The sequence below is a fragment of the Bubalus bubalis genome, chromosome 6, assembly GCF_019923935.1.
Source record: "Bubalus bubalis isolate 160015118507 breed Murrah chromosome 6, NDDB_SH_1, whole genome shotgun sequence".
NCBI lineage: Eukaryota > Metazoa > Chordata > Mammalia > Artiodactyla > Bovidae > Bubalus > Bubalus bubalis.
Window position 1 is genome coordinate 50,270,193 of NC_059162.1, and position 288,358 is coordinate 50,558,550.

The following is a 288,358-nucleotide window of genomic DNA, read 5'->3' on the forward strand; positions in this document are numbered from 1 at the left end:
GATGTCCATGTGTAGAGTCTTCTCTTCTGTTGTTGGAAGAGGGTGTTTGCTATGATCAGTGCATTTTCTTGGCAAAACTCTATTAGTCTTTGCCCTGCTTCATTCTGTATTCCAAGGACAAATTCGCCTGTTACTCCAGGTGTTTCTTGACTTCCTACTTTTGCATTCCAGTCCTCTATAATGAAAAGGACATCTTTTTTGGGTGTTAGTTCTAAAAGGTCTTGTAGGTCTTCATAGAACCGTTCAACTTCAGCTTCTTCAGTGTTACTGGTTGGGGCATAGGCTTGGATTACCTTGATATTGAATGGTTTGCCTTGGAAACGAACAGAGATCATTCTGTCGTTTTTGAGATTGCATCCAAGTACTGCATTTCTTGCTATACTTCAGTACTGTGCTATACTTCATTTCAAAACATTTATAATTTTTTCTTTATTCCTTTTTTGACTAACGAGTTAATCAGAAAAGTGTTTCTTACTTTCAAACATACAGGGATTTTTCTATGTATCTTTTTATTATTTATTTCTAACTTAAAAATGTTATGGTCAATCTCATAGTTCTGTCCACTTAGAGATTTCCCCTCAACACTGCTATAGTTTAGCAACATTCCATATTTTGTTTCATGCAACATATGGAGTCAATTCCTCTTTGATCCAAGCCTAAGCTTTTCCTTCCTCCATCAGCCATCTTATAGACCATCCCCCCAATAAAGCCATGTAGGTGTGAGCTAAAGGAGACACCTTACTGTAATAGAGATGGTGATATGGGGGTCTAGCTCCCTTTTTCATGTACCCTATTTGTGCCTTCCAAACTCCTCAAGTTTGGTCTCTGAACTATCATTTTCATTGTTTAATAGATTGCTACTAAATTAGCTCATAATGGAAGCTCCTGTAGCAGCTGCTTGATGTCTCATGCACATGTGCTCAACAGCATGTCAGGAGATGCTTTTCAAAAAGCATATAAGTCTCTGCTGCAAAAAGTATGACCTTGCTCCAGAACCCTAGGGATTTGTGCTATAGTTCTCTCATTAAAGCTTGTGAGAGATTCCTCTTAATGTTTTTATCTACCATGGATCCTCTACTACCAAGGGATCTGCCAAATTATATGATCTGAGGAGCAGGGCAACTTGCATTGCAGCCTAGACCTACTGTAGAATCTTCCTCACTCAAATCTGAAAACCTTCTAAATTTCAAAATAAATGGTTTGGAGCAGTATATACTGTTTCCAAAATTCAAATGGATCCATCAATTGTTGTGTCCCCTAGTATGGAGTACCTGGTGTAATAACTTGCTCTTTACTTAGAAGGGTTGTTTCATCAATTCCTAGACCTCCAGAATCTCAAAGATGTCAATGATGTGGCAGGTGTCTGAATCTTTATAGACTTATCTTTCACTCTCTAGCAAGTATGTATCTCACTAGAGTTTCAAGAGTTTTTGTCATTTCCTGCTTGCCAAGTCTGACTAGTATGTCATTATATACTAAATATACAGAATCATGCACCAGTGAAATGGTTTTATGGACTATCAAGACAATTGAGGTCCCTGCAGATTACTTTGACAAATTTCAGGAGCATTAATATAGACTCAAGACAGCTTGTACGTACTGCTGACATGACTATTTTTTTTAACTGAAGTACAGCTGATTTACAATGGTGTATTAGTTTCTGCTGTACAGAAAAGTGATTCAGTTATACATAAATATATATATTCTTTTCCATATTGTTTTCCATTATAGTTTATTACAGGATATTGAATATATTTCCTTGTGCTATACAGTGGGACCTTATTGTTTATCTATGTTACATAAAGTATTTTATATCTGCTAATCTAAAACTCCTAATTTATCCTACCCTACACCCTTGGTAACCATAAGTTTGTTTTCTAAGTCTGTGAGTCTGTTTCATAAATAAGTTCATTTGTGTCATATTTTAGATTACATATATAAGTGATATCATAAGGTATTTGTCTTTTTATGACTTACTTCACTTAGTATGATAATGTCTAGGTCCATCCATGATACTGCCAATGGCATTATTTCACGTTTTTTATGACCCAGTAGTAGTTCATCATGTATATATACCACATCTTCTTTTTTTTTTTTTTTCCCGTGTTACAGCTCCATTTTATTTAGAAGATAGCAGGAGAATCCAAGACTTGAAGAGAAGGGAGTGGAGAAGTGCGTGGGGAGGGAGAAAGAGAGCGAGAAAGAGAGAGAGCGAGAGAGAGCGCCCGTGCATGCACGGGGGAGAGAGAGTCCCAGAGAAAGCGCTTTGGCTCCTCCTTTTATATGTTTTTTCTTCCACCTGGGCCTGCCCTATGCAAATTGGGCTTAGCCAGCAGTGCTGTTTGTTCTGCCTGAAGTTTTCACTCTGGTCCTCAGACCTTCCTTTGACCTTCCTTGTCTTTTAGCCACCGCCATTTTGGACTCCTTTTCCCTATTCTACCTACCTAACATTCCCCCCTCAAGAGATGGGAGGCCCAATTCTTTGGGAATAGGGGTGTCGAGGTCTTTCTGGCTACTTCCTGCTGAACTGGGGCGGCGAGGGGTATTGGGCCTCCCCCTCTTGCTAGTCTCAATCCTGAGTCCTTATAGCGGTGTCCAAGGGTGTGTGATATTTTCCGTGGTCAGCTGTAGTTTTATATCTTTGTTGAACTGGCACTGCGTGTTGTAGCTGGTTGACCTGGGCAGAGACAAAACAGGTTAGACAATTCATAGTACATGGAATAATCATAGGCATCATCAATATAGCATAACAAGGACTAGTAGGGACATTACCACATCTTCTTTATCCATTCATCTGCTGATGGACATTTAGGTTGCTTCCATTTTTTTCTCAGTTATTGTAAATAGTACTGCTATGAACACTGGGGTGCATGTATTTTTTCAAATTAGAGTTTTATCAGGAAATCCAAGGAGTGGGATTGCTGGATCATATGGCAACTCTATTTTTAGTTTTTTAAGGAACTTCCACACTATTCTCCCTTGAACATAGTAGCTGCACCAATTTACATTCCCACCAACAGTGTACGAAGGTTCTCTTTTCTCCACATCCTCTCCAGCATTTGTTATTTGTTGACTTTTTAGTAATAGCCATTCTGACTGGTGTGGGATGGTAACTCATTGTAGTGTTGATTTGAATCTCTCTAATAATTAGCAATGTTGAGCATCTTTTCATGTATCTCTTGGGCATCTGTATGTCTTCTTTGGAGTAATGTCTATTTAGGTCTTCAGTTTTTTGATTGGGTTGTTTGTTTTTTTGCTATTGGGTTATATGAGCCATATGTACATTTTAGAAATTAAGCCCTTGTCAGCTGCTTCATTTGCAAATATTTTCTCCCAGTCTGTAGTTTATCTTTTCATTTTGTTTATGGTTCCCTTTGCTGTGCAAAAGCATAAAAGTTGATTAGGTCTCATTTATATTTGCTTTTACTTCTATTGCCTTGGGAGACTGACCTAGAAAACATTGGTACAATTTATTGATGACCCTACTATTTAAAAGCAACTTGCTTTTGATCTTTTACTTATGAGAATTGATAGAATGGTTTTGAAGATCAATAGCTGAATATGAAGTGCCAGGCTTTGTTGATCTCTAAATAAAGATACCACATCTAGCAGCCATTTGTTTAACTTTAGTCAAAAACCATCTTCTACACCTCACCTGGGAACACTCGTGAAGTGAATAAAAATATAATGCATCCTTTAAATTGTTCATGTTGGCACTAATCTCAGTAATTCCACCTAGGTTGCAGTATCACTTCTGATTTTCTGTTGGCTGGAAAAGAGGTACCAAGGTTTCTAACTGAACTTTCATACCTTGGTGGGTTTTGGTCAACTGCTAAGTATATGCATCCCAATTGTGTATACAGGGGACAGAGAAATAATCAAAAGGTGGATTTGTAGATCCTTGGACCCACTGAGTGTGCTTGAGTCAGGGCTCCATTTATCACCTGGCTTTCATGAGCCTCTACTTCAACTGAGGAGCTAGTGATGGCATTTGGGGTCTCTAGTAATAATGTTAGTGCATATCCTGTATCTAACAACTCTAGAAAGGTCTGACTCCAGGCAAATAAAAGTATTTTAAAATGTCGGCAGTCAGTCTCACAATACTGTTATTATGTCTTCATAATTTTTAGAGCTTTCCATGTCTCTTGGGTTATACCATTTTGTGGATTCATAAGATGATGCCATATTTTTCTCCTAATATTTGAAATTTTTTTCATAGATTTGAAGGTGCATTTAAAAAAAAATTTTTTTTTTTTTAGGCCATGACACATGGTTTGTGGGATATTAGTTCCCTGATCAGGAATCAAACCCTGGCCCATGGCAGTGAAAAGCCTGCATCCTAACCACTGGACCACCAGGGAATTCCCTGAGGGTACATTTCTGACCATGCCTAGCAGGCCTAGATTTTACTAACTCCAAGCTGATACGCCCAATTCTTTCATCATTTTTCAAACCCATTACTTGTCAATCAGAATAAAAGTAGCAGTTCCCTACATTGTTTACAGCATTATCCTGATATTCAGCCTACTTTTTAGTCAACTGCTCTGTTTTTAGCAGAAAAGAATGTCCAGTAGCTGACTGGAGAGCTGAAATCATCCTTCACTACAGCACCATGTCTTTGTGCCAATTTCCTGATCAGCAGTCCTCAAGTAGTTGGTATGGCCTATAGCATCTTCTACAGTTAAATCACTTGTTTATGTTTTCTTTAATCCTCACTTAATCGTGTGCCCTCATGCTTCCTCTTAGGTTTCATTCAGTACAACTTCTAAAGCAACATCTATTTCTGTACAACTATACCTGAACAAGGGATTCAATAATCACCCACTGGTGTATTTCACAGATGAGTCTTAGCCCAGCAATCTTCAGTGAAATTTCTCAGTACAAACTGTTCTCTTTAACATTTCAAAAATTTCCTTAGAAGTTTAATCATGAGTAACAAAAATAGGTTCTTAGAATCTTAGGCTCTCAGAATGCCTCATACCCAATTTCTCTCATCTTCCTAATTCTCCACAGCCCTACAATGTATCAGTAGGTACAAGAACAAATGCAAAAAAAAACAAAAAAAAAAGAACAAAAGCAGACATTTATTGAATTACACATTTCAGTAAACTTATCACATTTTGTTTACCAATTTTATTAATCTGCTAAGTAAATTTCAAGCTTTGGTAGAGGCAATGGTATATTTTATATGACACAGCATAATAAAATGAAACTTTTAAATATTTTCATTACTGTATCTATACTTTTTCATTTTGATTAAGTATCTTCCTTATAGATAATATTTGTTTTCTTTCAAGCAGGCCCTAGTTTCTTTTAGATGTGAGTTTGTGTCCATGTTGATTTTCATTCAGTCAGTTCAGTTCAGTCTCTCAGTCATGTCCGACTCTCTTTAAGAGACCCCATGAACCGCAGCATGCCCGGCCTCCCTATCTATCACCAACTTTCATTACTTGGTTAAATAACTGGAGCCACTTACGATAGGAGTGTTTGAAATAATGTTGTAGAGTAGGTCAGCTCTAATAGCTTGACCTAATTTACATAGGCTACCCACTCCAGTTTACTTGGGCTTGCTGCCCTGGTGGCTCAGACGGTAAAGAATCCCCCTGCAATGTGGGAGACCTGGGTTCAATCCCTGGGTTGGGAAGATCCCCTGGAGGAGGGCATGGCAACCCACTCCAGTGTTCTTGTCTGGAGAATTCCCATGGACAGAGGAGCCTGGAAGGCTATAGTTCATGGGGTCACAGAGTCAGACATGACTGAGTGACTAAGCACAGCACAATTTACATTGCCCTAATTCTAAGATTTTTCCAGTACTTCCTCACCTTTAAATTATACTTCGCTTTTATCCTATAGTTGTTTTCCAATCCATTAGGCACAATATTTGGTGCCCCCCTTGCTCTTAAAAATCTCCCCTTGAGAAAGGCCAGATTTAAGAACCATACCCCTCTTCACTGTCAACAAAAAGTTGTTTTATTTGTCTTAAGTCTACACTGTGTTCACTCTGCCTAATACACATTTTTTTTTTTTAATATGTATAGCAAGCTGTAAGGCTTTATCTTCAGAGAGCAAACAGACCCCTCAAAAGAGAGCCATGTTATGGTATTCCGTCATAAAGCTACTGTGGCTTATAGCTTGATACTCAGCTTTGTAGATAACAAAATCTATTCATTTAGAAAAAATGATACATGGCAATCATTCATAGAAGACTGATATTTAACCCAAATAATTTATAAATGAAATTTACTAGACAGTCATACTGGCACACTATCATAGTCTCATCTTACTAATAAAAAGCTTTTCTGAAGCAAATGTATACTTATAAGGTTACATGGTAACAATGGAATCCAAACAAAGTGGAAATAATTGGACATCTACTGAAAACAAGATAATATCATCTCATCTATTATGCATGCATCTTTTGAATAGTTTTAAAATAAATCAAATGTTTGCTATGGCCAACCAGGATACTTATCCTATTAGCTTTGCCTCTCTGGCTAAGGTGCCATCTGACAACCAGAATGAATTTAAAGGATATAAGCATTCATAGGAGGTTCTGGGATGTGTCTGGGAAATAACCAAAAAAGCTGGATCTCTTGCAGGCACATGAGAAGGGAGGGAAAATGAAACAGAAACAGCTAATTTAATGAATGCTTTCAAGAATATGGGCCATGTAAGTACATGATGGAATGGTAGCTAGACTGAGGATGTGAGATTGAGGAAAAGATTTTTCTTTTTTAGGTTAGGTGAGACTTGGATATGTTTAATGTTGATGGGAAAAAAAATTAACAGTTGACAAGAGAGATAAGAGGAAATTAGTGATGAAGGGGATAAGTCCCTGAGGATACAGAGAGGGATTCAAAATAAAGGTAAACAGATTACCTAGAGGGAAACCTAAACTTCACTCAGGTGAACAAGAGGTAAACCGAGTGCAGATTAAGTTTGTAAATGCAGGGGCAGGAAAGTGCAGAAATTCTCTGATGGCTGCCATTCTTTCTCTGGAGGAGGAGGTAAAGTCACCTGCAAAATATGTATCTGTGTGTGGGTGTCATAATAGACTTAGGAGTAGTGAAGATTTGATCCATGTGGAGATAAAGATTAATACAAAGAATCTTTAGGCAATGGCATAAAATTAGGGTAAGGTTAAGCTACTTTACAAAGAGATCCTCAATATTCAGTGGTTTCAAAAAGACAGAATTTTATTTCTCTCTTATGTAATAATCCAAGGAGAATGCTCGAGGTCACATAGGCACCCAGGTTCTTTCTATTTCGTTTTTCTGCCATCTCCTATGGTGTTTTCCTCATCTACATGATTGAAGTTGGGTTGCAGGCAATTCCAGCTCAAGAGAACAGAAAAGACCTTGGAGGAGCACATATCTAATATTTTAATGCCCAGGCCTGAAGTTATACACATTTCTGCTTGTAGCCTTCTGATAAGAACTTAGTCACTGAAAAGGCTGGGAAATATAGTGTCTGGCCACTGGGCCCAGCTAAAACTCTAATTACAGAAAAAGGAAAAGGACCAATTTTGGTGAAATATTAGTAGTGTTCTCCACAGTATGGTTGTATGCTTTTCCCAAACAATATATAACAACGTAAAAATAGGGGGAAAAAAAGGACAGTTAATGAATTGAGTAAAGCTTTTCCATGTAACTAAAAAACTAAAAATTTCAGGATAATGGCAAGGGAGTGATAGACCATCATAATACCTAGGTTATGAGAAAATGAATAATAACAGTAGGTAACAGGATTTACTGATCATTTACTATTGCCATTATTCTAAGTGCTCTAAGCATATTTGACTTAATACTGATAATAACCATTTAAGGTATGTGCCATTATCCTATTTTATTACTGAGGAAACAAAGGCACAGAAAGATTGAATAACTTGCCCAATATGACACAGTAAACTGGTGGCAAAGCCACTGGTTCAGAAATAATCTGGTTTCAGAGCCCACACTCTTGATCTCAACATTATACTGCCTCAATGATAGCAGTTATTGTCTATTGGGTACTTACTCTAATCAGGTAGTATACTGTGTGTGTTATCTAAATTTATCCCCGCCATAAGCTTCTAAGGTAGCTATTGCCTCTATTTTACGTTTAAGGAGACTAAAGTTCAGTTAGTCAATAACTAGCTCAAGGTCATCTGCTTTTAAAAGTGAAGAAACCAGGATCAAATCCAGATCTATACGATCTCAAAGCCCATTTCTCCTTATTCTAAATATTTAAATTTTTATTATTGATATAGAACTCATGAACAATTAAGCCAGATATTGTAAGCATGTAAGTCAATGAATTTTATCAAATGTATATACCTGTGCTGTGTAACAAACAACCTAATCAAAATAGAACATTTCTATTATCCTAGGAAATTTCCTCTATCCCTTTTCTATTCAATTTCCTGCCCCTGAGAGACAAGCACTATTTTGATTTTTATTATATATTGGTTTTGTTTGTTCTTAAAAGTCATATAAAAAGAGTCATATAGTATTTAGTTTTATGTACAGCTTTTTTCATTCAATATGTTTTGAGACTTATCTATGTTATCCTGTATAACAAGAGTTTATTCTTCTAATAGTATTTAATTGTATGAAGGTATCAAGTTGCCTATTCATTCTTATATTCATGGACTATAGTTTTTCTAGTTTTTGGCTACAAATGAGAAAAGATACTATGAACATTAATATACAAGTCTTTTGGTGGACAAATATTTTCATTTCATTTCCCTAAATACCCAGGAATGGTACTGCTGGATCATGTAATAGAGGTAAGCAGAAATTAAAACAAACTGCCAAAGAATTTTCCAAAGTGATTCTAGATATTCCACATCACTTCGTGTTACCAGTCACTTTAATATTAGCTATTCTTTTTTGTTGTTCATTTGTAAATATCAGCTATTCTAATGGGTAGCTTGTTGTGGTTTTATTTTCATTTTCTTAATGACTGAAGATGTTGAATACTTTTAAATGTTCACATGACCACTCACATATATTACTCTGTGAAGTATCTAAGTCTTTTACTTATTTTTAAATTGGGATTAAAATTTTTATAGTTTTTTTCTTAAAAATTTTTTTTTGAGTACAAGTTTTATGTCTCATATTTATAGCTCTTGCTCTGTAGTATGCATCTTCATTTTTAAAAATAATTTATTTTATTAAAGCGGGCTTTAGCTGTGTAGGCTTTTCTCTAGTTGTGTCAAGTGGGGGTTACTTTCTAGTAGCACTGAGTGGGATTCTCATTGTGGTGGCTTCTCTTGCGAGCATGGGCTATAGGGAGCATGAGCTTCAGTAGTTGCGGCACATGGGCTCAGTAGTTGTAGCTCCCAGGCTCTGGAGCACAGGCTCAATAGTTGTGGCACATGGGCGTAGTTGCTTTGCAGCATGTGGGATCTTCTAGTTTAAGGATCAAATCCATGTCTCCTGCATTGGTAGGTAGATTCTTTAGCACTGAGTCACCAATGAAGCTCTCACTTTCTTAATGGTGAGAGATTTGAAAGAAGTTTTTAATTTTGATCAACTAATTTATTAATTTTTATAACTAGTGCTAAGAAATTTCTACATACTTCAGAGTCATGACGTTATTCTGTTTCTTCCAGAATTTTTTTAGTTTTAGCTTTTACATTTAGGTCTATGAGCCACCCTAATTAATTTTAAAAATATGAGGTAGAGGTTGAGATTATTTTTTCCCCTTTGGTTTCTCCAAAAATTCCATCATTATCAATTGAGGACTTTCCTTGAAAAACTGAATAACTTTGGTGCCTTGCTGAAAATCAATTAAATATATACCTTTACATATTGTATATGTAAAATATATATTAAATCATATAAATATATAATCTGTTCTGTTCCACTGATACATTTATGAGCTCATTTTTGGATCTACTGAACTGTAATTTTATAATAATTCTTGAAATTAGGTAGTACAGTGTAAGTCTTCCAACCCTGTTCTTTTTCAAGATTATTTGTCCACTCTAAGTCCTTAACATTTCCAATTAACTGTTAGAATCAGCTTGTTGACTTATTTAAAGAAAAAGAAAAAAAAACCTACTGGAATTCTATTTGGGTCTGCACTGAATCTATACATTATAATCAGTTTGGGAGAGAACTGACATCTTAGCAACAATGAACACCAAGCATGTGATATATATTCTCTATTTCTTTAAATCTTTGTCTTAGCAATGTTTTGAACTTTTTAATATACAGGTTTCATGTCTCACATTAAATTTTTTCCTCAATACTTTATGTTACTAATTGTTGATATGAAAAAAGTTTTAGTGATTTGAATAGAAAATCAAACCAGACACAGCACTCCCTTAAGCCAAAGCCTAATCAAGGCCCTGTGCTGTGCTGTGCTTAGTCACTCAGTCACGTCCAACTCTTAATCAAGGCCCGAATGCTCTTCAATTCTGTAGAGGTTGAGAAGTGAGGAAGCTGCAGAAAAAAAGTTTGAAGCCAGCAGAGGCTGGTTCATGAGATTAAGGAAAGATGCCACCTCCCCACATCAAATTACAAGGTGAAGCAGCAAGTGCTGATGTGTAACAGAAGCTGCAGCAAGTCATTTAGTTAAGAAGATCTAGTTAAGATAATTAATGAAAGTGACTACACTAAACAACAGACTTTCAACGTAGACCAACTAGCCTTCGATTGAAAGAAGAAACAATGCAGGTCTTTCATAGATAGATAGGAGAAGTCAATACCTGGCTTCAAAGCTGCAAAGACTAGCTCACCTTCTGTCAGGAGCTAACACAGATGGTGACTTGAAGCCAATGCTCATTTTCCATTCTGAAAATCCCATAGCCCTTAAAAATTATGCTAAATTTACTCTGCTTGTGCTCTGTAAATGCAACAATAAATCCTGGATGGCAATACATCTGTCTACAACATGGTTTACTGAATATCTGAATCCAACTCTTGTGACCTACTGTTCAGAAAAAAAATTTCTTTCAAAAAATCTTTACTACTGCTCATTTACAAAGGACTTGGCCACTACGAGCTTGGATGGAGATGTACAACCAGATTAATGTTGTCTTTATGGCTGTTTAACACAACATCCATTCTGTAGCCCACAGATCAAGGAGCAATTTCTACTTTCAAAGAGTTATTACTTGATAAATAAATTTTTCTAAGACTATAGCTGAGTAATTCCTCTGATGAATCTAAGCAAAGCAAACTGAAAATCTTCCAGAAAGGATTCACTATGCTAAATGACATTAAGAACATTACTGATTCAAAATATCATTACTGAGTCAAAATATCAAAATAGCAACATTCACAGGAATTTGGAAGAAGTTAATCCCAACCCTCCTGGATGACTTGGAGGTGTTTAAGACTTTAGTGGGAGAAGCAGCAGGAGAACTAGAATTACAAGTGGAGCCTGAAGTATGTCAAGGCTGTATATTGTCACCCTGCTTATTTAATTTATGCAGAGTACATCATGCGAAATGCCAGGCTGGATGAAGCACAAGTTGGAATTAAGATTGCCAGGAGAAATATCAATAACCTCAGATATGCAGATGATACAATCCTTATGGCAGAAAGCAAAGAACTAAAGAGCCTCTTGATGAAAGTGAGAAGAGAGTGAAAAAGTTGGCTTAAAACTCAACATTCAAAAAACGAAGATCATGGCATCCAGTCCCATCACTTCATGGCAAATAGATGGGGAAACAATGGAAACAATGACAGACTTGATTTTCTTGGGCTCCAAAATCACTGCAGATGGTGACTGAAGCCATGAAATTAAAAGACGCTTGCTCCTTGGAAGAAAAGCTATGACCAACCTGCTGCTGCTAAATCACTTCAGTCATGTCCGACTCTGTGTGACCCCATAGACGGCAGCCACCAGGTTCCCCCGTCCCTGGGATTCTCCAGGCAAGAACACTGGAGTGGGTTGCCATTTCCTTCTCCAATGCATGAAAGTGGAAAGTGAAAGTGAAAGTGAAGTCGTGTCCAACTCTTAGCGACCCCATGGACTGCAGTCTACCAGGCTCCTCCATCCATGGGATTTTCCAGGCAAAGTACTGGAGTGGGGTGCCATTGCCTTCTCCGATGACCAACCTGGACAGCATATTAAAAAGCAGAGACATTACTTTGCCATCAAAGGTCTGTCTAGTCAAAGCTACAGTTTTTCCAGTAGTCATGTATAGATGTGCTGCTGCTGCTGCTAAGTCACTTCAGTCGTGTCCGACTCTGTGATCCCATAGACAGCAGCCCACCAGGCTCCTCCGTCCCTGGGATTCTCCAGGCAAGAGTACTGGAGTGGGGTGCCATTGCCTTCTCCATGTATGGATGTGAAAGTTGGACTATAAAGAACGCTGAGTGCGAAGAATTGATGCTTTTGAACTGTGGTGTTGGAGAAGACTCTTGAGAGTCCCTTGGACTGCAAGGAGATCCAACCAGTCAATCCTGAAGGAAATCAGTCTTGAATATTTATTGGAAGGACTAATGCTGAAGCTGAAGCTCCAATACTTTGGCCACCTGATGTGAAGTACTGACACCTTGGAAAAGACCCTGATGCTCAGAAAGATTGAAGGCAGGAGGAGAGGGGGATGACAGAAGATGAGATGGTTGGATGGTATCACCAACTCGATGGACGTGAGTTTGAGCAAGCTCCAGGAGCTGGTGATGGACGCAGAAGCCTGATGTGCTGTAGTCCATGGGGTCACAAAGAGTTGGACACAATTGAGCAACCAAACGAACTGAAGTTTTGATGGAACTGCCACAATCTCAAGATGAAAGAATGGTTACTTCTTATGGATGAGCGAAGAGAGTAGTTTCTTGGAATAGAACCTACTCCTGGTGAAGATGCTATAAAGCTTGTTGAAATGACAACAAAGGACTTAGAATATTACATAAACTTAGCTGATAAAGTGGGATTTGAGAGAATTGAGTCCAGTTTTGAAACAAGTCCTACTGTTGGTAATGTTATCAAATAACACTGTATGTTACAGGGAACTGTTTGTTAAAGAGCGAGTCAATCAATGTGACAATCTTCACTGTTGTCTTATTTCAAGAAATTGCCACAGCCACCCCCAACATTCAGCAACCACCAAGAAAGAGGCAAGATCCTTCAGCAGAAAAAAGATTATGACTTGCTGAAGGCTCAGGTAATAGTTAGCATTTTTTAGTAATAAAAGCATTTTAAAATTAAGGCATGTACATTGATTTTTTTAGACATAATGCTATATAGACTAACATACATAGTTATGTAAACATAGCAAATTATATTTCTTTACTGTGATTTAATTTGTTTACTGCTTTATTGCAATGGTCTGGAACTGAAGCTGCAATATCTCTGAGGTATGTCTGTAATATCTACTTTACAAGATTGTTATGTGGATTAAATGAGTCAACAAATATGAAGAGCCTAAAACAATGCCTGATAAGGGTAAACATTTAACAAAAGTTAGGCATTATTAGTACAATTATGAACCTCTGGCAGAATGAGCTCTAAATTCATATTACTTCTTTTAAAAATAAAGTATCACTAGAAAAATAAGCAAATAATATGGGAGTCTGATTGAAAATATAAGTTATTCAATGTACTTATGCATTTTAATAATGATTTCTAAGTAAAAGATAAAAGGAAAGTAGCAAGTTCAAACCAGAATAATGAATAAATTGAATTACTTTTCACAAAAAGTATAAGTAAGCTTTAAAAGAAAGAACTTTCTTTAAAAATCTTAAAATATAAAATTTATTTAAAAGCAATAAAATAGCAGTTTATATGAAGTAGGAACTACATATAATAAGTAAACACTACACAGTACCAAAAATTCCACTTTTCATCACATCAGCATCTTCTTTTAACTATAAATTTTCTCCCTGGAATAATGCAAAGTAATAGATTATTATTTGAAATCATGATTTAACATTAAAAATCTACTATAATAATTAGGGGCATAATTTAAAACAAGAGTGGAGAATATTTAGTCAGTTGAAAAACAAGAATCAGAAAGTCAGTAATGGATTGCATGGATGGAAAAAGCAAATAATTCTGGTTGGGTGGGGGTCAGGAGGGAGTGAAAGATTAAATTAAATTGATAAAGTCAATGAAAAACAGAAGAGAGAAAAACAGAGCAGGAAAAAAAAAGACAGGACAGAAATGCTTGTACAAAGAAGTAGCACAATACAGAGAAGTAGAAAAACAGAGGGAAACATCTCAGGAGATTCTAAAACTACAGGTCAAATATTCTTGTCATATCTTGATCTTAACCTGGGCTAGGAATTTGAAAATGTTATCATGTCTCTAAGTATATATTTGTACTCCCACTTAATCCTTTTTTCCCTTACACTTTTAATTGTTACCTAATCACTGATTTTCTCAATTCTTATTTTTCATCTTACTGCATGGTATACAGACCATATTTTGAAAACTGCTTTTTTTTTCTGAAAACAAAATGGATAAACAATACTTCTTTCAAATTCCTAATAAACTATGAATCAGCTAATTAGCTCACAACACTTCCACTGCTTTAAAGCAGTTTTTAACTTGACATTTGTGTGAACTCTTCTGTGTTCAAAATTGTATGTGTGTTTAACTTTTTGTGAGTTTTTGAAGCTTTTGTCAAAACCTGAAAGCAAAATACTATTCTGCTAGAGGCTTTATTGTGAATGGAACTGACAAAATAATTAACCATTAAGAAAATCCAAGAAAGGAAACTAACAATGTAGGATCTCAGTTCCTTGACCAGGGGATAAATCCAGTAAAAGCCTGGAATCCTAACCACTAGGCTGGCCGCTGGGCTTAGTCGCTCAGTCATGTCTGACTCTTTTTAACCCCATGGACTGTAACCTGCCAGGCTCCTCTGAAGAATACTGGAGTGGGATTGCCATTTCCTCCTCTAGGGGATCTTCCCAACCCAGGGATTGAACCCAGGTCTGCCGCATTGCAGGCAAATTCTTTACCATCTGAGCCACCAGCGAAGCTCTATAGGCCAACAGTGAGTTCCAAATTAAGCTCTTTTTAATCATGTAAGGAAGGATGTGGAGAAATGAATAAAAGCTCCAACAATGCGACAAAGCTAGTGGAGGTGATGGAATTCCAGTTGAGCTATTTCAAATCCTGAAAGATGATGCTGTGAAAGTGCTGTACTCAATGTGCCAACAAATTTGGAAAACTCAGCAGTGGCCACAGGACTGGAAAAGGTCAGTTTTCATTCCAATCCCAAAGAAAGGCAATGCCAAAGAATGCTCAAACTACCACACAATTGCACTCATCTCACACGCCAGTAAAATAATGCTTAAAATTCTCTAAGCCAGGATCAGCTATACGTGAACTGTGAACTTCCAGATGTTCAAGCTGGTTTTAGAAAAGGCAGAGGAACCAGAGATCAAATTGCCAACATCTGCTGGATCATGGAAAAAGCAAGAGAGTTCCAGAAAAACATCTATTTCTGCTTTATTGACTATGCCAAAGCCTTTGACTGTGTGGATCACAATAAACTGTGGAAAATTCTGAAAGAGACTGGAATACCAGACCACCTGACCTGCCTCTTGAGAAACCTGTATGCAGGTCAGGAAGCAACAGTTAGAACTGGTCATGGAAAAACAAACTGGTTCCAAACAGGAAAAGGAGTACATCAAGGCTGTATATTGTCACCCTGCTTATTTAACTTATATGCAGAGTACATCATGAGAAACGCTGGGCTGGAGGAAGCACAAGCTGGAATCAAGATTGCCAGGAGAAATATCAATAACCTCAGATATGCAGATGACACCACCCTTATGGCAGAAAGTAAAGAAGAACTAAAGAGCTTCTTGATGAAAGTGAAAGAGGAGAGTGAAAAAGTTGGCTTAAAGCTCAACATTCAGAAAACTAAGATCATGGCATCTGGTCCCATCACTTCCTGGCAAATAGATGGGGAAACAGTGAAAACAGTGGCTGATTTTTCTGGGCTCCAAAATCACTGTAGATGGTGACTGCAGCCATGAAATTAAAAGATGCTTACTTTTTGGAAGGAAAGTTATGACCCACCTAGACAGCATATTAAAAAGCAGAGACATTACTTTGCCAACAAATGGCCGTCTAGTCAAGGCCATGGTTTTTCCAGTGGTCATGGATGGATGTGAGAGTTGGACTATAAAGAAAGCTGAGCACCAAAGAATTGATGCTTTTGAACTGTAGTGTTGGAGAAGACTCTTGGAGAGTCCCTTGGACTGCAAGGAGATCCAAGCAGTCCATCCTAAAGGAAATCAGTCCTGAATATTCATTGGAAGGACTGATGTTGAAGCTGAAACTCCAATACTTTGGCTACCTGATTCAAAGAGACCCATTTGAAAAGACCCTGATGCTGGGAAAGATTGAGGACAGGAGGAGAAGGGCACGACAGAGGATGAGATAGTTGGATGGCATCACTGACTCGATGGACATGGGTTTGGGTGGACTCCAGGAGTTGGTGATGGACAGGGAGGCCTGGCGTGCTGCGGTCCATGGGGCTGCAAAGAGTCAGACACGACTGAGTGACTGAACTGAACTGAACTGAGTCTGTCTTGGATCCATTCAAAAAACACTTTTTAAACATTTTAGGCCACCAAACCTACTTTGATATGTTTGAAATGAGGAAAATGGACATTTCAAAAAAGGTGAAATTACCTGAAAGAAATCTTTGTATCTGTGTGCAAACTATAGATTAACTGCTTATAAACAATGTCAAGTCGTCTGTAATGTATGTGTAGCAGCGATAAAGTTGCTTCTTCAGTACAGTATGTTCAAAAAATAATGGAAGTAGAAAAATCATGTGAATGTGATATTCTGAGTCACTATGGAAGCCTATGACCAAAACAAAAGGCTACCTGAATAATCTTTACTAGAATGGTTTCCAGGAAGTCTAGGAACACAACTAATTTTAGCACTCCAAAAAACATTCTCCAGTACTCTGGAGTTCAAAATACTTTCCTAATATGAGGCAGAGTTAGTCTTTAATCAAGTATAGAGATTCTACTTAATCAAATATTAGCCTATTTTAACAAAAATTAATTTTCAAAGCTAAATTTTCAACTCTACTTGTCTAGGTAAAAGCATTCTGAACTTACAAGGAGTTTGTTTTTTCATACTTTCAATAATTGTGCACATCACCTAATGACATGAGTATTTTATTTAAATGTATGCATTTTTTCCTTAAAAAAAGAAAATGATCCTCATTGGAGACAAATTATTGTAACTGCTAACGTATGAAATACATACCTGAGTTGAACCAGCACTTGTTTGCATAGAAGATTTTTTTAATAGTCGCACTTCTTTGTTTATGTATCTTAGCATTCCACTCAGAGTACTGAAGTCATTATTCTCAGAATTATCATCATTGAGGTCATATGTGAGAGGTTTAAATGAGTCTGACTGGGTATAAGTTAGATCTCTCTGGCTTTCTTCTAATGTTGAAGGTTGTTCCAATTGCATTTTTTTTAAGTCCTGTAGTAATTCTTCAGAAAGATCTTCATCACTATGAGTTCTGAAACTAAGATCACTGGCGCTAATAGAGCGACGTAGTTTCCTACACTTGAAAAAAGCTGTGTGAGAATGCTTAGCTAATTTTGAATCTTGAATATCAGGCGTGATTTCTACTGGAGATGTAAATGGGGCTGGTAGAAATTTGATGTCTTCTGCCCTTTCATGTCCAGAAATTTTGGCTTGTAATCTGGTTAATTCTGATTCCTATAGAAAAATTGGTACATAGTAGGTGCTGATTACATATCTGTTAAATAAATGACTTAGAAAATCATAGACTTAGAAGTCATCTAGGTTAAACTTGGTTCTAGTACAGTACAGAAATTCTTTTTATAACAACTCATGAGGGTTGTTAACTATGTTAAAACTATATAGTTAAAACTACGTTAAAACCCTTCATTTGGGGACAATTATCTAGTCATTAGCATTATGTTTAAACTATATAAGGAATTCCATGAAAACTGTATGTTCCTTATGGAATTTTTCTTAGTATTGATGACAGTATAAATTTCTATTAAAGACTGAAAACTTACATAAAAATTTTTTTTGCAAAAGTATAAAAAGGTACACAATCATTTGTCAATCTAACATATATACACACCAAAAATAACATCCTTCAGAATTTGTAATAGGAAATAAATGCATATTAGCTACTCTGCTGTGTATGTCATCATCACAAGAAATCTTTACTAGAAAATTTTTAAAGCCTTTAAATAATTAATAATGTTTAATAAATCAATCCTTATTAAATAAACTTTTCATTTCTGTTTTTCCATGTCCTTCACTTTTGTCCTGTGACCCAACTCTGGGATCCCAAGAATTGAGACTCTATATACTGAAAAGCGATCAAGTCAAAAAAATAAAGGGAGGACATTTTAATTTCAAAAGTTATATAATACATATAATAGTCCCATGTTCAAATACATTCTCCTTTTCTTACAGGTATCCATAAGATGCATACTTCTAAACCAGTCACTTTTAAACTGGTAGTTTCCATTCTTTCTAAAAATACTGTGCTTATAGCTAAAACTGTCATAACCACAGTGTGCATTACAAAATGCATATTTCACTTCTGCTGTCTTTATACCACTTTATTCTAGGCAAATTTGATTTATAAGTGGCAGAAGTGCCCATTTTTTCAAGCAAATTTTGTATTCACATTGTTATAACCACAATTATTTAATGAAATAACTATAAAGTTCACATATATAAGGTCATGTGCAGTTTAAGTTTCTTTTAAACTTTTTTAAAAAGTTTTCTGTGTGTTATCCAGTCACACTAAGAAATGTGGTATCTCAGATAAGTAGGATTCCATTTAACTTAGAGTTCAACACCTAACTTTTATGAAGAAATGTAGTAAACCAAATATATTAAACATAATTCACCTTTTTCTTAAAACTCAAAGCAGCTCACTGTTGTGATCCTTACTGTAGTAGGCCATAATACACTGATGTTTTATGGCCTTCAGAAAATGGATTTACCTTTGCCCTTACTCCAGACACACTCAAATACTAGAGTACTTTTTAGGCTATTAAACTGAAAAGATCAGTTTCCTCAGTGTTCTTTCTTCTCTTCTCCCTCACTTATGTTTCTGTTCTCTGTCATTTACTGCTGCTTTTAGTGAATAGCTTTCCACTATTTATAGTTACTTCTAATTGTTACATTTATGCCAGCTTCTGCTCTTCTCTTAGTTTTTCTTCTTTCTCTCTCCAAACTAGACCTTAGTTCAGTTCAGTTCAGTCGCTCAGTCGTGTCCGACTCTTTGAGACCCCATGAATCACAGCACGCCAGGCCTCCCTGTCCATCACCAACTCCCGGAGTTCACTCAGACTCACGTGCATCAAGTCAGTGATGCCATCCAGCCATCTCATCCTCTGTCCTCCCCTTCTCCTCCTGCCCTCAATCTTTCCCAGCATCAGGATCTTTTCCAATGAGTCAACTCTCATGAGTTGGCCACCTCAATGAGGTGGCCAAAGTACTGGAGTTTCAGCTTTAGCATCATTCCTTCCAAAGAAATCCCAGGGCTGATCTCCTTCAGAATGGACTGGTTGGATCTCCTTGCAGTCCAAGGGATTCTCAAGCGTCTTCTCCAACACCATAGTTCAAAAGCATCAATTCTTCAGCGCTCAGCCTTCTTCACAGTCCAACTCTCACATCCATACATGACCACTGGAAAAACCATAGCCTTGACTAGACGGACCTTTGTCGGCAAAGTAACGTCTCTGCTTTTGAATATGCTGTCTAGGTTGGTCATAACTTTCCTTCCAAGGAGTAAGCATCTTTTAATTTCATGGCTGCAGTCACCATCTACAGTGATTTTGGAGCCCCCAAAAATAAAGTCTGACACTGTTTCCCCATCTATTTCCTATGAAGTGATGGGACCGGATGCCATGATCTTAGTTTTCTGAATGTTGAGCTTTAAGCTCACTTTTTCACTCTCCACTTTCACTTTCATCAAGAGGCTTTTGAGTTCCTCTTCACTTTCTGCCATAAGGGTGGTGTCATCTGCATATCTGAGGTTATTGAGATTTCTCCTGGCAATCTTGATTCCAGCTTGTGTTTCTTCCAGTCCAGTGTTTCTCATGATGTACTCTGCATAGAAGTTAAATAAGCAGGGTGACAATATACACCCTTGACGTACTCCTTTTCCTATTTGGAACCAGCCTGTTGTTCTATGTCCAGTTCTAACTGTTGCTTCCTGACCTGAATACAAATTTCTCAAGAGGCAGGTCAGGTGGTCTGGTATTCCCATCTCTTTCAGAATTTTCCACAGTTTATTGTGATCCATACAGTCAAAGGCTTTGGCATAGTCAATAAAGCAGAAACAGATGTTTTTCTGGAACTCTCTTGCTTTTTCCATGATCCAGCAGATGTTGCCAATTTGATCTTTGGTTCCTCTGCCTTTTCTAAATCCAGCTTGAACATCAGGAAGTTCACGGTTCACATATTGCTGAAGCCTGGCTTGGAGAATTTTGAGCATTACTTTACTAGTGTGTGAGATGAGTGCAATTGTGTGGTAGTTTGAGCATTCTTTGGCATTGCCTTTCTTTGGGATTGGAATGAAAACTGACCTTTTCCGGCCCTGTGGCCACTGCTGAGTTTTCCAAATTTGCTGGCATATTGAGTGCAGCACTTGCACAGCATCATCTTTCAGGATTTGAAAGAGCTCCACTGGAATCCATCACCTCCACTAGCTTTGTTCATAGTGATGCTTTCTAAGGCCCACTTGATTCACATTCCAGGATGTCTGGCTCTAGGTCAGTGATCACACCATCGTGATTATCTTGGTCGTGAAGATCTTTTTTGTACAGTTCTTCTGTGTATTCTTGCCACCTCTTCTTAATATCTTTTGCTTCTGTTAGGTCCATACCATTTCTGTCCTTTATCGAACCCATCTTTGCAAGAAATGTTCCCTTAGTATCTCTAATTTTCTTGAAGAGATCTCTAGTCTTTCCCATTCTGTTGTTTTCCTCTATTTCTTTGCATTGATCGCTGAAGAAGGCTTTCTTATCTCTTCTTGCTATTCTTTGGAACTCTGCATTCAGATGCTTATATCTTTCCTTTGCTCCTTTGCTTTTCGCTTCTCTTCTTTTCACAGCTATTTGTAAGGCCTCCCCAGACAGCCATTTTGTTTTTCTTCATTTCTTTTCCATGGGGATGGTCTTGATCCCTGTCTCCTGTACAATGTCACGAACCTCATTCCATAGTTCATCAGGCACTCTATCTATCAAATCTAGGCCCTTAAATGTCTTTCTCACTTCCACTGTATAATCATAAGGGATTTGATTTAGGTCATACTTTTATGGTCTAGTGGTTTTCCCTACTTTCTTCAATTTAAGTCTGAATTTGGCAATAAGGAGTTCATGATCTGAGCCACAGTCAGTTCCTGGTCTTGTTTTTGTTGACTGTATAGAGCTTCTCCATCTTTGGCTGCAAAGAATATAATCAATCTGATTTCGGTGTTGACCATCTGGTGATGTCCATGTGTAGAGTCTTCTCTTGTGTTGTTGGAAGAGGGTGTTTGCTATGACCAGTGCATTTTCTTGGCAAAACTTGATTAGTCTTTGCCCTGCTTCATTCCATATTCCAAGGCCAAATCTGCCTGTTACTCCAGGTGTTTCTTGACTTCCTACTTTTGCATTCCAGTGCCCTATAATGAAAAGGACATCTTTTTTGGGTGTTAGTTCTAAAAGGTCTTGTAGGTCTTCATAGAACTGTTTAACTTCAGCTTCTTCAGCATTACTGGTTGGGGCATAGACTTGGATTACTGTGATACTGAGTGGTTTGTCTTGGAAACGAACAGAGATCATTCTGTCGTTTTTGAGATTGCATCCAAGTACTGCATTTCGGACTCTTTTGTTGACCATGACAGCCACTCCATTTCTTCTGAGGAATTCCTGCCCACAGTAGTAGATATAATGGTCATCTGAGTTAAATTCACCCATTCCCGACCTTAGAGCCAGCTAAAATTGACTTGGAGAGCTACTGTCAGAAAACAAAGAAATTCTACCTTCTGCCTGCTATCCTGGCTAATCATGGTACATGTTCTAAGATCTATATATCTTTAGTTCATTTAAGAATTGCTGCTATTCTGAGAATATTTTGACAACTTTCTAAGTAGCTGGTTTTACACACTTCTGAATAATTGATAAGTGCAATACCACTGTATTTATCTCATTGGTAATATCTAACAAGTAGCAGAGATTACTACTAAGTGACAGAGATATACTATGCAGAATCTTTAAAATTTTTAGATTCAATTTTTTGCAATGAGGTTTTATAATTTTGTATAAATGTTATAAATCCCCAGAAGACTAAGTATATTACTATTTCAATAAAAGTATAGAGGGTTCACCTGAAACATAATTTTGGATTCTGTTTATTCAACTTTCCTGTAGTACTATGAATATCAAGCTTTAAAAAAAAAAAAATCATGTATTTGGCTGCACTGGGTCTTAGTGGCCGCACATCGGATCTTTAGTTGCAGCATGAGAACTCACTTGTGGTATGTGGGATCTAGTTTACTGACCAGAGATAGAACCAAGGCCCTAAGCGCTGGGAGTGCAGTCTTAGCAACTGGACCACCAGGTAAGTCAATATCAAGCATTTTATAAAAGGAATTTAAGTGCTCAGAATAATAATTACAAGAATTTCTATAGTAATAATTGAGTTTCTTTGCTTTTAAATAATTTCCATTTTACTATAAAATCATTTATTGCTTCACAACTATCAGTGGGGTTGGTCTTTTTCAAGGTCTTAGCTGACAATGTTAATCATACATATCGGCAATTTGAACTAATATTAAATTATTTCTATGCATCAATACTGATATTAATTCCAAATTCAATAATAAACTGCCATGATCAATAGGGGTGAATAACTACCAAGAGTCTATCTGAAAAATCACATATGTACTCAAAACCAGTAAAAACATTTTTTAAATATAATCTTGCATTTTCTAATGATAGTGATGATGATCCAGGATCTCAGGTAAACAAAGAAGAAGATGTAAGAAATGTTTACCAAAGGTCTAGAAGAACTAAGGACAAACAAACAGAGATGAACAATGCACTGCTGCTGCTACTGCTAAGTTGCTTCAGTCGTGCCCGACTCTGTGCGACCCCACAGACGGCAGCCCACCAGGCTCCCCTGTCCCTGGGATTCTCCAGGCAAGAATTCTGGAGTGGGTTGCCATTTCCTCCTCCAATGCATGAAAGTGAAAAGTGAAAGGGAAGTTGGTCAGTCATGTCTGACTTGTAGCGACCCCATGGACTGCAGCCCATCAGGCTCCTCCGTCCATGGGATTTTCCAGGCAAGAGTACTGGAGTGGGGTGCCATTGCCTTCTCCGAACAATGCACTAGAAGGAATCAATAACAGAGGCAGAAGAACAGGTAAGTGACCTGGAAGACAGAATGGTGGAAATCATTGCCACAAAACAGAATATAAAAAAAAGAACGGAAAAAAAAAAAAATGAAGACAGTCTAAGTTAATGCACCAACATTTGCATTATAGCGGTCCCAGAAAAAGACAGAGAAGGGACCCAAGAAAATATCTGGCTTTAACAGCTGAAAACTTCCTCAATATGGGAAAGGAAATCGTCAACAAAGTCCAGGAAATGCAGAGTCCCAGGCAAAATAAACTCAAGGAGAAACACACTGACACACACAATAATTAAACTGATAAAATTAAAGACAAAGATAAAATATTAAAAGCAATAGGGGAAAAATGACAAATAATACTCAAGGGAACTCCCATCAGGTTATCAGCTGATTTCTCAACAGAAACTCTCCAAGCCAGAAGGGAATGGCATGATACATTAAAAGTGATGAAAGGGAAGAACCTACAACCGAGAATAATCTATCCAGCAAGACTCTCATTCAGATTTGATGGAGAAATCCAAAGTTTTCCAGACAAGCAAAATTAAGAGAATTCAGCATCACCAAAACAACTTTACAACAAATACTAAAGGAACTTCTCTAGGCAGGAAACACAAAAGAAAAGATCTACAAAAAATAAACCCAAAACAGTTAAGAAAATGGTAATAGGCCATACGTAAAATAGGTAGCCAACGGGAATTTGTTGTATGGCTCAGGAAACTCAAACAGGGACTCTGTATCAACCTAGAGAAGTGGGATGGGAGGGAGACAAGAAGGAGGTTCAAAGGGAGGGGATATATTTATACCTATAGCAGATTCATGTTGAGGTTTGACAGAAAACAACAAAATTCTTTAAAGCAACTATCCTTTAATAAAAAAATTAATTGAAAAAAAGAAAATGGTAATAGGATCATGTGCTGTGCTGTGCTTAGTTGTTCAGATTCTTTGTGACCCCATGGACTGTAGCCCGCCAGGCTCCTTTGTCCATGGGGATTCTCCAGACAAGAATACTCAAGTGGGTTGCTATGCTCTCCTCCAGGGGATCTTCCCAATCCAGGGATCAAACCTGGGTCTCCCACATTACAGATAGATCCTTTACCATCAGAGCCACCAGGGAAGCCCAACAGGATCATAGGATCATACATAGTGATAATTACCTTAACTATAAATGGATTAAATGCACCAATCAAAAGACATAGACTGGATGGGCGGATGAGAACATGCGCACATATGCACTTCCACTTACCATATTACTCTGTGCCCAAAACTGTATGCAATTATTTCATATTGTGAGGTTCATTATGTTTCCATTATGGCTTGCAACTGTGATTATTTTTTATTTTTTGTCTGGCTACTGACTATGAAAACTGATAAACATCTTTCAGTATTATGATTATATAATTGTTATTTGCTTAATATCATTGTATCATGATTGGTCAACAGAAAAGAACAGAATTCTATATCACTAAAATTACCATTTAACAGAAAAACTTGTATTCACTTTTTAAAATCTAGATGCACAACAGAATTATCTTGGAATTTTTTGAAAAATAAAAATGCCCAGGTATTGCTACTCTTCTCCAAAGTGCCAAATGTATTTCTAATGAACAGCCATGTTTAAAAACAACTGAACTATATGATGATCTTTTACTTTTATCTAGTTTGATTCATGTTTTCTATTTCATAGTCAATGCTCCCATTTCATTTAGCTTATGTTTTCCAATTTCTCTCTTTTTTGTTATTGTTTCTCAAGCCATTATCAAGTGTAATAGAAAAGCTTTTGTAACATATATATATAGTATGTATAATATATATATTTTAGAAAAATTGTGAATTTTTGCCTAGCTAAATTTATGACACTTTGATTCTACTTGTTTGGCTTAGTATGAACAGAATGCTAGAGTTCTAATTTATATTCACTCAAATTTTGATATAGTGTCATGTCTATTGGCCTCTAGTATTACTGGTAAAAGTCCAGAAAATGTATTATCTTAGTGATTTAAAAAGAAAATTTGAATAAGGCTTGAAACTTCTAATCCAATTCTGAGAATATAAAGAAATACTATGTTATTTAAAAAACAAAGGAAATTAACAAGTGATACAGTATTATTAACTAAAGTACAGATGATGTTCAAATCTCACAAAATTTTATGCTGCCCATTATTTGTTTTCATACCTCATTCAAGACTCCACATTGTATTTAATTGCATTGAGCCGCTTCAGCTACATGCAACAAATGATGGTAAATTCCCTTTTCATTTTCATTCAATTACAAATATTTTCTAATTTTCCTTGTTATGGCTTCTTAGATACATCCATCATTTAAAAGTTGACATTAAACTTCCAAATACATGGGATTTTTTAAAAGTATCTTTAACATTAATTTCTCATTTTTATATTCTTATTAAATGCTTTCTCCTCTGCAATTACCCTGTTTTTTTTCAGTCTAACTTTATTGAGGCTTTTTTTTTTTTCAATTTTAATTATGTCACCTTTTATTATTTTACAATATATTTCCAAAAAATGCCATTACAGTTGCCTTAACTGCTCTATAAGACCTGGAATCAAAGAACACTGAGAATTAGAACACACACATCAAGCTGTAATACCTACTTGTGCTGAACCATTACTACCGAAGGGATGTTGTTTCTTAAATAAGCAGATGTGTGGCAATGCAAAATAAAATACAAACTGGTTAGAACAGTAAACTTTGTTTCAATGGCTATAGAAAGGAGGTGGTTTTGTTGTTGTTTTTTTTTTTTTTTTTAAACACATCTGGTCTGGCAGCAAGATGTAATATGCATTTAGAGCAATATTTTTTTTTTTTTAATTGAGGCTTTTGATGGCTAAGTTGAAGCTCTCTCTTGGTAAATGTCACATTGCACTTGAAAATATATGGGTTATTTTCAAATATCTCTTGATATTGATTTCTAACATAATACCACAGTGATAACAGAACTGACTCTATGATTTCAATACCTTTAGACCATGAAATTTTTGAACCTTGTTTTATGTCTTTGGATATGTTTTAGTGTCTCCTAGTTTACAATCTATGGGAACTTGAATATAACTTGTATCCTACTGATGTGTGAAAATGTATAAATCTTAATTATGTTGAATTGGTTCACAGAGCTTTTCAGGTCTACTATATTCTTCTTCTCTGTATACTCATTCTATTAATTTTTGAGAATTTGATATTGAAACTCCAACTAAAAATCTTAATTTATCTACCTAAAAAATTGTAATATATAGTATAACTATATGTAATCTTGTTCTGTATTTTCCAAGTCTCCTGTAAATGAGTTATCATACTTCTATAATTCAAAAAAAAATTAAAAAACCCTCCAAAGTAAACATCATGATTCAATTGGCCAGGCCAAGATGGCAATATAGGCTCCTTTCATATCTCCTTCCATGTACAAATGATGAAATCTACAACTGTACAAGGAACAATTCCCTTTGAAAAAACTGGCTGAGAAACATCTACACTTGGGTGAATGAGAAAAGTCCACATCAAAACTAACAGGAAACCTGAACTTCACTTTTGCCATAAAGGCCATGCCAAGCACAGGCTATACAATGGGATTCCAGTTTCTTCCTTAAGAGTAAAGGGCTTGGATCCCACATCTAGTGTTCCAACTTTTAAGACTTCCACATGAGCAATGGGTTTTCAAAACACTTATCTGTGAAAGCCAATGGGGCCTGCGTCTGAGACCCACAAGATTATAGCAAACAAAGAAGCAGTTCTTAACAGGCTTGCAAGGACGTACCATGGCTAACATCATAGAATTCAGTACAGAAGAAGCAAGCAAGAAATGCCCATCTTCCAGACTTTCTCCAAAACAGGTCTATTTTCACACTTTAAAAGTTTCTGCACAAAGGTCAGGCTTCTATTTTAGCATGCATCTGGGGTACCTGTGGTGCTGGAGAAGACTCTAGGGAGTCCCTTGGGAAGCAAGGAGATCAAATCAGTCAATCTTAAAGGAAATCAACCTTGAATACTCTTTGGAAGGACTGATGCTGAAGCTGCAATACCTTGGTCACCAGATGTGAACAGCTGACTCACTGAAAAAGACCCTGATGGTGGGAAAGAGTGAAGGCAGAAGGAGAAGAGGGTGACACAAGATGAGACAGTTGGATGGCATCACTGATTCAATGGACACGAACTTGGGCGAACTCTGGGAGATGATGGGGGACAGGGAAGCCTGGTGTGCTGCACTCCATGGGGTCACAGACGTGACTTGGTTACTGGACAACAAACAACAAGAGGCACCTGAAAGACCAGGGAAGCTAGAAGACACTTTCTCTACCTTCTCCCTCAAGCCTGTTTCAAATTACAAGTGTCTCCCTGGACTTTATGCCAGAAGTGTAACAAGGGACAAAGAAGGTCATTATATATTGCTAAAGGAGTCAATCTAAGAAAAGAATATTTGTATATATTTTGTACCTAAAAAACACAGGAATACCCAAATATATAAAGTAAGTATTGACAGACCAGAGGGAGAAAGAGATAAGCATATATAAACGTAGGGGACTTCAATACCCTAGTTTCATCAATAGATAGATCATCCATACAAAAAATCATTATGAAAACATTGGACTTGAACCGTAAGTTAGACCAAATAGACTTAACAGTTACAGAACATTTCATCCAACACAGGGCAGGAGTGTACATATTCTTCTGGAGTGAATATGGAACATTCTCCAGGATGAATCATATGTTAAGTCATAAAACAAGTCTTAATAAATTTAGGAAGATTAACAAAACAAAAACAAATTTAGGAAGATTAAAATCCTATAAAGCATCTTCCAACCACAATGGTAGAAAACCAGAAATCGATTATAAGAATAAAACTGGAAAACCCACAATTATGTGGAGATTAAACAACATGTGATGTAACTACCAACATGTCAAAGAATAAATCAACAGAAAAATAAAAAATTATCTTCAGACAAATTAAAACAGAAATATACTAAACCAAAACTTATGGGACATAGCAAAAGCAGATGCAAGTGGGAAATTTATAGTGATAAACACTGTATTTATATAGTAAGAAACAAGAAAGACACCAATAAAACAACCTAAATTTCTACCTTAAAGAAACAGAAAAGGAAGAACAAACTAAGCCCAAAGTTAGGTGAATGAATGAAATAAAGATCAGAGTGGAAGTAAATTCAAGACAGACTAAAAAGACAATATAAAGATTAATGAAACTAATAGCTGAGTTCTTAAAAAAGATAAACAGAATAGACAAACCATTAGCAAGGCTTAATAAGAGAAAAAGAGAGAGAACTTAAATAAAATCAGTAATGAAAGAGATGTTACAACTTGATACCAAAGAGATAAGGGATCATAAGGGACTACTATGAACAATTATACACTAACAAATTGGTCAGCCAAGAAAAAAATAGATAAGTCTTACAACCCACCAAGACCAAATAATGAAGAAATATAAAGTGAGATCCCAATAGACCAATTACCAGTAAGGGGACTGAATCAGTAATAATAATTTTAAAAAACCTCCCAAAACTGATTCACTTTGCTGTACATCAGAAACTAAAACACTGTAAAACGATATATTCCAGTATCAATAAAAAGTATTTTAAAATAAATAAATATTTAAAAGAAATAACAGCAAACTGAATTCAACAATACGTTAAAAGAATCCTATACCATGATCAAGTGAGAGATTAGTTCCAGGGACGTAAGGATGGGTCATCATCTGCAAATTAATGTGATACCATATTAATAAAAAGAAGATAAAAATTATATAATCATTTTAATAGATGGAGAAAAAGCATTTGACAAAATTCCATATTCATTTATGATGAAAATGCACAACACAACAAGTGGGTACAGGCGGAATGTACACCAAGATAATAAAGGTTATATATAACAAGTCCAGTTAACATAACCCTAAACAGTGAAAAACTGAAAGCATTTCCTTTAACATCAGGAACAAGACAAGGGGGCTGGCTCACTCACCATTTCTATTCAACATAGTATTGGGAGTAGGAGCCAGAGAAATCAGGAGGAAAAAAAGGAATAAAAGGAATCCAAATTGGAAAGGAAGATGTAAAACTGTAACTGTTTGCAAATGACATGATATTATATATAGAAAACCCTAAAGACCACCAAAAAAACTGTTTGAACTAGTAAATGAATTTGGCAAACAGAAGGATACAAAGTTAGTATATAAAAATCTGTTGTATTTCTATATATTAATAATGAACTATCAGAAAGAGAAATTAGTAAAATAATTCCATTTGCAATTTTATCAAAAAGAATAAAATGCCTAGGAATACATTTAACCAAGGAGGTGAAAGACCTGTACACTGAAAACTGTAAGATACTGATGAAAGAAAGTGAAGATACAAATAAATGGAAAGATATTTTGTGCTCATGAACTAGTTGGAAGAAAAAATATTGTGAAAATGTCCTTACTATCCTAAGTAATGTAGATTCAATTCAACCCCTATCAAAATTTCAACAGTATTTTTCACAGATATAGAACAAGCCATCCTAAAATTTTAATGGAACCACAAAAGACCCTAAATAGTTAAAACAATTTTAAGAAATAACAAAGTTGGAAACATCATATTTCCTGATTTCAAACCATATTACAAAGCTATAGTAGCAATAATAAAAACACTATGGTACACAGTAGTATAGAAATGGACACACAGATAAATGGAACAAAATAGATAGCCCAGAAATAAACCTATGCATGTATAGCCAGTTAATTTATGACAAAGGAACTAAGAACATACAATCGGCAAAGAATAATTATCTTCAATGAATCACGCTGGGAAAACCAGACAGCCAGATGCAAAAGAATGAAACTGGACCCTAGTCCTACTCCATACACAAAAATCAACTCAAACTGAGAGTGAAGAAAAAATAGAGAGTAAGCATCTTGATATTGGGCATGGCAATGATTTTTTGGATTTGATAACAAAAGTAAAGGCAACAAAAGCAAAAATAAAAAACAGGGACTATACAAACTAAAAAGTTCTTGCACAGCAATGGAAACCAGTAAATAGGCAACATACAAAATGGGAGAAAATGTCTGCAAATCATTTATCTGATAAGGAGTTAATATCTAAACTACATAAAGAACTCATATAATTTAATAGCAAAGAAACAAACCATTCAGTTTTTTAAAAGGTAGAGGAATTGAATATACATTTTTTCAAAGAAGATATACAAAGGGCCAATAAGTATATGAAAAGGTACTCAATATCACTAATCTTCTGGGAAATGCATATCAACATCAAATGAGATATCACCTTACACCCACCAGAATGGCTGTCAATAGAAAGACAAGAAATGAGTGTTGGCCAAGGGTATGGAGAAAGGGGAGACCATGTTTACTGTTGGTAGGCAAGCTACCTAGTACAAGCACTAAGGGAAACAGCGTGGAGGTTCTTCCAAAAATGAAAAATAGGAGTGTCGTATGACCCAGCAACACCATTTCTGGGTATATATTCAAAGGGAATGAAAACAGGTTATCAAATGCACTCCTGTGTTCATTGCAACATTATTCACAGTTAGCTCAGAGAAGGAAAAAAGTACCCATTGATGAATGGATAAAGAAGATGTGGTAAATACATATACAATGAAATATACAATATGCCCTTTGGAACAACATCAATGGACCTTTAGGACCATTGTGAAATAAAACAGAGAAAGACAAATACTGCATGATATTACTTGAATGTGGAATCTTAAAAAAAAAAAGAAAAAGCCAAACTCATAGAAATAGCAGGAGAGTGGTTGCCAGAGACTAGGAGATTGGGAGGTGAGCAAAATAGGTTGCTCAAAGGGTACAGCTTTTCAGGTATAAGATGACTGAGGGTTTAATGTATAATATGATGACTATAGTTGATAAAACCAGTGTATAAATGAAACTTGCTGAAAAAGTAGAACTTAAATGTTCTCACCAAAAAAAAGTTTTTTTTAAAGTTCATGTTTGAACATAATTATTTATCTTAAGGCAATATGATACATTTCTTATTAATAATCTCCAAATTCAGTATCTTCTAAATAAAGGGTCTTTTATTCAAAAGGTCAATTTTTGGTTATTAAGTGTTCTACAAACTCTAGGAATTCTGATTATGGGGAAATCGGTCATAAATTTACTTCATTATAGTTCTGCAGATGACACCACCCTTATGGCAGAAAGTGAAGAGGAACTAAAAAGCCTCTTAATGAAAGTGAAAGTGGAGAGTGAAAAAGTGGGCTTAAAGCTCAACATTCAGAAAACGAAGATCATGGCATCCAGTCCCATCACTTCATGGGAAATAGATGGGGAAACAGTGGAAACAGCGTCAGACTTTATTCTTCTGGGCTCCAAAATCACTGCAGATGGTGACTGCAGCCATGAAATTAAAAGATGCTTACTCCTTGCAGGAAAGTTATGTCCAACCTAGATAGCATATTCAAAAGCAGAGACATTACTTTGCCAACAAAGGTCTGTCTAGTCAAGGCTATGGTTTTTCCTGTGGTCATGTATGAATGTGAGAGTTGGACTGTGAAGAAGGCTGAGCGCTGAAGAATTGATGCTTTTGAACTGTGGTGTTGGAGAAGACTCTTGAGAGTCCCTTGGACTGCAAGGAGATCCAACCAGTCCATTCTGAAGGAGATCAGCCCTGGGATTTCTTTGGAAGGAATGATGCTAAAGCTGAAACTCCAGTACTTTGGCCACCTCATGCGAAGAGTTGACTGATTGGAAAAGACTCTGATGCTGGGAGGGATTGGGGGCAGGAGAAGAAGGGGAGGACAGAGGATGAGATGGCTGGATGGCATCACTGACTCGATGGACGTGAGTCTGAGTGAACTCTGGGAGTTGGTGATGGACAGGGAGGCCTGGCGTGCTGCGATTCACAGGGTCACAAAGAGTCAGACACAACTGAGCAACTGAACTGAACTGAACTGAACTGATTTCTGCTTTATATATTTTATATGTTCACTTACCTTAATAAGTAATGCTTCATTTGTAGCTTCAATTACTTCATTCCTATCTTGGACTTGCTGATGCAAACTGCTTACAGTGTCCTGAGCTTCTTCTAATTCTAGTTTTGCTTTCTCTAATTGTTCATTTAGTTGCTGAACAGAAGTCTTTTGAGAGTCAACAGAAATCTTCCACTTTGCATGGTTTTCCTGATGTGAAATCATCTACAAAGCCCCCAAATTGAAAAGGAATGGAAGAAAGAAAATAGGATAAAGTTGGTTTCAATAACATTCTAATGCTTTCCATTTCCACTTGAAATAAAAGCAAATTGTTTATAGTTACAAACATAATTTCTCAACAAACAACATATTAGAGGGAAAATAGTCTTAAATTTACTTAAGAACAGCTAAGTACAATGGACTACTTTCGGATACTGATTTGAAGAAATCAGCTATAAAGACATTTTTGAGGAAGACAAAATTGAGGAAATCTGAACAATGACTACATGTTTGATGATATCAAGGAATTATAGTCAAATTATAAGTATAAAAATGGCATTGTGGTTTTTTTTTTTTAAATAGTTCTTATCTTTCAATATATTTATTGAAATGCTTATTGATGAAACAATCGTGTTTTGGATTTCCTTCCCTCAAAATTACAGGATATGTGAGAAAGGGAAAAAAGAGAAATGAGAGAGGTTAAAGATATGGTGATCATACTTTCCAGTTTACCTACAATTGTCTAGGTTTTATGCCTGGTGTTCTGGTGTAATTAGTAACAGCACTTTTCTTCATTCTCAAAAGTATTTCCTTTTATGTAAAATAAATAGTCAACATACTTACAAATTAAGTAAAATTGGCCATGAGCGGGCTTCTTGGTAAAGAATCTGCCTGCAATGCAGGAGACCCTGGTTCAATTCCTGGGTCAGGAAGATCCCCTGGAGAAGGAAATGGCAACCCACTCCAGTGTTTTTGCCTGGAGAATCCCATGGACAGAGGAGCCTGGCACGCTACATATAGTCCATGGGGTCACAAGACTCAGACATGAGTTGAAAATTATTGAAGCTGAGCAATATATAGGAAAGAAGTAAGGGCAAACAACTGAATGGGAAAGACTAGAGATCTCTTCGAGAAAATCTGAGATACCAAGGGAACATTTCATGTAAAGATAGGCATAATAAAGGACAGAAACAGTATGGACTAAACAGAAGCATAAGATATTAAGAGACGCAAGAATACAGAAGAACTATACAAAAAAGATGATGAGAGGACAAGATGGTTGGATGGCATCACTGACTCAATGGACATGAGTTTGAGCAAGCTCTGGGAGATGGTCAGGGACAGCAAGGACAGGGAAGCCTGGCATGCTGCAGTCCATGAGGATGTAGAGTCAGACATGACTGAGAGACTGAACAACAACAAATACAAAAAAGCACTTAATGATCCAGATAACCACGACAGTGTGATCACTCACCTAGAGCCAGACATCCTGGAGAGTGAAGTTAAGTGGGCTTTCATGAGGTCGCTAAGAGTCAGACACGACTGAGCGAATTCACTTTCACTTTTCACTTTCATGCATTGGAGAAGGAAATGGCAACCCATTCCACTGTTCTTGCCTGGAGAATCCCAAGAACAGAGGAGCCTGGTAGGAGGCCATCTATGGGGTCGCACAGAATCAGATAGACTGAAGTGACTTAGCAGCAGTAGCAGCAGCAGGAAGCATCAAGACAAACAAAGCTAGTGGAGGTGATGAAATTCCAGCTGAACTATTTCAAAACCTAAAAGATGATGCTGTGAAAGTGCTGAACTCAATATGCCAGCAAATTTGGAAAACTCCAGCAGTGGCCATAATATTGAATAAAGTCAGTTTCCATTCCAATCCAAAAGAAAGGCAATGCCAGACAATGTTCAAACTACCATACAATTATGCTCATTTCACATGTGAGCAAGGTAATGCTCAAAATCCTTCAAGCTAGGTCTCAACAGTACATGCACCAAGAACTTCCAGATGTACAAGCTGGATTTAGAAAAGGCAATCAGAGATCAAATTGCCAACATCCACTGGATCATAGAAAAAGCAAGGGAATTCCAGAAAAACATTTGCTTCTGCTTCATTGACTATGAAAAAGCCTTTGACTATGTAGATCACAACAAACTGTGAAAAATTCTTAAAGAGATGGGAATACCAGACCACCTTACCTGCCTCCTATGAAACCTGTATGCAGGTCAAGAAGCAACTGTTAGAACCAGACATGGAACAATGGATTGGTTCCAAATCAGGAAAGGAGTACGTCAAGGCTGTATACTGTCACCCTGCTTATTTAACTTATATGCAGACTATATCATGCAAAATGCCGGGCTAGATGAATCACAAGTTGGAATCAAGAATGCTGGGAGAAATATCAATAACTTTAGATATGCAGATGACACCACCCTTATGGCAGAAAGCAAAGAGGAATTGAAGAGCCTCTTGATGAAAGCTAGCTTAAAACTCAACATTCAAAAAATGAAAATCATGGCATCTGGTTGCATCACTTCATGGAAAGTAGATGGGTAAACAATGGAAAGAGTGACAAACTTTATTTTCTTGGGCTCCAAAATCACTGTCGATGGTGACTGCAGCCATTAAATTAAAAGACGCTTGGTCTTTGGAAGAAAAGCTATGACAAATCTAGATATAGTATTAAAAAGCAGAGACATTACTTTGCCTACAAAGGTCTGCATAGTCAGAGCCTGGTTTTTCCAGTAGTCATGTATGGATGTGAGAGCTGGACAATAAAAAAGGCTTGAGCAGCAAAGAATTGATATCCTTGAACTGTGATGCTGGAGAAAACTCTCGAGAGTCCCTTGGACAACAAGGAGACCAAACCAGTCAATCCTGAAGGAAATCAACCCTGTATATACATTGGAAGGACTGATGCTGAAACTGAAACTCTAATACTTTGGCCACCTGATGCAAAGAGGCCACTCATTGGAAATGACCCTGATGCTGGGAAAGATTGAAGGCAGGAGGAGAAGGGGAGGACAGGATGAGATGGTTGGATGGCATCACTGACTCAATAGGCATGAGTTTGAGCAAACTCCAGGAGATGGTGAAGAACAGGGAAGCGTGCTGTGCTACAGTCCATGGGGTAGCAGAGTAGGACATGACTGAGCAACTGAACAACAATAACAATATATAGGAAAATTTATACCATTCTACTTCTGAATATGTTAAAAATTTTCCATAATAAAGTTAAAAAAAAATCTCATTTTATTGAGAAAATCAGCTTTGCAATTGAGTTTCCTGACAATTCTAAAGCCTGTATTTTAAAAATTAGTTAAAATTATCAATCCCTTTTCCTATTTAATAACACACTTTCATTTTATATTCAAACAACAAACACACTTTAAAAACATCTTTCTTAAGAACAACCACAACAAACCTATATATATATTTTTTAACCTGCAAGTATTTATTTTAATTACTCCTATTTGAAGGTTCTTTTTTTGGAAAATTTTATTATCCATTTTATTATCCACTCTTTTCATTCCTTAAAGGTTCCCACAGGTTTGGGCAAATTCATATTATCCTCATGACTATGTTTTGGAGGGACTCTAGGTATGTTAGCAGATTCATTTTCAATCTACTTCACAAGAGCTCTGTAACCCTCAATAATGTTGCAACCAATAGCATGCTGTAACTTGTGTAAATGGATAGGGAAAAGGGTTTCCGGGCACTGGTCAGCTTCTTCCAAATGTTTGGAACCTTGCAGAGACAGAAACTGGTTCTAGGAGCTTTACTATCAAGCCATACAAAAATACTTCACAATAGCCTTTAAGTCATTTGCCATAAACACTGATAACTTTGGTGTTTCCTAGAGATCCAATCGGAGAAGGCAATGGCACCCCACTCCAGTGCTCTTGCCTGGAAAATCCCATGGATGGAGGAGCCTGGTAGGCTGCAGTCTATGGGGTCGCGAAGAGTCGGACACGACTGCGCGACTTCACTTTCACGCATTGGAGAAGGAAATGGCAACCCACTCCAGTGTTCTTGCCTGGAGAATCCCAGGGACGGGGGAGCCAGGGGCTGCCGTCTCTGGGGTCGCACAGAGTCGGGCACGACTGAAGCGACTTAGCAGCAGCAGCAGCAGAGATCCAATGCACTGTATATAAATATTGCATTTCTCTGGGAGGGTGTCTTTCTGTAAGGATCATTGAAAAACTATTCAAAAGTCTTGGGGAGCCTCAGGATGGGTGGTGATCCAATCTGATCATGAATATAAGGTAATGGGTCCAAAGGAATCACTGTCTGGCTGGAAGATCTCATTTATCAAAAGCTGTTCCACAAGCATCTAACTTGCACTGTGACACAAGTGCTGGTCTCTTTGAGAGGAGTGTTTTTACTGTCTGCTTATGAGTGCCATACTGTTTGCATAATGACAGGTCTCTTCCACTCACATCATGTTCCTATGTAGAGCTTTCAACCTTCTATACCACCACAAGAGTTAATCAGACCTACATGTCTGGGGTCTAACCAGAAAAGCTTTGTGCTGGGTGCCTTCATCCCCAACAGCTTCAAAGCCACCAGTGGCAGCCCCTGTGAAAGTGTCCATATTAGGTATTTTCATATGCTGCATATAAAATATTAATATAAGATATTAAACAGCAATACTAGAACCAATTTTTACAATTCATTATTTGTACTATCTGTTTATAAATAATTTCAAGAGGCTTATAAAACTAAAAGTAAAAAATTGGATAATTAAAATAAAAGTAGAAATATAGACCATGTAAAAAAAAGCTTATTGAGTTGCTGCCGGCAAATACTTGAGATGGACCAATTATTACCAAAGATCACCACATTGACCAGCTAATATAAAATAATTATGCTGAACTCATCAGCATTCACATTTGTCTCCAAAGACTAAAGGTTGTAATCACTTGGCCTTAGGACTGGATTGAGCACGCAAATTTGTTTTGTTTGGCAGACACAATGTTTTCAAAGAGATTTGACTCTAAATGCATTTAAGCAAGACATGTTGACCAAAAACACAATTTATTCCTCAAAAAGATGTTATCCAAACTTCCTCAAAACGAGTTTAATATAAATGTCTTTGAGATGGTTAGACAGCATCACTGACTCAATGGACATGAATCTGAGCAAATTCCAGGAGATAGTGGAGGACAGAGGAGTCTGGCGTGAGGCAATCCATGGGGTCAAAAAGCGTTGGACGTGACTTAGTGACTAAACAACAACATTTGCAACAAGCACCATCCAGAAAAATGCTTTATTAGAACACTTCATAAGGAACCTTAAATTTGAATATCTTCAAATACAGTTTAAAAAAAGACAAGAAATGCTATTCTAATTGATAACACTGTCCATCTCTGTAAAGGCTCAGGACATACTGATAAAGGGCAAATTATCGTATTGCTGCTCTAACTTATGATCAGTGCAAACCTTGAAAATTACCACACATTAATAGACTGACATCACATGAAACTGTTTACATTGGTTATTAAATACCTCCAAGTAGTTTTGGCAAGTGTTACTTTATAAAAAGTTATGACAATGATAATAATGTGCCAGGCTCTGGTGTAAGAACATTAACTACATTAATTCATTTAATTCTCCACACAGTTCTATGAAATAGATAGCATTATTATATCCATTTTAGTCAGAGATGTTAAGTTAGTTGCCTACGGTTACATAAGTACCAAGTAATGAACTGAGATTTAGAACCAGTATGCCTGGCTAAAGAATTCAAGCTCTTAACCCATAGAGTATTAGTATATTGGAATATGAAGTGAAAATAATATGTTCAGCCTACCAGAAATGAAAAGACCAAATGTGTTTCTCTATAATAAACATTTAAAGACTAGATTTATACTTTGTTCAGATAGATCAACACACTTTAGCAGGGAGTAATGGAACAACTTAAATTTTTCTTTACCTCTAGATGATATGCTTCTTTGAGAGATTCTACTTCTGTTGACAATTTCTTGATTTCTGCTTGCATTCTTGCTTCTAACTGAGTTTCACGTACTTGAGAAGCCCCCAGTTCTTCAGCTAAATATTTTCCATGAGCTTCCTTGAAAATGACATATTAAGTAAAGGTTACACTACTTGTTTATTTGGTTACTGTAGCTAAACAATTCAGTACATTTATGGAAGTACTTTAATCTTTTGTAATACTGTATGAACACTCATACACAGTTACCTTATTAAATGTACACTTTAAAAAGTGTAACAATCTAGAATTTAATCTAGATATTTAAGAGAGTACTAATGGGAAAGTATCAGTATAGTGTTTATTATAAGTTCACTAATCAATGCTTTTTGTAAAATAAACTAATAATCACGGAACACTGAACTTAGCCAGTAGTCTCCTCTTTAGACATGCCTAGGTATTTTTGCTCACCATATGTGCTGTTTGCTTATCTACAGTTATGCATTTATCAAACGTATCTATGACAGCTGTGTTTTCAACTACAATTATGTAATTTTATTACACATTATGAATACAGATGAAATGCACATGCAAAAGGAATGTTTTTATATGAAAACTAAAGTTATATGCTTTGAGACAATTCAACAAGTGATTCACAAATGTTTGCTACCTAATTCATTGTAAAATATCATGGGAAATCTCATACAAAATATGAGATGCTGTCCTCTGACTGATTTATGAATGTCTCTTAACTCTTAAAAAACCAAATTGGAAGCTATAGATGATGGCATATCAGTGTGGTTTATGCAAGAAAAACTAGGTGGAATGTAATCAAGTGACCCTACCCATATACAAAGAGCCAAGATTTGGTTCCACATTAAAAGGTTAACAAATGACTGTAAATTTAGAATTTGGGGTTAAAATATAATATTTAAACTGTCATTCTTAATAATTCTCCACTTTCAATTAGTTATTTGATTAATTGACCTTGTTTATCAGATAAAATCAATTATACAACACTTAGATATCACTGATAAGGACAGAAATGAGATAAAAGTAGATAGCTTCCCTTCTCCTAGTAGACTCCCAAGTACCTGACATAGTCTAATAAAAATTCCCTATATATTTTTTATTAGTCTAACCATCCAGAAATGTGAATAAAAATGCCATCAGGTTAACCAAAACTAAATGTAAAAACACTTTCATTCAAAATCCATACTGAATTAGAACCACAGAACCATAGTAGAAAGCAGAAAAATCACAAGAACTTTTGTAGAATATCAATAAATACATTTTTCTTGAAGTCTAAGTAATTAAGCCAAGCATATTAATCTAAATATTTTTAAGGCAAGTTGTTAATTGTCTATGTAATACTAGGGAAATACAATTTATATTAGTAGTCTTGCTATTTAAAAGCACTTTTCCTCCCCAAGGTTCTAGACTGCAGGTATCTAACAGTTATAAATCTAGATAGTTTTCATCTATAAATGGCTACAAATGCAAAACTTTTTACTTAAAAAAGATGCATTAGATTTCTTTTTCTGTCCCAGGGGTAGCTCAAATTCAGTTCAAAGTCTGAAAGTGCTTTATAACTTATGTTATTGAAAACTAACCAGTTTGACTAAAATTCAGTTCTGAGAGACTTCCTAATTACACTACAATGCTAGGCTAAATATAACACAGGTGTTTTTTTTTTTTTTGAGTAATGTATACATAAAACAAAATTTATCACCTTAACTATTTTAAAGTACATTTACACTGCTATGGAACACAACTTTTATAAGAACAATATTCTACTGTCAAAACAAGCAAATGTTAAAAACTTTAAGATTTTCAATAAGGTAAAATTAGAATAGGAAAGAATAGGAATTACTTTCTCTTTAGAGAGTTGCTTTATTTCCTCAAGTTCACTTGAGAGCCTTTCTATTTCTCTCTGTGCTTGGACTTGTTGATGACGAGCCTCCACCAATTCTGTATGAGAGTTCTGCATCTGCTCCCGAGTTAGTCTCAATTCTTGCTCCAAATCTATGGCCTCCTTGTACTGAGTTGCAATGTACTGTTCCTGCTCTTTCATAACCTGAAGTGCACAAGACATTTGTAGGTTTCAAAATAAAATGACTCAGATAACCTATTTCTTACTCTGATTTCTCTTTTAATAAGTGACATACTCCCTCCCAACTAAATGTCTATATATTTTAACATAAATGAATATAAACCACTGTGAAACTCATATTCAGGAAATAAAAACTTTTTTAATAGTAAGAAAATGACACAAGTACTGTAATAAATCTAGGACTCACTGGTATATTTTGCACACCTTCAATATGAAAGCTGCATAATCCTTTAACAGTATGAAGTAACATGACAGAATACATAATAATATAAAGAGAAGAAAGAAGTTAATATTTGATTATCCATGTCAAAGATGGAGAAAATACTGGTATAAATAAAGCCCACCATTAATCCACACAGCTGGGTTAAGGATGACCTTATTCTCTGCAAAAGTGAAATTTGTTACTGGGACTGCTGCTATTCTCTCTGAAATTCCTAAGAGCTCTTGTTAAATTCCTCAGTTAAATCCCTGCGGCTGCTGCTGCTGCTGCTAAGTCGCTTCAGTCCACCAGGCTCCCCCATCCCTGGGATTCTCCAGTCAAGAACACTGGAGTGGGTTGCCATTTCCTTCTCCAATGCATGAGAGTAAAAAGTGAAAGGGAAGTCGCTCAGTCGTGTCCGACTCCTAGCAACCCCATGGACTGCAGCCTACCAGGCTCCTCCATCCATGGGATTTCCCAGGCAAGAGTACTGGAGTGGGATGCCATTGCCTTCTCCAAGTTAAATCCCTAGTAAAGTTCTATTTCTGGAGGAAAAAAAATTCAGTAAAAAGTCAATTAGTTCTAAATCAGCTTGATGACATAGATAAGATGATAGGTAATGACACTTAACTTTAGGACTGATAAGAAAGAAAGAAACCAGTACAAAGCACAAGGAACCTGATGTCTAGAATGGGGGCCCCAGGTCCCATTGTGTATCAGTATAAATCTCATGTAAATACTTTTAGCCAGCCCTTGTTTGAGAACATGAAACAACTGAGTCAACAATCTTTTTCTTTTTCTCACTAGAACCCAAACTTGCTCTCAGAGACCCTGTTTAATATATATATAATTCAACTAGTATTTATTCATGCTTATTATGTGATATGTACTATTATAGGTATTGAGGATAAAGGAGAAAACAGGAGATAAAGTAGTTACCCTTGTGGAGTTTAAATATGACTGGAAGAGACAGTAAAATCAAACACCAGAAGGAGCTATACACTAAGTTTTAAAACTGAGCATAGTATTTAAGAACAAGAAAAAGTTACATCTACAAGAGCTCTTAGAAGCAAATTCACTTTTTAAAAACGCAAGTGGGCAGAATGGGTTCAGAAGTCAACACACGTGCAAACTGATAATATGAAGTTATCAAAATTCATCTGTCAACTCAAAGTACTTGACATCAATAATATACTGTTATCTGTTAATTCATTCTCTGAATAGAGTTCTTTAAGGACAAAGTAGTGCATCCTAGTAATATCTGATCTTCAGTTCTATCACACAGTAGGTTCTCAATTAAAATATTTATTTATTGACCAAGTGGGCATATATCATGGATTTACTATGTAAGAGATATCATGCCAATGCCTATAGGGAATGTAAAGACAAATAACATGATAACTCACCAATAATGAAGTAATTAAGAAGATAAGGAAATTAATAGATATCTGGCACAAATAATTAGCCAGTTTCTGTGCATATTAAATACCAATCACATATAAAACCAATCAGTTTAAAACAAAGATCTGTATCAACCTCGTTCCTTAGGAGGAAAATAATTTGCTTACACTCTCCATTTCTTTCATCTTTTGTCGTGTCCGTTCAGTTTCTTTTTTCAGTTGACTTATCTCTTGTTCATTTTGTAGTGTTATAAACTCTTTTTCTCGAAGTTGTTCTTTGGCATTTTGCAATTTTTCATTCAAACTTTCTATCTGAATTTTAAACAGAGCAATGTTAATGTAAATAAAGAAATATAATTCTTCCATAACTGCAATCCATGTAAGTCAAGCTTTAAACTTGTATATTTAAAATGGCAAAATTTTAAAATGCGTTTTTCTTGAGACAAACATAACTTTGACATAAATACCAGAATTTTGTGCCTAATAAGATGCTTATATGTATACCTAAAATATACTATGTTGCACACTTGGTGTTTTTATTAAGAAAAAAAAAGTATATGAGGTGGTAGATATGCTAATTAGTTTAATTCTGATAATTATTTCAAAATGTGTATGTCCATTAAAACATTACATTGTACACTTAAAATACATGCCACTTTTTATTGTCAATTATACCTCAATAAAGCTGGGGAAAAATTTAAGAGAAGAAAATGAATATAACGTAGCGAGTACAAGATAATTAAAATTATGCATCATTGAGAATTCCCTGGCAGTCCACTGTTTAGGACTCCACACTCTCATTGCCAAGGGATCAGATTCAATCCCTGATTGGGAACCTAAAATCCCACAAGTTGTGTGGCACAGTTCAAATGCAGTATTTTTACTGTATGTATTCTAGTCAAAAGCCATTTTATGTGAATAGTATATGTTTTTAGTTAAGGAGTCATTTTTAAAATAATTTAAGACATAATTTTTAATAATTTACCTGTCTGCTGCTTTCTTTAAGTTCCAACTCTGATTTCTCCACAGTACCCTCTAGTTTAATTATTTTCTGTTCCATTTCTCCCCTGTGCCCACGAATAGTCATATCCAAATGTGTAACCTAAACACAAAAGCAACATAAAGCTATTGTTCAATCTTATTCTAATGTGAAAAACTGTATGCTTGGAATGTTATTTAGAATTGTTTACAGTGGGTATAACTGAAGAATAAATGCACCTCAAATAAATTATTAAAAAGAATGAGAAAAATAATCATTGCTTAATAATACTGGATCTTGAACCCAATATATAATCATATATTCACATAAGTGACAAAATGATTCAAACTTCATTTTATGCTAAATACTACAATGCAACATGAAAACCATGGGATGCAGCAAAAGCACTGCTTAGGAACATCTATGCACTGAATGCATATATGAGAAAAGAAGAAAGATCTAAAATTAATCAGTTGAGCTTCCATCTTACAAACTAGAAAAGGAAGAGCAAATCAAATCCAAACTAAGCCAAAGGAAAAAAAAATGCTAAAAACCAGAGTAGCAATTAAAATTAGGGAATCAATAGAGAAAATCAACAAAGCCAAAAATTGGCTCTTCAAGAAGATTAATAACAGCAATAAGCCTCTAGGCAGACTAACAAAAAAAGAGAGGGAAGATATAAACTGCTAATACGAGAAATGAAAAAGGAGATTTTACTACAAATATCAAGGACATTAATAGGATAATACAGAAATATTATAAACAGCTCTTAGCCCATGAATTTAAATAAAATTAGATGTAATTGGCCAGTTACTCAAAAGGCACAATCTGCCAAAACTCATACAAGAAGAAATGGATAATCTGAATAAGCCTATATCCACTAAAGAAACTGAATCAATGATTAATAACTTTCCAAAACAGAAAGCCCCGGGTTCAGATGGGTTCATTGATGAACTCTACCAAACATTTAAGGAAGAAATTATGCCAATTCTTTACACTCTCACTTAGAAGATAGAAAGAGAGGAAGTACTAACTCATTCTCTAAGGCTAGCATAACCCTAATGCCAACACCAGAGACATTATAAAGAAAGAAAACTATAGACCAGTATCTTTCATGAACATAGATGTAAAAATTCTCAACAAAATATTAGTGAATCATACTCAAAACTGTATAAAAAGAACTATACTCCACATTTGAAAGTTAATTAATATAACTAATCACATTAAGGAAAAAAAAAATCACAGAGGAACCAGAGATCAAATTCCCAACATCCACTGGATCATAGAGAAAGCAAGGGAATTCAAAAAAAAGCTACTTCTGCTTCAATGACTACACTAAAGCCCTTGACTGTGTGGATCACCATAAACTGTGGAAAATTCTTCAAGAGATGGGAATACCAGACCACTTTACCTATTTCCTGAGAAACCTGTATGCAGGTCAAGAAACAATAGTTAGAACTGGACATGGAACAATGGATTGGTTCCAAACTGGCAGAAGAGTACATCAAGGTGTATATTGTCACCCTGCTTATTTAACTTATATGCATAGAACATCATGAGAAATGCTGGGCTGGATGAAGCACAAGCTGGAATCAAAGATTGCTGGGAGAAATATCAATAACCTCAGATATGCAGATGAGAGCACCCTTATGGCAGAAAAGCCAAGAGCAACTAAAGAGCCTCTTGATGAAAGTGAAAGAAGAGAGTAAAAAGCTGGTTTAAAACTCAACAATCAAAAAACTAAGATCATGTATCTGGTCCCATCACTTCAGGGCAAAAAGATGGGGAAAAAGTGGAAACAGTGACAGATTTTATTTTTTAGGGCTCCAAAATCACTGTGGACAGTGACTGCAGCCACAAAATTAAAAGACATTTGCTCCTTAGAGGAAAAGCTATGACAAACCCAGACAGCATGTTAAAAAGGAGAGACATCACTTTGCTGACAAAGGTGTGTATAGTCAAAGTTGTTATATTTCCAGTAGTCATGTATGGAGGGTGTTGGACAATAAAAAAGGCTAAGTGCTGAAGAACTGATGCTTTCAAATTGTGGTGCTGGAGAAGACTCTTGAGAGTCCCTTGGACAGCAAGGAGATCAAACCAGTCAATCCTAAAGGCAATCAACTCTGAATATTTATTGGAAGGACTGATGCTGAAGCTCCAATACTTTGGCCACCTGATGAGAAGAGTCCACTCATTGGAAAAGACCCTGATGCTGGGAAAGACGGAGCGCAGGAGAAGAAGCAAGTGACAGAGGATAAGATGGCTGGATGGCATCACTGACTCAATGGACATGAGTTTGAACAACCTCTGGGAGATAGTGAAGGACAGGGAAGCCTGGCGTGCTGTAGTACATTGAGTCACAAGGAGTTGGACACTACTTAATGACTGAACACAATCAACAACAACTGTATAACATTCTGGAAAAGGCAAAACTACAGACAGCAAAAAGATCACTGGTTACCATGGTTGGGGGAAGAGACAGAGGGATGAGTAAGTGGTATACAGAGGATTTTTAAGGCACTGAAGATATTCTGAATGATACCACAATGATGGATTCCTGTCCAACCTCATAGAATGAATAACACAAGAGTGAATGATAATATAAACTATGGATTTTGGGTGATTATGAAATGTCAATGTACGTTCATCAGCTTTAACAAATATACCATTCTGGAAGGAAATGTTGATAATGGGGGAAGGTTGCGCCTTCTATGGGGCAGGGTGGGTATGTAGGAAATCTCTATACCTGTTGTTCAATTTTGCTGTGAACCTAAATCTGCTCTAAAAAATAAAAGTCTTTTTAAAAAGATGCTGCAGAGCTTCCCTGGTGGTCCAGTGGCTAAGAATCAGTCTAGCAATGCAGGTGACACGGGTTCAATCCAATTCCACATGCCACGGGACAACTAAGCCCATGTGCCACAATTACTGAGCCAGAGCTCCCGAGCCCACGAGCCAAAACTACTCAAGCCCACACTCCTTAGAGCCTGTGCTCCACAACAAGAGAAACCGCTGCAATGAGAAAACCCGTGTATCACAACTAGAGAGTAGCCCCATTCACCACAACTAGAGAAAACCCATGCAAAGCAATGAAGAACCAGTGCAGCCAAAAATAAATAAATAAAATATTTAAAAAGATGCTGCTAAAAATGTCTTCTGGATATTTCCATTCCTTCAATAAATACTAGTTGAGCAAGTAACTCCTTTAATCACATTTTCTTCTGATATACAGTAGTATAAGAGATCAAAAGGTTCAGACTCTAAGCTAACCTTCACTCCCCAAAATCCACCTGCTGTAAAAATAGCAAAACAAAAAAAAGAGAGAGATGACATATTTCTAATTTAAAAATACTATGTGCACAGAAAAAAGAAATAGCTATAAAAACTACTATTTTACCAAAATGAGGGGACCTCTGAAACCTCAAGTGATTGTATTTTAACAGAAAATTTCATTAAAATATAGTTAAGAAAACCAACTTGAGCTGCTCTTTGCTTTAGCTCCCAATTTCTCTCCTTAAGTGCCTGATCCATTTCAAGAAGTTCTTGCTTTTTGTCTTCAATCTCCATCTTGCATTCCCTGCAATTTATCAAAGTGAAAAAGACCTAAGCAGGTAAGTAGGAATATTATAGTTTTAAAAAATCAAATCAATTGGGTTACCCTTCCTGTAAGTTAAGTGACAGGATACATTCAATTATTTCAGATTGAGAGACTTCAAATTAAAGGAATAATGCATAAAGAAAACAACTGATATCAATACAATTACTTTAATATCATGTTCTAAAAAGGTACAAGTTAACTTAAATTCTACTTCTGCAGACAATTTAAGCTAAATGCTAAAAGCACTCCCAAGAAATAGGATTGAATCAGTATAAGAATTTTTAAAATATATCTATATTTTAATCTATAGATCAAAGGAGTGTTTGAAAGTCTTTTATATATAACAGCTATGAGTTCACTATAATTGAACGAGGCATTTGTCTCATGGCTGATGTCCTTGATATCCACAGTTTAGTAAATGACCCCTGTATTTCTTACAGGAATTTTACTCAAAATGACACCTTATATTTAGTGAAGTAGTGAAATCTACTACATAAATATTTTAAATGTTTTAAAAAAAATTCTAGCCCTCTTAAAACACTAATTTAAGGATAATTTTATATTATAAAAAAACTTAAAATGTCATAACTTCAAGATTTATACCACTTTGAAGCTTGTGATCAGAGAATTTTAATTCTGAACTCTAAGTTCTGATATGACAAAGGATGAAAATGTTGTTGATCTTGAATCATCATATGATTTTCTAGTCTTAAATATGAAACAATATAATAAAGGTACTGAATTTAAAAAGCAGGTTCTGAACTTCTTTAATGAGCTGTTTACTATTCCCCTAAAAGCCTGAAGAGTTAATACAAGACTAATATTCTAAAAGTAATATAAAATGAATTCTAAAGATAACTCTAATTGCTGTCTATAAGAATAGCTGTGCTTCTAAAATTCAGCTACTAGCCAGAATTTTAAGATTTTGTTTTTACTTCTCTCATCCATCCATTCCCTTATTTATTTAGTAAATATTTACTGGATGTTTCCTAAATGTCAAGGTTCTATGACTATAGATTTAACAGTCAACAGGATATTTGTCCTTCAACACATGGAGTTTACATTCTACTAGCTCCAGAAGAGATGGACTATAAATAATAATTCAACAAGAAAAATATAAAGTGCTATGTCAGACCATTAAATACAATGATGAGACAGTGACTGGGAGACTATTTCAGAATAGGTGGTCAGGGAAGGAGGGCCCTCTGCGGTAATGTGAAGGGTATGAAGAAACTGGCCACACAACAATTATTTCAGGCTATTTCAGGCCAAAGAAACAGCTATGGCAAAAGTCCTAAGGTGGGAAAAAACTTCGTAAGCTTTAAGTAGAATAAAAAGGTCAGCAGCAAGGAGAACAATATAGAATGAGGCCAGAGAAACAGGCAGAAACTTTGTTATGCAGGACTTTGTATTCTAGGAAAAGGAGCTTGGATTTTTTTTTTCAACTGTGGTAAAATACACATAAGATTTACCATTTTAACTACTTTAAAGCATACAGTGCAGTTACACTGAATACATTCACAATGTTTGTGTAACCATCATCACTATTTCCAGTACTTTTTCATCACTCTGAATAGAAACCCCATACCCATATCGGCAGTTTTCTTCCATTCTCCCTTCCCCCAGTCCCAGACAACAATTAATCTGCTTTCTATCTCTGTGGATTTGCCAATTCTGGATATTTCATATAAATGGAATTATGCAACATGTATGTGGTTTCTTTCATTTAGCATATTTGTAAGGTTTATCTGTGTTGCAGCATGTGTCAGTACTCTATTCCTTTTCACACTGGTTTATCCATTCACAGCTATCAGTATCCATCTGGGTCGTTTCCACTTTGTGGCTATTGGGACTAGAGGTGCTACAAACATTTGAGCACAATTTTTGTTTGAATACCTCTTTTCAATTCTTTTGGGTACTTAAACCTAACAGTGCAATTACTGAGTTACAAGGTTAATACTATGTTTAACTCACTGATGAACTGCCAAACTGTTTTCCACAGAGGCTAGAACTTTTAAAATTTCTCATCTGTTATGTTCTATTTGGGTGTTTTGTTTTGTTTTTATTACAGCCACCTTAGCGGGTGTGAAGTGGTATCTCATCGTGGTTTTGATTTATATTTCTGAAGGAGCTTGGGTATTACTCTGAATCTTTTGGGAAGTCATGAGAAAGTTCAAGTAGGAAAGCAATATGATCTGACTTATGTTTTAAATCATAAACTTAAATCCATCCTGTGGTGAATGAATTGTGAGGAAGCTCAAGAATTTAATCTGGCAGACCAGTTAGGAAGCCTCAGCAACAGACCAGGTGGGAGATGATGATGGCCTGGGCTAAGTAGCAGAAAAAAGGCCAAGAAATCAACAGATTTGAGAATATGTTTTGGAAATAAAGTTGATATAACTTGCTAATTGGGCTTCCTAGGTGGCACTAGTGGTAAAGAACCTGACTGCCAATGCAGGAGACATAAGAGACATGGGTTTGATCCCTGGGTAGGGAAGATCCCTGGGAGGAGGGTCTGGCAACTCACTCCAGTATTCTTGCTGGGAAATTCCATGGATAGAGAAGCCTGGGTTCATGGGATTGCAAAGAGTCAGACACAACTGAAGTGACTTTGCAGGCAAGTTGCTAATAGACTGGATGAAAAAGGGGAGGGAAAGAGATAAAAGTAACCTTATAGATAGATTTCTGATTTAAGCCAATGCATAATAATGAGTTAGAGGAAGTACAGGGTTATGAATTTTAAAAATGAATTGTTTTAGTCAAGTTTAAGATGCCTCTTTAAAATACTTAAGTGGAGATAGCAAGTAAGTCATTAGGTAGGAGTCTGGAGTTTGGAGATGAGGTCATTACTAGAGATATGTGTTTAGAAGTCTCTGTTACATTGTACTGATATTTAAAGCTACATGAAACTTACTAAGAATAAGTTTGTGAGTAGAAAAGGGAAGGGGTGCTGCACTGAATCAAAGGACACAACATCTAAGTTTGTGGATCACCTTGCTACTCTCTATCCTGTTCTTTCATTACACATTTCACACCCTGTTCTGTTTTCCTTTTCGGAATTTATTTCCCACAATTGGGCTCTAGTCTGGCTCTCCACCCCTACTCACCATATATGTGTCCTGGAACAGTACTTTATGCTATTGCTGCTAATTTAAGAACCATGATATTAGACTTAGACTTGTGTTTCACTATCTGACTTTTGGCATTTTACTTAATTTTCTCAGTTTTCCCACATGTAAAAAGGTGATAATGTGGAACTTATATTTGCTTGTTGTAAAGAAATGAGATCATATATGAAGTACTTGGCATAGCCATGGCACATGTTAATATTACTTTGCTATTAACCACTGCTGTATGCTGGCCCAATCATTTTTTACCACCATGGGATACAGAAGAGGGCCAAAGTAAAATGGTCCAAAGACCAGGGATGCAAGCATCAGTCAACAGCAATAGCTGAATTAGTGAGATGGAGTATGGTGAGATGGAGCATTGGACGTAATGTCTAGAATGAACAACAGTGAGCGAAAGGCAGCTGAGAAGTTTGGACATCCAGAATTCAACAACAAAGTCTATAATATGACCAAAGGACTAAAGGTAATAAAGAGAAATACCTGTTATTGTGATATCCTTTCTTAGAATTTAACTCACCTAAGTTCAGCTGTGAGATCCTTTATTGTAGTATATTTTTCCTCTAATGATAATTGAGCCTTCTGCAGAACATCTCTCAATTCTTGGAGTTGTCTTAGAGTACTTTTTAATTCTCCATGAGCATTTTGCAGTTCAGTCTCTAGTGCTTCCCGTTTCTGCAAGGCTTCTGTTAGCTCAGTTTCAGTGTGGTGCTGTAACTTTTCTAAATCCTTCACTGTTAAAAGCAGAGAATAATTTTAGAATTATATATAAGTTACTTGTTACTCAGAACTTTGTAAATAATAACTAAGAATACCCAATTTTATTCATCTATCAGAGTAAGAGACAGGATACCAATGATTATCCTTTTCCCTCATCTCAGATTCTCACTTTATTCCATTTCTTTACATATACAATTGTAGGCAGCTAAGCTGAGCTACCCTGTTGCTTACCAGCATTTGTTTTCTTATCTAGTTCTGTCTTTGTCTGTTCTAAAATCATGTCTAACTGAGAGAGATGCATTGCTTTATTTTCTCCATCTCGTTTTAGGTGCATTATTTCTTTTTCCATTTTAGATAGCTCTTCTCGGTATTGATCCATCTCGAGTTTTACTTGCCTAATTAGAAACAAACAAAAAAAAATAAAGCAAATAATTAATAGACTGTAATTCTGCACCAATTACACACCACTAAACACAACTAAATGATGTGTTTACTTAGTACATTGCCTGGCACACAGAAGGTACTCAATGAATTAGTTTTCTATCTAGAGATATTTTAATTTTAAAACAGATCCAATGAGCTGTATAATAGATGTATTTTAACACTAATAGCTCTGGGGAGAGAAAAACAGTTTTATAAATTATAGTTTCAGAAATGAAAGAAGCCAATAGTTGGAATAGAGAAAAATCCTGCTTCCTAAAGAGAAGGTCTTGGAACTAGAATATATCTTTCTTGTGAAATTTATTCATTTAGTTCATAAGTTTCCTACCAGTAATTAGAACTTATAGGAATTGAATGCACCTTTCAGCTATAATTATGAAAAGTTTTTGTCTAGAAATCAAAGGATGGGTGTAAGAAAACAAAGCAGCAATTATTTCAATTTTATTAGTGAAACAAAAGCAAGATCATAAGTGAGAGGAAAGACTGGGGAGAGGTTGTTGGAATTATGAAAGAAAACACAAAGGTGTAAGAGGGTCCCCCTTACAAGAGTGAGTAATATTGTGACTGTCAGAGAGCATTAAGAAAATGCTTAAGGTTTTGAAATTATGGGTTTAAAGTAAGACTGGTCACTGTAGTTATATTTTTCTCCAGCCTCTGTAAAGATGTAAGATTATTCTGAGTTGGATTTTTAGTTCTGAGTACCACAAAGTAAGACAAAGGTAAGGGAACAGCCATATGTCAATCAGTGATTTTAATGAGTAGAATTTAAGGTAGGTAAAGAGAGGAGAAAGGGCATTAGAGAATGAGAAAGTGGTAGATTTGAAGGCTCAGAGGTCCTAGTTACATCAAAGAATTGTTGAATTTGGGGTATTAAAGGGAATGAGGTAATAATATACATGTAGAGGAACAGTATTCAGATTATGTTGAAATAATGGAGGTATCAGAAATGATAAAATCTACTGTAAACCATGTGCGTGAGTGGATGAGGATCAGCTAGATAGATGTATATTGAAATCCCCAAGAATAAAGACAGAACTAGTGTTGGATTCAGCTTTAGTAAGTCAGGTGATCTGCTGGTGTCAGCAACAGTGAAGAATATGATCTGATAACATGAGGTTCATGGTTATGTTATACTATTCCACATCTCAATTTTTTGGTACAAGAACTATGGGGGAAAGTTTTTACTTTAGAAGGCTGCAGGGGAAGAAGCAAAGCCCTCAGTGGAGAGTCATACTTCTGTTATAGCAAGAGAAAAGAAGAGATAGAGAATATAAGGGATGTCTCTCAGGATGGACTGTGAATCCCAGAGGATGAAGTGAAAATCTGTCAGAAGTACAGACAGAGTGAGAAAAGGAAAGAAAACACATGAGGTTTTGGGGACTTGGTATGAGAGATTAGGGTAATTCTAATGCTAATCTGTTGCTTCTTGTGTTGTCTGAAATAAGCAAAAGTAAAGTTATAAGGCTGAATACTCTTTGTGGAATTAAGGTACACAATGGTGGTAAGGCTGCATTAGTGGATACATAACTATTGATGGAAGAAAAGTTTGAAGAACTGTGGTCTTAAACTGAGGATATCTTTTTGACCCCCTTGAGAGAGTTGAGGATATCTGGGGAAGCAAGTTGCTACTCAAAGCACAAAGGTCTTATCTTTATTTTTGTCAGAAGGGGAGAGGGAGTCTGAGGATGTTGTGGTTCAAATGTATAAGTTAACTCCTACTCCTGTTGGTAGAATGGTGGGCTAAGTAAGAGTAAAATACTATGTCAGCTCTTGTCGACAAAACAGAAGCAATCTGGGGAAGCTAGGTATAGCTTTCAGCTCTTAATTCCCTTCTTTTTTTTTTTTTTTTTTTTTGATGTCTTAGCCCAGTGCAGCTATATTAAATCAGGATCTTTAGAGGTGGAACCTAAGCATCAGTACTTTTTAAAGCTCCTCAGGTGATTTTAATGTTCAATCAATAGAAGTAAACTTTCTTTTATTAAGTTATTTCCTCCCTATAAACAATTAGAATCCATGAAAATTTTCTATCATCTTTCCCTGCCACTTTTAACATTATTCACAATGTGATTTAATACAACAGTTGCTGAGTTAGTGGTAAAGAACCTGCCTGCCAATGCAGGAGACATAAGAGACGTAGGTTCAATCTCTGATCAGGAAGATCCCCTGCAGAAGGAAATGGCAACCCAATCCAGGCTTCTTGCCTGGAGAATCACACGAACAGAGGAGCCTGGTGGCCTACAGTCCATGGGGTCACAAACAGTCAGACACACTGAAGCGACTTAGCGCACATAATATGTATATTGATACATCACTTTCCCTCTGAAATCTGAAAAATTGAACTCAGATGCATTTCACCTCAAAGGCTTCAGATAAAGCCCTGTGGTTCTGTTTTAACCTTCAGGTTTTTCTCTAGCATCCCCATTAGGATTAAGATATGAGGTACAAGGAACCATGCTAATTGTTGTGGGAGAAACCTTAAAATAAACCACATATTATCTTGGCCTTAAGGAACTTACAATATAGTAGGAGGGTAAAGGATATTAAACTATAATAAAAAAAGGCATAATGAAGGATAAAAGGGAGGTATAGGAATACTATAGGAATATAGATCGTGGAGAAATTAATTTCTCAAGCAAATGCTTCACTCAACATTCTTATTTTGAAACTCAAATATGACTGATGGTAAAAAAGGAAGACAAAAACTAACATGATCATTTTACCTGGTAGTACCAGTAAGCTCAATAATTTTTTGTCTTTTCAAATCTGCTTCATATGTAGCTGCTTCACATTTCTCCTCCATTTTCCTCAACTTTTCAGCTGAACTTTCCCTTTGTTTCTGAAGCTCTTGTTCCAGTTTTGATACCTTGGAAAGCAATTTTTAGTAAATATTTTAAATTCAAACACAGTCCAATATTCCTCAGAAGAAAAATATTTATATAAATTTGTAACCTAGCTTATCATTTAATTTCAAAGTAAAGACCAAAAAATTGTGTTTTGGAAATATGAGAGCAAAATTTAATTTTTAATAAGATATTTCATTTATATATTATGCATATTTATAGATGTGACCACATCATAACACTAAAATAGGACTTAAAATAATTGGACAAAATAATGATAAATGTTCCTCTTTTCATTATCCTCATGTGAAACGTTCTTTATTCTCTTGTCAAACTATGTTCCTCTCCTTCTTCACGAATTGGGTCATACAGTGAAGGATTCCTAGATTCCCATCTGCCCTCAAACACTGCCACTTGCATTTGCTCCTATTCATTCTTCCTTCTGTTACTACACTGAAGGAAGTATTCTTCCCCCTATATAAGTCAAACTACTTCACAGGTGTTCTGGATTCAATTCCTGTCCACTTTCTCAGGAACCTCAAACTATTGACCATCTCTACTCTCTGCTGTATCTTCAATATCTTTCTTCTGGTTTCTTTATATTAGCATTTACACATGTCTAAGACCTTCCCATCATAAAAACCTTTCCTCCATACCACCTCCAACTACCACTTCTTTTCTTCTCTCTGTAGCTCAAATTCTCAGATTTTTTTCTATGCTTTTTGTAGTATTTTTCTTTCTTCTCATTCATTCCTCAACCCATAGAAATCTGGCCACTCTACAGAAACTACACTATGTCAAAGGCTTCCATGCAGCTAATTCCAATGGACATTACTCAACCCTCAATTTACTTGACACTACTTGACACTGATTGGAATAGCCCATGACACCAACATCTCTCATTTCATGAAATACTTTGGCTTCCATGACTGCATTCTTCAGAGCTCTGTTGAAGTCAATCATCTCACCCCTCATTCTATATTCTCTCCCTAGTTAACCTCAGCCACTTTGATCTCAAAAATTAGTATCTTGCTAATGACTTTAATATCCTCCCTGCTCTTTAAAAATCTCTCATTTAAGAACTCAGTACAGACTATAAGTCATTAATAACCACACCTCCCAACTCAAGTTTCAAGTATAAAATTAAAATAGTAACCAGGTAAAAAGGGAAGGGAACCATGGAAAATTCTACCCACTCTGTGCTTGATTAAATGGCACAATGATTTGCAAAAAAATCTAAAGATAAGTAAAAATCTGAATAAATCCAACACAAAATCTGTACATAGTGGAACATGAATAAAAAGTAGAAAAAATATATACTAGAAAATTTATCCCAAGTTCTGAAGGAATTTTTAGACATAAACTTCTTTATACCCTCAAAGAAATCAGAAAAGACAAAAAAAAAATCTCTTAAATAGCACAAAGAAATAAAATCATTAAACCAAAAATACAAATGTACTGATAGACTTAAGAAAAAAAAAAAAAAAAAAAACAGAAGAAAACCATAAGACAATTACAGAAATAAAATGAATTTCAGAAAGAACAAGAATTACAAATCAATCTCATAAATACTAGAGTCAACAACAAGGAATTTATAAAGTAGAAATCAAACACCAATGAGATGAAGAAATGCTTCAGGATGAAGCTGTGCATCAGGCACAGCAAACAGTAGGTCTAGACTTGAGCAAAAAGGATGGAGAGCCACAGGACAGATGTCTCTAAATAAGAAAATATAGAATACCTGCCTGATCTCTTTGAATATACAGAGAGAAAATTCCTTAGTGCTACTGGAGGCTGAGGATAAGTTCAGAATATATAGATTAAAAAGTCATTCAAAGGATAAAAAGGTGAGGTGTAGTGAGATTACAGAGAACTATCCTTTTTTTAATTTATACTCTTCTGTTAAGTTTGATAAGAAAAAAAACAAATCAAAAAATGCATAATATCTGTCAGAATAATTCAGATGAACTTGGGAATGAATGAAAGAAGATTAGATTCTACTATAAAATGTCCCAGGACTCTTTCTTTGGAGTAATAACTCAATATGGTATCTGTGAGGTTTAAACAGCAATTTATATAACTAACAAAATAAATCTATTCTCAATTTAAAAACTTTCTATATCATAACTCCATTTTGACCAATAAAATATACCTGTTTTTCAAGTTTAGTTTGAATGTCTTCTAGCTCTCCATTTCTAATTGTCTCTTGTTGTAACATCTGCTGTTGTTGTTGAAGAGTATGCTGCAGAATAACATTTTGCTCAGCAGTTTCTTGAAGACTGTGATTTTTAATCTTCAGCTCTTTCTGTAAACAATATACCTAACAAATATATAAATTTCTCATTATAATTTCAAATAAAAGCAAAAAAATGTCAATGGTGTCTACCTCATTAGATAATTATCCTCATTTGTCATATGGGACAATTGTATTCATTGCTATAATTTATTATGTGGAAGGGCAGGGCTCATGTTTCTGATGAAGATATATTACTGGGTTGGTGCAAAAGTAATTGCAGTTTTGCACTATTGAACTTTGCTGTTTGATATTGGAATACATTCTTAAATAAATGTGGTTATGTTATACATCATTTTAATGTACATTTCTTGGCTTATGATTTTTGCTAATGACTTATTAGTTGCCATGTATTTTATATTTATTTTAGACTAGAAATGATGTTAGACAAAAAAGCAAATTTGAGCGTTTCTTGTTTGAGTTCAAAATGGGTCGCAAAGCAGCAGAGACAACTCACAACATCAAAACGCATTTTGCTAATGAACATACAGTGCAGTGATATTTCAAGAAGTTTTGCAAAGGAGACGAGAGTTTTGAAGATGAGGAATGCAGTGGCTGGCCATCAGAAGTTGACAAAAACCAGTTGAGAGGATCATTGAAGCTAAACCTCTTCCAACTATACGTGAAGCTCCCCAAGAACTCATCGACCATTCTACAGTCATTTGGCATTTGAAGCAAACTGGAAAGGTGAAAAATCTCTATAATTGTTGCCTCATGAGCTGACCAAAAATAAAAAAAAATTGGAGTTTTGCAGTGTCATCTTCTTTTATTCTGCACAACAACAATGAACTATTTCTTGAATGAATCGTGACATGTGACCAAAAGTGGACTTTATGCCACAACTGGCAACAACCAGTTGAACCAAGAAAAAGATAAAACATATCCCAAAGCCAAACATGCATCAAAAAGTGTCATGATCACTGTTTGGTGGTCTGCTGCCCTTTGATTCAATACAGCTTTATGAATCATGGCAAAACTATTACATCTGAGAAGTATGCTCAGCAAATCAATGAGATGCACCAAAAACTGCAACAGCTGCACCAGGCATTGGTCAACAGAATGGGCCCAATTCTTTTGCAAGACAACGCCCAGTGAATTGGGATATGAACTTTTGCCTCACCTGCCATAGTCACCTAATTACTCATCAACCGACTACCACTTCAAGCATCTCAACAACTTTTTGCAGGGAAAATACTTCCATAACCAGCAAGAGGCAGGAAATGCTGTCTTAGAGTTTTCAGAATCCTGAAGCAGATTTTTATGCTACAGGAATAAACAAACTTATTTCTTGTTAACAAAAATGTGTTGATTGTAATGGTTTCTATTTTGATTATTAAAGATGTGTTTGAGCCTAGTTATAATGATTTAAATTCACAGTCTGAAACTGCAATTGCTTCTTCATCAACCTATTAATAGGGTTGATTCTTGGCTGATGTCTGAGAATGTGGCTTTTGAAACATTCCCTAAGTGATAAGATTCTTTTCCCTGGCTAGGACACCAAATCATGCTTTCCTTCTGGGAACTTGGAATTTTCATACCTATGGCTGTTCTTATGTGACCAGCTCCCTAATAAAAAGAGTCATAAGCAGGCTTCCTTGGGCAGACATACTGCATACATGTTACTGCATTTCACTTCTATAGAAAGAAGCATATTCTATGTGACTTCTCTCAGAACAAGGAAGAGAACACAGGAAGCCATAGATTCCTTCACATTGCATCTGATGTTGTCTTTTATCCCTACTGATAATAAGCCATAGCCATGAAAACACTGCATAAATGATAGGTGCTATTTAGTATATTATTGTTGCTATCATTGCCACTGTTTGTAAAATAATACTCCAGCAAAGCACTCTTGAATATTCTTGCTCCAAAAAAACACATAAAGGAATAACTATCTAAGAAACTAAACTCATTCATTCCAAATATTTAGGACTTTAATATGTTGGTCCCCAAAATTGCTTTAAAGCAAAAAAGTATCACTAACATCTGATACCTTTAGAGTTATCTGGAAGAACCTATTAAGAAGGGGGGAAAAAAAAGGCCCTTTGTCCAATAATCTAAATCCTACAAAGTGCCAAAAGAAACCATTTTAAAATTGTATAAATAATACAGCATAACTTAATACGTATTTTATAATATTTGTCACCTGTTCCCTAAAGTAAGGGGAAAGTTTAAATAAATGATATATAAATCAGATTTTGAAAGATGCAACCATTTAAAATCCTAATTTAAAGGGCAATACCAAATATAAAATTTTACAAAATAAGGTGGGAAAAAAAAGAACCCCATTTCATTAACAAGAAAAACACTCAGGCAAATAGAAAAGTGAAAAGTATTAGTATTAGAGTGAACTGTAGGCAAATCTTCTTTAACAGATTTCTTATTGTTGCCTATGTAATAACTTTTTAAATGAAGGAAATTAAACCCATTCCTTTGAGGCAAACAATCTTTCTAACAAATACCAATCCAGAAGAAAGCAGTTTTAAACTCCTAAGAAATAGTGGAGAAGAATTCTGATTTGGTTCTTTTTTCTAATTATCTGGCAGTCAAACATTCAACAGCAACATTAAAAGCTTGAGTCAAATATTCTTTGTTTATAACAAGAAGATCTTAAATTTCAAACTACTTCATTATATGATGACTCTTTACTAAAATTAGAGAACTTTAGATCTAACAGGCAACTATGCAATTTCTAATATTATTATGATAATTCTTTTTAATGCTAAACTATCTTAATTTTGTCTGTATGAAAAAAATTAATTAGTGTAAATATGTATCATTAACATCTGTTTTGTTTTTCCTGTTGGCTCCTGACAAAACTACAAATCACACCTCTGCTATAGTTTATTTTATATAGAACTGACTTGCCTGCAAGATAAGTTTAAACACTATTCTTTGCTTTACTGTAACATCCTGTTATACTTACTTTCTTATGCAAAGAAAAAAATGAAGCAGTTAATAAAGGAAGACAAAATATTAGAAAAAAGATAAGGCCTAACCAAAACACTAAGAAACTAATACCACATAAGGACAAATAAAAATTTTATTTCAGTAACATAGCCACTAGCAAAATAATTTCAATTACAAATACTGAAGTACCAAAGTATTGGAGCAGCCGTGAAGAGAAACCCCACGTCCAAAGTAAGAGAAACTCAAGTAAGAGGGGATCAGAGGGCAGACAGACTGAAACTAAAATCACAGACAACTAGCTTATCTGATCACACAGATCACAGCCTTGTCTAACTCAATGAAACTAAGCCATGCCATGTTGGGCCACCCAAGATGGCCGGGTCATGGTGGAAAGGTCTGACAGACTGTGGTCCACTGGAGAAGAAAATGGCAAACCACTTCAGTATTCTTGCCTTGAGAATCCCATGAACAGTATGAAAAGGCAAATTGATAGGATACTGAAAGAGGAACTCCCCAGGTAGGTAGTTGCCCAATATGCTACTGGAGATCAGTGGAGGAATAACTCCAGAAAGAATTAAGGGATGGAGCCAAGGCAAAAACAACACCCAGTTGTGAAAGGGACTGGTGATGGAAGCAGGGTCCGATGCCGTAAAGACCAATATTGCATAGGAACCTGGAATGTTAGGTCCATGAATCAAGGCAAATTGGAAGTGGTCAAACAGGAGATGGCAAGAGTGAACATCAACATTCTAGGAATCAGTGAACTAAGATGGACTGGAATGGGTGAATTTAACTCAGATGACCATTATATCTACTACTGTGGGCAGGAATCCCTTAGAAGAAATGGAGTAGCCATCATAGTCAACAGAAGAGTCCGAAATGCAGTACTTGGATGCAATCTCAAAAATGACAGAATGATCTCTGTTCATTTCCAAGGCCAACCATTCAATATCATGGTAATCCAAATCTACGCCCTGACCAGTAACGCTGAAGAAGCTGAAGTTGAATGGTTCTATGAAGACCTACAATACCTTCTAGAACTAACACCCAAAAAAGATGTCCTTTTCATTATAGGGGACTGGAATGCAAAAGTAGGAAGTCAAGATACACATGGAGTAACAGGCAAATTTGGCCTTGGACTACAGAATGAAGCAGGGCAAAAGCTAATAGAGTTCTGTCAAGAGAACACACTGGTCATAGCAAACACCCTCTTCCAACAACACAGGAGAAGACTCTACACATGGACATCACCAGATGGTTGACATTGAAATCAGACTGACTATATTCTTTGCAGCCAAAGATGGAGAAGCTCTATACAGTCAGCAAAAACAAGACCGGGAGCTGACTATGGCTCGGATCACGAACTCCTTATTGCCAAATTCAGACTGAAATTGAAGAAAGTGGAGAAAACCACTAGACCATTCAGGTATGACCTAAATCAAATCCCTTATTACTATACAGTGGAAGTGAGAAATAGATTTAAGGGACTAGATCTGATAGACAGAGTGCCTGATGAACTATGGATGGAGGCTCGTGACACTGTACAGGAGACAGGAATCAAGACCATCCCCAAGAAAAAGAAATGCAAAAAAGCAAAATGGCTGTCTGAGGAGGCCTTACAAATAGCTGTGAAGAGAAGAGAAGCCAAAAGCAAAGGAGAAAAGGAAAGATATATCCATTTGAATGCAGAGTTACAAAGAATAGCAAGGAGAGATAAGAAAGCCTTCCTCAGTGATCAATGCAAAGAAATAGAGGAAAACAACAGAATGGGAAAGACTAGAGATCTCTTCAAGAAAATCAGAGATACCAAGGGAACATTTCATGCAAAGATGGGCTCGATAAAGGACAGAAATGGTATGGACCTAACAGAAGCAGAAGATATTAAGAAGAGGTGGCAAGAATACACAGAAGAGCTGTACAAAAAAGATCTTCACGACCAAGATAATCACGATGGTGTGATCACTCACCTAGAGCCAGACATCCTGGAATGTGAAGTCAAGTGGGCCTTAGAAAGCATCACTATGAACAAAGCTAGTGGAGGTGATGGAATTCCAGTGGAGCTCTTTCAAATCCTGAAAGATGATGCTGTGCAAGTGCTGCACTCAATATGCCAGCAAATTTGGAAAACTCAGCAGTGGCCACACGACTGGAAAAGGTCAGTTTTCATTCCAATCCCAAAGAAAGGCAATGCCAAAGAATGCTCAAACTACCGCACAAGTGCACTCATCTCACATGCTAGTAATGCAATGCTCAAAATTTTCCAAGCCAGACTTCAGCAACATGTGAACCGAGAATTTTCAGATGTTCAAGCTGGTTTTAGAAAAGGCAGAGGAACCAGAGATCAAATTGCCAACATCCGCTGGATCATCAAAAAAGCAAGAGAGTTCCAGAAAAACATCTATTTATGCTTTATTGACTGTGCCAAAGCCTCTGACTGTGTGGATCACAATAAACTGTGGAAACTTCTTCAAGAGATGGGAATACCAGACCACCTGACCTGCCTATTGAGAAATCTATATGCAGGTCAGGAAGCAACAGTTAGAACCAGACATGCAACAACAGACTGGTTCCCAATCAGGAAAGAAGTACATCAAGGCTGTATATTTTCACCTTGCTTATTTAACTTATATGCAGAGTACATCATGAGAAACACTGGACTGGAAGAAACACAAGCTGGAATCAAGATTGCCGGGAGAAATATCTATAACCTCACATATGCAGATGACACCACCCTGATGGCAGAAAGTGAAGAAGAACTAAAGAGCCTCTTGATGAAAGTGAAAGAGGAGAGTGAAAAAGTTGGCTTAAAGCTCAACATTCAGAAAACTAAGATCATGGCATCCGGTCTCATCACTTCATGGCAAGTAGATGGGGAAACAGTGGAAACAGTAGCTGACTTTATTTTTCTGGGCTCCAAAATCACTGCAGATGGTGATCACAGCCATTAAATTAAAAGACGCTTACTCCTTGGGAGGAAAGTTATGACCAACCTAGACAGCATATTAAAAAGCAGAGACATTACTTTGCCAACAAAGGTCCATCTAGTCAAGGCTATGGTTTTTCCAGTGGTCATGTATGGATGTGAGAGTTGGACTCTAAAGAAAGCTGAGCGCTGAAGAATTGATGCTTTTGAACTGTGGTGTTGGAGAAGACTCTTGAGAGTCTCTTGGACTGCAAGGAGATCCAACCAGTCCATCCTAAAGGGATCAGTTCTGGGTGTTCATTGGAAGGACTGATGTTGAAGCTGAAACTCCAATACTTTGGCCACCTGATGTGAAGAGCTGACTCATCTGAAAAGACCCTGATGCTGGGAAAGATTGAGGGCAGGAGGAGAAAGGGATGACAGAGAATGAGATGGCTGGATGGCCTCACCGACTCGATGAACGTGGGTTTGGGTGAACTCCAGGGGTTAGTGATGGACTTGGAGGCCTGGCGTGCTGCAGTTCATGGGGTCACAAAGAGTCGGACATGACTGAGCAACTGAACTGAACTGAAGTACCAAAAATATTTAGTTGAAACCCAAATATTAATTCACAAAAATGAACCTATATCTATCAAATTTATATTGGCATATCACTCTACCACCCTTTAACTTCCACTTTACTTTAAAAGCAAATTATTACTAAAAAATAAAAGCTAGGAAAGTTACTGACACAATGCCAACTTTACAAAACTTAAGTTCATCTTCAATAAAGGTATTTATTAATAAAAGGATTTATTTTACTGAATAAATGCTTTATGAAGAAATAGTTTAGGCTTATTTTCATCTATTTTGTGTTTATTTTCTTCTATCATGTTGACAATGTAATTCCCTATGAATACATACTTTATCACCTTTTAAAGTAAGCTAATACAAAATTAAAATATTTTCAAAATAATTTGGGACCCCAAAGTCACTACTATTTTAATCATAAATGTATTTATTTCAAAATCTGTAAAAGAATATTTGCCTGAGGCAAAAACTCAGAGGTGTATTTATTAGCTTTGTGTTCTAGATAATCAAAATGTACTTTTTTCAGCTGGCTTTCTATCAATATGCTCTGGGGCCATTTATTTATTCAGCTAGCATGGATTGGGGAATATCCACTGATTTCGTATAATATCTTTATAACATCACCTGTTACTAACAGAATGGATGGACTATGAATCAAATAATATTTTCTAAAACCTAGCTATATGTGTATATGTTCAGTCACTCAGTAATGTCTGACTCTTCTCTTTGCGACCCCAATGACTACAGCCCACCAGGTTCCTCTGTCCATGGAATTTTCCAGGCAAGAATGCTGGAGTGGATTGGCATTTCCTGCTCCAGGGAATCTTCCCGACCCAGGGACTGAACCCAGGTCTCCTTCGTCTCCTGTATTGGTGGATTCTTTACCACTGCCACCTGGGAAGCTACATGTGATGAAATGTTAATTTACTTACCTCCTCAGATTTCTTCTTTAGCTGTTTTTCAAACTTTTCTTTATTTCCTTCCAATTGGTTCAAATGCAAGGCAAGTTCTTCCTTACAAATTTCCAATGCTGAATCTAGTTGTCTGACCTAAGCAGCCAAAAGGAAAAAAGAAAAATCAACTAATACTAATGAATGCTTATAATATGCTCAAAATTTTACAGTTATCTCCTAATGTTACCTTACTACTTCAACCAATGAATATATAGTCCAACTTAAGATATAAAGCACTATTAAAGAAGAGATTTATTTAGAAAACTAATTATTACTGCAAACCAGGAAGCCAGAGACTGGAGTCCTCAAGAATAAACAGCCATGAACAAGTGAGGAAGGGCATTTAGGAAGAGCGAAGTACATTCAGAGACAAGGCACTGTGAAAATGAGTAGTAAGAAGTTGGCAAGAGCTTAGGGTACCAATGGAGAAGACACTGGCAACTCACTCCAGTACTCTTGCCTGGAGAATCCCATGGACAGAGGAGCCTGGTAAGCTGTAGTCCATGGGGTCACTAAGAGTTGGACACGACTGAGCGACTTCACTTTCACTTTCCACTTTCATGCATTGGAGAAGGAAATGGCAACCCACTCCAGTGTTCTTGCCTGGAGAATCCCAGGGATGGGGGAGCCTGGTGGGCTACTGTCTATGGGGTTGCACAGAGTCGGACACGACTGAAGCGACTTAGCAGTAGCAGCAGCAGCAGCAGCAGCAGTAGGGTACCAAAAGCATGGATTTGTAAGAGATGGGTATTGGAGAGATGAGACTGGCAAAATAGACTGGGGCCAAGTGTCAAGGACCTGTAGGCCAGACACCCTAAAACAGTTTCTAAAAAGGTAAGCAGTATTTAAACCTATTCCTTAAATTCCCTTGATCAAGAAAAATAATAAAGTGAGTACAAACTGGTGTATTGTACTAAAAATACTATGGGGTGAATATTCTGAAGTCACTAAGAAAATGAAATGTTTTTGTCAGCTAGGAAAAAAAAATAAGAAGGAGAGGGCTGTTTTTCCTTTCAATTAGTTAAAACATTTTTAGAAAGGCAGCCATGTAACTTGGTTCAAGTGTTCATAAAGCTGTAAATGCTTCATGCTACCGTAACCTTAAACAGCAAATGAGCAAAGAGCAACTCAAATTCAGTAAATTTCTTACAGAATTTGCCTATATACTCCATGTCCCCCATCTGTTAATGAGATTCATTCTTCTCTTGATTCTTTCTTTTCATTATTGTAATTCTGAGTTTCTCGGGAGCGATTTTTTTCTCCTCAATGCTAATAGCCTTTTAGTAAGTAGTCATGAAAGTGTGAAAGAAATTTCAGCAAAATAAGAAAAAATAGAAAACTGCTCCCTCTTACAGATAATATTCTACATCATGAAATTATCCTTACAATTCTTTCTAAAAGGAGGATCTTGAAAGACACACAGTTGCCAAAGCCTGTCCCTATAGCTTGTGAATATAACAGCAGCTTAAAAGTTTGTAATTTTGAATAATTATCTTTGTTAATAAACTGCTTCCCTAAAAATAATTTTTAAATTGTTTTATGAAGGCATAACTACTTATAAGTTTTCTTTCTTAAGCATGAGAATGAGCATTGGTACTTGTATCAAATTCTACACACAGGAAAAAGAAATCTGTCAGAATATCACACCTGATAAAAATTAGCAATGCAAAAACTCATTCAGGCAAGATTCATCACTGGATTTTAAAAACTATTGACTATAAGCTTGTTGAGGAACACAGCTTTCAACATGGCCTCCAAGAATCATCCCATATACTGCTTATTAATTATAAAGGAAAAATTGTGCCCTGAAAATGGTGAGATCTGGCAGTAAACTTTAAATAAGGAGTCAAGGGAACTCCCTGTAAGTCCAGTGGGTGGGACTCTGTGCTTTCATTGCCAAGAGCCAGGGTTTGATCTCTGCTGGGGGAACTAAGATCCCATTAGCTGCACAGTACAGTCAAAAAGAAATAATAATAATGAGGAGAAAACATTGGATATATAGTAATTACTTAGCAAACTCTGAGTAACTTAGTGTGTGCTAAGCATTTTATATCCTCATTTTAATTAATCCTCAAATCCACCCTCTTCTAGTGCATTGCTATTCCTATTTTAAAGATGAAGAAGTTAAAGTTCAGAGAGTTTAAATAACCAAGTCAAGGTTACAGTCAGTCAGTAAGCACATTGAAGCCAGAAATGAAACCCAAGTTAGTTTAGCCCCAAAGCCCATGCCTTTAACCATAAGGATATATATACTATTAATAGCAACAAAACTGTATTTTACTCAGAAATTCTGGATTTATTCCCTATTTAATCATATAGCAGAACTAGTAAAAAGAAGCAAAACTCTACTGTTTGTAATTTCATCTCTCTTCACTTTCTTTGTTAATATTTTTACTGGCAATGTTAGTAAATACCTACAGTTAAAAAACAAAACAAAACAGTTTTTGGTTAAAAAAAAAAAAAACAAGTCTTAAGGCAAAAAGAAAGGAGGTTAGATAATCTATAAACTAGGTTGTGATAATCTTACAGATAATATTATAGATAAACTATAAACTATCAATTAATTAAGATCATAATTCTTAATGAAAAAATATACTACTTAAAGAAACTAAGTTCATTGATTTAGGTAAAATTTTTACTACTTTATTCATTTTTAAGTAAAAGATTTTTACAATTTATAGAGTAAACTAAAAAGCCACAGGAATGTCTCTATTAATAAAAAAAATTAAAAGAAAAAAAGTTTTTTTAAGTATTAGCATACTAGCCTTGATCGTTTCTTCAGATACTTGGTTCTGTAATGCTTTCAAAGCTTCATCTTTCTTCATATTTTCCTTTTCCATCTCCTAAAAACATACAGATTGGTAGCAAAAAATAAGGAAGCGTATAAGTATTTCAGCATTAGTAACAAGTTGTTAAAAAATTGATTTGATTAGAATTAAAGGAATGTTAAAAATACATAAACTTAAAATGTTAATCAACTTTTAAAGAGCACTTTTATAAAGATGATTTTACCCCTTTGCTTTCTGTCAAGAGTCTGTCTAGTGATTCAAGATGATGTTGTTTACATATTATATCTTGCTGCAACATAGACATAGTCTTTTCTTGTTCTTTAAATTGTTGTTCTTTTTTGTCTAGTTGAGATTCAAGCTAAAAACAGAAACAGGGTTTATTAATTTTCATGTTAACTTTTTAAAAATCTAAAACATTTTAAATACAGTCCATTCTTCAACAAAGCAGGTTTAACTGCCTGAGTCCACTTATACATGGATTCTTTTCAATAAATGTGTACTACAGTACTATACCACCAGAGGTTGTTTGAATCCACAGATAGGAACCATGGATAAGAGGGCTGACTATAAAGTTATACGTGGATTTTCAACTGTGCAAGAATTGGCACCCCTAACTTTCACATTGTTCACAAGTCAAATGTACACAAAAAATAATATACTCACATGTTATATTACTATTGAAATTACATAGATGATTGCATTTTGCCAAATTTCCTTTAGTTTCCCTCCTTTTAGAGAAGAAATAAAATCACAATTCCAGGTCTTATTCTTTTCCTCCCACACCAATACTATACTGAAATTGTTTTGTATCATTCTCTAGTGTGTTTCAGCTTCATGCATGTTTTCCATGCTTTTAACTACATATGTAGACCCATGAACGTAATGTAATTTTCTGTTTTGAAAATTCACATAGACAATATCAACACTAGTTCCAAGTTTCAGCAACTAGTTTCTTTCACTTAATATTAATATTCTTTTAGGGCTTCCCTGGTGGCTCAGTGGTAAAGAACCCACCTGTCAATGCAGGAGGCATAATATTGTTTTAAATATTTATCTGTGTATCCATATACGGACCTAGTTCAAATAATAGAATATTCCATCATAACAACAAACTACAGCTTGTTCACTCTTCTGCTTGGGAATAGTTAGTATTCTTTTTCACTACAATGATAATGTTACAGTAACAATCTTTGTATGTATCTCTTTATGTACATGTATTAGAGTTTCTTTAGAACATACCACCTAGAAGTGGACTTCCTGGTTGTAGGATATGCACATTTCTAACTTCATTAGGTATTTCTTTACAAAGGGTATCAAAATTAATACTTTCATTAGAAATGTTTGTCTTTATAACTTCACCACTAATAGACTGTTGTTATCAAACATCTAAAAGTTTTGTGAAGGCAAAACATGAATAAACTGATATGTTTATATGAATATTTGTGTATATTATATAAAATGTACAAAAATCATTCATATGTGATATATATCACATGTATACATATACACTATAAAAACAGAGCAGCAACAAGTTAGCTAAAAATTATTAAAACCAAAGAACTGTGAAATGGAAACACTCAAATGAAAATAAATAACACATCATAAATTAGAGGAACAGAAAGAAAAAACTCTGAAGTGAACAGAACATAAGGGACCCGTTGGATACTGTCAAGCAGACCAAGGTGCATATTACAGAAGGAAGGACAAAATTCAATAACCTCTCATGATAAAAACACTTAACAATTAGGAACAGAAGGAAACTACCTTCACAAAATAAAACCCTTAGATGAAAAACCTACAGCTAACATAGTCAATGAGGAAAGACTGAAAGCTTTTCTTCTATGCTCAGGAACAAGAAAGGGATGCCCTCTCACCACTTCTATTTAACAGTCTTGGAAGTTCCAGCTACAGGAATTGAGCAAGAAAAAAAAAGGCATACAAATTGGAAAGAAAGAAGTAAAACTATCTGCTGGCAGATGATATAATCTTATATATACTGTAAAAAAACAAAAAGATTTCACACAATAAATCTACTAGAACTGATAAATGAAATAATTTCATTTGATTGATTCAAATGAAAATCAGAAAAGCAGAGGATATAATTTAACACAGAGAAAACAGGGGCATTTCTATACATGAACAATGAACAATCTGAAAAGAAAACTACAAAAACAATTTCTGTTATAGTAGTATCAAAAAGAAAAAAATTATTAGGAATTAACCAAGGAGGTAAAAGAGTTGTACAATGAAAATTACAAAACATTGATGAAAGGAATTAAAGAAAACATAAGTCAAAGTGTTAGTTGCTCAGTCGTGTCTGACTCTTTGTGACTCCACGGACTGTAGTCTGCCAGGATCCTCTGTCCATGGAATTTCCCAGGCAAGAGTATTGGAGTGGGTTTCTATTCCCTTCTTCATGGGATCTTCCCACCCCAGGGATCGAACCTGAGTCTCCCACATTACAGGCAGATTCTTAACCACTTGAGGCACCAGGGAAGCCCCAAAGAAAACATAAATAGAAACATATTCCATGTTCACAGATTAGAAGATTTAATACTGTTAAAATGTCAGTATTACTCAATACAATATAATCTCTTTTAAAATCCTAAAGACCTTTTTTGCTGAAACAGAAAACCCCATCTTAAAATTCTTATGAAACCTCAAGGGACCGTGAACAGCTAAAACAAACTTGAAAATGAACAAAACTGGAGTATCCTCACTTCCTGACTTCAAACCTATCAATATTACAAAGCTACAGTAACAAAACCAGTGTGAATTGGCATAAGACAAATATATACACCAATGGAATAGAATCAAGAGCCCAGAAATAAATACTCACACATATGGTCAAATGATTTTGACAAGGGAGCCAAGATCATTCAGTGGGGGAAAAGGACAGTTCTTCCAACAAATGGTACAGATAAAACTGGACATCCACATGCAAAAGAATGAAGTTAGACCCTTACCTAACACCATACATAAAAATTAACTCAAAATGGACAAAAGACATAAATGTCAGACATTAAAAACCAGAAGTCTTGGAAGAAATCTTGTAACAAAAGTTTCGTGACATTGGATTTAGTAAATTTTCTTAAATATGACACCAAAGATGCAGGCAACAAAATAAAAAATAGACAAATTAGAATTCATGAAAATTCTAATATTCTGTGTATCCAAAGACTCTCTGTAGAGTAAAAAGGAAACCGACAGAATGGGAGACTATTTGCAAATCATATACCTGATAAGGGATCAATATCAAGAATATATAGAGAAGTCCTAAAACTCAATAACAGTATAAATACAACCCAATTTAAAAAATGGGCATAGGAGCTGAATACACATTTCTCTAAAGATATATGACTGGCTAACAAAGACATGAAAAGATTCTCAATATTACTGATCATTAGGGAAATGCAAATCAAAATTACAGTGAAATGCCATCTCACACTCATCAGGATTGTTGTTTCTCAGTTGCTAAATTGTATTCAACTCTTTGTAATGCCATGGATTGCAGCAAGCCAGGCTTCTCAATCCTCCACTATCTCCCAGAGTTTGCTCAAATTCATGTCCATTGAGTTAGTGATGCTATCTAACCATCTGATCCTCTGCCACCCACTTCTACTTTTGCCTTCAATCTTTCCCAGAATCAGAGTCTTTTCCAAGGAGTTGGCTCTTCGAATCAGATAGCCAAAGTATTGGAGCTTCAGCTTCAGCATCAATCCTACCAATGAATATTAAAGGTTGACTGCCTTTAGGATTGACTGGTTCAAGCTCCTAAAGAATATTATTGGTGGACATAAAATTCTAGGTTGACAATTTTTCTCTGAGCAGTCAAAAAAATATGTTCTTCAGTCTTCTAACCTTCACAGTTTTTTATTTTGATGAGAAGTCTACAGTAATTTTAATCTTTGTTCCTCTATATGCAATGCGTTATTTATCTCTGACTGATTTCAAGATTTTCAGCAACCATTTTGATGTGTCTTGAAGTTATTTTCTTTGCTTCCGGTCCCATCACTTCATGGTAAATAGATGGGGGAAAAGTGAAAACAGTAACAGACTTTTATTTTCTTGGGCTCCAAAATCACTGCGGACAGTGACTACAGCCATGAAATTAAAAGATGCTTGCTCCTTGGAAGAAAAGCTATGACCAACCTGGACAGCATATTAAAAAGCAGAGACATCACTTTGCCAACTAAGGTCCATATACTCAAAGCTATGGTTTTTATAGTCATCATGTATGATGTGAGATGGACCATAACATAAAGAAGATTGAGCACTGAAGAACTGATGGTGAACTGTGGTTCTGGAGAAGACTCTTGAGAGTCCCTTGGACAGCAAGGAGATCAAACCAGTCAATCCTAAAGGAAACCAATCCTGAATATTCATTGGAAAGACTGAAGCTGAAGCTCCAATACTCTGGCCACCTGATGCAGAGTTGACTCACTGGAAAAGACCCTGATGCTGGGAAAGCTTGAGAGCAGGAGGAAAAGGGGACAAGAGAGGATGAGTTGGTTGGATGGCATCATCAACTCAATGGACATGAGTTTGAGCAAACACCAGGAGCTAGAGAAGGACAGGGAATCCTGGTGTACTGCAATCCATGGGGTCATAAAGAGTCGGATACGACTGAGTGACTGAACAACAAAAATCCTCTTTAAGCTTACTGAATTTATAAATTTATTTCCTTCACAAGTTGGCAAAATTTTAATCATTATTCCTTCAAATATTTTTTGTACCAGTCTCATTCTTCTCCTCTTTGGTACTCTGGTGACATAAATGTTAGACCTTCTGATATTATTCAACAGGTCTCTAAGGCTGTGTTTGTTTTTTTCCCAAATTTTCTTTTTCTCTGTTGCTCAGATTAATTTCTATTGCTCTATATTATAAGCTTATATTTGTGTGTGTTAAATATCAATACATTCTGCTATTAAACCCATCCAAACTCTCTTTTATTTAGTCTTGTACTTCTAGTCTCACACTTCCTCCTTTACTTTTGTTTTTGCTCTTCACTTTTAACCCAAGATCAAGAGAGCTTCTACTCAACCAATCTTCAGGCAAATGATATCTCTAGTGGAAAAAGAGTTACAGAATCACTCTAGTTTGATAATGTCAAAAAATAATGACTGAAACAAATGGCAGGAGTAATAAAGGAGAAAGCATTGTAAACTGATCTAGAAGTAATGGGATTCTAATTATAGTACTTACTACTAACTTTTCTATGTCTTGTTTCCTAATATATTTAAATTAAAAAAGCTAAGTTAGTAATGTTTAAGATTTTCAGATTTCATATTCTAAATATATATTACATTTACTTATAAAAACATAATTAATATCTTACTCTTTCAATCTGCTTTTCCATCTCTTTATGCTGGTCAAGATGAATTTTCTTTGCCTTTTCAAAAGCTAAACAAATTTTCTCATGCTCTGTATTTATATTGGTTTCCAGGCTCCTAATCTTTTCATTCTTTTCCTAGAAATACAAAAACACTTTAAAAGAATATAATTAAGTATTAGTTTTTCATAAAAGTACATTAGAAAAAAAGTATATTAGTAAAGCATAAAATTTATTATACTCTATTCTGTAAAGAATCACAATAGTCAATGTCAAGCTTTAAGAATGTTTTCAATAGTTATAAAAAAAGACAAAGTGGTTATTTTAAAAACTGTATCAAAATAAGATCAAACTATTTAAAAATTTGTGAAACATCAAAGAACTATTAGCAGTTCCTTCAATTCTACTAAAATAAAAATAAGAAACTTTAGATAACAACTTTCCATATTAACTTAAAAATACAGAACTAAAAACTGAAAGAATCTGATAAAATTTATACTTTCCTACATGGTATATTTTAGAATAATTATACTAAAATAAACATGTTGTTACAAATTAAGTTCCTTAAAGACACAGTAAATTTGTAGCAAAAAAAAAGGTAATTTTTACCATAAGTTCCTGTTCCAGTTCTGCATTTTTTGCAGCAATGGAGGAATAAGCAACTATTTTTTCTTCTAGCTGTTTCTCTAAAGTTAAAAGTTGAGAACATTTCTTTGTCATCTGAAAACACATTGAAATAAATTTAAAATTATTAAAAAAAAATAAATGACAATTCAGAAGAAAAACAGTGAAGGGAAGAGCAGACTATGACACATCCTATTCCATTAATTCAGACCCCTATATTCAAACAGGACCACACCCAACCCATTTTGTAAAAGTAGCTGTTAAAGACTGAAATTAGTACAATAAAATGTTAACAGCAGTATTTCTACTGGTAGAATTACCAATGTTTTATTTTCTTTTTTGTCCCTTTCTGTATTTTCAACAAGACTGTGCTAATATTTTAATTTAAAAAAAGTTATTAAGCTTAGTACCTGACACTTTTCCAAGTAAGCTGATGGCTGTAATTATCAACTGACTCTCTTTTCTGTAATTAACCTAAGTTCCTATCCCACAGGTCTTATCCCTAGTCTTGGCTATAGACTTTAAGATGAGAAATCAGACATTTTAAAAGTGCCCTCAAAGAGCAGCAACCTGTGATTTGAAGGGTGACTATAGCATATACACGTGTGGTCCTAGTACACAATTACCTAATAAGTCATTCTTGTTCTGTCCTCAGTGGAAATGAAGATCAGATATTCATAAAACATACAGTATCCCCTTTTCAGGATATAATCCAAAGATACCTGCATCAGATTTACATGCAGCTGTTTAAAAATGCAGATTCCTTAGCATTACTCCATACCTACTGAATCAGAATCACTGGAATAGGACCCAAAGCCTGCATGTTTAACAAGCTTTCCAGGTGGTTCTACTATTTGCTAAAATACGAAATCCTCTATTTCTACCTGTTTTTTTTCCAATTACATAATCCAAATTTTTTACTTGTAAATATGTATTAGCCATATTAACTTATACTTGGAAGAAATAATAGAAAGGAGTATAGTTTAAGTCTCACCAAATTTAGCCACTGTTTTCCTACTTTTAACATATATTAAAACCCAAGTTTCCAAATATAATTTTAAAAGAAGTTATAACTTATGGGATACCATTTTTTTAAGTGTATAAATCTCATCTTTCACAAACAATTTTTACAAAACCATACAACACTTTTTTCTTCTCTCAAAATTTAGTACATATAACTAATTCAAGCTTACTTCACTTTCAAGTTTGCTAGAGTTTGAAGCTTTCTCTAGCAGCTCCTCTTGAATGAGTTGAAACTGACTAGTTCTGTGTGCCATGTTAACCTTCAGATCAGAATTCTCAGCTTCTATTTGCATCAACTTATCACGTAATTCTTCTATTCCAGAAGCAAGTCTTTGCCTTTCTCTTTCATATTGCTTGTTCATAGTATGCTGATTTTGATCTTTTAAACTTTCTGTTAATAAACATAAAAGGAAAACTGTTCTCTATAAAACTCAAAGAAAAACTCATTTCAATGTTGAAAGATTTAATCATATTTACTTTCTGATCTAAAGAATACTAAAGTGGATGAAATATAAATTAAAGAAAATATAATGAAGAAACATGGTAAGCAAGGTACTTTCTATTATTAAATAAAGTAGGAATAAGTTCTGACTCAATTCACTTTTCTAGACTATCACTTCATAACATAAGAACGATCTTTTTGTACCACAAAGAGCCCTTCTCCATCTTTAAAAACCCCACTGTTTGAATATAAATCATTATTTGAAAACAAAACAAAACATAAAAACATTGTCTTATCTCCTTAAACCAAAATTTATCATAAATTTATTTGGATAACTTGATCATTTTGATATACTGTATACAGATGCAAACTGAAAACCCCAAAACCCTGAATCCTTCATATTCCAAGCCAAATGATGAGAATTCAGTAATGCTCTTTAAAACTACTGAGGGTTATCAGAGGTAGTTGTTGGAATACACCTTTTCTCCTTTATAAAGGTATACACTATTGCCAACTGAAAGGTAAACAAGCTTTCAGGGGTGCTTTAAAGTAGATGCACAATGTAGATGACTGCATGAGAATACACAGATGTGTAAACAAGTAGAGAAACTATGCCTTCAAGGGTTGCATAAGTACCATTTGCCATCAATTCTCCATATCCCTAATAATTCACTTTCTAAACAATCTATTATTGACTCCATTCTTCTTTGATATTAGAGAATATATAACATATATTATCACAACCTCTAATTAGAATTCCCTCTGCTGATTCCATCATTCTCGACTGTATTCCTTCTAATCACTTAAGATATCTAATCTTCTCCACCATCATTTCTGCTAGCAGTCCATTGTATTTGAAGGTGGCATATGACAGGTTAAAGATACATATATTAACCCCTAGGGCAACCACTAAAAAAAAAGAGGTATAATTAATTACTTAATTGAAGGCATTAAAAAAATGAAATACTAAAATTCATTCAAAGGAAGGCAAGAAAAATGAACAAAACCCAAGAGAATAAAAAGCAAACAAATAACAAGATAGTAGATTTAAACCCAAAAAGATCAATGATAACATTAAATATAAGTAACCAACACATTCCAATAAAAGGGTAAAAGAATGACTAGTTACAAAAGAAAGAATCAATCATATGTTTTCTATCAGAAACACACTCATATTCAAAGATACATCCTTTTAAGGATGGAAGAAGTCTTCCCAGGCAAACACTAATCAACAAAAAGCCAGAGTGATAACTATCGAATAATGAACAGAGGAAAGAAAAAATAGTATTGCCTAGTGAGGTTTTCAACGTATGTTGCTATAATACATTGGATAATTACAACATAAAATAGGAATGGTAAAGAGACCTATAGTCTTATAAAGTTTCTATATTTTACTTCAAGTGGAAAAATCTTAATTCTGAATAAACTATGAACTATAAGAAACTATACATCAAGGCTCTATGTTGTCACTCTGCTTATTTAACTTATATGCAGAGTACATGATGCAAAAGCCAGGTTGGATGAAGCTCAGGCTGGAATCAAGGTTGCCAGGAGAAATATCGATAACCTTAGATATGCGATGATACCACTCTCTAATGGCAGAAAGTGAAGAGGAACTAAGGAGCCTATTGAAGGTGATAAACGAGAGTGAAAAGGCTGGCTTAAAACTCAACATTCAAAAAATGAAGATCATGGCATCCAGTCCATTCAGTTTACTCACTCATGTCCAACTCTTTGCAACCCCATGGACTGTAGTAAGCCAGGCTTCCCTGTCCATCACCAACTTCTGAAGCTTGCTCAAACTCACATACATCAAGTTGGTGATGCCATCCAACCATCTCATTCTCTGTTATCCCCTTCTCCTCCTGCCTTCAATCTTTCCCAGCATGCGGGTCTTTTCTAATGAGTCAGTTCTTCACATTAGGTGGCCAAAGTATTGGAGTTTAGGCTTCAGCATCAGTCTTTCCAATGAATATTCAGGACTGATTTCCTTTAGGATTGACTGGTTTGATCTTCTTGAAGTCCAAGGGACTCTCAAGAGTCTTCTCCAACACCACAGTTCAAAAGCATCAATTCTTCAATGCTCAGCTTTCATTATAGTCCAACTCTCACATCCAAACATGACTAATGGAAAAACCATAGCTTTGACTAGACAAACCTTTGTTGGCAAAGTAATATCTCTTCTCTTCAACACACTTGAACTACTTCAACCAGTCCCATCACTTCATGGCAAATAGATGGGGAAACAATGGAAACAGTGATAGACTTTATTTTCTTGGTCTCCAAAATCACTGCAGATAATGACTACAGACATGAAATCAAAAGACACTTGCTCCTTGGAAGAAAAGCTATGGCAAACCTAGATAGCATATTAAAAGGCAGAGACATCACTTTGCCAACAAAGGTCCATATAGTCAAAGCTATGGTTTTTACAGTAGTCATGTACAGATGTGAGATGGACCATAAAGGCTGTTATTGTTATTGTTCAGTCACCCAGTTGTGACCGACTCTTCACAACCCCATGGACTGCAGTACACCAGGCCTCCCTGTCCCTCGTCATCTCCCAGAGTTTGCCCAAGTTCATGTTCATTGCATCAGTGACGCCTTCCAGCCATCTTATCCTCTGACGCCCTTTCCTCCTTCTGCCTTCAATCTTTCCCAGCATCAGGGTCTTTTCCAATGAGTCAGTTCTTCACATCAGGTGGCCAAAGTATTGGAGTTTCAGCTTCAGCATCAGTCCTTCCAGTGAATATTCAGGGTTGATTTCCCTTAATTGACTGGTTTGATCTCCCTGCTGTCCAAGGGACTTTCATCAGGAGTCTTCTCCAGCATAGTTCAAAGGCATCAATTCTTTGGTGTTCTACCTTCTTTATGGTCCAGCTCTCACGACCATATGTGACCACTGGGAAGACCATAGCCTTGACTACACGGACCTTTGTCAGCAGAGTAAAGTCTCTGCTCTGTCTAGGTTTGTCATTGCTTTCCAGCAAAGAGGCAATCATCTTCTGATTTCATGGCTGCAGTCACCACCCACAGTGATTTTGGAGCCCAAAAAGAGGAAATCTGTTACTACTTCCACCTTTTCCCCTTCTATTTGAAGGCTGAGCACCACAGAATTGATGCTTTCCATTGTGGTGCTGGAGAAGACTCTTGAGAGTCTCTTGGACTGCAAGTAGATCAAACCAGTCAATCCTGAAGAAAATCAACCCTGAATATTAACTGGAAGGACTGATGCTGAAGCTCCAATACTTTGGCCACCTGATGTGAAGAGCTGACTTATTGGAAAAGACTCTGATGCTGGGAAAAACTGAGGGCAGGAGGAGAAGGGGAAGATGGAGGATAAGATGGTTGGATGGCATCATTGACTCAATATGACACAAATTTCAGTAAACTCCAGGAGATAGCGAAGGACAGTCTGGTGTGCTGCAGTCCACTGGGTCACAGAGTTGGACATGACTGAGCAACTGAACAACAACAACAACCAGAAAGAGAAATTAGAGAATAATCCCATTTACAATTGAGTCAAAAAGAATTAAATAGTTAGGAATAAATATAACCAAATAGGTAAAAGATCTGTATAATGAAAACTATAAGACACGGATGAAAGAAACTGAAGACAAATAAATAGAAAGACATTTCATCCTCATGGATTAGAAGAATTAACATTGTGAAAATATTTATATTACCAGAAGTGATCTACTGATTCAATTCAACCTCTATAAAAATTCCAAAGGTATTTTTCACAGAAATTGAATAAACAAGCCTAAAATTTATATGGAACTACAAGAGAGAGAGAACAAAATTGAAGGCATTATACTAGCTGGTTTCAAACTATGTGACAAAGCTATAGGAATCAAAAAAGTATAACACTGGCATAAAAACAGACACATAGATCAATGGGACAAAAACAGAAAGATCATAAATAATGGTCAATTCATTTACAACAAAGGAGTGAAGAATATTCCACAAGGAAAGGACAGTCTCTTCAATAAACAGTGTCAGGAAAACTGGACAGCAACTGGACAGCAACAAGAATGAAACTCGACAACTATCTTACACCATACACAAAAATTAACCTAAAAATGCATTAAAGACATGAACCGTGAACATAAGACATGAAGTATAAAATTCCTAGAAAAAAAAACAACAACATAGACTGTCAGCTATTAGACATCAGTCTCAGCAGTGACTGTCTTTTGGTGATTTTTCTTTTTTTTTTGCATTTTACATGAAAAGCAAAACCAAATAAGCAGGACTATATCAAACTAAAAGGTGCCTATATAGCAAAGGAAACCATCAACAAAATGAAAAGCCAACTTATGGAATGGGAGAAAATATTTTCAAATCATTTATCTGATAAGAGGTTAATAGTCTGAACATATTTAAAAAATCACAACTCAACACCAAAAATAAAGGAAGAGAATCTGAACAGACATTTTTCCAGAGAAGACACCAATGGCCAATAGGTACAAATAACACTAAGCATCATGAAAATCTAAATCAAAACTACAATAACAGAAGAAAAAGATTCTAATTTGAATAGTACAGGTAACTATATTCAGTATAGTTTATCTTGTGATAAACTATAATGAAAAAGAATATAAAAAAGAATGTATATTTGTGTATAACTGAGTCACTTTGCCTACAGCAGAGATTGATACATTGTAAATTAACTATTATTTTTCAATTAAAAAAAAAAGATAGCCAACAAGGACCTACTATATATATAGCACAAGGAACTCTACTCAATATTCTGTAATATCCTAAATAGGAAGAAAACTTGAATAAGAATGGGAAAAAGATTAAATTAAATCAAAAAATTACGAAAAAAACTCACAGTGAGGTATCACTTGACAGCTGTTAGAAAGGCTGTATAAAAAAGATGAGATATAACAACTATTGGTAAGGATGTTGAAAAAAATGAACTCTGTATACTGCTGGTGGGAATGTAAATTGGCACAGTAACTATGAAGAACAGTATGGCAGTTCCTCAAAAAATTAAAAACAGAACTACCATAAGATCTAGCAATTCCACTTCTGGATATTATCTGAAAGAAAATCTGTATGGAAACACAAAAAATCCCAAACAGCCAAAACAGTCTAAAGAAAGAAGAACAAAGCTCAGAGTATCATGCTCTATGATTTGAAACTATTCTACAGATCTACAGTAATCAAAATGGTATGGTACTGGCACGAAACTAGACACACAGTTCAATGGAACAAAGTAGATAGCCCAAAAATAAATTCACATTTTATGTTCAATTAATCTATGGCAAAGGAGAGAGAATATACAATGGGAAAAAGACAGCCCCTCTAATAAATGGACAGAGATATGCAAAAGAATCTAAATGGACTACTTTCTTAAACCACATACAACAATAAACTCACAATGGAGTAAAGACAAAGATAAGATCTGAAATCATAGTATTTCTAGAAGAAAACACAGGCAGTAAGCTCTCTGACATTAGTCTTAGCAATATTTTTGGGAAGGAATATTTCCTTCCTCAGGCAAGGAAAACAAGAGCAATAATAAACAAGTAGGACTACATCAAACTAAAATGCTTTTGCACAATGAATGAAATTATCAACAAAATGAGGCATCCTACTGAATAGGAGGAGATATTTGCAAATGATATAATTTGATAAGGGGTTATTATCCAAAATATACAAAGAACTCACACAGCTCAATATCACTAAAACAACCTGATTTTAAATACAGGCAGAGGACATGAATAGACATTTTTCCAAAGAACATATACAGATGCCAACAGGTACATGAAAAGATGCTCAACAACATTTATCATCGGGGAAACACAAATCAAAACCACAATGAACTACCTCAAACCTATCAGAATGGTTATTATCAAAAACACAACAAATAACAACTGAATGTGGAACAACAAGAATGTGTAGAGAAGTGCACTTTTAGTGCACTACTAGAGAGAGTATAAATTGGTAGAGACACTGTTGAAAACAGTATGGGGGTACCTTTTTTTAATCTTTAAAACCACCATATGACCCAGTAATTATACTTTTGGGTATGCTTCTGAAGAAAATAAAATACTAGTTAGAAAATGTATCTGTACTCCTATATTCATTGCAGCCTATTTTACAACAGACCAGATATAGTAGCAACCTAAGTGTCCATCAATTGATAAATGGATAAAGAAGGTGTATATACAGAATGTATTTATAAAATAGAATATTAGTCATAAAACAGAGTGAAATCCTGATTATTTGCAACAGCATGGATTGATATAGAGGGTATTATGATAAGTAAAATAAGCTAGACAAATATTGTATTATTTCATTCATATAAAATTTACGTATGGAATCTAAAAAACAAAACAAATGAACAAACATAACAAAACAGAAACAGACTCATACATACAGAGAACCACCTGGTGGTTGCAGTTGGGAAGGGGGAAGGGGAAGGAGATAAGTGAAATAGGTGAGAGAGACTAAGAGGCACAAACTCGGTTACAAAACAAATGAATCATGGAGATAAAAGGTACAGTATGGACAATACAGTCAATAATATCCTAGTAACATTGTATGGCATCAAATGGTAACTAGACTTATCATGGTGATTTTGTAATGTCCAATCATTATGTTTTACAGCTTGAACTAACATAATGTTGTAGGTCAATTACATTTACTTTATTTACAATAAAGACAGAAAAAAAAAGGAAGAAGAAAGGGGCAATATTCAAATTTTTAAAAACAATAAATAAACAAAATGAAGAGAGTCTTAAAAAGACTACTTAATAATCTATATATTCACATATAAGGAATTCAACTGATCTGCTATTACAGTAAGTCCCCTACATATAAATGAGTTCCATTCTGAGAGCACATTCGTAAGTCCAACAAAGGCAGCTGTGATCAGCTATTTTTCACACAAATACTTAAAAAATAAATAAATAAATAAACATTTTTAAACTTACAGTACAGTACTTTGGAAAGTACAGTGGTACAGTATAACAGCTGGTACCTGTTAGCAGTACCAGCTACATCACCACTGCTTTTATGCTCACTTCTGGACACTCAGAAAACTAAGATCATGGCATCTGGTCCCATCTTTTCATGGAAAATAGATGGGGAAACAGTGGAAACAGTGTCAGACTTTATTTTTGGGGGCTCCAAAATCACTGCAGATGGTGACTGCAGCCATGAAATTAAAGACGCTTACTCCTTGGAAGGAAAGTTATGACCAACCTAGATAGCATATTAGAAAGCAGAGACATTACTTTGCCAACAAAGGTCTGTCTAGTCAAGGCTATGGTTTTTCCAGTAGTCATGTATAGATGTGAGAGTTGGACTGTAAAGAAAGCTGAGCACTGAAGAATTGATGCTTTTGAACTGTGGTGTTGGAGAAGACTCTTCAGAATCCATTGGACTGCAAGGAGATCCAACTAGTCCATTCTATAGATCAATCCTGGGTGTTCTTTGGAAGGAATGATGCTGAAGCTGAAACTCCAGTACTTTGGCCACCCCATGTGAAGAGTTGACTCATTGGAAAAGACTCTGATGCTGGGAGGGATTGGGGGCAGGAGGAGAAGGGGACGACAGAGGATGAGATGGTTGGATGGCATCACTGACTCGATGGACGTGAGTTTGAGTGAATTCCAGGAGTTGGTGATGGACAGGGAGGCCTGGCGTGCTGCGATTCATGCGGTCGCAAAGAGTCGGACATGACTGAGCGACTGAACTGAACTGTACTGCACTGGACATCTTGGGCTTGAAAGAAAGATACTGTACTCTATAATGTAAAGGACACAAAAGCACAGCCACTTGTAGAGGATGCACACATGTGACAATGTATGCCAGACATGTGAACTAATTTATGTGATTGGACATGCAAATGCATGCTCGCATCTTTCAAAGTTTGCAGCTTGAAGGTTTGTATATAGGATACTTAACGGTATTACAAATACTTCAAGTTTTCTTCTATACAGTGGTTTATTCATGTTAATTACTGGTTAAGAACCAAGTATGTTAAAAATAAAAGCTGGTCCTAATGTACAATACAATGACAATAGGTTATACTATTGTATATTAGAAAGTTGTTAACAGAGTAGATCTTAAGACATTCTCCTTTTTATTTTTTGGTATATTTACAAGATGATGTATGTTAACCAATTTACTGTGATCATTTCATAATATATGTAAATTAAGTCATTATGCTATACACAGTCGGAGAAGGCAATGGCACCCCACTCCGGTACTCTTGCCTGGAAAAAAATCCCACGGATGAAGGAGCCTGGTAGGCTGCAGTCCATGGGGTCACTAAGAGTCGGACACAACTGAGCGACTTCACTTTCACTTTTCACTTTCATGCATTGGAGAAGGAAATGGCAGCCCACTCCAGTCTTCTTGCCTGGAGAATCCCAGGGACGGGGGAGCCTGGTGGGCTTCCATCTATGGGGTTGCACATAGTCGGACATGACTGAAGTGACTTAGCAGCAGTAGCAGCAGCAGCTATACACAGTGCTGTATGTCAACTATATCTCAAAAGAACTGCAAAAAAAATTTCACCCAATAATTACAGAATACAGAATTTTTTCAAGTGAACCAGGAATATTCATCAAGAGAGACCATATGCTGGCCAATAAACTGAGCTTCAAAAAACATTTAAAAAATTCAAATCAGGTTCTTTCATGAATTCATTTGTTTAATGAAAACAACCTAATGTCCACCACTAATAACAGAGATATCTGGAAAATGACTAAATATTTGGAAATAAACACACATAGGAGATATTATAAGACATAATAAAATGTAAGATATTATAAGACATGAATAAAATGTAAACATTACCTAAAAGTAAGTTATACAGCTAATTTTAATTAGCTGAAGATACAGCTGAAGTATTGCCTAAAAGTAAGATTATACCCTTAAATACTTTTGAAAAGGAAGATTTAAAGTCAATAATCTAAGCTTTCACTTTAAGAAAATTTTGAAAAGAAGAGAATATTAAGCCCAGAGTAACTGGGAAGGAATATATGGAACCTGAAGGAAATATTATACAGCAGTCCTCTTTTATCCTCAGTTTCACATTCTGAGGTTTCAGTTACCTGCTGTCAACTAAGGCTTGGCTATAATACATGGAAAATTCCAGAAATAAACAATTCCTAAGTTTTAAACTGTGTGGTATTCTGAGTGGTGTGATAAAATCTTATACTGTCCCTTGTCATCCAGCTCCAAATTGCCAAGGATGTAAATAATCCCTTTGTCCTGGTATTGTGCCTTTTAGCCACTTAGTGGTCAACTAGGTTATCAAATCAACTGTTGCAGTATCATGGCGCATGTGTTCAAGTAATACTTATTTTACTTAATAATGGTCCCAAAGTGCAAGAGTAGTAATGCTAGAAATCCAAATATTCCAAAAAGAAGCTGTAATATGCTTCAGTGAAAAGGTGAAAGTTCTAGATTTAATAAGAAAAGAAAAAAGTTATATGCTGAGGGTGCTAAGATCTATAGTAAGAATCTTCTGTCCACAAAATTGTGAAAAAGAAATTTGTGCTAATTTTGCTATTATAGGTCAAACTACAAAAGTTACAGCCACAACGTGTGAAGATGAAAAATCCATTTAAAAGTGTACAATAGAGGGAAAGACAGAGAGACCACATTCCTATAACTTTTATTATAGTATACTGTTATAATTATTCTATTTTATTGTTAGTTATTGTTGTTAACCTCTTACTGTGCCTAATTGACAAATTAAACTTTATCATTTGTATGTGCAGGAAAAAACCTCGTAGTATATAGGGGTCAGTACCATCTGTAGCTTCAGGCATTCACTGGAGGTCTTAGAACATATCCTGGGAGGATAGGCAGGGACTACTGTATGTGTTAACTGTGTGATGGTAACAAGGGTATATACATATGAAAAAACAAACCTTTGACAAAATGTACTGAATTTCATATTTTAGATGGATGCATCATAAAATGTAAGGAAATCTTACTTTAAAAAAGTGTATTTTTAAAGAATGATGCAACATTTAATAATTTTGAAATAATTTTTTACTGTCTTATCAACACTAAGTAGTACTAACAGATTATCAGGTATGTTTGATAATAGAAACCAATAGACCCCACATGCAAAAACAACAAAAAGTACACATGACACTGTGATCTAGTCATTAAAAAAAAAACATCATAAAGAACTCTAATTACAATTTATTAAAAGAACTGAACATACCTAGTTGATTACCTAGTTTTACAGCTTCTATTTCTAAACTGTTTAATTTGCGACCTTCTTGGTAGTCATTACAAGCAGTAAGATTGTGAGATAACTGATTTGCAGTCAGGTTTGCCTGAAGCTTCTGAATTTCTGCCTCTTTTATTGCAAGTTTAATCCTGGCAGAAAAGAAAATAAACCAAAAAGCATTAGAAAGATTCTGTAAAAATATCACATCCCATTTTTCCATTTCAAATTAAAAAAATTTTAATTAAAACTCTGATATTAGTCAACTATTGGCCAGGATACAGAAAATCTTACAAACCACTGAATACATTGTAAACAGGTTCAGTTACTTTAGAAACTGGATAGTACCCACCCTATGACCCAGCAATTCTACTTTTAGAAACATCTGCTAGGGAAACTCACATATTATACAGGAAACATGTATATATACCTCACAGCATTATTTTTAGCAGACGAAAACTATACATACAGTAAGTCTCCTGCAGGTTGCAAACTTACAAAGATGCGAATGTGCATTCTCATGTCCAATCACAAGTTAGTTGACAAGTCTGGTGCACTGTCATGTGTGTGCATCCTCTTGCAAGGGGTTGTGCTTTTGTATCCTTTACTGTAGAGTACTGCATACAGTATGGTAGTACATTATCTTTATTTCAAGTTCAGGATGTCCAGAAACAAGCATAAAAGCAGTGGTGATATAGGTGTTAAGAAGCTCCAAGTGATGATGTTGGAAACAAAAGTGAAAATAATTTAGAGTGGAGTCAAAAAGATGGGAGACATCGCTAGTTCTTGTAACATGAATTGCTCAACCATTGGCACAATTCCAAAGAAAATGGACAAAGTTATGGAACGTGAAGTCCACTGTGCTGATGATGTCGACAATATGAAAGAAGCATGGAAAAGTGATGGAAGAGATAGACTTCTTGGTGTGTGGAGGCAAGATAAGCATCAGTGTCAAGGCCTGCTCAGTTTAATGCTGATTCAAGAAAAAGCTAAAAGCCTTTATGAAGACTTTAACACAGCAAAAAAACAGTGAAAGTGAAGTCGCTAAGTTGTGTCTGACTCTTGCTACCCCACGGGCTGTAGCCTACCAGGCTCCTCCATCCATGAGATTTTCCAGGCAAGAGTACTGGAGTGGGTTGCCATTTCCTTCACCAGAGGATCTTCCTGACCCAGGGATCAAACCCAGGTTTCCCACATTGTAGGCAGACGCTTTACCATCTGAGCCGCTATTGGGCACATCTTTAAAAGCCAGTCATGGCTGGCTTCACCAATTCAAGGCTAGAGCCAATTTTCACAAGGTAAAAGTAAGTGGTGAGGCAGTGAATGCAGATATGGTAGCTACCCAGGAATTTCCTGAAATGCTTCTGAGAAATTATTGATGAAGGCATGTATTTACCCAAGATGGTTTTTAATGTGGATGAGACAGGACTGTACTGGAAGAGAATGCCAAACCGAAGTTATGTCAGTGAGGAGAAAATGTTGATGGCAGACTATAAAAGCAGCAAAGGATAGGATAACTATTATTTAGGGGTAACACTTTTAGCAATACGAAGCTGAAGTCTCTCAGTTCATTATTCAGAGAACTCAAGAGCCCTTAAAAACATAGCCAAGGGTTCTTTTCCTGTTGTGTGGAAGACTAACCCTAAAGCCTGGGTTACACACGCTGTTTTCCAGGATGGTTTTGCTTGGAGAAGGATGTCCATTCAATATTCTTTTGCTGCTTAACAATGCTCCAGGCCATTCCCCATTCATGGGCAGCTATCATCCTAACATCAAAGTAGTGCATCTGCCAACAAACACTATGTTGCTCATCCAACCTAAGGACCAGGGAGTTATAGAGACTTTCAAGAAATATTATTTATGTCAGACTTTTTTCATCAAACAGTAAAGGTGAATGACAAATCAGGAACAACCTTGCTACAATTTTGGAAGGACTATAACATAAAAAACAGTGACTATAGGTCATAAGGGTTTCCCTGGAGGCTCAGATAGTAGAGAATCTGCCTGCACTATGGGAGACCTGGGTTTGATCCCTGGGTTGGGAAGATCCCCTGGAGAAGGGAATGGGTACCCACTTCAGTATTCTTGTTTGGAGAATTCCATGGACAGAGGAGCCTGGCGGGCTATAGTTCATGGGGCTGCAAAGAATTGAACATGACTGAGTGCCTAACACTGGGAGTCATCGGATAGGCCATAAAAAACAATGACTTTGCTTGGTGTGACTTAATGGCTGTTATTATAAATGGGGGTTGGAAGAACCTTTGCCCACAGTTTGTTCACAATTTTTGTGGATTTGAGAAGGTGGATGAGGAGTCCAAAGAGGTCTTCAGCAACTTAATGACTCTCAGCAAGAACCTACAGCTATATCTACAAGAGGACAACTTCACTGAACACCTGATGGAATTGGAGAAAGTACAACGAGACACAAGAGGAAGAAGAAGTAACTGAAGAACTAAAGAGATTCACGATGCAGGAAATGGCAAGGGAATTTTATTTGGGGAGGCACTGTTAGTTTTTAAGGCACAGGACCCAAATGTAGAACAGTACATGAAGATGGCAGCAGCTGTTCAGAATGCAATCCAGTGCTACTGTGTCATTTATGATGAGAAAAAAAGAGTTACTACCCAGACATCACTGAAACATTTTTTTCAAGAGGTAGAACTGGATCCAGCAAGGAACAAGAACCTGTGCCATCAATGTCAGACGTGAGTGAAATTGCAGCTTGCCCTCCATCTTCTATTGCTGATGATCTTTCAACTCTACCATCTCCCACCTCTCCCTCCTTCAGTTAGTAACTCATCTTGCCTGTTCACTTGATACCAACCCCTGTATGCCAACTATTGTACTGTGCTACTGTACTTTTCAAGCTACTGTACTGTAAGATTAAATTTTTTTCTTTTTTGTGTTTGTTTTTTTATGTATTATTTGTGTGAAAAGTATTATAAACCTATTATAGTTTATATATATATAAAATATATATATTATATAGCAGATTGTATTAGTTGGGTACCTAGGTTAACTTTGTTGGACTTAAGAACACACTCTTGGAATGGAACTTGACTGTATGTAGGAGACTTACTGTAAGGTAACTATATAAATAAAGGAACAGATAAATTGTGATGAAGTTATAAGATAGACGCTTACATTTCTATTAAAACTAGACTAACAATACTAATCCATCCATTGAACAATCATTCCACCTACCTACCTCAACATGGAAGAATTTAAAAATGATGCTAAGTGAAAAAGCAAAATTACAAACAATATAAAAACAGCATATTTATGCATATGAGTGTAAACATGCACAAATGAACTGAAGAGTAGATACCCAACTCATGATAGTAGATAATTAGGAGGAGAATGGGACTGGTGTTAAGGATTAAGGGAATTATCCATCCTGTAATGTTTTACTTTTCATTTAAAGAAACAGATTTGAAAAAAAGTATCAAAAAATGTTAAGAAGAATCAACCTTCATCGTGGAAATACCAGTTCAGTTCAGTTCAGTCTAACAGTCCTGTCCGACTCTTTGTGACCCCATGGACTGCAGCATGTCAGGCTTCCCTGTCTACCACCAATTCCTAGGCTTGCTCAAACTCATGTGGAAATATAGATATTTGTTAAAACATTCTCTAGACTTCTCTGCATATTTTTCAATTTAATCAAAGATCTTAATTACCAATTTTTTAAAAACATTGTATTTGCTACAACTTCAGGATCTGAAAACCATACCTCAATTCCGAAATCACCATTTTATTTGTCTCACAGCAGCCAATGTAATTGTCTTGCTTATTTGACAAACTGCTCATCTGGTGCTTAGAAAGAGGTGATTTAAAACCAAATATTTCTCTTTTTAACTGCAAGTTTAAAAACAAAGATATATAAACTTATAATACCTATGACATAATCATTTTTTATGCAGAACTTCAAGTCTGAAAAATTTCATGGACAGAAATAATCTAACAGTCATCAATAGAATACATAAATTTATTATACATTATAAAATATTAATGGGAAAACTATAATAGTTAAATCTCCATTATATAAATCATTATGGAGATATTTCATAACATGGAATGAAAAGCAAGAGAGGCATATATAGAATTTTCAAAAATGCACTAAACTCTATTTTTTTCCTGGATATATCTATATGGGGCAATATTTAAAATATGGACAAGAAGGATACATATGAATTTCAGAACAGTGGCTACCTCTGAGGAGAGAAGTGAATCGGGATTAACAAAATATATAATGAGGTTTTATCTCCCTAAAAGACTTTATTCTGCAGTAGATATCAAAATATTTCCCAGATTTAGCAAATGTACTACATTGATCTCTGTATGTATGCTGTATGTTTTGAATAGAGAATTTAAAAAATTAGTTATTAAAAGGGCAAGGTAAGCACTTAATGACTACTACCTTCAAACTATAACCAAATCACACTTTTTAGGAATAGAAAAATTTTTCTAAATTCACATTTCCAAACCATGTTATATAGGATATCAAGCATGTATTACCACTTGACTTTCAGAACCACATATCAGGTAATTCCTCATATTAAGTCAAATGAAAGCATCAATTTAAAATGAATGCTACCTGTATTTTATTATTACCAAATTTTACAAGTAATCAGTACAATTAAAAATTTAAGCAAATAATCAGCATCCTAGGAAAGTAGATATTTCAGGGGGATGGAAACCAAGAATTCTGTCTGGTTTTAATTCTGCCACTCACTAGCAGGATAAATTATTTATTTCCTTGGGTACATTTCTTTACCAATAAAATGATGGTATTGAATTGAATGATTACTAAGGTCTCTTTCAGCATCCTAAATCCATGACAGTTTAAAACTGATAAAAATCTACCATCCATTCATATGTAAAACCAACCATGACACATTTATCTATACCTTTTCTTCTGATCTCACCTTTATTTTATACCTATCAATAACAAATTTCTGATACAAGTATACTTTTCTTCCTAACCTCATTTATAAATATGGTCAAATCTGTAACTCAGAGAAAAGGTGGCCACATGCTACCATAAAAACAATTCTAAAAGGTATATGAAGAGCTGTTCAACAGTCAACAGGGAAATGAAAATTAAAACCACAATGGGATATCAATTAATACTCATTAATACGGCTGTAATCAAAGACAGACAAGAATAAATGTTGGCTATCACTTCATGGGAAATAGATGGGGAAACAATGGAAACAGTGTCAGTCTTTATTTTTTGGGGCTCCAAAGTCACTGCAGATGGTGACTGCAGCCATGAAATTAAAAGACGCTTACTCCTTGGAAGGAGAGTTATGACCAACCTAGATAGCACATTCAAAAGCAGAGATATTACTTTGCCAACAAAGGTCCGTCTAGTCAAGGCTATGGTTTTTCCAGTGGTCATGTATGGATGTGAGAGTTGGACTATGAAGAAAGCTGAGCACCGAAGAATTGATGCTTTTGAACTGTGGTGCTGGAGAAGACTCTTGAGAGTCCCTTGGACTGCAAGGAGATCCAACCAGTCCATCCTAAAGGAGATCAGTCCTGGGTGTTCATTGGAAGGACTGATGCTAAAGCTGAAACTCCAGTACTTTGGCCACCTCATGTGAAGAGTTGACTCATTGGAAAAGACCCTGATGCTGGGAGGGATTGGGGGCAGAGGGAGAAGGGGACGACAGAGGATGAGATGGCTGGATGGCATCACCCACTTGATGCACGATTTTGGGTGAACTCCGGGAGTTGGTGATGGACAGGGAGGCCTGGTGTGCTGAGATTCATGGGGTCACAAAGAGTCGGACAGGACTGAGCGACTGAACTGAACTGAACTGAAGATGCAGAGTAACAGAAATCCTCATATATTGCTGGTGAGAATTAAAGTGGTGCAGCCACTTTGGAAAACAATTTGGCATAAATTTACCACATGACTCAGCAAATCTACTTCTAGGTATCTACTCAAGAGAAACCTGTGGATGAAGACTTGTAAGCAAATATTCAAAACAGCATCATTTATAACAGTCCAAAAGTGGAGAAAACCCAAACATCCTCCTATAGGTGAATGAATAAATGTGGCAGATCCATACAAAGGAATAGTATTAAACAACAGAAAGAAATGAAATACTGATACATATCACAATGAAAAATCCTCAAAAACATTAAGAATGCAAAAGACCACATATTGTATAATTCAGTTATATGAAATGTCCAGAAAAGACAAATCTCTAGAGGCAGAAGAGTGGATCCCCTCGGAGTGGGGATGGGTTGTTGTTGTTCAGATGCTAAGTTGTACCTGACCCCATATCTGTGCAATCCCATGGACTGTGCCCATCAGGCTCCTCTGTCCATGGGATTTTTCAGGCAAGAATACTGGAGTGGGTTGCTATTTCCCTCTCCAGGGTACGACCTCCTGGAGTTTGCTCAAACTTTTGTCCATTGAGTCAGTGATGCCATCCAATCATCTCATCCTCTGTGTCCCCTTTCTCCTCCTGCCTTCAATCTTTCACAGCATCACAGTACTGAGACTAATTATAAATGGGCACAAGAGGCCTTTGGGGGATAGAAATATATGAAAATGGGATTGTGATGATTGTTTCCATACTTACAGATTTACCTAAAATCATTGAATAGTATACTTAAAATAGGTGAATATTGTGGTATATAAAAGTTCCTTTAATAAAACTGTTTTTAAAAATTTGATGGCATTCATATACATGGCATAAAAGAGATTGAGACAGGGTAGAACAGTAGAAAGGTTAAGTTCAGAAAAGACAAAAGGATGAGATAGAAAAGAACTGATGACTGAAAGCAGGTATATAAGGAAAACAATGGAAGGTAATAAAGCAACAACAAAATCATGATCTCTTATAAAGCACTTAGGTAAAATTTTCCTTGTCACATACTTACAGGCAACTGGGACATAATTTTTTCCAAACTTCTCAGTTCTACCCTCGAACTTTCTATTTCCTGCTGACACAAATCCAGTCTCTCATTCTGTGTTGCAATACGAACTTTTAATTCTCGGTTTTCATTCATTAGAGAAAATTTTTCTCTAAGTATTTCGTCTTTGTCCTCTAAGTCACTCTCTAGCTTCAGAATACTTTGTCTAGATTCAGTTAGTTGTGCCATGACTTCTGAATTTTTCACTGCCATGATCCTTAATTTTTCTTTCCCATTATTATTTTCTTCTTTTAACTGCCTATGAAGAAAAAAGCATAAAAATGAAAATTAAACATTCACTTTCAATAATCATGTTAGTTAATCAATCTCACTTTTAAGATATTTTAAAGCTTAATCCTGAAACATGCTCACATTTACTGAGTGCCTATCTTCTGCATGTTAGGCACTCACAACTTTATGTGGCCGGTACTATTGTTACTCCCTGATTAAAGATAAGGAAAATGAGGCAAAGAAAAATGAAACTTGCCCAGTGTTTCACAGTAATTGGACAGAATAACTCCACTATTTTGGAAGCATTTCTGCTCCCTTTTAAAAAGTGTACGACAGGAGAGTAACTCTAAAGTCCTAACACAATATTTTGCAGCATCAAGTTTTAGAAAGTATAAGGAAAAATCATGAACTATTAGCCACAACTCAAAAAGGTAAAATCTAATTAACTATTAATAAATTATCAGCATTATTTTTTAATATATATAAACATGTCAAACATTAGAACAACCTTATTTTAGAACTGTAACTGAATTTCATCAGTTCCCTTTTTCACATTTTTTACATCTTGAAATGAGAAGATTAAACTAGGTGATTCCTCCTAATCTGAAGAATATATATTCTACTAACTAGCTGATGTGGCCACATTACAAGGACATTCAGTTCAGTTGAGTCGCTCAGTTGTGTCCAACTCTTTGTGACCCCATGAATCAGCATGCCAAGCCTCCCTGTCCACCACCAACTCCTGGAGTTCACTCAAACTTATCTCCATTGGGTCGGTGATGCCATCCAGCCATCTCATCCTCTGTCGTCCCCTTCTCCTCCTGCCCCCAATCCCTCCCAGCATCAGAGTCTTTTCCAATGAGTCAGCTCTTCACATGAGGTGGCCAAAGTATTGGAGTTTTTCAGCTTTAGCATCAGTCCTTCCAATGAACACCCAGGACTGGTCTCCTTTAGGATGGACTGGTTGGATCTCCTTGCAGTCCAAGGGACTCTCAAGAGTCTTCTCCAACACCACAGTTCAAAAGCATCAATTCTTTAGCACTCAGCTTTCTTCCCAGTCCAACTCTCACATCCATACATGACCACTGGAAAAACCATAGCCTTGACTAGATGGACCTTTGTTGGCAAAGTAATGTCTCTGCTTTCTAATATGCTATCTAGGTTGGTCATAACTTTCCTTCCAAGGACATTAGGTCTCTGTTAATTTTTTCTATATGTATGCAAGGCAAAATGTTGATCATACTACTCTATTTAAGTATGTTAACATCAACACATGTTTTATTCATTGATAACCTTAACCTTATAAGTAGAAAACAATCTTAGTTATGAATGCCTATCTTTCTACATAATTTAAAGCCATAATTACAGAATACAAAATATTCTATTTTTAAATGTTTCAGTTTTTACTCTGCTGCTACTTCTACTTCCACACAAAAAATCCTTTTTCTATAATAGGATACTGTACCTTAATTTCTCTTTTAGAATTTCAAGTTCATTTTTATACAGACCACACTTTTCCTGTAGCCTTTTATTTTCTTTTTCACAATTAATTAGATTTTTCTCTAATATTTCTTCTTCAGCTTGAACCTAAAACAATAATCTGTTTTAAGTCGACATACTAATGTGGTCATAAGTTTTAGCCATTTCAAATGCAGTGATTTCAGAAATAAACAGGAGAATGGAGTAAGTACTCCACAGGTTTAAGTCCCCAGCCTTGTAGTGAAAGGAAGAAAGTGAACTTCTAGGAATAAAGAACAGAGAGGGGGAATATTAACACCTATCCATAAATAGTTAACAACTTCAAGAGAGGGACAATAGCACTATGACCTATAAGCAGAATTGTTCCGGTCTTACCTGGATAAGGCAAACAACTTGACAAGGCAAGCTACATTGTTACTAAAAGCTAATGTTACTGACTTTAGTAACATTAAGTTACAAAAGGCAAATGTTCCAGAGAAGCAATTTTTGAAATTTTAGCCACAGAATACTCCCAATGGAATCACAGCCCCAAACTTAAAAGATATAAAAAGTCAAGCAGCCAGATTTGAGGAGTGAGAGTAGAGGACTGGACAGATCAGCCCCAATTCCTTTGTTAGATTCTAGGGCTATGCTGAGCAGTTGTGAAATCAACCATCCTGAGGAGACATGTGAAAAAACTCATCTCTTCCATTTTCCTCTCTTTAGTCCTCCCTCTCCAGGAGGATATTCCTCATACTAAGGATTCTACCTCCCCCTCCAGATTACCTTATTAAAAATTCCCTGGCAGTTCTGTGGTTAGGAGTCCATGATATCACTGCCAAGAGGCCTGGGTTCAACCCCTGGTCAGGGAACTGAGATCCCACAAGCCATGTGGTGTGGCCAAAAAAAAAAAATCCTTTCTACGGTATTTCTTTCCCACAGGGACCTTTTCCAAGGCTTTCAAAACAGTGATCTTATTAAATTCACACTTAAAACTTCAGAATCTAATGGAATCTTAATTCTTTTAATTGTTAATATTTCTTCCCTTTCTACCTTTCTTTGAACAGAATTTATAAATATTAGTTAAGGATATAAAGAATCTATCTGAATGTCCAACATGGGCTCCCTCCAAACAGGTTTATTGTCATGTGGTATTACTTGAATATATTCAATGAACATAATTAAACCCTATATTACTATGTAGAACCTGTTCACGGAACCTTCCCCTGAGACAGAAGTGGAGCCCCTCTCAGGGTGTTATACCTAGAGAGACCAATTAAAGGCTACATAATCTACTCTGCCTTCATTTTCACTTAGGTAATGGGAACAAATTTCCTGCTTTTACTTCTATAGCTCCAAACTATTCACTCATCTCATCTTTCTCTATATTTTGTTTGTTCTCTTATCTCCATTCTTTTCCTTCTTTGGATAAGAAAGTTAATGCTCATTATAAGACTGTAAATATTATATTAACTAATCATTATACATTCTTTATTTCAATTATTATGAGTGAGATCATAAAAATTACTCCTTGCTTTAACTATAAATAAAGATATTCTATGTCTATCTTTATTTTCAGAATATGGACAATACAAAACACTGAATTTGCACAGTTGCCTCTTACCTTTTCCAGCTTTTCAGCCACTTTTTCTTTATAATGTTGGAAAGCTTTACTTAGCTCTTCAGCATTATATAGTGCTTCATTCCTTTGTCGTTCAGCTCTAAAATTAAAAAACGGATAATTAATAAAAGTAAAGAATGCTCTGTACTTGTGTACTTAAGTTCCAAAGTAACTTGTATTTAATTATAAGGAATAATTAGAGAGAAGCAGATTTCTCTGTGTTAAAAAAATGAGTATAAGACTTAAAATGAAAAATGAAGATTAGACTACAATAATTTCCTCAATATAAGATATCTACATGAAAAACAAAACAGAACATAAAATACTTATAAACTTTGAAACATTTTTATGTGTTGGCAATTTTTTTTCCTATCTGGAAAAGACAGATTAGGGAAGTAGCCTGAGGCTGTATGATAGATCTCAAAAATCAGGTATTATAGAAACAGTCCACGGTCTAGTATATTAAAAATACTCAGTAAATCTTGTGATCTTTGCAAAGGCCAAGTAATTTTTTTAAATGTGTTTCAAATGACAGTAACTTTTACTGATATAAATACAAAATCTTAACAAAATCCAACCACTGACAACCACGTTGTCTCACCTCTCAGTTGATTCTGACCTTTCCTCATATCTCTCACACTGAACTGAGACTACTGGGCTGGCATTTGGTCAATTTCACACCCATATCTAAAATTTTTTCTATATTCAAACCTATTTTTAACCCCATTATTTTAAAGTTAGCAACTCTTCTCTTATCCAAAGTGAATTCCTTTATCTATACTCTAGATCTTAGTTCTTCCCTTTCAGGAATTTTTATTTTTATATTTTCAGAGTCTTCTCTATGGGCTTACAAATTCAAGTCAAAGTATCTCACAGGACTTTCCCGACAGTCCAATGGTTAAGATTCTGTGTTTCCAATGCCAGAGGGCATGAGTTTGATCTCTTGTTGGAGGAACTAAGATCCCACATGCCACGTGGCACAGCCAAAAAAATATTTTAAAAGATAAAGATAAAATGTGTTTTCTAAAAGAGAGAGAAAAAATAAAGTATCTCTTACTTTCTGAATATAAGAGGTTCTTAAATTTGGAGAGCAACTGCAGATTATCTGAGCTAACTACTTAGATCAAAGTTTCAGATTTAAAAAAAAAGGGGGCATTTATTTGAAAATCTAAGAGAATATATTCCATTCCTTCATTGATATAGCTAGAATTCAGAGAGCAAAGGATACCTGCAGCATTTCTCAAACAAAAACCTTCACAGATATGTGCTTTCCTCTGTCATCTTTCAAGCCAAACTTATCCACTTTATACTTAACTACTCTTCCTTACCAACAATTTCTTTAAAAAGGGTTTAACATTTTCAGCCACACAGAAAAGAATGGATAAATAAACCATGTATTCTCAACCCAACTTTTATGAATCTTAAACTCTTCGCTATTTTTATTTAACGTAGCCTTTATCTTAAGCAAAAAAATATCACAGACATTACAGAGTTGACAATCCTGTGTATTCCCCTCCAAATTCCATTACCCTGACTTCTACCACAGAGGTAACACTAGTCTAACTTTTTATTATTATACATTTTGTATATTCATAGGTTAACCAAAAAAACCACAAACAATACATCACAGCTTATCTATTTTAAGAGGCACACTGTTTTCACATTTTTAACACCTCTTAAACTGGTAGGTTATTTTAATTCTGATGGCATACCATAGTTTCATGGTGGTATTTTTTAATGATTACTAAAATAACCGACTCGATGGACATGAGTTTGGGTGAACTCTAGGAGTTGGAGATGGACAGGGAGGCCTGGCGTGCTGCAATTCATGGGGTCGCAAAGAGTCGGACGCAACTGAGCGACTGAACTGAACTGAACTGAACTGAAAATAACGGTACACCTTAAAATCTGTGTAATCTTACATTCAATGAAGGACTGTACTTTCTTTTCCATGTTTCTTTTAAATTTATTTTTATCTGGAGGATAATTGCTTTATAATATTGTGTTGGTTTCTGCCATACATCAACCTGAGTCAGCCATAGGTATACATATGTTCTTTCCCTCCAGAATCTCCCTCCCACCTGCCACCCCATCCCTTCTAGGCTTTTTTCCATGTTTTTATACTTCATATGAATGGTACCACAATGTATATATATGTCCTTCTACAGACTACTTTTATTAATTATCATCAAGATCTATCTATGTTCACCCCTGTGACTATAGTTCATTTTTAAATAAATCTACTGTATACTATTGTGTGGTATAAAAATAGTATAATTTGTTCATCCATTTTTTTAGTTGCTAGGCACTAAGGTTGTTTCCAGTTAATACAGTATTGCAATGAACATCTCTGGTGCATAGCTCCTTGGCAATAGATATGAGAGTTTATTGAAACCTAAGCACACTGGAGGCCCACATGTGTGATAAGTCAGTTCAGTTGTGTCCGACTCTTTGCACCCTATGGACTGTAGCCTGTCAGGCTCCTCTGTCTGCAATTACTCAGCCTGTGCACCTAGAGCCTGTGCGTAGAAACAAGAGAAGGCACCACAATGAGAAGCCTGCACGCTGCGACTAGAATAGCCCCCACCCTGTTCTCCGCAAACTAGAGACAGTCACCTTGCAGCAACGAAGATCCAGCACAACCAAAAATATAAATAATTTTTTAAATCTTCTTAGTATTAAAAGAAAAAAAAGTAGGTGCCCAAAATCAGAAAATGAGAGGTTAAGTAACTTGCCCAAGATCTCACAGATTACTTGAAACGTAACTTGTTTCCATAATCTTTCTAAATAACCACTTTACACTACTATATCTGGCATGGTATTCAATTCCCTGGGGCCTAGAGTCAGTTACTTCGGTTCAAATTCTCCCTCTACCACTTTCTAATGGGGTGACTTTAACTTCTAATTCGGTTTCCTCATCTGTTTATGCAGAGTATTATCAATCTCATATGACAGTATGAGGAATAAGTAAGTTACACACCAGAAGCACTTAGAAGCATTTACACACAATAAATGTTCAGTAAGTTACTGTAGTTACTATCAAATTTAAAACTTTTGCCAATCAATTAAATAACAGCGTGAAATGACTGTAGCTTTATAAACTTACTATAATTTTAATTTACATTTTTGATGACAGTAAGGTTAAGCAACTTTCATGTTTCATTGGCCATTTGAACTTCCTATCCTTTATCTCTTCAGATTCTTTGTCTTTTATTACTGTATATCCCCTACCCCATGCCATCCCTCTTGCCTCCTGAGAAACCTGTATGCGAGTCAAGAAGCAACAGTTAGAATCTTACATGGAACAACTGACCAGTTCAAAATTGGGAAAGGAGTATTACAAGGCTGTATATTGTCATCCTGCTTATTAAACATATGCAGAGTATATCATGCGAAATGCTGGGCTAGATGAGTTACAAGCTGGAGTCAAGACTGCCGAGACTATCAATAACCTTAGATATGCAGATGACACCACCCTTATGCAGAAAGCAAAGAGGAACTAAAGAGCTTCTTGATGAGGGTGAAAGAGAAGAGTGAAAAAGCTGGCTTAAGACTCAACATTTAAAAAAAACTAAGATCATGGCACCTGGCTCAATCACTTCATGGAAAATAGAAGGGGAAATAGTAGAAGCCATGGCATATTTCCTCTTCTCAGGCTCCAAAATCACTGCAAATGGTGACTGCAGCCATGAAATTAGAAGCTGCTTGCTTCTTAAAAGGAAAACTATGACAAACCTAGGCACCATATTTAAAAAGCAAAGACATCATTTTGCCGACAACGGTCCGTATAGTCAAAGCTGTGATCTTTCCGACAGTCATGCAGGGATGTGACAGTTGGACAATAAAATAGGCTGAGCACTGAAGAATTTATGCTTTTGAACTGTGGTGCTGGAGAAGACTCTGAAGAATCCCTTGGACTGCAAGGAGATCAAACCAGTCAATCCTAAAGAAAATCAACCCTGAACATTCATTGGAAAGACTGAAGCTGAAGCTCCAATACTTTGGCCACCTGATGCAAAGAGCCGACTCACTGGAAAAGACCCTGATGCTGGGAAAGACAGAAGGCAAAAGAAGAAGAGGGTGGCAGAGGATGAGACGGTTGGATAGAATCACTGATTCAAAGAACGTGAACTTGGGCAAACGCCAGTAGATAGTGAGGGAGGCCTGGCATGCTGCACTAAGACATGACTTAGTGACGGAACAACAGCAATCTCTTCCTGTAATGTTTATGTTTTCTGGCTCTCATTTTAAAACATCCTTCCCTACAGTGATACAACATAGAAAAGATTCCCCTATATTTTTTCTAATAGTTCTCCTTTTCACAATTGGGCCTTTAATACATCTGGAATTTTTTTTTAATGCAGGTATTGTATGAGCAATCTATTTTAACTTTTTAATCAATAATCAATTCATTCAGCATCATTTTCTGAAGTTTTTGTTTTTAAAATTTTAAATCAGTGACCCCTTAATGTGGATTTTTATCAATTTGCTACCACTGCTTTACGTCTCTCATTTGAGAGATATTTTTGCACTGAACTATATATTCTGGAGTAATTAATAAACTTCAGTCCTAAATACTTCAGCACATATCTTCTAAGAATATGAAGATTGTTTCATATAACCATAAGTAACTATCAAATTTAAGAAATCTAAAATTGATACTATGTTGTTACTCAGTCACTAAGTCTGTCCCACTCTTTGCAACCCCACGAAATGAAGCATGCCTAGCTTCCCTATCCTTCCCTATCTCCCTATCTCCTGGAGTTTGCTCAAACTTATGTGCAATGAGTCAGTGATGCCAACCAATCATCTCATATTCTGTTGCCCACTTCTCCTCCTGCTGTCCCAGAATCAGGGTCTTTTCTAATGAGTTATCTCTTCACATCATATAGCCAGAGTATTGGAGGTTAAGCATCAGTCCTTCCAATGAATATTCAGGGTTGATTTCCTTTAGAACTGATTGATTTGATCTCCTTACTGTCCAAGAGACTCTCAAGAGTCTTCTCCAGCACCACAATTTGAAAGCAAAAATTCTTTGGTGCTCAGCCTTCTTTATGGTCCAACTATATATAAATGTTATTAATTATTCCAATAATTTCTTTATGGAATTTTCTTTTTTCTGATCCAGGATCACTTATTGCTTTAAGTTATCATGTCTCTTTAGTCTTAATCTGGAACATCTTCTCAGTTTTTCTTAGTCCTTCATGACTCTGACATTTTTCAAGAATAAACAGTTGTTTTACAGAAGACTAAGCTGAGCTTGTCTGATGTTTCCTCATAACTAGTTTCAGGCTATTCATTCTTGAGAGGTACACCACATAACTGGTGCTATACCCTTCTCACTATATCACAAATGAAACACTTGATGTCAGTTTGTCCAGTACCTAAATTATTGATTCATCCATCCTTTGTCCTGATTTGTAATGCCACTTATTACATAACAAGATTCCACCATATGTGTTTTTGCTTAAGGGTCTTTGTCCTGTACGACTAACCTTCTGTTTATACCTATACCAACATCGAGTTTCCCAGGTGGCACTAGTGGTAAAGAACTTGACTGCCAATGCAGGAAACATAATGAGATAGGGATTCAATTCCTAGATTGGGAAGATCCCCTGGAGGAGGGTATGGCAACCCACTCTAGTATTCTTGCCTGGAGAATCCCATGGACAGTAGCCATGGAGCCTGGAGGGCTACAGTCCATAGGTTCACAAAGAGTCGGACACGACTGAAGTGACTTAGTAAGCACACATATACAAATATCATATTGACTTAATTAGTATAACTTTAGAAGTCTTGCTTATCTATAGACATGTTCTCTGCCTTGGCCTACAGCTTCGAAAGTGCCTTATTTGTCCTTGAACTTTGGTTCTTCCACACGATTTTTAGGGTCGGTTCATTAACTTTTATCAAAACTTGTTAGGATACTGGTTGGTATTGTACTGAATATATAAATTATTGGGAGAAAACTGATACCTTTATGTTGGGTTCCCTTACAGAAAAATGGTATATACCTCATTAGTTAGATCTTCTCTTAAGACTTTCAAAGAAGTTTTATTATTTTCTCCATTGTATTATCATTTTAGTCTGATGTTTTGACATCTGTTGTCTTACTGACCCTATGAACACTGGCCCTCCCAGCACTAGCCAATTCTCAGTGGTTAGTAGACTATGCACATGGGGGTGCACCTTTCATATACAAACTAAGCAACCCAGAGCCTACTCTCCATTCCTCTATCTGGCTCTCACACTCCAGGCCAATAGTCTCCTGTCCTAATCACCCCAGGACCAGGTATCAGACAACTCAAGACAGCCTTACATGCCAGCCTACCGAGATTATTCATACTAGCCAATCTGAAGGTTGAATACTCAACCTCAACCATTTCTTCCCACAGAAATCACAGTAAAATCTCTTGTTCATGTTTTTCTCCCTACTCCCTCTGTCTTCTAAACACCTTCATATTTAAACTTCCTTGTATGATCCCCTCTACATGACATGTCATGTCTCCTATTTCTAGTAATTTGTGAGTATAAAAACTTCCTTCAGGACAGCCATTTCCATGTCTGTGTATCTCGCCATACCTGATTAAAACAAATCTTGAGCACATTTTTAAACTTCCATTAAGACTGTACCTATTCTTCTGTAGATTTATTTACATTTAACATATAGTTTCTATTTTAATTTTTCATTAAAATAAAAGTGCTCATCTTAAGTGAATGAATTTGTATATACATATTGTTTTTTCAGTCATAAATCATCTCCAACTCTTTGGGACCCATGGAGTATAGCATGCCAGGCTCCTCTGTCTTCCACTATCTCCCAGTTTGCTCAAATTCATGTCCAATGAGTCACTGATGCTATCTAACCCTCTCATCTTCTGCCGCCCTCTTCTTTTGCCTTCAATCTTTCCCAGCATCAGGATCTTCTCCAATGAGTTGGCTCTTTGGATTAGGTGGCCAAAGTACTGCAGCTTTAGCTACAGTCCTTTCAGTGAATACTCAGGTTGATTTTCTTTAGGATTGATTCACAATTCAAAAGCATCAATTCTTACATATGTACCCACATAACTACTATCCAGATTAAATATAGAACATTTCTAGCACCCAAAAAGCTTCCATGTGCACCCTCTCAGTTAATACTTTTTATTCAAAATGGTAAGCACTATTTGGACTTTCAACATCACATTAATTTTGCCCATTTTTGATTTCTTAAGTAAATACACAGTATTCTTTTGCATCTGGCTTCCTTTGCTTAACATTATATCTGTGTTATCTCTGTTGTTAAACAGCTATAGTTGATCTTTTTCACTAATGCATATATTTCATAATGTGAATATATTTATTGATTCTACTATTAATGAACACTTAGTAATTATGAATACAGCTACTTTGAGCAGCCTTGCACATATTTTTTGATAGATATGGGCCTTCACTTCTGTTAGAATGGATTCTGGATCACAGGGTTACTTACATTTAAATTTAGTAGACATTGGTAAACAGTTTTCCAAACTGGTCTATGAATTTATACTCCTGCTAGAAATATATTAAAATTCAGTTGCTCTACAACATTAAAAACTTGATACTGTGAGTCTTTTTCATTTTAGCTACTGTGAGCCATAATGGAAATGTTTCCTCTAATCATCATCATTTTTTAAATTAATTTTTTATTGAAGGATAATTGCTTTACAGAATTTTGCTGTTTTCTGTCAAACCTCAACATGAATCAGCCTATATGATATAGGTATACATATATCCCCTCCCTTTTGAAACTCCCTCCTGTCTCCCTTCCCACCCCACCCCTCTAGGTTGATACAGAGCCATGTTTGAGTTTCCTGAGCCATACAGCAAATTCCCATTGACTATCTATTTTACATATGGTAATATAAGTTTCCATGTTACTCTTTCCATTTATCTCACCCTCTCTTCCCCTCTCCCCATGTCAGTAAGTCTGTTCTCTGTCTGCTTTTCCACTGTTGTCCTGTAAATAAATTCTTCAGTACCATTTTTCTAGATGAAAGAATTGTACACAGAAGACTATAAGACACTAATGAAAGAAATCAAAGACATAAGCAGATGGAGGGATATTCCATGTTCCTTGGTAGGAATAATCAATATTGTGAAAATGACTATACTACCAAACACAATCTACAGATTCAATGCAATCCCTATCAAAATACCAATGGCATTTTTCACAGAACTAGAACAAAAAATTTCACAAGTCATATGGAAACACAGAAGACCCCGAACAGCGAAAGCAGTCTTGAGAAAGAAGAATGGAGCTGGAGGAGTCAAGCTTCCTGACTTCAGGTTATACTACAGAGCTACATTCATCAAGACAGTATGGTACTGGCACAAAAACAGAAATATAGACCAATGGAACAAGACAGAAAGCCCAGAAATAAACCCATGCACCTATGGGTACCTTATTTTTGACAAAGGAGGCAAGAATATACAATGGGGCAAAGGCAGCCTCTTCAACAAATGGTGCTGGGTAAACTGGACAGCTACATGTAAAAGAATGAAATTAAAACACTTCCTAACACCACACACAAAGATAAACTCAAAGTGGATTAAAGACCTACATGTAAGACCAGAAACTATAAAACTCTTAGAGGAAAACATAAGCAGAACACTCGATGACATAAATCAAAGCAAGATCCTCTATGACCCACCTCCTAGAGTAATGGAAAGAAAAACAAAAGTAAACAAGTGGGACCTGATTAAACTTAAAAAAGCTTCTGCACAGCAAAGGAAACTATAAGCAAGGTGAAAAGAAAACCCTCAGAATGGGAGAAAATAATAGCAAATGAAACAGCTGACAAAGGATTAATTTCCAAAATATACAAGCAGCTCATACAACTCAATACCAGAAAAACAAACAACCCAATCAAAAAGTGGGAAAAAGACCTAAACAGACATTTCTTCAAAGAAGACATACAGATGGCTAACAAACACATGAAAAGATGCTCAACAATGCTCATTATTAGAGAAATGCAAATCAAAACTACAATGAGGTATCACCTTATACCGGTCAGAATGGCCCTCATCAAAAAGTCTACAAACAATAAATGCTGGAGAGGGTGTGGAGAAAAGGGAATGGTCTTACACTGTTGGTGGGAATGTAAATTGATACAGTCACTATGGAATACAGTATGGAGAATCCTTAAAAAACTAGGAATAAAACTACCATATAACCCAGCAATTCCACTCCTAGGCATATACCCTGAGGAAACCAAAATTGAAAGAGACACATGTATCCCATTGTTCATTGCAGCACGATTTACAATAGCTAGAACATGTAAGCAACCTAGATGTCCATCGACAGATGAATGGATAAAGAAGCTGTGGTACATATACACAATGGAATATTACTCAGCCATAAAAAGGAATGCATTTGAATCAGTTCTAATGAGGTGGATGAACCTAGAACCTATTATACAGAGTGAAGTGAGTCAGGAAGGGAAAGATAAATACCATATTCTAACACATATATATGGAATCATCATCATCATTTTGATCATTTTATTTCTTGTGGGGAAATTTCTAACAATTGATTCAATATCTTTAATGGTTAAAAAACTAGGGTTTTCAATTTATTCTTAAGTTAGTTTTGTTAAACTTTATTTTGTTGGAAAATCATTTATTTAGTTTAAGTTTTCAAATGCCCGTAAAATGGTTCACAGTACTTGGTCTTATTTCTTAAATCATAGCTAAATCTGTAATTTAGGGGACCCTTTTCAATTCCAATATTGGTTTTTGTGGATTAATTTTCTCCTGGATTAATGTTATGTAATGCCCATTATCTTGGCCACTGTGGGGGGAAAAAAAACAGATCTGGGTTTCTGGGATTCTCTATTGTTTCATTGTTTTCTATATATCCGTTTCACCCTTTATTATTTAAATACTTCTATTTTTCTTTTGATGCTCTTTCTTTTATGTCCTTTTCCTGACTATATAAATTTAATGTTTTAGTTCATTCATATACTAATTTTAATACATGAACAGACTAAAAATTTTCTTCTAAGAATATCTTTGGCTACAGCCCACAAGCTGCAATATGAAACATTTTTTGTATCAGTTCTAAGTCTTCCAATTTTCATCATAATTTCTTCAATGATCCACGAGTAGCAAGAAGGCTGATTTTACATTTTCAAACTACATGGTTTTCAGGGAGGGAGGGCCATGGCGGGGTGTAGGGCTGTCATATACAGTTTAATTACACTATGGTCTGAGAGGATGATATGTATGACATAAATATTTTTATTTTTGTTAAAATTCATGTTTTCTGGAAGAATAAGGTAACAAAGTATAAATATTCTAGGAGTGTCTAAAAGAACGTGCATTCTCAAACGGTTGGCTACAGGATTCCATATATACATCCATTAGATTAATAGTCACTCAACTCTTCAGCTTCTTACTTTTTTGTTGCTTAATCTAACAATTCTAGTAAATCAGTAAAAGTATTCCCTGTATGATTACAGATTTGTTCATTTCTACCTGAAATTTTGTTATTTTCTTTATGTACTTTGGGACTAGATTATTAGATATAAGTTTAGAATCTTTATAGCTTCCTGCTGAAGTGTTACCTAAACATTACATATATATATATACACATGTGCATGCGTGCTTAGTCACTTCAGTCGTGTCCAACTCTCTGTGACCCCATGGACCACGGCCAGCCAGGCTCCTCTGTTCATGGGACTCTCCAGGCAAGAATACTGGAGTGGGTTGCCATTTCCTTCTCCAGTGATAAAGTGTGAAGTGAGTGAAGTGAAGTCGCTCAGTCGTGTCCGACTCTTTGTGACCCCATGGACTGCAGCCTACCAGGCTCCTCCGTCCATGGGATTTTCCAGGCAAGACTACTGGAATGAGTCACCAGTGCCTTCTCCGATATATACATATATATAAATACAAGAGTTCTTTTTAACTCTAGTAATACTTTTTGCACTTAAATCTACTCTGTGATACTAATATAACTCTACGTACTTTGTTTTCTGCCTAAAATATTAATTTTCATCCCTTTGCATTCATCTTTTCTGTGTCCTTATGTGTTTTTTTTAAAAAATATAAAATGTTGCATTTAATTTCTGCTATACGGCAAAGTGACTCAGTTATACATATATATTCTTTTTTCATATTCTTTTCCATTATGGTTTAATCACAGGATATTCAATATAGTTTCCTGTCCTGTACAGCAGGACCTTGTTATTTATTCTGTGTCTTTATGTTTTAAGTATATCTCTTATAAACTGTATAAAGCTAAACAATCTCTGCCTTACACTGGCTTTTTAATCCATTATGATTAATCTCTACCCTCAAAAAAGTCTTTGTAAAGATTTTGATATTTCAATTTTAGAATGTCAATATTCATTCTAGTTCTTAAAAAAGTTCCAAGAGTCTTCGTATCACATCTCTACCTAAAAATATGAATTGATGATTTATGCTTCCTAGGTTAAAATACAAATCCTTTGGCATAAAACAAAAAGCCATTTACAGTCTGGACCAAGCCTGTCTTTTTCCTTAAGTTGTACTATATCTGTCCATTTATAAGTACACAAAATTCCTAGTGTTCTTCAGAAAAGATGTTCTTTTGTATTTCTCTGCCTTTGCACATGTTGTCCAGAACACATGCACCCCTACTTATCCACCTTATGACAGCAAAGTCAATACCCTACCCCTGGACTTCCCTGATAGACCAGTGGGGGACACGGGTATGATTGATCCCTGGTCCAGGAAGATTTCATGTGCCGGGGAGTACCTGGGCCTGTGAGCCACAATTACTGAAGCCCATGCACACAGAGCCTGTTCTCCACAATAAGAGAAGGCACCGCAATGAGAAGCTTATGCATCACAACTAGAGAGTAGCCAGCCCCTCTCTCTCCAAAAGGAGAAAGCCCATGTGAGCAACGAAGAACCAGTACAATCAAAAACAAAAAAAAATCCCCTTCCATAAAAAATCATCTCTATCTAAGTTCTACAGAGAACTAGTTATTCTTTCTGTACTTTTTCTTAGCTGTAAGGCTGCTGCTGCTGCTAAGTCACTTCAGTCGTGTCTGACTCTGTGTGACCCCACAGACAGCAGCCCACCAGGCTCCCCCATCCCTGGGATTCTCCAGGCAAGAACACTGGAGTGGGTTGCCATTTCCTTCTCCAATGCATGCAAATGAAAAGTGAAAGTGAAGACACTCAGTCGTATCCGACCCTCAGCAACCCCATGGATTGCAGCCTTCCAGGCTCCTCCATCCATGGGATTTTCCAGGCAAGAGCACTGGAGTGGGGTGCCATTGCCTTCGCAATGTTTAAAATATTTAAAAAATCGTTTAAAATAACAAGATAATACATGAAGAAAAGACGTTCTTTTGTATTTCATTTGTTCATCTGAGTAAGTAAAGTCTGATTTTCAGAATATTCGACCACACAGTTTATATTTACAATAGCTACACTGGTTAGTGCTTATTATTTATAAAGCACCTTACATTTCTTTTTTCATTTATCCCTCACATCAAGACAATATCATCTTGACTTAATATGAACAAAATGAGGTGCAAGAAGGTTAAATAGTTTCTTCAAGGTAACAAAGTCACTGAGACGTTAAAACCTAGCTGGTTTGACTCCAAAACTAAACATTTCCACTAAGTAATAATGCCTACCAAATATATACTGTAACTTGAACTATACTAACCAAACACTGCTGAGATAATATTCTTCCAAACTCATTTTAATGAAAAAATGACATAGACAGGATTTGAGCAGTTTTTAGAAGTTTAAATGCACATGCAAACAAATATTTATCTATTTATGACAACTTTTCAAAAACACTTTCTTCATAACATTACTTATATCATAGGATGAAGTTTTAAAACATATTTTTGTTGCCAAAGATGATAAAAATGCAGATTATGATTTTACCCTGTGTAAAAACTGTTACAATGACATTATTATATGGTAAAATCTCATTAAACTAAAAAGCTTTTATCTTTATTAGTTTAAAAGTTAATGAACATTCAAAGTTAATAATTACGTGGTCAGTTATCTAGAAAACTTTATCTTAAGATATGGCTTTAAAGAAAAGACATGGCTTATACAAAATAGATATTTTCGCATTACTTATCTATTCCTAAAGGAAGACCAAACCACACTTTCTTATATATTTTATTTAAGAAATATGTAAATGTCATTTCATCGATAATCATTATCAGGCTTTAAGGAATTAATCCCAATTCAAAATGCCAATAACATATAAAGTCTACTCATGAAAATTTTAATCAAAAATTTTTAAAAATTAAAGGACGAAAAACATTAAATTTTCCACTGACAAATTTCTGAAATTTTTTCTACTTCAAAAACTATGCAGAATTTTAAATAGGTACTATATATTCTTTGTTTTTCCCCTAGAAATACAATTATTTCCTTTAAAAACACATACCTCTTTCCTTGTTTACTTTGTTCAAGTAAGTCCACCTTCAACCTTATACATTCCTCTTGGGACTTCTGCAAACTCTGTTCTTTTTCAATTACCATTTTCTGACTCTGCTCTAATTTATCTTCTGCCTCTCTATAAAATAAAGATACTTTTAAAGGCTGTTGAAGAGATTATTTCAAGTATGCAAGAACAGTTCAACGTCAGGGATTCTATTATTTTAAATCACTGAGTTAAGAGAAACAAATATTTAACATGAGGCAGAGAAAAGGCTTATACATCACTAGTATACTATGAGTTTTAACAAGGAATAAAAGGATGCTGCCATCAAATGATAAATGTGTCTGAAACAAAAGCTGATACCCTATTTAATGATACTAGAAACATTAGGTATATTTCAGAAACTAGATAAGGATGACTATTATCACCACCATATCCAGTGATTTTTCTGACAGTTGCAAAAAGCAAAAATGAAAAAGTAACAAGTATAAGTTTCAGAAAAGAAATACAAAATTCTTTTTTTGCTGATAATATCATTAGCTACCTGGAAAATCCCTGGAGAATCAAAATAAAAATCAGAATTTATTAAAGGTATGAGAAATAGTCCAATTACAAAATAATTATATTATACAAAAAGCAGTAGCCTTCCTATATTCTATCAATGAACAGAATAAGAACAAATTGGGAATTGCCAGGCAGTTCAGTGGTTAGGACTCTGCACTCTCATTCCCAAGGGCCTGAGTTCAATTCCAGGTCAGGGAACTAAGATCTCACATGCCACATGGCTGAAAAAAAAAAAAAAAGAACAAGAACAAATTCACAACAAAAATATAAAATACTTAGGAATAAACATAATATATGTATTACTAAAAAAATTACAAAATTCTGATGGTCATGAGAGATGATTTTAGTGTACATCAGAATCATCTGTAGGACTTGTCAAAACATAGACTGCTGGGTCCCAACTCCCAGAGTCTGTGATTCAGAAAGTCTGAGACCAGAACTGAGATTTGCATTTCTTACATGTTTCCAGATGATGCTCATACTGCTGGTCCCAGAATTAATCTTTGAGAATCACTAAAATGGAACAATATGCTATTTAATATGCATGTATTTCTCATGTATTCAAAACAGAAAAGGAAGACAAATTACAAAGTGCCTGATTCCTTGTATTTCTTTGAATTCCCATCAAAGTAGCGAGCATAACTACATAGGACAATAAGTAAACTAGTTCATATTAATGAAAACATATAAATAAATAGCTTAGATTTAGTCTTTTTTAGCTGTCATACAACTGCATGTATCCTGCAGCCAAGAATTATGATAAACTGAAAACAGATTCATCAAGTTCTGAGACAGTATATCTGTGTGTGCATGCCAAGTCACTTCAGTCATGTCTGACTCTTTGCAAACCCATGGGGTGTAGCCTGCCAGGCTCCTCCGTCCATGGGATTTTCCAGGCATGAATACTGAAGTGGGCTGCCATTTCCTTCTCCAGGGATCTTCCCGATCCAGGGATTGAACCTGGGTCTCCTGCATTGCCGGCAGACTCTTTACCATCTAAGCCACCAGGGAAGCCTGGGTAGGGGTCAAAATTTAACAAGATATATCAAAAATAAGTATTTTAAAGCTGTAAATGGGCTTCTCAGGTGGCTCAGTGGTCAAGAATCCACCCACAATGCAAGTGACACAGGTTTGATCCCTGTGTGGGGAAGATCCCCTGGGGAAGGAAACGGCAACACACTCCAGTACCCTTGCCTGGGAAATGGCAGCACACTCCAGCACCCTTGCCTGGAAAATCCCATGGACAGAGGAGCCTGGTGGGTTATAGTTCATGGCGTCGCGAATAGTCAGACAGGACTTAGCGACTAAACAACATGAGATTTCATATGATAAAAACAGACATTGTTAGCAATTTCCCAGGTGAAAATATGGATGAGATTCATACACTCACCTGATGTTACATTCTAATCAATGAAATGTGCTTAAAAAAAAAAAAAGCTGTAAATCTTACCTCAAAACTTTATCTTGGGCTGAAACTTCTGCTTCCAAATTTATAATCTGTTCTTCTAAGATTGGTACATTGGCTGCCTGTTTTTGAGCAGATTCAAGCATAGAAACCTAAAACAAAAAACAACTTTCAGAGTACTTTCTTTGCAAAATAAATTAATCTATTTGCTCCTTAGTTTCTCTTACCATCTAATGGAAATTCAATAGAACTCCCCAATCACTCTTCAATTATGAAGCTCATCTTGTCTATCAACTTACATGGGCATGTCATCATCACAAGCCAGTCTCATGTAAGCTCCTCCCATTATCCTCAACTTAGTATCACAAGATAACTGGTTAACTATTTAGGGAAAATAAAAGAGAATCTCTGCCGACACTAACTAAAAAGATTAATTTCACATAAATCAGAAATTTAAATTTCAAAGATCATTTAAAATTACATAAAAATATTATTGACTCTTTTTAAAGCCTAAATTTAGAAAACATGATTACGAGAGAAAACCTAGAAAATACGACTTGGACTATGAAGAGTGTAAGATGATGGAAATCAACAACCTAAATGGTGTCTGGAAAAGAACACTAAATATTCCCAGAAAAAGGAAGCATGAGGTATATAGTGCAGGACAGGGATGAGGTCTAGAAGAGAAAACTTGGAACATAGTTCAAGATCTCTTTGATAAGTCTCTCCTTTTCCTATGCTCAGAACACCAGGAGTCAAGAGTCACCAAGAGCCTTCCACTTAAGAAGAGAGAGACAGTTTACTAATCTGGAGAAACTGAACAGGAAACATTTGGGACTCTTGAAACATTTTGTGGAATGATGAGCAGAGATGAGGTAGAGTTAAAAAAACAAAGAGATTAATACAGAACAGTCAGCTTCTAGCCTCCTATCCCACCTCATGTGGGGCTATCTCACAGGTAAGAAATCAAAGGATTCTTTGCTGCAGAAATTCAAGAACTTCAAAGTAAAAGACCTCACATATGGATACTGAATGGGAGAAGGGAGATTGCTCCCTACAAAAGAGCCACCTCCTCAACCATTACCAACAAATGAAGCTCAGTGGACAACAAATCCCACCTTTGCAGAGAGTTTCCAAACAGCATTTAAGTGCCTTCTCTTAAATACAAATAGCCAGAACACCAACATCTGAGAGGTCAAAACAAAAGTTAAAAGCAACTGGCAGAAGCAAGGCAAATACATACATACATACACACACACACAAATCACTGAAAGAGCAATGAGAGGATATTGCAAATACAAAACAATTAGAGAACATGAAAAGTTCTAGAAAATGAAAAATTATGACAGCCAAAATAAAAGATTCAATAGGATGACAACATTGAGGAAATCTCTGAAAAGGTATCACAAGAAGACAAAGAGAGAAAATACCAGGCAAAAACTTAAAAGATTTAAAAGACCAATCAGGTTAAAAAAGTCAGAAGAAAGAAAACAAAGGGAAGAAAATAATCAAGATTACATAAGAAAAATTTCAGGGACCAAAGGACACAAGATTTCAACCAGAAGATCTTTATGTAACCAGTACAATAAATAACAAAGGTCTACTTAAAGATAAATCACTATGAAATTTTAAAACACCATAGAAAAAAGGAAAATACTAAAAACTATCATAAATGGAAAAACAAATGAAAGATATCTTACACGCTAGGAAATGTAATTCACAATGGAATTAAACATTCCAGACACACACTAGAGGATAGAAGACAAAAAAGCAGTGTCCTAAAAACTCTGGGGGAAAATAATTTTCATTCTAGAATTCAATCAAGTGTTGGGGAGAAATTAAGACATTTCAAACAGGCAAGGAAGCTACTGGAAAATATGCTTCAACTAAAGAAAGAGTAAATCAAGAAAGTCAACATGAGATCCAGGAAACCGTAGACACAACCTGGAAGAACATCGAAGAGAAGTCCCAGGAAGACAGCTGGGCAGCAGGCCTGAAGGGTAATAAGCCCAGAAAGGACAAGACATTAAGATCCATAACTGTAACTACTATACAGACTTTGCTAAAAGGTCAATTATGAATATGTTGTCCAGTACAAAGGGGAGCAAAAGATTTCCAAAAGCGGCACATACGCAACATCAAAGCTGAGACCTGCCCTGGAAAAGGCAACCTCCCTAAAAAATATTTTATTAAACAATTTAGAAAATGCTGAGATAGGGGACTTTCCTGGTGGTCCAGTAGTTACGAATCTACCTTCCAATGCAGGGTACACAGGTTCGAATTCTGATCGGGGAACTAAGATTCCACACACTGTGAGGCAACTAAGCCCACATGCCACACCTGGAGAGCCCAAGCGCCAGAACTACTGAGCCCATGCTCTTCAACAAGAGAAGGACACCCCAGTGAAGATCCAGCATAGCCAAAATGAAATAAATTAAAACTCAATAAGCCAAAATACCCCAGTTCTTAAAAAAAAGAAAAACTGAGAAGTATATGAAATACAAATATCTTACTGCCTAGAATAACCATTGGTGTATTTATATGCTCAAAGAAAGGAACACTTAAAATGTTAATAGTTCAGTAGTTAATAGTAAAACTCTTACTATCTCTAAGACTTCAAATAATTAAGCCTCTATGACTTAAAAAGAATCTATAGGGGACTAAAAAGTTAAAATATAATAAACAGACATATCAAAAGAAATGGCAAATGCACTGAAAAGGTAAATCTCATGAGACATCAAGAAAAACAAGATATTTTTGCCTTAAAGAAATTTAAAAGTATAGTTTTGTTTTGTTTTGTTTTTTTAATCAGTAGACCATTGAATGTAGACAGAGTGCAGTAAATGCCTGAAAAAACACTTTCTGTGTGATTTGACCATTCTGGAAATCTACCCCAGAAATAAATCCCAAACACCAAAAAAGTTTTATGTTCACTGCAGCATTTTTCTCCTTAAGCACAACAGTGTACTTTATTTTGTTTGAAAAGAACAAAAGAAAAATAAAAGACCTCCCATAACTGTACTACTTAAAACAATTATGTCTAAAAAACAAAGTCTCACTATGACGCTCTAATAGTTACCAGAGTTATAGCATAGCCTTTCTTTCCTTATATACATCATATGTATATATATATACACGTACTAAAACACAAACATTTAGACAAATATGCTCATTTTATAAAAAACAAAACAGATTAGTTACTGTGTGTTTGTTTCTGCCACAAAATATTTCAGGTAAGTTTCTGAGTGCTGACTGTATAGATACTCCTCTAAGTGCCTCTACAAATATCATCTAAACTTTACAAAGTCCCATAAAAGTCAAATAACTTTGCATTTTAGTACTCATATATTGATATATGTTTTAGTACTGATATATTAATATATTGTAGTACTGATACATTGATATATGCTTTCACCTTAAGTAACAAAAGTAAGCTTGGTAGCAATTAATTATATGTATGCATATATATATATATATATATATATTTACCATGCCCCTATTACTGGACTCTTTCATTTCTTCTAATTTTTTTGTACAATATCAATCATATAGAAAAATAAAGGAAACCACTTAAACAGGAGAGTTATTAAGTTATGGTATACTCACATAAGAAAACATTAATGCTACCATAAAAAATGGTTGTTGGAAGAGCTAGGTAAATGTACCAAAAAATGCTTAGACTATATAAGAAGTATAAAACACAGGAAAAAATAAAACTATTCAAATGTGTAATATTCAATTATATGATAAACCAATAAAGTAGTTTCTAGATGGTGGAAACTGGGTTATCTTTCTCCCTTTTTTCTATTTTTGAAGTTTTCAACAATGAGGATGTATTATTGTAAAGAGGAAGATAAGTAAGCTATATATTTTCTTTGTACAAGAAGCAAAACCACACAAATTGGTGATCTTAAGAATTTTAAGAAGTTCTGACTTATCTAAATGCATATATTATACAAGTTCCTCTAAATAATTTTCAAGTATCAAATTCATATAAAATTGATTCTTTAATAGGTTGATATATTATCACAATAAAAATCATTATATATAACACATTAAGGTAATACAAGGAATATTTTTCCAATTACAAATCTTAAGAGATTCTTTTCTGTTGGCATAGTCACCATTTCAAGAAACATACTTTTGCTCTTGACTGTGTCAATTCAAAGTGAACAGATTCTATTTTAGTCATTAAAGAATGATTCTGTGAAACTAAACAAGCATTCTGTTGCCTAAGTTTATTAAGTTTCTCTCGAAGACTTTTGATTTCCTGATCCACAGGGGTAGATGATGAAAAAGACATCTGAAAAATGAAAAAGAACAATCTATTTTGAATTACGTCACTAAGTATTATATATAATACAATGAACAATTATCAATAAAATGACTAAGTAGCTCAGAAAAATAGGTTAAGGTACTTAGTGTTGGGGAAGATATGTGAGACAATCAGCGCTCTCCTCAGCAGATGGTGAACAAGTAAGTAAATACATTTGGCTTGTAAAACAGTGGTACACTTTGGAAAAGTTCTTGGTATTATCCAGTAAAGTTGAACATGTTAAGACTCAACAGTATTACTCCTGGGTATAAATCTGATAGAAACTTATGTACTTTTGTACCTGAAGATTATATAAAAATGGTAAGAACTGAAATGCCCACAAACAACAAAATGGATAAATTATTCTTTGCGTGCTCAGTTGCTTCAGTTGTGTCCTACTCTTTGCGACCCTATGAACTGTAACCCACCAGGCTCTTCTGTACATGGGATTCTACAGGCAACAATACTGGAGTGGGTTGCCATGCCCTGCTCCAAGGGATCCTCCCAACCCAGGGATGGAACTCATGTCTCCTGCGGCTTCTGCATTGCAGGCGGATTCTTTACTACTGAGCCACTGTTAACTGTACATATATTTCTATTATACTTTTTTGAATATATATTTTATAATAAAGTATTTTAATTTTCATTCGTTGAGGTTTCCAAAACATGATTTTATTTTTTGAATAAGTAATGTATTTATATAATTCAAAAGTCAGAACTATATATAAAAGAGTACATACAGAAGTATCATTCCCATGTTTAGTAAATAGGTAACCATTTTTACAAGTTTCTTACTTATAAATTTTTGTATAACACAAATTAGACAGCAGAAAAACAGGAAACTCCTTCTATAGGAGAGTCATTAATTAAGTTAGGATCTTAAATCTAGTCTTCTAGTGCTTCCATATACATACACAAACAATACAAATTACCCACCCCCGACAACAGCTCTTATGCAAAACCAGAATAGTAAATATGGTTTTTCACTTCAACAATACATCCTGGCAATCTCTCCACAATCAATTCAGTGAGAAACTCCTTTTTTCTTTTTACCCGCTTAGCTGCAGTATTCATTGCATATCTATTCAACCAATATCCTATTACTGGACAACTGAGCTATTACTAGTCTTTTGTTATGACAAACAAGGCCTCATTTTATACTTATGCAGGTAGCTCTCCAGAAATAGGATTTCCAAGTTAAAGGTAAACAAATTTGTGGTTTTGGTAAATATTACCAAATGTCTCTCCACTGAGATTATATCACTTTGCATTTCTACCAGCAATGCATGAGAATGCCTATTTCCCCCTAATATCACCCACAAAATACAGTGCCAAACTCAGGATGTTTAATAATCTGGTAGTGAATTTCTCTTTTTATGACTGAGATTGAACTCTTTTTATTTGTTTTAATTTCCTTTCCCATTCATGCCTTTTGCACATATTTCCACTGGTTTGATGATTTTTCCTTATTTCTAGCTCTTTATATATTAAAGAACTTTCATTTGTCTTTAATAGGCATTATCAATAGTTTTCCCCTTTCAATTTGTCATGTAACATTTGAGTTTGCTTAGGGTAAAACACAATGATGTCAATGAAGGCATATATACAATAAAAAGTCAGCAATTTGAATTAGGATACACATCAAATTTCTCAAAATTACGTACTCTTTGTAGACAAGGAATTTGAATTCATTTTCTAAAATGCAGGCTCAGATGGCTTCATCAAGCAGCTTCCTTACTAAAAGAAAATCTCTCAATTGCTAGCTTTCTTAAGTGGGAAGAGCAAATTTCTATCAAAAAAGTTTATGATGTATGTATGTAACCATATGTATATATGAAGAAGGAATTCAAAGGGCCTGGACTCCATCTTAGGCCTGTTCATGCTGATCATGCTCAGCCACCTTTCCAATGGACTCTGAACTCTGTGTTTAGTGCCTATGAAAACAACAACAGAATGATAAGACCCCCTCCAGACAGGGGAACCTTGAAGATCGTATCTAGGTTACTCATCGCCTCAGAGAAACATACATTAATCACCCCTTCCTCCAGACAGGCCATAAAATTTTCTGTATCTATCGGAGTGTAACCTCGGGTTTACTGATTATTGGCTAATTGCTTGACTGAGCACATGAGCACATAGCACGTGAAATGATGGGGTTATTGGGATTGTATTTTCCTTGGTTTATGTAGTCTCAAGGAATTCGGAGTGGTGGGTTCAGACACATAATACACATGGGGTATAAAAGATTTTCACAAATGCTGGTCGGGGTCCTTGGCTAAGAGGAGACTCTGCCTTGGGCCCGCAGGTGTAATAAACTGCACTCCACTATCTGCATTGTCCTTCTGAGTGAGTTTGTTTCCCGGAACGCGTGGCTACATTTGGTGCATGGACCGGGAACCTCCTCACTTTGAGGAGACAGGTCTCATTTGAGGCCACCCCGAGGCTTAGTGGCTTGAATCTCCTAGAGGGGGGAAGTCGCCTTGCCCCTCTGGAAGAATTCAGCCTTTCAACGCCCGGTTTCTTCTCTTTGGCAGGTAGTGAACGGCAGCAAGAGAACTGAGTGCTCAGATGAGGAGGAACCCACTTGGCAGAGTGGAAGAGGGGGCCTGATCACCCCCCTGGGAGGGACTAGAAGGGGCACGGACCCACAGGGGCCTGGAATAGGCAGGCAGCAGCAATTGCTCAGTACTCAGGTTGACGAGTGTGCTACGGTTTAGGAAGGAAATTTGTGAAGGTCATTTAGGAGGTGTGTCCACGCCATCTCAGGGAAAATTATTACCAGCAATCGCCAGGGGATTTTTAGGATAGGAAACCGGTCCTTGTATGCTCGTAGTCTGCCCTCCCCTGGGAGGTGTCCCATCTGCTGTTAAATTCTTGACCCCCTCAGAATTGTTAGGCTAGAAGGAAGGGGATACATAAGTGAGTATGAATTGGCCTTCCCGGAGATGGCCTGGGACATGGCATGTTTAACCCATCTGTGTTTTCATCCACACCTGATCAAGACCACCAAGGCAGAACAGACTTTAAGGGAGAAACAGTCTTGGACCACGTGGTATTCTGGTTCGGTTGTGCTGACCGGCAGGTGAAGGCATGCCGATCCCCCTTCTCCCTCTGGGATCTGGCAGGTAAGGCTCTTCTCACCCCAATTAGGAAGGAGGCAGAATGGCAATTTAAGTGTCATTGAGTGGAAATATCAGAAGTACATACAGTACTGAGAACTTCGTAGACAGAACGAAAAGGAAAAGTAGAAGAAGGTCCGAGAAGGTAAGCAAGATGGGAGGAAGTGAATCTAAGGCAACTGTATTGGAGTGCATGATTAAAAATTTTAAGAAGGGATTAGGAGGAGACTATGGGGTGAGGATGAAGCCTAACCGCCTCCACATACTCTGTGAGGTCGAATGGCCCCCTATGGGAGTAGGATGGCCACCAGAGAACACCATGAACTTAATAATAGTGGAAGCAGTCTATACAGTAGTCACAGGAGAGCCAGGACACCTGGATCAATATCCATATATTGCCTCATGGCTAGGGTTAGCTCAAGACCCTCCTACTTGGACAAGGTTCTGTATCCAGAAGGGAAAGGGAAAAACATTAATGGCACAAAAAGTGACGGATGATAAAAAAGGAAATTCCATAGGATTTGGACGGGGATAACCTGACCCCTCCCCCATACTGGATAATGACGCTCCTGCCTCCCAGTGCTCCACCAGGACCGGAGGCCGCCTTAATGCCCAATCCAGGGCCAGGTGAAGTCCTGCAGCAGTCGCTGCTCCTCTGCCAGCTCTCCCCGAGGTCATAGAGCCGCCACCTTGGCAGGCTCCAATCCCGATGACAGAAGCCTCTGGCCAACACTTCCAGGATCAGGCTCCAGCCAAACTGCCCAAGCTATACCTGCCTCTCCCAGTGAGTAGTGACAAGATTGGAATTAAGTAGAGACTGCACTCTGCCAGAGAGCCAGAGGGAACAAAAGAGAACAGACAAGAGATTTGCAATGCTAGCTGCTGCTCTGGGAAAGTTCATCTCGGGCCCTCCAGAAAAAAAACCTCCTCTGCCCCAGGGACAGGACAGTCCTTCAACCGGTCCCAATGAAGCCCTGGGCCCCATTACAGCCAAACCACTATGCCTGATGCCAAGCTTTTGGCCACTGGAAGAATGAATGCCCTAAGGCAAGGAAGGAAGAGGAAGCTCCCGCAGTTGTGGGGCTTGCTGACTTGAAAATTAAATAGGGCTGCCGGGGCTCAGAGATATCAGGTCCCCAAGAGCCATGGTAACCTTAAAAGTGGGGGACCAAAACATTGACTTCATGGTGGATACAGGAACAGAACTGTCGGTAGTAAAACCTGTGGCACCACTGTCCAAAAAGACTACCGCTGTAACCGGGGTATCAGGAGAAGAGATGATTAAATCGTTTTGCCAGCCCAGAAAATGTCAGATGGGGGGGGCACCAAGTGATTCATGAATTCCTCTACATTCCTGAGTGCCCAGTACCCCTGTTGGGAAGAGACTTGCTCTCCAAACTAGGAGCACAAGTGACTTTCTCCCCTGAGGAGAGGCCCACCTTCTGGATGGACACTATGACTTATTTGCTCTCTCTCTCTCAATACCACCCCAAGGTGAGTGGAGGTTGCATGAGCCTCTGAAGGAAGACCCGGGTGGGCCGGAAGAGCATGAGAGCAAGTTAACTCAATTATTCCCTGATGTCTGGGCGGAAGATACCCCCCGCCCCCACCCTGCCTGGCTAAACATCAAGCCCCAGTGATAAAAGAACTCAAACCAGGCACCATCCCGGTTAGAAAGCTCCACTACCCGCTATTGATAGAGGCCTGGGCCGGCATACTGTCCCACATTAATAGATTGAAACAAGTGGGCATTCTAGAGAGTGCCAGTCGGCTTGGAATACACCGATCCTGTCAGTTAAAAAGAAAGGAGGACAGGACTATAGGCCTGTACAGGATCTCAGGCTAGTCAACCAGGCTACTGTGACTTTACACCCCACTATTCCAAACCTCTGTACCTTACTTAGCCCTTCTCCCGCTGAGGACTAAAGTTTATACTCGCCTAGATCTCAAGGATGCCTTCTTCTGCGTACGCCTCGCCCCAGCGTCACAGCCCGTCTTTGCCTTTGAATGGAAAGATCCAGTCGGGGGCACCAAGCAACAGCTCATCTGGACTCCCCCACAAGGGTTTAAGAACTCCCCAGCCATCTTTGGGGAAGCCTTGGCTTCTGACCTGAACTCATTCCATCCGGAAGAGTATGGATGTTGGCTCCTATAATACGGGGATGACCTGCTGCTGGCTGCCGAAACCACGGAAAAATGCTGGAAAGGGACAAAAAAGCACTACTCCAGCTGCTGATGGAAGCAGGTTACCGGCTGTCAAAGAAGGCGGCACAGATCTGCAAGGAGATAAGGTATCTGGGGTTTGTTTTAAAGAAGGACACAAGGTTCCAGACCCTAGTTGGGTCCTATATACTGATGGCACTAGCCTGATAAAACAAGGACAATGGCTGTCAGGTTAGCCAAAGCGGACGGGGCCATCAAGACTGAAAAAGGATGGTGGGAATTGCCAAGTGGCAAATTATTGTCACCGGAGGAGCTGGCACACAATCTGGTAAGCCAAACACAAGTGACCCACCTAGGCCATGCTGCCTGCTCACAGGTTAATGCTGCCTCTTGGGTATTCAGACAAAAACTTCCGGGTATTCAGCTGAAAGGCATGCTGCTCTTTGAACACCTGGGAGTGGACTTCACTAAAATGAAACCTCACCGACACTACCGTTACCTGCTGGTCATGGTATATACGTTCTTGGGATGGGGAGAAGCTTTTCCTACCTGGACTGAAAGAGCATCAGAAGTAGCCCAGTGCCTGCTTAGGGAAATAGTTCCCAGATCTGGACTTCCTACCAGCATTGGTTCAGACAATGACCCAGCTTTTATAGCTGATTTAGTACAAGTAAGCAAAACTTTAAACATCAAATGGGGAACGGCACACTGCATATAGGCCTGGAGTTCCTGAGATGGTGGAATGAACCAACTGGACATTAAAGAGACTCTCCAAGTGGATCATAGAGACTGACTGCTCCTGGTGGACTTGCTTCTGACGGCTCTGCTCAGACTCAGGATGACCCCACAGTCCCAAGGCTATTCTCCATACGAACTTGTGAATGGGAGGCCCCCCTCCCCCCATAATAAAACGGGTGTCAACAAATTTGCCTCAGGTAAGGGGCAACAGGATTTCACAGCAGATGGAACTGGGTAAGGTAATAAATCGGGTAACTAAGTTTGTACAAGAAAGCATGCCGTTCCCCCTTGGGAAACAGATTCATGAGTTTACGCTTGGTGACCAAGTATGGGTCAGAGATTGGAAACATGATTTGCTAGCCCCTTGGTGAAAGGGCCCTTATGTTATTCTAACTACCCCTGCTGCTGCTGCTGCTGCTGCTGCTGCTGCTGCTGCTAAGTCACTTCAGTCATGTCCGACTCTGTGTGACCCTATAGATGGCAGCCCACCAGGCTCCCCTGTCACTGGGATTCTCCAGGCAAGAACACTGGAGTGGGTTGCCATTTCCTTCTCCAATGCATGAAAGTGAAAAGTGAAAGTGAAGTCGCTCAGTCGTGTCCGACTCTGTGCGACCCCATGGACTGCAGCCTACCAGGCTCCTCCGCCCATGGGATTTTCCAGGCAAGAGTACTGGAGTGGGGTGCCACTGCCTTCTCTGAACTACCCCTACTGCAGTTAAAGTTGCAGGTATTGTCCCTTGGATCCATCATGAGGGTGAAGTGAAGATACCATGCAGACCCAAAAAACAGAGTGGACTGCAGAGAGGGACCCCACTGACCCTTGAGAGACTAAGATCATCCTTAAGAAGAAGGAAAAGAAGATCCTGGACAAGCCCATTCAGGATGAAGCAGCACAATCAACTCCTGCTGCTTGGCCTCATCAATGTGATTTTGAATTTAACTTCCATTCCAACTCAGGACAATGTTTTCATCTCATGGGCACATTTCTACGAAGACTTCCACAACACTTCCAACTGCTGGGTATGTAGGGCTATGCCTCTGTCAGTGATGGATGGACTTCCTTGGTGGGTGTCACTGCTCTGCCAATGAGATTTTAAACCACTCTGCTCTTTTCTGGGATGACAAAAAGAGACTTTCCTCTCTCTTGTCAATCATAACCTCTCCTTGCTCTCTTGCTGTAAGACCTACAGACAATAGACTTGGGTCATGGGGTTACATTTGATATAAATGCCAGTGTAACAAAAGCCTAACCTACTTGTTGTAAATCTACCCCTAGCCCTGGTAAATCTACCTTATTTACATGCTAGGTGGACAAGGTCCGTGTTTCAATGATATGAGTACATTGCTGCCTTATTCGTATCCTCTATAGGGACAACAGATATCATGATTAAAGTAGAGGCCTTGACTAATTTCACAAAACAGGCCCTCCTAGATAGAATAAAAGCCATCCAAGCCTTAAATGAAGAGCAATCCAAATGAGAAAAGTGGTAATTCATAATAGAATGGCTTTGGACACACAGCTGTTCAAGGAGGGACCTGTGCTATAATTAAGGTTGAATGTTGTGTATACATTCCTGACTTATCTGGCAATGTATCGACTGCTTTAGATGACATGAAAAACCAGGTAAAAGCAATGTCAAATGAAAACATTCCTTTCTGGACTTTGGTCCTATCTTGGGTGAAGGGAGATTGGTGGAAAACTAAATTTTCCACTGTTATAGTTGCCTTGATAGTTCTGCTTTGTGGACCCTGAATTTTACAATGTATTATGAACTTTGTAAGCCGAAGGTTGATGTCATTCTCCCAAACTGGCGGTCGGAGAGCCACGGTGCAATATATCCCTATGAATGATGCTCATAATATGAGTTAAGAGCATCAAAAGGGGGGAATGAAGAAGGAATTCATAGGGCCTGGACTCCATCTTAGGCCTGTTCATGCCGATCATGCTCAGCCACTTTTCCAATGGACTCTGAACTCTGTGTTTAGTGCCTATGAAAACAACAACAGAAGGATAAGACCCCCTCCAGACAGGGGAACCTTGACGATCGTATATAGGTTACTCATCGCCTCAGAGAAACATACATTAATCACCCCTTCCTCCAGACAGGCCATAAAATTTTCTGTATCTAGTGGAGTGTAACCTCGGGTTTATTGATTATTGGCTAATTGCTTGACTGTTTGAGCACACAGCCCGTGAATGATGGGGTTATTAGGATTGTATTTTCCTTGGTTTATGTAAGTCTCAAGGAATTTGGAGTGGTGGGTTCAGACACGTACACATGGGGTATAAAAGATTCTCACAAATGCTGGTTGGGGTCCTTGGCTAAGAGGAGACTCTGCCTTGGACCCACGGGTGTAATAAACTGCACTCCACTATCTGCATTGTCCTTCTGAGTGAGTTTGTTTCCCAGAACGTGTGCTACAACATATACGCATGCTGGCAGTGGGGTAATAAAAAATGGGAGGAAGATAGAGGAAGAAGAGATAAAGGGTTGAGTAAGACAGAGGAATACACATAGGAAGATAGAGAATACAAGTGAATAAAAAAGAGGAAGAAAGTGAGTTTCAGAATAGGACAGATGTCTAACATCATCCACAAAATTTAGATATAATGAATGGAGCACCTGACCCAGGCTAAACAGCAATATACTTCAATCACTTAATAAGCCATGATTACCTATTATGTACATGGTACGGTACTAAAATCAAGGGGGTTACAGAGAAAACAAGACATTTAATTGCAAAAAGGTAATAAATATAGAAGTTTTAAAATAGAGTAATACATCAAAATAGCTACTCTCTTATATACCACTTAAATTCAAAGAGTCTTGAGCACTATAGTAAAAGATATGGAAAACATAAATTAGGCATTTGAAAAAAAAAAAAACTCAGAGAAAAAGTATTTTAAATAGGTCTAAAACTACTTTTAGGTAGGCAGGTCTAAAAATGATAACCTTATCTCTTGGCTTTTTTTGAAAATCAGTACCACTATTGGGCATTTTACAAACTCTTTTATGAGGTGAGTAATTCAAAAGTCCAAGATGGCTAGGATGAGAAAGATCTTCCAAAATCAGTCTTTCAGATCTTGAGAGATTAGGAGCATAATCAGAATTTTCACTTGGACTAACACTAGAAAAAAAAGAAAAAATACATTTTAGTTCTTAGATACTTTTAAGTATTCACTCTAAATTTCTACATATTAAGAAAATAGAAAAGCACCTGAAATATTGCTGAAAATCAGATTCCAGAAAAGACCTTGAGGCATTTCAATTAAATTTTCAATAAACCATAATTAGTTTTAAAACTAGCAATCTATGTTTCTGGAGCCTCTATGCTAGAGTTACTTAAGATTCAAAAAACAGTCATGATAATAAAAGATTAGTTAAGCCTACACATATATTTTATACTGAGTCCTAATATATTAAAGGTCTTAATTTGTAAATACTTCTATAATAGTTCTGTTCTTCTTCCTAAACTGAAACCTATATTCAAAATTATTATTTTTTAAATTATGGAGCATTATTCCCTATTCTGGACACACGAGAAACACAACAAACAATAATGATATTCAAAAATTTTACATTCATCAGTTAAAGTCCTAAGTTAGAGTTCTATACATAAGTTTACTCACTCACCTAGATAACTCTTCCCCTAAACTCTGCAAACTCCATTCTGTTATCTTCAGTTCATGTCTTAAGGAAGCAACATTTGCCAGCAAACTTTCTTCTTCATTATCTTTATTATAGAAGTCTGATGAACTAGATTCCATTTCTTAAAAAAAGAAATGAATTTCTTGTACCTTGCCTGAAAGAATCTGTGATGTCAGTCAAAATTATCTCACACTAATAAAACTTAACTCGAGTTATTATTTTTCTACTTCAAATGTTGTGAAATCTTTCATGGTAATTTTAAACAAAGCAAAACAGCCAGCAATAATCAATTTCTCTGCAGGGTAAAGCCATAATGGAAAGTTCAACAAAATTTCAATGAATCAATTTTTCATTTAAGCCAGGGACTACAATTCGCCTTTTCTAGCCATCTTCAATCTTAGTGTGTAAACTGTTTTTATTTGATGTTAAAGATGAAGAAACTAAGAATGAGCCAAATAACTTGCTCGCGTGTGTTCGCGTACTCAATCACGTCTGACTCTTTCCAACCCCATGGACTATAGGCCGCCAGGTTCCTCTGTTTATGCAATTTTCCAAACAAGAAATACTGGAGTGGGCTGCCATTTCCTTCTCCAAATAACATACTCAAGGTCACACAAACTGTAAATGGTGGAACCAAGATTTGAACCTAGGCCATCATGACGCAAAGATCTTTTAATTATGTCACACTGTAGTTTTCTTACTTATTATAAATTAATTTCAATATGAAGTGTTTGAACTTGATCATGTTACAAGCTCTGAACATCTGACAAAACTGGTATCATAACATTCATATTTTCCTAAAGGTAATTTATTACCAGATAAAGGTTATCCCCTTCTCCTATTCACCATGGCTATAAAATTTAAAACCATAAACTCACACTCACGTAACAACCACAGAGATGAAAATGACATTTAGCAGGTTAACTCACAAAAATAAATAAGAAAAGTTGTTTCTTCAACTGATGGGTATCTCAAGGGTTGTGAAATTCTCTACTAAGTAGCTTTGCACATTAAAAAATCATGATAAATACATTTTATTACTAATAATTAATATTCATAATTATTGTGTACTAAAACATATTATTAACAATACAACTTAAATGAAAGCTTTACAATCTCTACTACTCCATCTTCCTGCATAATCTTTAAATTACATTCCTCTTTCAGATCTCATTTACCTTTGTCACTGAAGCTTCTTTTTGATCACCCTTCTAGAATTCTGACGACATCTCAAGCTCCAAAAGGTTAGGAGTCCTGTGTATTATAGTCAGGACTCTAAGGCACTTACAGAAACCCAATATTTTCAGTGACTAAACGATGATTACAAAACTGTCCTTCCTTCCCCTCACCTAGCTAAAATAACAAATTTACTCCATACTCAAAATTTCTCAGATGTAGAGAGGAAGATTAAAAAGAAAACTTTCATCTTACTGGAATAAACTGTGGCACGAAATTATATACTATGGAATCTTAGTAAAGAAAATATTTCTCTCCTCTTTTGTTTCCAAAAATTTGCTTCTGCTTAAATGAGAAGACTCTCCCAAACAAAAGTCAAAGGTTCAGGTCCCCACTCTGTGTTTTTCCAACAACTCTAGTTACCTACAGGATGGTGAAGAAAGAAGGGTAAAGAAAATCTGGGCAAATTCTAACATGCCATTTTGTTTCAACTCAATCAGGTTTATGTAAATTTTAACCCAAGAATTCTCTCACCCTTCTAAAGGATCAATGAAAACGTTTGATATGCAAATATATTTTCATTTTCCTAATGGGCCATTTAATACCCTCAAATAAATATTTCTCCTCCCTTCAACTTAATTATAAAAGTCTAGCTTCATCGCCTGTACATACGTGAAAAAGCACGTCATGCTTCTTACAGGCCCTGACATCTTCGGGCCTTAATTACAATGCGTTTGCAGGTATACACAGGTACGTACACACATCACACCGAAGAACAACTTTATACTCGTTGTATGTAAAAAAGATCGGCTGTAGTCGAAAAGGATTCCGCATTCTGGAAGGCCATTCAAGGCTTTATATCGTACTGTTCTGTTTCAAGAATGCTCAATTTGATAGAATTGGTCCTTCGTTCATCTGGAAGCAGTGGAGGAAAACATGAACAACTTCCTTCCAGATTTTTCTTCTACTAAAATACGACCCTGAAGAGCAGTGTGAGCAGCGAGGGCGAGGACTAGATTAAACGCGTCCGAAGGAACCGAGAGGGAAACACCTGTACCTCCTCAGATAGGCCAGTTTCCACCCTCCAGGGGCAGTCGCTCACCACAAGTCGTAGCTGTGAGAGAGACCCACCGACGACGGCGCACGCCGCGCTCTCCTCTCCGTTCGGAAACCTCCGACCCTCTCCCCGGCCCCAAGCGCCGAACACACTATGGGAACCCCGGTTGCGCCGAGTTCGAACCGCCGCGGAAACCGTTGGGAACGCACCTCCCCAACCGCAGCCCCGCCCCCCGCGCAGCCTTAGCGTGAATCTACGCCGGACGCGCGGGGCTTGTCGGGGATTGCGGTCTGGGAGCGCGTCCGAGCCTGCCTACCCAGAACTACATTTCCCACAATTACCACCAAGACGCCCATTGGTGTGACGCCCGCCATGGGAAGCTGCGGAGGTCAGGGTGTCAGGCGGTCCGTGCTGGCGCGGTGCCTGAGGGAACCAAGACCTAGGAGGGTGTGGAAAAGGACTGCTGGCTCCGCCTTCAGTCCCTACGCTTTGTAGACAGGCGTTTCCCTCTCGGAGAAACACCCCTCCGCCTAGGCCTTCACCTGGAGCTTTTTCAGGCTCCAGGTTTGCCTGCCAACCACGAGGAGTCCTGGAAGGAAAAGCGAAGCATAAGTGCCGATAACCCACGCCTCTCAACGCCTTTCCCAGCCCGAGATCGCCCAGGCAGGGATGGGCGATAAGACCTGGCTACCCTTCCCCGTGGTCCTCTTGGCCGCTCTGCTGCTGCCTAGGGCGGCCGGCTTCACTCCCTCCTTAGACAGCGACTTCACGTTCACACTTCCGGCGGGCCAGAAGGAGTGTTTCTACCAGCCCATGCCCCTGAAAGCCTCGCTGGAGATCGAGTACCAAGTAAGTGTAGATGTTGAGCCAGCCTCCTTCCTTTAGCCTAACTGCACGTCGTCGCCTCTCACCCGCTGAGAAAGTTTTTGGGGACCGCCCGGCTGCTAAAGAGGCGAGGGCCGCCCGGAAGCAGGGCAGCTGCGCGCCGGCTCGCGAGGCGCTGTTGTCCAGGGGCTGGGGACTAGAAGTTAGGCGGGATCTAGAATTGACTACCCGCCCTCTCCCCTTTTCTCCGGTGGGAAAGAGGCCAGCTCTGGTGATGTCGATGGGTTTTCTCTTTGCTAATGATTCGTCCATGTCTTTTTAGCCACTACGCGCGCCAGTACCGGAAATTTCACAATTCAGGCCTAATACACGTTCTGTTTAATCACTGGACAAAATGACAGTTGCTTTAATCACCGCCCCCAACCCTCAGTTTCGGTATTATAAATCTATACTGTTACTTCTTCAGTTAAGGATTTTTGAATTGTGACCATGCGATTATCACTAAATCCTATTTTGGAATATTTTGAAAGGGGCTATTGGTGTGTTTAATGGTGAATTTCCTTCCCAGTTGTATGTGTGTGTCTGTGTTTGTGCGTGTGCTCAGTCGTTAAGTTGTCTCCGACTCTGCGACCCTATGGACTGTAGCCCGCCAGGCTTCTCTGTCCGTGAGTTTTCCCAGGCAAGAGTACTGGAGTCGGTTGCCATTTCCTTCTCCAGGGGATCTTCCCGACCCAGGGGTCGAACCGGCATCTCCTGCCTTGGCAGGCGAATTCTTTACCACTGAGCCAACAGGGAAGCCCTCTTAGTTATATATATACCCATTATTTAAAAACCAAATAAGATCTAATTGTATATTAAAGCTCTGTAATCTTTTCTTCAGCATTCTAAGCATTTCTCCCGTATCACTATTTTATTTTTAATAACAGCATGATGTTATAGGGAATTGCCTTAATTTATGTAGTAACTCTGGTAGAGGGTAATTTCTTAGAAGAAATCGTTAGCTCCAGTACGGCAAATTTCGATTTTTCTAGGTAGCACTGCAAAAAAAGAGAAATGCCTTCATGTGGTTCATCTTTCAACTTTTTTCATGTTACCTAATTTTTAATCAGATGTTAATTTTTTATAGTTGATGTAGAGAATCTTTTTCAATAACAGGGTACTGTCACATTTAGAGCAAAATAAAGTTATTTAGAATCTTCATCTGCAGAAACTTTGAGATTAGATTATTTATAGATGAATACAGCTTCCCTGGTGGCTCAGACGACAAAGAATCTGCGGGCAATGCGAGAGACCTGGGTTCCGTCCCTCGGTTGGGAAGATCCCCTGGAGGAAGGCATGACAACTCATGCTAGTATTCTTGCCTGGAGAATCCCCTTGGACAGAGGAGCCTGGCAGCAGGCTGCAACCCATGGCGTCGCCAAGAGTCAGACACTACTGAGCAACTAAGCAGCAGCAGCATAGATGCATAAGATAAGCATAAAGTATCTAAAATTACAGTTAGTGAGCCAAGCTGAGGCAGGAACTCAGCATTTCCTGATTTCCAATTCAGTTCAAAAGTTAATTTACTGAAGATTTACCACGTGCCAGTAATGCCTGGCGGCGAGGACGTAGAGGAGGGAACAAACAAAAGAAAGAGCCCTTTTCAGGGATCTTAATATTTAAAGGTTACTGGCTTATAAACAGGGGCTTCACAGGTAGAAGAGTGGTAAAGAATCTGCCTGCCAATGCGGGAGACTCAGAAGAAGCAAGTTGGATCCCTGGGTCGGGAAGATCCCCTGGAGCAGGAAATGGCAACCCACTCCAGTGTTCTTGCCTGGAAAATAAAGTATGGTTATATGCTGTTGGAGAAGGACTTCTCTGGGTTTTCAGAAAATAATTCTTGGAGAAAATAAATAGGAACCTAGAAACATGCTTAGGTGAAACAGGAATGCAGGGAAGAGGGGCATTCTAGGAAAAGTAACAAAATGAATATGCATTTCTGAAAATGCCCAGTGTTATTGTTCTAGCAGTGGGCAATATGTACTGGACACTACAAGTGCTGATCTTAAGGGGTGGAACTCTTAAGACTATAAAGTCTAGGGTGAGAATAGAAGAAAAAGATTGGAGAGGTCAGGAGGCTGGATCATGAATCTTAGCTTGTGTGCTATGCTGAGTAGCTTTGACCTTTGTCTGTATAAGGGCTACTGAAGCTAAGCAATGTGGTAACAGTCAAAAATGTTTTACAGTGTGGAATATGGATTTAAGGAGGGCAAAATTAGAGGTAAGGAAACCAGCTACAGGGTTAGAAAAAGTCTAGATAAGGAAACAAGTTTTATTGTTCATCAGTCTTTACCCAGGTATTAGGAAAGAAATTGGGATTTCTGTGGCAGTCCGGTGGATATGACTTCACGCTTCCACTGCATTGGACTTGTGTTCGATCCCTGGTCATGGAACTAAGATGCCAGCATGGCCTAAAAAAATAGATAAATAAAGGTAAACTACTGACCTCTTAGGATTAACAGCTCCAACTGTAGAGAAAAAAAAACGCCTAGGTCGAAATCTTGAATCTGGCACTTACAACCTCTGTGACCTTGAGCAAGTTACTTAACCCCACACTTGTAAAATATTGACAATAATAGTAAGAGTTGATTTGAAACAGTTATTAAGTGTTTATGTACCACCCCAAACAGATAGTAAAAGTTCAGTATATGTTAGCTTTTTTATGTTTACGTTTTTCGAGTTTTATATATAGTGGGTTAGCTTTATATCAGTACTTGGCATCTTTAATCACTCAAAAAGATTGTTCCCATAAAGCATTCTGTCTAAACTGTTTTGATTAAGGAAAGAATTAAAATCATTTGGTGTCTGTGGTCCTAGACAATGTTGCAAAGGTTCGTAGGGTAGAAATCTTCAACCCCTTGCATTTTCCAACTCTGTGATTAATTTTCCAATAACTACAAGCTACTGGGTTTTGTCTTCATTTTAAAATGTCAGGTAACAAACTTTTCTAGACATTGCCCTTGGTTTACTGTGACATATTAAAAATTTTAACCATTTCACACTTTTCAGGTTTAAGAGGACACTTTTAGGGTAACTGACCAGTCCCATTATATATTAAGTTCTCGGAATTTTTAAATGTCAATACATATATATCTTATGAGTAAAATAGATCATTCATTTAAATTTTTTATTATTGACTGCTTAGTTTCTGTAAGCTTTATGTTAAGTATTGCAGAAACAATGGTGAGTAATACTATACTCTGTGTACAGTAATACTAGACTCTTGCAGTCTAGTAAGGGGATAGACCTTAATCAAATTAATACAAGTTCAGTTCAGTTCAGTCGCTCAGTCATGTCCGACTCTTTGCGACCCCATGAACCGCAGCACACCAGGCTTCCCTGACCATCACAAACTCCCAGGGTTTACCCAAACTCATGTCCATTGAGTCGGTGATGCCATCCAACCATCTCATCCTCTGTCATCCCCTTCTCCTCCTGTCTTCAATCTTTCCCAACATCAGGGTCTGTTCAGATGAGTCAGCTCTTCCCATCAGGTGGCCAAAATACTGGAGTTTCAGCTTCAACATCAGTCCTTCCAATGAACAGCCAGGACTGGTCTCCTTTAGGATGGACTGGTTGGATCTCCTTGCAGTCCAAGGGACTCTCAAGAGTCTTCTCCAACACCACAGTTCAAAAGCATCAATTCTTCTGCACTCAGCTTTCTTTATAGTCCAACTCTCACATCCATACATGACTACTGGAAAACCATAGCCTTGACTAGATGGACCTTTATTGACAAAGTAATGTCTCTGCTTTTTAATATGCTGTCTAGGTTGGTCATAACTTTCCTTCCAAGGAATAAGTGTCTTTTAACTTCATGGCTGCAATCACAATCTGCAGTGATTTTGGAGCCCCCAAAAATAAAGTCAGCCACTGTTTCCCCATCTATTTCCCATGAAGAGTTGGGACCAGATGCCATGATCTTAGTTTTCTGAATGTTGAGCTTTAAGCCAACTTTTTCATTCTCCTCTTTCATTTTCATCAAGAGGCTCTTTAGTTCTTCTTCACTTTCTGCCATAAGGGTGGTATCATCTGCATATCTGAGGTTATTGAGATTTCTCCTGGCAGTCTTGATTCCAGCTTGTGCTTCTTCCAGCCCAGCATTTCTCATGATGTACTCTGCATATAAGTTAAATAAGCAGGGTGACAATATACAGCTTTGACGTACTCCTTTTCCTATTTGGAACCAGTTTGTTGTTCCATGTCTAGTTCTGTTGCTTCCTGACCTGCATACAGGTTTATCAAGAGGCAGGTCACGTGGTCTGGTATTCCCATCTCCTTCAGAATTTTCCACAGTTTATTGTGATCCACACAGTCAAAGGCTTTGGCATAGTCTATAAAGCAGAAATAGATGTTTTCCTGGAACTCTCTTGCTTCTTCCATGATCCAGTGAATGTTGGCAATTTGATCTCTGGTTCCTCTGCCTTTTCTAAAGCCAGCTTGAACATCTGGAAGTTCACAGTTCACGTATTGCTGAACTCTGGCTTGGAGAATTTTGAGCATTACTTTACTAGCGTGTGAGATGAGTGCAATTTGAGCATTCTTTGGCATTGCCTTTCTTTGGGATTGGAATGAAAACTGACCTTTTCCAGTCCTGTGGCCACTGCTGAGTTTTCCAAATTTGCTGGCATATTGAGTGCAGCACTTTCACAGCATCATCTTTCAGGGTTTGGAATAGCTCAACTGGAATTCCATCACCTCCACTAGCTTTGTTCATAGTCATGCTTTCGAAAGCCCACTTGACTTCACATTCCAGGATGTCTGGCTCTAGGTGAGTTATCACATCATTGTGATTATCTGGGTTGTGAAGATCTTTTTTGTATAGTTCTTCTGTGTATTCTTGCCACCTCTTCTTAATGTCTTCTGCTTCTGTTAGGTCCATACCATTTCTGTCCTTTATTGAGCCCATCTTTGCATGAAATGTTCCCTTGGTATCTCTAATTTTCTTGAAGAGATCTCTAGTCTTCCCCATTCTATTGTTTTCCTCTATTTCTTTGCATTGATCGCTGAGGAAGGCTTTCTTATCTCTCCTTGCTATTCTTTGGAACTCTGCATTCAAACGGGTGTATCTTTCCTTTTCGCTTCTCTTCTTTTCACAGCTATTTGTAAGGCCTCCTCAGACAGCCATTTTGCTTTTTTGCATTTCTTTTTCTTGGGGATGGTCTTGATCCCTGTCTCCTGTACAATGTCAGGAACCTCCGTCCATAGTTCATCAGGCACTTTGTCTATCAGATCTAGTCCCTTAAATCTATTTTTCACTTCCACTGTATAATCATAAGGGATTTGATTTAGGTCATACCTGAATGGTCTAGTGGTTTTCCCCACTTTCTTCAATTTAAGTCTGAGCCACAGTCAGCTCACAGTCTTGTTTTTGCTGACTGTTTAGAGCTTCTCCATCTTTGGCTGCAAAGAATATAATCAATCTGATTTCTGTTGCTATGAAGCTAACTGCATAAGCCTAAGAATGTTTAATAGAAGGACTTGATTTTATCTGGGAATTGAAAGAAGACATCCTAGAACTAGAGTTCAGATCTGTGAAGAATCAGGCTTACTAGGGATAAGGGGGTGAAACAAGGTGATAGGTAAAAAGAACAGCATGTGGTAATCCAAGGCTTTGAGGCAGAAGACTGAAGAATACCTTTGAGGGACTGAAAGACTATGACAGACAGGGGAAAGTGGGACTCATTCATCCTGATCCATTGAAATCATTAGGAAGTTTAATTTAGATTTATGGTATTGTTTATTTTAAATAGGTATTTTGTGTATTTTAAAATTAGCTTCTATATTTTTAAATGCCATTTAAGCCTGCCAGTCATTACCAATAATATCTTTTGCTTTACTGAAGTCTATGCTTAATTTTGTCATATCACTTATTTTTTGATTTAATGGATATGACTTTGGGGTTTTGGAGGGGAAACTTTAGTAATTTTAGAATGTTTTGAGTCCTTAGATATCAGAAAATGGTTTTATCTTTTGCTTTCTCTTCAATAATATTTGGGAACATTGACTACATGTGATTTTTTAAAATCCCTTGTGATTTTTACATCTAGTGTATGTGCAAGAATGCTGGTGCCATCCCTGTTCTTGTTATTTTATAGTTCTCTCCTACTACTTCAGTTTCTAGGTGGTTCTTTTCAAATCCTTTGGAAAAGTCAGTAGGAGGCTTATTAGGTGGTTATTTGAAATCTTTAGCTCTGTCCTTCATAAAGTCTTACCATTTCCTGCATTGTTCTTATCTATACTTTTTTTGCTTTGTTCTGAGAATTCTTTGGCTCCTTTTCTCTGATTTTTAGACTCTATCCATGTCTATTCTGCTGTTGTTAAGGCTTTATTCGTTAGGGCTTTATTTGGGCAATCACATTTTGGGTTTTTCTAAGAATTTGTCATATCAGCATCTTCATCTTTTATCGATTTTTACATTCTTAAATTTCTCTGAGGATATATATTACATTTATCTGATGAAACATATTTTTAAATCTGTCTAAATTATTTTCCAAAATTTGATCCTCTGAGAAAAGCTGCTGCTGCTAAGTCACTTCAGTTGTGTCTGACTCTGTGTGACCCCATAGACGGCAGCCCACCAGGCTCCCCCGTCACTGGGATTCTCCAGGCAAGAACACTGGAGTGGGTTGCCATTTCCTTCTCCAATGCATGAAAGTGAAAAGTGAAAGGGAAGTCGCTCAGTCGTGTCCGACTCCCAGCGACCCCATGGACTACAGCCTACCAGGCTCCTCTGTCCATGGGATTTTCCAGGCAAGAGTACTGGAGTGGGGTGCCGAGTAACATGAAAAAGCAGACATTGGTTTCAGCAAATATTTGGTGTTTCTGTTTTTAGAATTTTGAGATTAATAGATATTGGTAGCTAGATGTATTCATTGTTCAGTGGAGTATCTCTAGAAAGTTCTTACTCTTCAAATCTGTTAACAGATTTCCTAGAATTCTAGTATTGTTATGGATTATATTGCTATCTTTTCTTCATTTCACTGGGATTTAAAGAGGAAAAAGAATTGTGTATATTTAGCTAGCCACTTGAAACCAGTTCTGTTGGTCAGTAAGTAGAGCACAAGAGTAGGTAATCTATTATTCCATTAAAGCCATGAAGAAAAAGAAAATGGAGTTATTTAAGAAAAACAGTAGCCTTCGAAGTTAGATTGCTAAATTGACATTGTGACCATACCACTTATTTATTATCTCACCTTAGACAACCTTCTCTGTGCCTGTTTTTTGAGGGTTTTTAAAATTTTCTTGAGGAAAGGGGTGTTTGTTTTGGTTGTTTTCGCTAAAATGAAATAAATAATAGAACCTACGTTTTAGAGTTGTTGTGAGAAATAAATTAATCCACATAAAGCACTTAAAACAATGTGTGGCATAAACCATAATTGTTAGCTGCCATCATCATCATCATCATCAGAACATTTTGAAATTGTAAAGGAACAAGCTGAATTATTTGGCCAGTAAGTAAATAGCCTACTTGGAATACACAATTCATACTGGGAAATAATAGGTGATGTGTTAAAAAAGTCAGTTGGAATCAGATCATAAACGTCTTGAGTTCCAGGCTGAGAAGTAGCTAATACTGAGGAGGAAACAAACTCAGAAAAATTACATAGCAAACCCTAAATTGCTGAAGGAAAAGGGTCTACAAATTGAACTCCTTTCTGTGTTTCTTTCTAATCCATAGGGCTTCTCGATGAAGGTACTGTTCTAGGGAGATTATTTCAGTAATACTCCTAAGACCTAAATTTAAGTGATGGCAGCAGGAAATGGCAAGAAAGGGACAAGTTCCAAAAATGAATGGAATGGAAAAAAATGGTCTTTCCTTTCTAGCTCTAACATGAGTGTGTTGACCTTCTTACCCTTGTTAAGGTTTAGAAATGAAATCTTTTCATCATATGATCTACTTTTTATTTTCAGCATTTGTAAAATGTGCTGTTCTCTTCTTTGCCTTTCTGCAGGTTTTAGATGGAGCAGGATTAGATATTGATTTCCATCTTGCTTCTCCAGAAGGAAAAACCTTAGTTTTTGAACAAAGAAAATCAGATGGAGTTCACACGTAAGTAATCTCTTAGTTGGGTTCCATGAACTGAATACCAGTGGGAACAGGGAAATTTAGCACATTTGATACTAAATATTAGCATGAAATGATTCCATATGAACATTTTAAACAGTTCTTTTCGGTGATCTATCTTAAACTAAAGTGTCATCTTGTTTAGGCATTTTCTTTTGATCTTGACTGAGTTTTTGCTTTGCTTTGGTTAATGAGATGAGTATACCACAGGTACTGCCTTCAATCTTCTGAGGCATTTTAAAACCTGCCTTTCTGGCCACCACAGGCTTTTTCTGTTATAAGTTACTATTCCAGGTATATATCTTGAACTGGTGGCTATATCATTTTTGCCAGTAGTTTTCTTAAAACAACAGTACAGTGATACATCTTTATGTGTGTGTATGTAAATTTTTATTTTCTTCAAATGTCACTCTTTTTAGATAATTAGAAGACCTGAAAGTAAAAGATCTGACCACAGGAAACCTTATAGAAAATGCTTTTTATAATTATGAGTTTAAAATTTGATAAAAGGCCATATATTGTATCTCATTTCTCTTTTTTCCATCTCACCAGTGTTTCTGTTTCATTGTATTATTTTACTGTAGCACTTTGTTTCTCAGTATTGTTACTGAGTTTAAACTGTGAGTATATAGGAATAAGAAAATCAAATATGGAGTGTCCAATATTTGCCATAAACTAGACTTTTCATTTTATATGCTTTTGGAGAAGGAAATGGCAACCCACTCCAGTGTTCTTGCCTGGAGAATCCCAGGGACGGGGAGCCTGGTGGGCTGCCGTTTGTGGGGTCACACAGAGTTGGACACGACTGAAGCGACTTAGCAGCAGCAAATTAATCATTCCAACCCACTGTGAGAGATAGAGTCTTTGATTCTCCAATTCCCATTTTACAGACAAGGAGGCTTAGAGAAGTTAAATAAGACTGCAGGCATATACATTTATTAGGAGGAAGCAGAATGAACCACAATTCTTGCTTCTACTATACAGTGCTTAGAACATCTCTAGCACATAGTCTTTGTTAACCAAAGTACCTGGCATATAACTGTTACTCAGTAAATATGAATACATGTATGAGTGAACGAGGTGGGAAAATGTCTCAACCATAGTTTTCTAAGATACTCATTTTAGTGTGCTTTCAAAAATGCCATTTTACCTATGCAGAGTTCTAAAAAAAAAAAAATTACATAAACTACTGATAAATAAAATAAGAAGTGGTAATTTTAAGTCAGTTAAGGTGGCTATACCAGAATTAACTATTCTTTCTCTTTGATAGGTATATGAACAAGAGCCAAAAATGGAAGTTCATCTTTAAATTTCAGAATATAGAAAATGTATAGAATTTCTGTCAATTTTAATTACTCTCCCATTTTCTGCTTTCATTTAGAGATTAGGGAGGAAAAGGTATGTTACTGCTTTCTTAGAAAGAGTTGTTGTTCAGTCCCTAAGTTGTGTCCAACTCTTTGTGGCCAGGCTCCTCTGTCCTCTACTACCTCCCAGAGTTTGCTCAGATTCATGGCCATTGAGTCAATGATGCCATCTAACCGTCTCATCCTCTGCCACTCCCTTCTTTTGCCTTCAATCTTTCCCAGCATCAGGGTCTTTTCCAGTGAGTCAGCTCTTCGCATCAGGTGGCCAAGGTATTGGAGCTTCAGCATCAGTCCTTCCAATGAATTTTCAGGGTTGATTTCCTTTAGGATTGACTGGTTTGAGCTCCTTGCAGTCCAGGGGACTCTCAAGAGTCTCCTCCAGCACCACAATTTGAAAGCATCAATTCTTTGGCACTCAGACTTCATTATGGTCCAACTCTCACATCCGTACATGACTACTGGAAAAACCATAGCTTTGACTATACAAACGTTTGTTAGCAAAGTGATGTTTCTGCTTTTTAATATGCTGTCTAGGTTTGTCATAGCTTTCCTTTCAAGAAGCAAGTATCTTTTAATTTCATGGCTGCAGTCACCATTCGCAGTGCTTTTGGAGCCAAAGTAGTGAAAATCTGTCACTGTTTCTTTCCAACTTTTTCCCCATCTCTTTGCCATGAAGTAATGGCCTGGATGCCATGATCTTAGTTTTATGAATATAGTTTTAAGCCAGCTTTTTCACTCTCCTCTTTCACCTTCATAAAGAGACTCTTGAGTTCCTCTTCACTTTCTGTCCTCTGAAGAGTGGTACCATCTGCATATCTGAGGTTTATAGTTCTCTTGGCAGTCTTGATTCCAGCTTTGTGATTCATCCAGCCTGGCACTTCACATGATGTACTCTGCTTAAAAGTTAAATAAGCAGGGTGACAATATATAGTCTTGTCATACTCCTTTACCAATATTGAACCCATCACTTGTTCCATGTCCAGTTCTAACTATTGTTTCTTGACTCACATACAGGTTTCTCAGGAGACTGGTAAGGTGGTCTGATACTCCTAGCTCTTTAAGAAATTTCCAGTTTGTTGTGATCCACACAGTCAAAGGCTTTAGCGTAGTCAATGAAGCAAAAGCAGATGTTCTTCTGTAATTCTCTTGGTATCTCTATGATCCAACAATATTAGCAATTTGATCTCTGGTTCCTCTGCCTCTTTGAAACCCAGATTGTACATCTACAATTTCTCAGTTCACATACTGCTGAAACCTAGCTTGAAGATTTTGAGCATGAACTTACCAGCATGTAAAATGAGTGCAACTGTATGGTAGTTTGGCATTGCCCTTTAAATTGGAATGAAAAACTGACCTTTTTCAGTCATGTGGCCCCTGCTGAGTTTTCCAAATTTGCTGACATATTGAGTGCAGTACTTTAACAGCATCATCATTTAGGATTTTAAACAGCTCAGGTGAAATTTCATCACCTCCACTAGCTTTGTAGTAATGATTCCTAGGGCCCACTTGACTTCACACTGCAGCATGTCTGGCTCTAGGTGAGTGACCACATAGAATTATCTCTCATTAAACCATTGGTAAAAAGAATGAGTTTATAAGAGTTCTTTTGATATGTCAGGTCACTGTTCTAAGTACTTTATGTATTAATTTTTTTTTTATTCTTCCCTATAGTCCTTACTATCATCTTACCAATGAAGGAATTGAGGCATAGAGCAGTTAAGTAAATTGCTGCAGGTTACACAGCTAATGAACAGCAAAGCCAGGATTTAAAACCAGTCAGCAACTCACTCTTAATCACTATACCAAAGTTACAAATCTAAAAACTAAAATGAAAATTTCATCTTTAGCTATATTAACTTTTCAAAAAATTACTTAATTTTTGGCTGTGCTGGGTCATCATTGCTATGAACCAGCTTTTGCTAATTGTGGGCTACTCTTCATTGCTGTGCTTGGGCTTCTTTCTCATTGCAGTAGCTTCTCTTGTTGCAAAGCACAGGCTCTAGAGTGTGCAGGCTCAGTAGTTGTGATGCACAAGCTTAGGTGCTACATGGCATGTGAAATCTGCCCAGACCAGGGATTGAGCCCAGGTGCCCTACATTAGTAGGTGGATTCTAAACCACTGGACTACCAGAGAAGTCCCTTAACTTTTTAAAGGCAATTAAAATCTGTTATGCCACTGAAAGTTTTTTCTTAAACCAAACCTTTGAAACAAATACTGTCCTTCCAGAAGTCAAGGTTAGTAAAAAAAAAAAAATGTCTCCAGACAGAGCCTTAAACAGCTTAAGTAATACCTGTTTGTCCAGCATTGTCATATGTACCATTTTTCTAGACTACTAAATTAGTTATTACCCTAACTCATATCAGAACTTAAGTCTCCCCCCAAAATTCAAAGATTAAGAGATAAAGTGTATAAAAGTATGTAAATTATGAAGGGGGATATATAAGTATTGGAGAAGGAAATGGCAGCCCACTCTAGTATTCTTGCTTGGGAAATCCCATGGACAGAGCCTGGTGGGCTGCAGTCCATGGGGTCACAAAAGAGTTGGACACAACTGATTGAGCACATACAAGTTTTGACTAGAGAAGGGAATGGCAACCCACTCCAGTATTCTTGCCTGGACAATCCCATGGACAGAGGAGCCTGGTTGGCTACAGTCCATGGGATCGCAGAGTTGGACACAACTGAAGCAACTGAGCACGCATGTCTACAAGTAGTGGCTATTTTTATTTATAGTATATATACTAAAATCCAGTCACACTGCTGAGTAGTCATCTCTTATTCTTAAACACAGTAAATCACAAATAGGGGGAAGAGAAACAAGACTGGCTTAAAAGATGAAGATCACAGAAGGCTATAGAAAATAAAGCAAGGCACCTCAGAAATTGAAGATCAAACATATAACATCCACAAAAGAGCCAATGCCATCGTTTGGCCTGTGTAGGCCTCCTCTTGCCAAATGACTTCTAGATCAAGTAATCAATCATTCAGAAGTCCTCCGATCACAACTATTTGCTAGCATTTTGTAGCACTGTTCCACGTTTTGTGTATGTGTACCTTCCAAGAGCTCATCCTTCTTGTGATATGCCCAAGAAAACCCAATGAGAGAAAATTAAAATACTGATACTATGGGATAAGATTTTGTCAGTAGGATTGAGCTTTGAAACAATACTGTTATAGCTAATTTTTGTTTTTTGGCCCATCTTGAATGAGTTTTCACCCCTTTGGGGCAGTATCTCCTCATTGAGAATGTGTAGACTAAGAATGCTGCCCTTCAGAATACATATGGTGGTTATATGCTATCAGTGATGCCATTAATCAGAATATAGTGGAAATTTTACCTCAGAAAATGCCCCAAATCTAGGTCATATTACATAATAGTCACAATATTTTTGTTTTGTTCCTTTTAATATTGTTCCCCTATATCCATACCAGTGTTTGCTTTAGACTCCTTCAAAGGTTAAATGTGTCTCCAAAGACAAAGGTATGTCATAATTAAGGACACTGCAAAGAATACAGAAGGCTTCTAGCAGTATTGTAGAAAGATCAATTAACCGAAGGTCAAAAGTTCAAGCTTCATCTATGCTTAGAATAGGCTATGTGATCGTGGGCAAGAAACTTGTATCTATGTGAACCTTATTTTACTTGCCGTGAAAAGGCCAATTATGCTTACTTTCAAATAGGATGATAAAGATTAAAAACGATGTGTGAAAGCAGTATGTAAATTGTGAAGAGGTATATAAGTACTGGCTATTTTTATTAATAGTGATATATGCTAAAATCAAATCACATTGCTGAGTACTTACATGTTATGCCTAAACAAACCCTAGGTCAGAAATAAGGGGTGGGGGGAGAGATGGAGATGGCTTAAAAGATGAGAATCACATGTTGCTCAGAAGGCTATAGAAAATGATGTAATCTGCCCCAAAATTTAAGTGATCCAGCATATTGGATAAGGAAACTTCGAATTTAGACCAACCTTCATGAACAGTCACAACAAAACCTTTGTTGAACTTTGTTGTTTTTGTGGCCAGCAGTAGTAAATGTCATTAGCCTGTGTAAATAGTTTGTTAAAACTTCTCTCCACAAAAAGTTATTAGAAAACTATTTTGCTAAATTAACTCTGCCTAGGCCAATTATCTTTAATGTGAAGATCAAGATTGTTTAAGTTATGAGTGGCATTTATTCAGTAAAGGTAATGCCACTATGAGTAATGCTCTTGTTCTTCACCACTGAACTCACTCCTAATCTTTGTAAACTGTATTATAATTATGTACTTAATCCAAAGGGGCCTAGAATGAAGCATTTAGGAAAATCCATTGGTTTTGAAAATTTTAAAAAATCTCACTTTACAAATTAATCTCAAAAGTGGAGGTCTGTAGTGATGTTTCCATGAGTTGAACTCATTATAAATTACTTTAAATACATAAATATTAAGGTTCACTCTGAGGTATCCTATCTAGGTTTTTAATCCTGCTCCAGTGTCAAGCACATTTAAATTGCAAGTACTTGAATATCTATTTTCTGTTACTGCTTTAAAGAAATTATAAATTATCTTTCAGTACTATGGAGGTCTGTCAGTAAGCTGTCCAATTATAAATCATGTTATTTCTTTTACAATAGTTTTTTCTTTGATCCCAGATGGAAGTACAGATAACTGAGGACAGTTTCTTTTTTTAATACAGGATAGAGACTGAAGTTGGTGATTACATGTTCTGCTTTGACAATACATTCAGCACCATTTCTGAGAAGGTGATTTTCTTTGAATTAATCCTGGATAATATGGGAGAACAGGAGCAAGAACAAGAGGACTGGAAGAAATACATTACTGGCACAGATATGTTGGATATGAAACTGGAGGACATTCTGGTCAGTATGGTTTTTTTTTTTTTAGAATAAAATAATAAAAAGTTACTAACATCTAGAGACTTTACCATGTGATAGGCACTGAGTTAGGTATTATCTACATTCTCTTACCTAGTCCTTACTTAATTCTATGAGGATTATCCACTCCATTTTCCAATAAGGAAAATTAAGGATTAGGGATATTTGGTAATTGTCTGTCACAGAACCACAGAGAGGGAAACTCCAATTTGAACACATGCTCTTAAATACAGAACTTAGTATGTTGAAACAGAGGATTGTAATGATCTGCAGAATGCTTGCACACAAAATTGAGTAATTTTTAAATACTTAAAATATACAGGAATTTTCCCCCATAACACAGATTTTATAATGTGAAATTTGGTATCACTTGATTAATTTGGGGAATGCTGTTAACATAACTCAGCCAAACCTAGTAGTTATCAGAAACTACTACTACCCTCAGGAGTAAAAGCTTCTTTGCTTGAGTTGCTTTATGCTTTATTTATCATAAACATGCATAAAGAAATATGCATGTATATGAACCTATTTACTAATAATTATATTGCCAGTGTTGGGGAGAAAGGTCATTACCCTTCAGCCACAACTAGAGGTAATCAAATGATAGAATTTATTCAGCGATATTTATAAACAGCATATATACCTGTTACAGAACTTTCTGTAGGAGAAATAATGTGATTATTCCAAATTTGAAACTGTAATGTATAACTCTAATACTCATAACCTGAACTGTTTTTTTTTATAGTGTGGTATTTTGATCATGTTGAGGTTTCTTAAGAAAACTATCAAATTATAAAAGAAGAGATATTGTAAGATCAGTTAGCTGAGTCGGAAAATTAAAGGATCATATCATATGTGTAATTCCTTAGTGACTGAGCCTTCTAAGCCTTGGTGTCCTATCACCCTTGGGGATACCACCTCTAGAGTTGTGAGGATGAAAGGTGATATGGCATATCTATAAATGCTTAAAACAGCATCTAGCAAACAGTAAGTGTTAGTTTTCTTACCTTTAACATTGTTGCTAACTGTGACTACAAACTGAAATGATTAAGCTTGATTACCATGAATATTTACCATGACAGTTTTGATCTCATCATCTCATATGTATACTAAATTTAGTTGAATTTGAGATTCAGAAGAAGACTTAGTTATCATTAGTCCAGCTCCAAACTCCCTTTTCCCCTTTTATTCCATTTTGTAGATAAGGAACTGGCTTAAAATGGAAATGATGCATCCATAGTCTCACTACTATGGATAGAAATAGTCTCTTTTTCCCACTCATTTTTAAAATTTCAATCATATTAATATATTCTTCCATTTTAAATTTATATTGCCAACAAGTACAAAATACAAGTAGTTGTAAATTTTATTAGTACTAATATTTCACTGAATTCTCAAGAAATTGACTTCATTCACAATTAAACAAAGTGACCAGAAAGTTCAGATTTAAATATGGCTTAAAATACTTAGTCTTTGTTAAAGAAAAACAAAGTGTCTTTCAGGAGTTTTTCCATTTATACTCCCCCATCAAAATTTTTTATCACAGCAGCAAACTTGAATAAACAATTTTATACTTGACTGTCATCATCTGATATTGAAAAGAACTATGCACGGTCTTTTCATTTGGGGATCTCAATCTCATATTTTTCTGGAAAATATTTGCATTACTAGATTACCATTGCATTACAAATAGAGCACTCTGAAATTCTGTGTATATTTTTTGCTTTTAAATGAGGATTTTAAGGTGACTATACAGGAAAATCTGTTTGTTATTTTCTTACTTATGCCATCAATACTTTAACATAATTTCTAATCTCAATTTTACCTTATATTCATGTAAACCTTTTATAGTTTTTAAATCACTTCTCACCAGGACCCTACTAAAAAAATTTTTTTCAGATGTGCAACTCAGACTGCATCTTGGTAAGCTTGTTTTATGAATGTACTCTTGGAACATTTCTGTAATAAAAACATTTCTTATGGTTGTTAGGGCTAACAAGATAATGTATGTAAAATTACTGGCACTGCAGCACTCAAATATATTTTCGTATTATTTTCAATTCCCAGTAGCTTTGTTCTCTTTTAGAATAATTATAAATAATAATTTAAACATATCATGAGAACTATTACATAAACTTTATGTAGTAAAGATCTTTAGGTAAATCTTAAGTAGTACCTACCCCTTAATTAAAATTGTTTTTGGATATTAAACTAGTAAGAGTACAGTGAAGCACAGTTTTAAATTAACTTAAAATTACTGAGCATTCTTTTACAATAAAATTATTTTATTTATCTCCAGGAGTCTATCAACAGCATCAAGTCCAGACTAAGCAAAAGTGGTCACATCCAAACTCTGCTTAGAGCATTTGAAGCACGTGACCGAAACATACAAGAAAGCAACTTTGACAGAGTCAATTTCTGGTCTATGGTTAATTTAGTGGTAATGGTTGTAGTGTCAGCCATTCAAGTGTATATGCTGAAGAGTCTATTTGAAGATAAGAGGAAAAGTAGAACTTAAAATTCCAGAGTACTTAACATTCACAAAAAGGGGCAGAAAAATGCAATAAACTGTTACAGTCAAGACCATTAACAACAGTCTTTTCCAAAACATTTTTAGGCATTACCATTAAGTGTGAAATAAGTATAATTTTAATATGAAAGGAAAGGCTTAACTTTCATCTGTGCAAGTAATCTTATTGTTCCGATTGTACTTAAGTGTATTGCAAATATTGTGCAGGTATAAATGAATGAAGCCATGTTAATAACAGTAGTTTCCTATGTTTGCAAAAGTTTTGCAAATGTCATTAGGTGATTTAAATAAATGAACTTTAGGCCTAAATGTAACACTGAACAATGTTTTTAGAAGACTGTTACCCAGAAGTTTCTTTGTAAATGTGGCAATTACAAATTAATTGTAGAAGTTTTTCAGTGTATCAAGTTATAAATCATGAGAATTATCTAATCATGGATATCTTTAGAAAACAAAAACTCAACTTTTCTCTTTTTACATATGTATCTTCTAAATGTATATAGAAACACAGCTGTGAAAAAAAGGTATGTGGGATTTTTTATAACCAAATATATTAAAATATTAACAAAAAGTATTAGTTTTATATACCTAGCCTACATTCCTAAAAGCTGGCTTTTTGAATAATTCTTAAAAATACTAAAAGCATACTTATCAAAAATAGGACAGATTTTCTCTTTGAAGTGAATAAAGATCGTTCCCAATTTCTGTAAGGATACATTCTAATAGTTAACTTAAGATATAGGATTTCTAAATTAAATGAGGGGAAATCACTTTATTTTTATATTATCAATAGTGTTACATTAGTTTTAATGTATTTACTGACATGGATGATACATTAATACCATCAGTGTGATGGAAATATTGCTAAAAGAATTTGGACCCAAAGTTAAGTAAATATCTTGAGTTCTCAAAAATCATTAAAAAAAAAAACAAAGTCAATATAAAAGAATTTAGGGAAACGAGAATATCAAAATAAAATTTACTTAAACTATAAGTATCTGGAATCTGACTGGCTTATCATAATCACTCAATCCTAATATAAACCATGAGATTAATTTCCAGTTAAGCCCTACTAGTATAAATATTTATTAGTTTTTATTGTAATTTTCATAAAATGACCTTTCTGATCACTTTATTGGCATTCAAATAAGAATCAAAAACCTACAGAAGTTTCAACACTCAATATGTGAACAACCTATAGTCTTTACCATCATGTCTTAATCAAGTACTAGTAACTTAATGAATTAAACAGAATTTTTAGGTTATACCAACTTGTAATATTGTTTATGTCATGTAAGAGTTAAAAACAATGAACTGATAAACCTGAGTACAGTTGGTTAGTACTGCTGAATTCTTAATAAGCAATAATAATATCCAGAGATAACGGTTTAATCTATAATTTATAATCAAGTGGTACAAAATGAGAGATATTTCCCTCCATCTTATATATATTTCCCTCTATTCTTCTTGGGAGAAGAATAGAAACTTAGATTTCCCAACTTTGAGGCTTTTTTAAAGTGAGATAAATGCCATGTTTAGGTGATTACCTTAATTGGCTAAGAAAATGCTTTTAAGTGTACAGGAGTAGCCCCTATAACACATGCAAAACAAGGGCCAGTAAGATTTTTGCTTATCAAGAGCTTTTTCCTCTTCTGATAAACTAATAATGAGAACCGAACATAAAGTACTATAGCTAATAAAACAGTACAGATATAAACTACTGCATCTTTTCTATAAAACTGTGATTAAGAACTCTACCTCTTATGTGTGGCTGGTCACTGTACTTACTGTACTCTGATTCTTTACCTAACAATGGATTTGTTACATCATTTACATTTGATTTGTGCCACTGATTTTTTTAAACCTTTGATTCAGTAACTTCCTATTATATAATAATGGCCTTATTTAGAAAACAAAAAATTTAGGGATATTGAGGACAATTTTATTTTTATAGACAAAGTGAAAACAGATTATTTAAGAAGCATGTTACCTGTATTAACCATAGAGTAAAATTTGTATGCAAAGAACTAAATTCTTTAATATTTCTAAAAGCTTATTGTTTATCTGCATCATATGGTTTTAGTGTAGTATTAAGTTTTGACATTAAAATTATGCTAAAAGTGAGTAAACTGTCACTTGACAGCTTATTTTATCTTTACTTTTTACTCATATAAACTTCTAAAATACTAAAATATTTAACTAAGGCCTAGAGTTTCACTATGATTTGCATTTGGATCCTTAATGATTGGTTTTCTGTGAATGTCAAGATAAGTGGTTGAAATAGTATTGAAATAAAGTATAAACTGAAATGTCATTTTATGTATGTTTATCCTTCTCAAGTATTGTTATGTCCTAAAATTGACAAAAATTGAATACCTATAATTGTATGCTTCCCCAAAGAAAATTCTTTTATCTGAAATTTTCAAAGATATTGATTCAGCATGTAATGGTTTTTCAGTTGAAATTTAATAATGCACAATTAGTGTTGCTCAAATGCTTTATACTTATGAACAGACACAGCCATATTAAATGAGCATTGAATACTGTGCTGAGTATATATAATAAAAATTACAATCAAAGAATGTCTTATTTATCTACCAGTCATTATAAATACTGTCTAATCTTTAAAGCCTTCATTGATTTCATCTTAAAAGTGTGCTCTCTTCCAACTGAAAACCCATACTTCTCTGCACTTTTTATTGTGAATCATTCTACCCTTCAGTAGAGTTCTGTTTGTGTATGTACTTGATCTGCTGCTGCCCAAACATGTAACTAAGAGGTACTCAAAGGTACTCAAAACAGGCAAAGATTCAGTTCTGAGAGTCTGGAATACTAAATAAGTACTCAGGGAGCTTGTTCCACTCTTCTACCCTATTACAAAAATTGATTGTTTAGGATTAGAATTTAGTTCCAGAATCTTAATTAACACAATTTGGGATTCTGGTGTCTACATTATCCTTGGATCATTTGCTAACTGGGTGAACTTGGGAAATCAAAACTCCAGTTTCAGGACTTCAGTGGCTAAGACTCTGCTCCAAGTGCAGGGGCCAGGGTTCAATACCTGGTCAGGGAGCTGAGATCCCACATGCTGTAACTAAGCATTCGCATGCCATAACCAAGATCAAAGATCTCATATGCTACAACTAAGACCCAACATAGTCAAATAAATATTTAAAAAAGAAAACAACTCCAGTTTCCTCCTTTGCAGAAGTATTTTAAGTTACATCTTAAAACTCAGTTAAAAGAGTAAATAAAAGAATCTAGTGCTTAGTGAAGGTTGGTATATTATTGGTGATTTCCTTCATACCATTTAGACAAGCCACTTTTCCCCCGCAGACCAGTAGAATTCCTTAGGCACCTTTCTGGTTCCGCACTACCATCACTTTCAGGTGTCTGGGTTTGTGTCATTGGACACTGGGTATACATACACTTAATGTGTATCTGGGAGAATGACAGAATAAAGAATCCAGACCTAAGATGATGGCATCTGAGAATAAGCATATATCATGGATGCTAGATCCCTGCATTGAGAAGAAAAGGTGAGAAAATGCAGGGCAGGGGAAAAAGTTAGGTCTTCAATGTCTATGAATCAACAGCAAAGTGAACAGTGAGAATCTTTTATCCAACAGTGAAATGAACTCCCTTATAAATAAAGCAAGCAACAACTCCCCAATCTTAGTTTCCAAGTGGCAATAATGATTAGACATAAAAGGGATTATTTCTACATTGGGATAAAATGGAAAGATGGACTAATAAAACTAAATATTGTTTTTATTTCAATTTTTTAAAGCACTAAGTAATATTAGTGGTAGGAGAAAGCTGAAAGGGCCAGAGCTTCAAAAGACACATTTGTAGAGTTCTGTTTTGCTGAATTCTTGCTTGGTATTAAAAAGCAGAAGAGAAATTCAAAACACAATACCATTTATAATCACTCTAAAGAAACAAAACATGTACAGGATCAGTATGATAAAAGTTACCAAATGCCTGATAAAAGAAAAACCTAAATAAATGGAGAAACAAACCATATTCAAAGGTGAGAAGGCTCAACATAAAAAAGTCAATTCTTCCTAAACTGATCTATAAATTTAACATAATTCTTATAAAATCTAGCAAGGTTTTTTTGTAGACAAGGACAAGCATATTCTAAAATTTATACGGAATGGAAAGGCAAAAGAAAAGGACAGTTTTGAAAAAGAATAAAGTCTACCTATATTGATACTTAAATCAACACAGTGTGGTACTGGTGGAGGGATAGAGACGTGGATCAATAGAACAGACATTCTAGAATACACCAAAACAAGTCAAACTGATTTTTAACAAAGGTACAAAAGTAATTCAATAGGGGAAAGACAGCCTTTTAAACAAAAAGTGCTGGAGCAACTGGGTCAAACATAGGTGAAAACATGAACTTAAATGTTAAAACTAGAATGCTTTTTGGGAAAAAAATATGAGAAAAATCTTTAAGACTTAGGGCTAGACAAAGAGGTTCCATACTTGACACCTAATATATGACCCATAAAAGGAAAAATTGGACCTCATCAAAAGTAAAACTTTTGCTCCATGACCTACTAAGGGGATGAAAAAATAAGCTACTGAAGGGGAAAAATAGGAGCAAATCATATATACAAAAGACTAGAATATTAAAGAATTCTCAAAGTCCCAACAGTTAAAAAAATAAAGCAGTTCAATTAGAAATGGGCAAATGACATGAATGGACATTTCAGTGAAAATATATGGATGGCAAATAAGCACATGAAAATAATTTTAAAATCATTAGCCATTAGGATAATTCCAGTTAAAAACAAAATGAGGTATCACTATACCAGAAAGGCTAAAATTTTAAAAAGTTACAACACCAAATGCTAGGCAAGGATGCAAGACACATTAACTCACAATTAAACTGCTAAGTGGGATATAAAATAGTAGAGTCACTCCAAAAATATTTGGGCCATTTCTTTTAAAACTACACATGCACTTACCATGCAACCCAGCATTTATACTCCTGGACACACCCCGATACATGAAACCATATGCTCAAATAAAAACCTGTATACACAGACACAGCAACTTCATTTGTAATAGTTCCAAACTGGAAATAACCCAAATTTTCTTTTAAAGAGTGAACAGTTAAACGTTGGTACATCCATACTATGGAATACTGAGCAGCAGTAAACAGAATAAACTATTGATACATGCAATAATTTGGGTAGACTTAAAAGGAATTATGGTTGAGGGGAAAAATCATAAAGGGTCACACACAGTATGGAGGAAAGAGATAGCTAAAACTGGCAGCTTTGTGGTGAAACAATTCAGTCTTGATAGTGACAGTTACACAAATCTAACACAATATAAAATTCACAGAGCTATATACACACATACAAATGAGTGTCTGTAAAACTGGTGAAATCTGAATAAACTCTGGATTGTACCAATGTCAATTTTCTGTACTAAATATTCTACTATTAAGCTAATATCACCATTGGAATATATGAAAAGTATACAGGAACTCCCTTTTTTTTTCTTTTTGCAATTTCTTGTAAATCTATAATTATTAAAAAATAAAAACTTAAAAATAAGGCAGGTGAATTTTATACTGCAAGAGACATTACTGTGTTCTATATATACATATTTCTGAATGAGCCCAGGAATAAATAAAATAATTTAACTTCATACTAAGTAAAACCAAAATATTCTCATTGAAAAAATCAAATTGTCAGGACTCTCCTGCTGGTCCAGTAGCTAGTGCTTCAACGCTCCCAATGAGGGGGTCCAGGTTCAATCCCTGGTCAAGGAACTAGATCCCACATGACACAACTAAGAGTTTGCAAGCTGTAACTAAGACCTGGCACAGACAGATAAATATGTATATTTTATAAAAAAGAAAATACGAGTGTCATTTTAGGTATCGGTCAAGAAGCAACAGTTAGAACTGGACACAGAACAACAGACTGGTTCCAAATAGGAAAAGGAGTACGTCAAGGCTGTATATTGTCACCCTGCTTATTTAACTTCTATGCAGAGTACATCATGAGAAAACGCTGGGCTGGAAGAAGCACAAGCTGGAATCAAGATTGCCGGGAGAAAGATCAATAACCTCAGATATGCAGATGACACCAGCCTTATGGCAGAAAGTGAAGAGGAACTAAAAAGCCTCTTGATGAAAGTGAAAGAGGAGAGTGGAAAAGTTGGCTTAAAGCTCAACATTCAGAAAACGAAGATCGTGGCATCCTGTCCCATCACTTCATGGCAAATAGATGGGGAAACAGTGGAAAGTGTCAGACTTTATTTTTTTGGGCTCCAAAATCACTGCAGATGGTGATTGCAGCCAGGAAATTAAAAGATACTTACTACTTGGAAGAAAAGTTATGACCAATCTAGACGGCATATTAAAAAGCAGAGACATTACTTTGCCAACAAAAGTCCGTCTAGTTAAGGCTATGGTTTTTCCAGTGGTCATGTATAGAAGCTGAGCGCCGAAGAATTGATGCTTCTGAACTGTGGTGTTGGAGAAGACTCTTAAGAGTCCCTTGGACTGCAAGGAGATCCAACCAGTCCATCCTAAAGGAGACCAGTCCTGGGTGTTCACTGGAAGGACTGATGCTGAGGCTGAAACTCCAATACTTTGGCCACCTCATGCGAAGAGTTGACTCACTGGAAAAGACCCTGATGCTGGGAGGGATTGAGGGCAGGAGGAGAAGGGGACGACAGAGGACGAGATGGCTGGATGGCATACCGACTCGATGGACTTGAGTTTGAGTGAACTCCAGGAATTGGTGATGGACAGGGAGGCCTGGCGTGCTGTGATTCATGGGGTTGCAAAGAGTCAGACACAACTGAGTGACTGAACTGAACAGTTCTTAAAGAATTTAGTTATCAGCAGGTGAAATACTATATTCTTCAAGGCTCTTAAGGAATTGAGCCTGATCATTTTGACATGAAATATGAAAGAAGAGTCAAGTCAACCTTTTTCCTTTTTAGAGCAATTCCATTTTCTAAAATTCTGTCCAGTATGTTCAGTTCAATTCAGATCTTTCGCTCAGTTGTGTCCGACTCCCTGAGACCCCATGAACTGCAGCACGCCAGGCTTCCCTATTCATCACCAACTGTCGAAGCTTGCTCAAACTCATGTCCATCAAGTCGGTGATGCCATCCAACCATCTCATCCTGTCATCCCCTTCTCTTCCTGCCTTCAGTCTTTCCCAGCATCAGGGTCTTTTCTAAGGAGTCAGTTCTATCACATCAGGTGGCCAAAGTACTATAGCTTCAGCTTTAGCATCAGTCCTTCCAATGAATATTCAGGACTGATTTCTTTTAGGATTGACTGGTTTGATCTTGTCCAAGGGACTCAAGAGTCTTCTCCACCACCACAGTTCAAAAGCATTAATTCTTCAGCAATTAGCCTTCTTTTATGGTTCAACTCTCACATCAAGACATGCTGCTGCTGCTAAGTCATGTCAGTCGTGCCCGACTCTGTATGACCCCACAGATGGCACCCCACCAGGTTCTGCCATCCCTGGGATTCTCCAGGCAAGAATACTGGAGTGGGTGGGCATTTCCTTCTCCCATGCATGAAAGTGAAAAGTGAAAGTGAAGTTGCTCAGTCATGACTGCTGAAAAAACAGAGCTTTGACTAGACGGACCTTTGTTGCCAAAGTAAAGCAGTATTTGCTGCTTTTTAAAACGCTGTCTAGATTGGTCATACCTTTTCTTCCAAGAAGTTAAGTGTCTTTTAATTTCATGGCTTGCAGTCACCATCTGCAGTGATTTTGGAGCCCAGGAAAATAAAGTCTGTCACTGTTTTCATTGTTTCTCCATCTATCTGCCATAAAGTGATGGGACCGGATGCCATGTTCTCCATTTTTCTGAACGTTAAGTTTTAAGCCAGCTTTTTCACTCACCTCTTTCCCATTCATCAAGAGGCTCTTTAGTTCCTCTTCGCTTTCTGCCATAAGGGTAGTGTCATCTGCATATCTGAGGTTATTGATCTTTCTCCCAGCAATCTCGATTCCAGCTTGTGCATCCAATAGAAGTTATACCATGATGAAGTGGTTATTAGAATACTGCCATGGAAAGATTACACCTAATTCCCCAATGTTGTAAAACCATCATTCTGTGAATTTCAACAGAGAAGCTATCCTTGACTTTTTCAAATGCTAACTTTTCAGTGGACAATCATGGCATTACACAGTGGATAACTGATCCCTTCCTCTATAAAGGTAACAACTCCTTTTTTGCTATAAAGGATCTTAGAATTAAGGCATATACAGGATATGCAACTAGGAAGCAACTTATTAATTATAACACAAACCACTGTAAACTCTTAAATGCCAAAAGGACATAAATTTAAAAATAAAAATGCTGGCAATTACTCCTTCATTATCCCTTGGACAAACAGCAAAGGAGCAAAGAATGAAAAAGGTCACTTTGTTTAGAATGAGGAACCAGTAAAGGCTAGAAAACATTATGGAGATGGCCCATACTCTCCTGTGATAATATATTTCCTTTCAGACACCCAAGGGAAGACAGAATACAATACTTTTGTAGCCCTGTAGCCTCTAATACAAGTTACACTCATTACAATATACCCAAGACAGTTTAGTATCTTAGAATAAGAAAAATTTGAGCATTACTATAACTAGAACTTTGGAGAATAGAAAAGCAAAGAATCTGTCTTTAGGACTTCCTTGGTGGTGCAGTGGATAAGAATCCACCTGTCAATGCAGGGGACATGGGTTTGATCCTTGCTCCAGGAAGACTCCACATGCCCCGCAGCAACTAAGCCCACATGCCAAAACTACTGGAGCCCTCAAGCCCTGAAGCTGTACACGGCAACTACTGAAGCCCACAGGCCTAGAGCCCGTGCTCTGCAACAACAGAAGGCTTTACAACGAGAAGCCTGCGCACCACAACGAAGAATAGCCCCCACTCACCTCAACTACAGAAAGCCCGTGCGTAGCACCAAAGACCCAGTGCAACCAAAAATAAAAATAATTAAAAAAAAAAAAAAAAAGAATCTACCTTGAAAGAGATGATGGTTCACCTGGAGGGAAGAGTAGTTAGTACTCAGGAAATATCAGCTACTAATTTTTCCAAGTCAGCTTTGTCTTTCATTGCTCCAAGAAGTTTAGCCAAATTCCTTAAACTCATGGTGTATCCTTCTTATGTGTGTAACCCTTATTGGGTATCCCTCTATGGTATAACCCTCTACACTTCCCCTTCAAATCACTCTTCATACCGTATCAGAATTATAAGAACCCTCTACAAGACTATAATCTCTAAAGGCAGAGAACATCTCTTGTATCTACTGCACCCAGCACAATATCTAGAACCAGTATTTGCTAGTGGAAAGATAAGGCACACTATGATTAAGTAAAAAGTCTGTGAAGTGTAAAACACAATCCTCTTTCAGTAAAAACAGAAACGGATACAAAGTCTTGAAGGATAAGGCTTATATACCATTAGCTCTGGATTATAGAACCTGGAGGAGTTTCAGAACTATGTTAAGTTTTATGTTACCTTAATTGCTCACTCAAGTGTTTTTATATCATAGCTAGAAAACTGTAAAGCGTTTTCACTTAGGGGAAAAAAATAACAAGGATTTCCTCTGTTTTTCTCATCTACTACCACCATTCTTCCCAGTCATTGCCCCTTTCATCTAAACCACATCTTCAATTTCTTGAAACCACTTCACTAATTCTCCCTTTTGTTGCCAGCTAATACACAACAACAAGAAGGAGAAAAGTAATACATGAGAAACAAATTAGCATTATTTCCTCCAAGTCAGATTTGGATGAAGGAACACTTTTAACCCCAGATACAATTTCTATTACAGTAAAATCCATGTTGTGTGTGTGGCAGTCACTCAGTCGTGTCCAACTCTGAAACCCCATAGACTCTGTCCATGGAATTCTCCAGACAAGAATACCGGAGTGGGTTGCCATTCCCTTCTCCAGGGGATCTTACCGACCCAGGGATCAATTCCCTGGTCTCTTAAATTGCAGGCAGATTCTTTACCATCTGAGCTACCAGGAAAGCCCTTAAGAAAATCCATAACTGCAGAATATTGCAGATTCCTTATGAAGGGAATGAACTGCCTGTTGAATGTACTATTTAACTAGTTTCCAATTATTACTACTACTAGACTGTAGCAAATGCTTGTCATTTTTTAAACTTGTTTCTATTTCTCAATACCAAAACACAAGTTCAATTCTTTAAAGAGGTCACCTTCAGTAACTACCTGAAATATTTTAAGGCTGCTTTTCAGAGTTAGCCAACAAAAGCATCTGACATTTTTATTCATCACGCTGAATAACTTATTAATAGTCAAGGTATTATTGACAGTTTTCTTCCCTGAACAGTCTTTACCTCATTCTTGTTAAAACTCAAACTATCAACATTTTCACATTACCGTCCGAGGCACCAGGGAAGCCCGTTTTTTAATCATTCTTTTTAAAAAATATTTTCAGGTTTGATTTTATTACCACCTGTTTTTTTGTGTAACACTATTTAAAAGCATGGACTTTTGAATCTCCAGTATAGATAATATCCACCTTGAAAGCCCCAGAAAGTCTTCTCTTGAAAACACTTCCAAGCGCTTTTGCTTTAGAATAAGATTTTAAAGAAAACAACACAATGGTTTCCCACTATGTATTACTTGCTTTCTTTTGTTCAATACCTAAAATCTGCTCTAATTATTTTTATTCTGTGATAACATGTAAGACTTACATTTTTATTAAAAATTTTGAACATACCTGCCACAGTACCACTATGAAGAAATCTGAATGTTCTATGAAGCAAAGAAATTAGGTCATTGCTCAAAGAATGAAGAGCAAATGCTTAACAATAAAGAGCAGAAGCTTCTAGTCAATGCCTGGTCCAAGCAGCAGCTATCGAAAACTAGCTTTGTTCCATAACCTCATCCTATCCCACTTCTCCTACTACTTCCAAGTAGCAACCTTTTCTTTAAATCAAGCCTGTCTTCCTTACTGCTCCACTGCTCCCCCAATACACCTGCTCCTATTTAATGACATCACTAGCCTCCAGGTTCTCAAATCTTAAAGACCCAAGATCTGCTCAAGTACTGTCAGCTAATTCAACTTCTCTAACAACCCCCACTGCTGCTCCTACCTCAGATTTACCTAGCCCTAGCTGGCTCTGCACCTCTTATCAATTCCCTCTAATTCATCCTACATCCCAGTGCCAAATTAATTGTAAAATATACTTTAGAACCACACTCCCATCAGAATCCAGATAATTTCCAGCCTAAACTATGCCACACACTGATCAAACTCCACTATCCTCTTCTATGTGCGTTTAAAGCTTTTGCTTATTCTGCCTACACTGCAGAATGCCTTAGTGTGTTCTTCTCTACAGATCCCGATTATTCATGCTCCAGTTTAAATTCCTTTATGAAGTCTTTCCTAATAATCTCTTTTCCCAAATTACTCCTCAGCCAGGCCCCAGGCAAAAGTAATCACTCTTTCTCTCTCTCCTTAAATGCTCTTGCCATTCCTGACACTTGTGAACATACACATTCTAAGCTTCCCATTAAGAGGAGAAGGTAACTGTACCTACTTCACATTTTTCTCCTGGTAGTGTCTTGGAACAAATTTCCTCTTCTTGGGCTCTAAAATCACTGAGGATGGTGACTGTAGCTATGAAATCAGAAGACGTTTTGCTTTTTGGCAGGAAAGCGATGACAAACCTAGACAGTGTGTTGAAAAGCAGAGACATTACTCTGCCAACAAGGTCTGTATAGTCAAGTCTATGGTCTTCACAGTGGTCAAGAATGGTTATGAGCCAGATCATAAAGTAGGCAGAGCATCGAAGAATTGATGCTTTCGAACTGTGGTGCTGCATAAGACTTCTGAGTCCTTTGAACAGCAAGGAGATCAAACCAGTCAATCTTAAGAGAAATCAACCCTGAATACTTGTTGGAAGGACTGATGCTGAAGCTGAAACTCCAGTATTTTGGCCATATGATGAGAACAGCTGACTCAGAAAAGTTCCTGATGCTGGGAAAGATTGAGGGCAGGAGAAGAGGACGTCAGAGGATGAGATGGCTGGATAGCATCACCGATGCAATGGACATGAACTTGGGCAAACTTCAGAAAATGGTGAAGGACAGAGAGGCCTGGCGTTGCTGCAGTCCACGGGGTTGCAAAGGGGCAGATGCGACTGGGCAACTCAACAACAAGTATCTTGGAAAATATTAGGCACTCAAATATTGAAATGTTCATTCTCAACTCCAGGCCTATTCTGACCCTGCTCCCTCATTTTGAACTTAGCTTTTCTCTCCTGAAGCCTCTATTTAATTCATCCTTTAAAGTACAACCTAACAAATATTACATCCAAACTAATCTCATTTCTCCAGCAATATAGCACATATTTGGATACCTGTAGTCATATGTTGTTTGCATATGTTGCTTAATTCTCACATTTTATATCCTGAACTCTCCAATACTGTGAAGTTGCTCAATAGTGTATGACTCTTTGCAATCTCATGGACTGTAGCTTATCAGGCTCCTCCATCCATGGAATTTTCTAGGCCAAGAGTACTGAGTGGCTTGTGATTTCCCTTGCCATGGGATCTTCCCAAGCCAGGGATTGAACCCAGGACTCCCACACTGCAGGCAGAGGCTTTACCCTCTAAGCCACCAGGGAAGCCCAAACAAAGCTGCGCCCTAACAGGGACATGAACCCTGGTCCAATACTGTACCATTCTCTAAAGTATGCCCACTGAACTCCCACACCCCCTACCAAAAATCTCCTTGAATTTATTTATGCTGTTTCTTATCCTACTATATTTTGGCCAATCAAAATCCTATCATCCATGGGATAGACTGGGAGTCTGGGATTAGCAGATACAAACTATCTTATTTATATAATGGATAAACAAGGTTCTACTATATACTATATTTGATATCCTGTAGTGAACAATAATGGAGAAGAATATGAAAAAGAATATGTATAACTGAATCACTTTACAATACAGAAGAAATTAACACACTGTAAATATACTTAAACAAATTTTTTAAAAGTCCTATCATCCTTAAAGCCAAATTCAAATGGAAGTCCATTCAGTAAGTCCTTCCTAAATGCTTCTTAGATTTGTTCTAAGTTCTTATGAACTTTGTACCAATATTCCATAGTACCTATCATATTTGAACTCAAGTTTAGTTTTATTTAGGTCTGTGCCCTCCATAATTTAAGAATTCAGAGCAGGACTCATAATATTTCATTTTTCTCTTAAAAACCTAATTCCTGCATTTAAATAAACAATAATAATAATATAAAATGGCTTGAAAAACCATTTTCAAGAACTGGGAGTACAAAACACATCCTGTAATACTACTATAAAAATCCTATAATAAACCTTTGAATTGAGTCCCGCCAGAAGACAGAAGTCCTAACTTCAAGTACCTTTGTGAAGTGAATGTGAACTTATTTGGAAACATGGCTTTGCAGATGTAATTAAGGATCTTGATGTAAGTTTTGTTTCATGAAGTTATTTTCACTACAATATAAATCTTTATCTTCTGAATGGTGAAGGTGCAAATTTTCTATGTAACTTAATATTAGGAATAGGTCAATATTTTGTTTACTATTTAGAAAATTTAACCCAGCAGTACCCTTTAACCCTTGTATCAGGCTTCAAGTTATCCAACTTTTGCTTTTCTCACTGTGCTTAAAGTAACACTAAAATAAGTTCAATGATCCTAAAACACCACCAAATTCCTTAAATTAAAAATATAAATAATTGCATAATCTGTTAATCTGTTTACCTACTGTTGTTGTTGTCAGTGGCTCAGTTGTGTCCAACTCTTTGCGACCCCATAGTCTGCAACACGTCAGGCTTTCCTGTCCTTCACTATCTCCTGGAGTTTGCTCAAACTCATGTCCACTGAGTCGGTGATACCATCCAACCATCTCATCTTCTGTCACCCACTTCTCCTCCTGCCCTCAATCCTTTCCAGCATCAGTGTCTTTTCCAGTGAGTAAGCTCTTTGCATCAGATGGCCAAAGTATTTTCAGCTTCAGCATCAGTCCTCCCAATGAAATTTCAGGGTTGACTTCCTTTATTATTGACTGATTTGCAACCTTTGCAATCCAAAGGACTCTCACGAGTCTTCTCCTACACCACAGTTCCAAAGCATCAATTCTTTGGCACTCAGCCTTCTTCATGGTCCTACTCGCATAAACATACATGACTCCTGGGAAAACCATGGCTTTGACTATATGGACTTTGTAGGCAAAGTGACTGTCTCTGCTTTTTAATATGCTATCTAGGTCTGTCATAGCTTTTCATCCTGGGAGCAAGGGTCTTAACTTCATCGCTGTCCACAGTGACTTTGGAGACCAAGAAAATACAGTCAGTCACTGTTTCCATTTTCCTCCGTCTATCTGGCATGAAGTGATTGGACTGGATGCTATGACCTTAGTTTTTGGAATGTTGGGTTTTAAGCCAGCTTTTTCACTCTCCTCTTTCACTTTCATCAAGAGGCTCTTTAGAAGTTCCTCTTTGCTTTCGGCCGTAAGGGTGGTGCCATCTGCATATCTGAGCTTATTGATATTTCTCCTGGCAATCTTGATTCCAGCTTGTACTTCATCTAATCTGGCATTCTGCATGATGTATGTACTCTGCTTCTAAGTTAAATAAGCAGGATGACAACATACAGCCTTGACATACTCCTTTCCCAATTGTGAACCAGTCTGTTGTTCCATGTCCTGTTCTAACTGTTGCTTCTTATTAGACATGCATACAGATTTCTCAGGAGACAGGTAAGGTGGTCTGGTACTCCCATCTCTTTAAGAATTTTCCAGTTTGTTATGATCCACACAAAGGCTTTAGAGTAGTCAATGAGACAGAAGTAGTTGTTTTTCAGGAATTCCCTTGCTTTTTCTATAATCCAACTGATGTTGGCAATTTTATCTCGGTTTCCTCTGCCTTTTCTAAATCCAGCTTGTACATCTGGCAAGTTCTCAGTTCATGTACTGTTGAAGCCTAGCTTAAAGGATTTTGAGCATTCCCTTACTGGCATGTAAAAGTGCAATTGTGCAGTAGTCTGAACATTCTTTGGCATTCCCTTTCTTTGGGATTGGAATGAAAACTGACCTTTTCTAGTCCCGTGGCCACTGCTGAGTTTCAGAATTTGCTGGCATACTGACTGCAGCACTTTCACAGCATGATCTTTTAGGATTTGAAATGGCTCAGGAGGAATTCCACCACATCCACTAGCTCTGTTCATAGTAATGCTTCCTAAAGATCACTTGACTTCACATTCCAGGATATCTGGCTCTAGGTAAGTGATCACACCATTATGGTTATCCAGGTCATTAAGACCTTTTTTGTACAGTTCTGGGTATTCTTGCCACCTCTTAATATCTTCTGCTTCTGTTAGGTCCATACTGCTTCTGTCCTTCATTGTGCTCATCTTTCCATTAAATGTTCCCTTGGTGTCTCTAATTTTCTTAAAGAAATCTCTCTAGTCTTTCCCATTCTATTGTCTTCCTCTATTTCTTTGCATTGTTCATTTAAGAAGGCTTTCTTAACTCTCCTTGCTATTCTTTGGAACTCTGCATTCAGATGGGTTTATCTTTCCTTTTCTCCTTTGCATTTTGCTTCTCTTCTCTCAGCTATTTGTAGGGCCTCCTCCGACAACCATTTTGCCTTTTTGCATTTCTTCTTCTTGGGCATGGTTTTGATCACTGCTTCCTATCAGATCAGATCAGATCAGTCGCGTCCAACTCTTTGCGACCCCATGAATCGCAGCACACCATGCCTCCCTGTCCATCACCAACTCCCGGAGTTCACTCAGACTCATGTCCATCGAGTCAGTGATGCCATCCAGCCATCTCATCCTCTGTCGTCCCCTTCTCCTCCTGCCCCCAATCCCTCCCAGCATCAGAGTCTTTTCCAATGAGTCAACTCTTCGCATGAGGTGGCCAAAGTACTTCCTATACAGTGTTACAAATCTCTGTTCCATAGTTCTTCACTCAATCAGATCTAATTTCCCCTGAATCTCTTTGTCACTTCCACTGTATAATCATAAGCAATCTGATTTAGGTCATACCTGAATGACCTAGTGGTTTTCCCTATGTTCTTCAATTTAAGTCTAAATTTTGCAATAAGGAGTTCATGTCCTGAGCCACAGTCAGCTCCCAGTCTTGTTTCTGCTGGCTGTAGAGAGCTTATCCATCTTTGGCTGCAAAGAAGATAATCAATCTGACTTTGGTATCGACCATCTGGTGATGTCAATGTGTAGAGTCACCTCTTGTGTTGTTGGAAGAAGATGTTTGCTATGACCAGCACATTCTCTTGGCAAAACTCTGTTAAGCCTCTGCCCTGATGCATTCTGTACTCCAAGGCCAAACCTGCCTGTTACTCCAGGTATCTCCTGACTTCCCTATGGCAGTGGCATTTTCAATTAGATAAAATTTTATTATAGCCAAGCTTAACAACAGACACAGTTTCTCTAGAAAGGAGCCCCAAATAAATGCATATTAAATTTTATAACATCAGTCTTTAAGTACTACTTTGTAAGTAAAAACCTATTTTTAAAATATTTTCAAGTTTTAAAAACTTATTTAAAAATTTTTCAAAAACTCAAGAGTTTAACCCTACTAAGACATATTAAATTATACCTTCCACATAAAGACAATAGAGCACATAGGTAATTTATTTTACACATTTTCCTGACTTATTTAGCCAATATAATAAACCAAATTTAGCTGATATACAATTACATGAATTTGGTAAAACAACTATTTCATTAGAAATTATGATCTTCTGAAGCTTGGCATTTTAAAGTTCAATTGCAATCACATAATTTTAGCACTTAAAGTACTAAAAAGTACTATTCAATTCTTATATTCATTTAATAACCTGTAAACTCAAGAGAATTAATATGGAATTATTGCTCTGACTGAAATACCACCTCCTATCTATGCCTTTATACTACTTTTATGATTATTGAATATATGCATGGAGTAACACCATGTCAATTTGCTATTCTCTAAAATAACTTTGTTATTATATGCCAAGTGCAAACTGGACAAAACCTTACTTCTCTTTCCCATAATGCACTGGGCTTCCCTGGTGACCCATATGGTAAAGAATCTGCCTGCAATATGGGAGACCAGGGGATTCAATCCCTGGGTCAGGAGGATCTCCTGGAAAAGGGAATGGCAACCCACTCCAGTATTCTTGCCTGGAGAATTCCAGGGAGAGAGGAGGCTGGCAGGCTACATACAGTACATGGGGCAGAGTCATAGTCAGATATGACTGAGTAACTAACACTTTCACTTTTTCATAATGCACAGACGGCATTAGCCAACTCTTAACATCTTTTTGGAAAGGCAAAGTCTATTGAATTCATCTAGTTTTATGGAGGAAGAGTTTTGAATCCTGCCACCCTTTATCACCAAATCTCTTCCAGAATCCAAGAGTATATCTCTAACAAGCCCACTGATTTTTTTTTTTTTTTTTTTTTTGCTATGCAGTTTTTACTATCTTAGCATTGATTAGAGAGCCACAGAAGAATCACCTACTTTGGCTTATATTATAATCTTATCTCACTTATCCAGAAGTCAAGATTTCAAAAAATATCAACCACTCATGTATTATAAAATCAGAAGCATAAAAAATTAAAAAAACAAAACTTGTTTATTACTCAACTCAAGGATGCTGACTGAAAAAGAGTGCACAACCTAAAGGCTGAGAATTGTTTTATTCAACGGACTTACTGAGGACTTAAGAAAGAGATACAGCCTCTCAAATCAAGGGACTGTTGTGAAGTCAGATAACAAAAACAAGGAAATGGAATAGGACTAAGGTGACAGGGGAAGACTTCATGTCAAGAACAATGATACTTCCTTAATCTTAAACAGAAAAAGACATAATAAAATGTCTCTCTTCTCATCATAGATCAAAGTCATTTTCATCATTTCTTTGGCATTTCCTCTTTATTCTGAAACTGCTTTGCACCTTCAAGAGACACATGCAAAATGCAAGACTGTAATGTATAAGTAAGCAATTACATTTTTGCATCAGAGAAATGGATCCAATCTGTATAACCAATGTCTAAATTTCTTCCAAAAAACGCATTTTCTGCAGTGAAAAGCTAGGAAATCGTAGAAAATTTGAAATTCAGTCTTTATGGTAGTTGCTGGCACTGCCTCAACTACATAGGATTCTATGGCTTTTATTGTAAAACTATTTTGCCCACCAATTAGTTTTCTCAATCAAGGCTTTAAATTCCTAGATGAAGAGACAAAGCCTTCTATAATACAAGATGGAATATAGAATGTTGAAGAATTTTTCCAACTCTTAAATACCTGCAAATGAAAGGTATTTATTTTCTACATTCAACTATTCAATGACAGTTGAAAACCTATCTTATGTGTTTGATAACAGAAAATCTAATGTAATTTATGATCATAAACATTTCGATCAATAAAATGTCAAATAGGAAAAAAACAAAACAAAAAAAGTCTTGTTTTGAGTAATGAACAGTATAAAAAAGCATTTACTCTTTCTCAAAGGAAATCAGTCTTGATTCATTACTCAGGAATCTAGAGACTCCTGGGTGGTCCAGTGGTTAAGGCTTTGCCTTCCAATGCAGAGTGTGGATTCAATCCCTGGTTGGGGATGTAAGATTCCAGGCTGCCAAAAAAACAAAACATAAAACAGAAGCAGTTGTAACAAATTGAATAGACATTAAAAAAAATGGTCTACATCAAAAAAAATCTCTAAAAACAAATCAGAACTGTGGGTAGAAAAAGGTTTAAATTTTTACTGAAGTGGTTATCTATTTGTTCCGGAAAACCTCACTAAAGTTCTTCCCAGTCTACTGTAAATTAGTAACATTTAGAAGCTAGAGAGAACAAATAGGGAGAAAGCTGCTCAATACACTGTGAATAAATATGTATTATTAACTTGGGGACTAACACAAAAGAGATGTGAAAAGTAGACTAATGTAAGAGCATCACGCAGCCTAAGTGATTAAGGACTAGAGTCCCTACCCACATCCAGATCTCTGAAAGTACCACCATATTACAGCAACATAAAATAAATGAATGTTCACAATTTCTCAGTAATTAGGAAAAAGTTAGCATGCTAAGAATGGTGTTGTTAGAAACATGAAGCACTTAATAACTAGAAAAATCTTCAATGAAGTGGCATTTTTAAACATTTATGGTCTTTAATAGTAACTATGGTTTATAAAGAGGTATCAATTATGACATAATTCTTCATTGGATAACATATCTAGAGATAAGAAAAACACAGAAAGTCTGTATGTGGTTACACAAAATTATAATACCAAAGGGGAAAAAAAATATCAATAGAACTTACAGATATGCTTTTGGGTTCTAGAAGAGATTTGGCAATATAGGGAAACACAGCTGGAACCAAAAGCGTGCCTCAATCTTTCATGAATCAATAGCCGTTCCCTGTCAAAACTCTCTCTAAAAAGCTTCATCTGCTTAAACTTTCATGGTCTCTTCAAGGAAGTTTAACTTCAGATGTATCTAAGGAAGCTTCACATGTTCTCAAAGGGGATCCAAATTCTCACAAAATCTTCTTTTTGTCTCAAATTCTGTACAAGAAAATTTTCCTTACATTCCAGTAGTTATGTACAGAAAATTCTAATCCCCTCACCAAGTATGTACAATACTATTAATACTGGATGCTCTTATTATAGTTTCATTATGAGTAACTTTCAATATTATTTACTTCTACAAATTGATTCTAAATTTACATGTGCCATTTTTATAAACACATAACAATAGCAATATAGTTAAATATTTTAAAATTATTCAAAGGTGGTATTTCTCAGAAAAAGTAAAACATTAGAAAAACTTAATTTCTTTTAAAAAAAACTGTTTTTGGTGAGCTTATTTTGAATTTTTGCTTAATATGAAAAAATTACTTTGAACTAGCTGCTAGATATTCCATTCATTCACTTGACATTCATTCAACATTCAATATTTTTTCTTTTCTGCACCTAACCTAGTTAATGATGGGTTAAATAAACTTGAGCTTTACTTTTATTTAATTCTCCAAGCCCAAGTCACACACAAGTACTTAGGATCAAACATAAATGAAACCCACAAGGGAGTCAGTGGAAGCCAATAGGCATATGCAGACCCACCTCTCACTAAGTGAGTTCAAGACTAAACAAAGTTCTCTGGAATATAGCTCTACATTTGCCAGCATTGACCTTAAAATTATCTTGTATATGTTCCATGACTTCGATGTCAGTGCTGCTCTTGTAATATTCAAGAAAACTCAACAAAAGTAAATAATAAGGAATAAAGATTTCTGTCAGATAGAGTTGAGTTCTGGAGGGCTAAAAATCATTAAGATTTTTTTGGCTCCTCCAACCCTACCCCTAAACCAATTTGTGCCCATTTAGGGCACAAATATTCCCCCCTAACTGGGAAAGCAGGTCGAAAGGTAGAAGGGAAAAAAGGACTGAATACCTTTCATTAAATATAAGGAACAGAAATTAATGATTTTAAACAGGACATAGTTTTGCTTTATGCAATAAGTACATTTTATCATCTATGAAGGTTTTATTCCTTTGTTGGCTTGCTTAAATCTAGTGGAAAATTTTCTTGAACGAGAAATCACATTCCTTGAGGATACTGCAAAAGTGAGGAGTTAGTACTAAGCATCCAAGCATCATCTCCAACAAAAAAAAACTACATAGGTAAAAAGCAGAGTGGGACATTGCTCATGGCCCAATGGTTAATACTCTGCTCTCCCAATGTAGGGGGTACCCGTTTGATCACTAATCAGGGAACTAAGATCCAACATGCCACAGGACAAAAGAAGGGAAAAAAAGCAGAAAGAGATTTTATTGAGTAAGAGTGAGGCAAGGGGAGAAAAAAAGAATGAACTGCTTAATTTGCCACCTTCTTCTAACTTTAAATATAAATACAGTATTACATTTTGATTTATTTACTGCTCCAAGATATTTTGATATTATGACTTAAAAGTTACTTGCTCCCATCTATTTGTTATTTAGAGAGCCAATCAGTTTGCTTTCACAGTTTCTTCCATCTCCAAATCTATATCAGACAGATATCAAGTTTCTTAACTGCTACTAATTATAAACAAATTCCATGATAAAATTCTCACTTTACATTTAACTATCAAGTTTTTATTTCCCTGAGGAAAGAACATGACTAGTCAACTGCCAAAGAAGAAACTGAAAGAGACTTCTGTAAGTATATTCATAGAGGTAGTCCAACGTAGCACAGACATCTTCCTTTGCCATTATATTCTCATTCAAACAACCCTAGAACCAGAGAACAAGTTTGCTATAACTATACCAATAAGATCAGGTTCCAACCAAAACTTAATAGTACCTAACAAAAACTCAATCAAATAGCCCAAAAATTATTTCTACCCTAACACTAACAGAAATCTTAATATATACACAATAGAAACTAAACATACCTTGCAAATAAAACAAGAAATACCCTCAAACTCATATATCAGTGAACATTCACTTCTATTAAACATTCAGTAACAAAATAAATCCAACAAGATAAGATCTGACTTCATCACTCCTACATTAGAACTGACAGAATAACTCTGATAGCTTTTATTCTGTTTGATCACCTAAAGGCCTTAGAATCCATATTTATCCATGACTATCAGGGTATTTATAAAATATATTTGAGTAAAAATGAATAAGGTATACTATTTTTACATCTTTTCTTTCTGTAGCCTGGGGCAAAGCTTTTCAGGAAAAAGAAAAGAAGAAATCCTTTTATGTAAACCCTAACACCTTCTATATAGGTAAGAAGAAAACAGTTGAAACGCTGAATTTTTTTGAAGTTTGCGGACAGGGAGATACCTTGTCTTTCAAGTATAAAGTGTACAAGCTGGCTAAACATAATTTATTTCTTCAGAGGATCATGTAAGATGAGCATGTAATAATTATTAATATTTATTGGGGGGACAAGAGGAAAATGAAAGTAAAGTTTTATCAAGATTAACTCAAGTGAACGTATTTACAACAGAACTAGAAACTCTTCAGCTCCCTGGCTAGATGAAAGCAGCCATCTACTGCACCAGTGTGTATTTTCAGCAAAATACAGAAGCAAAACTCATTAGCTCTTTAAAAAATACACACATTTAATGTTCGTCTGTTTTAATTCTAAGTAAAGCAATTCCAAAAATACAAACTGAACATCAGAGCCATGTGAACCACCATGATAAAATAAAACAGACATTCACAATAATTACGTCTAAAGACAGTTCAGCTTAATAAATCATCTTCCAAGTATGCTAAAGAAAGAATTACTAAAAATACTGCTGGTGTTCAGTTAGAATTAAAGGACTTTGGGGAAAATGAAATAATATGATACAGGTGGAGTGAATAAGGTTACACGGGATTTACATTTTCCATTACCCCTAGATATAAACAAACATTCAAAATCAACACAAACTCTTGTGTGTTATTCAAAATATTGCAGCTGCAGGAAAGGCAACTTTAAATTAATAGCTAGGGGAAAATCAAGTTTTGGTGGAGGTAAACAGAAGTGACAGTTCTTAATTTGCACTTTTGTAAAGCTCATTTATACCTGGCCAACCAGGAACCAAATGCAGGACTACGTACGAAGTTCTCTGCTTCTTTTGGCTATAATGTGACAAGAAAAGGTCATCTTTTGAAGATGTTTAAAGAAATAAAGCAACTTTCTTATAAACAGTCAAATAATCAATCAATGGAATAAATAAGCACTAACCCACATTTTTAACCACTCTGTAATCACTACACTTTACATATTTTTCATTTTGGTGGCAAACTCTCCAATTTTTAGGCTAAAATCCACCAATCACTTTTAAGATTAAAATGAATAGCCACCAAAATAAGAATATTCTTCTGTTTACTCTTTGGCTAAAAAAGAAAACAAATAAACAAAACAAAAAGAAACAGAAGACAACTCTAACACTGGTGATAAAAGAAACTGTTTTTTTTGTTTTTTTTTTTTAAAACACATGTAAAATAAAGTTATCAATTTAAATCTTGGTACATTTCATAAAAACAAGAGGTAATGTTGTAATAAAACAGCAGCTGCCTCGCAGGCAACACACTGTTTGTTAACCCTGTGCAATAAAATACTTTGTTCATACTACACTTATTCAACATGACTAACAGTTACTACAGACATTTCAGGAATCTTCACGGGATTCCTATAGACTTACTGTTAAAACTGAGAGACATTTACAATCATAATGTGCCATGAAAATTTGAAAACGTTACTTCTAGTAGGAGATAATATTCATACTATTTGAATTTGTTTTAGGTACTGAACAGCTGAGTTACAAGGACTGATAATGAAAAGCATTCGAAAAAGCCCATGAACACTGTTGTTCACACCCTTCTTAAGAACACACTAAACTTGTTTGACACATTTCTCTTCATACATAGCAAGCAACAGCACCCAATAAAAGCCTGAGAAGAAATGCTGCTGTGTAAATACTGCAACTATTCCTGAAAAAAGAATTATGGGATATATACTCCAAAGCTGCCCATTCCCATAATTTGTATTGCATAGGTCACATAATCAATCACACACATATATATACACATGTGTGTATATATATGCACATGCAAAGAATATATTAAGACGACAATGAAGTCTAGTCACAGAGCAATTTACAGGCTCAATATATTTTTTACACTTTGTTTGAAAGAAAATTTCAGTATTTTACAGTCTTTTAGTAGGCATTATATACACTGCACTTCTAAAAGGTATTGAAATAAATTTTTTCCAACATTTTGGTAACAAAACAGACAATGTTTCTCCAAATACTTGTGCTATCTATCTACATGATCAGTTTGCTCTGAGAACCACTAACCACAAAAACTGACTCAATGGAATAATTAGAAAAATTATCTAACACCATGCATGGGTTTGAATCATTTTTAATATCCTATCCTAGAAACATTCTACAAATCTTAAGATTTAAAAAATTAAGTCTCTGATTTTTAAAAGATATCTTTTTATGACAATATCCATAACATTGACAAGTACATGTTAAGGCTAGTATCATCTTATGTGATTTTTTTCTTAACCTTTTTTTTAAAAGATAGTAAAAGCCAGACTCCTTTAGGGTTTTGAATTGTACCTACAGAAAACGAGAGTGCAGTGAACATAATGTTCAGTCCTACAGTCAGGACGCAGTTGCTCCTTCCCATTCCACAAGATACTGCACCTTTCCATCAAGTGTCACCCGACGAGCCAATACTCGGTATTTTTCACCACATGCTATTCTACCTGCAGCACCAAAATAACTGGTAATGGAGTTTTTTAGATGATTGAGTTGTAACTCCTGATCTGCTAAATTATTCAAAATCTCTGTGTTGAGTTCATCAAATTGGTAATCTTCTTTGCCTTCATCATCTTTTACAATTTCTGAGTTCTGAGTCTGGAGTGCTCTTCTTGGAAGACGACCCCTTCTCCTCCGTAAATGTGGTATTGCAGCAGGCCAAGATCTTCCTGTACGAGTTCTTTTTCTGGAGTCAGATAATCTACAGAACAAAAAAGGCCACAATTGTCTACCCTTGCTGACATAAAAATCAGCCAAATCAAAACAACAAATGCTATATGAAATGGATTATCACTCGCCTTCATTAAATTCAATCACCTTCTTGGGGCTGACATTTGAAGAGCTTTTCTTCCTTAACTATGTACTATTAAGCTTAAAAGAATCAGAGGAAATTTTGATTTATGAAGCCAACAAGGCAAATTCTTACTTACCAAGAGGATTTTTAAGTCAGATCTTGTCAACATTTTTATCATTAAAAAGAAGAAAGTTCATTCATTCATTCACTCAGTGCAAGAAATATTTAATAAGCACCTATTACATAAAAGACACCTTTACATATGCTTTAACTGATGGCAGAACCAGTATAAAGGTTCTCTTGGTTATCAATTCTAGGCCTATTGTTAAGTAATATAATAAATTGAAATAAGCCTAAACTATACCCTTGGTATAGCTCAACATGATATTGGTCAAATTTAAATCTCTTATCTTCTGTGTTCTCTTAAGAGATTAAGTGAAGGGACTAAACAAGACAAGCTTTGCGTTCAGAGATTCAAAGATTTTATGATATTATAAAACCAGGTCAAAATATAATATAGCCAGTAAAGTCTACATCATACTGCCCAAGTTAAAACCCTAGTTTTGTATATTTGCTAATAAACATGCCATCTTGGGCTTGTTACAAAAACCCTCTAAGTCTCCGTTTTCTTATCTATAAAATGGAAACAACTCAAAAGACTGTTTTAAAAATTAAATAAGACAATGTACAAAAAAAAGATAATGTGCATAAGCTTAACAGAATGCTTTGTTGTGAAAACAAAAATTAAACAAAGGGAAGATTAAAATCTGCAAGCTCATGGCCCTGGCCCCAAATAAACTAAATTTTTCTTACCTGATACATCAGATTTCAGGAAAAAGTTGCCTTTCTAAAGAGTTAGGTTAAAAAAAAATACTAGAGATAAAGTCTGTTATTGATAAAAAAAAAATCCTGAATTTAAAATCCTTTTTCTAATAAAAAGGTTTGTGTGCTTGATTCTAACTTATTAAAAAAAAAAAATTCACACTTGTATATTAAAAGTATAAAAAGGTCTCACAGAAAAGAACACATCTATAAACACCAGGATACCTCTTCTTTGTGTACATAGCAAAATTCCTGACAAATTTGAAAATTTTAACATCTGTGCTCTGAAAAGTAAAAATATTCAGATGAATATTAACAACCTAAGATATAGACTGCATCTCAAAAGCTTCAAGACAAACTGGTATCACTTTCAATTTTTTTAAATGTATTTAATCATCATTTTACAGAGAAAAAACTCTAGAGGAAAATTAGTTAAGAATAAGAACATAAAATATCTACCCATAATGCCTGGAAATACTAGACGAGGTAGTTTCTTTTGCACTGGAAGCACCCGTGAAATCCACATCTGAGGTATTGGATGAATGTGCAGTTCCCTCAGTTCTCCTGAGACAAAAGAATTTAAATGGTATAACAACTATATTACATAACAATAGAAATACTAACTCCCCCCCAAGAAGAAAATTCCTAGGATAGGCGAAAATAACTTTCTATTTACCCTATAGAACAAGGTAAATCCAAACTAGGATTCTCTGAAATTGACTCCTTATCCTGGAAAAGAAAAACAAAAATTTAAAGAATGGTTTCTAAAAGTAATGAAAAGAAATTAGTTTCTCAGTAATTTCAAGCAGATTTCTTCTCTGAGAACATATACCAATATATCCTCTTACCAAAGGTGGCTCAGCAGTTTTCTGAATCATTTTTCTTGTATATGGGCCAGGTGGACGACCTACAGATTTTTTCTTTCCTTTTTTTTCTATGCCATTGCTTACTTCCCTGAAACATAAAACCATTATGTATTTAATCTCTGCAGAAAGAAAACAAAAAGACAGTGGACAATATAAACTGTCATAACCTCTACTTATGTAGTAATTAGATTATAAAAACAAAGTTAAGCTGAATCCACAAGTTTAGTCAAGTTCAGAGATAATATATTCTAATTTGAATAAATATTTCTTAAACAGATATTTACATTTGAAAGGTTTAAAGGAAAAAAGTTCTCTAATAACAATTTTAAAAAATACATATCACCTAAAAATTTTTTACAAAACAAAAAAAGTACTACTGTATTGGATGGAAGATTTCAAAACTCCTTTAAGTTCAATTATTTCATTTAGGTTGTTACTATGTAGGTACTTGGAGGATGTTCCAAGAATTTAGTACTAAATTCAGTAGTATGAACTCAGTAGTTAACCTCATGGAGCCAGGAAGTATCTATGTTAAAACTGTTCAGTCCCTATACAGTAGCTCTAGATAGAAATATCCTGTGGGTTCCTGAATGATGCTGATCAGAAAGAGGTTGGAGAATGTAAAGAAGGAATCCTTCATATTGTGTAGGGGAATCATTCAAAGGACAAAATTAGAAAGTTTTAGAAAACCATTTTGGAGACATAAAGGAAAAAATCAAGCATAAGAAGGGAAAAAAAGAAATAGGTCAAGAACATATCTAATTAACAGAAGAGAAGAATGACAAATACCAATACACAGAACATCTATTTCATTTAATCAATAAACATCTCCATATAAAGAGAATACTAACAATACAAATACAAAAATGTTCCCTGTACTAAGGAGTTTGAGATCTTCCCTGTTAGCTGGTAAAGACTCCACCTGCAATGCAGGAGACCACTGTTTCTGGGTCAGAAAGATCCTGTGGAGAAGTGATAGGCTACCCACTCCAGTACCCTTGGACTTCCTTGGTGGCTCAGATAGTAAAGAATGTGCCTGCAATGTGGGAGACCTGGGTTCGATCCCTAAGTTGGAAAGATCCCCTGCAGAAGGCAACAGCTAACTGCTCCAGTATTCTGGCCTGGAGAATTTGATGGACAGAGGAGCCTGACAGGGGCTACAGTCCACGGGGTCACAAAGAGTCGGACATGACTAAGTGACTTTCACACACGCTAAGGGGTTCACAGTATAGATAGAAGACAATAAACATATATACAAGCAGAATAATAAAATGGATTAAGTGCTACAATAACATTATCCAGGAAAAACTGAATTAAAAAACAAGGTAAAGGAACAGATTTATATAATAAGCTAGAAAGAGGTGAATGGAGAAAACAAGAAATGACTATTCCTCCACACCAAACTGGTTTGGGGAAATAAAGGTGGAAGTACGAGGAAAGAGAAAGTAGAGAAGCAGAGGAAGAAAGTGTAACTAGAACTATAATCCAAAATCTTATCCAAGGATAAGATGGGTGGGGTGTACATTTATTTTTTTGGCAGGATGATCAAACATAACATTTACAAAGGATCCCTGGACTAAAGAAAGTACCCTTTAGTCCAATTCATACCTAGGGCCCAGAATGAACTGAGAATGCCTTTAGAGAAAGTTGAACCATTATCTGGGCACATCAAATGAAAATCTGATAACTACCACAGACAGAATGCCTATCAAAATCAAAACAGGGACAAGAGAGATTGTGGAAATCTTTTTTCTAATTTATAATATAAGCAATTGCTAGAAAAAGATTAATAATAAAAATCAAAGTAATAGGAATAGTATTCTTTTCCTTCATTAAAAAAAAAAAAAAACCCTTAAAGTACTCTCTACTTTATTACTAACTCAAATGAATATATAGCACTGACAACCCTCTGTAATTATTTTTTCTTATTCTCCAAGATGATTAACTTATACCTTATGTATTGGCTCCTTAAATTTCTCTCTCAGCTATCTTTGCCTCATCATTTCATTGAGAAAACAGAAACTACTAGGCAGTAACTTCAGTCATCACAGAATTAGCATTTGTACTCATATTCTTTTTCTCTCCACTTCAACAGAAGGATGTTAAGTCCTGCTTTAGAAGGCCAATCCCACATTTAGATTCCCACATCCTGTCCCTTATGTTTCCTCAAAGACTTTATAATATCTTCAGTTACCTCTTTCTTCTGTACCATTCTCCTCCACTGACATACAGAAACAGGTTACAATTGTCTTACATCTATTTTTAAAAAACCATCACTTGATTCAGCTTCCATTCCATTTGTCTACTTCCCTCCCTTAACAATACACTGAAACTACTGCTGAGAGTTGACAACACATACCCTTCCCACTTTCTTCATTCTCTTTCAAAATTCTTAAAAAGTATTTCCTTTTTTTCCCTTTTCCTGTATTATTGTCATCATCATTATTTTGAATCTTCCCATGTCCCTAATTGTAGAAAAAGACCAGTTTTGACAGTAAGTTGAGCAGTGCAAAACTCAATCATATTGTCCCACTTCCACCTGACTTAACACTTAAGAAAAATAGTTTTTGTCAAAATCACTAATAACAAAATGTTATCTAATCCAATAAACATTTTTCTCTCATCTTAACCTGCCTCTCAGCAACATTCAGTACTGTTTAATAGACCCATATCTTTCTCAAACACTCTCCTTCACTTGGTTTTCATGACAGCAAACTTTCCTAGTTTCCTCCTATTGCAATGATTGTTTTCTAGTCATCTCCTTCATTTATTTCACTTATTCCAAATCTCTAAATAATACCAGGACATTATTCTGGGCCACACTCTCTTCTTTTCTCTCTCTACGTAATATCATCCATTCTCATGGTTTTATAAAACAACTTCAAAATTTATTACCATGGGTCCTGAGCTCCTGACTGAACACACCCAACTGCCTGTATCTAACATCATTACCACTTAGATATTCCTCATAAGAATCTTGAACTCAATAAGTCTGAAACAGAAGAATGCTTTATTCACGTCATCAAAATCTATTCTTCCAGCTCTTGGTAACAGACACAACCAACCACTAGTTGCTCAAACCAGATATCTGGGCATTGTATAACTTTATCTCACCCTTCCTTTAAAAATTTAATTCATTAGCAAAGCCAACAACTTATTCCTCTAGTGGAGATCTTGAATCTATTTTCTCTCTACTTGACTGCTATCACCTACAACTGCACAAGCCACCATTATCTGTCACCTAGAAAACTGAAAGTCTTCATTTTTTCTTGTTTCTACTCTTACTTCTATAGAATTTGTTTTCCCAACAGATCCAAAGAAGTATTTTAAAAGATAATTCAGTGTGCATACATCTTTATATAGCTTCCCATTATTCTGAGAAAACAACCGAAACTCCTTATGAGGTCTACAAAACACATGACCAAGCCCCACCCAACCTTTCCAGTACCCAATACTACTCTCTCCAGCCCTTGTTCACACCTCAGTAGCCTTCTGTAAGTTCCTAGAACATGCCTCATAGCTTCACACTTGTTATTTTTGCTACCTGAAGTATTCTTCCCTTTATTCTTCACATTGTTAGGTCATTCTCATTCTTTAAAGTTTCAGCTTCAATATTATCATAAACAGGCTTTCTTAAGCCTCCTTCTTAAAGAAGACCCCTATATCTCTATCCATCCCAGTACAGTCTAAATCTGTTTGCTATTTCCTAAATGGTATTAACATGATCTATAATTATTTTGTTTACCACTTTCTTCCCCATTATAATGTAAACCCCACCAGGGCAGAAAGAAGGTCTTATTTATTGTATCTCCAGCACTTAGTAAGGTGCTTGATAAATAGAATGAATGAACAAACGAATGAGAAATGAACAAACAAATGAATAGATACTTATGCTGTTTGTGAACAGAATCAATAGGGCCTATTCCTGGAAAGCCTTAGATCTATAGTAAATAAATAAACATCTAGCATTAACTCTTTATACCTTGTTCAAGCAAGAAATTTTAAATAGGATAACAAATCAGGGTCACTGCCACTTGTACTTTCAAATATACTAATGAGGCTAAGTAACACACAAAAAAATTTTTAGTTACAAATGAGCTAAAGAGAAAAACTAACCCACAGATCAACTTTTACCTTGATTCAGATATAGGTTTGGATGCCTTTCTGCCTTTAATTTTAAATTCATGGGAGGTTCCTTCAGGTTCTTTCTCTGCTTTGAAAGCCACATTTGGTGGCACAGGAGGAACACGAATTCGCAACCCAAACAAATGCTTCTTCTTCTTTATTTCTTTCCCAGACATAAACCTAAAGTTTAAAAAATATTAACTAAAAATTTAAAAACTGAACACATATACATGAAGACCCTCAGTCATAAAACACATGAAAGTATACCCAATACTACCCCCTTACTTTTGTTTTTTTCCCTTTGCTTTCTTGGATTCTTATCTGCCCCAGAGCCAGTCCACAGTAGGATATGACAGGGGAGTAGGAGAGAGGAATAGTATTAGAAGGGAGAACACATGTCTGCTTTTCTTTTTAAAATGTAGCATCTAACTTTTTAAAGAAAGAAGAGTACAGAGTAGTGTCTTTTTTAGTCTCAATGTGCTTTTCCACATTTTTAGTCTTATCTGTTACAAACACCTCAAAAAAGGTTTAGGGAAAAAAGAATTCTATTTCAGAGTGAATCGGTGAGGAGAGAAACCCTGGCCAGAAATAGGTAAGAGCATTGGGGAAAAGTACATCAATCCTAGAGGCCCAGAAAATAAAAGGAGTGTCTAGCATGTCAGATCTGGAATTGGAAATAACCTGGAGCAGAGATGACATTTCTTGTGGGCTTGGGTTTCTGAAATATATGTTCTCTAATCCTTTCCCAAAGTCCTTAGAGTCCTTACTCTAAAATACCCTCTTAGCTCTACTAGAGCATGCCTGGCCTAAGAACCACTACCAAGTGCTTGGATTGCCATTCAACTTTTATATAAGTGTGAGAAACCGGAGCTCCCATTTCTACCATAGCAGGAACAAAGGTATTTCTAGCACACTAAATTGGGATTACAGAATTCATTGTCCTATAAGGTATTTTTACCAGCACAGTAACTGCTCAGGTAACTTTATGGCTTTTTTAAGTTGTCCTAAAGATCTAAACACTTGTAATTATAACATTTTTTAATGAGGAAATGTTGCTAAGTTCAAAAAAAGCAACATGTTACAAACAATAATGTTATAATTCAATAGCTGGTTGAAACCAGCATATACATTTTATTTCTATTGCCTTTTTAAAATATTTTTAAGAGCTGTAGATATGCTCCTTTAAAAAAAAAGGCAAAGATTTATATAAGAATATATCAATGTCACTTAATTATCAAAAACTTAGATCACTAATACTACTACTATTCCTAAAGATGGCACTAACTAAACTTAAAATCATAGAAGACCTCAATCATTTAAAAACCTATCTTCTCTTTAATATATCCCCTTATCTTCTGCATATTCCTACCAGCTAATATGATTCTGTTTTACTTTCAGCAGATTAAATTATAAGAACAAGTCATTACTGATTATGCTTTTTCAACTAAACTGACCAAATTCCTCTGAAATATTGATATGCCTTCCATCCACCATTTCCAGAGAACTGCTCCTCCCCTCTTCAACCTTTGAGAATCACTGGTTTACTATGACTGAGAGAGGACATTAAAATGGTATGTATTAACTCTACACCAATCCCACAATTCTTAATGCCATTATTCCTCATATTTACCAAATATCTCCCTCATAGGGATACATGAAATAACTTACATGGTCTTGTAATCATTTAATGCCTCCAGAACATGCTCATATCTTTCAGATTTTGGTGTGTCTGCCAGCTGTGAAGTATCAAAAAAACAATTTAGTGCACTGTAATTTCATCGATTAGTAATACACAGGTGAGAGAGGCAATGTGATACAAAAGAAGTTGACTGACTAGTTGTCAGAAGATCAAAGTTCTTATTTCAGGTGCTCACTGACCAGCTTTGTGACTTAAGGCCATTTAGCCTCTCAAATCTTGTTTTCTCACATATAAAAAAGCGAGTATAAATCCCTTACTAGTTTCTTTACTACTATCAATACTTGTACAGATAAAATGGTATGCTTGAAAGAACCATAAACTGTAAAATACAATAAAAATGGGATTTTATTATTTATCATTGAATTTACTTTGATTCTATAACCTGGGAAAGTAATAATACATTAGAATTACTTTAATATCAACTATAAAGCTTCTAATAGATATTAACAGGAAAGAATATAAAAAGTAATGATAAACATGTCATTTTATTTCCCAATACTTCTAACACAAACCAACAACCTCTATAAACTTTGAAAAAATAACAAATTTGGGGATTTTATTTTCATACCAATTACAGACTTTGGTTAAGCCTAAAATCCAAAGTGACTCAGTACGTTTTTATCATCATACACCATTTTAAAATACAAACATTCAATTCTGAAAAATACTCTATTTTGTTTCAAAAAAGCTTCTTTCAGAGTTATTTATGCCTTTTCTTCAAAGTTTAAAGACTAGGGCCGAATAGAAAAAAATTAAATTATAAAAGACCATCTCCAATTAAAGCTATAAAAATTCAAACAAATGAACAACGAAAAATTTTCCAAAATATCACCATTGACTTTCAAAATGACTGCCAGTAATTTTATTTAGCAGCTGAAATCCCAAAGCTCAGAACTTCAAGTAAAAAAAAATAAATCTGTCAAATAGAACACGGTAGGTAGAAGAGACTTTTACAGTCATCTACTTTTATTTTAGCAATTAGTCAACAGCTATAAACCTAAATTGCCCAAATTCACACTGATGGTTAGCTAGAGAGGTAGAATTTGAACCCAAGCGACAATTAAGTACATTCCTTCAACATTCACTGAGAGCCCACTGTGAGCCTGTATTGGGTACTTTAAGAGGAAAAGGAAAGTTTGGTGCTCATTCTCCTTAACCATACCACATCTTCCTATTGTAATTTCTAAAGTGTCCAATGACAGAAATTTTCTATTAAAGGAGAAATAATGGACTCGGACTTTATAATCCAAAAGAGACCTGAGATATCCACCTAATTCAACTTTTCATTAATACTGTAATCCCTTTAATAGTACTCAAGAGTCATGCAACCTTGGTTTAACTAGTACCACAAATGGAACCTAATGAAGAAGCCCATTCCATGGGTGAACAAAACATTCCTTCCTGGATTCTCTTTCATACAAGGCAGTTCTTCAAGTATTTGACAGGGCTGGAAGAAGCACAAGCTGGAATCAAGATTGCCAGAAGAAATACCAATAACCTCAGATATGCAGATGACACCCCCCTTATGGCAGAAAGTGAAGAGGAACTCAAAAGCCTCTTGATGAAAGTGAAAGAGGAGAGTGAAAAAGCTCGCTCGAAGCTCAACATTCAGAAAATGAAGATCATGGCATCTGGTCCCATCACTTCATGTGAAATAGATGGGGAAACAGTGTCAGACTTTACTTTTTGGGGCTCTAAAATCACTGCAGATGGTGACTGCAGCCATGAAATTAAAAGACACTTACTCCTTGGAAGTAAAGTTATGACCAACCTAGATAGCATATTGAAAAGCAGAAACATTACTTTGCCAACAAAGGTCCGTCTAGTCAAGGCTATGGTTTTTCCAGTGGTCATGTATGGATGTGAGAGTTGGACTGTGAAGAAGGCTGAGAGCAGAAGAATTGATGCATTTGAACTGTGGTGTTGGAGAAGACTCTTGAGAGTCCCTTGGACTGCAAGGAGATCCAACCAGTCCATTCTGAAGATCAGCCCTGGGATTTCTTTGGAAGGAATGATGCTAAAGCTGAAACTCCAGTACTTTGGCCACTTCATGCGAAGAGTTAACTCATTGGAAAAGACTCTGATGCTGGGAGGGACTGGGGGCAGGAGGAGAAGGGGACGACAGAGGATGAGATGGCTGGATGGCATCACTGACTCGATGTACATGAGTCTGAGTGAACTCCAGGAGTTGGTGATGGACAGGGAGGCCTGGCGTGCTGCGATTCATGGGGTCGCAACGAGTCGGACACGACTGAGCAACTGAACTGAACTGAAGAGGGCTACGTATTAAGATTATGTTAAGGTTTTTAGCAGCACCATCACATGATTATTTCACATTCAGTTCAGTTCAGTTCAGTTGCTCAGTCATATCTGACTCTTTGGGACCCCATGAACCACAGCACACCAGGCTTCCCTGTCCATCACCAACTCCCGGAGTTTACCCAAACTCATGTCCATCGAGTTGGTGATGCCATCCAGCCATCTCATCCTCTGTCCCCTTCTCCTCCTGCCCCTAGTCCCTCCCAGCATGAGTCTTTTCCAACAAGTCAACTCTTTGCATGAGGTGGCCAAAGTCCTGGTCCCCTACTCCCACCTTAATTCTAAAATCTCATTAAATCAATTGCCATCAAGCCAAGTATCCCCCATCATACATTGTTCTTCCATACTGTTTGTATATTTAAGCCTAAAAGAAAAATTTTATAACTACTTTGATTTTATTTTGTTTTCAGCTCAGTGTTTGAGATGATCTTTTTTCCTGATTCTGTCATCCTTCTTGAACTGAAGACAGAGACAAACACAGAACCCTGTGGCTCGCCATTAGAATCTCCCTCAAGAACATTCCCAAGCCAATGACTGCTTTTGCTACTAACTCATTAGCTACAAATGCATTTAAATTTTATTTTAACCAGTTCACATTTCAGTATCTTATATAAAACTGAGTTATACTATGCACATTAGCACTTGATGTATCAGTGCTGCTAACCGTATCAAAAAAGAAACCAAGGTATTTAACATAATTTATCCTAATAAACTAGTGGTATTTTTTCTGATTGCTTTTTAATTCTTCACAAGAAAAATCTGCTCTACAATTTTGCTGACATTCAACAACAAAAGTTTAGAATTTCTCATATCTACTCCTTTTTACTTTTTGAAAATCACAACAAACTCTCTTTTTTTCTTTTGGTACCCGTTCTCTATGATTTCCTGGGCCTCCCTGGTGGCTCAGAATCTACCTGCAATGCAGGAGACACAGGTTCAATCCGTGGGTCAGAAGATCCCCTGGAAAAGGGAATGGCTACCCACTCCAATATTCTTGCCTAGAGAATTCAAATTTTACCTCTAAGTTCTTTCAGTACTCCGGGATTATTTTGCATAGGACTGTTTATTTCAACTCGCATAATGCACTCAAAGGTTCCCTCACTGTATTTTGAAAACAGAGTGTGCAAATATTACACTGTTAATCAAATAATCTGTATTAGAAGAGCATCATATTCTAGTTCTTCCATCTGACCATGAGGTTTATAATATAGATCTTCAATAGAAGAAACATTTTTGTTCCTCCCTGTACTGACACTAATCTCACACTGTGATTTCACTTTCAGGGTTATATATTTCTGTACAGCAATATATGCTATTACGTATAGTTAAAATTCTTCCCTTCAATAAAATACGCCTCAGTTACCACACTGAATTCCACACCACCTAGGCTTAAGTATGCCAAACAGCTTAAGTAATTTGTTTACCAACATATACTCTGTATGCTAATATACAACTCAAGGCCCCAAGTACTGCTTTTAACCAGATTTCTTATAATTTTCCCTTAAAAGTATTATACCACCTCTACTATATTTTTCTCTAGCCAAAACATTGTTTCTGCCATAGTATTTCATTTTATCTATGCTTTTCTCCCTATATCCTTCAAGTAAAGTAGCACTCAACCCACTGCTCTATCAACCTTTTAAGTATTTAAAACTTAAGACCACAGCTAACAGAAAAGTGGGCTGTCCTTATGAAACTGAAATTTCAAATCACATTAGGAAGTAAAGACAAATGATAATAGGCAGATTTCAAAAAGTATTAATATCTCATTGTAACTTCCAAAAGCAATCTGATAGAACCTCATTCTGAACACTTCATTCTATGTAAAAATTTTAAGCAACTTTTATTTGGGGTGTCAAATTATACTAAATATTTTTACTATCTCAAAAAAAAAATAATTCAAAACACAGTAGTTTCTCAAATACTAGATTTAGTCTATATGATAATCACTAAGGTACCAACTCTCAAAGATGTTTACCAAGATCACATAAGGCAATTATCACTGTATTCTAACATGTTCTAAAAGTTTCAGCTTCTCTTGACATAGCAATCCTGAAAATAATCAAGAAAAAAGAAAATATATAATATATGTTAAACCTTACCTTTCAGTATGAAAGGATATACAGTTGACCTCTGAACTGCATGGGTCAACTTATGTATGGATTTTTTCCCCCACTAAATACATACTACAATACTACACTGCGGACAGTTGAATCTGCAGGTGCAGAACTGCAGACAGGGCAGGCCAACTCGAATGTGTATGTGATTTTTGATGGCAGAAAGGGTCAGTACCTCAACTCCATGTACTTCCACAATCAACTGTATTCTCTAAAATGGACTCTCTAAAATTCTAGCGTAAACATCTTTTCATATAGTCTACAGCATATATAATAAGAACTGATGTTCAAAATGACTTCAGTATTCTAAGGTACTTAAATAACCAATATAAGCATACCTCCTTTCATTGTATCTCACTTTACTGTACATCACAGATCCTACAATTTTTACAAATTGAAGGTTTGTAGTAACACTGCCTCATGCAAGACTGTCAGCACCATCCTGCAACAGCATTACTTTAAAAAATTTTTTCTGATGTGGACATTTTTAAAGTCTTTATATCTTTACTGAATTTGTTACGATACTGCTCCTGCTTTATATTTTGGGTTTTTGGCCAGGAGGCATATGGGATCTCAGCTCCCCAACCAGGGATCAAATCCACAACCCCTCTATTAGAGGGTGAAGTCTTAACCACTGGACCACCAGGGAAGTCCCAGTTTTTAAATTAAGGTATGTACATTGCTTTTCTTAGACATAATGCTATTGCACACAAAGACTACAGTGTGGTACAAGCATAACTTTTATATGCACTAGGAAACCAAAAATTTGTGATTTGCTTTATAGCGTATTAGTTTTGTTGCAGCGGCCAGAAATTGAAACCACAGTATCTCTGAGGTGTATCTGTAATATACTTAGATGCAGTAATTCACATGTTTTGCAAGTACAGTTGGCCCTCAGTATCCCTCGGTTCCAACCATGCAGCATCAACCAGATATGAAGGGCCAACTCTATTACATCATTTCGGATAACTATAATTAATGTTACTTTATAAAAAGATTTTTAATACAAATATAAACAAAAAGAAAATTTTATTAACCTAACTTTTAGTAACAAAACTCAATTTGCAATTCAATTTCAGTTAGCCAAAGATTTACTACTTTAATAATTAGGAATAATACATTGTCTGTATTATCTTTGCTTCTATTACCACAAACATTTAAAAGTAAACTAAATGAATATCAATGAACAAATACTACTTACAAATTTTATGGTCTTTTTATCATTAAAACTTCACTCTAAAAACTAATTACAATATTAAGATATAAAGTATTAATACAGAAAATTAAAACCTGAACTTCCACCTATAAATAACTAGAGAATGGGATGACTAACCTACTCAATCTGAATGTTTTCTTTTTTTTAATGTGGAAAAAGAGCAATGAGAAATGACTAGAAAGTCACTTCTTCTAATAATAAATCTGATGGCTCCCCAAAATGGGAACACTCCTTAGAAAAGTAAAACATTTGTTATGAAGTTATATTTGATTGTAATCATGTTTTTCTTAATTTTTAAATAAAGATATATTTTCCCATTTGGGGCAAAGAATAAGAAATTGAAATTTCTTACATGTAAGACATTATCTCATAGGGTTCAGAAAATAAAACATGTACCTATTGCTGAAATAAATGTTTTCTGATATATAGCAGAAGTTCAGCTGGAACTGAGACAGCTAGAATTCATAAATTGAACTCATTTCTTTAAAAACAGCCTGTAGTTTTTATTATTTTCTATTTTCAGCTTTTTCAATAAATCTAAGTTATATTTTTATTATAATAAAAAATGATAGCATTTGAAATAAACAACTTGAGTTTTTATATGCATGCCCACTATCTACATGAAGTAAGCAATGCAGACTTTAATCATGTAAAACATAAGTGTACTAACAGAAATATAGATGTATCTGCATATGAAGTGCTAAAAGAATCACTGCTAGGAAGAAAAGTATTTCAAATTAATGTATAAGGACATTAAATATTCAGATGACTATAAAGAACAATATACGTAACAGTGCCTTACATTTTCTTCTCCCATTACTAATCAGTTTATTAAAATTTATCATATTTACAAGTCACTCACTTTTTCTCCAGTCATCTAAAAGAAGCTTTTAACAGAAAACTTAATGAGAATATTATAATCTAATTTCTAACACTCAAAAATCTTAGCTCAATTGATTTTAGTATCATTGATTTTAAAATCTAAGTATTTCACAGGTGTTTATTTTATACAACTGACCTACTACATTTAATAAATGTGTACTGTGCACTCCCTGATGCCTCATAAAACCCCCAGAACAACAGAAACTTGATACTTTATTTGATGTGAACCTTATAAACTGCCTGTCTAAAAGCTACAGATGCAGAAATTCTTCCTAAATTTCATATCAGTTTAGTTTTTGCCTCAAAAAGTAACACATGACTAAAATTCACACATCTATTCCACATATTATAGAACAAAAAATTTAGTATCTGTATTTTAACATTTAATATCTATATTTTAATAATTCTAAATAAATCTTTAAAAAGGTAAATATTAAAGTTACTCTAGTTACTTTCTTCTTTGTGCTGTTCAGTATTTTCCAAATCTTCAATGAACATGCATTAACTTTTATATTGCTTTTTATAAAAAAAAAACAAAACTCTTCACAAACAGCATGAGTGGTTACACTTTGCAAATGAAAAGAAAAATGAGATGTGAGAATGAGAGGGATAATCCTCAATTCAGTTTAACTTCATTCTGTTATTTTTCTAACATTACTACCAGGTCCCACTGTTTCTGAAAGTCAAAGATAAAAAAGGCAGTACCAAAAATAGAGAAAAGAAGAATGTTGATTACCTCTCTAAGTTTACAGTAAACTTAGAAGAAAAGAAGGAGGAACCATAGGATACCCAGTAATAAGGATTTCTCCCTCCCTTCTATCTTCAGCTACAGCAATTCTCACTTCAGAAAACAGAAGAATTAAGTAATTTATTTCCTCCTATATTTTTTCTCAAGTTAACAGGCAACAAACAGGAGAATGAGGGCTGATCCTGATAGGGAGAAATAACTTTGGTGAGGCTATCTAAAAATACAATGCTACTTTAGATGTATGGCTTGCACATGTGCCTTAGCTGCCTTCAACAAAAACAAAGTAAAAAAGACATTAAGTAGCTAATGATATTAGCTCTGAGACCACCTACCTCTCCAGGGTGCAATCTATCCCAGTTTTCATTAATGTATGTCATAAGCTCAAGTTCAGAATCAAAGTATTTCTTCTTGTGAATAACACTTAGGTTGTAAAGGCATAGGTGTGCTATATCTACCCTGGAATCCAAAAATAATCAAATAATATGAAAATAATGTTTTGGTTATTATTTTTAAATCACACATTATTATTATAAAACCAGCTATTAAAAAAATCCAAAGTATTTAGATGAACAGATGGTTAATATCATGTCATATTCACAATAAATCATTACATATGAAAATAAATGAAAAACATTAATTTATCCTGAGTAATAACTAAAATTTAAGATATTCAATTTCTTAATGATGTTTAAAAGTAATTTATGATCTAAAATTTCATGTTTTCACTACTACATAAGCTATAAAATGGATCACACTTTAACAGATTTTATCTGATTCATTAATTAAATCCTATCTTTTCCTAAAATATGTAAAACATTTAACAAAAATATCTAAGTACTTACTATAAGCATTTTCAGTAAATCTCCAAAATTCATCATACTTCCCATGCCCAAGGATTACTTAACTGAAGCAGAAACTGGTATATTATAAGACCTTTCTCTCTTCTACTGTATTCTGAAGGCCCAAAAGAACTAGAAACATGAATAAGAATTTTGAAGATCTAAAAGATATTTCAAAGTTACTTTTTATGCCATTAGAAACTGAATGGCCTTATTATGTTAGCAATAAAACTAGATAACCTTTGGGAAAGAAAACATCAGGCTTGAGGATAAATAAAGGAAAAGAAATAAAACCAGGCATAAAGAACAAATTTTTCTTTAAGCTAAGTAAATGTATATAGGAAAGTTTCATCCTGTAGATTTAAAACACAATTCTTCTTTTGCTCCTTAATAGAAAGGTCCATACTTACCATTGTAATGGTAGACGTTTGAGGTATTCTGGTCCAGAACTGCAGACAGAGCAAATAAATGTATAAAACCTAAAGAAAAAGAAAGTTGTAACTGAGCAAGCAAGAGTACATACAAATTATTTACCAATTAAAATTAATATTCAGCAAGTACATATCCTACAATTGACATAAGGACTGATACACAAAGCAAAATATAATCTGAATCATGACACTGTAAAGAATTCCTTCTCTAGTAATGACAAGTAATGAAACAGTTTGTATATGGGGGGGGCAGGATCAGTTTTTTTAACCATTAGAGACCTTCAGAATTCACATACAGATTTATATAAGTATAGCTTACTAATGACTTGCTTGTACTGAGAATTGTGATGGCTGCTCTCATATGTTATAGTCACTGTTACTTTTACATGTCCAAAACAATCTGGTAAAATAAGCCCAGAAGACAAGCTGACTTTGCTAAGGTCAGAAAAACAATAAACTGCATAAACTAGGATTTAAACCTAGGGGTTTTGATATTACATTTAGTGCTCTATCTATAACTTTTCTTCCTAGAGCCCTATTTCACATTCTCTTAATCAAAAAGGACATTAGGTCAGCCTTCTGACATTCTTTAGATCTAAGATATAAACTGTGCATCAAGGTTCTGTGGCCTTTTCCAATTGCCTGTCATGAGACCTATTTGATCTTCTTTTAAAAAGGTATCAATGAGAATAATAGAGAGTATTGTGGGGCAATAGGTACCAATATAATCACTGGTCAAATACTTTAAAAGCTTTCTGTAATAATATCCAAAAGCACAAAAATTACATTTTTTAAAAATTACATATAATTTAAGTATATTAAACAATATTTTCCCTCTAAGCTGAACCTTTTCCGAATCAAACTTAAAAAAAAAAAAAAAAAAAAAACCTTTAGAAATGTGAAAAGGCAAACAGACACACAACTTCTAAAAGCTAAAAAAAAAAAAAAAAAAAAACGATAAATGAGTCAGTAAAGCTCAAATGCCCTTCTCTCACCTGTCTCCAAATAGCATTGGCTTTTGAAGGCATTGCACACAAGCTTCATGAAACCACTGTTTACATTTGCAGCACTGTAGCATCTTTAAATACCAGCTATACAAAAAAATTTAAGATTAAAATTACTACCTTTCATGAGGTAAAGGTTAAAAAAAAACACAACAAAAGTGACGTGCAGAACATAGTTGTGATTATAGCATCATAGTTCTGATATTGTGTTAAATTTTTTCCTTCCCAAAAAGTTTATTAATATTGACTACATCATCCCTTCTCTTTTTATTCTTGAGAATTTATAAGCTCTTGAAAGCTATGTCTACTGTTTCTGGTTAACAAGAGTGTGTGTGTGCACACATGCATGCACACAACTAGTTACTCAGTAGTGTCTGAATCTTTGCAACCCCATGAACTGTAGCCTGCGAGGTTCCTCTGTCCATGGAAATTTTCCAGGCAAGAATACTGGAGTGGGTTACTATTTCCTACTCCAGGGGATCTTCCCAACCCCAGGATCAAACCCATGTCTCTGCGTCTCCTGCATTTGCAGGTGGATTCTTTGCCACTGGACCAGATGGGAAACATGGGTCCTAAATTAGTAAAGGATCTTTGACAAGTCTGTGATTTTTTTTTTCACATCCACAGTCTCAGAGGTCACCAATATGTAGAGCTATTTTGTCCTATACACCAAATGACCATAGGCAACTTTATTCCTCACTGTGTTTCCATTATTCTTGTTCGTTATAACGCAAAGGAGTATAGCAATTTAATAAATTTGATTAACATAATTAACAAACCTAATCTAAGATTCCACCAGTATAAAGGCTCTGTGACAGATTTTGTCCTCTTTCAGATAGCTGAACATACTAAAACTGAATCTTCAGCTGAAGGTAAGTCTCTTTTTAGTTAGTACATGGTTTTAATATATAAATATCCTTATTTGCCACCAAATTAATACCTTTTCTTCAAATTCTTTTGCTCATTAAGTGAGCCCCACCATTAATCTTAAGCCATACACATGCAAAGGCAAGACAACTACTAGTAAGGCAAAAAACTAATGAATACTATTTTCCAGGTACTCTGTTAGGTGTTAAAGTGTTAGCAATATCAAACATAGTTCATGTAGTCAAGGGATTAAAGAACAATGAATAATCTGCTTCATAAAATAATGTCTACAAACTTCCCTGGTGGCTCAGAGGGTAAAGCGTCTGCCTGAAATGCGGGAGATCTGGGTTTTATCCCTGGGTTGGGAAGATCCCCTGGAGAAGGAAATGGCAACCCACTCAGGTACTCTTGCCTGGGGTCGCAAAGAGTCAGACATGACTGAGCGGCTTCACTTTCACTTTCAAAACACTAGGTATAAATGATTAAAGGAAAAAGATCCATCTCTTTTCACTGTATCTCTTTTATAAATGATTTAAAGAAACCAGACATAATTTTTTCAAATCTGCAAAAGACCAAAAACTGAAAAATATTATAAAAATGTTAAACCACAAATAAAAATTCCATAAGATCAGAGACAAGGTAGAATGAAGAAATAAAAATAATTTATATGTTCACTTATTCATGTTTTCAGCACTGAACAACTTATATGTCCCTGCATCCTCTAGAGAGCACCTCTGTCGTAAGAAACGTGGAGTCCAATAAGATTTAAAAAACCAATAATTTTAATTTAAATAGAGTTAAATGTAAAGTTATTCATTAACATTTTTTACATGTAGCACAAATACATGATACACAATTTGGTTTAATATCAGTTTATATGAAAAAAAGAACTATAAGTTTTAGCCAACCACCAACAAACCCAGAATGAGCCAAAAGAATATGATGGGACATATTCAACCAAAGAGAGGTAACACAATCTTTCCTTGCAATAACAGAAGCATAATACCTAGAACTTTTAACAGCCTCATTATATTGTCAGACTATTCCTGGAAACACTGCATTTTGAAATCATGACACCGTATTTCAAGAGTAAACTTTCAAAAACCAAAGAGCAACAAAAACGGAGTTCATAAAGAATGTTTGATGTGAATGGAGATTTTAGCCTAGATGAGAGAACACTTGGTATGTCACTGAGAGAGTGGGAAATATGATTATTGGACTTCACTATTTTAAGAGCTACCTCTACAAAAAATAAGATGCATGGGTTTAGTTTCAAAGAGCAGAACTAGAACTAGTGATCAGAAATTAAAGGTAAATTTCTAAACATTCTTAGAACTGTTTGCTGGCTCGCTTATTCAGCAAACATTTAATGGTATATAAATAAAACTATGGCCTCTAATCCTCCCCAATATTCTTTACTGATACTTTCATGCATTTACAATTCACTATCACTCCAATACCATAATCAGTAACAAAAATAAAGTAGACAATATAAGCAATTAAAAATTAAGGGCATTAAATAACTGTATTTACTTACTCTCCAGGGCCTCCACAATAGCAGTAACATTGCTGGACATTGGTTTTATGACCTGCATCCCATTCAAGGTCTGCCACACTATAGGGTAACGTCTGCTTCATGACTTGCAATGCTTTGGCATTTGGTCCTTTCTTAAGCGCACCACCCCTCTATATTAGAGGGAAAAAGTTATTTAAAAGAGTGAAGGATAAAATTTTAAATATAATTCTCTAATTTTAAAATGCTTCTGAAACTTCCAAAGAAATTTTCATTCTCAATTTCTTACCATATCACAAACTGTTTGACCAATAATAATCTTTATTTTATTGTCTTTTCTTTCAAATTACTGCCCCAATTCCAAGACCACTATCAGAATAAAGTGCAAGAATAGTTGCAAGTCACTTAAGCATCATTAGTCAAACAATAAGCAGTACCTCTTTCTACCCAGCACTGACTGCTCATTTCATTCAGATAAACTTTCAACGTACACAATCATTACGTTGATAGCGCCTTACAAATTTCCATTTAGGGCATTAGCCCGAAACACTTAAAAGATACCTTTGTTGTTGTTGCAAAAACACACTGTCGACAGAGCCATTTTTCATCTGAATCAATCACACTGGAATCAATATGAGGTGTGTGACACAATTGATGATATCCTTAATATCAAAAAAAGCATAAAGCAAATTCTATTTTATTAATAAATACTGCAACACAATTTAAAGAAGGCATTTTAGTATTCTCTTTCCTACATTAATATATTTATAACTGATGACTAAACTTATGGTAAGAGCTTCAAATTACCAATGTAAAGAATTTTTAATCATTAATCATCAACAGGGGCATTAAGTATATAACAAACGTTTCCACAAGATTAAAACAAATCAATGCTTACCTTGGCCACACTTATCACATATAACCATTTCATTGGGAGCTTCTGAATACTCTTCTTGACATATTGTACAGACCATTTCCCCACTTCCAGTGGCTCCTGAAATATTTAAAATATACATAAAGAATTGTTCCATACAACAAAACTACTTTTTTGACTCAGAGAGCAGCCCATGCTGGCAACATCTGTTTCCTAGATCATAATGGCATTTTCTCAAGGCAAAGTACTACACACAAACACTCTCTCTGATCCCTACCTCTGTTCTCACCTTTAACTGAAGACACCTTACTGTCTGCCTTCACAATTTAATCTGCCTTTTGGCAAAGGGCATAATTTAAAATGCTCTCAGGCAGGATCCCTTACCATTCACTTCCAGTGTTTCCACCATCCTGGGAGGCGGGAAAAGCCAATGTTTTTGAACACTAGAACAACTCTCCAGAACACACACCTACCCATGTACATGTACTCACTCACCCTACACTGCCTAACATCATGAGACTAAAGAAAAGGGGCAAGGAAGATCCATCAATGACTCGTTACTCTCAAGTTCCAGAAAATTTATTTTTATTCACTAATTTACAAAAAGGAAAGGCTGAACACTAATTATCAGATCTCCAGCTTCTGAAATATGGAAACATGGTGTCAGTGTACCCTAAACAATACCACACTGCAACAAAAATGAGAGGTTCCACCATTAATTTTTAACCTGAATAAGTTATTTCTTCCTTAAACATTTATATTCTGAAAACAATTTTATTCCACAAAATTTAGAATTTCATCACTTTTAACACAATAATAATCTCAATTTAAATATACATAAAATACTAATACACATATACTTTATTCACATACAAGCAATAATAAAAATGTATAATTTTGTGCTATGAGCCAGCACTGTGTTAGGCTCTTGACAATATTATCTTAATTCTACAATTTATTAGATAAATATCCTATTTATAGAGAAGAACTAAGACTCAGAAAGATAAAGGAACTATAGTTCAAGGAGCCTTAATCAAGTATCAAGGGTAGAATTTAAACCCAGATACACCATACTTTCTCCACTGTGAGCTGTTTCTTTTCATTAATACTATATATAATGTTTTTTCCATCAAAAGAATTTTTCACACTGTAGGTTTCAAAGAGTGTAACTTTTTTGTTTTAATTCGGCTGCGGGATCTTGGTTGTGGGGTCTAGTGGATCGAACCCAGGATCCTTGCATTGCAAGCATGGACTTTTAACCATTGGACCACCAGGGAAGTCTCTCGAAAGTGTAATAGTTGTATGCTATTCTTTCCAGTAGAAATAACCAAATTTACTTTTTTATGACTATTCTTAGATATGCAGGTTACCAAATTTTTTGCTTGTTTTTTCCATTTTTCCATTTTTGTTTTGGCTCTTGTCCTCTCTCCTCTCCTCTCAGGCTCTGTTCACATAGCTGGATGTGGCTTCCCACAGTTTCTCAGTTTATAGCTCCAGTCAGGAGAGCAATCAGACTGCACCTAGAACCTCTCAGTCCAAATCTGCAACTTCCTGGAAAGGGAGCAATAGGCCCAGATTGCAATAGGTGCCTGATTTCTCATTATAAACATGTAGACTGGTGTGGGGGAAGGCAGTTCCTCAGAAAAGAGGGTGCTGATCCAAAAGACGTACGTGTTTACCTCAAGAAAACAATCTTGAGGAAGCAGAGAATTGCCTTTAGTTGTGATATCCAGTATGTCTGTTTTACCATCAAGTTTACAAAAACTTTCTGTGTAGCTTATTAGCCTTCTTAGTCTCCCTTACTCTAAGCCCAAATGACTATAAAGCCATTTCATCTTAGATGTGCCCAATTTTTTGTTGTTGTTAAAGCTACAGGAAACATTTTTCATCTGGATTTTTTACTTCTGAATTATTTCTTTTGAGTAAACTGCTACAAATGAATCTATTGTATAGATGAAAGCATGGAAAACATTTTTATGCATTTAATGCATTTTTATGCATTTATTGCAAATATCCAAAAGAGAAATGCAATATTGCTACCAGCAGTGTACAATTCACAGAAACCATAACAAATAGTTATTAAGATCAAAATCCTTTAAAAATTATTTAATGGTTTTAACATGGTATCTGTTGCAATGCATAATTCTTTGATTACTAATATGACCATACATTGCTTTTATTTATGTAAACTTTCTAAAAGAATCTTATTAGATGAGTGAAACTACTATAATTTATTAAGTCATTTTGATATATAACTACTATATCCAGGATTCTTACAGGAAGAAAACTATTAAAGCTACACTCCACACTGACATCTGCCATAATGCAATTTCCAGGTTCACTTACTCATTCTATAGCAATTCCAAGTTATATGTGTGCAACTTTCTAGGTGTTATAAAGAATTAAATGGCCCAAGAGCTATCTAAGAATAGTAAAAGGAGCCAACAAGGAAAAAACAATCACAGGCCACTGAACTGACATACTGAGTATGCCACATGTAGAACACAACCCCCTCACTTCCACAACAGCTTTCTACCTCTATGTACAGCTGGTTTTCTTCTTCCTTTATGGAAGGAAGGATGAGAGAGAAGGAAGAAAGAGAAAGACCTTTATATTTAACTCACAGGAACCTCAAAAAGGTGGAAAAGTTGAAAGGGACACATACTAATAGAAGGGGAACAGAATCAGTATTACATGTTTCAGTTCCACCAGAAGGATCCATATTTACAAACTAAGAAAAGGGGGATAATTCTGTATGCAGGCTAATAAGAGGTATTCAGTATCACTACTATCAGAGACGTTCTGTGCTCCTCCTATTCCTTTTCTCACTGACTCCTCAAGTTGAGATTCAAAACATCATTTAGTCCTTTAAATTGATCAGTCCTAAAAACTGGAAAAAAATTTCTCTAGAAAAACATTTTACTAAAGTTAACAGCTATTAAACTCTCCATCTAATTCCTAAGTACCATGTATAAAAATGGCAACTAGAACATTCCAATTCCATTACCAAAACTTTTTATTCTTTAAAAAAAATTAAGAGTGAAATCAAGAATATGAACACAGCAGTAACCTACCATAAAGTCGCACCTCAGATTCAAATTAAAAACCCAGTTGATAAATACTTGAAAGAATTTGTCTCCTTTCTACATAAGGAGATATAAAAATATCTTAAGTGCAGACCCATTAACAAATTACAAGGATACCAAAACTGGGGCTTTAGTTTGCAAAGTACTTGCACTTTTAATATTCATAATTTTTCATAAATATAGCACTTTCATGAAACAGATACCTGGGAAAATGCCTTTATTGAACAGATTTAAAGGGCATACAACAATTATAGTTTGCAATAAAAAGCATTACAAGAAACATACTTATAACCAAACCAAAGCATACCTGTATTCATTTCTACTTGTATCCAAATATAACCTAGTTTTGTTATCTAAATATAAAAACTCATAGCTAAGCAGTTATTTTAAACTATTCTTAAGGATGAGTATTTCTAGTATTCTAAGCTATTTAATATATCCTAATCCCCCAAAACATCTGGCAAATAGTATGCTCTCAATAAATATTACCTCTCTATATAACTTCTTTCTAATACAGACAAGTAACAGTTAAGGTGAAGCCCAAAGTATTACTCATATTAATGGCTAAAATTTTTCGTCAAAGTTCTTAGAAGGGCCCTACCAGCAATTTATACATGTGCATCTGTCCTCTAATCTACTCTTATCAACAGAGCAATTCTTGATCTTATCATCTATAACACAGATAACTCCTTGAAGACTGAATACCGCCCTGATTTTTTTTTTAAGTTATCCTATTACACTGTACTAAAGAGACTAACACCAGAAAATGACAAGCTGAAGAAAATAAAATTTTAGTGTAAATCATGTCCAGGGGAAATAGTAGCACCTGCCTGTTTGAATGTCCTTCCAGAGAACCCAGGATTTAGAACTGTCTTCAAATATGATGAAGCAGCTCTGTTTCAATATGTTTATCTGGAAAAGAGGAAAACTTACAGTGATTTCTTTTAAAATCAAAAACAATCTTAAATTTAAATCCAAGATTATTAAAAGTTTACTGTAAAAACAGCAAAAGATGTATAAAGTAACTTGCCTTTTTGATAGTTCCAAGATAAAACAAGCCATCTGACCATCTAGCTAGGACATCCTGACCCTCTTCAAATTTACATGCTGGCTTTTTGACTTTATGTCCATCCTGTAAAGACAGCTTGGTCAAGGATGTTGGGGTCTTTTGGTTTCGACGTAAAGGAGACCGCTTGTGGACCAGTGAATTACCTGCCCCTGTAGAGTCTCTGTTTAGGAAATAAATAATCACGTATAAGACTGATTTACTTATAAAGCTTATATTTTATACCAATCATGTATTTATCAAAATGTTTTATCCATTAAAAACCTTATAATTAGGGAAAATACTAACAAGTATCTCAAATCATAAAAACTCTCCAGAAACAAAGAAGCTTAAAACAAAATTATAGCAGTTGTCAATATTCATTCAGTGTCAACCCAAGGGAGGCCAGGATTCAGCAACCACTCCAAGGTAACACATTCAGGAAAGCTATAATCAAAATGACAGCTATAAGCTGAAGTGGGTAGGCCATGGTTATAAACAAAGGATGCCTTGAATCTCATATTTAGGTTTTTTTAAGTACGTATGTATTTATTTATTTGGCTGTGCCAGGTCTTAGTTGCAGCACACAGGATCTGGGATCTGTAGTTGCAGAATGCAAACTCCTAGTTGAGGCATGTGGAATTTAGCTCCTTGAACAGGAAGGGAACCCAGTTCCCTGTATTGGGAGTGCAGAGTCTTAGCCACTGGACCACCAGGGAAGTCCCTCATCTCTCTTTAGATAAAATAAAAGAAGTTGCATGACATAATTTCATAAGCACTTGATAAAAGAATAAGAATGATTATGTCCACTACTACATATACGATAAACAACAAGGACCTACTATGTAGCACAGGGAATGATATTTAATATCTTGAAAGAACCAATAATGGGCAAGAATTTTAAAAAGAATACATATATAGGGATTGCCCTGGCTGTCCAGGGGTTAAGACTCAGCGCTCCCAATTTAAGATGCACAGGTTTGATCCCTAGTCAGGGAACTAAGATCCCACATGCCGCCCAGCCAAAAGAAAGAAAGAAAAAAAAAAAAAAAGAATACATATATACACACATATCATATATATAACACATATATATGTATAACTGACGGAGAAGGCAATGGCAACCCACTCCAGTACTCTTGCCTGGGAAATCCCATGGACGGAGGAGCCTGGCAGGCTACAGTCCATGGGGTCGCCAAGAGTCGGACACAACTAAGCGACTTCACTTTCACTTTTCACCTTCATGCACTGGAGAAGGAAGTGGCAACCTACTCCACTATTCTTGCCTGGAGAATCCCAGGGACAGAGAAGCCTGGTGGGTTGCCATCTATGGTGCTGCACAGAGTCGGACATGGCTGATGCAACTTAGTAGCAGCAGCATGTATAACTGAATCACTTTGCTGTACACCTGAAACACTGTAAATCAACTATACTTCAACTGAAAAAAAGATTATGCCGCATGTAGTTAAAATACACTAACCAGTGATTCTGGGTAGTTGGGTATATTTAACTCATTGGAAGGGTAGTCATGACCTCCCTCCGGGGTATCACTACTGAATGAAGCCTTGTTCACTGATGGGAATGCATCACAGTCCCTCAAGTATACTGACTTCTAGAAGTTTAAAAAAATACTGAGAGCCACCAATTTTTACAAAATCATATTCAACTGAGAAGCCAATTGTAAGATCACTTACATTTTTTAAGCATAAGACCCCAAAATTATATACTCCAAAATTACATTGTGACATATATCAATTACTGCATAAACAGCACAGCACACCACCATCAGCCTTCATAAAGATAACCAAGCAATATTTGTTTGGTCTCATCCTCCCAATTTAGACTTTTAACTAATTAAATGTACAATAATATGTAAAACTAGGTAGGTGATCATTCTAAAACAGTATAAAAGTTAGGTAAAAATGAAGTAAGTAGGGAAGAAAAAAAAGTTTCCAATTGGGAATACCTATTTTCAATACCTAAGGATACACAAATTCTGGGAAATTCTGCCACAAACCACAACATGAATAAACCCTGAAAACATTACAATGAAGTAAAATCAGACAGACAAAAAAGACAAATAATGTATAATTACACTCACATGAGGTAATTAGAGGAGTCAAACTGATAGAAACAGAGACTAGAATGGTTAAGTTCCAGGGGTGTGGAGGAGGGAGGTGTGAGAAGTTAGTATTTGTATACCAGTGGCTGATTCATGTTGATGTATGATGGAAACCAACACAATATTGTAAAACAATTATCCTCCAATAAAAATTTTAAAAACTAAGTAAAGGGCACAGAGTTTCAAAGATACACTACATTCTAAATATATCCAAAGGAATAGTGACTGATATTCCACATTTGCTAAAAAAACATTAATCTATATAACCAAGAAGCTAAACAAACTCCAAGCAGTATAAATTCAAAGAGATCTACATCTAGACAAAACACAGTAAAAATGTTGAAACCCAAAGAAAATCCTGAAAGCAGGAAGAAAAATAATTCTTCACATACAAAGAAACCCCAGTAAAGCCAACTTCTCTTCAGAAACAATGAAGGCCAGAAGGCAGTGAAATAGCATATTCAAAGAACTGAAAGGGAGGGAAAAAACTGTCAATCAAGAATTTTATATACAGCAAAACTGTGCTTTCATAAATGAAGGTGAAAAAGATACTTCTAGATAAACAAAAACTAAGACAATTTGTTGCTAGCAGAGTTACAAGTAATAAAAAAAGTTCATAAGTAAACCAAGGTAGAAATTCAAACATGCACATATGTGTACACACACACACACACAATAAAAAACAAAGAACACTAAGAAAGGTAATTAAGTAATCATAAAAGGGAGTATAAATGCCTATTTATTCTAAAGCAAACATATGGAACAATATGTACATAATTGTATTGTTAGAGCTATGACATACAAGAATGTAATATATTTGGCAATAACTGCACAAAAGGTGGTGGGAACAAAACTGTATTTAAGTAATGATACCATACAGTAGCTCCAATCCAAAAGGACAAAGCAAGAAAATAAAAAATGGTAAGTAAATATAAATGAAAAGAATGTCAAGAAAGTATCTACCATATAACCAAGCAAGTCACTGTTTTAAGTAAAAACTGATGTTTCATGTAAAAGCTACTAGTTCAACCAGCAATTCAAACAATGGCATAAATATCTTACATGGATTTCCTATTCTGTCACGCATAATATTAAAAACCTAAACTCAAGATTAAGATTAAATGAAAATGATGTTTCATCAAGAATGTTCCCTGGTAGTACAGTGGTTAAAATCGGCCCACCAAAGCAGGGGACAGAGGTTCGATCCCTGGTCCAGGAAGACTCCACGTGCCTTGGGGCAACTAATCCCATTTGCCACAACTACTGAACCCATTAAGCCCTAGAGTACATGCTTAACAAGAGAAGCCACCACAATGAGAAGCTTGTACATGACAACCATAGTAGCCTCCACTCACAGCAACTAGAGAAAGCCCACACAGCCACGAAGACCTAGCACACCCAAAAATAAGTAAAAATTAAAAAAAAAAATGTTCTTAAGTGCAATAGGGTTTTCTGTGCATGTGTCGTGTTTTTGTTTAACTGTAAGTGCTCAAAAATAAGTAATACTAGCATACACTGGTGCCTTGTTTCATGCTAAGGCATACACTAGCCTGACCAAATACTAGTTTCACACAATCATACAAACGTCAATACAGTGGGAAAAGCAAGTAACATATTAGTATTATCACGAAAACAGTTAAGACTTTGCAGACCATCTGAAAAGACCCATGGATCACATTTTAAGAGTCATGCTCTAAAAATATATATCACCATATACTGTTGCCAGGTCAGCATAAGCTGAAGAAAAAGCTCTTCAATACTATAATTAGATGATTTACAAGACTTAAAAACCTGACAACATGAGTGATAGAAGTAAAAATGGAAAATGAGTCACTATAACAAATTTTATCAGCAGGAAAGCTCCATGTCAGGCTGAGCATTTTCTCTCTCCAGACAGTGAAACAAAATCTTCAAATCACAGTATGAAAATGACTCTATTAGCAAGCAACTTTCTAGAAAGCTATAAATTCAATGGTCACAGAGAGACTTTGCTTCCCTTAAAGAAACTAAAGCCTGATCAACATAATTAATTATGTGTGAGAAATAACCTCATCAGAATGCCAGGGTGACTACAAGGACCTAGAATCTTCCAATTCTAGAGTGGAATATGTACAAAATCGCAACTGCAAACATTCCCAGATAGTTTCATATGCTCTGCCCCTGCTTCAACAAATTCTCTCCCTTTTTAACCTTTGATGGCAAGGTCTGTCCCCATCTTACTCTCCACTATATTACTCCTACTACACAATAAGCCCTTAGATCATAAGTAATAAACCATTAAATTTTTTTTCCCACTCCTAGTGTTTCCACCTTGATTCTACTAATATTTCTAGCACATCGTATATTAACAATCCTTAATCCAGTAACAGTTGCCCTTGATTCCTTATGCCTCACTTCCACTATAACCTTTTTCCCTTCCATTCACAGCCAACTCCTGGGGAAAAGTGACTTGAGTGACTACTGTGTGCTCAACCATACATCAACCTGCACATTTATTCACAGATCACTTTTTAAGCCCATATCATGAGCCATTTACTGTGCCAGGGGAAGAGTGATAATACTCAGAACAATATTATGGAGACATTTTTACAGATAATGATTTTACAGATCCCTTTTTCACTATGAAAAATCTATAACTCTAAGAAGACAGATTAAATAACTTGACCAAAGTTACAGAATTATAGACCAGAGTCAGCATTCAATCAATCTTTCTACTGGCACTTTCCCAGTAGCATTCAACTACTCTTAATAACTTGTAAGGATAGTGGTGGGAAAACAGAAAAACTAAAATTCCCTTGATTCCTTCCTTCCCCTCCCACCACTTTCTCTTATTTCTTTCCTCCCATTCACAGCCAAACTTTTGGGAGAAAGTTATACACATTTAACTGCCTCTGCTCTTACAGTCGTCTCCCCATTTAGTCTGAAATTAACTGCAACACACACCACCACTCTCCCACCCAAACATTCTACCAAAACCAGGGAATGTGTGTTACTCTTCTGACAGCTGTAGCCTCACTGCTCTATTATCGAGTATGGTACATAAAGCTCAGGAAGGTTATATGGACTTTATAAAGTTCAAATTCAATTCTTAAAAAAGCTATATAAAGTAACTTTTTTTTTTCTAAAAATATATCTATGCCAAAATAATCTCAGTTTTGCTCTAAGAATAAGAATAGACTCTAATTTACCTTCTAAGGAAAATGCACACCAATATTTTATCAATACAAACACACAGAACATAAATCATGTATTATCTGAAACTACTTTAATAAAGATATTTTGTAAAAGTATTATCCTACCTTAAAATTCTTCTTCCCAAAGAACTTTTAGAGAAAATAAAGTAAGAAAGGGTAAATGACCCATAACACTGAACACAACTCAAACCTAACTAGGATAAACAATGTACATCTTCCCTTTTCCCCTATTACTGTCACTGATTACTTCCCTCCTGTCCAGAATGTATCCATTATTAGAAGTTAAACATTTTTCTAATTTTAGAATGTATTACTTCCTTTCTGATTACAAAGGTAAACACAGAGCTGGTTAAGTAAATAATATAAAAATACACACTCAAAAATAAAATTCCCTTCACTGATCACCTGAAACTATTGCAACACTGTTAACTGGCTATACCCCAATACAAAATGCTTTTTGTATTAAAAAATAAATATAAAATCAAAAAAATAAAAATAAAAACTTCCCATCCTACTTCCTCCCACAAAAGAAAACTATTCATCTCATTTTTCTTATGTATATAATCTACATGTAAATATAATTTACATACATATAACAAAAATTAGAATATTGCATACACTGCCCTATAATTTTTCTCACATAACACTGTATCTTAAGTGAATGTAATGTCCAACTGTATAAATATAAAAGCATGTAAGATAATCTTTCCAACAGCTGCTAAGCTCCTTTCCAACTACCACACAACTGAGGAACATTTAGGATTTTCCAATGTTTTGTATTACTATTACAGGCAATAATACAAAGTTCATCCCTTTATACTTTAATTTTAAAGCATTCCAAATACTATATAGCATAAATTCAAAAAGAACTGCTGTATCAAAAATATGCATTTTCCCCCTTTTATTGTAGAACATTATAAATACATGCAAAAAGAAGAGATTAAGAAGTGGCAAGAATACACAGAAGAACTATACAAAAAAGTCTCAACGACCCAGATAACCATGACGGTGTGATCACTCACATACAACCAGACATCCTGAAGTGTGAAGTCAAATGGGCCTTAGGAAGCATCACTAGAACAAAGCTAGAGGAGGTGATAAAATTTCAGCTGAGCTATTTAAAATCCTAAAGACAATGCTGTTAAAGCGTTGTACTCACTATGTCAGCAAATGTGGAAAATCGCAGTGGCCACAGGGCTGGAGAAGGTCAGTTTTCATTCCAATCCCAAAAAAGGGCAATGCCAAAGAGTTTTCAAACTACTATACAATTGTGCTCATATCACATTCTAGAAAGTTAATACTTGAAAATCCTTCAAGATAGGCTTCAGCAGTATGTGAAACTGAGAACTTCCAGATGTAAAAGCTGTGTTTCAAAGCTGCAGAGGAGCCAGAGATCAAATTGCCAACATCCGCTGGATCATGAAAAAGCAAGGGAGTTCCAGAAAAACATCTACTTCTGTTCCATTGACTATGCTAAAGCCTTTGTGTGGATCATAACTGTAGAAAATTCTTAAGAGACAGGAGTATCAGACCACTTTACCTGTCTCCTGAGAAACCTGTATACAAGTCAAGAGGCAACAGTTAAGAAATGGACATGGGGCAACAGGAACATATATATCAATAATTAGTTTAAATGTAAATGGATAAAATGCTCCAACCAAAAGACACAGACGGGCTGAATGGATACAAAAACCCACTTCAGACCTAAAGACACATATAGACTGAAAGTGAGAGGATGGAAAAACATATTCCATGCAAATGAGAAGCAAAAGAAAGCTGGAGTAGCAATCCTCATATCAGCCAAAATAGACCTTAAAATAAAGAATATTACAAGAGATAAGAAAGGACACTACATAATGATCAAAGGATCAATCCAAGAGGAAGACAGAACAATTGTAAATATCTATGCACCCAACATAGGAGCACCTCAATACATAAACACTAACACACATAAAAGGAGAAACTGACAGTAATACAATAATAGTAGGAGACTTTAACACCCCATTCACACCAATGGACAGATCATCAAAACAGAAAATTAGTAAGGAAACACAAGTCTTAAATGATACATTAGATGACATGGATCTCATTATCTTTAGGACATTCCATCCAAATGCAGAAGAATACACCTTCTTCTCAAGTGCACATGGAACATTCTCTAGGATACACTACATCTTGGGTCACAACTCAAACCTCAGTAAATTTAAGAAAACTGAAATCGCATGAAGCGTCTTCTCTGACCACAAAGGTATGAGACTATATATCAATTACAAGAAGAAAACTAAGAAACACAAACTCATGGAGATTAAACAACATGTTTCTAAATAACCAACAGATTACTGAAGAAATAAAAAAATTTCTAGAAACAAATGACAATGAAAACAGGACAACTCAAAACCTATGGGATGCAGCAAAAGCAGTCCTAAGAGGGAAGTTTATACCAATTCAATTCTACCTCAAGAAACAAGAAAAACATTGAATAGACAATCGAATAACTTTACACCTAAAACTGGGAAAAGAAGAAGAACAACAACAACAAAAACACCAAACCAAAATTAACAGAAGGAAAGAATCATAAAGATCCAAGCAGAAATAAATGAAAAAGAAATGAAAGAAACACTAGTAAAGATTAATAAAACTAAAAACTGGTACTTTGAAAAGATAAACAAAATTGACAAACCCTTAGCAAGACTCATCTAGAAAAAAAAAAAAAGAGAAGAATCAAATCAACAAAACTAGAAATGAAAAAGGAGAGGTTACAACAGACAATGCAGAAATACAAAGGATTATAAGAGACTATTATGAACAACTATATGGCAATAAAATGGATAACCTGGAAGAAATGGACAGATTCTTAGAAAAGTTCAATCTTCCAAGACTGAACCAGGAAGAAACAGAAATTATGAACAACCCAATTACAAGCACTGATATTGAAGCTGTGATCAAAAATCTCCCCAAAAACAAAAGCCCAGGACCAGATGGCTTCACAGGAGAATTCTATCAAACATTTAGAAAAGAGCTAATGCCTATCCTTCTAAAACTCTTTCAAAATACTGCAGAGGAAGAACACTTTAGAACTCATTCTACAAGGCCACCATCACCCTGATACCAAAACCAGACCAAGACAACGCAAAAAAAGAAAACTACAGGCCAATATCACTGATGAACATAGATGCAAAAATCCTCAACAAAATTTTAGCAAACAGAATTCAGCAACACATCAGAAAGCTCATACACCATGACTGTTGGGTTTATTGCAGGAATGCAAGGATTCTTCAATATATACAAATCAATCAATGTGATATACCATATTAACAAACTGAAAGATAAAAATTATATGATCATCTCAACAGATGCAGAAAAAGCCTTTGACAAAATCCAGCACCCATTTACGATTAAAACTCTTCAAAAAAATGGGCAGAGAAGTAACCAACCTCAACATAGTAAAGGCCATATATGATGAGCCTACAGCAAACATTATTCTCAGTGATGAAAAACTGAAAGCATTCCCCCTAAGATCAGGAACAACACTTTCACCAGTATTATTCAACATAGTTCTGGAAAGTCCTAGCTACAGCAATCAGAGAAGAAAAAGAAATAAAAGGAATCCAGATCAGAAAAGAAGAAGTAAAGCTCTCACTGTTTGCAGATGACATGATACTGTACATAGAAAACCCTAAACATTGTATCAGAAAATTACTAGGGCTAATCAGTGAATTTAGCAAAGTAGCCGGATACAAAATCAATACACAGAAATCATTTGCATTTCTATATACTACCAATGAAAAATCAGAAGAAGAAATTAAGGAATCAATCCCATTCACCATTGCAACAGAAAGAATAAAATATCTAGGAATAAACTTACCTAAGGAGACAAAAGAACTATACATAGAAAATTATAAGACTGATGAAAGAAATCAAAGAATGACATAAACAGATGGACAGATATTCCATGTTCCTGGGTAGGAAGAATCGGTATTATGAAAATGACTATACTACCAAATGCAATCTACAGATTCAATGTGATCCCTATCAAATTACCAATGGCATTTTTCACAGAACTAGAACAATGAAATTTCACAATTCATATGGAAACACAAAAGACCCCGAATAGCCAAAGCAGTCTTGAGAAAGAAGAATGGAACTGGAGGAATCAAGCTTCCTGACTTCAGGTTATACTACAAAGCTACAGTCATCAAGACAATATGGTACTGGCACAAAAACAGAAATAGAGACCAACGAAACAAGATAGAAAGCCCAGAAATAAACCCATACACCCACAGGTACCTTATTTTTGATGAAGGAGGTAAGAATATACAATGGGGCAAAGACAGCCTCTCAAAGAATGGTGCTGGGTAAACTGGACAGCTACATGTAAAAGAATGAAATTAGAACACTTCTTAACACTATACACAAAGATAAACTCAAAATGGATTAAAGACCTACTAGGTAAGACCAGAAACTATTAAACTCTTAGAGGAAAACATAAGCAGAACACTGGGTGACATAAATCAAAGCAAGATCTCTATGACCTACATCCTATAGTAACAGAAATAAAAACAAAAGTAAACAAGTGGGACCTGATTAAACTTAAAAAGCTTTTGCATAGCAAAGAAAACTATAAGCAAGCTGAAAAGACAACCTTCATAATGGGAGAAAATAATAGCAAATGAAACAACTTACAAAGGTTTAATTTCCAAAATATACAAGCAGCTCATACAACTCAGTAACAGAAAAACAAACAACCCAATCAAAAAGTGGGAAAAAGACCTAAACAGACATTTCACCAAAGAAGAAATACAGATAGCTAACAAACACATGAAAAGATGCTCAACATCACTCATTATTAGAGAAATGCAAATCAAAACCACAATGAGATATCACCTCACACAGGTCAGAATGGCCATCATCAAAAGTCTACAAACAATAAATGCTGGAGAGGGTGTGGAGAAAAGGGAACGCTCTTGCACGGTTGAGGGGAATATAAACTGATACAGCCACTATGGAAGATGGTATGGAGAGTCATTAAAAAACTAGGAATAAAACTACCATATGACCCAGCAATCCCACTCCTAGGCATATACCCTGAGGAAACCAAAATTGAAAAAGACACATGTATCCCATTGTTCATTGCAGCACTATTTACAATAGCTAGAACATGGAAGCAACCTAGATGTCCATCAACAGATAAATGGAAAAAGAAGTTGTGGTACATATACACAATGGAATATTACTCAGCCATAAAAAGGAACACTTCTGAGTCAGTTCTAATGAGGTGGATGAACCTAGAAATCTATTATACAGAGTGAAGTGAGTCAGAAAGAGGAAGATAAATATCGTATTCAACGCATGTATACAGAATCTAGAAAAATGGTACTGAGAAACTTATTTACAGGGCAGCAATGGAGAAACAGACATAGAGAATAGACTTATGGACACGGGGAGAGGGGACAAGAGGGTGAGATGTATGGAAAGAGTAACATGGAAACTTACATTACCATATGTAAAATCGATAGCCAATGGGAATTTGCTGTATGACTCAAGAAACTCAAACAGGGGCTCTGTATCAACCTAGAGGGATGGGATGGGGAGGGAGGTCCAAAAGAGTAGGGATATACATATACCTATGGCTGATTCATGTTGAGGTTTGACAGAAAACAACAAAATTCTATAAAGCAATAATCCTTCCATTAAAAATAAATAAATAAAAATAAAAGAAATGCACATGGAACAACAGACTGGTTCCAAATTGGGGAAGGAGTACAACAAGGCTCTATTTTGTCACTCTGCTTATTTAGCTTATATGCAGTGTACCTCATACAAAATGCCAGGCTGGATGAATCACAAGCTGGAATAAAGACTGCCAGGAGAAATAACAACCTCAGATATGCAGATGATACCACTCTAATGGCATAAAGTGAAGAGAGACTAAAGAACCTCTTGATGAGGGTGAAAGAGGAGACTGAAAAAGCTGACTTGAAATTCAACATTCTAAAAACTAAGATCATGGCATCCAGTCCCATCACTTCATGGCAAATAGAAACAGAAAAAGTGAAACAGTGACAGATTCTATTATCTTGGGCTCCAAAATCATTGCGGACGATGACTGCAGCCATGAAATCAAGACGCTTGCTCCTTGGAAGGAAAGCTATAACAAACCTAGAAAGCACATTAAAAAGCAGAGACATCATTTTGCTGACAAAGGTCCATCTAGTCAAAGTTATGGCTTTTCCAGTAGTCATGCACGGATATAAGAGTTGGACCATAAAGAAGGCTGAGCGCCAAAGAATTGATGCTTTTGAACTGTGGTGCTGGAAAAGACTCTTGGAAAGTCCCTTGGACTGCAAGAAGAGCAAACCAGTCAATCCTAAAGAATATCAACCCTGAATATTCACTGAAAGGACTGATGCTGAAGCTCCAATACTTTGGCCCCTAAGCAAAGAGCCAACTCATTAGAAAAGATGTTAACGCTGGGAAAGACTGAGGGCAGGAAGAGAAGGGGGTAACAGATGTTGAGATGGTTAGGTAGTAATATTGGCTCAATGGACATGAATTTGAGCAAACTCCGGGAGATAGTGGAGAAAAGGGGAGCCTGGCATGCTGCAGTCATGGGGTCACAAAGAGTTGGACATACTCTTTGAACAACAATAAACAAAACAAGCACAATGAACCATCAGATATTCACCATCCAGTTTCAATTATCATCTTGTGATGGGTGTTTCATTTAAACATTTTGCCCAAAACCGCATTATGTATATATTTTAATGTAATACTTATTTTGTCAAATGAATCTCCAAAATGGTACCAATCAACACTCTGACCAGCTGAGAGAAATTACTTGATGGCCCACACCTTCTCCGAAAAGGAGTATCATCCTTTTGCTATTTGACAACACACATACACATACAAGCTTAAGTTTCTATTTACATTTCTATTACTGAGAAGCTTTTTTTTTCCCCATAAATTTGTTAACAATTTGTGTTTTCTTGAAACTCCAGCTGATGTTCTCAGCCTGTTTTTAAAGCTGAAATGTTAATCCTTCCCAAAATGATTTTCAAGAGCACCTTATATATTTTGAATACTTTGCTATTATATAGTTGGAAATATTTTCCCAAGTTCATATCATGTAAAAGTGCCTTGATAAATACTTTTTGATCAGGAAGTATTACTTCTGGATGCTCAGTTGACCCTGGTCAATAGCTACAAAGCTGTAGCTTTGCTCATCTTGCATCAATGCTAGGCTGCCTCTCATATTTAAGTTAAATTTACACAGAAAACCAAAATAAATAGAAGAGGCTGGTCCATCTACCCTTTCTTTAAGCTCTGTAGTCCCTATCTTTGCTCCTGGGTAATGAATGCTCAACAATCATTAAACGTCCAGTCCATACCTTCCTTTTTACAGCATGTTAAAAGTGTAGAGAATACAGCTTCTCCCAAATGGAGTTGATGCAGGCTAAACTTCACAATATTAGGCAGCTAATCTTTAGCATATTAAGTTCAATGCAATTCCAGTTAAAATCCCAGCAGGATTTTTAAAGGTAAAATACTTCAGAAAATTAATGGAAAAATCAATAGAATTGCTAGATCAACTTTCAACAGGACGAACAAAGAGGGGAAGACTTGTCCTACCAGACACTGTGACATATTCCAGAGAAAACTGTTCTGTACTGGTAAGAATCTATAACAGCAATGCAACAGAACAGGTATTTCCAAAACAGATCTATTTACAGGAAACTGTTAATGATAAAAATGATACTACAAATCCATACAGACAGGATATATTATTCATTAAACATGTGTTACAGAAACTGGCTCACTTAAAAGGAAAAAAAGTTGTATCCCTAGTTCACAATACACAAAAAGATGAACTCCAGATGGAGCAGATATAAAAGGTAAAATACAAAACATGAAATCTAATTAGAAAATGTAGAATACTGTTTTGATCTTGGAAGTGAAGCATAGATTCAAAAACATGGAAAAATTCTGCCAAAGCACAGATGAAAACAGAACAAAATTTATAGCACAATTATCATTTATGCAAACTTAAAAATGCACATGTAACACCATACATAAGAACACATACATACATAAGAATATATTTAATAATATATTAATTATATTCAAGTGAGTATGTTAAGACAATTGGTAAATGAGAGCAGGGATTTGACTGAGGACTGGGGAAACTAGACATATACTGGCCATAGACTTGGGATGACATTGTATACTAGTGACATACATTATAGGTAACTGAGTAGCAGGACTCAAATCATATCTCGAAAATATTCATTATTACTATCACTATTTCCTATTTGCTTTTGGAGCAGTGGTAAAGAATCCACCTGCCAAGGCAAGAGATGCAAAAGACATGGGTTCAATCCCTGGGTCGGGAAGATCCCCTGGAGTAGGAAATGGCAATCTGCTCCAGTATTCTTGCCTGGAAAATTCTATGGACAGAGGATCCCACTGGGCTCAGTCCACGGCGTCAAAAGAGTCAGACATGACTGAACACGCACGCATTTTACTATTTGACAACGCATACATAAAGACTGTATCTATAATATATCTGTACCTGTAATGCTATTATTAGAGAAGCATTTCATCACTACTATTGATATCCATCTTGAAAGAAACTGCCTTGACAAAAAGTTTCTTTCCTTGAAATCAAGTGGGGAAAAAAAGAAATCAAGTGGAGGCCAAGGATTCTACCCACTCCTTTGTTCTTGGTTTACCACTACTCATACAATAATAAGACCCTTAACTCAAGAACTTGAGAACTAGATGCATAATTCAAATAGTGTGGCTTTCCCCCTCCCCCAACACATATCCCAATTTATCCCCCCAGCTAACTAGGAAATTATCTGAATATTACTTGCAACATCGCAGACAGTATATTTCATGTCTGATATAATCTCTGAAGACTACTACAAGGCTAATATTAAAATACATGAGGGATTTCCCTGGGAGTCCAGTGGTTAAGACGCTCCTAGAGCAGAGGGCACAGTTCAAGCCCTTGTCAAGGAACTAGTATCCCACATGATGTACAGCGCTGTCCAAAAAAAAAGAAAAATTATTGTATATATTTAACTGAATCACTTTGCTGTACACATGAAATTAACACAACATTGTTAACCAACCTAGGTCTCCTGCATTACAGGTAGATTCTTAACTGTCTGAGCCACTAGGGAAACCCTCAATCAACTACGCTCCATAACAAAATGAAGTTAAAAAAACAAAATACATGAGTTATGCACTTGACAGTATAATTTCTCAAAAATGGTAGAATAAATATTAGAAACTCAATGTCCTTTCAGGTTAATTATTTTTCCTTCAATAAATATTGAATAAGTACCTATTCTAGGCCTGGTGAACAAGACAGTCAAGGTTCCTATCTTTGAAGCTCAAGATCTTGGTAGGAAAGACTCAAACGGACCATCCTTCTTAGTTCTTCAGTTCAGTTCAATCACTCAGTCATGTCCGACTCTGCAACCCCATGGACTGCAGCACGCCAGGCTTCCCTGTCCATCACCAACTACCAGATCTTACTTAAACTCATGCCCATTGAGTCGGTGATGCCATTCAAGCATCTCATCCTCTGTGGTCTCCTTCTCCTCCTGCCTTCAATCTTTCCCAGCATTAAGGTCTTTTCAAATGAGTCAGTTCTTCGCATCAGGTAGCCAAAATTTTGGATTTTCAGCTTCAGCATCAGTCCTTCCAATGAATATTCAGGACTGATTTCCTTCACGATGGACTGGTTGGATGTCCTTGCAGTCCAAGGGACTCTCAAGAGTCTTCTCCAACACCACAGCTCAGAAGCATCAATTCTTCGGCACTCAGCTTTCTTTATAGTCCAACTCTCACATGCATACATGACTACTGGAAACCCAAAGCTTTGACTAAACAGACCTTTGTTGGCAAAGTAATGTCTCTGCTTTTTAATATGCTATCTAGGTTGGTCATAGCTTTTCTTCCAAGGACCAAGAGTCTTTTAATTTCATGGCTGCAGTCACCATCTGCAGTGATGTTGCAGCCCAAGAAAAGAAAGTCAGTCACTGTTTACATTGTTTCCCGATCTATGTGCCATGAAGTGATGGGACCAGATGCCATGATCTTAGTTTTTTTCAATGTTGAGATTTAAGCCAGTTTTTTCACTCTTCTCTTTCATTTTCATCAAGAGGCTCATCAGTTCCTCTTCACTTTCTGCCATAAGGGTGGTCTCATCTGCCTATCTGAAGTTATTGATGTTTCTCCCAGCAATCTTGATTTCAGCTTGTGCTTCATCCAGCAGGGCATTTCATATGATGTACTCTGCATATAAGTTAAATAAGCAAGGTGACAGTATACAGCCTTGACGTACTCCTTTTGCAATTTGGAACCAGTCTGTTGTTCCATGTCCAGTTCTAACTGTTGCTTCCTGACCTGCATACAGATTTCTCTGGAAGCAGGTCTGGTATTCTGATCTCTTGAAGAATTTTCCACAGTTTGTTGTGATCTACACAGTCAGGGCTTTGACGTAATCAATAAAGCAGATGTTTTTCTGGAATTCTCTTTCTTTTTCTATAATCCAACGGATGTCATCAATTTGATCTCTGGTTCCTCTGCCTTTTCTAAATCCAGCTTGACATCTGGAAGTTCACGGTTCATGGACTGTTGAAGACTGGCTTGGAGAATTTTCAGCATTACTTGGCTAGCATGTGAGATGAGTCCAATTGTGCGGTAGTTTGAACATTCTTTGGCATTGCCCTACCTTGGGATTGGAATGAAAACTTAAGTTCTTAGGGCTGATTCAAGCCCAGCCGCCAAGTTCAGGTTCAGTTCAGTTCAGTCGCTCAGTCGTGTCTGACTCTTTGCAACCCCATGAATCGCAGCACACCAGGCCTCCCTGTCCATCACCAACTCCCGGAGGTCACTCAAACTCACGTCCATCGAATCTGTGATGCCATCCAGCCATCTCATCCTCTGTTGTCCCCTCTTCCTCCTGCGCCCAATCCCTCCCAGCATCAGAGTCTTTTCCAATGATTCAACTCTTCACATGAGGTGGCCAAAGTACTGGAGTTTCAACTTTAGCATCATTCCTTCCAAAGAACACCCAGGACTGATGATCTCCTTTAGAATGGACTAGTTGGATCTCCTTGCAGTCCAAGGGACTCTCAAGAGTCTTCTCCAACACCACATTTCAAAAGCATCAATCCTTCGGCGCTAGCTTTCTTCATAGTCCAACTCTCACATCCATACATGACCACTGGAATAACCACAGCCTTGACTAGATGGACCTTTCTTGGCAAAGTAATGTCTCTGCTTTTCAATATGCTATCAGGTTGGTCAAAAGTTTCCTTCCAAGGAGTAAGCGTCTTTTAATTTCATGGCTGCAGTCACCATCTGCAGTGATTTGGGAGCCCCCAAAAATAAAGTCTGACACTGTTTCCACTGTTTCCCCATCTATTTGCCATGAAGTGATGGGAACAGATGCCATGATCTTCATTTTCTGAATGTCGAGCTTTAAGCCAACTTTTTCACTCTCCTCTTTCATTTTCATCAAGAGGCTTTTAGTTCCTCTTCACTTTCTGCCATAAGGGTGGTGTCACCTGCATATCTGAGGTTACTGATATTTCTCCCGGCAATCTTGATTCCAGCTTGTGCTTCTTCAAGCCCAACGTTTCTCATGATGTACTCTGCATAGAAGTTAAATAAGCAGGGTGACAATATACAGCCTTGACGTACTCCTTTTCCTATTTGCAACCAGTCTGTTGTTCCATGTCCAGTTCTAACTGTTACTTCCTGACCTGCATATAGGTTTCTCAAGAGGCAGGTCAGGTGGTCTGGTGTTCCCATCTCTTTCAGAATTTTCCAGTTTATTGAGATCCACACAGTCAAAGGCTTTGGCATAGTCAATAAAGCAGAAGTAGATGTTTTTCTGGAACTCTCTTGCTTTTTCCATGATCCAGCAGATGTTACCAATTTGATCTCTGGTGCCTCTGCCTTTTCTAAAACCAGCTTGAACATCAGGAAGTTCACGGTTCACATATTGCTGAAGCCTGGCTTGGAGAATTTTGAGCATTACTTTACTAGCGTGTGAGATGAGTGCAATTGTGCGGTAGTTTGAGCCTTCTTTGGCATTGCCTTTCTTTGGGATTGGAATGAAAACTGACCTTTTCCAGTTGTGTGGCCACTACTGAGTTTTCCAAATTTGCTGACATATTGAGTGCAGCACTTTCACAGCATCATCTTTCAGGATTTGAAAGAGCTCAACTGGAATTCCATCACCTCCACCAGCTTTGTTCATAGTGACGCTTTCTAAGGCCCACTTGACTTCACATTCCAGGATGTCTGGCTCTAGGTGAGTGATCATAGCATCGTGATTATCTTGGTCATAAAGATTTTTTGTACAGTTCTTCTGTGTATTCTTGCTACCTCTTCTTAATATCTTTTGCTTCTGTTAGGTCCATACCATTTCTGTCCTTTATCGAGCCCATCTTTGCATGAAATGTTCCCTTGGTATCTCTAATTTTCTTGGAGAGATCTCTAGTCTTTCCCAGTCTGTTGTTTTCCTCTATTTCTTTGCACTGATGGCTGAGGAAGGCTTTTTTATCTCTCCTTGCTATTCTTTGGAACTCTGCATTCAGGTGCTTGTATCTTTCCTTTTCTCCTTTGCTTTTCGCTTCTCTTCTTTTACAGCTATTTGTAAGGCCTCCCCAGAGCGCCATTTTGCTTTTTTGCATTTCTTTTCCATGGGGATGGTCTTGATCCCTGTCTCCTGCACAATGTCATGAACCTCTGTCCATAGTTCATCGGCACTCTATCTATCAGATCTAGTCCCTTAAATCTATTTCTCACTTCCACTGTATAAGCATAAGGGATTTGATTTAGGTCACACTTCCACTGTATAAGCATAAGGGATTTGATTTAGGTCATACCTGAATGGTCTAGTGGTTTTCCCTACTTTCTTCAATTTAAGTCTGAATTTGGCATAAGGAGCTCATGATCTGAGCCACAGTCAGCTCCTGGTCTTGTTTTTGCTGACTGTATAGAGCTTCTCCATCTTTGGCTGCAAAAAATATAATCAATCTGATTTCGGTGTTGACCATCTGGTGATGTCCACATGTAGATTCTTCGCTTATGTTGTTGGAAGAGGTTCAAGTTACATGCTTTCTTAGTATACTATATATAGCTCTCCAATCACTGTACTTTTCACACTGTGCTCCATTTGCACAGTAGAGCACTAATTTGTCTTTACTTTTCAACCCTTCTCTGAGACAGCAAAAGACTGTCTCAGTTTTGTTTACCATTACTTCCCAGGTACACAGCACAGTGCTCAGAATGCAGTAAAAACACAGTAATAATAAATTATCAGCAGGAACTGTTAATTTAATTAAAAACAGTCTAAGAGCCAAACAAAAGACTCACCTCCCTAGTAGGAACTTCTGTCCCTCTATTGTGCTGCTTAAGGTTTCCCTACTCTTCTGTAATAAACCCAATAAGCCAAGACAAATTCATTACAACCATGTCTCAAATGCCCCTGCCACTAACCTTCAACCTGTGAAGTATCATTTGACAGCAAAGAAAGCAGGGAAGAAAAACCTAGTCCCAATTCACTACTGCGACCTCCCACTGGAGCACATACCACCTCTTATTCACCTCAATCCAGAAACTCAAAAGGGTATGCAACAGGAAGAAATGACTAGCACTGCTAAAGGAGAAAGGGAAGAAAAAAACCTATTCTGCTGTTACCTAAACCCCAAGCATCTCAGGTCCTGATCAATCCCATCTCATCTTAAAGAGTAAAAGTTGCCATCTTGCCCAGGCTCTTTCCTACAATTTCTTTACTTCCCTGGGAAAAGTAGCATGTGTTTGGGATATAATCACATGTGAAGAATATAATGTAACCTAACAATGATGCCACTTTTGATGGGACCTTTCACAAAGATACAGTCAAATTCATGAGGTCAAGCAGGGCCAAAGCAGAGCCCAGATATAAGGGAAGTAGAAGACAATCTACAGAACCTTCACCCTGCATTAAAGCAACAGGGAAGAAATTCTCTTTTGAGGCAAATATATTAAAATGAAGCTTGAGGTTGGCTGCCTTCTGACTGGCTATGGTGTCACTGAATGTCGAACATCTAAGGGAACCAGGGTTGGACCTAGAGGACAGACAACATAAGCAGGCAGCTTTATGGCTGCTCTACTCAAGTGCTTAGTTTTAGAAACAATGAAGACAAAATAATGATTACATTTTAAAAATCAAGTATTACAGAAAGGATCAAAATGAAATCCAGTAGTTCCCCACCAATCCCTTCCCATATTTCAGTCCTGCTCTCCAGAGGCTGAGCTTTCAGCCATTTCTCTTGGGAGGTGTCACCATATTTCTAAATAATGTGCTTATATTTCTCTTTTTAATTGATCAATTTCAGATCTTAACTATTATAAAAACAATAATCACCATACCCCTTCCTCTACAAATCTTACTAGAATATTTTCAAGAAATCAATGAAGTGTTTTATGTAATTAAAACGGTATAAAGCTAAATGGCATACATTTATTACATATCCTTTCTTATTCACTTTTTATTTTTCCTAAAATTGCTTATTAATATGCTAGTTTAGTGTCTCCTTAGTTCAAATTGTCAGACTATTAATTTTTTTTCCCCACATATTAAGTCTTACTACTAGAATTCTCCTCATTCCTGAACCAATCTGCATTAATAATCTTCTAGGCCCTGTCATCTTTGAAGTTTCCCTTAGCACTTTATTTTCTGGATCACATATTCTTTTGTTGAACCAGTGGCTTGCAATAAAAGGATGTGTGCATGTACATTTTCTGAATCTTTATATATCTAAAACTATTCAGTCCTAGATACAGAATTTTATGTTGAAAATAATTCTCTCAGAAGTCTGATAGAACTCCTAAACTGCATTCAGCACTCAGCACTGACAATGAAAATCAGAGTGATGTCACTCTGGTTTTTCCTCCCTGGTAGACTAGTGCTTTTTTCCCCTCAGGAAGTTTTTAGGATCTTCCTTTATCATTGATGTCTTCAAAATTCATAAGGATGTGTCTAGATGGAGGCTCTTCTTTTCATCATACTTGCTCACTTCTCAGTAAACCCTTTCTATTATCTACTTATTCAGGAATCATTTCTTCTGTTTATCTTGGGTTCTCCTTTCATTCAACAGGCTTTCAGTGAACTTTTCCTTGTTCACTGATATTTAAGACTGAGGTTATAAGAATTTGCATGTGAATTTTTCCTTCTGATACAGAACTTAAAGAGTTATTAGCTGGGAAGGCAAAACTTAGGTTGAAAAGCCAAAGTATGAAGGTCTTTCTTCAGAACCCCCCTCCACGTTATTTACCTGAAGAGCCAGACAACTGGGTGTGGGTGGGCGGGCAGTGACCACCTGTTTAAGATACGAACCTCTTCTAACAACTGTAGATGTTATCCTCTCAACCCTCCCCTTGCTGGGACACCTGGTCAGGGTTACTACTAGAGGCTCAGTATCAGCAGATACCTCAGTCCTACAGCTGGGTAACGCTGAGAAGAAACACACTCAATTAGAGCACAGGTTTAAGTTTTGAAACCATTGCAGTGGACAGTAAGTATTAGGAACACTGCAAATAAGTTATATGACAAATTATAGACTAGGCGACTTGGAATCCTAATTCCCATTCACAGTGGATTATGTATAAAATAATACATATTTTACATATTAAATATGTATATGGCTTTCTTTAGGGGGGAGAAGGCACACTGCACGGCATATGAGATCTTAGTTCCCCGACCAAGGATCAAACCTGCACTTCCTACATTGGAAGCAAAGAGTCTTAACCATTTGAATGCCAGTGTAGTCCAAGAATACACCTTTACTATAAACAGCTAACTCATACACTTTTGTCTCCTAAGCTATTAACAGCTGAAAACTGGTATCTCAGAACAAATATACTTTTTAATTAACCAGACAATTTAAGCAACAAACCATTCCCCAAACCATTATGAAGAAGAGGCCAAATGGAAGTTAAGGCAAATATGATGATTCTACCTGTTAAATATCTGCTACATCCCAGGTACTATGCTAGGTGGTAAGAGAAACAAATATATAACAATACCAAGGAACCACAGACTAAATGGGGAAACAAAAGGGCACGAAAAAACATTTCCTATAATGAACACACTCAAAAAGAATTTCTAATCTATCTAGGAGCAAGACAAGGTCAGTCAAGACTTCATCAACACTCAGCTAATTAACCTGAAACATGAGCAGTAGTTTCCCAGATGAACTTTAGAAAGGCCTTTGTAAGCCTAGGGAACATATGCAAAGGCATAAAGTTCCACAACAATACACACGTTTTTAGGTACAAAACTTCAGAGAAAAAGTCGCAAAAGTAACATTGGCCAAATGAAAAATGCATATAAGTCACGTGTGTGTGCTCAGTCGTGTTGGACTCTTTGCAACCCCATGGACAGTAACCTGCCAGGCTCCTCTGTCCATGGGATTTTTCAGGCAAGAATACTGGAGTGGGTTGCCATTTCCTTCTCCAGGGGATCTTCCTGACCCAGGAATTGAACCTATGTCTCCTGTATTGGTAGGTGGATTCTTTACCACTGAGCCACTTGGGAAGCCTACATATACCCCGTACCTAGCACAAAATAGGTTCTCAATACTGGCTGAATGAATAAACATACAAATAAATATATGCTATCAAAGGAGAGAAAAGATGGGAACTGTAATAAATCCATAATAATCTATGAACAAGAAAATAACAACATGAATTAGAGTCATGAAAAGCAGGGCTTTGAGTAACTTAGTTTATATACTTTAGGCTTTCCAAGGTTTAATTTTAGTAATGATATTAAATAATTTTAAAAGTATACTGGACAGATATCAAGAATTAACTCCATGTGGTATTAAAAGCAAACAAGAAATTCAGAATAATTCCCAGGTTTTCAACTTGAGAGAATGGGAGGATAATACAAGGGAAGCGAGGGAAATTAGGAGGAAAACAGCAGCAATGTTAAATTATCTGTTTCATCAAAGAACAGCTGTCTATTAGACAAAATATTTATAAACACTGACCACATACTAAGACATAAAACAAGCCTCAACAAATGTCAAGCCATAAAAACCATATGGCTTATGTTCTCTGACTGCAATGGTATAAAACTAAAAAGCAGTAAGAATGTAAATTAAAATTTTAAAAACTTATAGTCATATACTTCTAAAATAACCCACGGGCCAAAGAAGCAACCATAATGGAAATTATCAAGTATTTTGAGTTGAACAATTATAAAAATATCATATATTAAAACTTTTCAGATTTGGCTAATGCAGTACTTAGATAAGTCATTTTTTAAAATATCTATAATAGAAAAGAAAAACGTTAAGACTTATTTTGTAGCCTAACATATAATGTATCTTGGAGAATATTCCATGTACACATGAAACACATGATGGAACAGAAGAAAGTATATTCTGTTCCTTTTGAATGGAATGTTCTGTATATATCTGTGAAAATCCACTTGGATCATTTAAGGTCAATGTTTCCTTTTTGAGGTTCTGTAGCATGATCTACCCACTGATAAAAAGGGAGTATTAAAGTCCCCTATTATTATTGTACTGCTGTGTATTTCTCCCTTTGGGTCTGTTAGTATTTGTTTAAACATTTAAGTGATCCTATTTGGGTGCATAAGTATATACAAATATTAAATCCTCTTGGACCCCTTTACCATTATGCAATGCCCTTTTGTGTCTTTTATTACAGTCTTTTCCCACTACAATGGTATGAAACTAGAAATAGATTTTAAGGAAAAAAAACTGAAAAATTCACAAATACGTAATTAAACAACATACTACTGAACAACCAACAATTCAAAGAAAAACCAAAAGAGATATTAAAAAATATCTTAAGACAAATGAAGATGGAAAAAGAACATACCAAAACATACAGGATGGAGCAAAAGCAATTCTAAGAAGGAATTCCGTAGTAGTACAGGCCTATGTCAGGAAACAAGAAAAATCTATAGTAAGCAACCTAACTTTACACCCCAAGGAACTAGAAAAAGAAGAACAAGGGCCAGAGTTAGCGGAAAGAAGGAAATAACAAAAATCAAAGCAGAAATAAATAAAATAGAGACTAAAAAGACAATAGATATGGTCTATGAAACCTAAGACATGGTTCTTTGAAAAGATAAACAAAATAGACAAATCTTTAGCTAGTTACCAAGAAAAAGAGAAATCAATAAGATCAGAAATGAAAGTGGAGATGTTACAACTGATAAAACAGAAACACAAAGAATCATAAGAGACTACAATGAACAATTATACACCAACAAGGACAACACAGAAGAAAACAAATAAATTCCTAGAAACATACAACCTCCCAAGAATGAATCATGAAGAAAGAGAAAATGTGAACAGACTGAAGTAAGGAGATGGAACCATTAATTTTTAAACAAACTCCTAACAAACAAAAATCCAGAATCAAATGGCTTCATTGCTAAATTCTACAGAACATTCGATGAAGAATTAATACCAATCCAGTTCCAACTCCTTCAAAAAATAGAAGGCAAGAGAACAATTTCAAATTCGTTTTATGAGACCAGCATTAGCCTAAGACCAAAACCAAAGATTCACATGAAAAGAAAACCACAAATCAATATCCCTAATAAACACAGATGCAAAAAATACTCAACAAAATAGTAGCAAACTGAATTCAACAAAATATTAAAAAAATCACACACCATAATCAAGTGGGATCATCCAGAGATGCAAGGATGGTGTAACATTCATAAATCAATCTGATATACAACAGTAACAAAATGAAGAATAAAAACCACATGATCACTTCAACAGATGCAGAAAAAGCATCTGACAAATCCTAACCTCTTTGACCCACTTCTCAGAGTAATGAAAATAAAACAAAAATAAACAAATGGGACCTAATTAAACTTAAAAGCTTTTACACAGCAAAGGAAATCATAAATAAGACGAAAAGACAACACTCAGAATGGGAGAATATACATGCAAATGAAGCAACTAATAAAGGGTCAATTTTCAAAATACACAAGCAGCTCAAGCAGGCTCAGTATCAAAAAAACAAACAACACACGCAAAAAAATGGGTGAAAGACCTAATGTTCTTCCAAAGATGACATACAGATTACCAACAAACATGTGAAAAGATACTCAACATCAATCATTATTACAGAAATGCAAATAAAAACTACAATGAGACACTACCTCACACTTGTCAGAATGGCCATCATCAAAAACTCTACAAACAATAAATGCTGGAGAGGGTATGGAGAAAAGGGAACCCTCTTGCACTACTGGTGGGAATGTAAATTGATAACTACTACTATGGAAAACAGAATGTAGGTTTCTTAAAAAACTAAAAATAAAACTATCACTGGCAGTTGGATTCTTAACCACTGAGCCACCTGGGTATCATTACAGCAACATGAAACACCAAAAGACAGTGAAAGTACTCATTTAAAATTCTAAGTTAAAAATAAATAGAGTGAAAATCAACTTTATAATGAGCCAAATTATCAATAAAGAGTTAAGGTCAGACTTCCCTGGTGGTGTAGTGGTTAAGACTCTGCCCTTCCACTGCAAGGCCTGTGGGCTGAATCCCTAGTTGCCTCTTGTCTTCAACCAAAAAAAGAATGAAGGTAGTCCAAGAGTATTTTCATAGTCCAAGAGCCTATGAAATCTGTAAAGACTTATCTCCAAACACACTTTCTCTGACCCTTACAGAAGATACCAAAGAGTGGGAGTAAACCAAATAAAAGGCAGACATAGGAGACAAGGGAGTCAACACAGCAGACAGGCAAAGGAATGATGGTGCAGGCAAGCCCCAAGACATCTTTTAGAGAGCTACGAGTACAGATTAGAGAAGAACTCCAGAAGAGCTCCAAGAAAGTATTTCAAGAGAAATAAACTGACTGATTAAGTTATACAACAGATGTCAAAAAGTATACATACTCCAAGACATTTTACAAACTGTGGAAAGATGAGTGAATGTTTCAATGTTCAAAGAAAACTAAGCAAATTTTAATTTTTAGCGAGACAATTTTGAAATACAGTTGTATAAGAAAAGAATTCTAGAGATAACAGCTAAAAATATCTAACAAATTTCTGACATTGTTCTAAGATCTCTGCATGTATTAACTCACTGAAGCCTCATGATTACTTTCCAACATCATACTCTATGTGGGTCATATGTAAACTATTTTTATAAAATCCTACAAAGGAAAATGGAGTTTGAAATTTTTTGTATAACCATATTGAAAGAATGTTGGAAGTGACTAAATGAGAAAAATTTCTCATTTAACATCACAGGAAGAAAATGCTTCAAACTGATGATATGTTTTCTTTAGCAATATAAAGAAGAAACAGGAGAGCTAACAAGCAGCATGTGGGCAGCGGAGGCGGGTGGGGAGTGGGTGGGGAGTGCTGGGGAGGATCATGGGGCGAGAGGTGTCCCAGCCACCACCGTTAGTATGGCCCAGAGCCATAGTGGAGGTGAGGCAGACCCCACGGGCTTGGGGCCAGGGCCAGCAGAAGCCCTTCCAGGTGGGTTTCTACAACATCAAGCGGACCCTAGGCAAGGGCAATTTCTTGGTGGTGAAGCTAGTTGGGCATCGAGTCACCAAAACACAGGTTGCAATAAAAATAATTGACAAAACATGATTAGATTCAAGCCATCTGGAAAAAATACATTGAGAGGTTCAGATAATGACACTTCTGAATAATCCTCACATCAAAAAACTCTGTTTATCAGTTTTGAATGCATGGAGGTTGATTGTTAAATTTAGGATGAAAATTTAAAAATGTATCTCTTTACTGCAGAAGTGTTTGTGCTCAGTCACTCCTGGGGCAGGCTGCCTTTTCCTATTCCAGGGGATCTTCCCTACCCAGGGATGAAACCATGTCTCCTGCACTGGCAGACAGGTTCTTTACTACCAGCATCACCTGGAAAGCCCACATTGCCGACAAGTCTACCATATAGTGCAAAAAGAAATTGAGTTAAACTAGACACTTCCACCTTGGCAGATAATTATTAAACTTTAAAACTAGCTGCTCTTACTAGTTTTCCTAAACTTGTCTGTGCAAAGGCAGATGTGACCATTTGTCTATCTTGTTTCAAACCTTCCATCAAAAATGGAGACCTGTAACACCTGTGCCCTGATGAGAGCAAGGAACCTGCCATCTAATCCACATTAAAAACCTACCTCACCCTGTCTGTCTGGTTTGCTTTGTGACTTTATTTTTGTTCTCCTGTTGAAACTAATAAACTGTACCTTTAGGGAAAAGAATAAAAAGAAGAAATAGCTAAAAGTTAAAAATAGTTGCCTCTAAGAAGGGTAGCGGGAACAGACAAACTGCGTATTTTCATTAAAAATTTTTTAATTTTACAACTATTTGATGTTTTATACTCTCAGCAAGCAATATTTTGATGAATATTAGAAAATTATTAAAGTTAAGAAATACTCTTGGTAACATCAACATCCACAGCAGTGTTTCCCAAATGAAGTAACAGTTCTGGAATAACAGTTCTACAGAATATTAAGAGCCACTATACGAAAAGTCATATGAAGTAAAAGTAGGGGGCTTTTTCATGAAGGATTATTCTGAAGCCCTTCATATGTTAAGATACACTTCACAGTTTTTTCACAGAACTACCCACACTCCCTTCCCCTTGAACTAGCTCAAAAATCTTACTGTTTTAAGTCCACAGTTCTCAAATGTAATTAAGTCCACAGACCAGGGTCAATCTATATATAACAAAGTAAGAAAAGCAAGGATATATTGAGCTTTAATCAAGTTAAAATTATATTGAGCTTTAAGTTAATCACCTTACAGACCATTCTGTATTTTGAGAGCATATCCTTTTCACGTTCTTGGAGCTGAAATATATCTTCTTTTACGAAATAATGGTGATAAGTGGCAGTTTTTTTAAACATTTTTACTTTCCAAAATAAAAAGCTGACAACCTTATGTCAGCACCTACCTCCAGCCCACTAAGAAAAGCGAAAAGTTTATGAAGTCAAATCTGGGAATCTTACGAAAACTCTTTTAAAAGATGATCAAAACAATACTCTAAGGAAAAGAGTCACCACAGAAATGGAAAGATAACCCAGAGAGAGAAATAGCATTAAAAAAAAAAAAAAAAGACAACTGAGAAAAAGGAGATAGTAACGTATCAGATGTACCTAATAGAGTAGGTTAGGGAAAATAAGCAATAAAAACTGTTTATTGAAGTTAACCATTCCAAAGTCACCTATGATCACCGAGCTTAATTAATGCCAGACTGCTGCTACTGCTGCTAAGTCACTTCAGTCGTGTCCGACTCTGTGTGACCCCATAGATGGCAGCCCACTAGGTTCCTCTGTCCCTGGGATTCTCCAGGCCAGAATACTAGAGTGGGTTGCCATTTCCTTTTCCAATGCATTAAAGTGAAAAGTCAAAGTGAAGTCGCTCAGTCGTGCCCAACTCTTAGCAACCCCATGGACTGCAGCCTACCAGGCTCCTCCTTGGGATTTTCCAGGCAAGAGTACTGGAGTGGGGTGCCAATGCCAGACTACATGGGGCTTAAAAGTAAAGACAAACAGGCTGAGTTTAGCTTACACTTTCTAAGCTCCTCAGAGATCAAAAGATGTTTTGGGATGGGCAAACTTGACCATTAATACAAGCTAGTGGTTAAAGAATGAAGATTGTTGAAACTAGGTTATTTACTAGCCATAAATATTAATAGTCTAACAAATCTACTCTTTCATAAACTGATGATTAAGTCTGAATCTTCTGTGTAAAACATATATTAAAAACATAATCAAAGAATTTTCTAGGAATGTATCACCTAACAACTTCTAACAAATGGAATTTGCATTTCAAATCACAAGTGAAAGGAAATATATTGTTCTCTAAAACTTTACATAGTGTCTGGCAGAAAACAACAAGTACTTAATAATTATCTCTTAAAAAATTAATCAAACCTTATATTCACCAATACACATATATAAGTAAAAAAAAAAAAAAAATCCACCTATCAAGCAAATATCACTATCCTATGAATGCACATATTTTACTATAGAAAAAGCCAAAAAATTTTAAATTGCCTTTATTTCACCTCACTTGAAGACTGAAACTAAAAGCAGAAAGGCAATTCTCCACCCCAATCTCAGTTTCAGCCTATATCCTCTAGAATTAAAAATAGCTTAGCCACCTAACAGGTCAGGCAATGAGAGAGGTGTTTACAATTTCAGTTGAGTGTGGCTTTGGCTCTCTTCGTGAAATTACAGAAAATATACTTTAAAACCTTCAAATTTAGGAAAAAATATCAGTTTTATAGAACACTTTCATATGTTCAGGCTTTTGCAACAAGTATAATATTTTGTGATCACAAAAAGATTTTTATAAACTATCAATAAAAGATCACTACCTTTTTAAAATTTGTAAATGACACTTAAATATAACATAAGTGTTTTCTGAATGGCAAAGAAATACCAAACATTTAGAGACAGTATAACATTTCAAGACTATACTGGATTTTTTAAAAAAGATAGTTGGTGCCTTTTCATCATAATATCCACAGTCATCTAAACTGTGCAAATAGAAAACAGACTGTCTCCACAGTGACATTTTATTATTTAGCTAGTAATATCAGTTTGCATATCCCTGATGATAGTTATGAGATGAACAGTTATCTTACATGCAATAATTAGCTATACTGCATACAATAGATAGCAGGTAACCACAGATTTAAAACAACAAAACCAACCACGCTAATGTTGTTGTTTAACTGCTAATGCGTGTCCAAGTCTTTTGTGAAACCAAGGACTGAATAGCCTGCCAGGTCCTCTGTCCATGGGATTTCCCAGGCAAGCATACTGGAGTGGGTTTCCATTTCCTTCTCTTGACCTGGGGATTGAACCCCGTTTCCTGCACTGACAGGCAGATTCTTTACCACTGAGCCACCTGAGGAGCCCAAAATGCAAAATAACTCAGCCATAAAAAAAGAAACAATGCCATCTGCAGCAATATGGATGGACCAAGAGATTATCCTGCTAAGTGAAGTAAGCCAGATAGAGAAAAACATATATTCGATATCGCTTTATGTGTAATCTTTAAAAATAAAAATGAACAAGAAAACAAACTTGTGGGTTATCAAGGGGGAAAAGAGGGGAGAGGGATAAATTAGAGGAGTTTGGAACTAACATAAACACACTATGTATAAAAACAGATAACCAGCAAGGACCTACTGTATAGCACAGGGAACTATACTCAATATTTTATAGTAACTATAAGGCAAAAGAATCTGAAAAAAAAATATGTAACAATCACTTTGCTGTACACTTGAAACAAATACAACACTGTAAATCAACTACACTTCAATAAAAGAAATTCACAAATCCCTTTTTTAAAAAAACAGGAAAAAAAAAAAGGTATGTCATTAGAACCCAAAACTACATGAGAATGCTCTGAAATTCAGTATAAATACATTTTTAGTAATAGATAAGTACACTTAACCAGAGCTGCATAATCCACTCTTCTAATAGAATTCATGAACTGCTATAGAAAAGTCCTTAGACTGTCAGTAGAGAGGTTCAAGTATCCGTAAGGAAACCTTAAACTTTGAGAAGGAAATTATCATCTCTCTTGTTGAAAATTGGTTTATTTTGTTTCTATATGTTTAAAACATCTTAATAGTATAAAACTGTAATTCTAAAAAAGAAAAAAAAAAAAAAAAAAAAAAACTCACCTAGCAATAGTAAAGTGGTATTTGTGCCAGACACTCCTCAAAAAGCTGAAAATTCTTTTTTTGATGTCTATTAATAATTTTAAAGGCAAATTCCTTGGGGGTTTTCAGTCCCTTTGCCAGATCCCCAGGTTGGGAAATCTGTTGTGGATCCTAGAACTTTCGTATTGTGGGTCCTAGAACTTTCAGGTCATGGAGGAGAGTTCTGACAAAATGTGGTCCACTGGAGAAGAGAATAGCAAACCACTTCAGTATTCTTGCCTTGAGAACCCCATGAACAGTACGAAAAGGCAAAAAGATACGACACTGAAAGATGAACTCCCCAGGTCAGGAGGTGCCCAATATGCTACTGAAGAAGAGTGGAGAAATAACTCCAGAAAGAATGAAGAGACGGAGCCAAAGCAAAAATAACACCCAGCTGTGGATGTGACTGGTGATGGAAGTCCAAAGCTGTAAAGAACAATATTGTATAGGAACCTGGAATGTTAGGTCAAATAGGAATTGGGAGTGGTCAAACAGGAGATGGCAAGACTGAACATCAACGTTTTGGAATCAGTGAACTAAAATGGACTAGAATGGGCAAATTTAATTCCAATGATCATTGTATCTACTACTGTCGGCAAGAATCCCTTAGATTCTTCCCTTAGAAGAAACAAAGTAGCCCTCACAGTCAACAGAAGAGTCCTAAATGCAGTACTTGGGTGCAAATTCAAAAATGACAGAATGATCTCTGTTTGTTTCCAAGGCAAACCAGTCAATATCACAGTAATCCAAGTCTATGCCCAACCACAAATGCCAAAGAAGCTGAAGTAGAATGGTTCTATTAAGACCTACAAGACCTTCTAGAACTAACACCAAAAACAGATGTCCTTTTCATCATAGGGGATTGGAATGCAAAAGGCAGAAGTCAAGAGATACCTGGAGTAACAGGTAAGCCTGGCCTTGGAGTACAAAATGAAGAAGGGCAAAGGCTAACAGAGTTTTGCCAAAAGAACACACTGGTCATAACAAATACCCTCTTCCAACAACACATGCGATGACTCTACACACGGACATCACCAGATGGTCAATGCCAAAATCAGACTGATTATCTCCTTTGCAGCCAAAGATGGGAAAAGCTCTATACAGTCAGCAAAAACAAGACCGGGAGCTGACTGTGGCTCAGATCATGAACCGCTTATTGCCAAATTCAGACTTAAACTGAAAAAAGTAGGGAAACCACTAGGCCATTCAGCGGGGTGTGTGTGTGTGTGTGTGTGTGTGTGTATATATATAACCTTTATATAATTATTTTGATTATTTCATAGATTAGCTTTAAGAAATAATGTCATCAATATTCAAATGACATCAAATTTGATGTCACCAAAATTGATTCTATGAGAGAAAAGTATGCTATAAAACTCAAGTAGTGATTCGGAATACACACACATATACACACACACAAACTACTAAAACTAATGAATCAGTTCAGCAAGGTTGCAAAATACAAGATTTACATACAAAAATCAACTGCTTCTATAAACTAGCAATGAACAATCAGAAAATGAAATTAAGAAAAAATTTAATTTGCAATAGCACCATAAAGGACAAAATATTTATGGAATAAATCTAACCAAAAAGTGGAAAGCTTGTACAATGGCAACTACACAACAACAGAGACAGGAATTAAATAAGACCTACATGAATGGAAAGTCAACTCATTTAAGTTCACAGATGTTAACACTGTTAAGATGGCAATATTTCCCAAACTGATCTGAAGCAGTACCTAATCAATATCCCAGCTGCCTTTTTTTTTTGCAGAAACTGACAGATCCTAAAATTCACATGAAGCGAGGAACAAAGAATACCCAAATAACCTTGAAAAAGAATGACAAAACTACCGTGAGTACTTCCCAATTTCAGAACTTAAAAACAAAGGTAATGAAGACATGATACAGGCATAAGCACACGAAAGTAAATGGGTGGGATGAAATTAAGAATCCAGAAACAAACCATTACATTTATGATCAATTGATCTTTGAAAAGACTGCCAAAACAATTCCATGGAGAAAGAAGAGTTTTTTTAACAAACGGTTCTAGGGAATTGGTAAATGTAAAAAGAATAAAGCCGGGGCTTCCCTGGTGGCTCAGTGACAAAGAAACGCCTGCCAATGCAGGGAACAGGAGTTTGATCCCTGATTCAGGAAGATCCCATATGCCACGGAGCAACTAAGCCCGTGCACCACAACTATTGAGCTTGTGCACCACAACTACTGAAGCCCAAATCCCTAGAGCCTAAGCTCAGCAACAAGAGAAGCCACTGTGACAAGAAGCCTGTGGATGGCAAGTAGATAGCCTCTGCTTCCCACAACTAGAGAAAAGCCCACACAGCTACAAAGACCCAGCAGAGCTGACAAATGATAAAATTAAAAAAAAAAAAAAGAATAAAGCTGGATTACTTACTCCACATGGTACACAGAAATTGACACAAAACGGATCACAGATCAAATGTAAGGCCTAAAACTATTCTTAGAAAAAAAGAATGTAAGTCTTTTGTGACTGTGTTAGAAAACAGTTTCTCAGATAACATCAAAAGCACAAGTGAAAAAGGAAAAAGGGATAAATTAAACTTCATCAAAAATCAAAAACTTTTGTGCTTCAAAGGACACCATCAAGTGAAAAGACAACCCACAGAAGAAAATAATTACACATCATACATCTGATAGGGGACTTGTACCCCAAATGTACAAAGAATGTTTGCAACTCTCAGTGGAAAAAAAAAAAAAGAATCCAATTTTTCAAATAGGCAAAGGCCCTAAATAGACAGTTCTTCAAAGAAGGTATACAACAGGCCAATAACCATAAGGTTTAAAACATGCTCAACAACATCAACCATCAGGGTAATGCAAATCAAAACCACAAAGAGATACCACTGCGCATCCACTAGCATGGCTTGGTTTTTTGTATTTTTTGGCTGTGCTGGATCTTCACTGCAGCACGCACGCTTTCTCTAGCTGCTGAGCAAGGGCTCTAGAGCTCGCAGGCTCAGCAGTTGCAGCACTCGGGCTCTCTAGTTGTGGTGCTCAGGCTTCTCTTGTTGCAGTGCACGGGACTGGCCAGTTGCAGAGCACAAGCTCAGTATTTCCAGCACATGGGGACTATAGTTGTGGTGTGCAGATTTAGTTGCCCCACAGCATGTGGGATCTTAATTCCTAGACCAAGGATTGAACCCATGTCCCCTGCAATGGAAGGAGGATTCTTAACCACTGGACCAACAGGTAAGTTCCCACAAGGATGGTTATAGTCAAGAAGACAGACAAGTACAAGCAAGGATGTGGAGAAACTGAACCCTCATTGCTGCTGCTGAGGCTATAAAGGGTGCAGGGCCTTTGGAAAATGGTTTGGCAGTTCCTCAAAACTTTAAACAGAGGTATCATCTGACCCAATAATTCCACTCATAGCTACATACCTAAAAGATATGGAAGCACGTGTCCATATAAACCCTGCATATGTATGTTTATAGTAGCATTATTCATAATAGCCAAAAAGTGGGGGGGGGGGGGGGGGGCAATGTCCAGGGACTTCCCTGATGGTCCACTGCCTAAGACTCTGCACTTCTGATGCAGGGGACCCCAGACTGATTCCTGGTCAGGAAAGTAGCCACAACTAAGTGTTTGCATGCCACAACTAAAGATCCCACAAGCTGCAACAAAGATCAAAGATTCCATGTGTGGCAACTAAGACTCAGTGCAGCTAGCTAGCAAATAAATAGAGTCTAAAAATATACATAGAAAAAAATAAAAAATATGTTGCATCCAAAAACTGAAAACATGACGATGTAAAAAAGGAACAATCAGAATCCACAAACAAGCTCCTAGAAATTAAAAATAAGATTTAAGAAAAAGTTTAATTGAACAGGAAAAATAAGTCAATAAAAATATCCCGGAATATTGGGGAGTGAGGGTCGGGAATAGAGTAAATGATCAAGAAAAGGGACAATATAAAAGAAAAGAGGCCATCAACCAAGAGATAATGCACAGGACAAAAAAAAAAATTTTTTGACCCGTGTGGATATATATTATCATCTCTAAAAATATGTTCTACTTTCATGTCAATGTACAGCAAAAACTATCACAATATTATAAAGTAATTATCCTCCAATTAAAGTCAATAAATTTTAAGAATTACATAGCCCCCCCCCCAAAATCAGGTCTCCTCTATATACTGCTCTGTAATAAGCCTTTAAAAAGACATTTAACAGTAGTTTGAAACATCTTTTCCTATCTAGAAATACATTTCCACAGCACTTAATTTATTTTTGTTAGTTAACATTTATCTTTCATTGAGATACAACTGACATATGCTATACTAGTTTCAGGTATACAATATGATTTGATATTTGTATATATTTTGAGATGACAAAGTTTAACATCAGTTAGCAATAATCTAGTTAACATCAGTCACAATCTTTTTTCTTATATGAGAACTTTTAAGTTCTACTCTCTTAGCAACTTTCAAATATGCAATACAGCATATTAATTATAGGTCACTATGCTGTACATTGGAGAAGGCAATGGCACCCCACTCCAGTACTGTTGCCTGGAAAATCCCATGGACGGAGGAGCCTGGTAGGCTGCAGTCCATGGGGTCGCTAAGAGTGAGACACAACTGAGCGACTTCACTTTCACTTTCCACTTTCATGCATCGGAGAAGGAAATGCCAACCCACTCCAGTGCTCTTGCCTGGAGAATCCCAGGGACGGCGGAGCCTAGTGGGCTGCCATCTCTGGGGTCACAAAGAGTTGGACACGACTGAAGCAACTTAGCAGCAGCAGCAGCAGCATGCTGTACATTATATCCCCAAACTTTATTTTATAACTGGAAGTTTGTACCTTTTGACCTCCTTCACCTATTTTGTCCAACCCACACCCATAGCCCACAACTCTGGCAATCACCAATCTGTTCTCTGTATCTATGAGCTTAGGTTTTTTGGTTGCTATTGTTGTTTTAGATGATACAATATCTGTCTTTCTCTGACTCATTTCACTAAGCATAATGCCCTCAAGATCCAAACATTATGTTGCCACAAACTGCAAGATCTCATTCTCTTTAATAGCTGACTATTTCATTATACACACACCTACAAAACCCTACCTCATTTTTTTTATCCATTCATCCATCGATAGGCACTCAGGTTGTTTCCAAGTCTTTGCTATTATAAATACAATGCTGCAATGAACATGGGAGGTATATACAGTTGACCCCTGAACAAGTTGGAGGTTAGAGCCACCAACCAAACCCTACACCAATGCACAGTCAAAAATCTGAGTGCTCCTATCTCTGACTCAAAAACAAAGGAACTGATAACTCAACGTCAATAAGCTGCAATAGTCTTGGATAGAATTATAATCAAATTCTGGTTCATTTGGTTCCATATTTTGTGATCTCTAATCAAACAAACTTTCCCCCAACGCTTAGTTAATTTAAAGATCTATAAAGTGAAAATACAGGTACTCTGTTTATTGAAAAAAATCCACATTAGGTGGAATCCACACACTTCAAACCTGTGTCCTTTTAGGTCAACTGTGTACCATTTCGAGTTACTGCTCCCATTTTCTTGAAATAAGTACCCAGAAATGGCATTGCTAGATCATATGGTAGTTCAGTTTTTAATTTTTTGAGGAACTTTCATACTGTTTTTCGTAGTGGCTGCACCAATTTACATTCCCACCAACAGTGCACAAGGATTCCCTTTCTCTACACCCTCACCAATACTTGTTATTTGACTTTTTGGTAACAGTCAATCTAACAGATGTGAGGGATTATTTTTTAAATAATAATAAAAGGAAATCTGAAAAGACCCTGATGCTGGGAAAGATTGAAGGCAGAAGGGGACGACAGAGGATGGATGGCATCACCGACTCAATGGACACGAGTTTGGGTAAACTCCGGGAGTTGGTGAGGGACAGGAAGGCCTGGCATGCTGCAGCCCATGGGGTCGCAGAGTCGAACACGACTGAGAGACTGAATTGAACTGAAAGGAAATTTCCCAAGGTGGAAAGACGACAGAAATCTTCAAAATGATAAGACTTTCAAGGTACTGATTTTCGAAAACCCTAAATTCACATGAAACTGCATAACAATGAAAACAGAAGACTCAATAAACTTCCGAAGAGAAAAATCAAGTTACTTACAAAAGAATGAGAATCAGAATTAGACTTAAGAGAAACACTAGATTCTCTAAGACAATGGATTGCCTCAAAATTGTGCAGAAAAATAATCTTCAAACTAGAATCCCAATCAACCAAACTAAATTTGAAAAACTGAAGGTATATAAAATAAATGTTAAGATCTTAAACCAAGATTTGAGGATTTGGCTCTAGTAAAGTGAGGAAATATCCTCTAAGAAAGAAAAATCATGGGATGCAAGAAATAGAACACCCAACCCAAGAGAGCAACATAGAGAATCCCCATAATGGCAGCCATGAAAAAAATCTAGAGAGCAACCAGTCTGGATTACAAAAAGGAAAAAAAAAAATTAAGACTGAAAAGGAATGTAAAGATAAAAATTAAGCAGTGGAAGGAGGAAGAGAAATCAAAGCAAAGGAAGGGACTTTTTAACTTGCCTTACAGTAGAGGAATAAAGTCTAAAGCTGACAGAATATGAAAGAAGGTTTAAGTTTAAAGAACTAACCAACAGAAAACCCAAAACTGGAAAGGAGAAAAGAGATGTAGGGCCTAAGCGAACTGAATCTTTACCGCCAACAGGAATGTCTTTATCCAGCAAAATGTCTAAAGTGAATAAATCAAATAGTATAAAAAGTATCATTTAGCATTATGGAAATAATGAGCAGAATAAAGAAATGTAACACTTAAAAAGAAGGCAATTCCCTCACAAAACAGGACTCAGAAGGCCTGAAGACTGTAGCTTTTGATTTTAAATCCTTCTGTTTCTGTACTCTGATACTTTTAGTCAACTACATGCATTACCCAACTAAAGGAAATTTTAAAGTGTTTAGCATAAATGAAAAATAAACTTAGAAATAAGGCAATGAGACTTAAAAAAGCATTTTTGGTAGCTGTCAGGGTGACAGATTAATTTTTAAAGTTTTTTCATATTTAAATTTTTTACAAGGATATATATATATAAAATATCTAGTAATAAAACTAAATGAGAGCTGAAGTTGAAACTATGTTTTCAAACAGCTTGACTACATAGAAAAGAGAAGCCTACAAACATCTGCATCAGGATACAAGGTTAAGCTGAATGCCTTTTTCTGTTTTTAAGTATGAAGAGTCTTGACCATTTTTCTAATATGAAAAGAAGATACCAAAAGATAACTGAAAACACAAGTCAGAGAAATTGAATCTTTAAGGGAAAGACTAGCCTTGAATCAAAAAAAGATACATTTCTTCTAATGTGAGGATGGGTACACCTACAGTTAAGCTGGTAGATATGAAAGGCAGAAGTTGAAGCAGGTCATGTTTGAGAGCCTCAAGTTTTTTCCAGGAATTGACAAAAATCTGCCTAAGGAGAGGTGGTTAGGAATGTTAATCACCATGCAATGCATAAAACCACCCTAACTCCCTAAAGAAACAGGAGACTGGAGCAGAAAGTCTCAAGGTATGGTCCCTAGGGATCTACAAGGTCTACAAAGTCATACCTAGTTTCTAAATAATATTAAGACATATCTGCCTTTTTCATTCATTCTCTCACAACTGTAGGGTAGAATTTTCCAGAGGCCAAATGCTATGTGATGATTTCACTTTTAAGATTAATGGGGTATATATATAAGTATTCTCATGTTTTAATTTTCTTAGTTTTAATTTATAATCAGTAAATATTAAGAGATGACTCTTGAAAAATTTTTTGTGATTCTCAATAATTAAGAGTGTAAAGCGGGGACATTTCCCTGGTGGTTCCGTGGTCAAGAATCCACCTTCCAATGCAGGAACTCGGGTTCCATCCCCGGTTGGGGAGCTAGGATTCCACATGACTCAGGGCAACTTAGCCCTCGTACTGCAACTAGAGAGCCCCTGAGCCATGCCTCGACTTAGACCCCATGCTGCCAAAAATAAACAAATATTTTTTAAAGGGGGTGGGTATTGTAAAGGGCTCCTGAGACCAAAAAATTTGAGAATCACTGCACCAGTGAATACTACAAGAATATTCTAAATTTTTAATCTTTGCAAATGACCATTTTTGTTTGTTCCTCTCTAAATGAACAGCAAAAACTCTTGAAACAAAAAAAAGGAAAAAGATTTTATTCTGCAGCCTGTTTTTGAAAAAGAAAAATCTAAGAGACAGATTTAGACATAAAGTGGAAAATACTGTGAGACCTAGAAAAAACATAAAAGAGGACACTCAGGAAAAACTTGATTTGGGGAATAATTCAATTCCCCTTGACAATTCCCATCAACCTAAAGGAAAGCCAGTGCCCACTGTTTTCATTATAATCTAGAACCTTAATTAAGAAGTTCCTAGCAGGTCATTTACTTCCTAGCTAATGAAAGAAAAAAAAAAAAAACCATCCTTATAATATCCCTAAATAAGTGGATGATCTAGCCTCTGTTTAAATGTTTCCCTGAAAAGAGAATTCTCTAATTCTCTAATAGCTCCTAAATGCAATGGCACCCCACTCCAGTACTCTTGCCTGGAAAATCCCATGGATGGAGGAGCCTGGAGGCTGCAGTCCATGGGGTCGCTGAGGGTCGGACATGACTGAGCGACTTCACTTTCACTTTTCACTTCCATGCACTGGAGAAGGAAATGGCAACCCGCTCCAGTGTTCTTGCCTGGAGAATCGGAGAATCCCAGGGATGGGGGAGCCTGGTGGGCTGCCGTCTATGGGGTCGCACATAGTCGGACACGACTGAAGTGACTCAGCAGCAGCTCAGCAGCAGCAAATTCAATTTTACAAAACCTTTAACAGTTTGCAAAGTCCCCAGTCTACAAAGTTCCATTAACTACTTTACTAACCTTTTATTTAAAGTATTTTAAATGAGTATGGTGGAAACAGTACTAAAATAATTTTCAAGTATGAAAAACATGTCTATTATTAGTCTTCCCTTTGTAAGCTCTTAGTAATGTTTTAATAAGAACTGCTAAGTTCCTAAACTTGATCCCAGAACAAAATTCAGTACTTCTTAACCCTGGCTGCGAAACAAAATCAACTGGGAAGAATTTTTAAACACAAAAATATACAAAAGCTTGCACCAAATTTCTCAAATCAGAATCTCTAAGGTGTGAGTTCTAGGAAGCTGGTCTTTGTTTTGGTTTGGTTTTTCAGTTCTATGGGTGCTTATCTAAGGTGAGTTAGCAGCACTGGTCAACCCAAAATATCAAGAGCTGGTATTTTTCAAATTTTAATATGGTTTTTAAAAATTCAACATTCACTTCAGTAACACTTCTAAAAATAGTATACTCAACAGGATACATGGCAGTTTAGCTAACATGTTTGAAGTCATACTTATGAATAGGGAAAAATAAATTATTCATTATTTGACATACTCATTCATCTGGAGAGGAAAGTTGCAGAGGGTGTTTTTAACGTATAGGTTTCATCATAGGTACGTCTCTTGTTCTATACAACTCTTCAGGAAAAAGATTTTTGAAAATAATACTAAACAATTACATTGGACCTAGAGTTTTTAAAGCGCTTTCTCCTTTATTTTCCTTCTTGACCCTCCCAGCAATCCCATGAATAACACATGTGGGTAACATTCCTGTTTCATAAGTAAAGAAACTAAAACTGCTGCAGAGTTAGTAGATTAAACAAAAACCCAAATCTTTTGAGTGAACATTCAGTACTTTCCAGTAGACAACTGTGTCTTTCCACTTCAACCCCCCACTACAACCTAAAAAAATTGTGGGAGCTTTATCTGCAATATAAACTTCACTAGTAAGAGTAGAGAAAAACAAAAGTTGACTATTTTTAGAACCTGACCAACTGAAACCAAACCAAATTTTACCTCGTCTTGCTATGCCTGATTTGGTCCATTTTTGTCCCCCTAATTTTTATTTTTTAATCAAACATTTTAGTTTGAGATAATTGTATTTTATAAGCAGCTGTAAGAAATAATAGATTCTGTGTAACTCTTATCCAATGCAGCATCTTTGAAAACTGCAGAATAATATCACAAGCAAAAATATTAATATCAATAGTCAAGATACTAATATTTCCATCAGCACAAGGATCCCTCACATTACCTTGTTCCCCTAATTTTTATATCCTCATCTTGGGGAACATTTGGAAGTAAATGTGCTAGAGTTCACAGGGCCACAAAGACTGAGTGACTGAACAACAACTCATTAAGTCCCTACTCAGTTTTATCCATTCAAAGTAACAGAACTGACTTCACAAACCATTAAAAGAACCTTTATGTTATACCCTTAAAGTGTTGGTTAGGATTGTCACCACATAATGTTAAGATTCTTAAGCCACTACTATAATATCCCTTGTAGAATGGAATTTTTCAAGCTAAGACTGCAGTTACAGTTTTATGAAACAAAAATTTTAACAGATAAGCATACTGCCAAGATTCCACTATTTATATTAGGTGAATTATACAAATTAAAGTGAACTGTAATTAGGGAGACGGAGGAGCCTGAGAAAAGCTACATGTGAGCTTCCTAGGAAGAAAAAAATATTCTATGATACCATGATAGAATATATACAATTATATCCATTTGTCAAAACTGTACTAGAATTAGGGAATGGTTTCTTAGGTATAACATCAAACACACAAGTAAGGGATTTCCCTGATAGCTCAGTGGTCAAGAATACAATGCAGGAGGCATGCGTTCAATCCCCCATCCCAGAAGATCCCACATGCTGCGGAGCAACTAAGCCCAAGCTCCACAGCTACTGAGCCAGCACTCCAGAGGCCAGATACCTTACATACCTAGCCCACATGCTGCAACTACTGAAGCCCAGGCGCCCTAGAGCCTATGCTCCACAAGAGAGGCCATCGCAATGAGAAATTGACACACCTATCTAGAGAAAAGCCTCAGCAGCAATGAAGACTCGGCACAGCCGAAAAATGATAATAATGACAAAAAAAAAAAAAAACACAAGCAAAAAGAAAAAGGGGATAAATCAAACATCTTCAAAATTGAAAACTTTTGTGTTTCAATGGACATCATTAAGTGAAAAGACAACCCACAGGAGATAACTGTACATCATACATTTGATAAGGGACTTGGATTCAAAATATACAAAAATGCTTACAACTCTCACTAAAAAGAGAATCCAATTTTTTTAAAGAGGCAAAGGACCTGAATAGGCAGTTATTCAAACAAGATATACCACAGCCCAAATAACTACAGGGTTTAAAACATGCAACAGCATTAGCCATCAGGGTAATGCAAATCAAAACCACAATGAGATACCACTGCACACCCAGTAGGATGGTTATAATCAAAAAGACAAGTATAAGTAAGGATTTGGAGAAGGAAATGGCACCCCACTCCAGTACTGTTGCCTGGAAAATCCCATGGACGGAGGAGCCTGGTAGGCTGCAGTCCATGGGGTCGCTAAGAGTCGGACACGACTGAGTGACTTCACTTTCACTTTTCACTTTCATGCACTGAAGAAGGAAATGGCAACCCGCTCCAGTGTTCTTGCCTGGAGAATCCCAGGGACGGGGGAACCTGGTGGGCTGCCGTCTATGGGGTCGCACAGAGTCGGACATGACTGAAGTGACTTAGCAGCAGCAGTAGCAGCATAAGCAAGGATATGGAGAAAATGGAACCCCTGTAGTTGCTGCTGAGGCTATAAAAGGGTCCAGGGCCTTTGGAAAATGGTTTGGCAGCTCCTCAAAACTTTAAACACAGAGGTATCATCTGACCCAGTAATTCCACTCATAGCTATGTAACTAAAAGAAATGGAAGTACATGTCCATACAAACCCTGCATATGTATGTGTATGGTAGCATTATTCATTAATAGCCAAAAAGTGGGGATAAAACATCAATGAACTGATGAACGAATAAACAAACTGTAGTATGTCCATACAATGAAATATATTTTAACCATAAAAAGGAAGTACTTACTACAAGTGCTACAACATGGATGTACCTTGAAAATATTACAACAGGTTAAAGTAGCCGAACACAAAAAGCCTCAAAAATGTATGATTCCACTTGTATGAAATGTTCAAGATAGGCAAAATACAAACATAGAAAGTAGATTAGTGGTTGTCCAGGGTAGGAGTAGGGAAGAATAAAGAGTGCAGCCATGAAATTAAAAGATGCTTACTCCATGGAAGGAAAGTTATGACCAACCTAGATAGCATATTCAAAAGCAGAGACATTACTTTGCCAACAAAGGTTCGTCTAGTCAAGGCTATGGTTTTTCCTGTGGTCATGTACGGATGTGAGAGTTGGACTGTAAAGAAGGCTGAGTGCCGAAGAATTGATGCTTTTGAACTGTGGTGTTGGAGAAGACTCTTGAAGAGTCCCCTGGACTGCAAGGAGTCCATTCTGAAGATCAGCCCTGGGATTTCTTTGGAGGGAATGATGCTAAAGCTGAAACTCCAGTACTTTGGCCACCTCATGCGAAGAGTTGACTCATTGGAAAAGACTCTGATGCTGGGAGGGATTGGGGGCAAGAGGAGAAGGGGACGACAGAGGATGAGATGGCTGTATGACATCACTGACTCGATGGACGTGAGTCTCAGTGAACTCTGGGAGTTGGTGATGGACAGGGAGGCCTGGCGTGCTGTGATTCATGGGGTCGCAAAGAGTCGGACACGACTGAGCAACTGATCTGATCTGATTTGACTATGAATACAGACTTTCATTTTGGGGTAAAGAAAATGTTCTGAAATTAGATAATGATGATGGCTGCACAACTCTGAATATGCTAAAAGTCACTGAATTGTAAGTTAAAAGGGTACATACATGTGAATTATGTATGTATGCATGCTAAGTCACTTCAGTCGTGTCCAACTCTTTGCAACCCCGTGGACCGTAGCCCCCCCAAGCTCCTCTGTCCATGGGATTTCCCAGGCAAGAATACTGAAGTGGGTTGCCTTTTCTTCCTCCAGGGGATCTTTCCAACCCAAGTAGCGAACCTCCATCTCCTGAGGTTCCGGCACTGCAGGTGGACTTTTTACCACTGAGCCATCAGAGAAGCCCAAAATGCTGCCTCTCCCTTATGACTGTGTGCCTGCCCGCTAAGACGCTTCAGTAATATCTGACTCATTGCAACTCTATAGACTGTAGCCCGCCAGGTTTCTCTGTCCATGGGGTTCTCAAGGCAAGAATCCCATGGATTCTTGTTGCCATGCCCTCCTCCAGGTAATCTTCCCAACCCAGAGATGAACCCATGTCTCTTATGTCTCCTAGATGAGCAAGCGGGTTCTCTACCGCTACCCAACCTGGGAAGCTTCCAGGTATATGTATATATAAATATAAAACATGCATTATATCTCAAGCTATTAAAGTGTAGAGTTAATATCTGCATTTCAATATGTATAAATTTTCCATCAAAAAGCTCTTTATACTTCTGTTTATTTTGTATGTGTTGAAATTTTATGTGTAAAAATAACAAATTATTTTAAATAGCAAAGTAAACTAATTTTCTTAAAATCCATTTCTGTTGTTTTTGACGAAAGAAAAAGAATCTTGTATCTTAAAAAAGACAGGAGACATTGCTACCTTCATTATTCTTTTGCAATGTTATGTGAAAACAGATACATGACAGAAGACACGGTGTGTGCAAAAATGAAGATTACTTCACCTTAAAAAGGTACAAAGAGAATGTGAATCCCTTCAGTTCAAAGATAGTTCCTTACCCTCAGGTTCATGTGGTTTCCATGGTTAATGGGTGTGACAATTCCTAATAAATGGATGCAATACTGTGCTGTTCCATACAGCAGTCACATATGGCCATTTTAATTTTAGTTTAAATGAAGTATATTAAATTATAAATTCAATTATCAGCCTCACTAGTTACATATCTAGTGTTTAACACCACATGGGCCTATGACTACCACACTGGGTACAGCAGATATAGACAGCTGCCATCACTGCAGAAAGTTCCATTGGAGAACACTACTCGAACACATTAAAAAACATCCACAGAGAAACCATCATAGTCAAATTCAGGGTTGTTATACTGGTTTTTGGGCTTCCCAGGTGGCACTAGTGGTAAAGAACCCGCCTGCCAATGCAGAAGATGTAAAAGATGCGGGTTAGATCCCTGGGTCAGGAAGATCCCCAGGAAGAGAACGCGGCAATTCACTCCAGTACTCTTGCCTGGAGAATCCCATGGACAGAGGAGCCTGGCAGGCTCCAGTCCATATGGTTGCAAAGATTCGGACAGGACTGAAACAACTTAACACACACACACACACACACACACACACACACACTGTATTTTGCTACAAGAAACAAATCTTGAAGAACAGGGAAAACAAAGCATAATATATCAACAAAGAAATATCATTCATGGAAGTTTAGACTGACTTGAAAGCTAGAGTTAAATTTTACTTTCAGAACGACCAAGCTACAGATGTTGGCCTTGGCAACTGCTCAGAGGCAAATTTCCCCATCTGTTAAACTAGATTTCACTATACTGCCAGTTTCCTAAAGTCAGATGTAAAGATTATGCTGAAATACAAAGCAAAGTATCCTTTCAGTCAAAGATCTAATGAAAAGGTCTATTTATAATCCATGACATCAAAGAGTTTATGACGCATAGCAAAATACACAGAATAAAATTAATTTCCTAATTGAGTTCTGAGGTAACAGGCATAATTAAAAGCATAATTAAATACATTGTTTTACCTAGATATAATGTTTAGCCAGATGATTTCTATACTTCTACTTCTAAAACTGTGAGTGCGCTTCATCCTGGTAGGTACAGATTTCGTTAATGCCCTCTGACATGAATGTGCAGTATCAGGAAACAGGTGCACTCTTAATTCAAATATTTTAAAATATTTTTAGCACTTAAAAAAAAAGGAGGTGAACAAATTTAAAATGTGAATTCAAATAGATTTTTATATTTGGAAACCTAAAAATACAAAAACAAAAAGCTTCACCTCATATTCCCATCCCAAGTTATCACTACAAACGTTTGCTAGGAGGGTGAACAACATTCCAAATATCAAGGGATCGAACCGGGGGCTCCCGCATTGCAGGCGGATTCTTTACCAGCTGAGCTCCCAAGGAAGCCCCAAGAATATAACAGAAATTCAAAATCAGCTCTTTCCTTGCTAAAACTACTGGGCACTTAAAGCTTAGTCAAATCAGTTCCATTTAAAGCATTTCAAACGTCCGAAAAGGTCACTCATTAATTGACGCACACTTTATTTTATCCACACTAAATACTTTTAAATGCACTGTCTTTGCAATCCACTGTCAAAGAAAGAAATTCTCGAGAATGAAAACATGAAACTGAAACCAACCTACAGCCAAGGTATACAGAAGGGTCACCTGGAATCAATCCGAAGGAGAAAGTTACTACTACCGGAGCATCTGGAGTTAAATCAGCCCTATATACATACTTCTAGTTCTATACTGACCTCACATGGTGCTTTCTTACATTCTACACAGGCCTACCTAGGTTTATATATTTGAATTAGTAAATGGACTCTATCTTCAACCAAAGTTAAATGTTTTAAAGAAAAGAATAGCATTTCATACCCCTTTTCCCATTGTTCTCGAACCCTTACAGTTCGTCAAATCACCCCGATAAACCCATCTCATCTGTTCCCTCTAGTTGCTTCCCAAGAAAAATTCTAACAACCAAGGACGCCAGATTGTAAAACACACAGTTAAGAGTTCTGGCACTACTAAAACATGTTAAGAAATCTTGGCAAATTAGTTAAAATCTCTTAAGCCGTAATTACCTCAGTTGTAAAGTGAATACAATAATACAAATCTACATCCGAGCAGGCATTAACAGTTAGACTTAATTAAACAGAAGAATTGCCTCAGATTTTTGGTGGGCTCCGAATATAAGGTACCTCTAGCCCATCTCACACTTTTCCTTCCACTTCTTCCCTTTAAGTTTGCAGGGTTTGCTCTCAGGCTCTACTTAGTGTTCCCCTTAACCTCACACATCCTGCCCTTCTACTCTATCCCCATACTCCAATTCCATGCAATTTCACCACCCTCCCGTTTCAAGCGGCTACTTCCCTTTGCGCCCTCTAAGGTCCCAGACAACCCCTTCACTTAGGTCCCCACATCTCCCTCAGTCCCCATTTCCTAACGGCTCCTCCCCTCGGTTCCCCACCCCCTCATCACCAGGTTCATCCTGCCCCTCCAACCGTCTCCCGCCCCCAGGTTCCTTCCTGCCCCTCCAAACACAGCTTCCCCGTCTCAACGTTTCATCTTGTTCCTCCAACCGACTTCCCCCAATGCCCTGGTCGCTCCTTTAGTCCCTATTTTCTGCAATACCCAACTGACTACTCCTTTCCATCCATTCTTTTCAAGGCACCCCCATACACATACTGGAGCCCCCACCCCCACCTTGGGCCTCCATCTTTCCCTTTTGCTTCCTTTCTTCCTTCTCCCAACCCCCTCCACCTCCTCCGGAAGAGCCTGGTTCCCAGGCCAAGGTCTCTCACCTCATTCGGTCACTTCAGTGGTGCCAACCGCTTCATACAGGAAAAAACAACCAATCACGACCCCGTGGGCGCTTCCCTTGCGAGTCCGAGCACTTACTAGGCACCCGCCCCACCGGGCACCCCGCACATACACACGCACAAACCGAGGTCGTGGGGACGAGGGTTGGGGAGGGGTAGAGTGAGCGTTCTTATACCGGCCTCAAACACAGCCCACTTCGCTACAACCCTTCGCCATTTTGGTTTCCCGCGGACTGCCGGTGCATTCTGGGAGAGCGGAGCGCCTCGGTGCCGAATGGCAGCTCTCCAGAGCCGCGAGGGGGCGGGGACTACGGAGCTAGCGCGGAAGAACACCGCGCTCTGCGTCCGCGGCTAGAGCTGAACAAAGAAGGACTCTTTGACTTTGTGGTGGACTAAGTCCTTCCGCCGCCGGCGCTAACACAATAGTGAACCGTGTTCTCTGGTCTATTGGCTGTCCTGCGGCTGTTTCTGTTACAGAGGAAAGCTTGTGTTCAACTTTCATGTTACATGTTCTTTTCCTGACAAATGGGACGGTAACCCTTACGTCTTGCCCTGCCAATTTTCTTTCTATGGAGAAAATATCTTACCTTCATCCTGAGGCCTGTTCGAATTTCATTCAGCGGGGAAGAGGCCCGGGACGTCAGAATCACATTTTGTTCGGCGATTATTGTCCAGCTTCAAATTCCTTCCTATCAGGAGATTTTCACACTTTTTTCCCTGACGATGGAAGATTTCTCTGCTTATCTGCTTTGCAGATCCTTACTTATTGTGATGAAATCTGAGAATAATTTCGTCCTAAGTGGTTTATTTTGGGAATATAAAACTTTTTTGTACTAGAGCAGACCCTTAGCCTACGAATATTCTGCTGCAGATGGCCTAAGTGACAGAGAGTGAATGCTTGTCTCTGTGACTTCTACTTAGATAAAACCCAACTCCTCTTAATAGCCACATATGGTACCTTTGTTTGTAACTGTCAAAATACTCTAAAAATAATTTTTAATTTTTGTCTCATTACTTCACAGGGATAATTAGTACTATGTTTTCCCGTCTAAGAAGACAGCCTCAATCTGCTACCTTTCAAGTTTCACTTTTATAATAACCTATTTTCTCATAAATTTGTCTTCAATCCCCTTCATACTTTTGGTTGAATAGAGTAACTTATTTTTAAAAAGGTATACTTGCTGTGCAGCTAAACCTAATCACAGAACATCAGTTTTAGAGAACATTTGGTCTAAATTCCCCTCAACAATTCTCTCAAGTGGTCATCAAGCCTCAGCTTCAACATCTTTAGTGGTTCAGTACCTTGGAGGCAGTCTTGCCGATTTCACAAACGCTAATAATTAGAAAGTCCGTCCTTTTATAAATGTACAATCTGCCTTCCTATAATTTCCACTTACTGGTCTAACTTTTAGCTTCTCTAGCCACACAAAAGTGTTCTGATCTCTTATACATTAGAGAAGTCAATGATGCCTGTCTTTTTGGGGAAAAAAAGTTTACTTTTTCCCTATGTAAACATATGAGTACAGAAGTGCAATCATTTCATTTTAGGAAGCCAGGTGCTCAGGGAATCGAGTGCAGTGAGGGAGTCACAGTAAAATGCAAAGAATTTCTGTAACTGTGGTCTCAGAAATTACTGCTAAGTAAGCAATGTGCCATGGATTAGCACCTTAGTTAGTTCAGTCGCTCAGTCGCGTCCGACTCTGCTGCTGCTAAGTCGCTTCAGTCGTGTCCGACTCTTTGCGACCCCATCAACGGCAGCCCACCAGGCTCCCCCCGTCCCTGAGATTCTCCAGGCAAGAACACTGGAGTGGGTTGCCATTTCCTTCTCCAGTGCATGAAAGTGAAAAGTGAAAGTGAAGTTGTTTAGTCGTGTCCGACTCCTAGCGACCCCATGGACTGCAGCCTACCAGGCTCCTCCGTCCATGGGATTTTCCAAGCAAGAGTACTGGAGAGGGGTGCCATTGCCTTCTCCGGTCCAACTCTTTGTGACCCCATGAATCGCACACAGCACGCCAGGCCTCCCTGTCCATCACAAACTCCGGGAGTTCACCCAGACTCAAGTCCATCGAGTCAGTGATGCCATCCAGCCATCTCATCCTCTGTCATCCCCTTCTCCTCCTGCCCCCAATCCCTCCCAGCATCAGAGTCTTTTCCAATGAGTCAACTCTTTGCATGAGGTGGTCAAACTACTGGAGTTTCAGCTTCAGCATCATTCCCTCCAAAGAAATCCCAGGGCTGATCTCCTTCAGAATGGACTGGTTGGATCTCCTTGCAGTCCAAGGGACTCAAGAGTCTTCTCCAACACCACAGTTCAAAGGCATCAATTCTTCGGCGCTCAGCGTTCTTCACAGTCCAACTCTCACATCCATACATGACCACTGGAAAAACCATAGCCTTGATCAGATGGACCTTTGTTGGCAAAGTAATGTCTCTGCTTTTGAATATGCTATCTAGGTTGGTCATAACTTTCCTTCCAAGGAGTTAAGCGTCTTTTAATTTCATGGCTGCAGTCACCATCTGCAGTGATTTTGAAGAAACAAATGTGGAACCTCTCAGATGTACAAAGCAAAACAACTCCAATCCAAGTAAACTGTACTCTTTATTGTTATGTATTTCTCTGATGGTCATACGGGTTGCTCACAAAAATTCTGGTTCTCCTTTCTTCCAGACACAGAGTAAAATTGCATTTTATTGCACCTAGAGTTAGGTATGGCTGTGTAACTCATTTTTACCAATAAAATGGAAGAGAAAATCAATCACTTTCTAGGAAAATCTTTAAGAGGCAGTTGCACAGCCCCTCCTGCTTGCTGTGGTGATCCTGGAAGCATGTGTTGTGATGGAATATCTTTCATTTTGGGTCCCTAAATGAAAACAGCAGAGACTAACATTGTGCAACCATCACCACAATCCAGTTTTAGAAGATTTTCACCACCTTAAAAAAAGTCATTATGCCCATTTATAATCGATCCTTGTTCCAACTCCTGCTGCTGCTGCTGCTAAGTCACTTGAATCGTGTCCAACTCTGTGCAACCCCAGAGACAGCAGCCCACCAGGCTCTGCCACCCCTGGGATTCTCCAGGCAAGAACACTGCAGCGGGTTGCCATTTCCTTCTCCAGTGCATGAAAGTGAAAAGTGAAAGTGAAGTCATTCATTCGGGTCCGACTCTTAGCGACCCCATGGACTGCAGCCCACCAGGCTCTTCCATCCATGGGATTTTCCAAGCAAGAGTACTGGAGTGGGGTGCCATTGCCTTCTCCGACTCCTAACCCCAGGCAATCTGTTATCTGTTGCTGTAGATTTGCCTTTTCTGGCCATTTCATATGAATGGACTCATACAATGTGTAGTCTTTTGGTCTGACCTCTTTCACTCAGCACAATGTTTTTGAGGTTCATCCACATTGTACCATGTGTCCCTAGTTCTTTCCTTTCTACTGTTGAATAGTACTCCACTGTATCAATGTATTCTATTTTGTTATCCATTCACCAGTTTGTGGCTACTATGAATAATCTGCTATGAATGTTTGTGTACAACTCTTGTGTAGATACTTGTTTTTGTTTTTCTTTGATAGATTCCTACAAGTGGAATTGCTGCATTGTGTAGTCAGTTTATATTAAACCTTTTAAGATGCTGCCAAACTGTTTTCCAAAATGTGAGCAGGAAAAGTATGTGGGAGGGTTCTGATTCCTTCACATCCTCACCAGTATTTGTTATTGTTTATCTTTTTTATTTTACTCTTCCAGTGGGAATGAAGTAGTTTCTCATGATTTCAATCTGATTTTCCCTAATGGCTAATGATGTTGAGCATCTTTTCATGTGCTTATTAGCCCTTGTTACATCTTTTTTGGTGAAGCATGTATTCAAATCTTTTACCCACTTTTTAACTGTATTGTTTGTCTTTTTTCAAGTTATAAAAAGTCTCTATATATCCTGAATACAAATCCTTTATCAGATACATGATTAGCAAATTTTTTCCCAGTCTATGGTTTGTCTTTTCATTTTCTTAGTGGTATCTCTTGAAGCACTAAAGTTTCTTAATTTTGATGAAGTCCAGTGTACCTTTTTTTGGTGCCATATGCTTTCTTTAAAATTTTTATTTATTTTTTAGTTGAAGGATAATTGCTTTACAGAATTTTGTTGGTTTCTGCCAAACATCAACATAAATTAGCCATAGGTATAAATATGCCCCCCCCATCTTGAACCTCCCTCCCATCTTCCTCTTCATCCCACCCATCTAGGTTGTTATAGAGCCTCTGTTTGAATTCCCTGAATCATACAGCAAATTCCCATTGGCTATCTGTTTTACATAGGGTAAAATAAGTTTCCATGTTATTCTCTCCATACATCTCACCTCTCCTTCCTCCTTCCCGCCCCCATGTCCATAAGTCTGTTTTATGTGTTTGTGTCTCTACTGTTGCCCTGCAGAAAATTTCATTAGTACCATCTTTCTGGATTCCATATATATGCATAGTATATGATATTTATCTTTCCCTTTCTGACTTACTTCACTCTGTATAATAGGCTCTGGATTCATTCACCTCATTAAAACTGACTCAAATGCATTCCTTTTTATGGATGAGTAATATTCCAAGCCGTCTGCTTTTGATGTTATTTATAAGAACTCTTTGCCTGACCCAAGATCACAAAGATCTTCTATTATGTTTTCTTCTGAAAATTGTATAAGTTTAGTTCTTATGTTTAAATCTGTGACCCATCTGAGTTAATTTTTGTGTACACTGTGAGATATAGGCCTGTATTCATCTTTTTGCATGTAGATATTTAGAGATATAAACTATTGTTATATTAAGCCACTGCAATTTGGAATTGTTTGCCACCCAGAATATTTTAGTTTACTCTGACTGAAACAGTCCAGATATCTTAATATGTAACACAACTCAATAATAGCATTTAGCTCTCTACTGTATTCAAAGCCAAAAATGAAAAATGCAAAAATTAAAATATGAGGTAATTCTCAAATTTTGTAAAAATTTATAATTGAAAAATCACAAGGAATGTATAAACTTAAGAGCTGTCAATTATTAGCTATTACTCTTTGTGGGGAAAAGCTAGAAGACCTTTTGCGTTGTTCATTGTGCATAGATAGAAATGCAAATAACCAGAGAAGGCAAAGAAACATAGACTTAAAGAGTTTGCTTTCACTGATCTGAAAAGCAAAATGGATCTGAAACTGTACTATTAGTCTTCTTTTATTAAGTTATAAGAAGTCTTTATATATACTGAATACATAAAAAAAGAATGTTTTCATAATAATCATATAAAAAAGATTTGTTAAAATTTGTTAAAATTCCTTTCCTTCTTATCCAAAGCTTAAACACGGCAACTCACTCCGAGGAGGAGCCTGATGGGCTATAGTCCGTGGGATCACAAAGAGTCAGACACAACTGAGCAACTAACACTTAAATGATGATGAATATAATATAAACATTACTTTTAAACTCATTTATCTGTTGTAACAGTATATATAGAAAATTTAGATCCTTCATATAATACATCTTAAAATATAGTGTGCCCCTTATCAGTTTATTGCCTACCATTTCAAAATTCACCCTTTATTACATGCTTTGTGAAAATGGGTGTGGATCCTTTAAATATTTTTCCCTCACCAGCAGCACATGCACCTTCCTCAAGCTTTTCAAATTACCTTTCCCCTACCCTTATAGCTCAATTGGTAAAGAATCCACCTGCAATGCGGGAGACCTTTGTTCCATCCCTGGGTTGGGAAGATCCCCTGGAGAAGAGAAAGGCTACCCACTCCAGTATTCTGGCCTAGAGGATTCCATGTACCGTATAGTCCATAGGGTCACAAAGAGTCGAACACAACTGACCAACCTTCACTCACTCACTCCCCTACCCTAATCCCAGAAGAATTTATTGTGCTTCTTTAAAGTGATACTTGTGCTGTCCTGGCAATCAAAATTTAAGATAAGTGAAAACTCTGTGTGCAGTCAAAACAAATCACTCAATTCAGAGTCATAAGGGAACCACAGATAGACCAGTGGTTCAGACTCCACGCTTCTGTTGCTGGGGGCATGGACTGGATTCCTAGGGGAACTAAGGTCATATATGCTGCATGGCATAGCACCCTACCCCCGCCCCCCCAAAAAAGAGTCATAAGAACTAGGTTCCAATTCATGCTTGTGACACACCTTGGTTATGACACAAGCTTCTGAAAATGAAATCACTGAAAGCTAGGAGGAAGGGGATAAGAGAGAGAGAGAGAAAGAATTATCTGTCTTTATCTGCTTTGCTCTGCTACTTTTCCACTGAGTGTTCAAAAATGTGGACAAGGTAAGAGAGAAAGCATAATGTTAAAGGTAGAATAACAAAAGCAGGAACCCTGGAAGACAAAGGACCTCAGTCAGTGGCTAGCTTCTCACTTTATTAGCTGAATGATCTTGGGCCAGGTTCCTAAACTCTCACAACCTGAGCTTCTTTGTCTGTTCAATGGGGAGGATAAGACTATCAACATTAAAGCTTTATCATTTGGATTAAATGAAAATATGTGTAAAAGTACTTTATTTTTTTCTCTTACAGCAATTATTACATGTCTGACTCCCCTGATTCAACTGCGAGCTTCTTGAGGGTAGGCGGGCATTACTATTCTTTATATTCCTATCCCTGGAAATACATCTGGACCATAGATCTATCTTTATATAAATAAAATTATAAATGGTTATTTATTTAACAATAAATAATAGAAAAACTATGCCATACAGTGTTCAGGACAGGGTACAAGCATTGATAATATATACCTACAAAGCTGGAGGGCTTAGAATCTGGAGGTAGTGCCATTAATAAGCGATTGAGATACAATACAAATGTACAAAAGTGTGAAAGGGTGTGATGTACGCTAGGAATGAGAACAAATTTAGTGAAAACAGAAGGCAATGGCACCCCACTCCAGTACTCTTGCCTGGAAAATCCCATGGATGGAGGAGCCTGGTGGGCTGCAGTCCATGGGGTCGCTAGGAGTCGGACACGACTGAGCGACTTCACTTTCACTTTTCACTTTCATGCACTGGAGAAGGAAATGGCAACCCACTCCAGTATTATTGCCTGGAGAATCCCAAGGATGGGGGAGCCTGTTGGGCTGCTGTCTATGGGGTCACACAGCGTCGGACACGACTCAAGCGACTTAGCAGCAGCAGCAGCAGCAGTATGAAAGATTGAAAGATGATTGGGTCTTATTGTGAGAGACCTCATATGACAAGTAATATCAGTCAAGACTTTTTTGGTTGCAAGGGTCACAACTGTAACCAGGATAAGCCTTGGAAGGGTGGAAACCCTTGCCTTGGTATTGTCTGGAAACAGAAACTAAAAAGATAGAAGGAACCTCTATCTCTCTCTCAGTGTCTCTCTCAGACTATCTCTCTCAATCCCCCCACCCCATCCCACCCCTGCTATCTCTCTCTCTCCTTTCTTCTCCTCTCTAAATGGTGTTTCATTTTCTTCTTCTGCAAATGGCCTTCACTGTTTAGTGGGAAAGAGGTCTTTTAGGAAGGTTACATTTTCTGTAGCAACCAATTAAGAAAAGGGAATTTTCTCCTTCTGCCTCCTTTCCCCGCTCCTACTCCCCACCTTTAGAGTTCCAGCCATAAAAATCCCAGGGAAGGATTCTGCTGGACTAGTCTTGGGTCGCATGCCCAATCTCAACGGTGTGTCATAGGCAAGAAGATGAGATATTCAACATAAATTGGATCAGTGCCCATCCCTGTAGCCAAAAAAGTGGAGTCTTATTAGCTGCCATCACAAGAGGCAGATAATTGGCCTGGGAGATAGGATGTTTTCCCAAAGAGAAGTTGCTATTTTGAGCTATCAAAATATTTTGAATCTACTAACATGCAATGGAGTTTGAACTTCCATTATTATAATGATAGTAATAATAATAATTATTGAATGTTTACCCTCTGCTAAGACATGTGAAAAAGTACTTTATGTATGCTATTTTGTTTAATATTCTCAACAACCCTATGAAGCAGTTATTATCAATTCCTATTTTATAGATGAAGCAACTGAAGTACAGAGAAGATAAGCAAATTGTCCGGGATTGTACAATAGTAAGTGAAGATTTGAATTCTTTTTTCTCTTTTTTTTTTTGGCCACACCACACCATTTGCAGAATCTTAGTTCTCACACCAGTGATTGAACCAGGGCCACCACAATGAAACACCAGGGAAATCCCTGAATCCAGTTTTGTTTGACTCCAGAGACCACTCTTTACTTTTTTCTGTTTTTTTCAAACTTTAAAGTTTTTATTTTGTATTGATGTATAGCCAATTAACAATGTTGTGGTAGTTTCAGCTAAACAGCGAAGGGACTCAGCCATATACATGCATACATCAATTCTCCCCCAGAAACCCCTCCAATCCAGGCTGGCACATAACATTGAGCAGAGTTCCATGTGCTATACTATAAGTCCTTGTTGGTTATCCATTTTAAATATAGCAGTGTGTACATGACCTTCCCAATATCTCCTAACTGTCCTTTTCCCCTGGCAGCCGTAAGTTAATTTTCCGTGAGTCTCTTTCTGTTTTGTAAGTAAGTTCATTTGTATCATTTCTTTTTAGATTCCACATATACGGGATGTCATACGATATTTTTCTTCTCTGTCTGACTTCACTCAGTATGACACTCTGTAGGTGGAGTGTGTGTGTGTGTGTGTGTGTGTGCTCAGTTGTGTCCGACTCTTTACAACCCCAAGGACTGTAGCCCACCAGGCTCCTCTGTCCATGGAATTTTCCAGGCAAGAATGTTGGAATGGATTGCCATTTCCTACTTCAGGGGATCTTCCCCACCCAGGGATTGAACCCGAGTCTCTTGCATCTCTTTCACCACTCTCCTATACAGAAATAGGAGGATCATCAGAGGATATTAAATAAATAGATCCTTTAGAAATATCTTTCTGGTAGTAGTGTAGAAATTGGATTCAATGCAGGAAATACTCCAAATTAAGAGGCCACTGCAACCATATAAGTGAGTGATGGCTGAAGATCTGAACAGAGAGGAAAGAAGAGATAGAAAGAGACAGAAAGAGATACTAACAAAACTTGGCAGTCACTGGAAGAGATAGGTGAAAGAATGAATTGATTTAATGATAATCTTTGAGGTTTGTGGCTTGAGTGAGAGGAGAGAGGATGACTTTTTGTTGTTTCTTCTTCCCTCTTCCCTTTCTTTTTCCCATCTTCATTTTTGCAAAGATTGGATAAGGTGGTTGATGTTAAAATTAACAAAGATAGATAATAAAAGATATGGAATAATTTGAGGGAAAAACTAATTAAGTTCTGAACAAGTTGAGTTTAAGGAGACCATGGGATATTAAAATGAGATGTCAAGTATGCAGCAGGAAGTGCATCTGGAGCTCAATAAAGGAGAAGGCTGATACCACCTGGAAAACTGCACACTTAATCAAGCCGTGGTACTCCAATCCAGTTTGCTCCCTAGCATTCTTCCCTGTCTCTCCTAATACAGGAACAAGGGCTTGGCAAAAATAGTAACTGAATCAGAATATACTTAATTACATAATCTTAGGTATTCAAATTTAATTTCACAAAATGTACACATTAAACTGGAGTATTTGAAGGGTTGCTAACAAAAGAAAACAGGCATGAATATTAATAAATAGGGTCTATTTGTGGATCTTGCTTCACAGTTGTTATTAGTTAATCATCATCTCTGTGATAAGATTGTTTCTCTTTATGTTCCTCTCTATTTCCTAATTTTTCCACTCTTGTAATATTTAAAAGTGTATTTAAAACACACACAATGCCGTAATATAAGTTTCAGGTCTTGTAACCCATGAGACTATGTAGATGCAGTCAGCTATGAGTATTTGAAACTCCCAGGCTCTCAAAACAGGAGCTCTTTGGGGAGCTCTCCAGGGTACTGGACTGCCTCCCTTGAAATTCTGATCAGTGAGCCAGACCTCTATGTCTCTTCTGACTTACTTGTCATTGCTCTACCCTGAATCCTACCCTCTGATCAACTGGCTGTCTCAACTATGTCTTAACTAGCAACTTAGTTCTCTGGATCAGTTTCCAACAGGTTATAGCTGTTAATTTCTTGCTGATGCCTCCAGAATCTATAAAACCAGTAACTTTCTTCCCACACAAACTCATCTCTTCCATTTAGGTTGCCATTAACCTTCCTTAATTTGTCTAACAAATACTCTTGACTGTAAACAGAAATGTAAAATGTAAAACTATAAAACTTCAAGAAGATAATATAGGAGAAAATCTATGTGGTTTGACACCAAAACCATAATCCATGAATTAAAAATTGAGAAGTTTAACTTTATGAAAATTAATTTCACTCTGCAAAAGACACCCTTTAAGAGAATGAAAAAGAAATTAAGGATTGGGAGAATATATTTGCAAAATACATATCCAGTAAAAAACACATCCAAAAAATACAAAGAACCCAATTAAAAATGGGCAAAAAACCTAAACAGACAACTTACCAAAGAAAATATACAGATGACAAATAAAGCATATGAAAAGATGCTCAGCGTCATATGTCACTAGGGAATTGTGAATTAAAATAATGAGATACTACTATCAGAATAGTATTGATAAAATAATTGATAGTATTGAATAGATTCAACATTGAGTGCTGATGAATATGTAGAGCAACAGGAACTCTTTTCATTGCTGGAGAATGAAATAGGCACTTCGGAAGACAGTTTGGCAGTTTCTTACAAAACTAGATATAGTCTTACCATATGATCTAGGAATCACAATCTTAGGTATTTACCCAAAGAAATATAAATATGTCTACACAAAAACTTGCACATGAATGTTTACAGATGTTTGTTGCAAAACTATAATTAACCAACATTCCTTCAACTGGTAAATGGACAAACTATGGCACATCTATACAGTGGAATATTATTCAGTGAAAAAAAGAAATGAGCTAGGAAGCCAGAAAGGATATGGAGGATAAATGCATATTGCTAAGTGAAAGAAGTCTGAAAATTATGAGTATGAGTTCAACACTATGATATTCTGGAAAAGGCAAAACTATAGAGATAGTAAAAAGATCAGTAGTTTCCAGAGGTTAGGGAGGCAAGAGAGAGAGAAATGAATAGGAAGAGCACAGAGAATCTTTAGTGTCATGAAAGCATTATGTATTATACTATAATGGTGGATCATGACATTGTGTAGTTGTCAAAACTCATAGAATTATACAATACAAAGAATAAACCTTTATGTCACCTATGGAGTTCAGTCAATGGTTCAATATTGTTTCATTAATTATAACAAATGTACCACACTAAAGACATAATATAGGAAATTGGGATAAGGGAGTGTGTGTGTGTACACTCAGTTGCTCAGTCATATCTGACTCTTTGCGACCCCATGGATTGTAGCACACCAGGCTCCTCTGTCCAGGGAATTTTCCAGACAAGAATGCTGGAACAAGTTGCCATCTCTCCTCCTGGGAATCTTCCTGACACAGGGATCGAACCTACACCTTTCACATCTCCTGCACTGGCAGGCAGATTTTCTACCACTGTGACACCTGGGAGGCCCAGGGGAGAGGATATTATATGCTAACTCTGTACTATCTGCTCATTTATTTTGTAAACCTAAACCTTATAAAAAATTGAAGTCCATTATTAAAAGTATTATCTAATGTCTACTATAAGTCAGCCATTGCACTAGAAACTGGGATTATTGACCTTCTTGGCATTTCAATGTGGCATGTTGGGTATAAGAGGACAGATACTATTGAAATATTGACACTAGTATGTACTTACACACTGCTATGAATAAAAGTTTCATAGGACTATGAGAACTTTTTACCTAGTCTGAAGGTCTAAGGAAGTCTTCTCTAAGGAAGAGATGTTAGAACTAAGATCTCAAAGATGAATAAGAGGGACTTCCCTGATGGTGCAGTGGCTAAGATTCAGCACTCCAAAGGCAGGTGCCCTGGGTTTGACCCCTGGTCAGGGAACCAAATTCCACACATTGCAACTAAGAGTTTGCCTGCCACAACTAGAAAGATCTCCCGTGCCACAACAAAGATCAAAGATCCCATGTGCCACAGCTAAGACACAGCACACCCAAATAGATAAATCAATAAAAATTTTTAAATGGATTAATAGGAGTTAATTAGATTTGTGATTTTGCTTGTTTTTGTTTACAGCACAGGGGTTTATCCCTTTTATTTATTTTCTTAGAAAAATTTTGGTCTAAGAGAAAATTAATATCCATAGTTATTTGGTCATTTTACATATGCACTTCTTAAGAAGAATTAAGCTTCATTTTCTGTTGAAGAGTTTGTTACCATGGAATCTGGCTTTTGAGTCATTCTATCCAGTTCTTCCTGAATATTTGTCAACACAGTCTTTTGTTCTGACTTCTTGGCTGTGCTCTGCACCCCACCAGCACCAAGGATTTCTAGGAGAGCATGTTTGTTTTGTTTTTTTTACTCAACAGACTACTGAAGAAACTGGTCAACACCCCTTTACTTGCTGCATTATTTTTGATGTTTGGGGTCTGACTTCTTTAGTGACATGTTTGGGGAGTCACTAGGCATGCTGGCTGGCCCTCCCCAGCCCTGTCATACCCCCCCTTTTTTTTTTAATGAAAATGTCTCCTAAAAAGGAGCCACAAAGCACAGCCACATGTGACAACACGGACCTCTCTCTTTGTTGCAGGCTGTTTTTGTTTTTGTTTGGCCACACTACACAACATGTGGGATCTTAGTTCCCTAAGCAGGAATTGAACCCGTGTCCTCTGCTGAGGAGGCACAATCTTAACCACTGGACTGCTGGACAGGTCCCTGCTTGCAGGCTGTTTTGATGATCACATTAAAGATACCAGGACCCCATCACCAAACAGGACTCAGAACATGAACATGCCCACCAACTGCACCAAGCAGCAGGCGCCACCCAAACTTACTACAGCCAGGAGGATTCAGACAGCCACCGCCTCTACTGGCCCATCTCTCACCACTTCTGAGGTAAAGTCCTCAACAACCCAGTTAAGGGTCATACTCTTCCTCTTTAGGCAGCCAGGCCTAGGGTTGGAAGGCCGGGTAATGTTAACAAAGATCCCAGGAATCTCCTTCTGACAAGATCACTATTTTCCCATGCAGGGAGCCCCAGAAGCCTGGGAGACACCAGGGCCTTCAGTGGTCAGTGCATCCCTCAGGGCAGCAAAGCCAGGCTCTGACCTCATTGCTCCATTCAGCTGTACCCCTCCCTACTGGGTCCCATCATGCTTTTTTTTTTTTTAAGATTCTGTATAATGAATGGAGAGCAGACAGGTATATTTACCAGCCTCATTCAGTACTCCAGAATCATCAATATGGAGCCTCTGTATCTCTCCCAGCTGCCAGCTCCCCCCAACACTTACACTTGTTCTTCTGTTAGAATTAGGGTCAGGGTGGGGGTTGTTAGGAAGGAGAGCATTCTGACAGAGGGAGGGTAAGGTCCCGTAGTGAGACACAATATATACAGCACAGAAGGAAGGCCCATGTGGCTAGAGCACAGAAAGCAAAGAGGTGAGTGCACAAGCTGAAGATAGAGGTTGGTAGGGGCGACCCTACAGAGGACCCTATGGGCCAGAAAAAAGGATTTACATTCTTAACCTAAAATCAGTAGGAAGACCTTCAGAGATTTTCAGCTGAGTGCTGACAAGACTATAATTGAAAAAGGTCTCTGGCTATTTGGTGAAGAAAAGATAGCAGTGTTTCTCAACCTTGGAACTATTGATATTTTGAGGTGGGTAATTCTTTGCTGTGGGGGGCTGTATTGTGCATTATAGGAAGTTCAGCAGCATCCTTGGCATCTCCACACTAGGTATATCCACACATGGAGTTGAGACAACCAAAGTCTCCAGACTCAATTATACTGATATTTAGAAATATAAACTGAACTTGTAAATGCTGCTGCTACTGCTAAGTCACTTCAGTCGTGTCCGACTCTGTGCGACCCCATAGATGGCAGCCCACCAGGCTCCCCCATCCCCGGGATTCTCAAGGCAAGAACACTGGAGTGGGTTGCCATTTCCTTCTCCAATGCATGAAAGTGAAAAGTGAAAGTGAAGTCGCTCAGTCGTGTTCGACTCCCAGCGACCCCACGGACTGTAGCCCACCAGGCTCCTCCATCCATGGGATTCTCCAGGCAAGAGTACTGGAGTGGGGTGCCAGAACTTGTAAATAAAAAACATCAATTATGTCTAAAAATAATCCTCTCGTATAATGCATGTGCTTTCCCTCACCCCTTTTTTCACTTTCATCATATTTTAATGACTTTCATCATATAAAGAGGTGGAGCTGCATATCCTAATGCACAATTGCAGGGAGGCAGGGGGGGAAGATAAAAAAGGGAAACCCTCAACATAAAAGATCAGACTCCTCCATGGGAAAATAAACCCTCCAGAGGTAACAGAAGATGTGTTCTATTAAGTCAAAATTCTTGATCCTCCCCTTGACCAGAAAAGAAAGACTGAGAGAACCTCAAATGTTCATCTCATTCTGGCACTAAAAAACTATCAACTCCCTGCATGTGCCTTTTGAGAACAAGCACTACAAGCAAACCCTAACCTGCTTTCTCTCCACTACTGGGCAAAAGTTTTTTTAATTATTTTTGTTTTTTAAATTTTTATTAGAATATAGTTGATATACAGTGTTGTGTTAGTTTCAGGTGTATAACAAAGTGAATCCGTTATACATATACATAGACATATATCTGGGGCTCCCCAGGTAGCCCAGCAGTAAAGAATACACCTCACAAGCAGGAAATGCATGTTTGATCTCTGAGTCGGGAAGATCATCTGGAGTAGGAAATGGCAGCCTGCTCCAGTATTTTTGCCTGAGAAATCCCATGGACAGAGGAGCCTGGCCGGCTACAGTCCATGGGGTCGCAAAAGAGTCAGAAATGATTTAGTGACTAAGCAACGACAATAAATAGACATATCCACTCCTTTTAAGATTCTTTTCCCATTTAGAGCATTACAGAGTTTCGAGTAGAGTTCCTTGTGCTATACAGTAGGTTCTTATTGGTTATCTATTTTATATATAGTAGTGTGTATATGTCAGTTTCAATCTCCCAATTTATCTCTCTTTTTCATTATCCCTTCCCTTATCCCTTGGTAGCCATAAATTTGTTTTCTACATCTGTGATTCTACTTCTGTTTTGTAAGTAGGTTCATTTGTACTCTTTTTTTGGATGCAATATGTAAGAGATATCATATGATATTTGTCTTTCTGTGTCTGACTTACTTCACTCAGTATGACAATCTCTAGGTCCATCCTTGTTGCTGCAAATGGCATTATTTTGCTTTCTTTTAAGGCTGAGTAATATTCTATTGTATATATGTACCACATAGGCTTTATCCATTCCTGCTTCCATGTCCTGGCTATTGTAAATAGTGTTGCAGTGAACACTGGGGTGCTTATATCTTTTTGAATTATGGTTTTCTCCAGGTGTTTGTCCAGGAATGAGACTGCTGGGTCACATGGTTGTTCTATTTTTAATTTTTTAAGGAACCTCCATATGTACTCCATAGTAGCTATACAAACTTACACTCAAACCAAGTGTATGAAGGTTCCCTTTTCTCCACACCCTCTTCATCATCCATCTATTGTTTGTAGACTTTTTTTTATAATGGCCCTTCTGACCAGTGTGAAGTGATACCTCATTGTAATTTTGATTTGCGTTTCTCTAATAATTAGTGATGCTGATCATTTTAATGTACTTTTTGGCCATCTGTGTATCTTCTTTGGAGAAATGTCTATTTAGAGCTTCCTCCTATTTTTTATTGGGTTTTTTGTTTTTTTGATATTGAGCTGCATGAGCTGTTTGTATATCCCTCTCTCCTTTTTTTAACTGGTGGAAAGTGTTATGATTATGAGAAGCTGTTTATAAAACTTTTAAAATGAGTTTTCAAACAGTCCTTTGCAGCTGGAATTTGATTATTTGGTACCTATTATGTCTTGATTGCTAGTAAAATGTCTAAAAAATTATAAATTATAAAAAATTTCCCATATCTTATGCTTATATTTTTTAGATTGCATTTATAATCCCAAGAAGTTTTGCTTTTAATTTGAATCTTCAGTTCTTGAAAAAATTTTAAACAAGTTATACTGTACCATGATTAGAAAGAAAGAGTAGAATAGAAATGCAAAGGGAGGTCATAAATATCATCCAGCAACCATACTTGATGAATTTTGGGCATTCTAGGTCTACATAGCTTTCTTAAACTCCAGAGTATCAATTGATTTTACTTAGGATTTCTGTCAAGTGAGTGATGATACTGTCTAAATAGATTTCATTCTTACTTTCCCAAGGTTTTACTTTGACTATGTAGCGAACTAAGTTGGGTGATGAATATACTAGATTTCACAATAATATGGAAATTATTGGGCTGAATTTTTTTTTGGTGCACCAACTGTTGTGGTATTTATTTCTGTTTTAGTCAATTATAGTGTATAATGTCAAAACAATACATTAGAACCAGTAATTCATAGGTAAAAATTATCCATATACAGATGGTGACACTTAAGCTCTAGATGTATAAATATCATAAGTACATATTCAGAGTTGTGAATGGAATAAGGATTCCCACAGTATTAACCCACCTTCAACAAGCCATACAGTCTGTTTCACTCATAAAAACAGTGAAACACAATCTGTTCTATACATTTTTCACAGCCTCAATTGCTGTAACACGAGAACTCTTTTCTTAAGGGTAGAAACTCTCAACAACTCTTAGACCACAAAAGTCTATCAGTTTACAGTTGGAGTCTTCTATCCATTCAGAATATTTCATACTCTTATGGACAGAAGTCCCATTGTTTTAAGTTAATAGATTTTGTTTCTATAGAAGTAAAGTGCTCTTAAGTCATGATATGACTTTTGCTTTGGCCTTAATTTTCCTTTTATTTCTAAGGGCTTCCATAAAAAAAATTCCTTTGTTAACATATAATGTATTTTCATTGTAATATAACTTTAGATTTTTCCTCCGTATTTTCACAAAAGCAAAAAATTTTTTGATCTGTGTCAGATATGTTTCTTATATCCTGCAAACCTATTGCCACAAACTTCTGTGAAACAAACTGCCTCATGTGCGACAACATGAATGAACCTTGAAAGCATTATGCTAAGTGAAATAAGTCAGTCACAGAAAGAAAAGTATTGCCATGAGTACAATTAATACGAGGTTTCTAAAACAGATTCATAGAATCAAAGAATGATCATAAATTTTCAGTTAAACAAAATGAATCAGTTCTACTGTACAACATTGTACCTGTAGTCAACATGCTGCTGCTGCTGCTAAGCTGCTTCAGTTGTGTCTGACTCTGTGTGACCCCATAGACGGCAGCCCACCAGGCTTTCCCATCCCTGAGATTCTCCAGGCAAGAACACTGGAGTGGGTTGCCATTTCCTTCTCCAATGCATGAAAGTGAAAAGTGAAAGTGAAGTCGCTCAGTCATGTCCGACCCTCAGCGACCCCATGGACTGCAGCCTTCCAGGCTCCTCCGTCCATGGGATTTTCCAAGCAAGAGAACTGGAGTGGGGTGCCATTGCCTTCTCCAATGGTCAACATAATATATTGTAAACAAAAATATCTTAGAGTGGGTTTCATGTTAAGTGTTCTTACCACAAAAAAATTTAAAAATAAAGCAAACAAAATTTTTGCACAAACCAATAATTATCTCTAACTCATATTTTCCAATTATAAAATATTGATGTTATTTCTGGAAAAATACAGAAAAGTTTAAAGCATAAAATAAAAACTACTCATAATCTACATGGAAATAAACACTATTAACATTTGGTGTCTGTGTCGCATATAAAATACTTCTTTTCAAAGGAATAAAAAAGTGTGACACTCATAGTTTATTTAAATTGGAAGTAGAAAAAAAAATAAATTGGAAGTAGAAAATACTAGAAGTGTGATTATAAATATTTGTGAATATTCCCTTTTCTGATAGCTACTGAGGACTAATGATGAATAGCTCCATGAAACCAGAAGTGAAGACAGAGGAGACAGATTTGTAATTCCCATTCTTAAGAAAAGATATATTAATTTCAAAATTTATTTTAAAATATGACATAGAATATCACCATAAGGAAGAGCAAGAGATGAATAAACTCATTATCAAGATATATGTCTAAAGTGAGAAAGAACATCAAGAATACAATAAAAAAGGAATACAGAGGACATCCCTGGTATAGTGGATAAGAATCTGCCTGTCGATGCAGGGGACACAGGTTTGACCCCTGGTCTGGGAAGATTCCATATGACTTGAGCAACTGAAGTCCATGCACCACAGCTACTGAAGCCCACACACTAGAGCCCACACACTGCAGCTACTGAAACCTGAGCACCTGAAGCCTGTGTTCCACAACAGTAGAAGCCACCACATTGAGAAAGCCGCCACATTTCTTCTACACCACAAGAAAGAGTAGCCCCTGTTAACTGCAACTAGAGGAAGCTGGTCAAAGCAATGAAGGCCCAGCACAAAAAGTAAATATGTAAATAAATAAATTTTTAAAAAAAACACAGAGTAATACGCACAAAGACTGAACCTTATTATAAACTATGGACTTTAGTAAATACTAATGTGTTGATACTGGTTCATCAATTTTAACTAACATACCCCACTAATGCAAGATTCTAATACATAATAGGGGAAACTGAAGGATTAGGAAAGGGAGTATATGGAAACTTTGTATTGGCTTCTCAATTTTTCTGTAAACCTAAAATTACTCAACAATGAAGTCCAGAATTTTTTTTTTTTTTTAATACTGAACAAATTTATTTTTAGAATGTATGTGCATGAAATCAGATTGTATACAACAGACCAAAGATTAACCAGAGACCAACAGAGTCATATAAAAATAAGGGAAACTGTATTGACTTTTTAAAAATAAGGCAAGTGAAATGTGGGCTCAGAATTATGTGGGTTCAAAATTAAAAACTTCTATGTAACTTCTGGTCACTGTTTAAAGGGAGAATATGAACATCAAATTTTTGACTATTACTGTACATAAGAGAAACCAAATGCTTTCCAAATTGCAGTAAAATTAATTCTTCTAATATAAGACCATTAAGCCTACAAAGTCACTGACAAGTTATTTAAATCCTAGAATATTTTCTCAATGTAAATTTTGGAACATTCTGAATACTTTATAAACCTTCTTTTCTGTCTTTGGAAAAACACTGAAATTCCAAGAAATTTCTGTTGCTCTAATTTTCAGAGGTTAAAACAACAAACCAAATGTATTTTTCTAGGTTAATGTAATTCAGGTACACTGGAACTAAAGGAAAACACATAACTTTAATAAAACCAAATGTGTTATAGAAAAGGCAAGTCATAAAGTTAAACAAAAGTAGAAAACTTGGGTTGGCCCAGAAGTTCATTCAGGTTTTTTCATAACATTATAAAAAAAACCCAAATGAACTTTTTGGCCAACCTAATACTATTAGAATCAGTTATACAGGTTTAGTACATGAGAACCTATGTTAAAATTTTCACTGGAAAAAAACCCTCAAAGCCCTTATTCTTTCCTGAAGTGTAAATAGTAGATCATATTCTAATTACTCAACGATTATTAACACGGTGATCTGGTTACTTTTTATACCTGCCAATGTGTTCACGGGCTATAATAAGCCTTTGAATTTGTGCTGTACCTTCATAAATCTGATAGATCTTGGCATCTCTCATTAATTTTTCTACAGGATATTCAGTATTAAATCCATTGCCTCCAAAAACCTGAACAGCATCAGAAGCTAACTGATTTGCGATATCTCCAGCATATGCCTTTGCAATAGAGGCATAATAGGTATTTCGGCGACCAGAATCAACTTCCCAAGCTGCTCTCTGGTAACTCAATCTAGCTAGTTCAACTTTCATTGCCATTTCAGCCAGCAAAAATGATATTCCTTGGTGCTCTATAAGCAGCTTTCCAAAAGTTTTTCTCTCCAGGGCATACTTGGTAGCTTCATCCAAAGCTCTCTGTGCTAGTCCCACAGCACCAGCTGCTACTGGTGGTCTGGTTTTATCAAATGCTCCCATTGCAATTTTGAAACCAGCTCCCTCACCAATTAAAACATTTTCCTTAGGCACTCTCACATCTTCAAAGACAATTCCTCTTGTATCTGAACATCGCTGGCCCATATTTAATTCCTTTCTTCCAATCTGTATTCCTGGGCTGTCTGCTTCCACAATAAAGCCAGTAAAGGCTTTACTAGTAGGAGCCTTAGGATCCAGATCAGAACGAGCCAATAAAAAATACCAATTAGCTTTTCCTCCATTGGTGATCCACATCTTCTGACCATTAATAATATACTCATCTCCTTTCTTTTCTGCTTTGGTTTTTATACCAGCTACATCAGAGCCTGCTACAGGTTCCGTTACACAATAGGCACATTAATGGCTCCTCAGTCATTCTCCCCAAATATTTCTTTTGTTGTTGATCATTTCCAGCAATAATAACAGGCATTTGCCCTAGAGAATTTGCTTCAATAGCAGTCTGAACCCCTGTACATCCATAAGCCAATTCTTCAGAAATTAAACAGCTATCAAAAGTTCCAAGTCCAAGACCTCCACAACTTTCTGGAATGTGTGTATTCATTAAACCAAGCTCCCAGGCTCTTTTAATTAATGGGACAGGGTACTCGCCAGTTTTATCATATTCTGCAGCAACTGGAATTATTTCCTCCCTGGCAAATTTACGAGCAGTAGCTTGAAATTCTTTCTGTTGTTCAGTGAATTCTAGAGCCAGACATCCTGGAACGTGAAGTCAAGTGGGCCTTAGAAAGCATCACTACAAACAAAGCTAGTGGAGGTGATGGAATTCCAGTTGAGCTCTTTCAAATCCTGAAAGATGATGCAAAACTAAATCCTGATCCTGGCTCACGTTGTAGGGCAGTTTTTGTATGTTGTGATCTCCAGTCAAAATGAGAAAGACTTCTCAGTACCTTAACATTTACGATGAAGAATTCGTGTCATACTGCTATACTGCTCTTTCAATTCAAGTATCCTAATTTGCTATTAGATTCCCACAGCTTCGCCTAAACAGCGCGATCATGGTGACTGCCGGTCTGGTTCTGCAGTCTCTAACCCGTTTGTGCCAACTCCGCGGACGCGCCTCCAGAATTTTTAAGTTAAAGAAATAAGCAAATTAAAATAATGTGAGTCTTCAAAACTCAATACTTTCCCAATGGATTTTCTAACTAAATGTTTGTTAATTATTCTTCTTCTGCTTAGTCCTTAAATAATAACTATGATGCCTCTTCCTCAGTCCTTTGCATTTTTATTCTCTAGTCTACATTTCATAAACCAGTTGATCCACTCCCATATTCAACTGTCACTTGTTACGGATCATTTATTTCCTCCCCATCTTCCACTAAAAACATCCACTATCCCTGTGTTCCTCTTTTGGCTATACATCTACCATTTTCTATCCTACTTCCACTTGTGCTACATTTACACTTATTTCTCTGCCTTTTTTCATCCTATGCCCCCTGCCTGGAATGCCCTTGCCCTCCATCTCATCTTCCTGTATTGTATTCGTCTTTTAATGCCTAGAACAAATGTTACTAGTTTTGTGAAACCACTCCTGACTCAACCGTTATATTAATTTTGCAACTGCTTATAACCACAATATAAGCAAGCCATGTTGGATGGCATCACCAACTCAATGAACATGAGTTTGAGCAAGCTTTGGGAGATGGTGAAGGACAGGGAAGCCTGCCATGCTGCAGTCCATGGGGTTGCAAAGAGTTGGATACAACTGAGGGACTGAACAACAACAATAACCACAATTGGGGCTTTAAAAAAGAGAAAAAAAACACCACACTATCTGATTTATATTGTCATTAGTTTTATGGTTTGCTTACCTCCTTCACTAATCTTTGACATCCTAGGAGGTAGAAAATATATTGCTACACTTTACATTGCCCTGTTGACAAATACAGTACTATAAGCATAAAAGATAATAAGTATTTCGATTCATGATAATCAGTCTTTGAGCAAAACTCTAATTTATTACTCTGCTTTCATAAGATAACTTTTGAACTAAGTGGAAATTTTGATGGGGTTGGTTCTTGAAACATCCCTGAAATATTAAATTCTACAATTTAGTGTTTATAGGTGTTTAGTGGTGAGAGTAATATTGATGCTAAGTCATTAACAAGCATTCAATTTAAAATATAATAAAAATAATTTATAGAATAAAGAATTAATAAAGTCTATTGAAGTGAAGAAAGACTGGTAATAAAAATTTTTTAAATACTACCAAAAGAAATTGAATCTCAAATAATCCAGAAAAAGTAAAGTTGGTAACTATAATTTCCTTAGTGTTTCTCTAGAACTTTTCAAGGGAAGGGTACCTAGATAACTCACTATGAGTATTTCTTTTTTTTTAATTTTTATTTATTTATTTGGTTGCACTGGGTCTTAAATGTGGCTTACAGGATCTTTAGTTGCAGCATGCAGTCTCTTAGCTGTAGCTTGTGGGATCTAGTTCTCTGACCAGGGATAAACCTGGGCTGCCTGCCTTGGGAGTGTAGAGTCTCAGCCACTGGATCACCAGGGAGGTTTCCACAATATGAGTATTTCATTTGGCATGAGAGCATAGTCTTACATGAAACATCAAATATTCACAAAAAGCATGAAAGAGGGATATCATATCTTGGTTTTTGTTTTTATTGTTTCCACAGCAGGACTTTATCATACTCTAAGTTTCTGGTCGTTTACACACACGCAAATAAAACTGAAGGTGCTACATTGATAATCAGCCATGTATATTTATTAATTTAGACTAGAAGAAGATAATCATTTGGTAAAAGACACAACTGAACTCAACCCTCATACCATATACAAGGTATACCAGAGACATTCTAATAGTATAACAGTTTTAATGTAAAAAGAGGAAAATAATTAATTTCTTCATGGGAGTAGAGAAAACTTCCTCTTCAGAAACATAAGAAAAAGATTAATAAATATTTCACAAAGTAATTTCAAAATGGGCTTCTCTGGTGTCTCAGTGGTAAAGAATCTGCCTGCCAATACAGGAGACACTGGTTTGATCCCTGGGTCAGGAAGATCCCTTGGGGAAGGCTGTGGCAACCCACTCCAGTATTCTTGCCTGGCAAATCTCATGAACAGAGAAGCCTAGTGGGCTATAGTCCAGGGGGTCACAGAGAGTCAAACAAGGTTTAGTGACTGAACAACAACAACAAATTTTAAATTATGTGATAAAAATTACAGTAAAGGCTTCCCTGGTGGCTCAGTGGTAAAGAATCCACCTGGTAATACAGGAGACATGGGTTTGAACCCTGTTGCAGAAAGATTCCTCATGCAGCAGAGAAATTAAGCCCCTGCACCACAACCATTGAGCCAGTGCTCCAGAGCCCAGGAACCACAGCTGCTGAGTCCATGTGTGGCAACTCCTGAAACCCGCACACCCTACAGCCCAGCTCTGATAAGAGAAGCCACCACAATGAGAAGCTGAAGCATGACATCTAGAGGGTAGCCTGCATTTGCTGCAACTAGAAAAAAGCTCACATGCAGCAACAATGATCCAGCATATCCCCAAAATAAAGTAAACAAATAAAAACATTTTAAAAATTGCAATGAAGAAAATAAAAAAATTCCTACTTGGGAAAAATTTTGCAATATTTATCATAGAGAAAAGATTACTATATCTGGAATATAAAAAGCTTATAAAATACAAAAGACCAAAATCCAATATATCAAGTGGATTTGAGATATCACAAAAAAAGTAATGCTGTCTGTCAACTATATGAAAAGATTTCAATCTCATTCATAAGAAAAATAATACAAATTGGTACTACAATATCATTTTTCACCTATAAGATTGGCAAACATTCCAAAGTTTGACAATACTCTTTTAGTGAAGCTGTTTGGCACATGTATACTTTCCTGTATGCTCATGAGAGTACAAAACATGACAACCGCTAATGGCAGAAAATTTGGCAGTATCTGGCAAAATTACCTGTGCATTTGACCCAGAAATCCTACTTCCAAGAATCTATTGCAAACATTTACTGGCACAAGTAAGAAAAAAGTTTGCATGGGACTATTCACAACTACATTCTTTGTATTATTGAAATACTAGAAACAACCCAATAGTTCATTAAAAAGGGAAACGTTGACTAAATTGTGACACATTTACACATGGTAGAAATATAAAACTGAAAAAAAATGAGAAACATCTTTATATATTAAAATGGCATGATCATCAGGATTAAGTGAAAAAAGCAAGGTAGACAAAAGTGTTTTCATATGCTACAATTTATCTATGCATAGGTAGAGAAAACTGGATGTATACATACATTTGCCTTTATATATCGTTAAGCAGAATGATAAATCACACAATTTTAAAAATAGTTACCTATGGGAGAAAGAAGGATAGGCTTGAGGGAATAAGGATAGAAAATATATGTGTTTAATCATATCTTCTTTTAGTTTAGACTCTGAAACGATGTAAATATTTAATATAGTTATAAAACAAAATTAAATTAAAAAAAATTTAAAGCGAAGAACCAATTCAACTTAAGCATGCATCCAATTGGTGGCATAACTACACAGAGAGGGACTATTCCAAATGGCTTTTTAAAATTTATTTATTGGCCGCATTGGTCTTTGTTGCTGCAAGAGGGCTTTCCCTAGTTGAGGAGAGTGGGGGCCACTCTCTAGTTGTGATGCACAGGCTTCTCATTGCGGTGGCTTCTCTTATTGCAGAGCGCAGGCTCTAGGTCACTCGAGCTTATATAGTTGCGGTGCATGGGCTCTCACGCACTAGAACAAGGGCTCAGTAGTTGCAGCACACAGGTATAGCTCCCTCAAGGCTTGTAGGATCTTCCCAACCATGGAATTGAACCCGTGTCCCCTGCATTGACAGGCAGATTCTTAACCACTGGACCATAAGGGAAGTCCTCCTAGTGACTTTAAAACTCAGTAATTTGACTGTAGGTTCCTATTGGAATATACCTTAAGAAAAAAAAGAATTGCAAAAACAAAAGAAAAAAAAAAAGACTGTTCAACTGTTTTCAGTTGCAGTATTCATGTTGTTGATGGAAGTGTTGGTGTTGTCCTGAGATAACTGTGTTGTGGTATAAAGCGAATTAGCAATTAATATTGGTACCATCAAGAACTTGGATTTTTGCCATGTGACAAAAGAGATATAAATGCAAAAGAGAATAAGGGGGAAAAAAACCTGAATTTGAACTGAAAACATCAATATGATCTCACAGTGTCTTTTATCTTTAAATATATAGTATGCATTTCCTATCTCTGCCCACAAAAATGGTCTAAAAACAATGACAAACCAGAAGTAATGAGCAACCCTGATGCCCAGTTTGTAGGTTGTATGTAGCATTTTGTACTAAAAAAAAAAAATCAAGGATCCTAGGAGAAATGGCTGACTCTGTCTGGGGCAGAAAATAGAAGAGAAAAGGTTGGAATATTTTGTAATACCTCAAAGCAAGAAAGCAAATCAAAGACCATTGGCAAATCAAAGAACTCAGAAGCCAACTGACCTAAGATAGGATAATTTGAGTATTAAGTTATTAAAAAGAGAAAATAATTTCAATGGGTTTAAAAACATAAATCTTATTTAAGTCCATGAATTCGTAGTGATTAGGAGAAACTAATTAGTCACATTTAGAAGGTTCTAGGAACCAACATTGTATCTTGAAAACCAGTAAGAAAAGGAAAAAAAAAAGCAAAACTTTATTCTACCTTTCCTATGTGAACTCTACCAAATAACCAAATAGTTCATGAGAAAAAATTTCTCATTATAGAAGTATTCTAGTTAAAAATGCAGGCCTTATGTAATTAGAATATCACCTTTTTACAACTTCTATTGAATTAATACATGTATTAATTATGTTGCTGCTGCTGCTGCTAAGTCACTTCAGTCGTGTCCGACTCTGTGTGACCCCATAGACGGCAGCCCACCAGGCTCCCCCGTCCCTGGGATTCTCCAGGCAAGAACACTGAAGTGGGTTGCCATTTCCTTCTCCAGTGCATAAAAGTGAAAAGTGAAAGGGAAGTCGCTCAGTCGTGTCCAACTCTTAGCGACCCCATGGACTGCAGCCTACCAGGCTCCTCCGTCCATGGGGTTTTCCAGGCAAGAGTACTGGAGTGGGGTGCCATTGCCTTCTCCGATTAATTATGTTCAGTTCAGTTCAGTTCAGTCGCTCAGTCATGTCCGACTCTTTGCAACCCCATGAATCGCAGCATATTAGCTAACATTAAAAAAAGATAATCAGACATTGTGTGCCTTTTGTTAAGTGTCTGATTCTACATATGAAGTAGTCCTGCACCCCCAAACTAGCAAAAATCTAAGCAAATCTTGTTTAGATCTAAACTATCAATTTATAGGAAATACAAAGAACAGAGGAATATAGTAAAAAAATATCATTGGGGATAATTCAGCATATCTGTACTGTGGAAACAGTATAGGACAAAAAACATGGTTTTCTGAACAAATTTCAAGTTAAGGGGGGCAGCATGCAGGGGAATCTATAGATTAAAAAAGGTTTATAAGACATAACAACCAATTATAATGTATGGACATAATTTGTATCCTGATTCAAATGAATACTGGAAAAAACAAATTTTGTGAGACAATCAAGGGTATTTGAACATTGAGTATTTGATGATATTAAGAAACTGTTCATATTTTAGATGTGACAACAGTTTTGTGATTACATTGTTTAGAGTCCATAACTTTTTTTTTAACTTTTTATTTTGTATTGGAGTATAGCTGATTAACAGTGTTGTGGTAGTTTCAGGTGGACAGCAAAAAAGTGTCCATAACTTTTAGAAATACACATTGAGATATTTATAGATGAAGCCATGTAAAGCCTGGGATTTGCTCCTATGAGCTAACGAGGGCAAGAGGGTTAACAGATTGAACAACATTGCCCATGAGTTGGTAATTATTTAATCTAGTGACAGGAATTCTTTATTCTATTCTACATTTGTAAATATTTGCAGTTTTGCTTAAAAGGTTAAATAGCATCTAAAACTCCTCTTTGTCTGGGAAAACCTTTGATCACTTTGGAAAGGTGAGACCCTATGGGCTTCAAAAGGAGATAGGTAGGTCACCAGAGGAGTGAGGGAGAACATTATTAGTACCAGAGATATTTAGAAATTTGAGCACATTTGATTAGAGAAAGTTGCCATTTGAGAGAGAGAACTTGAAAATACAAGGAAGGAAGGATAGCTGAAAGAGCATGGGCTTATTTTATTGATTAGTTGAGTTCACCTATTTCTCAAAAAAGTTTTTAAAATAATATTTTTTCCTTGAAAACGTTTATTTCAATATTCTGTCCTTCAAATAAGTCAGGCACCATTGAAATATCAACCCTGTTAACAAATGTCTTCCAAATCAATACCTTTAACTCTCTCCCTTCTCTGCCTTTTGAGTATTTCCACTCAAATATCTTTTCATTTCCTCTGACTCAGCATGACCACAAACTAACTCCTCTAACTGCCTGCTTATGTCAGAGGGGCTACAATTCCCAAAGTCACCAGCTGGCTAATCCTTTAAGTCCTCTTAACTCCTTCCTTAACCTTGACACCCCAGTCCCAATCAACAAATTTCTTTTTTTGTAAGGCCTCTTTCTTAGCCTTTTCTTTCCATTCTAATATCCCTATAATACAATTTGCAGAGTATCCATTCGTTCCAGCAACTATTTACTGAGCCAACTATTCACTAAGCACTATTCTAGATTCTGGAGATACATTAATGAACAAAAACATTGGAGACACCGTCTTTATGGAATTTTGCATTCTCATGGAACTGACTTTCCAGAAATTCTATTATCAATGAGTAGGTCTTTAGATGCAATAACCCAACAACTGCAAGTGTCCTAAGTCATCAGTCTTTGGTGATTATCCCATCTTGATCAAGTAAAATAGAAGTTTGACTCTTGCCCAGATATGAGAGCAAAGGTCTCCGGCTCTACCCTCTATTTGTGGTGGTTTCTTGCAGGACACTGAGAAGGTGTGATGTGCATGTTCTCAGTCATGTTCAACTCCTTGCAACCTCATGGACTGTAGCCCACCAGGCTCCTCTGTCCATGGGATTTCCCAGGCAAGAATATTCAAGTGGGTTGCCATTTCCTTCTTCAGGGGAACTTCCCCAACCCAGAGATGGAGCCCACGTCTGTTATGTCTCCCGCACTGGCAGGCAGGTTTCTTAGCACTAGCGCTACCTGTGAAGTGTAGAGGGAGTTTTCAGAACTCCATCCCATAGACAACTGTTTGAATCTCACACTCAAGTGCCAGAAAACAAAATTCAAATCACCCTTGGAATTCCCTAGCAGTCCAGTGGTTAGGACTCAGCACTTTCACTGCTGGGGCCTGGGTTCAATCCCTGGTTAGAAAGCTAAGATTCTGCAAGCTGTGCAGCGCAGCCAAAAGAAATGAACAACCGAAAAATGGCTCTTAAACATATAAAAAGATACTATCCAACTCTCACATCCATACATGACTACTGGAAAAACCATAGCCTTGGCTAGATAGACCTTTGTTGGGAAAGAAATGTCTCTGCTTTTTATATGCTGTCTAGGTTGGTCATAATGTTTCTTCCAAGGAGTAAGCGTCTTTTTAAATTTCATGGCTGCAGTCACCATCTGCAGTGATTTTGGAGCCCCTAAAAATAAAGTCTCTCACTGTTTCCTCAAAAAAAAAAAAAAAAAAGATACTATCATAACTGCAAATTAAAACTAACTGAAATAACATTTTGCACCTTTCAGACTGTTAAAAAGCAAAATATAACTACACATTTTGCTGACAAGGTTATGGAAATAAATAAAGTGCTGTTGGGAGTATAAAATCCAGGACCCCATAGAGGGCACATGGAAGGCATTTCAATTGCATTTATTCTTTGACCCAACAATTTCACTTCTGGACGTTTATCCTAAAAATATATTTGCATTTATATAAAGCAAGATGTTTACAAAGTGGTTTGTTGAATAATTTTGTACTAGCCAAGATTGGAAAGAGCCCAAGTGTCCATCTGTATCATGGTTTCTCAACCTCAGTACTAATCGATATTTTTGGACCAGATAAATTCTTTGTTGTGGGGACCGTCCTCTGCGCTGTAGGATGTTTAGCAGTATCCCTGCCTTCTACCCACTAGACACCAGTAGCATTCTTCCTTCCAAACCGAAATGACTGCAGACATTGCCATGTGTCTCCTGGGGACAGATCTTTCCCATTCTTCTGATGAAAACCACTGATCTATAAAACCTGGTTAAATAAACAGTGATAAATATCCATAAATGGAATACTATGCAGCTGTAATAATAATGAGGAGAGCTCAATGTACTATATAAAAAACTGATTGGATAATAAAAAAATAGAAACAAAAGAAAAAAGGAAGTTGCTATTTTGATTACTACAGGGTGTGCCAAGGAGAGACAGAGGGGAGCATGTATCTCCATTATCCATAATACTTTTTTTAAAGTTTATTTTGGATAACTTAAATGTTATTTCCATGAAAAGTAAGGCTATAATTTTAATCGACTGTGTTCAAGATAAATAGTGAGGCTACAGAGAAAAATATCATTTTATAAATTATAACAATATTTCTCATTTATAAAAAGTGTTTTTAAAAAGATATAAAAAGAAACTCTTAGAAGGTTGATTGCACTTGCTTTTAACTTAGGATATTGTGCTACTACAAGGAATTGCTTAGAGATTTGTTCAAGAATCTATTAATAACTAGTGATGGAAGTTGTACAGTTATATTTTTCCAACAGACTTTAACTTCCTTTTAAAGGTGCTTCATTCTTTAAAGCCCTAAGCCAGAAAAGAAGCAAGCTGCTGCCTTTATGCTACCAAGGATGTAAAACCATCCTCCAGTTGTGACTCAAATAAAAATAGCTATGGAATAGGAGAAAAAAATACCCTGTAAATAAGATGTATATCAGTGACATTGTTCCACAAAATCTATCCCTGGTTAATCTTGCAGCTCCATGGAGACCTATGTATTTCTCCACTCATTGAACATCATGTTTGAGTGCCTACTGTGCACCAGATGTTACGTTAGGTAATGAGAGTATAGTGACAGTCATAAATGACACGTTTCTTGCTTTTAAGGAGTGAAGGAGTCAGACCTAAAAACACCATGTGTACAGAATGGGAGTATGAAGAAAAAGCACAAAGGAACTGGTTTGTGGTTTTGCCTTGTTTAGAATGAAACTCATATAATGCTTATTTCATTCCTCATGACTGTAGCAATTGCCTTGCTCACTCATTGCCTATGTAAAATCTACCCTTTCCATACAACTCAATTTAGGTTCTACGCAATTCCACCTCCTTGGAGAAATCTTCCTGGACCATCTCCAAGACATCACAAATGTGATATTTATCATTTACTGATCATATCCCCTGTATTAGGCCCTATACAGGCAATACCTTATTTTCACATCAACCCTTTGTGCGCGTGATGATTATGCCTTACTTTACCAATGAGGAAAATGAAGTGTAAAAAGATTAAATAACTTTCCCAAGTTTTCCTTATGCTAAATGGTTTAATGGAAATTTGAAAAAAGGCCTGATTCGAAGCCTATACTCATAAACATTGTGTCTAATGGTCTACTATTGTGCTCCTCTGATTCTCATAGCGACTGTTGACTATACTTCTCACTCATTCATTCCAAATGACTTTTGTCATTTACTGCTTAGGCTCTTGTTTGTTTCTGAATTGTAGATATGTGTGTGTGTGTGGGGGGGGGTCATGTGTGTGTGTGCATGCAATTGTCTTGCATTCTCAACTTGATTGTAAACTTCTTATGATTGAGGACTTTTGCATAGGCTCTACAATATAGCTTTCAGCTTGCATTTGACTTAAACATTCAGCTGGTCCCTTAATTTTTTTTATTCTTCCTTGAAATTCTCTGCAGATCTTTCTTTTCTTTTTTCCCCTTCCATTGCTAGTGCTACCAAACACACATCATTTCTTCCTTTTGTCTCTTAACCAGTCTCTGAGCCTCCCTTTTCTTCTTCTCCCTTCAAAGATTCTTCCTCTCTTGAAGCCCAGATTTGTCCACCTAAAATATGCATCTTATCATATCATTCCTGTTCTTAAAATACTCCTAATTCCACAGGAGTGACCACCTCGAGGTCAGAACCTTCCTTTTCTTCATCTCCCTGATATACACCCCACTCTCTAGCCCATTAATACAGTCACATTCCCCAAACAGAATATGCTCTCTCAGAGCTCTGGTTCTTCTGCCCTGCTAGAAGAACTTCGTTTTTTACATACTGAGCTCCTCTTCATCCTTCAAAGACCAATTCGGATGTTCTAGATATTAGTCCCATTAGTGCCAGAATTGAAAGCTCCTTTCATATTTCATATTTCTATGTTCAGTTGCTACTGTATAATTTATAATAATTTACTTATATCTAAATAATTTCTAAAAGTTTCCTCCTTTTAGTCTAGGCTCTTTGAAAGAAAGAACTATGTATTTTCCCTGTATATTCTACCATGGAGCAGGTTCACAATATAAATAGGTGATGAATCAACAATTTAGTGAATAGCATTCCTTTTTCTCATTTTTTAAACAGCATTTCTTTTTTGCCTATGTTAACTAATTAGTCTACATATACCCATAGAAGAGTAAAAACAAAATCCCAATGTGGATTGTTTCATATGTTTGCATTATATTTTTCTTTCTCATAAGATTTTTTTTCCCTTCCCACTTCTATATGGCAGAGAACCCAGGAATCTTATTCAAGGGTGTCCTAAAGATCATCCTTCCTCTGTCCCTACCCAGCACCTTCTGGCTTGTCCCTACTCTTAAGTCATGGAGGTACTTTTTGATTCAGACTGGTGTCCTAGCCCTCTTTTCATCTGAGTGATTCATCAGTCAACTGTGATTTATTTTAATGGCAAACATTAGTCACAACAGAAAGACAAAATCAAATAAAGTAACTATACTGGCTTTTACCAAATATCAAATCCCTTCTCTCCTATCATCATTGGGCAGAGGCACCTGGCAGCTTCAGAGGCTGGGTTTCCCTAATCCTTATCAGCGTGTCTGCTTTGGCCTGCTTAATTTAGGGAAACGGCTGTCTGTTTAACAGCCCTCAGGGAGTCAGTATGCTCATGAAATTGACCATGCTGATCCCAGAAGTTGGAGCACACTTCCATAGAGAAGTCCCTGTCCAGATCTAACTGTACTCTATGTATTGAAATGTTTTGATATTAAGCACATTTTAAAATATTATGATTTATTTCAAGTTAATAATCCAAGTTGGAGAAGGAAATAGCAATCCACTCCAGTATTCTTGCCTGGAAAATTCCATGGACAGAGGAGCCTGGCAGGCTGCAGTCCGTGTGGTCACAAAAAGTTGCTGTTTATCTTTCTCAGTCTTATTTCACTTTACTGTAATATCCTCCAGAATCATCTATTTTGTCACAAATGGCAAGATCTCACTTTTGTGAACTATATCTTAGTAAAAGCTGTTTTATTTTGTTTTAAAGGTACTCAAATATAAAGTTTTTTCTTTATTCTAAGGTCTGTTTCTGGATTTGTAATGGTGGGTTTGTTTTTTTTTTTGGCGGCATTGGGTCTTAGTTGCAGCACATGGGCTTAATTACCCTGTGGCATGTGGGATCTTCGTTGCCAGACTAGGGATCAAACCTAAGTCCTCTGCATTAGAAGGCAGATTCTTAACCGCTGAACCACCCAGGAAGTCCCTCAATGGCGTTTTTTTATTTGATATTTAATGTCATTCTAAATAAAGAGAAAAGTAAAATTTTAAATTATTAGCGTGAATTTCAATGTTCATATTTGTATTGTGCAATGCCAGTTTTAAGCGCAAATATAAAAGCATGCAGTTCATTCAGAATTACCAAAATTACAGAGTTCATATACTGTAGCTCATATATGCACATATTAATATATTTTGTCCTTATCAGAACAGTGGAAACACTGCACAGAAATAACTCAACTGTTTTTATTTCACTTCTTGATACGTATATATCCTACAAGCACTATCTTCAGCTTGCTGATGAGTAAGGAAGAACTGAAAGAAAAGAACTATGCGTCATTATCTTTCTCTTTCCTTCTGCATCATTTTTAGTGTAAATGGTTGGTTAATATAAGGAATTAACACAAGTAAGAAAGGGTATGATACTGTTTTTCAGTCATTTGTGTTAGGAAATCAGAAAGCAAGTTCTGTCAGGGCCCCACTTAGTTTTGGACATGACATGCTTACCTTGAACTTGTTATGAATTTTGCTGAACACTCAGGCATTGTGGATCTCTACCAGAATTCTGCATTCATGGGGCAAATCTAAAAAGTTACATGCAATTTCCACAGCAATTTTATCTCTTCTGTTCTTGCACAGGCCACATTGTCCCATCAGACTTCACTTGCAATATTTAAGTTCAAAGACTAAATTATTAAGAATTTCAAGATGAAAACAGTAGAACATTAGGCCAAGTGTCAGGCACTTTTGAATAAGGATCCTGTGTGAATTGCATAGGTTGCATGCTCATGAAACCAACACAGTGAAAATATTTGATTTCTAAATGATTTTAGATATAGTTTTGGATCAATGGATCTGAGGGCATAAATTTTTCTGAGTTTAATGTTTTTCTAACTGAGTGACTTTGAGCAAGTGATGTTTTATTCTGAAGGCTCTTAAAATCTAATTGGATGATTTCATCTCTCCATTATATGGTCCTGATCTATTGACCAGTCATGATATACAATGTACTGAGTAACATAATCACAATAGTAAAAGATGTTTATCAATTTTCACAATCAATAGCCAGACAAAAAATAAATTACAGTTGCAAACCATAGTGGAACATGGTTAACCTGACAATATAAAATAATTACATATAATTTGGGGGGTCAAGCAGAATGATATGGTAAGTGGAAGTGCATACATGCCCATGTTTCATTTGCTCAGTCTTTGTCTTTTGGTTGGTGCATTTAATCCTATACTGTCCTGACCTAAAAACCTAGAAGAGTGAATTATTGAGTCATTTTTCTTAACTCTTTCAGGTTCAAAGAAAAGTTCAGTGAAAATATATGCCATGATCACTTGGATATATAAACATGAGTCTAAGTGGGCAATACAGATTGCCCTGAATAAGAGATTTTAACCCCAAGAGGGTCTGTGGTTGACTGAGGGAATAGGAAGGGGTTGAGCAGTTGGATAATGTGGGGAGCATGGTTGTGGTTAGTTGGGGCATGCATCTGGTCGTAAGCTGGGAGGGATCTGAAAAAAGCTCATCAGCCTCCCAGCCCTCCCCAGAGCAAATGAGTAGAAAGGTGTTTGAAAATTAAAATCATAGGTGCTCAATAATAATTTTTTAATAGCTTTTTGCTGCTAAATCGCTCCAGTCGTGTCCGACTCTGTGTGACCCTGTAGACGGCAGCCCACCAGGCTCCCCCATCCCTGGGATTCTCCAGGCAAGAACACTGGAGTGGGTTGCCATTTCCTCCTCCAGTGCATGAAAGTGGAAAGTGAAAGTGAAGTCGCTCAGTCGTGTCCGACTCTTAGCGACCCCATGGACTGCAGCTTTAACCTGCAACTAATTTATGGCCTTGGGCTTCCCAAGATGGCACAGTGGTGAAGATTCTGCCTGCCAAGGCAGGAGACAAGAGTTCGATCCCAGGGTCAGTAAGATCCCCTGGAGTAGGAAATGGCAACCCACTCTAGTATTCTTGCCTGGAAAATTTCATGGACAGAGGAGCCTGACAGGCTGCAGTCCATTGTGTCACTAAGAGTGGGACACGACTGAGCACACAAGCACAATTTACGGCCTTAATAAATAAAGGTCTTCTAAGCTGATTGCTTAAGAGAAATATTCAATAAGGGTTTATGTAGCTAAAAGCACATAACACTTCTAATATTATGAGCTCAAAAATCCTTATTGAATATAGAATTAGATGAAAGAATCTAGTTTAAAAAAAAAAACTTTTTAAGCTGAGGCAATGGGCCACTAGATGCTGTTGAATGCAGAAATTTTACTATCATTTATTCTTAGTGAGAAACACCAGTGTTAACTGACACTAGTCTTTTTAACCCAGTACTACGTAATGATTATGAGGGCTTCCCTGATGACTCAGTGGTAAAGAATACGCCTGCCAATGCAGGACACTCAGGTTCCATCCCTGGGTCGTCAAGCTCCTCTGGAGAAGGAAATGGCAACCCACTCCAGTATTCTTGCTTGGGAAATCCCATGGGCAGAGGATCTGGCAGGCTACAGTCTATGGGTTGGCAAAAGAGTCGGACACAACTTAGCAACTAAATAACAACAACATATTGATTACAGGGTTTCATGTATGACCCTCTGCCTTTTCGTACTGGGAAATGGAACAATGGACTGGTTCAAAATTGGGAAAGGAGTACATCAAGGCTTTATATTATCACCCTGCTCTTTTAACTTATATGCAGAGTACATCATGCTAAATGCTGGGCTGGATGAAGCACAAGCTGGAATCAAGATTGCTGGGAGAAATATCAATAAGCTCAGATATGTAGGTGACACCATCCTTATGGCAGAAAGCAAAGAAGAACCAAAGAGCCTCTTGATGAAAGTGAAAGAGGAGAGTGAAAAAACTGGCTTAAAAACTCAACATTCAAAACACAGAAATCATGGCATCTAGTCCCATCACTTCATGGCAAATAGATGGAAAAACAATGGAAATAGTGGCAGACTTTATTTTTGGCGGTCCCAAAATCACTGCAGATGGTGACTGCAGCCATGAAATTAGAAGACGCTTCTTGGAAGAAAAGCTATGACAAACTTAGTGTATTAAAAAGCAGAGGCTACAAAGATGCATCTAGTCAAAGCTATGGCTTTTCCATTAGTCATGTATGGATGTGAGAGCTGGACAATAAAAAAGGCTGAATACCGGAGAATTGATGCCTTTGAACTGTGGTGCTAGAGAAGACTCTTGAGAGTCCCTTGGACAGCAAGAAGATCAAACCAGTCAGTCCTAAAAGAAATCAATCCTGAATATTCATTGGAAGGACTAATACTGAAGCTGAAGCTCTAATACTCTGGCCACCGGATGTGTAGGGCCAACTCATTGGAAAAGACTCTGATGTTGGGAAAGATTGAAGGCAGGAGGAGAAGGGGACGACAGAGGATGAGACGGTTGGATGGCATCACTGACTTGATGGACATGAGTTTGAGCAAACTCCGGGAGATGGTGAAGGCCTTGAGTGCTGCAATCCAAGGGGTCACAAGGAATAGGACACGACTGAGTGACTGAACAACAACAAATGTATGACCCTGGAACCCATGTAGTAATTCAAAAATTTTAAATGGTGACATTACATTCAATTTTTCCAGAACATTATAGTGTGCATGTGGTGTTTGATTATCAATATATCCTATTTTCTGACCAAATGTACTCTACTTATAGTAAAGATTTTATTTATTTAGTTTTTAGAGTAAGATTTACAATCCTCTCTCTATAGCAGCAAAAAAACATTTTCCTGACTTTTTAAAAAAGTGTTTTCATTATCACCAAATGTAATGATTTATTTATTTTCCTAACCCTTGCCTTTTAAAGTTGTAAAATACACTTTTGTTGCCTTTTTGTGTCAGCCCTTCTATTAAAACAATATACTCTTAAAAACTGCATGAATAAAGTGTAAATTTTATCCCTGTGCAGCTGGTTGATATGCTTCATTTTGGTAAAGGGAGGTGGAGGCATGGGAAATACAATCCCAGACTAATTTTCTAAACATGGTTCAGCCGTAGAACAACCAGAGAGACCACCTTGGAACTTCTGCTATTGAGTTGGCCAAAGAGTTGACTCGAGTTTTAACATACACTGTTACAGAAAACCCTGAATGAATTTCTTGGCCAGCCCAATACGTTGTGAGTAGTTAGTGCATGAAAAGATGCATCAACTTAACTTTTTAAAATGATGATACATCTAGATTTGTTTACTTTTTAAAGAAAGCTAAGTATATAATTAATGCCAGAAAGGAATTTTTAAAACTTCATTCTCATTTAAAGTTCCTTTTTTTAAAATTTAAATTTATTTATTTTAATTGGAGGCTAATTACTTTACAATATTGAATTGGTTTTGTCATAGAAAGCTTTTCCTATGCCTACTCTCCCAGTCCCTTTATTGGACTTAAATGAATTCCCATGGTATTGGACTCTGTATCTGGGGAACAGCTTCATCAGAGAACCTATAAATGATCATTGCCAGTAGTTATCATCTGTGAACTGTGAAGCTGCACCAGAAACAGTGAAGCCAAAGAGGAACAATATTGCTTTTTTTTTTAATCAACCAGACTGACAGATTGAGGAAAGCTATGGCTGCAAGGTTTCCAGATTAAAGCAGGTCAGTTAGCAAAAAGTTTTCATTGTTTCCTTTAAATATTGACATACAGGCAGGATAAAGGCATTACAAGTGTCTTCATAGTTGATGGGACATTGTAAGCCAAAGGGTATTCCCTAACAGTCTGGAGAGAACTTTCTAGTAAAGTGTCCTGGGTAAGTTCTTACTGTTGCTGTTGTTCAGTTGCTAAGTTGTGTCTGACTCTTTGTGACCCCACAGACTGCAGCATTCTTGGGCCTGCCAATTCAGGATTTATACTGGTGATTTAGATCATGGTTTTGAAGGGTTTTTAAAAAGCAAAACTTGACTCAAGTTTAATCTTCACAGAAGACACATATATAAAATAGATAATAGCGGTATGGCTTTGGTGAAGTGGGGAGTAAGCAAAGACGTCCACACACCTCTAGGTCTTTCCAGAGCTCAGAGTACTATTGACCCAGTTTAATAAAACTAGCTAACTTTCATTGGGACTCCCTGAGTGCCAGACATTGTGTTACGAACTCTATATTACCTCATATAATCATCACCACACCTTTCCATGAGGAAGAATTCCTTATTGACTCCATTTTACAGAAAAAGAAATTAAAAATCAGAGCTGTTCATTGTTTAGTTAATTAATGATTGCACAGTGGTACACAGTGGGCCAGGGGACCAGACTTCCTGACTCCAAAGCCCAGGCTCTTAACTGTCACGTTATTTGGCCTTCTGCGAAAATGTGCCTGTTACAGGTGCCAACTGCTGGATGGTGCCGGGAGCTGAGATGAATGATAGTATACTGAGCTCATTCAAAGCCCCCCAAACCCCAAAACACACACACTGGATGGATCCACATCTGCCTTCCCATGTCTTATCTTTATCTCCTTTCTCTTTCTGCCTCTCTTCCTTTCCCAGCTACTCATCTGTGGCTTCTCTTTGTGTCAACCCCAATCAAATTTGGCACCTTGTGGTTAAACACAGGCTTCACCCTATAATGTTCCCATTGCTTCTCTGATTGCACCTGACAGGTACTTCCGCTTTCCAGGAGCCCACACATCTGTTTTCAGTTTTGTGATGACCCAGGTGTGGCCACCAAATGCCATATGGGGGGGCAACTGTTGGTACTGTGAAAATTAAAAGAGTAAACATCAAATGCATTCTGTTTTTTTACACAAAAACCCGAGAAACATTTTGAGGTGAAATTGAGTGCTCTAGATTCCACATTTATATGTGAACTTCATTCCTAATAATCCACTAGCTTGAGGCAAAGTATTTTAACATTGCTTTGAAAAGAAAAAGTTGTTAATATTGTCATGTAGTCACTAAAGAAATACTTGTAAGAAATGTGAGAAGCTCAACTGCTTTTTTTCCATCTCATATCATTTATAAATATATATGTTTGAATATACAAAATAGTAAACACCACAAATGCAGTAGGAGGTTAATATTTGTATAGAATTGAATCCCAGGGCCGGGGGAGCCTGGTGAGCAGCCGTCTATGGGGTTGCACAGAGTTGGACACAACTGAAGCGACTTGGCAACAGTAGCAGAATGTATAGAAAGACTGTAATGATCAACAAAAACACACATCAAAATATTTAGTCTTTGAAAGAGAATTAGAGGGATTTCCCTGACAGTCCAGTGGTTAAGACTTCACCTTCCAATGTGGGGGATATGGGTTCAATTCCTGGTTGGGGAGCTAAAATCCCACATGCCTCGCAGCCAAAAAACCAAAACATAAAACAGAAGCAATACTTTAAAAACTTCAATAAAGACTTTATAAATGGTCCACAGAACCTGCTGTATAACACAGGAAGCTCAGCTCCATGCTCTGTGATGACCTAGAGGGGTAGGATAGTGGGGAGGCTCAAGGGGGAGGGTATTATATGTGTACTTACAGCTGATTCACATTGTACAGCAGAAACCAAAACAACATTGTAAAGCAATTATACTCCAATTAAAAATAATTTTTTAAAAATGCTATATAAAAAAAATGGTCCATGTAAAAAAAAATCTTAAAAAAAGAGAGAATTAGAAAAAGTATTTTCACTATAATTCTTTCAAAGTTCTCTCCATGATATAGTCCAAAAGATCTATGAGTTCAAAGAATTTGAGTTGCTGCAGGAGCCTGGCCTTGGGTCTCATTACATCAGCCTCCTATAAAGCAACCCTGCAGAGAGCCAAGGAGATGAAGTGACAAGACTGCACCTGCCTCTGTGTCATGTGGGTCCCTCTATCATCTATAACTTTCCATGAAGGGATAATGTTCTTTCAAGCTGCTTCAGCTCCTAGGTCCACCATAACCTCAAATATTCCTATAATTCCCCAGGCCTGGGGAAGTGCCTGCCTCTCTGGAGAAATTTTAGAGTAGGGAAGCACTGCTCTTTCCATTGGGGTTTCAGTTGCATAATCAATAATATTTCCAGAGCTGGGAACTAATCCTGAGAAAGATGCAGGAGTCAGGCAGCTGGACATCAAAGTATCACCTTAATTACTGAGACAGGCTAGTTCAGAGAATGTAGTTTAGCAACAAGATTGGACAGGCAGACCCACACACTCACAGGCAGCACTGGGCAATGCTAGACCCATCCCTGTAAAATCCACAGCCTAGAGCACCACCCCAGAAGGTGTGTTCTTTTTAGAAGGGTAAATTCAAAAGAGATACAAGGAAGAGGCATGTCCATCTTTAAAATTTACCTAACAGATAATTAACACTGCCTTCCATGGTGTGGAAGGAGAAATGACCTGAGGAACAAATATGTGGAGACTCCTGGCAGTGGTCAATAGTCTGACCATCTGGTCAGGGATGTGGAAAGAAAAGGACTAGAAGATCAGAGACCAGGAACACAGGCTTGTGGAAGGATATAGAAAGTAGGCACCAAGTATGAAGATTTTTGTATCAAGCATTAATGCCTGCCAGAAGCATCCACCACAGAAGTGCTGAACAAAGTACACAAAATGTCTCAGCTAGTTGATGTTAGCCAGCCATTGCCACTGTCAGGGCGTGATGGGCACATGAACAGACTGGCTAGGGTGGAAGTGAGGGAGGCAATGTAGCTTGGGAGGCTACTTCCCAAGGCCAATCTAGCTATTGCTGCCTCTGAATGTTCAAACTTTCAGCAGCATGGGTCCAGCAATACTGGGGTCCTCATATGGAACCATTCCTCAAAGAAACCAATTTCAATGTCCCTTCCATCATTGAAGAGCTAGTGTTTCATCTTCACAAGGATAGATACCTATTCCAGGTGTGAGTTTCCCTTTCCTGCTCACAGATCCACAGCCTGGACCATTTTCTGGGGCTTCTGAGAAGCTTGATCCACAGGCATGAAATCCCACTCAACATAATGTCTGACCATAGGATTCAAATCATAGGGAAGAAGGTGTGGGAATGGGTCCATGACTCCATTTCTTGTCTGAATGGTATGTTCAGAAAATAACTTAGGTTTTCCAATTTTCATTATTACCCGAGCAGATATTGTGTAGTTGTTACATTTTGTTTCTATTATATGCTGTTATGGACTGAATAGCGTCATCTGCAAAATTCAGACGTTGAAGTCCTAACTCCTCTGTGCCTTAGAATGTAATTGCATTTGGAGATAGGGCCTTTAAAGAGGTAAAGTGTAAGATAAGGTAAAATGAGGTCATTAGGGTGGCCCTAGTCCAAATGACTGGTGTCCTTATGAAAAGAGATTAGGACACAGACATGCACAGAGAAAAGACCCTGAAGACAGAAGAAGATGGCTGTCTATATGCCAAGAGAGAGATCTCAGAATGAAATAAACCCTGCCAGCTCCTTGATCTGAGACTTCTAGCCTCCAAAGTCTGTGGTATTCATTATGGCAGGCCTAACAAACTAATACATATGCTAAATTAATAATAACTAACATTTAGGGAATTCCCAGGTGGTCCAGTGGTTAGGACTCCACACTTTCACTGCAGAAGAACCAAGATCCTGCAAGCTACACAGTGCAGCCAAAACCAAAACTAAACTAACATTTGTAGAGGTTAGCTTTACAGTTTACAAAGCACTTTTGGTTATGCATCTTAATTGAATCTCATAATAACTCTGTGAGGTTGTTGGTAGGATGTTATAATTTTCAGTTAGGAGAATGAGGACATGGTAATCCCTAAGATCACATAGTGAGGGATAAAATTAGATCCTGAATCCAATATTCTGACTCCAGCTCCTTCTATCAAATATGTGTGTCAGTCTTTGAGACCCCATGCACTGCAATCTGCCAGACTCCTTTGTCCATGGGGTTTCCCAGGCATGAATACTAGAGTGGGTTGCCATTTCCCCCTCCAGGGGATCTTCCAGACCCAGGGATCTAATTCGAGTCCCTTGCGCCTCTTACATTGCAAGCAGATTCTTTACCGCTGAGCCATCAGGGAAGCCCCTCTATCAACCAGGACCTTCTCTATTTAAAAACCATCAGTAGCCAGGTGGTCTTTACTTAGACTGTCATACAAGGTCCCTCTCATGCTGGTGTGAGGGACCAGCTTTCCTGTCCTGTCTACTACTGCTCAACCCCTTTCAGCCTATGCTGTATCAATACAGATTTACCCACCACTCTTGATAAACAAAATCAAATTTACCTTGCTCTCTCATGCCATCATATGAACTGTTTCTCCAGCTGGGATTGCTTTTACTGCTTTCTCAACTTGACAAATTATGGCACAGTCTCCAAAATCCAGCTCAGATATTGCCTTCTCTGTGAACCCCGCTGTGACTTTCTCTTCTCTGTGCTCCCATATTTTGTATATATCTCTACAACTGCACCTATTTCATGGGATCAGGAAGCAAATGAACAGAGTGAAAGGGGGCCAGGGCTTTGGAGCTAAGCAGACACAGCCTCAAATCCTGACTCTGCCATGTTTCATTCAATCAAGTGGCTTTTATCAAGAATGAATTATATGAAACATGCTGAGCCATGTTCCAGGAATACAAAGATGACAAAACTGTTTGCCCTGAAAGAAATTCAATCCTAATACAATCTACTTGAGGATTCAGACAGTAAATTAAAATTTAGAGAGACAAGTGCACTGCTAGAGATACTTGCAGGGAGCACTAGGCAAGGCATTGACACTTCCCAGGGTCAAGGAAGGCTTTCTGAAGGACAAACAGGAACTATTATTAATAAATGAAAGTGGGTAGAAAGTTTCAGGCAGAGGAATTAAATGTACAAATGAGAGTGAGAGAATAGCAAAGGCAACTCTCTATAAGCAAATGAGGAGATACACCCCTATCTCTTATGGTTGATGGTAGGATTAAATGACATATCATATGTAAATCATCTAATAAAGTGTCTGATATTGAGTGAGTGCTCTCATTATCGACATATTATTAATATTATTGTGTTGTGGTTAAAACTGTTTCTGTCTCTCCTACTTCTGGCTTCTCCTACATGGGGGTTTCCTAAAGGGCCAGGAACAGCCTTATTCACCTTTGTATCCTTAACTTCTGACACTGCGCCTGGCATGTAGTGAGGTGTATTTGTTGAATAAGCTCATGAATGCATGAAGGACTAAGGACTGAGCATGTGCTTCAGGAACTCATCTACTCCAAAATAAAGATAAGAAGGAACCAAAAAAACTACTGAAACTCTAAAGACCCTTCAAACTTTTCAAAACTTTTCCCTTTTCAATTAATAGAAAAGCAGAGCTTCCTTCTGTGATTTATGTCTCCTGATTTATCCAGAAATTACCAACCTACCACCTTAAAAAAGCCATCCATCTAGGGTGAGTTGATTTGTACATGAAAAGGAGGAGTAATAAATGAAGGTTAGACCAAGTATAAATTCAAGTCCCATGACGTTTTTCCCTTCAACAATTGACAATACTTTATTACAGAGGATTTAAAACATATTTAATTGAGAAATTGGTCAATGATAGAAAGGTAGACCAATGTCTCAGAAACTCCCTTTCTTTCCCCTTGGCAAGTCCTGAGGGAGGACCCTGGGATGATAGTGAGAACCAGTCTCATAAATTTTATAAATACCATGTGTGTAAATAGAAATGTCTAGGTCTTTGTTAAGAACCATTCTTTTTAACACCAAAAAATGATTATAATATAAATAGACATCAGTCTTCAAGGTCAGATTCTCTTGAAACAATCCCAAGCTATTAACTATGAGAGTAATTAAACTGTAATTTAAGCACATTTTAAATAGCTGAGCAGATCTTTGTCCAGTCAAATATTCCTAGAGGACATGCTGTACTTCCGGATTAATTTTAAAGATACTCCAGCAGTATGTGTAATCAGAATTTATTCTCCAAATTACCAAATCCAGATTCTACTCGCCACTATTCAATTTATTTTCTTCAGTTTATATGCAGATTATGCCAAGCAGGTGGTCTGTAGCTCAAGACCAACAACACTTACCAGCTGTTAAATTTACACATCACTCTAATTTAAATGCTTAATTGCTCTCAGAGCACTCAATTTACAGCTCATAAATCCCTCCCAGTGGCCCTCAAATCTCTTCACCTATGATAGATTCAAAGCTAAATGAACCATAGTGTCCCTTGATAGGAAAATAAAATATCTGAATAATCTTATGCTCTTTAAATGTTTATAATTATTTATTAGAAAAAATAACATCTGAACATTTTTTCTAAATTAATTTTAGAGAGGAGAGGTTAGGTTCAATGACTGCCAAATCTCCTACTAGTTCATTAACATCCTTTCTCTTTGAAACTGGAACACAAGGATGATACCTGCCTTTACATGCATACAGTGTCCGAGAGGACAGGGAGAATCAAGGAAATATTAAAAACACTGTGAACAATGACTGTGTAATTACAAACTGTCCCATGTCAGTGGCATCTAACAAAGGTAAAGAATAAGGTGCTGTAAGTATTATAGTCTGGTGGGAGTGTCTGAAGGCTTTTCTGTCTACTCCCCCCTTTAGCTGGGAAATTGAACTCTGATTTTGAAAGAGCTTGTCTCATTCAATGTCATCATTTTATGGGTTAAGACATAAAGTTTAAGCGATTTGCCCAGATAAATGAGTGATGGAGAGCAGGACCAGAGTAATTGCCTCTATGGGCAACCTTTTGGCCATTTGACCACCCGACCTATCTTGTCCCCCAGTTTGCTGCAGTCAACTGCAGCAAGAAGAAGGGGAATTAACCTGTTTTAAACCTTGCACAAGATATAGAAATGGGTTATCTTCAACGACTGACACCAAGGTGCTTTCTGCTTTAAGCCAAACCGCAGATGAAAATAGAATGCTTCTGACTTAATTTACAAGGATTCTCTATTGGATTGTTGTAAACATCCAGTTCCCCTACTGAATTTTAAAGTTTGATTATGCTAGCCTCAAGAACACATCTATTATGTAAATTAAAGTATTTATGCATCCAAACCAATTAGCAAGTGTTTATAAAGTATAGTTGTCCCTTCGTATTCACCAATACCAAAATCAAGTCACTTATATAAAATGGTGTAGTATTTGCATATAACCTATGCACATCCTCCTGTATACTTTAAATCATCTTGTTGTAGCCACGCGTTCAGGGAAACAAACTCACTCAGAAGGACAATGCAGATAGTGAAGTGCAGTTTATTACACCCGCGGGCCCAAGGCAGAGTCTTCTCTTAGCCAAGAACCTTGACCAGCATTTGTGAAAATCTTTTATACTCCATGTGTACGTGTCTGAACCCACCACTCCAAATTCCTTGCTGCTGCTGTTGCTGCTGCTAAGTCGCTTCAGTCGTGTCCGACTCTGTGCGACCCCATAGACGGCAGCCCACCAGGCACCCCCATCCCTGGGATTCTCCAGGCAAGAACACTGGAGTGGGATGCCATTTCCTTCTCCAATGCATGAAAGTGAAAAGTGAAAGTGAAGTCGCTCAGTCATGTCCGACCCTCAGCGACCCCATGGACTGCAGCCTTCCAGGCTCCTCCATCCATGGGATTTTTCCAGGCAAGAGTACTGGAGTGAGGTGCCATTACTTACATAAACCAAGGAAAATACAATGCCAATAACCCCATTATTCACGTGCTATGTGATCATGTGCTCAGTCAAACAATTAGCCAATAATCAATAAACCCGAGGTTACACTCAGATAGATACAGAAAAATTTATGGCCTGTCTGGAAGAAGGGGTGATTAGTGTATGTTTTCTCTTAGGCGATGAGTAACCTAGACATGATCTTCAAGGTTCCCCTGTCTGGAGGGGCTCTTAGCCTTCTGTTGTTGTTTTCATAGGCATGAAACACAGAATTCAGAGTCCATTGGAAAGGTAGCCGAGCATGATCAGCATGAACAGGCCTAAGATGGAGTCCAGGCCCTATGAATTCCTTCTTCAATCTTTGTTGTTGTCCTTTAGTCGCTAAATCATGTCCCACTCTTTTGCAACCCCATGGACTGTAGGCCGCCAGGCTCCTCTGTCTGTAGAATTTCCCAGGCAAAAATACTGGAACCGGTTGCCATTTCTTCCTCCAAGGATCTCTCTGACCTGGGGATCAAATCCGCACCTCTGTTGTCTCCCACATTGGCAGGCGGATTCCTTACCGCTAGCGCCACCTGGAAAGCCCTAAGACAATGTAAACGATATGAAAATCGTTGCTGCTGCTGCTAAGTCACTTCAGTCGTGTCCGACTCTGTGCGACCCCATAGACGGCAGCCCACCAGACTCCCATTCCTGGGATTCTCCAGGCAAGAATATGGAGTGGGTTGCCATTTCCTTCTCCAGTGCATGAAAGTGAAAAGTGAAAGTGAAGTCACTCAGTCGTGTCTGACTCTTCGAGACCCCATGGACTGTGGCCTACCAGGCTCCTCCATCCATGGGATTTCCCAGGCAAGAGTACTGGAATGGGTTGCCATTGCCTTCTCCTTGCCTTTGCGTGAATTGAAGTTTTGCTTCTTAGGAATTTTTTTCCAAATATTTTCAATCTGTGGTTGGTTGATTCCGTGGATGTGAAACCTGAGGCTATGGAGTGCCAACTGTATCTAACACTGTGTCAGGTGCTATGCAATTTTTTAAAATAATAAGTACAATATAAGTCATGTTCCCTATTGACAAGAAGCTTGTATCTTAGTTGTGGGCACTAGACAAAACAGATGAAACAACTTGAAAATAAAGCAGTATATAATGAAGCATTAAATTGTACCACGTGGAAAATTTGTAGGATATGAATAATAAAGAAAAAAGACACATGAAAAACTTTGTGAGACTTAAACATCTCTGCACTAATTTTACTTGTGTGGTTTTCTGCTTATTCTTGGGTTTGCAAATAAAAACAGGCTGAAAGCAAAGCAAAGGCAAAACCAAGTCCTCTTCCCCTTTCAAAATAATTTGGCGAGTTTGTAAGAGTTTTGACGCCCTCTAGTGGTCAGTTATAGTATTGTCATTCACACTTGAAGTTCTGCAACAACTTTTGAAGCCAAAAGCAATGGGAAAGACTGATTTAAAACTACTTTCAAAGTTTTCTTTGAATAATAGAAGCTACATAGCATAGTGGCTAACACACAATCTCCAGAGGTAGCCTGTCTCAGTCCAAACGCCAACCTTGCCACTTACTAGAGGTTTGAGTCTGCGTAAGTCATGCTTAGATTATTCCATGTCTCAGTTCCCTGTCTGTAAAATGGGAATAATAATAGTACCCTCTTCATGACATTTTTATATTTATATCTATTTATTTCTTTATATCTATTTATTTGGCTGTGTCGGGTCTTAGTTGTGGCACCCAGGATCTTAGATCTTTGTTGTGGCATGTGAGATCTTTAGTTGCAGCGTGGGAACTCTTAGTTACAGCATGTGGGATTTAGTTCCCTGACCAGGGACTGAACCTGGGCCCCCTGCATTTGGAGCATGGAGTCTTAGCCACTGGACTACAAGGGAAGTCCCTCTTCATGACATTTTTACAAGAATAAACTGAACTAATATTTTTAAAGCATTTAGAATTGTTCCTATCACATAGTAAGCATAGTATATATATTTGCTAAATAAATTAGAGCAAAATCACAACAAATCTCATTCCTTTAAAAATTTTATTATTTACTGATTCTTTTAGGAACTTTATTTATTTATTTATTTTTGGCCCTGCTGGTTCTTCATTGCTGTGCATGGACTTTCTCTAGTTACTGCAAGTGGAGTCTACTCTTTGTGGGGGTACACAGGCTTCTCACTGTCGTGACTTCTCATGTTGCAGAGCACAGGCTCTAGAGCATGCGGGCTTCAGTAGTTATGGCACACAGGCTTAGTTAACTCAAGACGTGTAGGATCTTCCCAGACCAGGGATCGAACCTGTGACCCTCACAGTGGCAGGCAGATTCATAAACACTGGACCACCAGGGTAGTCCTAAAGTTCATTCTTATATTTAGGTTATACTGACAATAATTTATCATTTTTCTAAACTTGGAAAAATTATTTAACTTTTCTGTGCTTAAGGTTCTTTAATAATAAATGATTATGTGTCAGGAAATTTTAAAAAATAGACTTTATTTTATTAAGTTCTCTTTGATGGCAGCCTGGATGAGAAGGGAGTCTGGGGAAGAATGGCTACAGGTATATGTATCACTGAGTCCCTTCACTGTTCACCTGAAACTATCACAGCATTGCTAATCTGCTATGTGCGTGCACGTACTAAGTCACTTCAGCCGTGTCCAACTCTTTGGGACCCTATAGCCTGCCAGAATCCTCTGTCCATGAGATTCTCCAGGCAAGAATACAGGAGTGGGTTGCCATTTCCTCCTCCAGGGGATCCTTCCAACACAGGGGTCGAACCTGCATTGGCAGGCAAGTTCTTTACCGCTAGTGCCAGGTGGGAAGCCCTAATCAGCTATAGTCCAATACAAAATAAGAAATTTTAATAAATAAATAAATTGGTTTTCTTCCTGAAAAAAGAGTTCTCTTTTAGAGCAGTCCTAGGTTCACAGAAAAATTGAGGGGAATGTACGGAGCTTTCCCATATACCTCCTACCAGTAAACATGCATAGCCTCCCCCACTATCAACATCCTCCACCAGATAGAACACTAGTTAAAACTATTGAAACTGTTGATACACCATTATTACCCAAGGTCCATAGTTTACATTACAGTTCACTCTTGGTGGTGTACATTCTGTGGGTTTGGACAAATGTGTAATGACCCATATCCATCATTATGGTATCATACAGAGTATTTTCACTGCCCTAAAAATCCTCTGCGCTCCACCTATTATTCATCTCTCTCCCCCCTCAAATCCCTGACAACCTCTGATCTTATGGCCTCCCTAGTTTTGCCTTTTCTAGAATATCATATGATTGGAATTACACAGTTCAGTTCAGTTCAGTTCAGTCACTCAGTCATGTCCGACTCTTTGCAACCCCATGAATCGCAGCACTCCAGGCCTCCCTGTCCATCACCAACTCCCAGAGTTCACTCAGACTCACGTCCATCGAGTTGGTGATGCCATCCAGGCATCTCATCCTCTGTCATCCCCTTCTCCTCCTGCCCCCAATCCCTCCCAGCATCAGAGTCTTTTCCAATGAGTCAACTCTTCGCATGAGGTGGCCAAAGTACTGGAGTTTCAGCTTTAGCATCATTCCTTCCAAAGAACACCCAGGGCTGATCTCCCTCAGAATGGACTGGTTGGATCTCCTTGCAGTCCAAGGGACTCTAAAAAGTCTTTTCCAACACCACAGTTCAAAAGCATCAATTCTTTGGCACTCACAGTAGGTAGCCTCTTTAGATTGCCTTCTTTCACTCGGTAATATGAATTTAAGGTTGCTCCACGTCTTTTCATAGCTTAATAGCTCTTTTTCTTAGCACTGAATAATATCTATTGTCAGAATAAACCTGTTTATTAATCTATCCACCTTATGAAGAATATCGTGATTGCTTCCACATCAATTATGAATAAAGCTGCTATAACCATCCATGTGTGTGTTTCTGTGTGGACATATGTCTTTAACTCCTTTGGGTAAATATAAAGACCATGACTGCTGGATCATATAGGAGTATGTTTAGATTTGTAAGAAGCCACCAAAGAGTCTTCCCTTTTGCATTCCCGCAAGGAAGGAGAAGTTCCTATTCCGCATCCTTGCTAACATTTGTTAT

General features: G+C 36.8%; 4 protein-coding genes and 1 long non-coding RNA gene across 25 annotated transcripts; 2 read left to right on the forward strand and 3 right to left on the reverse strand.

Moving 5' to 3' along the window:
• Positions 1–13,668: 13,668 nt before the first annotated feature.
• CCDC18 (coiled-coil domain containing 18) lies at positions 13,669–125,932 on the reverse strand. Of its 18 annotated transcripts, none has more exons than XM_045166080.1 (30): positions 125,582–125,932; positions 124,482–125,394; positions 123,289–123,424; positions 122,608–122,782; positions 113,460–113,621; positions 109,364–109,470; positions 107,356–107,484; positions 93,933–94,029; positions 92,316–92,437; positions 90,587–90,878; positions 87,420–87,544; positions 83,684–83,841; positions 73,208–73,428; positions 72,000–72,110; positions 71,397–71,528; positions 66,282–66,416; positions 66,035–66,112; positions 63,249–63,365; positions 55,773–55,940; positions 53,501–53,643; positions 50,571–50,734; positions 50,140–50,353; positions 46,371–46,470; positions 42,903–43,019; positions 42,086–42,229; positions 40,079–40,282; positions 38,209–38,346; positions 32,297–32,497; positions 17,182–17,649; positions 13,669–13,820 (listed from the first exon to the last, which is right to left on the reverse strand). In XM_045166080.1, exons 3-30 carry the CDS (start codon positions 123,420–123,422, stop codon positions 13,806–13,808), a joined length of 4,371 nt encoding a protein of 1,456 aa, XP_045022015.1. In that variant the 5' UTR covers positions 123,423–123,424; positions 124,482–125,394; positions 125,582–125,932; the 3' UTR covers positions 13,669–13,805. The 18 variants fall into 18 exon arrangements, with proteins under 18 accessions (XP_045022015.1, XP_045022013.1, XP_045022011.1 ...); XM_045166078.1 differs by having other exon boundaries at positions 124,482–124,557; positions 125,152–125,932; XM_045166076.1 differs by lacking the exon at positions 124,482–125,394.
• Positions 125,933–126,034: 102 nt separating this feature from the next.
• Positions 126,035–145,826, forward strand: TMED5 (transmembrane p24 trafficking protein 5). Its single transcript, XM_006061316.4, has 4 exons — positions 126,035–126,385; positions 134,356–134,453; positions 140,516–140,699; positions 143,014–145,826. The coding sequence occupies exons 1-4, from the start codon at positions 126,206–126,208 to the stop codon at positions 143,230–143,232; spliced, it is 681 nt and encodes a 226-aa protein (XP_006061378.1). The 5' UTR covers positions 126,035–126,205; the 3' UTR covers positions 143,233–145,826.
• Positions 145,827–165,374: 19,548 nt separating this feature from the next.
• On the reverse strand, positions 165,375–239,258 carry MTF2 (metal response element binding transcription factor 2). 4 transcript variants are annotated; one of them, XM_025288254.3, is made up of 16 exons: positions 238,962–239,258; positions 192,509–192,525; positions 192,327–192,428; positions 192,127–192,208; positions 188,235–188,330; positions 187,898–187,998; positions 187,361–187,509; positions 184,948–185,043; positions 183,932–184,000; positions 183,015–183,138; positions 175,370–175,437; positions 173,711–173,881; positions 169,559–169,664; positions 169,387–169,439; positions 169,170–169,274; positions 165,375–167,795 (listed from the first exon to the last, which is right to left on the reverse strand). In XM_025288254.3, exons 5-16 carry the CDS (start codon positions 188,308–188,310, stop codon positions 167,438–167,440), a joined length of 1,476 nt encoding a protein of 491 aa, XP_025144039.1. In that variant the 5' UTR covers positions 188,311–188,330; positions 192,127–192,208; positions 192,327–192,428; positions 192,509–192,525; positions 238,962–239,258; the 3' UTR covers positions 165,375–167,437. The 4 variants fall into 4 exon arrangements, 3 of the variants coding, with proteins under 3 accessions (XP_025144039.1, XP_006061380.1, XP_006061382.1); XR_003110108.3 differs by adding an exon at positions 167,893–167,965 and having other exon boundaries at positions 167,636–167,795; positions 192,327–192,525; XM_006061318.4 differs by having other exon boundaries at positions 192,327–192,525.
• On the forward strand, positions 173,964–178,447 carry LOC112585624. The gene is made up of 2 exons (XR_003110109.3): positions 173,964–175,272; positions 178,130–178,447. It is a non-coding gene; the product is annotated as an uncharacterized LOC112585624 (long non-coding RNA).
• Positions 239,259–257,740: 18,482 nt separating the features above from the next.
• On the reverse strand, positions 257,741–260,060 carry LOC123465897 (medium-chain specific acyl-CoA dehydrogenase, mitochondrial-like). Its single transcript, XM_045166093.1, is given in 4 exon segments — positions 257,741–259,379; positions 259,381–259,729; positions 259,875–259,936; positions 260,017–260,060. Coding segments are annotated over 4 exon segments (1,236 nt in total). The 5' UTR covers positions 260,046–260,060; the 3' UTR covers positions 257,741–258,583.
• Positions 260,061–288,358: the final 28,298 nt, after the last annotated feature.

Coding starts and splice junctions, on each gene's coding strand:
- CCDC18 (XM_045166076.1), bottom strand. CDS start 123,422: ATGGAATCTAGTTCATCAGACTTCTATAATAAAGATAATGAAGAAGAA. Junction 113,622..122,607: donor AAAAAAAGCCAAGAGATAAG/GTTATCATTTTT, acceptor TTCATTTTTCAG/ATGTCTTTTTCATCATCTAC. Junction 87,545..90,586: donor AAATTATGTCCCAGTTGCCT/GTAAGTATGTGA, acceptor TTAAACTTGCAG/TTAAAAAGAGAAATATTTGG.
- TMED5 (XM_006061316.4), top strand. CDS start 126,206: ATGGGCGATAAGACCTGGCTACCCTTCCCCGTGGTCCTCTTGGCCGCT. Junction 134,454..140,515: donor AAATCAGATGGAGTTCACAC/GTAAGTAATCTC, acceptor TTTTTAATACAG/GATAGAGACTGAAGTTGGTG. Junction 140,700..143,013: donor TGAAACTGGAGGACATTCTG/GTCAGTATGGTT, acceptor ATTTATCTCCAG/GAGTCTATCAACAGCATCAA.
- MTF2 (XM_006061318.4), bottom strand. Junction 175,438..183,014: donor ATAGATTGCACCCTGGAGAG/GTAGGTGGTCTC, acceptor GATACTTCACAG/CTGGCAGACACACCAAAATC. Junction 169,275..169,386: donor GATTTACCTTGTTCTATAGG/GTAAATAGAAAG, acceptor CTTTTGTCTCAG/GAGAACTGAGGGAACTGCAC.